This window comes from Drosophila elegans, unplaced genomic scaffold (genome assembly GCF_018152505.1).
Source record: "Drosophila elegans isolate 14027-0461.03 unplaced genomic scaffold, ASM1815250v1 contig_149, whole genome shotgun sequence".
NCBI classification, from domain to species: Eukaryota; Metazoa; Arthropoda; class Insecta; order Diptera; family Drosophilidae; genus Drosophila; species Drosophila elegans.
Genome location: NW_024545513.1, coordinates 8,731,593 through 8,997,663, shown reverse-complemented (window position 1 = coordinate 8,997,663; position 266,071 = coordinate 8,731,593). Strand labels below are relative to the sequence as shown.

At 41.8% G+C, this 266,071-nt stretch overlaps 24 protein-coding genes and 1 long non-coding RNA gene across 43 annotated transcripts; 14 read left to right on the top strand and 11 right to left on the bottom strand.

The window, feature by feature from the left end:
• Positions 1-6,233: 6,233 nt before the first annotated feature.
• LOC108136641 (tyramine beta-hydroxylase) lies at positions 6,234-39,116 on the bottom strand. Of its 3 annotated transcripts, none has more exons than XM_017257960.1 (8): positions 38,909-39,116; positions 34,893-35,234; positions 11,814-12,172; positions 11,599-11,750; positions 10,843-11,234; positions 9,917-10,266; positions 9,151-9,338; positions 6,234-6,944 (listed from the first exon to the last, which is right to left on the bottom strand). In XM_017257960.1, exons 2-8 carry the CDS (start codon positions 35,122-35,124, stop codon positions 6,641-6,643), a joined length of 1,977 nt encoding a protein of 658 aa, XP_017113449.1. In that variant the 5' UTR covers positions 35,125-35,234; positions 38,909-39,116; the 3' UTR covers positions 6,234-6,640. The 3 variants fall into 3 exon arrangements, with proteins under 3 accessions (XP_017113449.1, XP_017113451.1, XP_017113452.1); XM_017257962.1 differs by having other exon boundaries at positions 38,913-39,116; XM_017257963.1 differs by having other exon boundaries at positions 38,974-39,116.
• Positions 39,117-41,097: 1,981 nt separating this feature from the next.
• LOC108136412 lies at positions 41,098-45,582 on the bottom strand. Of its 4 annotated transcripts, none has more exons than XR_005977956.1 (4): positions 44,678-45,582; positions 44,139-44,490; positions 41,290-41,767; positions 41,098-41,211 (listed from the first exon to the last, which is right to left on the bottom strand). It is a non-coding gene; the product is annotated as an uncharacterized LOC108136412 (long non-coding RNA). The 4 variants fall into 4 exon arrangements; XR_005977957.1 differs by having other exon boundaries at positions 41,098-41,767; positions 44,678-44,852; positions 44,948-45,582; XR_005977958.1 differs by having other exon boundaries at positions 41,098-41,767; positions 44,139-44,604.
• Positions 45,583-49,997: 4,415 nt separating this feature from the next.
• On the bottom strand, positions 49,998-71,883 carry LOC108136473 (protein singed). 2 transcript variants are annotated; one of them, XM_017257674.2, is made up of 6 exons: positions 71,237-71,883; positions 55,111-55,388; positions 52,558-52,978; positions 51,901-52,470; positions 51,585-51,833; positions 49,998-51,148 (listed from the first exon to the last, which is right to left on the bottom strand). In XM_017257674.2, the coding sequence occupies exons 2-6, from the start codon at positions 55,313-55,315 to the stop codon at positions 51,055-51,057; spliced, it is 1,539 nt and encodes a 512-aa protein (XP_017113163.1). In that variant the 5' UTR covers positions 55,316-55,388; positions 71,237-71,883; the 3' UTR covers positions 49,998-51,054. The 2 variants fall into 2 exon arrangements, with proteins under 2 accessions (XP_017113163.1, XP_017113162.1); XM_017257673.2 differs by lacking the exon at positions 71,237-71,883 and adding an exon at positions 55,461-55,479.
• Positions 71,884-74,097: 2,214 nt separating this feature from the next.
• On the top strand, positions 74,098-88,243 carry LOC108136472 (neuropathy target esterase sws). 2 transcript variants are annotated; one of them, XM_017257672.2, is made up of 11 exons: positions 74,098-74,826; positions 77,598-78,332; positions 78,954-79,969; positions 80,052-80,623; positions 81,142-81,560; positions 82,259-82,534; positions 82,671-82,857; positions 85,020-85,136; positions 85,756-85,967; positions 86,403-86,747; positions 87,238-88,243. In XM_017257672.2, the coding sequence occupies exons 1-11, from the start codon at positions 74,725-74,727 to the stop codon at positions 87,610-87,612; spliced, it is 4,356 nt and encodes a 1,451-aa protein (XP_017113161.1). In that variant the 5' UTR covers positions 74,098-74,724; the 3' UTR covers positions 87,613-88,243. The 2 variants fall into 2 exon arrangements, with proteins under 2 accessions (XP_017113161.1, XP_017113160.1); XM_017257671.2 differs by lacking the exon at positions 85,020-85,136 and adding an exon at positions 84,023-84,139.
• Positions 88,244-89,316: 1,073 nt separating this feature from the next.
• On the top strand, positions 89,317-92,639 carry LOC108136372 (DM7 family protein GG19680-like). Its single transcript, XM_041710605.1, has 3 exons — positions 89,317-89,520; positions 90,121-91,635; positions 92,043-92,639. Exons 1-3 carry the CDS (start codon positions 89,496-89,498, stop codon positions 92,579-92,581), a joined length of 2,079 nt encoding a protein of 692 aa, XP_041566539.1. The 5' UTR covers positions 89,317-89,495; the 3' UTR covers positions 92,582-92,639.
• Positions 92,640-92,641: 2 nt separating this feature from the next.
• Positions 92,642-111,863, bottom strand: LOC108136441 (E3 ubiquitin-protein ligase Ubr3). 2 transcript variants are annotated; one of them, XM_017257600.2, is made up of 11 exons: positions 110,339-111,863; positions 107,491-108,227; positions 107,189-107,417; positions 106,712-107,124; positions 106,400-106,558; positions 97,381-100,317; positions 96,872-97,295; positions 95,480-96,276; positions 95,263-95,394; positions 94,651-94,790; positions 92,642-94,559 (listed from the first exon to the last, which is right to left on the bottom strand). In XM_017257600.2, exons 1-11 carry the CDS (start codon positions 110,988-110,990, stop codon positions 94,442-94,444), a joined length of 6,738 nt encoding a protein of 2,245 aa, XP_017113089.1. In that variant the 5' UTR covers positions 110,991-111,863; the 3' UTR covers positions 92,642-94,441. The 2 variants fall into 2 exon arrangements, with proteins under 2 accessions (XP_017113089.1, XP_017113090.1); XM_017257601.2 differs by having other exon boundaries at positions 96,872-97,292.
• LOC108136442 lies at positions 100,870-106,350 on the top strand. 2 transcript variants are annotated; one of them, XM_017257603.2, is made up of 5 exons: positions 100,870-101,554; positions 101,741-102,064; positions 104,581-105,299; positions 105,357-105,743; positions 105,804-106,350. In XM_017257603.2, the coding sequence occupies exons 1-5, from the start codon at positions 101,285-101,287 to the stop codon at positions 106,096-106,098; spliced, it is 1,995 nt and encodes a 664-aa protein (XP_017113092.1). In that variant the 5' UTR covers positions 100,870-101,284; the 3' UTR covers positions 106,099-106,350. The 2 variants fall into 2 exon arrangements, with proteins under 2 accessions (XP_017113092.1, XP_017113093.1); XM_017257604.2 differs by lacking the exons at positions 100,870-101,554; positions 101,741-102,064 and adding exons at positions 103,126-103,868; positions 103,939-104,103 and having other exon boundaries at positions 105,804-106,347.
• A 122-nt stretch (positions 111,864-111,985) lies between the features above and the next one.
• On the bottom strand, positions 111,986-112,902 carry LOC108136565 (40S ribosomal protein S14a-like). The gene is made up of 3 exons (XM_017257874.2): positions 112,803-112,902; positions 112,357-112,606; positions 111,986-112,297 (listed from the first exon to the last, which is right to left on the bottom strand). Exons 2-3 carry the CDS (start codon positions 112,591-112,593, stop codon positions 112,079-112,081), a joined length of 456 nt encoding a protein of 151 aa, XP_017113363.1. The 5' UTR covers positions 112,594-112,606; positions 112,803-112,902; the 3' UTR covers positions 111,986-112,078.
• A 429-nt stretch (positions 112,903-113,331) lies between these two features.
• On the bottom strand, positions 113,332-114,341 carry LOC108136564 (40S ribosomal protein S14a). Its single transcript, XM_017257873.2, has 3 exons — positions 114,249-114,341; positions 113,747-114,008; positions 113,332-113,687 (listed from the first exon to the last, which is right to left on the bottom strand). Exons 2-3 carry the CDS (start codon positions 113,981-113,983, stop codon positions 113,469-113,471), a joined length of 456 nt encoding a protein of 151 aa, XP_017113362.1. The 5' UTR covers positions 113,984-114,008; positions 114,249-114,341; the 3' UTR covers positions 113,332-113,468.
• A 92-nt stretch (positions 114,342-114,433) lies between these two features.
• Positions 114,434-116,165, top strand: LOC108136563 (dehydrodolichyl diphosphate synthase complex subunit DHDDS). Its single transcript, XM_017257872.2, has 2 exons — positions 114,434-115,226; positions 115,616-116,165. Exons 1-2 carry the CDS (start codon positions 114,570-114,572, stop codon positions 115,859-115,861), a joined length of 903 nt encoding a protein of 300 aa, XP_017113361.1. The 5' UTR covers positions 114,434-114,569; the 3' UTR covers positions 115,862-116,165.
• Positions 116,166-116,625: 460 nt separating this feature from the next.
• LOC108136505 (coronin-7) lies at positions 116,626-127,150 on the top strand. 6 transcript variants are annotated; one of them, XM_017257748.2, is made up of 15 exons: positions 116,626-116,708; positions 118,552-119,119; positions 119,668-119,854; positions 119,937-120,493; positions 120,551-120,703; positions 120,864-121,436; positions 122,141-122,324; positions 122,420-122,493; positions 122,763-122,795; positions 122,875-123,047; positions 123,114-124,037; positions 124,103-124,448; positions 124,524-124,659; positions 124,724-124,824; positions 124,890-127,150. In XM_017257748.2, the coding sequence occupies exons 2-15, from the start codon at positions 118,811-118,813 to the stop codon at positions 124,980-124,982; spliced, it is 3,843 nt and encodes a 1,280-aa protein (XP_017113237.1). In that variant the 5' UTR covers positions 116,626-116,708; positions 118,552-118,810; the 3' UTR covers positions 124,983-127,150. The 6 variants fall into 6 exon arrangements, with proteins under 6 accessions (XP_017113237.1, XP_017113239.1, XP_017113240.1 ...); XM_017257749.2 differs by having other exon boundaries at positions 116,646-116,667; XM_041708444.1 differs by lacking the exon at positions 116,626-116,708 and adding an exon at positions 116,747-116,840.
• Positions 127,151-127,776: 626 nt separating this feature from the next.
• On the top strand, positions 127,777-134,303 carry LOC108136586. The gene is made up of 9 exons (XM_017257899.2): positions 127,777-127,974; positions 128,754-129,671; positions 130,438-130,856; positions 131,328-131,479; positions 131,538-131,754; positions 131,818-132,168; positions 132,229-133,026; positions 133,860-134,080; positions 134,137-134,303. Exons 1-9 carry the CDS (start codon positions 127,836-127,838, stop codon positions 134,285-134,287), a joined length of 3,366 nt encoding a protein of 1,121 aa, XP_017113388.1. The 5' UTR covers positions 127,777-127,835; the 3' UTR covers positions 134,288-134,303.
• An 8-nt stretch (positions 134,304-134,311) lies between these two features.
• LOC108136588 (nuclear transcription factor Y subunit gamma) lies at positions 134,312-137,148 on the bottom strand. The gene is made up of 3 exons (XM_017257900.2): positions 136,941-137,148; positions 135,326-136,778; positions 134,312-135,262 (listed from the first exon to the last, which is right to left on the bottom strand). Exons 1-3 carry the CDS (start codon positions 136,982-136,984, stop codon positions 134,837-134,839), a joined length of 1,923 nt encoding a protein of 640 aa, XP_017113389.1. The 5' UTR covers positions 136,985-137,148; the 3' UTR covers positions 134,312-134,836.
• A 172-nt stretch (positions 137,149-137,320) lies between these two features.
• Positions 137,321-139,131, top strand: LOC108136656 (probable dolichyl pyrophosphate Glc1Man9GlcNAc2 alpha-1,3-glucosyltransferase). Its single transcript, XM_017257981.2, has 4 exons — positions 137,321-137,450; positions 137,503-138,423; positions 138,482-138,592; positions 138,660-139,131. The coding sequence occupies exons 1-4, from the start codon at positions 137,383-137,385 to the stop codon at positions 139,111-139,113; spliced, it is 1,554 nt and encodes a 517-aa protein (XP_017113470.1). The 5' UTR covers positions 137,321-137,382; the 3' UTR covers positions 139,114-139,131.
• Positions 139,132-139,150: 19 nt separating this feature from the next.
• LOC108136658 (ataxin-1-like) lies at positions 139,151-141,022 on the top strand. Of its 2 annotated transcripts, none has more exons than XM_041709702.1 (3): positions 139,151-139,569; positions 139,623-139,836; positions 140,506-141,022. In XM_041709702.1, exons 1-3 carry the CDS (start codon positions 139,385-139,387, stop codon positions 140,869-140,871), a joined length of 765 nt encoding a protein of 254 aa, XP_041565636.1. In that variant the 5' UTR covers positions 139,151-139,384; the 3' UTR covers positions 140,872-141,022. The 2 variants fall into 2 exon arrangements, with proteins under 2 accessions (XP_041565636.1, XP_017113471.1); XM_017257982.2 differs by having other exon boundaries at positions 139,155-139,558.
• Positions 141,023-141,177: 155 nt separating this feature from the next.
• LOC108136445 (serine/threonine-protein kinase Smg1) lies at positions 141,178-159,459 on the top strand. The gene is made up of 9 exons (XM_017257608.2): positions 141,178-141,853; positions 141,916-142,279; positions 142,388-144,701; positions 145,219-148,809; positions 153,398-153,708; positions 154,528-155,884; positions 156,372-157,349; positions 157,411-157,777; positions 158,375-159,459. The coding sequence occupies exons 1-9, from the start codon at positions 141,427-141,429 to the stop codon at positions 158,572-158,574; spliced, it is 9,909 nt and encodes a 3,302-aa protein (XP_017113097.1). The 5' UTR covers positions 141,178-141,426; the 3' UTR covers positions 158,575-159,459.
• Positions 149,062-151,635, bottom strand: LOC108136446 (alpha-1A adrenergic receptor). Of its 2 annotated transcripts, XM_017257610.2 has the most exons (3): positions 150,906-151,635; positions 149,375-150,065; positions 149,062-149,299 (listed from the first exon to the last, which is right to left on the bottom strand). In XM_017257610.2, the coding sequence occupies exons 1-2, from the start codon at positions 151,376-151,378 to the stop codon at positions 149,414-149,416; spliced, it is 1,125 nt and encodes a 374-aa protein (XP_017113099.1). In that variant the 5' UTR covers positions 151,379-151,635; the 3' UTR covers positions 149,062-149,299; positions 149,375-149,413. The 2 variants fall into 2 exon arrangements, with proteins under 2 accessions (XP_017113099.1, XP_017113098.1); XM_017257609.2 differs by having other exon boundaries at positions 149,062-150,065.
• A 54-nt stretch (positions 159,460-159,513) lies between the features above and the next one.
• Positions 159,514-165,636, bottom strand: LOC108136447 (E3 ubiquitin-protein ligase znrf2). The gene is made up of 7 exons (XM_041710767.1): positions 164,443-165,636; positions 163,113-163,239; positions 162,937-163,032; positions 162,737-162,842; positions 161,891-161,961; positions 161,564-161,741; positions 159,514-161,290 (listed from the first exon to the last, which is right to left on the bottom strand). The coding sequence occupies exons 1-5, from the start codon at positions 164,962-164,964 to the stop codon at positions 161,904-161,906; spliced, it is 909 nt and encodes a 302-aa protein (XP_041566701.1). The 5' UTR covers positions 164,965-165,636; the 3' UTR covers positions 159,514-161,290; positions 161,564-161,741; positions 161,891-161,903.
• Positions 165,637-166,096: 460 nt separating this feature from the next.
• Positions 166,097-170,673, top strand: LOC108136590 (TATA element modulatory factor). The gene is made up of 5 exons (XM_017257902.2): positions 166,097-166,929; positions 166,987-168,520; positions 169,271-169,610; positions 169,677-169,904; positions 169,974-170,673. Exons 1-5 carry the CDS (start codon positions 166,341-166,343, stop codon positions 170,190-170,192), a joined length of 2,910 nt encoding a protein of 969 aa, XP_017113391.1. The 5' UTR covers positions 166,097-166,340; the 3' UTR covers positions 170,193-170,673.
• Positions 170,674-171,021: 348 nt separating this feature from the next.
• On the top strand, positions 171,022-173,186 carry LOC108136514 (DALR anticodon-binding domain-containing protein 3). Its single transcript, XM_017257774.1, has 3 exons — positions 171,022-171,872; positions 172,231-172,546; positions 172,616-173,186. The coding sequence occupies exons 1-3, from the start codon at positions 171,115-171,117 to the stop codon at positions 172,901-172,903; spliced, it is 1,362 nt and encodes a 453-aa protein (XP_017113263.1). The 5' UTR covers positions 171,022-171,114; the 3' UTR covers positions 172,904-173,186.
• Positions 173,138-184,238, bottom strand: LOC108136511 (chondroitin sulfate synthase 1). 2 transcript variants are annotated; one of them, XM_017257771.2, is made up of 6 exons: positions 183,439-184,238; positions 179,434-180,339; positions 178,770-178,910; positions 178,527-178,692; positions 175,399-175,812; positions 173,138-175,178 (listed from the first exon to the last, which is right to left on the bottom strand). In XM_017257771.2, exons 2-6 carry the CDS (start codon positions 180,196-180,198, stop codon positions 174,151-174,153), a joined length of 2,514 nt encoding a protein of 837 aa, XP_017113260.1. In that variant the 5' UTR covers positions 180,199-180,339; positions 183,439-184,238; the 3' UTR covers positions 173,138-174,150. The 2 variants fall into 2 exon arrangements, with proteins under 2 accessions (XP_017113260.1, XP_017113261.1); XM_017257772.2 differs by having other exon boundaries at positions 183,450-184,238.
• LOC108136512 (alkaline phosphatase, tissue-nonspecific isozyme) lies at positions 176,412-178,478 on the top strand. Its single transcript, XM_017257773.2, has 2 exons — positions 176,412-177,753; positions 178,171-178,478. The coding sequence occupies exons 1-2, from the start codon at positions 176,499-176,501 to the stop codon at positions 178,410-178,412; spliced, it is 1,497 nt and encodes a 498-aa protein (XP_017113262.1). The 5' UTR covers positions 176,412-176,498; the 3' UTR covers positions 178,413-178,478.
• Positions 184,239-185,643: 1,405 nt separating the features above from the next.
• Positions 185,644-186,749, top strand: LOC108136406. The gene is made up of 3 exons (XM_017257515.1): positions 185,644-185,765; positions 185,977-186,231; positions 186,306-186,749. The coding sequence occupies exons 2-3, from the start codon at positions 185,989-185,991 to the stop codon at positions 186,666-186,668; spliced, it is 606 nt and encodes a 201-aa protein (XP_017113004.1). The 5' UTR covers positions 185,644-185,765; positions 185,977-185,988; the 3' UTR covers positions 186,669-186,749.
• A 13,266-nt stretch (positions 186,750-200,015) lies between these two features.
• LOC108136479 (dorsal-ventral patterning protein Sog) lies at positions 200,016-231,811 on the bottom strand. Of its 2 annotated transcripts, XM_017257692.2 has the most exons (7): positions 231,464-231,811; positions 222,660-223,498; positions 211,450-211,559; positions 209,745-209,877; positions 204,443-204,502; positions 201,976-204,293; positions 200,016-201,628 (listed from the first exon to the last, which is right to left on the bottom strand). In XM_017257692.2, exons 2-7 carry the CDS (start codon positions 222,994-222,996, stop codon positions 201,428-201,430), a joined length of 3,159 nt encoding a protein of 1,052 aa, XP_017113181.1. In that variant the 5' UTR covers positions 222,997-223,498; positions 231,464-231,811; the 3' UTR covers positions 200,016-201,427. The 2 variants fall into 2 exon arrangements, with proteins under 2 accessions (XP_017113181.1, XP_041564009.1); XM_041708075.1 differs by lacking the exon at positions 231,464-231,811 and having other exon boundaries at positions 222,660-224,229.
• An 11,831-nt stretch (positions 231,812-243,642) lies between these two features.
• LOC108136409 (transcription elongation factor S-II) lies at positions 243,643-246,197 on the top strand. Its single transcript, XM_017257518.2, has 2 exons — positions 243,643-243,794; positions 245,618-246,197. The coding sequence occupies exon 2, from the start codon at positions 245,620-245,622 to the stop codon at positions 246,127-246,129; it is 510 nt and encodes a 169-aa protein (XP_017113007.1). The 5' UTR covers positions 243,643-243,794; positions 245,618-245,619; the 3' UTR covers positions 246,130-246,197.
• The last annotated feature ends 19,874 nt before the right edge of the window (positions 246,198-266,071 follow it).

Below are 266,071 nucleotides of genomic sequence, written 5' to 3'. Positions count from 1 at the left end.
ATATTGTTTTTGTTTTAACTGTATAACCTTATTCATAATAATTTATATGACATTAAGAACTCGTTTTGAATGCTTTAAATAATATAAAATGAGATAAATCAAAACCGCAATGAGTGCTGCAAGAAAACACATTTTATTTATATACCGGGTATCGTTAAGTCGATCATCTCACAATGACTGCTTTTATTTGCTTCTTAATGCCAAAAATGCGGAAAAGCCTTCATAAAAGGGAATGAAATTACCACAGGCTCCGTGCGGAGGACCTGTTCCTGCTCCTCCTGCAATGACAACCACAACAGCAACAATCAGCCACCACCGAAAAATGAAAAAAATAAATAAATGCCAAAAAAAAAAAAAAAAAAAAAAAACGTGAATCTGTGTACAAATTTAATTTGCCCTTTTTTATTTTGTTTCGGTTTTTCCTTCCCTTTATGCTGTCACAAAAGCTGAACGCAAAATGTCACATAATCAAATTTTTAAACGCAAGCGATTTAAGAGTTTAAGAGTTGTGGCCGCTTACAGGGAAATTCAGGGAGGTGGAATTTGGGTACGTGGGGGATTTCTGGGGACTCCTTGCGATGACATATGAAATATTAACAAGAGCACAGCTCGCACGAAAAATTTCCAATGCAAGGCAAAGCTGCGTGTTTTTTGGTGTTTCGGGGGCGAGAAAATGCCAAAGTCTGGCTAAAAAATAGGGAAGTAACCAAAGGGGGTGTGGAAAGATCGGGCAAGTCGCACAATTCGCCGTCGAGCGTGAAAACAAATTTACTTTAACGATTCGGGGCCGACCCTAAGGGTATGTCGATATTTACATACCTTAAATAAAATGCAATATGTACTTGTGTGCCATTTATAATTTAATTCGAATATTTCATACGTTTTCATATACCCATCGTACAGTTTTAGAATTTAAAACCTATAAAGATTAGATGCTTAACTTACTATCGAAATACCCCTACAAATTATAGTTAACTCTTTTTAAAGTACTTGTTTTTCATGGTATTTATTAATGGTATTTATTTATTAATATAGGAACAATAGTTCCCCCTTGGAAGGGTATAACGAGAAGATAAAGAAGCCACGCTGTCGTCTGCAAGTCTGTCTATTTGTCTGTTTGTATATAAATTAGAACACATCAAAAGTTTGTGACATTAAATTTGCTCCCTCCTCCCAATCCGCAAACTCGTTCACACACGCCAGCGATTGGGCCACAGATAAATATTTTAGCAGAATGAGTCTGCGGTGGGGAAAGGGAAATGTTAGTGGTAGGAGTGGGCGTGGCCGTGGCCGTGGGCGTGGACGGCGTATGGAAATGGGAATGCCGTTGCCGATGCCGATGACAGTAATGATGCCACGCGGTCGCGAGAATCCGGGACTAAGCCTCAACCTCAACCTCAACCCCAGCATTTACCTCAACCGTAACCTCAACATCTACAGTAACACTTCTGTGTGACGAATTAATTTCGGTCGAACTTGTAGAAACCCAAATAGAATTCAAATAGCAGATTATTCCACTTCATTAATACAAAGAAATCAAAATTTGTTTAATAGCAACAGGTTATTGAAAAAGTTTCAGATTGTTTTTTTTTAAATTAAATTGTTAGGATTATAGGTGCTGAAAACAGTGTTCCTTAGCATGCGGCTAATTTAGGACAAATTATAACAAAACAACTATTAAAAAACTTGTTTTTATAAAAAGTCTCAATCCTGATTTTCCACCAAAGGATTTCATTTTCGTCTTTGCCAAAATAAGGCCCAAAATCAAAAGAGTTGCAGTTTTGAACAGCTGGCAACCTATGCGATCCATCCCTGGTCGATTGAAAACAATTAAATTAGTTTTGACGCAATAACCGAATTCTGAAAAACGTTTTTTGAACAATTTATTTATGTCCAAATTTTTGACTTTTTTGTAAGGGGGTACATCATCATTTTTTGCAGAAATTTGAAAATCTGAAAAAATTTTAACTGTGAATGCCATTTGATTGTAAATTTTATTGCGAATTCAACGGTGTAGGACATTCCACATTTTGACCATTATTTCCCAGGGTTTCGACACAAAAACCAAGTTTTTAATGTGTTTTTTGGGATTTTTGACGATTTTTCAAACAAAATTACTTCTGAAGAGTCTTTTTGTTATAACTTTGCCAAAATAAGGCCCAAAATCAAAAGAGTTGCAGTTTTGAAAAGCTGGCAACCTATGCGATCCATCCCTGGTCGATTGAAAACAATTAAATTAGTTTTGACGCAATAACCGAATTCTGAAAAATGTTTTTTGAACAATTTATTTATGTCCAAATTTTTGACTTTTTTGTAAGGGGGTACATCATCATTTTTTGCAGAAATTTGAAAATCTGAAAAAATTTTAACTGTGAATGCCATTTGATTGTAAATTTTATTACGAATTCAACGGTGTAGGACATTTCACATTTTGACCATTATTTCCCAGGGTTTCGACACAAAAACCAAGTTTTTAATGTGTTTTTTGGGATTTTTGATGATTTTTCAAACAAAATTACTTCTGAAGAGTCTTTTTGTTGTAACTTTGCCAAAATAAGGCCAAAATCAAAAGAGTTGCAGTTTTGAACAGCTGGCAACCTATGCGATCCATCCCTGGTCGATTGAAAACAATTAAATTAGTTTTGACACAAAAACCGAATTTTGAAAAACGTTTTTTCAAAAATTAGTTTTTGTCCAAATTTCTGATTTTTTTGTAAGGGTCTGAAAAAATTTTAACTGTGAATGCCATTCGATTGGAAATTTTATGTCGTATATTGGCCAAGTTAACACTCCCAAATACACTGATATCTTAAATCTACATTTTAACTTAAATTGTAAACCGTTGTTATTGGTGCCATCGATTTAAGTGTAAATGTTTGTAACACCGTCATCGTTTCCAAATTTTATAATTTGTTCTTCAGACTACAGAAACAGTATTTACTTGGTTCAGAGATCGACAATTGGGAGCCTTACTGTAACGAACAGGTTTTTCCACTAACCAGAACAAGGCGGTCACGATGGAGGTTGGGCTGATTAAATGTTCTGCTTCTGCCGCTGAAAGTGTGTGCGTGTGTAGTGTGTGTGCGAGCGTGAAAATGCAATGACAACAACCCGAAAAAAGCGATTACGCACACATTCATGGCCACGCACACAAGCAGGGAACGATGCCTTCACGTATGCCATTACGTTAGGCTACGTTACGCATACGCCACATACGCCGCGACCACTTGACTTTTCGCTGTCACGAATCGGGAATCTGCCGTTGACTTTGCTTGACTTGAACGAACCACTCTGTCCGTGTGACACTGCTCTCAAGAAGACCATAAAAAATGAGAAGAATATTACATGAAAGTTATATTACTGTAAAGATTAAAAAAAAAATTATAAAAAAATATTTTAGTTATTCAACTTTTCAATATGTTTCATTACTTTTTCAAAAAGATGTTTTAAAAATATATGGAAAGCTTGCAAAAGAGTTTATATAATATGTATATATAAATACAAAACAGTTTTCCATTTAAAACTTTACTTTGCGTTTTTTTTTTGTTTGCAATGAATTTGTCCAAGTAAATTTTCTTATAATGTTTATTTCAGATTAATCTAATTATATTCTTTTCATTTGAATCATACAAAAGCAATTATGGATATTTTATTTCAGAAAATAGCTGAACACATTTCTTTTTAGTCCAGTGTCGCAGAACTGTATTCTGAATTCCATTCTCCCTCCTCCTTCAATGTTCATTCTTATCGTTCATTCTGTCTGACTTTTTCCTCGTTTCCTTTTATTTATTTTTTTGCTACACAGCTTTTCCGGAAAAACGAAAGGGGCTGCAACAGGGAACGTATGTATGGAGTCTGTCATCTGCTTGAAGGCTTCCACGTCTGATGAAATAATGCTAATGGAATGGAAGCTCTTATATTTTGTCTCCAAATATAATCCATGCAAAAAAAATTACCTCAAGGAGTTCGGCAAACAGTATTGTCGGAATAACGTTCCTTAAAAAATTGCCAAATCTAATCATAGAGGGTACTACACATCATGGTTAATTGTAGATACTTTTTAGTTTAAGTCGATTACAAATTTAAAATATTTATTTTCTGTGCTGTAAACGTTACACATCCTCTCATCGCCCATCGTTTTTATAATGTAGTTGTTAGCATTCTTCCTTTTTATAGCGCCCTCAATTTTCGGTGTGTGCGTGTTCACCAATGAATATTAAAATATTTGTTGTTTCGTTAAAAACTTTTAATTGGATTGCAGCGTTTTTAATACTCTCATGACTTTCCATTGCTCCCCGCGTCGCCCCTTTGCGCCATACCCCTTTTTGTACGTTGGCCACACAAAAATTGTGGACAAAACTGAAAAATCAATTAAAATGGCCGGTCGTCAGTCAACGCGCTTAAGGATCAAATGTGCAAAAAGGACAATAAAAACCGAGAGTCCGTCATTGAACGGGTTAAGCTCCCGAATAATATCAAACACTTAGGGATTTCCGTGATTCCGTAACGTAATCCAATTTAAAGTAACCTCCACTTTAAATTTAAGAGTGTGTTGTAAGTGTACTTTGATCTATTCAATTTCCCCCCATTTTCTGGCCATAAGTTATTATGTAAAGGAAAAAAAAGATTTGAATTCTGGTATGGTGGTCAGTTTTTATTAGATAAATTATACATTTTACTTTTTTTTTGGTTTCGCTTTCGATTCGTTTTTGTTTTTTATAAATATTTCATCTACATAGTTTATATATTCATGTGTATATATATTTCTTTTATAGCCATAGAACAATTATCACATCTTACATATGTATGTTGGCTACACTTAAACGTATCCATTACATGTTTACTCAAATGTATGTTTAGTGTATCTGTGTGTGTGTGTATGTGTGTGTGTATGTGTGCGTGGGTGCATTTGTGTGGGTTAGATGAAAGTGAAATATTGAGGGATAGATATTCAAAAATACATGGGTCCATGTGGTAAGCTCCTGGCTGCTGGTAGCCCAACTACCATGTCCCATGATCCCTTGCCCCCATTTAAGTGGTGCCAACTTTCCACATTTCCAATATACCAATAGCCATCTTCCTATTTTATTTTTTTAGATTTTTGTCCGCCCTTTCGCCTTGGCGCGTCTTCTTCGAGCTTCTTGGTAATTAGACTTGGCAACGTCGGGTTGCATCAAAAGTTTGCTCATTTATATTGTATAAACAGTCCCCCCAGTACCCAGTACCCAGTACCCAGAACCCAGTACCCAGAAACCCAGTCCCCAGTCCCCAGTCAACCCATTTTCTTGGCCCTCGTGATTCCGGCCAGTTCGTCCCGTTCATTTAAGTCCGTTCCGTTCCGTTCCGTTCCATTCAGTCAGTTGGCCATTTAATTTTTCAGCTGCCGCTGAGAAGTATGCTACAATTTAGTCTGAGACAAGTTCAGTGCGGGTGCGTTAGTGTGTGTGCTTGTATTGTGTGTGTGTGTGTGTGTGTGTGTGTGTGTGTGTGGGCCATGCCTTGTAAGCTGCTTTGTGTTAAACGTTTTAGCCTGGCGGCGCTGTCAGTCGGCAAATTTCAAAGGCTGGCCAAGACAACAAGGGCAAAGGGCACGAATACAAACACAAACTCAAACACAAGCCAAAGGCAAAGGCGAAAGCAAAAGTAAAAGGGAAAAAAAACATGGGCGGGATTGGTAAATGCATTAGTTATTTAAAGAGTGAAAACATTTGTTTTGGCCTGTTGCCCTTGTGCTTTCACTTTGGCCCACACACACACACACACACACTCAAACACACTCACACAAAAAGGACGTTGATAATGCTAATGGCGATCCAGATGAACGGGTAAATACCTAGCGACTACAGTTGAACTTCCATAAAAATACGTTTTTCGCAGCTTAAGCCCATCACATAAAATAAAAATGAGTTCATCAAAATATTGTTGACTATTTTAAACACTTACAATGCAATCTAGCTACAGAAAACTAATAACAACATATTATTTGCAATGATAGATAAATTTTCTTCTGATAAAAAATAAGGCGATTTCGCCATAAAGAACTTATATACATTTTCATTAATATAGGGTATGAACCCTTTGAAATATTTTCCTATAGGGCCAAAACAACTTTAAATTTGTATTGATAAAATTAAAGCTAATTTTAAAATTACCAATACAAGAAAGATGTCCTTGATTTAATTTATCAACGGACTTAAAAGCTTAATTTTTGTAATTTAAAAACCAAACAAAAGTAAGAGCTCATTTCATTTATTCTTGAAAATCATCATGGGATTTATTTCACATGAAAGCATAATATCTCAAAGAAGTGTATTAACAGATTAAAACAGAATTTTGTTCAAACAAAAATTGAGTTTATATATAAATATATAATCAGAAACAAAGTATTATGTTAAAGTTGCAAAATAAAACATGATTTAGTTCAGGTCATGGAAATACGACTGTTGAAGTTATGATCCCCGTATAATTCATTACGTGTGTGCGTGTGCTGATTTGTGTGCTGATGTGTGTGCTGTTGTCTGTCTTCTGTATGTGTGCCCTATGCCACGCCCCCATTGCCAGCCATTGGGATTACGCCCTTCGCCTAATGCCTAATGTCCAATGCCCAATGCCCAATGCCCAATGCCCAATGCACAGGACCCTAATAGATGCACTCCCCAAGCAAATCGCACTCGCCCTTCTCCAACGGCTTCAGCCACAGCGGATTGTAGTTGGGGCACAGTTTGCGGTGGATGGGTATGCGGATTTGGACGGGCGTCGCCGCCACGCCCTCCCAGCTGCCACGCCCCTCGAAGCGAGTGCCATCGGACCTGTTGCACTGCATGCTGAGCGGCTCCTGGATGTACATGGTGTACAACTGGTCGACACGGGGCTGAGTCCACTCGATGCTCCGGTAGTTGGACGACCTGGCTCCGTTCAGGTGCACGCCATGCTGATGCTCCGTGCTGCGGATGTCAATGAAAATATAATCAATTAGTAATGACTAACTGGGTAGTTTCACTGGGTGAAAGGATGAAGGATCCTCAAAATGTATTCCCAAACACATTCTGAAGAAAATGTAATCAATAAGTAATGACCAACTGGGTCATTGGGTCAAAGGATACAGGATCCTCCAACACATTCCTAAATTTAATACGAGCTCATTCTTGGTGACCTAATAAAACCTACTTATTTTACCATTGTGAAAAAACGTAGCAAATTCCAATAATGTATACTCAATTTAAATATTTATCGCTTTGATTTTCATGTATTTTAAATATTCAAATATTACATATTATTTAAATATTTCATTTGACTATTTTTGGAATTGATTTTTATATTTGAAAATTGAATTTAAATTTAAACCATGTATAACTTATGTTAAGCTCTTTTTTAAATAATTTAAATAATTTAATATTAAGACATTTAATTTAAATTTAATTTAAACATTTAATTTGAATACTAAATATAAACATAACATAACATATAACATAACATATAACATGAATACAAAAGTCAAATGCTGATGTTTACTATTCCATTTTTGTATCAGTGTACAAAGGTAAACTTTTCACTCATACAAAAAGTTCGTCAGTGCAAATCGCTTACACAAATGGAGTGCAAATATGCAATTGGATGAGTTTTAATTGAACTGATTTTAATACTTCGAGTTATGACTCAGGGAGAATTTTATAAAAAGACTTAAAAATAAATATACACATTATTTAAAAATACGAAAAATGTTCTTAATCAACTAATAGTATTTTTTAAATGACTTAAAACCTGCTCTTAGCTTGCCATAAAGACGAAAAAACGAAATTAATACTTAGTAATAGACCGACTAAACCAATAACTATAAAACACCTCTTGAACGTTTGTGTATTCATATGCTAATGCTGAATACAAACAAACTTTTATACAATATCCCCATGCCAAGCGATATTTAATGATTTAAGCGTTGCTAAGCGCCAGCTGAGTGGAAAGTGTAGCCGCAACAATAACTTGAACTTTAGCCAGCAACTTCCATTTGCGACTCTCACCTGTCGGATGGATAATGCTCCCCCCCCTTTGTGGCGGCCCTAATCTAATGTAAACTTTGCCATCCACTGCCTAAAGTTGGCAATTAGCGAACACCTTTTGGGCCAGCCGGAATGGGAATGGGAATGGGAATATAGGGGGCCGAAAAGGGCGGCCGAAAAGGGGGCGGAACAAAGAGCATTTCGGCGTTATGAATGCGCCAAGGAATCGGGCCTTGAAAAGGAATGCCGAAAAGTTTCCCTTTGATGCACAAGGAGCCGAGCGGAAGAACCCCTTAATGAAAACCCACAATGCCACCGCTCATCACCCTAAAGTCCCACTAGACCGCCCTCCCCCTTTAGAAACCCTAAGACCTCCCTTTTACCACCTAAGACCCCCCCTAAAGCCCCTCAAAACCCCCCTAGATCCACGCCACTTCCATTGTGACGTCGTCTGTCGTCGGTTTCGCTGCGTAGATTAAAAAATATTTCTTCCATTAACGCCGCAAACGCCCGCGGGACGGATGGATAGAATGCCATGAATGTGCATGGGCGTTATAATTGTTGAATAAAGCTAGGGAAAGCACAAAAAAAAAACAAAAAATAATAAAAAAGAAAAGGATACCGCAAACTTCGGAATGAGCAAGCCTGGAATTTGCCTGCAGCGTGTTTCGAAATCAAAGGGCTTTCGCCGGTTTTCGGGGATTTAGCCATCAAATCAAGTCTAGTTTTATCAAATCAATCCTATGAAAATTATGTATGATTGCTTAACAAATTAAACACTTATTTTGTTACTATCAATTAGTTTTAATTTTCAATATTATTAACAAAGGGGTTTCGGCGATTTTGCTATCAAATCAAATCTTATATCTTATGTTATCAAATTAATCTTATGTAATCATGAATGCTAAACACATTTAACACTTTTTTGAACCATTACCAATATTTGTTACTATTAATAGCTGTCAGCTTTTAAAGAAATACGTTTTTAGCAAAGATAGTAAACTCTCTCTAAAACTTTAATCTCTTTTAAGCGAATTTAAGCAAATAGAATAGGCTTTTGGTTAAAATTGGGCTAAAAGAGTTTTTGGGGACCAAACATACATGTTCATGAACTTAAATTAAAACAGGTTTTTAAGGCTTAAATACTACTCACCGTTTCATGTAGATGAAGTAGTTCTCGAGCGTCTCCTCTGATACGGAACTCTTGCAGACCTCCAGTTTGGTGGCCGGGTAGTAGTGGATGTAGTTGACGCACATCTCGTCGCTGATGGAGAATCCGCCGAGGGCGGCGGTCTTGTCATTCTTCGTGTTGTAGTAGCAAGTGGTCACCAAGGCGTCGCCCTAAAAAATTAATGGTAGATGGTAGCATGGATAACAAGTATTTCAAGGTTGAAACTAAAACGAAGGGCGAAAATCAACACCAAAGTGTAAGAAGTGTTTGAGTAACGAGATTGGAAGCTACTACGGTCCCTTACTTTTTAAGAAAGCACTAGAATTTATAATATACATATGTATTATTTGTATACTATTGTACATTTTTTACCCCAAATAGTGTAATAGACAATAGTTTTTTGTAATATAAACCATTTAAACTAAAATTAAAAAATGACACAGCAAATTCGGAATAATGAAAATATAAACCTAGCCCACAAAAATAGAAAGTATTTAAAAATGTATTAATATTTATCTAACAAAATCCTATATTATATAGCAAGACAAACTACCTAAAATATATGGGCCAGGCTTAAGAATAAATGGTATTATATATACAAAAACTTTCTAATATATAAGGCATTTTGCGTAATTATTTCTAAAATATGGATATTTGTGTTTCTTGGTTTTAAGTAATCAGCAGTCGATTTTAAAGGTTTAAAATGAGTCATATGAAAAGTAAGAAGCTCAGGATCTGTGGCACTCACCGGCAGGACACGTGGCTTGTAGTGCAGGGTGCGCATCTCCTGGAAGTGGTGCGAGTAGAAGTCGTCGCGGTTCACCTCCCGCAGCTCCTGTTCGCCGCGGAAGTGTCGGGTGAGGACGCGGACACCGCGCAGATGGGTGTGCAGCTGGGAGCCGAAGACAATGATGCCCGTGGCCGGCAGAGCGGCACGGGTGCAGTCCGCCACGCAGTAGCCGCTCAGCGGGAAGGCGGTCTGGCCGGGCGGTATGGCCATCTTGTCGGTGTACTCCAGGCCCAGTTCCATTACGGCGGCGTCATATTGACGCAATGTCTTCGACATCTTGATGCGGAAGCCCGAGTTGTCAATCAAACCTGATGGATGCAACAGGGCGGATGATTAACATTAATTGACATTTATTAGACAAATTTAGATATATTAACATTAATCTTATAAGCGATAGTTTATTTAATACATTTAATTGAGTATTTTTATTAATTTATTTTTAATACTTTATACTTTTTTATTTATAATTGCTTTATAATGTGTATACATTGCGTATACGACTAGTTAAACAGCTCTTAAATATGCTAACTTGTTCTTTTTCACAAAAAATGTAATCAAATATAAACAAGATTGCAAAGGATTTAAAACTAAATTTAGTAAATCACGTTGAAGACTTGCAAAACCGATTTCAAAAATGATTTCTTTTTTGCAGCAAAAATATACTTTTCCACTGATAAAACAAAAGAATTTCCACTAGACATGCTATCCAAATTGCGCCCCATTGAGTTCCAATTAAAATAAATAGCAGGCAACATAATAGGCTTAGAGGTGAAAACAAAATCCCTCCACTGCGCCACGTGTGGCGATGCAGCTCATCACTTAACCAAAGCAGGATTACGACCCCTGCTTTGCCCAACCCATCAAGCTATCGACGATCCACTCACCAGCCTGCTTCTCCGGATTATTGAAGTGAACCTCCAGCCGGACGTAGGGATTGAAGCCGGTTCCGCCGACGGGCAGACCGGCCTCCGGGGGATAGGTGAAGGTGCCGGCACCCATGGCCCACAGCACCATCACCTTGGAGCAGACCTTGGCCCGCGGCGGCAGCTGCTCGCAGTCGCCGTTGTACAGGGGGATCTCGTCCAGCTCACCGGCCTCGCAGTGGAACACCTCCATGTGGTGCACGATGCCCGGCGTCCGGATCAGCGGCTCGAACTGCACGATGTGGTGGCGCCGCTGGAGATCGCCCTCCAGGCGCTGCACGTGGCACCAGTAGGTCGTTTCGCGGTCGGGAACGGGCGCCTCCTTCAGGGTGATCTCTATGTGGTCCAGATCGCTGCAATGAAACCAAAAATTTAGAGATAAATGGTTTATTTAAATTTTGGGTTTTTTGTTTACATTTAAAGGCACTAAGTTCATCTGTTTTGTTTTTAAATTTAAAGGCTGTATGTTATCTAAATTATTTTTCGTTAATTTTTAATATAATAAATAAAAAATAAAAAAACATTTTGACACTTTTAAGTGGCAAACAAACACGATTCTTTGCGGACCATACTGCATATGAGCCACATTTAGTTAAGATTATTGGCATTAACGTGATTATATCTTTGTTACTTTCCGCGAAACGCGCCAATCTTTCCTTTAAAAAATTGAAACTTAAAAAAAGAGTATAATTATATATGACCTATGCCAGCACTTACGTCTCGGGTATAAGTATCTTGTCGGCCCGGAGCAACTGGAGCATCTTCACACCCGCCTCGTGCGGAGCCGTCACATTGGGCAGGGCGAACTGATGGTCCTCCAGGGCCAACTCCGTTTCACCGCGGGCCCAGACCACGTACATGGTGCCCTCCTGGAAAGTGGATACCCAATTAGTGGCCAATTAGTCCTAGCCCAAGGATTCACATTCACTTACGTGCAGTCGCAGGTCCAGCGGATCGCAGGTGTCGAACTTGCGCCTAAAGGCCAGCGTGAACTCGTCCATTTTGAAGACCTCGCAGTCCTGCTGATAGTCCCGCCGCACCCACCGCCCATCCGGACTGGTGTACGTGTCGGTCACCGCGTTGAAGAACCCGTTCTGGTTCTCGAAGAAACAAATGTCCGCATCGGCCAGGCCACCGCGCTTCGAGAATCCCAGATAGAACCAGCGGTGCTGCTCGTTGAACGCGTTCTGCAGGTGGAAGAGCACCTCCTGCTTGTACCAGTCCACCATCCAGCTCAGCTTGATCTCCTTGTCGTCCAGATAGATCTCGTGCAGCTTCGTGTCCGACAGTCCTAAATGAGTTTTATAAGCAAAAATTTAAAATTTAATTGGAAATATCTATTTTTACTGGGGACTATTATAACCAAGATTTGGTGTTGCAGAATATATGAGTAGTTGTTAAAATGTATTTGTTTTTTAACCATTATAAAAAATCAACAACATTTTTTTTTACTTATTTTGTATTTTTTAAGAGACCCTGTTAATTAAGGAAAGTTCAATTCAATGTTATAGTATCCCAAAAAAAAAAGATACTCCTTTATATAACTACAAAATAAAGTAGGTTTTAATATATTTTTCAGACATTCTAAAAACCCAAAGACTCGTTGCATTATAAAGAGAAAGTAACTTTCTTTAAAGTTTATTGTTTCTTTTTTAAAAATGCAAAATTTAGCAGAACTTTTCTTCATTGCAATTTTGACATCCATCGACTTTAATTTACATATTTTGTGATTATAAAATGAGCTAACATGTTGGCCTTCAGATATTTAACAGCCTTTCAAACAAAGAAGAGTTAGTGTTCTCCATATGAATACATAATTTCTATGCATTATTTTCTATGGCAATTAGTTTAATTTAACTTCAGGTTGCTGGGCTACGCCAGATTAATACACCGAGTCCCTGATTTATTAGAGACAACACCCCGTGGAAGTGTGCTAGTTCAATTTATTAATTAGGCCAGCTCAGATTGACTACGATTGGATGGCCGAGGCCCAGCTGCCTGGCCAATTTCCCGCGGGACTCGATGCTGTCAGTGTTATCCGACCTGTTACTCAGCCGTGAGTCCTGTGAGTCCTATGAGTCCTGTAAATCCTGTGAATTCTGCGATTACTCGTTGCCCTGGACATCCGGAGTTATTGCTGGCCATTAAGCCGCCTCGTCTGCTTTGGTTACCAATCCCGACACACTGGGCATCCGTGGAGATGGCGCGATAATCAAGTTCTACTCTACTAATTACCCAAATAAAAGCAAGCCACGCGACTTCAATTCATCCACTCCCCGGTCAATAAAGCCTCATAACCACCAGGAACTTGGTAACTGGGTAACTGGGTAACAGTGAATAACTGAGGAAGGAAGGGAGGAAGGAACAGGGGCGACAGTAACCGAACAGGACAGCGTGGATTTATGTTGGCAGCGACTTGGTCGAAACGGCAGCACATCAGGCACATCAATTACGGCAACAATATCAACAGCAACAACAGCAATCGTGGATCCACTGGTGCGGCAGTAACGAGAGCCAAGGAAAACCCAATAAAATGTCAAATCCAATTGGCAAACACACGCCGAGATCGAGGACGATGAGCGCGAGCACAAGGACCATGGCCAGGACTCGGGACTCGGGACTCAGGACAGGATGTGGATGTGGATGTGGATGTGGATGTGGATGTGGATGTGGATGTGGATGTGGATGTGGATGTGGATGTGGATGTGGATGTGGATGTGGATGTGGATGTGGATGTGGATGTGGATGTGGATGTGGATGTGGATGTGGATGTGGATGTGGATGTGGATGTGGATGTGGATGTGGATGTGGATGTGGATGTGGATGTGGATGTGGATGTGGTTGTGAATGCTGATGGTGAATGTGGCTTTGCAGCGCAGTTCGTAAAGTATATCAAACTGTTTGTCTGTGCGCACACTTGCCAAAATTGTTTACAAAACCAACTCCAACCAATATTTCATAGCAGCCTAAAACAAAGGTATTAAATCGTAATCCTAAGCTGTGGGACTATTTAAAATTTTCAGTAAAAGAATATTATATTTTGGATTATATTGATAAAAAATATATTGATAACAAAATATAGTTTAGATTGAACAAGCGCATTTAACTTTCCGATCAGTAAAAGAAAATAACATTTTATATTTAAAAAAAAAACGAATGTATTATTTAAATTCTAAACTTAATCGTGTTCAAATTATCTTGAAATTTTGTCCAGTGTAGCTAGATGAAGACACAGAAGGCAGAGCAAAAGCGAGAGCGAGGGGGCGACAATAAAAACACTCGATTACAATCAAAAGTGACAGGGGTCCGTGGTTTTTTTTTACACGACTGAAGGGGGGGAGGGAAGGGGGGGTGTTTGCGTTTGACATGGTTGGCGGTCGAATGCCAAAAAGGGGGTGGGAACGGAGTGTGGGTGCCTCGGATTTCGGGCAATGGTGCGTTGATGAATTTCGCTTTCCGCTGGCTCGCTGTCCGGACCAGAGCAGTTCAATCAAGTTCGTCGGAAGTAATATGCCCCAAACGAGTTTCGGCTTCACTCGCGGCACCACCCACCGCCCACTTGCCACCCACTTCAAGCCACAACCCCTTGTCTGTGTTTGCCACTAAAATTGATTTGTTACTGTACATATGTCTCACTTCGCTTTTACAAGCGGCACGGACAGAGAAAGAGGCACATTGGCCCAACCGCAGAAAACCCTCCTTCTCCTTCTCCTTCTCCATCAAAAAACCGAACCGGAACTGGAAAATCGTAGCACCCCACCCTCTTCCTATTTCTCCGGCGAAAGTTTGGTAATACGAAACAAATCGGTTTGCCATTTGGCAATGGCTCCATGGGAATCCGGTTCAAAACCAGTGCCAAACGAGCTGAAATCATAATTGGCTGCTTGATATGTAATTACTTTTAATGAGTTATGCGTGTTTGGTTTTGAAATCCGGCAAAACAATGGCATTTAGGGAAAACTACACATTTACTTAACCAATTAAGGCATTTTAGTTTTAAGAATATATGCCAATTTTTAGATTTAATTTGCTTAGGCTTGCTAATATGTAACTAATAACCTATAACTCAGTTTATAAAAAAAGGATTTCTTCAAAAAATTATTAAAAACTTAAGTGAAACTACATACATTTTCTTTTATTTAAAATTGTATAAATAAATTGATTAGAATTAATATATTTAACTTGCGTAAACCTTAAACCGAAACTCCTTGGAATTCCTCATTGACTTTTGCCTCATTTAATAGCTGTATTATACGGATAAGTATAACCTATCTGCCAAGCTAAGTAATTCAATTTGTATCGTAAATTTGTATTTTATTGGAATGGGTTTGTGGGTCAGCGCTGCGAGTTCATTGTAGATTCAGTCCGTAGAAGTGGCCGACTTGAGTTGATTTGATTTGACATTGATTGGGCTGCTGCCAGTGAAGCTGCCTCTCGCATCCACGGAATTTACACTTTTCCTTTTGGTATTTTGGCAATTTGATTCCCGGCAAACAATTGAATGGCCACATACAGTCCATAAGTCGAGGTATGAGTGTGATAAAATTTAATAAACTTGAAGTTTATTGCATTTGCTCGACTGCTTCGCAGTGTTGTGTGCGGCTCTCATCCAATCGAAAACTTTTTCGATTTTTCCAACCCGCTTGAACTTGAAATGGCACTTTGGAAGTGATGCTTTTTGGGATGGGGTAAACTATGGCATATCCGTTGGGGCTGCGCCGCATAGTTTTGTGTCTCCGGTCCGATGACGGGAATGATGAGGATGTTGGCGCGAAAATGCCAAGGCGCACAGGAATTTTCTTATTATTCACTGGATGCGAACGAACGGCACTTGAAGGCATGTCCAATTTTCCGCCTCCCACCCGTCACTGCGATTCTCGCAGGTTCCCATCGAACATACCAAAGTGCTTCTCAAAACTGCACTGGTAGAAAAGGTTCTAAAGTTTGTACATCTGTAAAAACTAAAATAACACTATTTAACTGCTTTAGAGGTTGTAACTTAGGCTGTTAAAAAAACCAAAATTGTTAACAATCTGCACTACAAATTTTGAAAAATATATAATTTCAATATGTATTAAAAAAACTGCCAAATAAAAAGATTTAAACATTACATTATTTTAAATATATTATTTAAAATGCCAGCTTTATTGCTAAACTAAACAATAATTAAAATCTTAAATTTTTCCCCCATATCATTGAAACATTTGTACAACAATTTATTTTTAAATAAATGCATTACGACATTTTTATGTATTAATTTACTAATGCCAATAATATAACTTTTGCATACTAAAGTTTAAGCGAAAAGTTAAACCTTGCAAACACTCCTTCGATTTCGACAGTGTAAATTTTGCATTTGGACGATGGGTTGCCACAGGCGCTTTGGGATGATGTCATTATAATAATGTTATATGCACAAATCGTCAATTGGTTTGGCCCGGGGACGATTTAGCTTGGCTTTAGTCCGCCCCATTCCCCATTTCCTCATTTCCCCGCTCATTTGCCGCATTTTCAGCATTTCCAGCATTTCCCTTTCCCATTCGCATTCCGATTCCCATTCGTTCATTCAAATTGCCGCTCAAGTGACGCAAAAGCATCTGGGGAATGAAATGTTCGTGCTTTCTCCATACTTAACCCACCCCCCCCTCCGCCCCCCTTTGGCCAGCTTTCTCCGCCCCCCTTTGGCTGCCCCACTTAACACTTTATTGGATTCCTTTTGTGCACTCCCTTCGGTTGTTGTTTCTCTTGTTGCTCCTGTTACTCTTATCACTTATCACTTATCATTATCCGCGCTCTCATCTGTCCACTTCGATTGCCATGTCCAGGACATTGGCTCATAATATAAATTGACTGCGTCCTTGTGGCCCTTTGCCTTTTCCTTTACATTTTCCCGACCCTCCCCCTTTCCCTCGCCCCATTTCTGTTGTCACTGTGAGTTATGAAATGGCTCGACATGAGCACTCGACAATTGTCGCAGCGCCATTATCCATTATCCCTTATCCATATTTGCTATTTCGGTACTCGGGAAATGAAATTTCGTAAAAGAAAAAAATCGAAAAACACATCTAAAATAGCTTGTGTTATGAGATTTCTCTCTTTATTTGCCCCAAACTTGTTTATTATTTCGGTTTTTTAAACATCTTAAAAAGTGTTGCCTACATTTAAGCGCATTTATTGAGTATAGATAATGGTAAACATTTGGTCGAATCTTGCTAGTCTAGTCTAGTGATATTGTCGAGCTCCCTTTTTGATTGAGACAAATATTTGAACAAATTTCACTTTCGCATAGACACCCACATTGCTTCCCCTTTCCATTTCCCCCCGGCAAAAACCTCAGAAATGCGGTCGGGGCTCAATATAAATTATTGAGGATTTATTGGTTGCACTCCTTACACGCTCACACAAATATATATATATATATATATATGTATTTGTATATATATTTTGGCATTTTGATAGACTTAAAATCACTTAGTGATGGGAAGAATTTATGTAGGCAGGTGTGCCTGTCCTTATGCCATTAGGTACATTTACTTAATTAGGTTTAAATTGTACATATTTATGGCTACCTTTAAGCCGCAAAGAATTTTAATCATCTGAAAATGATTCTGAAAAACAGAAATAATTTAATGATAAAATGTGTGTTATTAATAAGGCTTAGGAATATTTATTACTTTCTAGTTATAATTTTATAATTGCAAAGGTTAATAATAAAAAAATCATGGTATATTGGATCAAACATTTACATGGTTAAAGTACACCATCTTTTCCATCACTAAAGCACACCAATTTTGCACATTGACTAGAACAAATGAGCGCACGTTTAGTTTATCATAAAGCTTATTTATGGCAACCACTTTGCACCACCTTTCGATGATGATTCCCATAGTGATGATGATGACGAACGATCTTGGGAAAGGTATTTGGCACTTGTCTATATGTATACGTAAATATATATAATATAGTGGTGTCTTGGGGGACGTTCGAGTGGGCGTAGGCAGTGTGGGAGGTGGTGGCTCAACAACTGCCGTGACACATTGAGTAATGACACTCTCAAGTCGATAATCCATTAGGATGTCCAGCTCTAAGCCCTATGAATCGTTTATGGCTGCGGGTGAAGGGGGGGATTTTTTGGGGCGGCATGTCTGCGGAATAAGTGGCAAAGAATTAATACCAATGTCCGAGCAACGTTTTCTTCATAACTCGATGGCAAGTTAAATGGCAAACTGTCAAACTTTTCAAAAGCAAAGAAAAACCATTCTTTCCCAAGGCTTTTAGTTTTTAAGTACACCGAAAATAAGAGTACTTATTGTACTAGTCATTTAGAAAATAATAAAAATAATAAGTATAAAACTAATAATTTATTCCAAAAAATGTATTAATCAATTCCATATTTATTTTATGAATTTGTTTGGTATTTATTGTTAATACAACAAATAAAAAATTAATAAAAATGGGTAATATTTAATTTTTCAAAGTGTAAGTGTAAGCCATTTGAATAACTGCCTTGGATACTTTGTTATTTTCAAGAAACTTTCAAATCCTTCGAAAATTTAGCATCGATCATAAGCGACAACCTGCTCGGAAAGCAAAATGTGCTTCAAACGTTTTTTGTACGTTAATTTAGTTGTCATTTTGGTGGGCTTTACGCGTGGCATATGGACGGCCCCCAAAGGCGACATTTGGCATCCAATATTGGGAAGCGGAAAACGGGAGCTGCATATGTTAGAAGTTAAAAGTAGACGGGGTGGGCGAAACGTGGCCAAAACGCACGTGAATGTAAACTGCCGCAGGCTGTTGCATAAATAACAAAGCCGCCAAATTGCCACGGCCACGTTCTGGCCAAATGACGCTTTGACCACCACCAAAAAAAAAAAAAAAAAAAAGGAATGAAAAAAAACGGAGAGAGAAAGCCCAAAACTGCGGCCTCTGATAAATAAATTAAAAGGCACACGCAAAACAGCGGGAATAGCCCTAAAGTTCGCCATGCAACTTGAACCTAATAAAGCTGACCACGCACCACGAGGGGCGTGGGGGTTTAGGGGGATTTGGTGGATCGGGGGGTCAGGGAGTCAGTGGTCAAGGGGGAAGGCACATGTGTGGCCACATCCAGGCAGCCGACAAAAAACCGCCAACGCGTGGCCACACAACGTCCTAAAAGCGGCAAAAACGGGCCAAAAGCGAAGCTGCAAAGCTACAGCCCTAAACAAAATTGATATAACCGAAAAAAATTGCCAGAAAATGTAGTAATCCGCACCCAAAAATACCCTTTCAATTTGAGAAGGCAAATAAATAACGCGTCTTTGCAATACAAATTTTTTACATAGCTTAAAAATTTAAATTTAAATAATATGCTGAAACTCCTTTTTCAAAAAAATCAATAACTGTTTCATTACTTTTAAAAATGTGTAAAAAAATTTATTTGGTAGGTAATTTATAAACTAAAAAAAGAGTTTATTTAAAAAGTTTTACTTTACTTATATTAATTTATCAAACAAAAATTTTAAAATTAGTTTTTCAAGTTGCTCAACTTTATGTTTACAAGTACAAGCAATTAAATTCTTGTTTTATGATGACACCTGTGTTTTTATTTCTTTTTTATAAATTTAAGTTAGTTAGCTGAACATATTGAATTGAACTCTCAACTTTTAGATCTGGTGGTAATAATGAATTGGCAAACTTTATCCCAACAGTTGATGCAAATGAAAAAAGGGTTTTATAAATACTTTTGCGCTGTTGGAAACTTTCTATCCGCAACAAAACAGGCAATTTATATAGTAATACCCACTCCAAAAGGATAACAAGCGAAGTCTAAGCGAGTGCAGTCCGCAAAATGGCAGTGGACGTAGATGTGGTGGGTCCACAGTGGAGTGAAGCAGATTCGTGGACCATGTTTGCATTTGGTTATTTGACGCCACCAGCAAAAGCGGTTAAAACGCCTGAGAGTCCAACGGCAATGGCGGAAAAACAACCAAAAGTGATCAGAAATAAAAAATGGCAGGAAAGAAAGAACCGAAGAAGGAATTATATTGGGTTACCACCACAGAATTGGTGATTGAAAGTGTTTAGGCTTTATCAATCAAACTTATTTTTGTAAAACTCGAAAACTTTGCATTTAAGAAAGTAACTGGTTTTAGATAACTAATATCGTGGGCATGCTTTTAAAGTTGGTATCTAAAAGTTGTGCATTCAAATTATTTATACATTAATTTATTGTATGCATTATATACATTTATATACATTTTTTTTATTTTATACATTATATTAATTAATTAACAAGAAGTTTCAAAATCAACAGGGCATCGAATGTCTACGGTTGCATCATAATTTGTTGGCACACATTCAGAACCTCAAGACAAGGTCGTCCGGGTTAATCTGTGAAAACCCCACTGGTTTTGGTTTTATGATGTATCTAAAATCCTCTTGACGTAGCTGGTAGCTACACTAGCCACTTGTCCCGTAAACTCAGATCAGAGAAGTGCCAAAAAAAATGGAGAGAGAGGTGAAGACAAGTGGGCGTGGTATGGTGTAGTGTGGTGTGGTGTGGTGTGGTGTGGTGTGGTGTGGTGGACGGGTGTGTAAGGTAGAAACCTTATCAATGTGCCTGAGTGAGTGAGTGTGTGCGTGTTGGGTAAATTAGGTTTCATCTTTGGGCAATTTTCCTTTTGCTATTTTGCTGCCTTTTTTGCACTCTGTTTGCAAACTAATTTACCGTTAGTTATTACTTGGTATCTGTGTGTTGGTGTGTGGCTGTGTGAGTGCCTCAATGTGTGAGTGTGTGTTAGTGAGAGTGTCTATCTCAGCATGCATATGCCGGCCATTTGTCTGCCACGCCTTGACCATAAATAACACGTTCTTTAGGGTCCTGGATTCACCAGCACAAACATGGCTCACACATAGACACACACACACACACACAGATACACACACACAGATACACACACTGTCTGCCTGCCTGGGGCACGCACACAGCGACAGAGTTGTCACTTATAAATGTGCAGCTATTTCCATTAAGTTGTTGTCATCACTAACATTCCTGCGAGCCTCATTTGACCATCGCCAAAGGCTCTTGGCCAAAAACAGAATTTCCTTCTGCCAAATACCCTAAGAATTCGGCTTAAATCTTAGCTTAAGCTTTGTTTTCGTATTTGTAGCACAATATATTCATTTTCTACACCTTAATATATCTAATAAAGCTGGCAAAACTTAGTTTATTTATTGCTAGATTCTAAATGCTAGAATGGCAAGTTTGAGAACTTTTAAATAGTTTTGTGTGGTGACTACACTTTTTTTAATTATTGTAATATATGTATAAATAATTAAATAATATATAAATAATATATGCATGTTCAATAATGCATATTATACCGTTTCATAGGAGTAAACTAATTTAAGGAACCCATTAAAAGTTCATTACATTTTAGGGATATGTTTTAATATAATTTTTGATTATATTTAGCATTAATTAATTTTTAATAATTATTTTTTAAGACTAAGCACCTGTTTTTATATCATTTCCATGATTTCCCCAAATGGGAACGAAAGGGCATCTGCTCCGTTGTCAAGTCTGTCGCTTCTGACTCTTCATTTTGTTTTACGTTTGTTTAGGACCAGCCAAGAGATGGGGAAAGGTCGGGGGTACAAGTCACTAGGTAATCTACGGCTAAATGGTTTGTGCGGGGAGGGGGGGGGAGCATTCAAATGGAAGTGGGAATGTTGGGAAAAGGAGAGAGAGAGAGAGAAAAGGGGGGAAAGGGGGTGGCCGGTAGAAGGGACAACTTGTGGGTAACCGACTTAATCACAAGAAGAGGACGTCACAGTCTTAACTCAGCCCCTCCACCTGCCCCACTTTCGCTATCCCTCTCTCTTTCTGACCTCGTATACCCATCTCGCTCCCTCGCTCGCCTGCTCCAGTCATTCGAATCTGCAGTGTCAGCCATTCATTTGGTTAATGACATTGTGGCGGTTGCTGCGCCAAAAGCCACAGAGGGCGGCAAAAGGGGAGGACGGGAGGGGGGGGCGTGGACTCATGGCTAAGAAGGAGGCAAGAAAGTATCTCCAAGATACTTTTCAACTGACACATAAAGTTTTCGGTCCGCCCCTCGCTTTTTGTATATACACACAGAGAAATGTATGGGTTTTCATATCACAATTAATACTTATTTTACGATAAAATCATAAAATTGCAAATTAATTAAAGTTAAAAAAATAAAAGTAAATAATTAATCGAAATCAAATAATATTTACTTTTCAATAAAACTAAAAAAAGAGAACAAATTGTTACTAAAATAAGTTTAATGAACATGTAGCAGTGGTTTTTTTTTTCTCAGTACACGCCTCTTTATGTGTAAGTGTATGTGGTGTGTTGTTCATGTTGCCGCTTGTCTGTGAATATGAAAGTGGTCGTCCGCCAACGCCGCCCTTTCCCCCGTGAAGTCCGAGCTCTGGTTGAATTATTTTAGCAGCAACTGTTGTCTGTCGATGTAGTTGCCTTTGTGCTAATGCAGCATGCCCATTCACATCTGCCCCTTGCCCACATATGCATATCCTTGCAACGTTCACCCTCTCGGGATGTGCCGGCAAGAAATGGAAATGAAATATAAATTAAAAAAAAAAAAAAAACATTCAAATAGACAAACATACGAGAATGTATGGAATGTAACTGAATTGAATTAAATGTACAAATGTAGGGGGCCGAGCCATACAGAGTGCATTTGTATAACATCTCTGTCGATATGCCTTGGGTGAATCTAAGGTACAATTCTGGGACCTTTCTAACTTGGAAATCATTTATCATTCCCCATTAAAATTAAGGCTTATCCATCTTACAGTTTTTCAGATTATCAATTTAAATATGCTTTAACGCATTATTTTTATAGGATAACAAAGCATATGACTAATTTATTTTCTTGCTTACCAGCTAGAGTTTATAAACTTCGCCTCTTGTTTTGCTTCCCTTGAATTTAAGATATCATTATTATGCTCCCACTTACTCCCAGTAAAAAAAATCACTAATTAATGCGCAGCTGTTAATGAAATGTAGGCCAAAAGAAGAAAAATTACCAAGGGGCTAGACCAATACAGCAGCCACTCGCAGACCGTTTTAGTGACTTAATAATGGCTTAAAATTTGCATGTCTAACACACACACACACACACACACACACACACAGACACACATGTGTGATTCAATTTGGCTGCAACGAAGACATTGACACGCCCCAGGCTAAAAATATCCCCACATTCTTCACATCCTCCGGTTGGAACTCCCATTTTCAACCCAGTTGAACTCTCACTAATGAGTTTCAAATGGAAAGTACTCAATGAAAGTACCCCTCGCCTCCTATATTCCCATATTCCATGCACCGGCCGCGCCCCCGAACCCTGTACCGCCCTCAATTTGGAATTTTTTCCATTCTTCGATGGAGCGGACGGAACGACCCTTTTGGGCACTTGGGCACTTGATGCATTGCACTCGAACGCCTGGCGATGCGATGATGGAGGATAGTGGATTGGGGATTGGGGATGAAGGATGAAGGATGCAGGATGGATCGGTTGATGATTCCCGATTTCCAAATGGTTTTCCTTTTAATGTGCGCCACATACCATAGTTGCTTGCTCGCTGGCTCTGGACCAAATCCATCCATCCACCCATCCACCTATCCACCACCCCCCCAAAATGACAGACTGTAACAAATTTTCAATTTTGCATAGAACATTTTGAAGCGAAAATAAATCCGCACAAGTGCTAATGCTATGTTACGTTAATATTTTGAAGCATTTCCCTTAAAAACAAAGTACTTATTTTATAAGCAAAAGGCTTAGTTTAAAAGTTTATTAAATTTTGCGATTAACATTACTTAGTTTTTTTGTTCTACATTTGAAACATTTGTTATTAAAAAGATTTTTAAACTTTTCCAAAGTTTAAGATAAATTGACTATATAAATGTATTATTTCAAATTTGTTTTCCAAAGCAAAAATATACAAATGACACATATTTAATGGTTTGCACAAAAATTAGCATAAATCGTCAATAATCATAGCAAATTGCTGACAATTTGTTCTCAGCGTACCGCTTCCTGTTCTTCTTCGGCTTTAATGAGTTGCGAAATGTTCCACATGGAAACATTTGAGAACGGAATGAAGCCCGGCAGCATTTTGTAATTGGCTAAAAGAGCGCGCGGGGCTGGGGCAGATTCAAAAATGAAATTATATACCGCAAGGACAAGCCCTGAAAGGATAAATGGGTGGGGCAGGCGGGCAGACGTGCAGACGAGCAGACCTGCAGACAAGGCAAACTCAATTTAATCAGGCAACGAAAATCAATTTAAAATAGATTTACTTAGCCACGCTAATTGAGGCGCCGTTACCCCGTTTTTCCGGCGGTTTGGGAATTAACAAATATTTGCCGAAAACTAAAGGCGGCTATATGGGGAGCAGTTAGTTAATTAAACGCTTTTCAACGCCCAGAAGGAACAGCAACAATAACAGCAACAACAACAACAACAGGAGAAACAACGCGTTAACAAGCAGCGTAAAGGCAACAACAATTAAGGTTGTTTAGACATAAGTAAATTACTTGGAAGCGCCATTTTGACACTTAGCTGGCGGCGGCAATTCCACAGTCCGTCGCTTTACTTCTCAAACCCTTTTCCGGGAAAATCACCCCTCTCTCTCCCCCTCTGCCACGCCCCCTCTTCTCCCACACATTTCTGATGGATTTAAGTTAGCAGCGTAAACTGTAAACAAGTAGGCGCGATTTCAACTAAAACTTACCCTGTAGTTCTAAGTACATTTCATAAATAAATAAATTGAAATAAATAGATAATAAATAAACAAAGGCAAGCACAAAAACTAAAATAAATCAAGAATTATTGATTTAGGTTAGTAGACTTACAAGTTAAACAAAATCTTTAATATTTATTTGCCTCTTTTTTGCGCATACACAATTTGCATTCAACTTAAATATTGATATGGCAATAATGCTTAAATTAATTTTTTCATGTCGTCATCATGGGCATTTGCTTAAGATGAAGCTAAATTATTACTCATACGCAGTGTTGCCCTGGCGTCATATGTTCGTTTGTATTTGTGTAAGTTTATGTGTAATACATTTAATGCCTGAGACTTTTTAAGATTATTTCTAAATTAAAATAATGCAAAAAATACTTCCAATATGTTTTTTTTGTTTTATCAATCATACGCAGTGTTGTACTGCTTTGAGCAATTAAATATTTTTAGCTTAGCATTTACTAACTTCATATTTTAATTGAAATATTTCAATACTATTCCAAAAGCGGCATCTTAAGGTAGATAAAAAGAATATACCCAGGCATTTTCGAAATATCTTTTAGCCATGGCGAAGACGAATAAGCGGCTTCGCGAAGCGGCTAAGGAAAGACATGGCCAGAACGAGAACGGAGGGAAGGCTGGAGAAGGCTAAGAAAAGCAGCAGCCAAGTGCCCACAAATACATTCAAATTTAATTGAAATACAAATTGGCAGCTTTTGTTGCCAATCGTCCGCATAAAACTCAAGCAGAAGTGGAAGCCGAAGCGAAATAACAAAGCAAATAAACAAACAAAACGGGCAAGGGAAAGGACTAAGGACGAAGGACGAAGGACAATGAAATTCTGCAAGTGGAAAGCAATTTGAATTGAATCTAAATATTTATGCAGCAGTTGGAGAAAAATAAATGAAAAGTTGCTTATGAAACGCTGCTCACAAAGAGCCGCTAAAGAAGAAAGTACGCAAGCAAACTCAGAGTAAATAAAGACTGCGCATTAACCGATCCGTGTTACCTGGTAAATATTAAGGTCAAAGGTATCAAATACCCAGTTACCATTTCCCATTTAAATCGAATTTCATTCAAGGGCGAATTTCACTCAGAAAATGAGTTCTGACGTTCTGAACAAATCACTAATGGAAGTGCCAAGCAAAAGGCACGACAAGAAAAACAAAAATAAAAACTACAAAGAAATATATTTAAAAGGGAGGGTTTTTAGCGCATCTCCGACTACACAATGTGACACAACTTAAATTTATATTCAATGGCCACTGCACAACGAACTCTCAAAATAATTACGATATCAATAATTCTTATATTAATAATTAAACTGTTCTGTGCACTGTGTTATTAAGAATTATTTATTTACGATGCAATGCGGTCAAGTATTTGTTATTAATTAATGCACTATGAGCACTAGAAATTAAAACAAGCCAATAATAATTATACAAATAAATAATGACAAAAGGTAAGATAAGCAAACATTTTGTAAAGCCCGCTTTGTGCAACTATAATATAAGCAAATTGTAACAAAACCCGCAATTGTAATGACTGCAAAATGGTTTTGAGCCCTATCACTCATACGCAGTGTTGGTTGGTTTCAAAAAAGGTTTGGTTTTAAATTTTGTAAGACTTTCAACAACATTTAAAAGCAGTTTTACATTTATTTACTTTCATATAAATTCCTGCTTTTAATATTGATGAAAACAATTTTCCAAGTCAATGAAAAACCAATCCCAATAGCCGCAAAAAAGATAAAATCACTGGACGCTATGCATCCTCAAAATATCGCTTAAAATAACACTGAAATATATCCTTTTTCAATATCTTAAGCCGCACTGCCAAAGCTGTTATCCCTACCATATCGCCATTTTTCTACCCAGCTCGCCTTCGTTTTAATGTTTGTATACAAATAAGATCAAGTAGGATTTGGCCCTGGGGCGATGGAGCAAAGTATCTACTGGATTGCATTCCGTGAAGGTCCCGCGGATGGCAACGCCCACGCCCACGCCCCCCGCCCACTCCCACCCCAAGCAACCCCTTCTGGTCATCTTAAATCGCATTAAAGTTTCCCAGCCACCATCAAAGTCAGTCAGTCGTGGTCTCTTAAGAATAACATCGACATCCTCACGTACGCACACATATGGCTTAAGCTGCATCAAATGATTTGCCCAATTTAAATTGCTGGCATAAGTATCTAAAGTCCGGTTCAAAAAAGGAGCACTGATTCTTTTTTTTCTTTCTCTAGATTTTATATATTATATTTATAAATATTTTTATAGATTTAAAAAAATTGTAATTAACTAAAGCTAATAGCGAAGAGTATAAAATGTTACGCTTACCTGCAAAATCTATATTTTACTCTAAGTATTATTACATATTATACATATATAATTCGATTTTTAAATAAAAAATGTTTTTGGCCACTGATATTTTTATATATATTTTATAACTTTAGATTAGACATACAATTTTCGAAATTCGTAATGTGCTCTTTAGTATTTTGAACGCAGCTGTAGATTCGTATGCACACAGGCATGCTTAGCATGGATTTTTTTCGGGGGGATCTGGGGGCCAACAAAACATTTCGATTCCTTCACTAACTGGAGCAAATTCAAAGAAAATTTCCCTCAACGGCTTTGGCTTGCTTGAGCGCACTTCAAGTGGCAAACACACACTCGAGTTTTCACCACACACAGACAGCACACACACACACACACACACACACGTAAAGCACACACGTGTTGCAGGAAAAATCCTGGGAAATATAAAGCGGAAAAGTGGGAACGGAAAGTGCAACAGAAAAACTAGCGACGCTTAATAAAGCCACGCGGAGCGGAAATGAGCGTGTAATGTAAACGGAAATGCGTTGAATGACGCCATATTTGTTTGGGTTGCGAATAGGGGATTGGTTTTGCAATTGAAATGGTGCTCCAGCTTGGGGACACCAGCAGTCGCACTCGTCCAGTTATCCTAGCTATCCCCGCCCCCCCGAGCGGCGACAAAGTGTTAAATTGTGTTCGCCAAAGAATGACAGAATGCTGGGAAGACAACACAGATCGGGGGAATTCCCATTTTGTGTCAGTGCTGCAGGCAATCCCCTTGGCACAGTGGAGCCATTATTTCGAAATCGGGGAGCTTAATATCTCCCATTTATTTTTATTAGCTGGTTATCAACAACCATTAACAATAAGTGTCACCCAATAATTTTTAGAGATGGCTTTTGCCTTTGTCGATCAATGCTTAAAATCTAGTATTTTAGTTTTCGTGTTTTGGATTGTTTAAAGACACCTATTTAGTTCGAGGAGAAAATAGACTAGTTTGTTGAAATTGAAAAACAAGCTAAAGTAAATTGTGTTATGTAAAATTCTAATCAATATATGTATATTAATGTAAGAAAAACAATATTAGAAGTCTGATATTTATTACCTAACTTTTTTAAAAGAGAACATTTTTCAAATTCGTAATTTTAAGTTGCATTGACTTTTTAAAGAAATATAATGATACGTCAAAAGTCAAGTATATATGTTAACCTAATTAAAAATGACAAAATCAAAGTTTAGTTGTTTTAGCTGTTTAAACCACTGTGCGCACTGCACTCGAGGGACTCAGTTGTGCAAGTGTGTGAGCAGGACATACATCATTGGTTATTTATTGGTTTCCACTAAATAAATCGAACTGAAATTGGCAAACGTCGCAGAATGGCCATCATTGGCCTCTCCTGACCCCCTGACCCTCTGACCAGCGACCCCCGCCGCCCCTTCTGTCGTGCGATATCCGTACGTATACGTACGTATAGTATGGTACTCCTCACGTAAGTCCCGGACATATATACGGGTTGCCACCGAAAGGCGACACGAACATCCGAAAGTTTTCCCTTTGGCCGGGCACCAAACTCAAGTCAAGTCACTCCAATAAATGTTGGCCAAAGTTTTTGCCCCGCTTTGGTTCGAGTTTATTATTTATTCAGACAACTTTTCACTCCGACACCAAATCCCAATCTATGTATATGTCCCCCTTTATTAGAGCCATATGGGCCTATGTATCGCATATCTATATATGTACTATATAATGTACATATATAAGGGAGTATCTCATTAGCTGTTCGGGTTGCTCTTAGTTAGCGGATGATTTGCCCGATTGTCAACTGATTGCAGTGGCACCAAAGTAGGCCCAAAAAGGTCGCTAGATGAGTGGGCCAAAACATGCCACCCAAATACAAAAGCACCTGCTGTTGGCCGGAAAATTTACTGTCAAGGGGATTTGGGGGGAACAAACGATGCTGGCGATAAGAAAGGTAATAACTTTTAAAATCGCTTTGGGCCACCTTGAAAGTGGCAGAAACAGGTGGGGTGACCCATTCACCCGCTTCGCTTTTGGCCAAATCATTTGACATTATGTTCGGAGCTGATTAGATAACTGTTTTGTAATATTCACAATCTGCGGCATTGATAAATGAAGCAGATTAGCATAAATAATAAAGTCATATTCAGACGGCTGACATTATCGGTAAATGTGTTTTATTGATCTTAAATCAATAGACATATAAATTGTGTTTTATTGATCTTCGCTTAATATACAACCATGCATATATATAGATAAATAAACAGTTTCACAAAAATATATGCATAAATCTTACGCAGTCAGTGCCAATTAAATTTTCATAGCATATTTTATCACGCAGTTGTTGGTCATTTTGTGTTTTGATATAAATTAATGACATGTTTATTTCTATTTAAATGTTTATTTTATACCCTGGAAAGAAGAATTTTAATCGTGTATATAATGGGAATTATAAGTCGCTACTTAATCTTGAATAAAAATATTTTTCATGACTCCAATTTGAGTACAGAATTTTTTTTAAATTTGTATTCGTTTATGAATTAGTTTAAAGGTTTTATGCGTGAAAATTATTTTATCATAACATTGACTTATAAGCAAGGAATTTTGTTTCGTTAAGGTATTCAAACATATAAGTTTTTAAAGAATACATGCATACAGAAATTAAATTTGCCTAATTTCGAATATTTAAAGTTTATATAACGGAGAATTCAACTCTTTGCCGTTTTTCATCTGTTAAAAATCTCAGAGAAATCTTGTGCTCTCCTTCCAAACGCTTAATTTTCCAGTCAAGTCCAGTCAGCTTAATGCCAAGCAGTCGCGAAACAACAATAAGAATAACAACGACTACAACAACAATGCGCCAGGAGAGCAACAACATAAGCGTAAGCACTTTGCACTCAACAAAAGTCTCCAAACAAAAACAACAACTAAATCAACACTAACAAGAAAGAAAGCAAACTTCGGCAAGCCGAAGTTCATATACCCTTGCAGCTATTGCAAGAATTAAACATTTTTGAAAACATAAAAATTATGATTTACTTTCGTATATGTTTAAAAACATTGAAGCTATGATGATTTGCAGCCCAATTATTTGATAGTTATTTTATATATTTTTATTATTTCTAAGGGAGCTATATGATATAGACGTCCGATTTTGATAAAATTTAAACCATAATTCTGAAATATTTAACCATTGCTATATGTCGAAGAACTAAACAAAAAATTAAAAAACAGAAAAGTTATAATTTTTTTTCATTTATTTTTCCGATTGTTCCTATGGGAGCTATATGATATAGTCGTCCGACTTTGATGAAATTTAAACCGTAAATCGGAAATATGTAACCATTACTAAATGTCGAAGAACTAAACAAAAAATTAAAAAACAGCAAAGTTATAATTTTTTTCATTTATTTTTCCGATTGTTCCTATGGGAGCTATATGCTATAGTCGTCCGATTTTGATGAAATTTAAACCGTAAATCGGAAATATTTAACCATTACTAAATGTCGAAGAACTAAACAAAAAATTAAAAAACAGCAAAGTTATAATTTTTTTTCATTTATTTTTCCGATTGTTCCTATGGGAGCTATATGCTATAGTCGTCCGATCCGGCTCGTTCCGACTTATATACTACCTGCAATAGAAAGACAACTTTTGGGAAAGTTTCATGCAGATAGCTTTAAAACTGAGAGACTAGTTTGCATATAAACGGACGGACAGACGGACAGACGGACAGACGGACAGACGGACAGACGGACAGACGGACAGACGGACATGGCTAGATCGACTCGCCTAGTGATGCTGATCAAGAATATATATACTTTATAGGGTCGGAGATGTCTCCTTCACTGCGTTGCAAACTTCTGACTGAAATTATAATACCCTCTGCAAGGGTATAAAAACAGAGCAGGGTATTAAAACACAACAACAAAGACGACGAGAGTCAAGCGGCGAGTGAAAATGGAAGAGAGGGGCAAATGAGATGAAGAGAGTGAGCTAGAACTGCAGCTGAGCACATAAACCAAGAACAATTCAGGCAGAGAAAAAAATAATATAAACAACAAAAACAAAGTTATGCTCAAACAAAGGCTCAAAAGGGGGTGAGTTACGAAAAGGGGGGCCTCAAAGCGCCCAGCTAAACGCTCGTAAAGCTTTCAATTAAAATTAATAAAAATTAACGCGAATTAAATAAACACCGACTGGGTTCAGTAGCAGTTGACCAGGACAGGTGCCACAAAAGAAACAGGTACAAGTACAGGTACAACACAACAGGGCGACAGAAAAACTCCAACGGGGGCAGGGGAAGAATTTAATTATCCTCCCACAATCGATTGGTGGATTTTTTTTTAAAAGCTTAAGAATTGTATGTTTTTAAGTAAAACTTCTATTTTCATTTTCAAAATTACTATAATAAAGTGAAAAATAATATAAATTTATGGGGAAAGCCTTTAATTTTTTTCATGATCATTTTACAAAACTAAAATAAATGTATGCTCATTATCAAACATTTGTTTAGAATTTTATTTAAAAACCAATTTGTTATGATATCATAAGACCGACAACTATTTTAGCTTTTTGTACACAGAAAAATAAAATTTTTTTATGCTTATTGAAATACTTTTGTTTACTTAATTTTTTAGCAACGAGCGAAACTGTTTTGCATACAAAACATAAAATGAGCAATAATATCCAAAATAATATATATATTATTATATATTATTTTATTAAAACCTATTTGGGAAATTAAATTCAATTGGTAAAATTTCTCTGACACAACGAATCATTATCTTTTGCGCCGCGTGCCGAATAGTAAATTGATTTTGCAATTATGAATAGTTTTTTGTTATACTAAATTGAACGTCTCTTGTGGCAACAATTGAAGCTTTAATTGCCAGATTTACGTTCGTGAATAAACGTAATTATTTTCAACAAAAATTCAATCAAATCTACGTTTGCATAAATGGGGTTATACAAGTCAAATGCAACTTTGAAAGCTCAAGGGATCGGGATAAAAAAAGGGAGCCGAGCAATATGTAACACGCATCCGGTTACGTGATACGTTTAACGTGACATTCGCATCCTCCGTGGATGTCTGTCTGTGACACATTAACCTGGAACGGAGGACCGGACAATCGGACAAACGGAGGAGGAGCAGAAGCACCCACTGTCCGTCCAGTGGATTATATAAATTGAATTGTTTGGTACAACATGGCCCTGGCCATTAAGCAGGAAGCTAGAGCGGAACCGAGAATATATACATACATATGTGCGTGTGGATGGCGTATAGAAGGTAAGGATAAGGGTTTGCGGACGGAGAAAATCCCGGGAGCTCCGGGACATGGCGCCGCGCTGATCTAAAGCCCTCGTAAGCCGGGCAATCGACAGACATAAACTTCGAAAAGGAAAAAAAGGAAAAGTAAAGGCAAGTGATTTTACTGGAGCTTCTTGTGCCTTCGGTTTTGTCAGTTCCTTATGGATTTATGAGGCCCAACCGTCGAAGGTAAGTAAGTGGAGAAGTCCGCTCGCACTAATCAGACACTTATGTCGGATTTGGGACGTCCGATGCCCAAGAAGTGCCCACACATCGGATACGTAATTTGAGCTGCTGTTCATGGAAAACGGAGCAGAAGGACGACATAAAAATAACAAATTATTTTGCTTATTTCGTTGTTTACGGTTCGCATTCAAATTTTGTTTTATGGACATTCGATGGCCAATACGAAGGAACATATAACGTTTCATCTGCATACATACAAACAAATACAGTCGGAAAAATGGCACTTATGTTAGATTCCAAAAGAATAAAAGACTTTAAGCTAGGAATTTTATGCTAGTAAGCTTAAGTTCAAACGTCGAGGATTATAATGTCTTTGCTCAAGGTTATAAAATCCCAAAACATTAATCTTTCACCACAAAGAGATTGACAGTCTAATACCAAAAAATAGACATTCTTAGAATTTGCTTCACATTTTTGAAACATTTTGTTTTCCAGTGAAGTATGTGGAGCATCAGCTAGGATGGCCATTAAGAATGTTTGTCCCATTTATGATTCATGAATGCTCTTTGTTGCTGTCATCGGACCAATGAACTGTCATCAAATAGCTGGCGTAACTTGAGCATCAATTTGGACTTGTTGCCTTCAATATCTGGACATTCCAAGAGTTTACTTAACATGGCTTCAAGAGTATCGAGTAAATGGATTGTTGATGTAGGGAAAAACTAATGAAAGGTGAATTTACCATTACAAGGAATCCAATTAGTTAAGCTTTACAGGTTTGACATATGGACTTCATTAGAAATTCTTGAATTAAAACCCACTGAGATATTTGTATCAAATTGTAAAAATCACTTCGATTTATGCATAAAAATTCCTTTTTTTTTAATTATATAATTTAGATGCATTTTATTTCAATAATCTATTTCTGATTTGCGCTTAAAAAATATCGATATGTAATCGTTTTAATCGGTGCAATCGATCCCAAATTATCTTTAATTTCTGTCCTGCCTTCTTAACCTTTAAATTGTTACTTTTCTTTAACCTTTTTATTCAATACAAATGGTTTTTCCAATTAAAAAGTTTAAAAGGCACTTAACGTTATTTAATTTCTTCGACTAACCAGTAATCGATCACTTATCTTCCTGTTCCTTCCAAATTTGCAAAGTTTTTATCGTTTTCGTCGCAACCGTATAAACTGTACCCCATTGAATCGACTATTGTGAGTGGGGATCTGCAAAACCATTCGCCCCATGACGTTGGCACACCTGCATTGACCATATTTCTTTCCCCGGTACACCTTTAGCCCGTTGCAGAATCCACCGTTTAGGTTGTGGGCAGTGGAGCGTCGAGGCAACCCAGTCAGCCGGTAAGGCAGTCAGACAGTCGGACAGTCAGCCAGTCAGTCAGTCAGCCTGTCAGCGCACAAATGGCGCCACAAATGTTTTGCTCTTTTTTCCCCAATGGAAGGATACATTTGTAACTTCTATTGATTTTTAATGCACGCTTTCTGTTCTGCCAGCCAAGGCGTCGTCGTCCCAGTCGTCGTATACGTTGTAGCAGTCGGTACTCGGAACTTGAAACAAGCCGCCAAGCCATGAACTTTACGAGGAAGCCACCTACTCAGAGCCAGACTCCTTCGTCCTGTTACGTCTCAATTTTAGCCATTCTGGGCTCTTCTTACAATTCTGCGGGCGTGCGGGTGGGTGCGAATTTTAATGCTTGTAGCTTCTGAGAAACAAACAAACATGTCACAGTCGAGAGAACTGGCCGCAAATCCACCGTACGCCATCTTCTTTGGCGATGCCATTGCCATTGCCCTCGCATCTCTCCACTTGATAACTTAATGCCCCACGCATGCTTCCATTCCACCACATCCACTTACAGGCACACACATACGCAATTACCCGTACACACGGACAGAGACTCATGCAGACAGACAGACAGATAGACAGACAGCCATCCATCCGGACGGACAGCTTTATAAACAACCAGACAAACAAGCAACCCACCTTGTCTTCCCGGAATGCCGCCTATGCATTTGCGTATTGATGATGGGCGCGTGAATGATTTGATTGATGACTATCGAAAATGTTTCGGTGATCGATAAGTCAGCAATAATGTAGTTTTTGAAAAGTAAAAGCCATGGATAACCCAATTATATTAGTTAAAAGTTATATTTTTTTAAGTTATGTTGCTTAGGTACGGTATGTTTTAAAAGAATAATAATTATTTTTCTTGTTTAAGAAACAGTTTTCAAACTAATTCAATTATAGATTGATCTTGGTGATCGATAAATTCGTAATATCATGGCTTTTATCTATTTATGGGTGCTTTTTATATACATAGGTATATTGATATTTTTTCAGATATTTATGCTTCTACTTACGGTTGGAATAGGCGCTCAGTGGACGCGTGAGGAGCGTGGCCATCATGAGCAGCAGCATCACTGGCAGCAACGCCGGCGAACGTCCTTGGAACACTTGTTTTTGCTTTTGGTCCTGATGGTGATAAGCCTGTTGTTGTTGCCGCTGTCGCTGTCGCTGCTGAAGTTGTTGCTGTTTTTGCTGATGGGGCCAACTGCCATCTTGACTGCTCAACTGCAGCGGCATTTTAAGCATTTTTAGCAGATTGCCGGAGTTGCTGATCAGTTTTTGATTTCGTTTATCGTTTCTGGGATATCGTTTATCGCTAATTGCCAATGGTTTCGAGTTATTTGCTATTGTTGCTGCTGCAAATGTTGATGTTGCAAAATCATTGATAGGGGAAATCCATTTATTTGGAAATGAAATTGGTGATGTGTTTACATGAAATCACACATCAAACGAAACCGAAAATAAATCAAACTTTAGGAGTATATGGACTTTATATTACGCTTTGCTTAGAAAGTTCACGAGGAATACTTTCTTTGTGTAAAACATGTCATCGCTATATTTAAATTTCATATTTTCTTCCAATATGAATCTACTCTTCAAATTTGTGTATTTCAATGTTGTAACTTATTAATATATACGATGTCGGTCTGAAAAAATATATATTATTTTACGCTGAGTTTTAAAAAACACGATTATCTTTAATTTAACAGACCCAAATTTGATTTGCGAATAGCGGGTATAACAAAACAAAACCGTGTACAATTTAAATCAAACAATTGACGGATTTGAGCTTGACAACAACAAAATTGTAAGCACATAATAAATGTTTACACGTTCATTGTATTGTATTTACATGACAAATTTATCTGGCGCCATCGACGTGATGGTTAGGATGGGGAGGGGGTTTATTATATTGTAAATTGGGTGGAGTTTATGTTGGTCTGGGGACGAGTGGTTGGTGCTGTTCTGATGGCCGCTGGGCGAATTTAATGGGCCTGCCTGCATTTACAATTTTCGTGGCGTTGCTCTTTGCAACAGCACCTCGTTTTACGACTCGTCGGACTTCTTGCACATCCTTCAACTTGTTCCGAAAAAGTTTTCAACGTGCCACCATCACAGCGGCGACGTGTAACTCACTTTCACCCACCCACTTTCGCCCCTTTAACAGCCTTGGAAATCTGGGTACATAACGCCGGATTTGTCGGGCATAAATGGCATTAATCAGTTTGCGGTTTACTTTCCCAAGTCATCCAACTTCTTGGTTGGAAAGTAAAAGTGCCAAAGTGTAACTTTATCGTTTAGGCAAGTTGCATATCGAAATCTGCAGGCTTTACTGAAAGCATCCGTTTTAAAATTTGTTAAACTTCCAAACTAGTTTAAATTTCTCTCTATTTTCGCTATAGAGCAAGAATACTTTTTGTTCTTCTAGTAATTCCTGTTAAAAAAAATACATTCTTAGTACTATTATTTGCCTAAATACTAAAGCTATTTTATAAATTAATGTCTTTTCCATTACACAAACTTGGCATTGAATACAAAGGTTTTTTTTCTGAGCAAAGTCATTTAGAACCATGTATAAGTTACAAAACTTTAACTAAACTTTCCTTTTTGGTCTTATATTTGTATGGAATTCCCTGAATGTAGTTTTCATTTCAACAGATTGGTATTTGTAGCAGATTAAATAACACAAGAGCATTTCTAACGCCTTTTCTGCAGAACCTAGAAATTTTCAATTAAACGTCTGTCGGAAAAAACCAGACTTAGAGGAATACAACTGTCCAAGGAAGTTTCCAACGAAATAAGAAGATGTTGGCAAGAAATATCATAACCGAATTGCAGTGCGAATCGAGTTAAGTATTTATATTGCAAGAGTAAATAATATTAATGACATGTTACAAGATATTGGTTTACATGAACCGCACATAAATATTTAACACGTTAATGATTTATATGAAGTACTATTAAGTATTGGCTCTGAAATGAAATTGTTTCCTGAATATTTCTGTTAAGAGGTAAAAGCGGCAGACACTTTGCTTGATTAAAATTTCAAACCACACGAACAATTTATGTTGCGCTGAAGCATATATTTAAACCAAGTGAAACTCATGTAGAAGATGAATTAAGTTATTTAAACGGCTTAACTTATGCAAAATTGCTCTTTATCTCCTTGAGTATCGTATCGTTTTCTTTTGTGAAAAGTATTTTGGCTGAGGAATCCGCCAAATTAGCTGCTGTGAATGAACTTTGGCCAATGAATACCCATGGAGCTGAGCTACACAAACCCAAAACCGTGCCACGTTTAATCGGCTTGCGGGGTATCTGCGTATTTGCTGTCAACTCGGGCATGAGTTAAGCAATCCTCGAGGCATTAAGTTTGCCCTGCGGTTTTTTAGACCAAATTGAAAACGAATTAAAATGAAATTTCAAACGCTTTGTGCCAAAAGTTTTAGCCAGCTTCTCTGCACCGCGCCACACGCCGAAATACTTTGCCAAAGTACTTAAATTCCTTCTTTTTTTTAAGCAAAACTTGAAAAGTTCTGCACGAGTGTATAAAAAGGTTTTTTCATTGCGTTCTATCACTAGAGAATGCAATTTCCATTTTGATTGGTTTATCAAATAGCACCACTCACTATGGTGAGGGATTTATAAGCTTTCCTACTTTTTAGCAGTTTACCTGTAACTAGTTTTTTGCATCAATCAAAACTATTATATTAAACACCTTAAAAAACGGCAACCCTCTTTAAAGTCATAAAAGCGTTCTTTTTAAATACGCATTAACAGTCAAAAAGCTTACAACTCGCAGGATTTGGGCAAAAAATATATTTTTATGAAAAGTGTCAACGTATAAAGAGTTCCAGACGTGCTTTTAATTTTAATTTTCATTTGCTTCGCTGGAGCCTCAGACGTTTTACGATTTTCCCCACTTTGCATTGTTAAGTGCAGGAGTGTCAAATTGACAGCAGAAAGTGCTAAAAACATAAATGTTTAACGCAGGTGCTTCCCCCCCCGTCCAGTTGTTTGAAATATGCTTGTATAAAAGAACGAAAAACCATTTTTTTGTTCGGTTGACTGGGGGCGGTGCTAACATGGCTGATAATGGTAAATTTTATATTGATATCACGAACTGCACTAAATCATCAATTAAATGATTTTATGATGCCATTTTGGGTGTTTTTTTTCCCCAGGCACTTTCCATTGCGGTTTCTGTTCTATGTATATCTCTTGCCCCGTCCTCTTTTGTTTCCTGTCGGATCTGCTTTTTGTGCTACAGTTAAAATTCCATAAAAAGAACCTTCCTAACCTGAAATTTGATTACTGAAATTTCGAAATAAATTTATGCTATTTTTTAATTAATTTTTGAAACCAGGTTAAGACTGAATATATTTAAGACAAAATATGTAGAGCTAATAAAATTCGAAATTAATTTTTTTTGGTGCACCCAAAAATGTAGTTTTCAAAGGAACTTAACAAAAGTTAAGTACCAGCAAACATTACCAATATGTTGTTGAATGAAAGTTTCATGTTATATTTAATATTTAAGTTTGTGATAAAAGAAAAAAAAAGGTAAGAGAAAAGAAATCACGACCCTAACGATTAAAAAATGAAGTAAGTTTCCTAGTGCCGAAGCATTCGCGCTTTAGTTTTGGTAAATTATATGAGGATCAGCTTCTGCAATATCTTTCATAAGTTTAAAGGTATATTTCAAACGGAGGTTTTACTTGGGGAAGTTTGCCTGTACTTTAATTTTTTTTTTTTTGGGCAACACCTGCGGCCATTTTGCCGCGACCAAGATGCTAACGGTAATGGAGAGACTAACGGCAACAGCAAATGGCAGCAGCAAACACCAACTCGACGGAGCGACGGAAATGCAACACTTTTCCTCTTACGCTTCCGTTTTTGCAAATTCCCGTTTGTTTTACTAGCTTTTGTTCCTGTTATTTCTTGGGCACTGTTTGAGCAACAACAAAAAAAAACAGAAAATAATGTGGAGCACAGAAGTGCAAAAAAAAGGGGGAACACAGGGAATTACCAACATCAACACAAACACAAACAAAGCACCCGCCGGATTTATAATGGCAAAGTAAACAAGCTTACGAGTCGCGCGCGACTTTTGTCCCGTTAGTTGGCTTTTTGTTTTTGCGCGCGCTTTTTTTGGCGCGCTACGCTTTGCTGGGACTTCAAGAGAGAAGTCGCGCGGGGAGAGAGCGAGAGTGAAAGTGGAGAGCGTCCTACGCCAGCCGAACGCAGAATGCAGCCGACAGCGCAGCCATCAGCGGCTTTTATATGCGCCGCCAGCCGAGGACTCGTCATTCTTTCGTTTCCCTTCGGCTCCAGACTTCGGCTCCAGCGAAGGGATTGCAAGGGGAGTGGGTGGGGTGGCATGGGGAGGCGTGGGAGTGGGGGGAAAGAATCCGGGGGGAGAGGCTTCGGCTCGTTTAGCATATGTCTGCTGCCATCGACATGGGCATCACTGGTTCACGTGTGCGTGTGTATGAACAGTGGCGTTTAGGGCAATAGTTGCCTTGTAAAAAGCTTGTGGAATTAAGAAATTATATTCACCAGTTTAAACTGATTTATGATATTTTTTAAAAACATTTTTTCTTTTTTTTTAGGTATATTTAAGCTCATTAAAGTTTACTAAATGATTTACTGATTTTTTGAATGCAATCAAATGATTTAAATTATTAATTTACTAAAATCTAATAATTACTATGGACGAATAAAACGAACTAATTTAAATTGTCACATTTTAATAACTTTTATTATTAATAACAATGTTTGAGAACTAAATAACAATAAGAGAATGGTTTTTAATATTTGACAGGACCTGCCCTATGAGTATCAGTATGTATGTACCATTAAAAATAAAGTTCTAGCACTTAACCATTAAAATAAATAGTGCAATGCCTTATTTAAATCGAAATCTAAAGAGATTTAATGAAATAAAGTAATAACATTTGTTATTCCTACCTAAAGCCATTTTTTTTACTCCCCACGACTAGTTGCATGTCCTTGGCTGTAAGTAAGGGTTTGCATATTTGCTTTATGAATGTGTTTACCAGTAAACTTTGGCGCGGAAAAGAGACGGGAGGCTGGCGAAAGGAGAAAGGCGGTGGAGGGAGCGAGAGGTGCGTGCGAAAGTGCCAACACTCGCATTAATGACGCCAACAACAAAGGCAACAATTTGAATTGTAAGCCAGCCAACAGCTCAATTAACTATCCGCCCGACGGATTGTCCTTCCGTCCGTCCGTCCGACAGTCCGCTCGCCCCTGTTTGCCACCATGTTGACTTTCTCTCATACGCATAATTCCCATTATTTTGGCAATTACAAGGATGTAATGGCAATTGCATATGCTTGATATTATTTAACCCGTAAACTATGCCATCTCTTTCTGGCGCCATATGAAGGTAAATATGAAAAATGCACTGCAACGCTCTGGCATTGTCAGAATCTCAATTATTAATGCAGCATTTTGCATATGTACAGGTCAAATTCCAAGTGAAGAATTTTGTTATTTGTATCTCGAAAAGTATGCAATATATTTTTAAATGTCGTTCTTTTTCTCTTGTCCACAAAAGAACAACCTAATTAAAAAACAAATAAATATACCTATACATATGTACATATTTTAAGTTAAAAAAATTATTTAAAACTAAGTTAATACAAAACAAGTAAAATTTCCTATAGTCTTTTAAAAATAAAGAGCTCAACTTACGACTAGTTTTGATCTCTGGGCTTATATTATTAAATTACCCTGACTAAATCGTCGATTAAAAGCCATGCAGAAACATTGAAATGTAGACGTTTTTGGTTCCCAGTTTAAATCTAAACAAAAATTTATTGAGGTTGTCTTAAAACAGATTAATGTTCGAGATATGAAAGTTGGACTGTGCTTGTGTGTTTGCCAGCTGTGCATATGTTTGTTTGTGAGTTCTCCTCGTCGAGCAACATAAAATGAGCAGCAAGTAATTTACATGTAAACAGGTTAAGGGATAAAGTTCATCACATGTAAATGGATATGCCTGATTAATGGCAAATATAAGCGACACACAGGAACATCAGCACATGTGCTGCGGTCTGTGTTTATTCGCTTTTTGCCTGCCCTTTATTACATCCGATACTCTTGGTATTCAAGTGTCACCATAACAATCAGGGTTGAATTTATTTATTCACGATTAAACAAAAAAACTAAATTGACACATTTTGGTGCTGATATCTAATGTAGGAAATGTAAGCAGAGGAGCTTCTTCAATTATGCCATTTTTTTATGTTAAAGTTGTTTACTACAATTTCGATGATTTATTATTGTCCAAATGTCAGAAATCACCTTCTGAAATACCAGAATATATGTAATATTTTCTCATCATAACCCAACCAGTTATGGTTTGCTAAAAATTTTCTATCTTACGAGTAATTGCTTCAACTTTCAGCCAGGACCGTCGAACATTAAAACTTCAATCGCAGTCTCCTTCACAGGTGAACCACTCAAACTTGAACTTCCAGTCGGGGCTGCACATGCGGGCCAAATTCGATGCCAAGTTCTGGCCAAGATAGTAGTTTCATAAGCGACCTCAAACTGAACAGCTCAAACTTGAACTGCTTCCCCCTTCGCTTCGCTAGTGAGTTAAGGCGAGGTAATTGAGATGGATCTGGGATCTGGCCTGGTTGGCATCACATCCCACAGCCCAGATCCCAACATCCACATCCCACTTTACGCGGCTTCACGCATCAAACACACCGCACCTGACGCACTTTCCCGGACCCGGCTGCATTCCGTCTTGGGAATGTTGTGTCACCTGGCCGGAGCACGGGGAAATGGAAGTGGGGGTCTGACAAGCTCCGACATTCCTTCGATACCTCAAATTGGGTTGGTCCATATGTGTGCACTGGAAAATAAATAAGACATATGCATATTTAATAAATTGAAAATTATAAACTTAGCTCAAATTACAAATATATTATTTAAGGGTTTTTAATAAAGTGGCTAAATTGGATTTATAAAAATGTATGTTGAGGTTTTCCTTTCTTGTAAACAATTTCGTTCTAAATTATTTTAAGTATTTTACTTTTTAAACATTTTATTTAAAATTTTCTTAAAATTATAAATTTCTTTTTTTGTTTAACGTATAGTGAGGTTGTTTTTCTGTCGAAAAATGTTGTTCTTCATTTTTTCAAGTATTTTTCTATTTATATATTTTATTTAAAAGTTTCTTAAACTGCCTAATATGTTTTTTAATGTATGGTGATGCATTCTTTTTTTATAAACAATTTTTTATTTTTTATTTACTTTTTACTTATCTTAAGTAAAACGTGAAGATTTAATTTGGACCTTTGAAAATCACACGTTCCCAAAAGATATATTAAGAAAACTGAACAATAGCTAATAATCACAATACAGCTCCTTAAAATAAATACTATTTTTTTGCCAAGTGTGCTTAGCTTGTGCAGTTTGCATATATTTTGCATAGCTGGGATAACTTTGGGGTTCATTGACAATGGCCACCACCCAACAAAAACCCCCGCATTTCTCGCAGCCTCAAGGATTTTCGGGGAACATGTCTCGCATTTCACTTTCACAACTTGCCAACTGGCAAAGCAAGCTGAGATATAGATAAAGAATTCATGAATACATCCCGAGAAATGCAAGAGGGAGAAACAGACAACATATATATGAGCAGGGAAACGAGGAAAGACGACATCGAGGAGTCAGCGAACAATTTGTATTCAAACGATTTGAGAGCTCTCCTGAAAGTAACATCATTAAAAAATTCTCCATCGCCTTGAGTAGCTTGACTCGACTTCATTCTCAGGACCTTTTCTGCAAACCGGGAAAATCGCACCCCAGAGAACTTCATCATCTCATCCGTCCCAAATGGCGCCCACTTTCACTCACTTTCCCGCGGGAGCCATAGGAACTTTATTCAAATGCAATATTTCGTAAGCGGCCGAATCGTTGTAAAATTTATGTATATATATAGGCTGTGACATTCCGGCACAAATACCGCGTTTATGCTATAAAATTTTATGATTTTTAAAATATGCAGCAGGGAAAATTTGACGGACCAATTCCCAAAGCAATTTAAGCTGAAATAAATTTTGATTCAATGAAGGGCAGAAACTCTTTTAATTTTTTTTTTATGGATTTGGCAAGATTCATTTGACTATAATTATTGTAAGTAAAAATTCCTGTTTAGACATCAGAGTTTGAAAAATATTTTGTGTATGGTAATACTGATAATGAAATATGTTTGAAATATTTTTGAAATATTTACGATTAGCTGTTTTAATTCTCTCTTTTTTTATTTTATGTAAATATTAAGTGTTATTCCCTTGCCATTTGAGGACTTTCAAATGACATGATCAAAATGCATTTTTATAGCATACATTTAGGGGCAGGTCAAATTCGAAATGAAATGGATTTGCAAACTAAAAGCTGCATGAACGAAGCTGCAGAAAATGAAACAGAAACCAATCCGACCCCAAATCCAATCCAATCGAACGCTCGTTACCTTTTCCGCTGCCATTCCGATTCTGGCTGCAGGCTGTCAATCGAAGTTTACACGGGATATCGATACCTGCTTCCCTGGAATCAAATGGTAAGTAGAAGTATTGGCATGGGCCATGGGCCATGGGGCACGGCACAGGACTAGGAACTGAAACAGAAACAGAAACAGAAACAGAAGCCGGAGTGAATCCAATAGAAAGTTTCGCCTGCACCGCAGTAGCAGCAAAAGAGCCGCTGACTGGCAGCTCGGTTACATTGGTTCAGAGGGCTCACACGCAAAAAAATCAATATTATTGATCTTATCTCACATTATTTTGACGTTAATAATATTAATTTTGATATTAAGCAAAAAAAAAAACTAAAAACCTTAAATGAATTGTTCTATAAAACACCTTTATCATGAGTAACGACTTTTGATTTAAAATTATATTCGTAATTTTTAAAAACAATAATAATATGTTTATTTTCAGATTTGATCATCTATTTGATTTTTAGAAAATATTTTTTAAACTGTAAAATTGTTTAAAAAAATGCCAAATAGATTAAGTTGATATGCTTAAAAAAATCAAAGTGGTATTTTCGAACGTTCATAGCTTAAAGTTTTATTAGCAACAGAGATGATAAAAAAGGTAAAATCAATCCTATTACTAGAATACTGGCGGTTGCTAGTTTTATTTACAGAAGTTTCACTGTATTTACTTGACATCTACCATACAAGTTTTTATATGATATGAATTAAAGTTAAGTCTTACCCTGATTTCAAATCAATATTTTTTTATGTGCAAAAATTCCTGTGGCTCAGAGGTTGGGCGAGGGTCAGGTCAGGTTGCCATCGCTGCCAGGCAAATAGCTAAAACATTTTTGCCAGGTAACTTTTTAATTAAAGCTGGCAACGGCTCGGGGGGAACTGGTGCATCGGGCTCCCTCTCCGTCGTCATCATCATTATCATCATCGTATTCGTCATCTCATTGGGCAACAGTTAACAACAGCTTCCTCGATGGCCACAATAAAATACTTTTGCAACAGCAGCAACCACAAAACCTCCTTTGCGGTTTCATCTCGATTATTACAGTGGAAATTGGTTATATAAATATTGTATTATCCTGCAATTGGCAGAAGAAGCCTATCAGTTCCGAGTTTAATTCTTATATCTGCTCATCAAAAGCAACTAATACATTAGAAATTGGTCCAAAAAGAAAGTTTAGAATCGTCCGACTCTTGAAAAAAAACGTTATTTAAATGGCTTTTTTTGTGCTATGGTATTTGGTCTATGGTATCAAAATAACTTACACATTTTAATTCTCGTTAGCAATGTCCACTGTTCTCGTCCTTCATTCAGCTCGTTATTGTTATTGGGATTTTTGCATTTTATTCATAACTGTGTTGAAACCAATTCCAATTTATACAAATAAAATCGATTTCGTTTATGGTTGTGTGCATCTCCCCTTCATTTTTTTTTATGACTCTGCAGTTGCAGTAAGCAATTTTTAATTAAAAAAAAAAATTATTTCATATATTCGAGTAAATATTCCCGCAGCTAGGCGATCTCTTTACACTCACACGCCGGCAACTCCCTTTGCGATCGCCCACTCTCTCGCCGTCCCTTTCTTTTGCTGCCAAAATGTTAAATTATGAAAAGTCACAGGTTACCGTTGCTCTGCTGCCAGCAAAATAATCAAACTGCACAAACAACTCGACCTCATAAATAGTTAAGAGGCAGAGAAATGCGGAAAAAATAAAAATGTTATTCCTAGTCCCACATCCTGGAGGCCTGGAGGCGTCTATGTCCAACGTCCACTGGACTGAGTCAGCATCCTCCTTCTCCTTCTCCTTAGCTCTGCTCTCCAATCCTGTGCCTGTGTGCGTGCACAGATGCACATCTGTGTGTGTCCTCTGTCTGAGTCCCGGATCGCTGGCCCTTGCTGCTGCCTGTGTGGCCAGTTTGGCCTTTTTGCCGCTAAATCCTTTGCAATAGCAGTAAATATCAAAAGGAATACTGTTTTTTAATGCTGCTTTTTCCGACATACGCATTTTAAAAATTCGTTATTTTTAAATATTATTTAACACGATTTTCGCATTTTTTTATAAGGGGTTTCATCATGTCTATTTTCAAAAATTGATCAAAAATTAAATTTTTTACCATTAATGCCAGTTGAATGGCAAAATGTCAAAAAGTTTTAAGCTATATTCTTCAGGATTTTAAAACACGACTTATGACAATCGATAGAAAATTTAGTTACAAATTTAACATTCCATCATTTGACTACTATTTCCCAGGACTTTGATCAAAAATCGAAACTATAGTTAAATTAATATTTAATATTTAACTCTACACTTTTAAAAAGTGTACTATTTATTTTTCTGCTGAAATCTAACAACACTGACCGTTGTTCTTGGCTGTGGTTGTTGTTGCTAAATTGTTGCTTGTGCTGCTTCCATTTTTATTGCCCGGTGGCCACATGTGAGTGGAGCTCAAGCTCCTTGTTTACACTGTCCAAACTAATTGGATTGGCAGTTTGCAACGCAAGAAGGAGTCAAAGATATATTGCATGTAAGTATATTTGTTTTTAGCATAGACCTGAGCATCACGATAAGGATAACTTAAATGTGAATTTGGTCACACTGCAGCAGCATCTTTTCGTTCAGTTGGCAACCCTTTTTTCCAGAAAGCGAGTATCACAGAAAATTTAAAACCAGAACAAGTTTTATCAATACGCAGTTTTTAACCAAAAGGGGAATGTCCCCAAAAAATATATTAATTAAGTTTTCACTGTTGTTATCAATAACTAATAACTAATAACTGAAGAGCATGCTAAACATTGCCTGTGGATATGTACACAGAAATCTACAGTTTGTTTTTCAAGCGAAGGGAGACAATATTAACACGTTTAAAACAACCATTGCTTGCAAGTACATATCAACCGACACATGAAGGACCAAAATTGTTGTAACCACATGTAAGAAGACCAAAAATGAAAACATACATAAGCTGAACAGAAACAGCAAAACTCCTTTGGAAACTTTCTTTCCAACTTTATGCCAACCCATGTACAAGTTTTTAACGAATTTCTGCAAAGATAATCAACAGGATAAGCACAAAGTTTAAGTTTCAAATTCACACTTAAGTGCCAACCTTTAAAGCACACGAAGTGATGTGCCCTTTGAACTTTTAATGTAATTAGATGTTGACTATTTGTCGCAGCTGGAGGAATTGTAATTAATATTAATTTTGTAAGTATTGTCATAGACGCTTTGAGTACCAACTTTGTCAACTAAATAAGTAAAAGCTAAAGCTGATTTAGCTAAAGAAAATAACGTTAAATTTAAAAAATCTTTAATATTGCCGTATTTGCTAAGCTTAATGTGATCAAATTGCCGAATTCATTAAATCATCTACTTAATTGTTAACGACCTGAGGAATCGTGTATTTTTTAATTAAGTGAAAATTGTGTGAAGTTTTCGGTTAAGGCGCCTCAGACGGCAATTTAGTAAATTAGACCATCCACATGGCGGCTCCAGTCACTACCCCCACCATCTCAATTCCATTTTTTTCTGCTAACGAGCAGCGTTTGGCGGGGTCAGGTCGGCCATCCACTTGTTGGGCACGGGACTTGGTCATGGTTCTGGTCCTGGTCCGATGCAGCCGCCTTCAGTTGTCCTAACACAATTCGCTAAACAATAAAAATGCAAAAAGGAAATTGAAAGCCCCGAGTTGGAGCCATAAAGTTAGCGACTTTGGCAAACCGTTTTTCCAGCTTATGCATCGAAAAAAATCATATAAAATTAGCTTAATTAAGTGAATGTAAAACAAATGTATAGTTATTAAGGATGATACGAATTTGTTGTAGGAAAAGAAAATCATTTAATATTTTTCTACAATTTTTATAAAGTCATGAGGTATTTTAAAACTTTTTAAAAGCTTGTTTTCTTTGCTGGTATTCTGGTCACGATCTTATAACTATAGTTAAATATTATAACTTTAGAAGGAGAATTTGGCAAATATGTTTCGCTAAATACTTTCAATAAGATATTTTTAAAATATGAACGATAATTTCCGCTTGAGCAGGTTAGCCATAAATAAATAAATATACTCGTACTAGCATATGTGTCGTATGAGTAATTTTTATGGCAACTTTGAAAACTTGCTCCAGGTCTTAGCCTCAATTTAAAATTGTTTGGTTTTTAAATTCGATTTTTTATTGTTTATTATTGTATTTTTGCCTCTGTAAACAACTGCTTTTGCTACTTTGCTGCTGGCGACTTTGTTGCGAAATGTGCAGCCAGTATACGAGCTAAAAAAAAATCCGGCGGAGAAAGTTGCAGACCCGGATTGAGTTTGGGGGGGCAGTACGTCTCGTTTTGTTTCGTTTCGTTTGGTTTCATTTCGTTTCGTCACAAACATTTCGCAGCGTCGCTCCGTTTTAATGGCAACCCGGCCCTTTTGTTGCTTAATTGGCGGCCGGCCGAGAGTCCCGTCTGCACTGCCACAAATTGCCGGGCAAGTTGGCTACGTGCTGCCCCGGATTCCGGATTCCAAATTCCGTACCGATGGATTCAGTACCCTCCCTCCTCGTGCTCCTGGACTGCGCCTGATTGCCCAAGTCCAACGGCCAAAGTTGCATATAAATTTTCGCGCCGTGTTCATCTATCCCACGTCCACGTCCGTGTGCCATTTGCATTCCGCCATTGTCCTGCGCCAAGTCGTTTGGCCGGGCTGAATTGGATGCGATGGGAATGGGAATGGAGATGGGGATGGGGATGGGGATGGGGATGGGGATGGGGATGGGGATGGGGATGGGGATGGGGATGGGGATGGGGATGGGGATGGGGATGGGGATGGGGATGGGGATGGGGATCAGAGTGGGCTGGAATGACAAGGTGGATAGTGCAGGAGCAGTAGCGGGGGGAAATTGAGGTGGAGGCGGAGGCGAAGGCGGAGGTCGAGATGCCGACGTGGGTGTGTACTGGAGTTGCCCTACGTGTGTGCCATATAACTTGGCTGGCGTCATTGTCATCGTCGTTGTCCATTGTGCACCAAATGCAGTACGTAATCACAACAGCAGTGACGAAGCACAGTGGTCTTAAAATCCAGGATATCAAAACGGTCAGCAAATAAAATATTAAAAATTAAAAAACATTTTTGTGACAAAAAAACGTATAAATTATTTTATACATACATATTAATAAAAAGGATATTGACTTGTTTAAATTCCCCACTAATTTACAGGAAATAATAATATATTTCAAGTATCACAACAATAATATTAATAATATTAAAAGTGTTCTGCGCATATTTTTATTAAATAAATAATAAGTTCCTGACTAGAAATGAGCAAAGAAATGCTTATATTGAAGAATTCACGTTTTCTTAAAAATTACCCATTTATCTGAGACTATTATTCTTTTGTAAGATATGCGAATGGTTGAAAGCCGAAACAAAATAAACCTTTTGAACTTTAAATAATTTTACAAAGTACAAAAATATGCGTAGAACTGGACCACAGTGCAGCGACATCAAGAATGACAGCAACGAAACAATGTGGCAAATGTGCAGGGTTGGCTTTTGGTGGAGGTAGAGGTAGTACTGGTGGCAATGGTGGTTCCTACTTTTGCTGTCGTGGCAGAGGCTCTTTACTTCAGGGCCCCAACTAGGGGGTTACACAGGGGGGGGGGGGTGGTGTCAGGGTTCGGGTCCAGCCATTGCAGTTATGTCACATGGCTGACTTAATTCATTCATTTAGACGACGCTGACAATTGTAGGTGTCGGGTGTGCGCGCCCTCTGTCATTTCGTTTTTGTCAACGTCGTCGACGCAGTGCACCAAAGGACCGGAGATGGAAGGAGGGTTATGGATGGTACCAAAGATAAGTCCAGTCCAGTAACCACTCCCCGAAGTGGAGGGCATGGGGAGCCGGAGTGGAGAGTGGAGAGCCATTATGGCACCGACATTGTCAATGACTGGCGAATTATTATTGCCTGACGGAGGCAGTTGGTCGCCAACAAAGTACCCGCCCACTGCCACGCCCCATTGTTCCCGGGTGCCACCGAGTGCATATATGTGTGTGCTCCATCTTGTTATGACAGTTGGCACCAATTTTCGCACACGTTGCAGGTGCCTACTGGCTAGTGGCTACTGGCTACTGGCTCGTGGGCGTTGCAATGTGGCAATGGGGCTGGGTGGCCACAGCCATTTGTCAGCCAGTCAATCAGAACCTGGTGACCCTCAGACTTATTGCATTGTGCGGCTAAATTGATTGCAATTTAATGTTTTTTTTTACCAACAAATTTAAGAAATTTAATAAATCAATTGAAAACAATCCAATTGTTATTTAAAAATTGCTTTTAACTACAAGATATAAGTTAAATGTAAATTTAAACTTTAAAGATCTAACGGTTACACGACTAACGGTCTATAACAGAGCTGCATTGCGCACAGAGTTGCCAATTTTTAGAAGGAGGGATGCCAGATATTTATCATCGATTTTCTAAATTTAAAACTTTATCCAATATGTAGCCGTTAAGCTACAAAATAAGTCCATACCCCAAGCAACAGATCTCTAGATATTCTGTTAAAAGTTGAAAATCTGAGCCCCATCGAAAATGCCCAAGAATCATGTATATATGTATATATTTCATATGTATCATACAAAATTTCCATTTTAAGTTTACGCAACTAAATTGGGTTGAGTTTTTTGTTTCGATTTGAAGTGCACAAATTAAAAAAAAAAAGATTACTAATTAATTTATTAAGAAATTGACGCAAATAAATAACAAAAAACTAATTCATTATATGCATATGTTAGATATAGTGGAGTTGATTCCATTGCAAAATCGCCGTACGGAGAGATTTGATTTTTAATTTTTGACTTCGTTTTTATTACAGATTAATTTTTAAAGGTTTGCTTAGTGACTAAATTTTGTTTTGCGTATTAAAATTGCTTGCTTGAGTGTTTGGATGTGTGTGTGTGTGTGTGGGGTAGTGTGTATGTGTTTTATCGTTCATATCAATATGTATATAAATATATAAATAAATTTATAGGAATATGTGTTGATTTATTTTTATTTTTTCTTTTATTTATGCTTTCCTTGCTCTTATTTCCCTTTTCTTTTCTTTTTTTTTTTTTTTGTTTTGTTTTCCGTTAAGCTTTACGAATCGAATATGTATATATAGGTGTATATATGATGTGCTTGTATAACCATTATGTCATTCTTCATTTTTGCTGGCTTAGTTGCTGATATATTTGATAAAACGGAAGGACTCGCGACAGAAGTTTCGTTTTGTTATCTACGCTAAAAAATTTGTTGTTCTGTTTTTCTTTTGTAGATATTCTCATCGTATAAAACGTATAAAAAGCTAAATAGGTTGTTTAAAAAAAATCTCTCTTTCTATGTATACGTAGATCTTTATATATAAATATATACGTTTTTATTTTTATGTTCCATTCACTCGCGTCTCCTTCTCTATACCTCTATCAAGATTTCTTCTTTTTCTTCGTTCATAATTTTGCAATTGTGGTTTAGGATCTCTCAAATTCTTGTGCGACTTCTTTGTCAGCGCTTCAGCTGCGGATCGATAAATAGGGAATCCCAGCTTTTGGATGGGAAGTGTGTGATTGTGATACTGATGACGCGTGCAGCAGCCCGTGCGGTAGGGGGCGTGGTCCCGCCCTAGAACTCCCACTGTGTGGCCGAATCGGTGCCATCGTCCAGCAGCTTGAACGCCCCATTCTTCGTAGCGCCCAGATACTTGCCTTGCTGCGATCTGAAATGAATATAAGATACGGCATTAGTAACTATTTGTTAAACAAAACGGATAAATACAACTGGGATCGGAATAAAAGCACAGAAGTTTCAAATGGTTTTTCTATCACATTTCATGTTCAGTTTCTAGCTTTTACTAAGAATGGTTTGGAAACATAAATGTTAAAACTGAACATGAAGTTCGGAAACTGGCATTAAAGGGAATGTTGTTAAATTTTAATTGTTTTTCCTAACTTTTCTTTACAGTAATTGCAGGATTATGTAAAAAGTGAATTGAATAACTCACAACTAAATGCACTCCACTGTTCTTGAGACAAATACCTCCCTAATTAATAGTTTTAAGATAGCTCTAAATAACCATATCTAAATGTGCCCTAATTATGTGTGAATTTCGTGGTGCTTTTACTCTGGTTGTATGCCCAATTTGGTGGTCCAACCTTATGCAGATCCTGGTCGGCTCGCGAAGCTCCAGGAAGAAACCATCGCTGGGCGCATCGGCGTCCACCGAGATGCTCTCGCCCTCGATGCGCCAGTACTTGCCGCTGTGCGCCTTCAGATGCACCAGACCCTTTTGGGCGCGCTCCACCAGGATGGTTTCGTAGGTGGCCTTGTTGCACTCCAGCTTGAGGTTGCCGGGCGTGCGATAGCCGACGAATCCCTGCTCGCACTTCAGCACCAGAATGGGTCTGTCAATTAAACAATGTACCATTAGTATGGATAGACAAGGAAGTGAACACAGCGTATCCGGTTTACCGATTAATCAAGTAGAAATAGAACTTGGCGATCTCCTCGATGGACTCCGAGGTGGCGAACAGATGACCAGAACGCTTGGTGGCCAAGAACTTGCCGTTGTTGGCCCGGAACGAGAGCGATCCGTCGCCGTGCCAGATCAGCTCGAAGAGGGCGTCGGCGCAGCGACGATTGCCGGTGGCCTGGATGCCGCCGCCCGCCGACAGGCACCAGTAGCGATCCTGGGTGGTGCGCAAGGCCCAACGGTGCGCCGACCAGTCGTACTCCAACTGGAACGTCTCGTTCTCGCCCACCTCGTCCTGGTTGGCCGTCACATCGACGCCCTGCTTCACGCTCACATACCGCAAATTGAGGCCGGCAATGAAGGAGGCCTGCGGCAGCGAATCCTCCAGCGAGAACAGCTCGTCCCGGGTGACCGACGACGAGCGGGACTTAAGTACCGCCTTGGAGCCAATGGGCGACAAATACTGACCCTGGCGATCGCGCAGCGCCAGATGACCGCCATGATATTCGGCACTAAACAGGCAATCCTCGTTGCAAATCACCTGCAGTTTCCCATTGGCGTTTAGATATCTGTGGGGTTGATGATTAAGGGAAATAGGTTGGTAAAGCTGGTTCTAAAAACGGTGACGATGCAGCGGCTGCCCGACTATCACTCACTTGTTGTTGCACGTGTGCAGGGCATAACGACCGCCCTCCTCGGCACGGAACTCCAGCGTGAAGAGCGTATCCTCGCCCCACGGAATGTTGGCGTCCACATGGATCTCATCCTGCGACTCGGAGAGGTGAGCAAACCGCTTGCGTCCAATCGAACGCAGATTGACCTGCGGCCGGGCAGCCAAATGGACCGTCCAAAACTCACTGGCGCCGGGCGTCTTGGCCGTGCAGACCAGTTTGTCCGGAGTGCCGCCGAGGAAGTAGCCGCGCGACTCGTTCTTCAGCGCCCAACGGCCGCTGCCGTCCTCGCTGATGCTGATCTGGAAACGGCTGCCCGCGTCCCGCTCCTCGCTCTCGCACAGCACGTTGCCAAACTGATCGACCGAAAGGTACTTGTTCAGATGAGATCGTAAGTAGATAATACCTGCAACGAGTGGTGCGACCAAACGAATTAGTAATGCTCTTTAGCGCCTGGATTTGCAATGAGAGCGTTGCAAATCGCTTAGCGCTTAAATTATATCGAAATTAATTGCCAAAGAAGAAACATCGATTTTCTGAATTTATTGTTAAAATAATATACTCTACAATTTAGAGTTGGTTCTGGTTATAGTCAAACGACTATTCTGTAATTTTAAGCTGGGTTTTTAATTAAAGAATAGTCATTGAACTATAAAATCATAAGGCTTAAATTTATTTACTTGAAGCGGCTTCTCCGAAGTAGAGCTTTGAAACCTTTCCCATAATCCACTCATATTTGGTAATACATATTATATTAAACTCCACAGAGTAAAATACATGTACATATTTCCTATATAGTAATTTTTAGTTGTTTAATTGTTGACTAACAGAGGCACCTGGAAAGCGTAATTTCGAAACTATTGCTAAAACCCCTTTATATTTAATAAAATTAAATTACTTGCTTAATTTAATGTGTTCTTTTCTTTACAGAATCTAACAATTTTCAGAAGCCATTTTTAATATTTATATGTGAATAAACTTAAACAAATTACTTCCTTAAATAAAGAAAGAAAGATACCCCCTGCTAGATTAGACAAATTCAAAAATCGATTAGACTCTCGCGCGCTGATTGTTGATGGCACTTGGGCTATCGATACTCGGCCATTTCGATTTGGCTCGCTTTCCAAACATTTTGAATGCTATCATCTATTAAGCCACCGTGACCAGTGTAATATTAGTTGGGAGTAGAGCAGAGCAGAGCAGAGCAGAGCTCCACGACAAGGCCAACCGAGCAGGCGAAGCAAGAAAATTTTCAATTTGGATGAGCTATTTTAATGGCCACAGCGAACGCCGGCTGACTTATGGCTTTGGTATTATAGAAAATGTTTATTAATTGCCAGTGGCAACGACCAGAGTGGCGGCGAATAAAAAACCAGTTGCTTGCTGGCCAGCTTTAATTGTAATTGCTTGCCGCGGACACAACCATCGGCAAGTCCAACCAAGTTCAGGTACGACTCCAAAGCCAACTCCAAAGCCAACTTTAAAGCCAAAGCCAAAGCCAAATCCAATTGCAATTCCAATGCAATGGCAGCGGTAGCTTGATAAATGATGCCAAATTCGTGAGGCGCTTTGTTTTCTACTCTCCAGCACGTCAAATTAGTGCAACTGGAATTATCGGCCTCTGCGCGAGGACACCCCAAATGATTTATGTTGTAAATAAATGAAAAATAAAAAGAAACAGAAACAGACACAGACACAGAAAAAAGACTTCACTAACTGGCCAAGATGATGATGGTGATTACGGTTGGCAAATGGTTTCGACTCTGCCACTTAAGCCCCAAAGTGCCAGAGTCGGGGTAAATGGTAACAACAACTGGTTCGAAATAATACCACTCCCAAACTGAAAAAAACAAAAAAAAAAATAAAACAAAAAATCACTTGCAGTCCGTCGGATTAACATGCTTATCTGTGCTATCCCCCAGATAACGGGCACATGCATATTGTTTGCCATTTAAATGTTAAGGTGTGCCATCGATTAGCCAGAAACCGAATTGCCAATCGCGTGTGGAAAGCCACAGCTGTGATTAAATAAATAGCACGAGTTGCTAAACTTCTGCTTCGAAGAGTTTTGTTTTTTTCCAGCTAAAATCTAATTCCTAATTTCCTTTGAAATATAAGAATAAATTGGTATTTCGGAGTAGTATATCTTCAAAAGTGTGGGGTTAGGTTAAGGCTTTATGTTTTGTGAAGCTAAGATGAACTTAACCAACATTTCTAAGCCCATATTTTTACAAATTGAGAATGGATTTTAATGCAGCTGGTTTTGTGCAGCCTAAACAATCGATCATCGTTTGGTAGCTATTTTTGATAGTTTTATAAGGGGTTACGTTGTGATTTTTTGCGAAAAATTAACCAAAAATAATGCCAATCGATTGTTTGACATTCCAAATTTTGAAGATTATTTTATAAGGAATTAACTATTTGATTTGCTTTGAATCAAGTGCTTATAATATGTTTTTACATATAAGCCGATGTCTACCGATAACTTATTTGTAATTTTTTTGGATGTTGTGATATTGTTAGTAGCCAACTACTCACTTTCACCGGTGTTCGAGGGTTCCAGCGTCCACAGCTGCTTCTTCTTCAGACTGGCGCCATTGGCGTTGAGCTTGAACCCAAAGGTTTCGGCGGTCATGTACTTGTGCTGGCCGTTGATCAGGCCGATGGTCCACCATCCCTTCTGTTGGTTCTGTGAGATGATGTCGCCGTTGCTGTGGCCCAGCTCGCAGCCCTGGCCGTTCATGGTGCTGATGGGAGCAATCTTGGGGCTGTCTCCGGATTCCGGCTTATTTTTACAGGAAAAACGAACGTTGTGGCTGCAACGAAATGGAGACAAAAAGCGGTAAATGCAATTAGTTTTTGGTTTTAAAATGGTTAGATTAACAAACCGAAATAGAGCCATTATTAATTATGTTATTGGGAGAAACAAAAATCTGACCGCACAAGCACAAATATGTTTTTGAAATAAAACACCAAATTGAGTGATCTAAAATATTTGTCTGTGATTAAAATATTCTATTTGCTCTATTGCTGAGACTCTTAATTTTAATGACTCTTAATTTAAATTGTTTGCATTGTTTATATATAGTCTAAAAGAATCAGACTTCAGATCAACATTAAATATAAAATTGTTGATTTAAATTCAAAATTATTAAATTAAATAAATATAAAACTTAGTTTTCCATAGCCTCTTAAGTAATATAAAACCAACTTGATTAAAGCTTTTTAAAATGAAAAAAAAAAAAAGAAAAGGATGCATACTAACAGCGCCTATGCACAGTTTTTGACCCCCTTGCAAGGCCCCTGAGTGAAAACATTGAATATTCGTTTAATTATGTAAAACTAACCGCTTGATTGATGAACACTTTTTTTTTTGAGGGGCGGACGGTGAGGGGGGCTGCGTGCAAGATTTATGGGTCGTCTCTTCGGCTCACGACTGACTACCACAGGCTGTCAAACAGGGTCTCCACTGTCGTCCATGTGTGCTGCAGACAGTGGGTTCCCAAAAGGGGGGTTTTCAATGGGGGGGGGGCAAAGAGTTCTTGAGACATTGCCATTCATCGAAACAGGAAATGGAGATAACATTTGCATTACATGGCGACACATGTCGCTGATCCACAACTCCACCTCCTTTCTTTTCTCCCTTGGCTGCCTTCACTTTGTTCCTTATTCTCCGCATTCAAGTCGGCTTCAATAAATTCAAACTCAAGAGGCAAACAGTCAGCTGTCAAAGCATCGATGACACTTCTATCGTGCCATCGATAAAGCTGCGTTTGATTCGTAGCAGGTGTTTGGCACTCGAGAACTGGTATCACACCTACTGGGAATACACTTATCCAATTAATTCATCTGGAGCACAGTGAAACTAATCCCCGGCAATCAATTATTAATTTAAATTAATCAGCTTTTAATGAACAAAACACCAGCTGAATTAATAAGGTAGATACACAGACACACCTGCTTTTTTGTACACTTCAAAATAATGAGCTAAGCTGGTTATATTTTATTAAATTAAGTTATTATTTATTTTGATTAAATAAGTAGATAGGAATTATTATTAAAATTAAAAAAAATAAAATAAAACTCAGCAAAATGTTCTTTCTAATTCGAATTAGATTCTAACAACAATTGCGTTTATCAGTTAAATTAAGTCAATAAAAATAAATGAAATACAGCTAACCATTTTTGTTTGTTCAATATTGCTTTCCTTTAAATTGTTTTTACAAATGATTCGAAACAGACGTACATTTCTGAAAACCGTTGCAACCGTTAGCCACTGATACCAGCTGCAGCAACATTAAGGCCATTAGCAATTGCTGCAACAAAAACGCCGTGGAACAGATAAATAAGCAGCAGAATCATAAACATAAACAGAATCAAGAACAAGAACAACTCATTAGCGTGACGCGTGCCTGCTAATCAGAGCTTATGAATCGCCGGGCCCGGATGAGTCAACAACTCCGACCAACAATAATAAAAAGCCGCAGCCAGTAACGCTAAACATAAATTATGAACATCAAGAAAAAACTATAAAAAAAAAAAAAAAAAACTGAAATAAATAAAAAATATGACGGGGCACAGACACTAAACAAAAAAGTAGAAGAAAGACAGTCACGGGGGCACAACAATCATAATAAATATGAAGGGGAAACTTACACAGAAACAGAAACAGTTGATGGCGCAAAAGGTGTGTGTTGTGTGTGGTAGAGGAAAAGGAAAAGGCATGGAAAAAGGGGGCGGTTGGATTTTGCATTCTAATTTCTCAAAAAGGCAAACACAAAGGGGCGATAAAGGAGTTGAAGACAAAAGCGTGACAGCGACTCCTACATTTCCCTTTTTTTTTATTTTTTTGTTATTGTTGTATTTCTAGGCGTTGGCTCCTGGACGAAAAAAAAAAAATAAAGAAAAATTAGCCGGGGGACGATGGCCTGGGCGTTGGCTTAAAAGCAAATCGCAGATGGCAGATTAACATCAAATGAAATGCAAACGAAAATGAAAATGAAAATACAAATAAAAATAAAAACGAGAACAGAATGGCGAAAAACGAAACGAAAATTGCACAATAAGAAATAAGATCATCTTGAATCTGATAGACATCAGCTTTCAGGCTTTTAATTATGCAAAAGTAATAAAAATAATTAATTTAGTTTAATTAATTACCATATAACGTGACTAAGAGTTTGTTAAAGATTTATGATATAAATAGTCCCACGAATTTTACTTGTTCCCTAACAGGCGTAATATTAAGGGACGATTTTTAATGATCATACAAGTTTTTCATTTTTTTGAACGAGTAAAAAATTACAAAGGTTATAAAAATAAGTAATTTAATTTAATTAATCACAATATTACGTGATTTAGAGCGTGTTAAAGATTTATAATATCAATAGTCTCACGAATTTTACTTGTTTTTTGATAGCCACAATTTTTAGAGAGCAATTTCAATGATCATACTATTTTTTTTATTTATTTTTTTAACGAATAATAATATTATAGGTCTCTTAACAAGTTACACCCAGAAAAATTAAACCAATAGTAAAAGAATTATGCACTACATTTTCTTAAATAAAATATTAAAGCAATTATGGACTTAATACAAAGAACAATTGCTCATGATCTTAAATTTATGGCTACGTGTGTGCCATTATAAAGTTCATCATTAATCAAAAGAAATTTATTCCATATTTCCTCGATTTTTAGAATTTCTTTTGGGTGTATTTATTATAAATATGAATAGTAATTTTCTGTGTGCAAATTGCGCGACTCGGTTATTTGTTGGGTTTCTGGAGTCAACGCTCGCTATAGGATGCCTCGTCAGCTTTTAAAACTCTTCACCTGCACCTCTCACCTTTCCCCGCTTATTTGGCCAACTCCCTCTTAATGCCTTTCGACATTTAATTTCAGGTTAAATGCAATTCGATAGGCGAAAATGTTTAGACAACTTCGCTGGAAAATTAATTGTCGCCATTTACAACACGATTTCCACACACTTGAGCAGTGCAAATCATAATTAATTATGCAAACGAGTCTGGGGTTTTTTTTTTTTTTTTTTTTGTCTGTTTTATACGGAGGGAGGTCAGACGGACCGGAGATCTCCGGCGAAGATACACAGAGAGAGACGTCCTCAAGCAATTAGACAAAGCAATGTTGGCCAGGCAAACACAACAGTTAGACACCGTTGCTGCAGCAGCAACTTGCGGCACCAGCACCAGCACCAGCACCAGCAGCAGCCGCAGCAGCAGCAGCAACATCATCAGCTGCAACAACATCCTCATCATCATTACCATTATCATCATTATCGGGGGCCTCAGAGGCACAAACAGCGCCAATTACTGCAAATGGAGTGCCGGGCATCGCCAAGCGGAACAAATGCAGCCATACTGCCTTTACATCCACATCCACGTCTATGTCCATGCCATATCATCTACCCAAACATCCACATGCATGTTCGTGTCCATCTCGATGCCAAAAGATCCAGAAGCTGTTGCCAAGAGCCTCTGATTCGACCTTTGTCTGCTTTTACTACCCTGACCTTAAAATAGTGGGGTATATTATGTTGGTTCTCACACAAAAAAGAGGATTTTTTAAAACAATTTAAGGTTTCAAAACAGATATAAAATACAATGGTCAACTAAGCTGGAACAACAATCTTAAATAATACAAAGTCAGTGTGCTTAAAGGCAGCAACAACAATGGTCAAGGGTCTTTGGTACTTCCAAACTTTCACTAAATTTCGGATTTATTTCACCTTTTAGAAAACCATGTTTCTTCCAAAAGAAAAAGTATAAATAACATGTCTATTCCAACAGATAAAATAATAACCTCTTGTATGATGCAGTTTTCGGCTATAATACGTAGTTCTGCAAAATTTCACAATAATCGTAAGCGAGTAACTTTTTGCACTCGATGAATATGGGGGCTTAGGCTTTCTAGGGTATTTAAATGTTCGAAGGAAGTCATCGTTCTTGTTTGCTCATTATTATTCTGTTCTTGCTTTGAGTTTTTCTTCTTGTTGCTCTGCTCGTCTAGCAAATCAATTAAATTACACTATCAATATCGGCGATTGAATGTCGCTTGTATGTGCGAATTTCTGCTACAAGTGTGCTTGTATGATGGTGTATCTGTATCTTTGCGTTTATCTTTCCCTTGATGTGTGCGAGTGTTGTGTTGTGGTGTGTGTGTGTTTGTGGCATTATTAAAACGCAATCTAATTAAATGAAATTGCACACGCACACTACAGAGTGGTGTTTGTGTGGTCTTCTTTGTTTTTTTCATTTTTTTTTTTGAGTGTGTGATGTGTGCTTTTAGCAAATTACGAAAATGTAAAATATGATGGAAGCTTTATCGCATCCAGCGCACCTTTCACCAATTGACGTGCTGCTCTGCCTGACTCTCCGCCTCCTCTTTCCCCACCTCTATCCCCTTTCCCCGTTTCTCTCCTCTTTCCCCGTCTTTTTTCCTCCTTTCCTTTCCCTTCCCTCCTTTCTTTTCTCCCTCCCCCCACGTCTTTTAAGCGCCCAACCTGCTTTTATTTTGCGTGTGTTTCGCTCTCATGCGTGCTCTGCCGACGTCGCTGCTTCTGTGTTGGCTGGTTAATGATAACGGTAAAGCTAGCCAGCTAGCGAGCTGATAAACGCAGTCGCATTCAAACAATGCGAACAGATCCGAGATTTCCAGGCTTTCCAGTGCAGCTGTTTGGACGTTCGTTCAGCTGTTGTCACTTCATCTTCGTCGCTGGAATCTTCTTCATTCGCATGCCAGCACAGTGAACATTTGCAGTTATCAAAATTTCACTTACACAGTGAACGCTCAATATAAGGACTGTGGGTTACCTTTAAGAACTTCCTCACTTTATTATTCCAAACTTTGGCAATTAGTTTTTTTTCCTTTCCATTTGCAACCAATCAGTTTTAATAAATAGATTGCGGATTTATTAAGACCTACAAAGAGCACAAGTATCTTTTTTTTCCTTAAGGAATTTGCCATTTTATCATATGTTGTTATATTAAATCCATTAGAGATATGTTATATAAATAACATATCGCTTTGTCATTGAACTAAAAACTATTACAAAGTATTACAATATAATACGATTGACGCAATTTATCAGTGCTCTATTTGCAGTATTTATGCTCTTTACATGACAGCATTACAAATATGTTACATACATAAAAGCTAATGGTCCTATCCATTAACGAGCTTCCACTGTGGTTAACCAATTTCCATGCATTATTTTTGTTCGCCAAATGAAAGACCTGACATGATTTTGGCAATCTTTTTCATAAGCGCAATAAATCAGCGACAAAAGACCCCAAACATCGATTGTGCGATTGTGGATTTTCTTTCGTTTGCCACTGGCTGACTTGACTCTTTTACAACATTTTATAAGCAGCCTTAAATGAGGCGGCGAAGGGGGAGGTGGTGATGGGAGAAATATGCTGCAGCATACGGTATATTTTACTGTAATGCAGCAGCAAATGGAGCAGCATTGGCGATCTAAAAATACGAATACAAGCGCACATCATCTACGCCTAACAAGACATTAACAGGAGAGAAGGGGGGGAGAGGGGGTCGGTCTTCGTCTTCTCGGCTCTAAAGAGACTCTCTTCTGGCCAAAGAAATAGAAGCATTGAAGGGGCATATAGTAGGTAAGCCTGCTACAGTTAACGAGTCTTCACAACTGCCACTCGATCCACCTGTCTCTGTTGCACTTTCCTCGGAGCCAAGTGGCAAAGTAGCGCCCTCCCTTTCTCGCTCACGGCTGACGCACGCGCGCACGCGCTCTCAAGCGTTGCAACATTGCATTGTGATCGCGTTCGTGTTGCGACTTTTATGGCTGTCAAGAATGCGGCGCAGCAAACTCAAGGAGCCAGCAAGAGAGAGGCCATGGCCGAATCGGGGCTTCCAAAAACCCAAATACTCTTTCAAAAGCCGAAATATTATGGAAGAATCTAGAGTTTCGGATCATTTTTCATTTTGTAGTATTTTTCAAAGATTTAAAATGGTATTTAACAAATTGCGGATCTTAAGACCTGAAAACCCATTTCAAACTTTTAAAATATAATTTCTTAATCTCTTCAAAATTTGCAATTGCATTTAGGAGAATCCAAGGGTTTCCGATCTTTTGAACGATTAAAAATTTTAAAATAGTATATTTTAATCACTTATTTATAAATAATTTAATTAACAAAATTTAACAAGTCGCAGAGGTCACGTTATAAATACCTCAGTCAAGATAATGATTCAACAATTTCAATGTTTTCATTTAATGTAATCGATAGATAGTTTAAATGTTTTAGTGAACTAGAAACTAATTCATTATAAGCAAATCAGATAAAATCAACAACTCATAACATATTTATAAACTAAGGAAAAGTACTAAAATTGTATCCGCTATATAAATTGCCCCAAAAACATTATAATACCCTCCGGTTTCAGGGTACCACATGGATGGCAGCGACTCAAGCGAAGATACTCAAAATGTAAAAAGTGAATAGTGAGATGCAAAAGCGTTTACACCGCACACACACTCTTAAGCTGATGAGTTTGCCTTGGGCCTGTTATTTATAAAACATTTTGCGGTTGTTTATTGTTTTTCGCCAGCGCAGCCAATGAAAACAAAAGAAAACAACTTTCTTTGTGTTTTGGCGAAGAATTTACATGCTCTTGCCGATGAAATTTCGCCAAGCGATTTGCAGTTATGCAGGCGACATGAGAGTTAAATCAAATTGAATCGAATTGAACCGATATAGTGCTATATAGAAGCCATTATATGGCCATGGTCAGTTACGATAATTGCGGACTTGTCGTGATGGCACACATTTGTTTGCCCGCTGCTGTGAGCCCGGTAAATTGTTACATATCCATAATGAAGCCTTACAAGAGCCAACCACATCGACCAGACCACAATTCAATTAACAACGAATTCAATCGCCGATCTGGTCTATAACCGGCGATCGTTTGTCACGGCAACCACTCAACTAAAATCAACTCAACTCGACCACTCAGCAGCAGGTCACCTTTCCAATTGTTTTATAATTACCCACCGCAAAGCTTTTCTTTTTTCTTCTTTACTTTACTTTACACTACATTTTTATACCCTTGCAGAGGGTATTATAATTTCAGTCAGAAGTTTGCAACGCAGTGAAGGAGACGTTTCCGACCCTATAAAGTATATATATTCTTGATCAGCATCACTAGTAGAGTCGATCTAGCCATGTCCGTCTGTCCGTCCGTCTGTCCGTCCGTCTGTCCGTCTGTCCGTCTGTCCGTCTGTCCGTCCGTTTATATGCAAACTAGTCTCTCAGTTTTAAAGCTATCTGCATGAAACTTTCCCAAAAGTTGTCTTTCTATTGCAGGTAGTATATAAGTCGGAACGAGCCGGATCGGACGACTATAGCATATAGCTTCCATAGGAACAATCGGAAAAATAAATGAAAAAAAATTATAACTTTGCTGTTTTTTAATTTTTTGTTTAGTTCTTCGACATATAGTAATGGTTAAATATTTCCGATTTACGGTTTAAATTTCATCAAAATCGGTCGACTATAGCATATAGCTCCCATAGGAACAATCGGAAAAATAAATGAAAAAAAATTATAACTTTGCTGTTTTTTAATTTTTTGTTTAGTTCTTCGAGATATAGTAATGGTTAAATATTTCAGAATTATGTTTTAAATTTCATCAAAATCGGACGACTATAGCATATAGTCCCCATAGGAACAATCGGAAAAATAAATGAAAAAAAATTATAACTTTTCTGTTTTTTAATTTTTTGTTTAGTTCTTCGACATATAGCAATGTTTAATTATTTCAGAATTATGGTTTAAATTTTATCAAAATCGGACGTCTATAGCATATAGCTCCCATAGAAATATTAAAAAAATATAAAATAACTATCTAATAATTGAGCTGCAAATCATCATAGTTTCAATGTTTTTCAGCATATACTCAAGTAAATCATAATTTAAATGTTTTCAAAAGTATTTGATTCATGCAATAGCTGCAAGGGTATATGAACTTCGGCTTGCCGAAGTTTGCTTTCTTTCTTGTTTTTGTTATTTTAGTTTTGCGGCCTTTTGCATTTTAGAAAGCGCCAAAACAAGTGCAGCAATCAATTATTACGAGGCAAAAGATTGACGCGACGCGACGGCTTGAAAAGTAAAAGTCCCCAACGACAGAAAAACAGATTAACCAATTTTATATTTCGTTTATCGGCGGTTTGCCAAAAACCGTTAGAACAACGCTGGCGTTGGCAATCGAAGTTGCCTTCAAAGCCATTGTCATGCAAATTTGGGCCCCAAGATGATGGTGACAAACGGAATCCCCAACGGCGCTACCTAAAAATAACAAACCGAACTCGGTTTTAACAATATGCACGACAAAAAATAAAATAAAAGAAGATTATCAGATATGCCTAAAGATTCATGTTTCGTTACAATCCATTTGCCGTTCTCTAAATTCCGATTAAATCGGAGTTGATCTCATTTTACTTTTACTTAAATCTTGTCAACTATCATCTTAGATCTCGGATACATCATTTAGATTACAAAGATTAGTTGACATAGAATCCTCGAGTATTTACGTCCAAAAATGATATTTTAAAAAGCTTAAAAAAATAACTGTTTATTATCCTATATTATCTTATATAATTTTAATAGTATAATGATATTTTTTATACAGATAGATTTTTACAACTGAAAAATTCCAGTTGATTTATGTTCTCTAGATTTCTCTGTGTGTATTTGATCTAAACTCATTCGATCCACTGCAATTTACAGTTGAAACGAGACGATCAGACGGACGGCAATCAAAAAATCAAAATCAATAATGAAATGGAGTGATTTCAAATAGAGAAATCAATGAAAGCCACCGAAAAAAGCCAGACCAAGCCAAACTCAACGAAACGAGACAAAACGGTTTCGGGTTTTTGCTCTCTGTGTCTGGGTCTGTCTCCTTTCTTTCTTTGGAAGATTAGAGCGAATGAGGGGGGAAATATGAAGAAGGGAAAGAGGGGAAAATAGAGGGGGATGGTCTCTGCAATTAAGTTGAGGTTTGCTTTATTGAACGCATCGGCTCAGTGTGCAGTGTATATACTGTATATGAAAAACATCTGTGGCATGAGATACAAATGTATCTGAGGCAAAACAGTTAACGGTCTTCGTTTCGTTCGTTCGTTGTTGTGGCAACACACTGAAATTACCGATGCGCTCTCGGCGAAGCAGGTAAAATGATTTATGCGCCAATTATATGGACGCCGACAGCAGAGAGCGCGGGAAAGTCGCTTGGAAAATCTCCGAAGAGTCCGACCCACCGTCTACCACTTTTAACCCATTACCATTACCCTCCCCTTCTCCAACCCCGTGCAACTCTCCCTCCCCCTCCCCCTCCGTCACCCCCCCACCACTACATATACATTAATAATTTGTTCGCATTTTCAATACATAATAACAATGCGCATAAATATCACGGAGTCGAGCAAATTGCATAGAGCAGATGCCTCTGGCAGGCATGAAAAAATGCATTTTACCCTCGATCAATATTTTTCCATCTTTCACAAAGAATTCCGGGCATTGGATTCAATCGAATTAAGGCGGGCTGCTGTTGGGGTCCATTCAATTCTAATTTATTATTATTGCTATGAATTATTCACTGAGCCTAAGGCAAAAGTTCTCTGCTTTTGAACTACATATTTAAGTGTGAATAATAATCAGCAAGAGGTGACTCTGTTTGGTCAACAACGGGGTCTTCATCAATAGTTGTATAAATAATATTCCATATTTTACAAAGGAAATGGGGTTGCTTTTTGAGCTACATATTTTAAGCAAAAGACCACCCATAACTCCATATTTGGTTTGTAAAAACCATTATTTATTGAAACTATTTAAAACATAAATTAATATTTAATCATTTAATTCTTTAAAGCCAGCCAAATATAAATTTTGAGGTTTATATAATATAGGATATATAATATAGTTTTAATTTCTATACCATTTTTCTCATGAGCTCGAAACATGTAAGGCCACAATGTCTTTTAGTTTCTGTTAACCCCGAACTGAACCTGGAGCTAAAGTCTGGGGCCGAAGCCGTGGCATTTATGTCTCACTTGACAACCAGCTGGACCAGTTGCAATGGGATTCGCAGTCGGATTCGGAGTTGCAGTGGCCTCCAGTCACTGCTGCACTTCACCCAAAAGCATCTTTGGCATCTGGTTGCGGTTTTTTTTTATTTTTTTAGCGCAACAAGTTTATCAGCGACAAACAACTGCAACTGAAACTTGCACTTGTGGGGCATGCGCCAGTTGCCACGCCCCCTAGTCTCCCATCCTCCCAGTTTTTCAGACCAGATGAACAACAAAAATAAAATAGATTGTGTAAAATGAATTTGCGGCGACACCCCTGGGTAAAACCGCATCGTCATTTACCACCCGTCGCTGACGAAATTAACATAAATCGCTCAAAGATGCTAACACTTAAAGCTCAAAAACATCCATTTCGTTTCATTGGGTTGAATACATAAATAAATAGACAAATATTGTCCAAGTGCCAAATAAAGAGATCATTACGTTTTAAAAATATTTCAAAATTTATTTCAGTTGCTTTTAAGTCAAGTATGACTTTAGTTTTTGTCAATGATAATAATTTTGACAACATTTTATAAATTATTAAACCTTCAACTTTTGAGATACAAATACTAATATAAATTGTGCCATTAATTTGAGTTAACAAGAAAGTCAAGGTATTTGAATGAAAAAGTTAAATAAATACATATTGTTATCGGTTCATGGATTCCAAAAAGAAATTAATGTTTTTGACACCAAATTGCTGATCCGCCTATAATTGTAATTATCGGTTCTTCTTTGAATGTAGTTAACTTAGTTGATAATTCCGTTTTATATTTATGCATTTCACTTTATCGAACGGAAGCGCTGATATATGTATGTATATGTTTTCGGCCGGCGATGCTAAAAGGCCGATGAACCCGAAAATATCGTCGGCAGAAAAATCAGAAAAGGCTGGCGGCAAAGACCCGAGAGCATATCAATTATTTGTACTGCAATCGCGGAAAGGAAAGGGATGGGGAAAACCAAGTGCAGCAAGACGACGACGACAGGCGGGCGCCTTCGTAACCCCCATCCAAGATTTCAAAATACCATGCCCATTTGCATTGATAATGCCACAAGGCGAGGAGTCAACGCGGGCCATTGATATATGGGCCTTAAGTGAGTTTTTTAAGTTGGCAGGAAAGGCAAAACACAAGAGGCAGCCTGAATCACAAGTAGTCGGGTAGTCGGATAGCCGGATAGTCGATAAGTCGGGAGAGTAAGGGCGTGCCGTTGAAAGCGAAACCAGTCAACAGGAAAAAAGGAAAAAAGGAGTAAAGAACAGGCATAACAATACAAGGGGGACAACAACATGACTCAGCCGCAGCAGCAGCAGCAACAGATATACGGGAGTACAAAAAAAAATAAAACCGAGAAAACTTGGGGGAGTTGCTGCTGTGCAGCCTAAGAAACTAACAAAGCGTCGGAGGAAAGAGGAAATCGGTATCAGACAGAGCAGAAACCCTTTTGTGCCCCGCAGGGATTACGATTATTGGCCAGAAAATGCACAAAGAAGTGGCAACTAAATGGGAATTAAGTAAATGAACAGGCGATAATGAAAAGGAAATGTACTTGCGGGCCCATATAAATAGTTGTACCGACATAATACTCAACAAGGCAAGGCTGTAGAGTTGCTAAAATCAAACAAAGAAGTCCAAGCATTAGGGAAACTGAATGAAATATATTAAATATGGTACATACATATATATAATATGAAATAGTACGGCTTATATGAAAACTATTTAAGACTATGAACAGAAAATTTGAACATTTGAAACACATTGAAAGACAATTACAAAATTAAAAAAAAAACGAATAACTATGATTCTAAAGAAGTTAGCATTCCCAAAAATTGATATTGTATAGCTTAGTAAATACTACATAAATACAAATTAAGTTTTAACGAATATTAACACACATTTTCGGAATATAACGAAACATTCGTTGAAATCAAAATTTAAGGCTTTATATTAAATGGGAAAATATACCATACTCTAATGTAATTTCGAATTAATACTTTAAAAATCGAACAAAGAAATGTGGATTTTATGAAAGACGTGTTAAGCTGGGAATATTTATACAAGGAATATAAATAGCTTAACCATTGGTTGAGATTCCATTCAACCCTAGACACATCCCACACACCCTCTCCACCCCTCAACACCCCCGATCTCCCATACCCCCCTGACAATGAGTGCGTAAAGTGCGTTCAAGGACGGGCGACAGCTGCAATTGATGACAGATACGATGGCGGTTGGGGGTGGAGAAAATGGTCTGGGGAAACAAGACAAGACGGGGGTGTAATGCGAGCATATGCAGCCGAAATCCGCAGACAAGTACATAGGCACACTCCCATAAAATAAGTGTATACCTACAGCTGCGGTCACAATTTAAGCTGTGTTTACCTTTAAAATATATAATATTATAAATGGAAAGACCTTAACAAATCAGTTTATATAACGAAAATAAAGGGATAACAATAAGAAAGCTATCATTGAAAGTACGATTTGAAAAATCTAAACCAAAATGAAATATAGTTGCCACAGGAAGCTCTTGAACTTTAAGGTTCGTGAACATTGTACTCCTTAACTACAAGAAACTATGTGTTGTAATCCTATGAAAACAAAGTATTTTTAAAATGAATTTTTTTTATATCCAACATTTTTTGAGTTTTAGGCAGTCGGTGATTGGTATGTGTTTAACCAATATATTATTGCTTGTACTTCTTCTGAAATTTAGTAAATCAGATAGAAAACTATGCACTCCTAGTGTTTTGAACTCGACTGTTTGTATGGCATATACTTTGTCTTGGGCAGACTGTTGCTACATACAATGGCTTCTGCGAGCGAGAACTCCACGAAACGCTAAAATGAAGAAGTGAAGAAGCAGCGCAATGGGTGGGCAATCAGGGGGGTTGAGACACCGACTTGAATAAAGGTGGCGTGGGTGTGGGTGTGGGTGGGGGTGGTATTGTCGGTGTACCTGATTTCCGGCGCGCAGCGGAAGCATTCGATTGCCATTCCACATAAGCAGCCGAAAAGGGCGAGGGGGAGGTAAGATATATAAGATATGGGAGACGTTGCCATTAGCACAGGCAAAATCACATAAACAAAACGTGACTCAGTGTGAGGGTTTTTATGTACAACCTCTCTACCGCTACCTCTTCCCCTTCCATATTTTTCAGGGGAATTTCGCTTCTGGCATACTAATTGATCCCGAGAACGCAAACGAAAACCCGGCTAAAATGCAAAATCCTCATTGAAAATTATTGATTTGCCATTTTACTGGGGTAGGGCAGGATACAAAAGGGGGAGTGCCCGGGTGCCAGGGGGTGATTGTGCAAAATGAGGCAGAAACGCACTGCAAAAACAAAAGAAATATCCATGACGTGTCGTCGTCGTCGTCCGTCGCCCACCATGGGGTCCAAAAATGTTTGTCAAAGCCAAATTGTAATTTTCCAATTGAGTGCGAGTTGTCGACAAAAACAATACTCTGCCATTGTAGTGGCTTCATTTTGTGAACGGAAAAAAGAATATTAATAATTGTAGATTTTGGATTTAAATAATATGCTTTCAATATGTTTGAAGTAGACTTTCAAAATACTTTCCAACTTTATAGATACAATTTATAAAATTAGGTTTAAAATGATTTGCTGACTAAGGCATGACAAGGTTTCAAGCATCCTTAGATTCATCCCAGTTTTAAATATTCTGGAATGGGATTTTAATTATTTGGACCACAGTGCTGCCTTCGTCTCATTCAATGTCCTCTGCCAATAAAGCACACGCCCTGTGCGCATCCAATCAAAAGGACGATTACACAGAAAGAAAAAATTGTTGTGATGTGATGATCAATTTTTAGACTTTTTTTAATTCATGATAGACCCAGATACTCCTAAATTTTTCTACGTTTCTTCTTTGTCAAAATAATGAAAAAAATACAAACAAAATTAAACAGAGTGGGATTTTAACTTGAGTTTTTGTTACCAGGATGTAAATGCTCTATTTGGTTTATTTAAGCAAACAAGAATTGGATTAACTGTGACATTTGTTCACTTATCAAGTTAATGTGAAATAATACAACATAAAAATTATATATTTGGTATTTATTGCTATTTTTATTTTCTGTGTAGGCGGACGTCAGGACAAACGGAACTTCCGGACGGACAGGAGCGGAAGAGCAGACACAGACACAGAAACGGATACATACACACGAATCGGATTGGATGCGTTTTTGAGCGTGGCAAACAAAGGAACAAAAAGGAAACTCCGTGCCGCCGAAAGGAGCAGGAGAAAACATAAACAAGAGCGGCTAAAAAAACAAGCGAAACTAAACCGAAAAGAGAAAAATAACAGTTAGAAAGGGGGCGCGGCGCCTTGAAAAGGGGGCGGTGGCACCTCGACTGCGTGTTTATGTCTGTTTATAGTTTATAGTTGAACTTGAATGATTGAAACAAGTCGGCGAAAAAAAAGAAGAGAGGAGTGTAAAAGAGAAGAGAGAGCATTGAATGCCAATGTCAAGGCAATTAGCCAGCCGAAAGCCGGTTGGAAAAATCAGCAGCACGGCGGCTGAAAAACAATGCCACAAGGTGGAGCAGCAGCAGCCGAAGGAGAGCTCAAAATGAAATGCTAAAGTGAAAAAGAAAAAAAACTGAAGAGGCACAGACCGAGAAAAACAGAAAAACAGGCAGTGAAGCGAACTGACAACTGCCATAGATTTTATGACTTGCAAGAGGCCCAGAGTAAAAACCGTGGCCATTGCCTTTACACCTGGAAATGGAGCAGCAGAGAAGCCGGCTCTGTCTAATTTGCACAGGCCGTCTGGAAGTAGAGGTGGCCTTGTGACACGACCATCTCGATGGTTTCCATTTTCCCAATTCGAAATTGTTTTATTATTAACTGAAAATCTGCATTTGGAAGTACAAAACACAGAACAAACAAGAATTGCTGAAATTATTCCTAATTATACATGTTGACTTTACTCGAAAATATAATTTTAAAAATGAAAACCTAATAAAATACAAGAACACAACTTGTAAATAAAAAACTTATTCAATACCAAAGAAAAAAATATGAGATGTTTACTGTTTACTGTTTAACCTTTTTCCAATTTTAATGAACTTTGATATGCTCAGTTGGTGGTTCACAGACTAAATACAGTCTTGAATTTGGTTATCTAATTATGTAGTTCCGTCTATTAAAAAGGATTTTAAAAAACAGCAACTAAAAAGTGTATTTTGTATTTACCTTTTTAAGTAAATAAACAAAAACGAAACTGAAGATTTAACAGGACTAAGATATCTTCCCTTTTTTTATTTTAACAAACTAAAAATAATGTTACAGAATTCCAAACTCACTCTTTACTCTTCTTGTGCAACAAGAGTTCTTAATATATTACACAAATGTAGTATTTAAAACTTCTTCAATTAGTTTTTGGGACACTTGTTTAAACCAGAAAAAAAATTATTTTCGTGACACGACCCTAAGCGCGACCCTTGGCCATCCCTAGTCTGGAGATGAGAGAGCGAAGGAGAGCCATCTTTGGGCAAGGAATTCCACTTACTTTCTTTGCTCCTGCTTTTTGGCTCTTTCGCTCTTCGCTGCTTTTGTTGCTGTTGTTGCTGCTGCTGCTGTTGTTGTGATTGCTCTTCGCGAAATGTCACTTAGTCGCTTGTTTTATAGTATTAGTTTGGTAGTTATTATCCTGTTTTTAAGTTTTCTATTTAGCACTCGCTCTCTCGTCTCCTTTTTTTCGTCTGCCTTTTAGCCGGTGTTTTTTCAGTGCGTTCGTGTGCGTGTGTGTGCGTCTGCCGTGTCGTCACACCCTTCACTTCTCCAATTCGAATTTCGAATCTGGAATTATTTTGGCCAGAGATTTAACTTCTCACACTCACACAATACAATGCAAAAAAATGATGAAAAAAAACGTAAACAAATCACGGGCGGGCGGTAATTAATTAGTATTTTCCTTTATTTTTAACCCTGCTCAGTTGGCAGAAGGCAATTGAACGCTTTGTTGTCCGGCTTTTTTAGGGTATGGCAGGAAAGGATTTTCACGATTGGATTCGAGAGTTCTGATTGCAGGTTTTTCTGTTTCTGAGACGAGACGCATGCGCGCACAACAGTTTGATTTTAAGTTTTGATTTTTGCTTCTGCTTTGCTGCGAGAGAGAGAGAGGAGAGAACGACCGCTCACGAATTGCACTCGAGTGGGAATGAAACCCGTTGCGAGCAAAGCCGCGCTATTTGTATCGCCCGCCAGAGATGCCACTGTTGCCGAAGCGGCGGTTTCCCGCCAGAACGGCGGGACGGCGCTCTGGTCGCACTGTAAACTGGCTAATCGCAATGATATTTTGCATAGCTAAATAAATTGGATGTAAAAAATGTTGGCTCTTGACAAAGGTCATATGTTAAGCATAGGAAATATTTTTTATTTTCGTTAAGATAATCATGAAAAAAGAATTAAGAATAAAATGTCATTTTAAGCAAATGGCAAGGCAACTTTACAAATCAAAATAACAAACAATATTATAGCAGTTACAAACTTTTGAACACAAAAGTCAGTTTTTATTTATTTTTCCGATATTAACGTTACCTTAATTAAATGTTTTTAAATTCTAAGAATGAAAAAACACTCAAGCCGTAGGGACTTGTTGCAAGTGTAGATAAACATATTTTAGAGCTACGGGAACATTTCATATTCTAGTTATCCTATAAACAGCTAGTCATAGTAGAAGCAATACTTTTTGGAAAACTTTGCACAAATCATTACCGTCAGTTGTGATAAAAATCAATTTTAATTTAATTTAAAGGCATTTGATACAAATAAGGCCACTTAAAGATATGTTTAGCGGAAAATAGCCAAAGGTCTCAGCACTGGCGCATAGCATAGAAAGCCAAACCGCCGTTGCTGTTGGCTTACAGTAACAGAGGCCGACGTCTGCTAGCTAACAGCACTGTTAGCATTTGCGCGGGATTTGAAATCCGAAATCGTAACGGTGCCTGGGCAAAGGAAATGTGCATAACTTAAGTGCAAAGCATACTTAATTGCAGTTTAAGCCGAAACTGCATCCGAAATTGCAGCTGGCCACCCGAAAGACGCGTCTCGGCCGTTTTGCTTGGCTGGCGACCGAGACTTTAGTCGAGATTCGAGATGAGATTCGGATTCAGATTGAGACATGACTGAGCCCCCGGTGCTTTATGCTCTAATAACCCGCGCTGCACTTGCTTTTATTGGATGTTGCACGTTAGTTTCGGACCTCCGATTCGGGTCCGGATTTCACCAAAATCCTTTAAATCAACACACATGAATATTTATACCGATTTTAGATTTTACAGTTGTTAATCACTGAATATTACCGTCGACCGTCTCCGCTCTTCACGGCTCCTTGGCTGCCAGCAATCTTAAGAGGAGTTAATTATGCTTCGCAAATTAATGTTCGACTGCATGCCAAGTCATTTTTGATTCATCTGTGTTATTTTTGGTTGTTTAAACACTAACAGGGCGCGCGTTGTACACAGTTTGTCGCCCCCGCAGCATCGATATTAACAGCTGTCAACAGAGAGTCGTGATTACCTTGAATAATACAGTTACATTGTTAAAATATGTTTAAATAGTATACAAAATATAAACTATATGTTCCTATAGATAAGAAATTATACTCTTTCATAAACAGCATATATTTTCAAAAAATTAGCTTAATTTTTAAAATAACTAAATTGTTGAATAGTGTGTATGTATTCCAGCAGATAAGATCTGGTTTTGTGTTTATTAATACCTTAGATACTCGAATAAGATCTTGTTAGTACATTTCCAATGTTATTGTTTTCTTGCCGAATCAAAAGGAAAATATGTTTTCTAATAAGCATTTAAAATCTAGAACAACTTTCTGGTTTTCAAAAAGGCAGAAGACATGTGATGCTGCTTAACAAAACGTTTATATAGTTTATTGCATGAGATTTTATGGTAAGAATTTTATCTGCATTAACAAATTAGATTTAAATTAAAAGTCGATTAAAAAAATAAAACAATAGTTCGACCTGATTTAGAGATAAAGATTATAGCTTCTAAAAAAAGATTTCCCAAAACCTTCACTACACAAATAAAACTCGATTTCGGATTTATTGCTTTTTCTATTATTCTGAGTTCAAGTTTATGATATTTCCTTGCAATTTTAATGATTTTAAAGAAGTTGGTTAAAACTGCTTATTCTATTGCAAGTTTGGCATAGAAATTAACTCAATTTGGTTAATTTAAAATTGTACTTTTTGAATTTAACTGAACCGCTCATTAATCCACACCCAACGACATTTGGTCACACTGTTGGGCTTTGTGCGTCAGCTGTAGAATAATCGACTTTCGGTCTATCGATGTTTTTCGATCTTTTTTAAAATCCGGAATCGATGTTTTCATCAACGTTTTCACATCCTTAGTTATTAGAACCAATAACAAAAATTCTAGAGTGCATTTGATTTTATTAGTTTGTAGTTAAGTTACATAGGACCACTAAATTAAAGAAGCTGCCGATGCACGTTGCCACGCCCCCACCCTAAACAGCCAACCACCCCCCGCCTCCGCCCACGACCAGAGAGAAAGAGAGAGAGGGAAATACAGAGCAACAACAACACATAAAGAAAACGAAAGATTTCCGCAAGGAACCACCAATAAAAACAACAAATTGCTTTGGTTACGAGTAACTGCAAAAACAGCAAGAGATTAAATCGGAATAAAAAACTGTGCTCTCTGCGTGTGTGAGGTGTGTGTTTGTGTGTGTGTGGTGCGTGCATTACAATAATTGCACAAAAACCAAGACAAACGTGGGGCGGGGGTGTTTGTAAGCGTGAGCGAGCTCGACATTTAGTAAGAGCGACGGAGGCAGCACGACACGGCAACAACAAAGGGCTGTGATTTTTTTCCCCCGCCCCGCCCCCTCTTAAAACTTACGTATTTACCAAATAAACGGGGCTAAGCTAGAACAACAAAATTACCTGTCAGCAACAACAAATCGAAAAGGTTAACTGTTGGAAAACTGGCTGTTTAAGAATAAGCGCAATGGATGTCCTGGAAATGCTGCGCGCCAGCGCCAACGGCGGCTACAATACTCTCTTCTCGGACGCGTGGTGCCAGTACGTTTCCACGCAGATCACAGCAACGGTAAGTGCACTTCACCCTTTCTTTGTCTTTCGGTTTGGTTCGTAGGTGCGAATGAGTCAATTGCGTTTGGAGAGTGTGTGCCAGAACGAGAGGCCACAAAGGATAGCAGCTGGAAGGCTTGGAATAAATAGTGAATGTGAGGGAGTGTTACAGCTGTTGGGACTTGTGTTCAGGCATAAAAGGGAAGGATTACAGCTGTTAGGGGTTTGGGCATAAAGAGCGGGAAAGCGGGAAGCCAATTGGAAAGTGGATCATACAGTGAAGTGGATTTTATGCAGGACAACAGCTGTGGGAGGTTCGTGACCAAACTAAAGATATAAATTTAAATTAACTTTGACCGAATTCATTTATTAGTCTCGCCAGGTATAATATCTCGATTTAAACATATTTAAAAACATCTTCTAGTCTAAAACCGAAATATAAATATTTCAAGTTCACCCAAAAATGCATTATTTTTATATAATTCAACATTTTTATAATGAAAGCAGCTTTATTTTTGTGATTAACATCTATAAAGATTAGAAACCCTGATAAAAATCCCTGAACGACAGATAAAGCAAGTCTTAACGGCTAAAATAAGGTAACAAACTTTTAGAAAACCCACTTGATTATTAAGGTAAACACCTGGTGATAGTTAATTGTATCGGGACTGGTATATATTTTTCTGTGTGTGTGGCTAGCGTTATCTTTATGGAAATTTTCTAATAATATGGTACAACAATTTAAAGTCACTTAACATGTATAATTTTTAACAGCCGCTAATTTGCTATTTTTCTTGTCATATACAATTGTTGTAAATCATTTTTTTTAAACCCTAATTTATATATTTAATATGAATTTGTTTGGAAAAAATCGAAACCAGTTGTGGAACTCGAATATTTTTCTTATTGGTGGTTGGTGTGGATTGCAGGATTCTAATCAGCTGCAGTGGGTTGATGTCCCAGCTAAATTATAAGAGTCAGGAAATGAAAATGCTATAAGTTTAACCTCTTCCTTTTTTTTTTTTGGGAACTTCCGTGTTTTGATTCGTCGCCTTCAAAACGGAATTGTTTTGTGGCCTTACATAAAACCAAAAAGAAAAGCAAGAAAAAAAGCCACTGACTACAGTAGCCACATGATAACGCCACACGGCCAATAATATTGATAGTGACGGGCCTGCCGACCCCGAAACAAAAAACATAAACTAAACCGCAAATGCTGATAACTGTAACCGGTTGCTAATCAGAAGCACGTGCAATTGTGGGCGGAGGGGTGCGTCCCAAATCAGTTTTCAATAATTCAATTAACCCCTTGGGGCCAAATCAATTTGGCCGCCTTGTGACTGCGCGAATTTTATCGTTATCATGTTGCCATGTATATGTTTGTCCGATCAGATCCAAAGCAAATCCAAGTGGATACATATCGGCGTGAGTGCCATCGGTTTCTAATTAGACCGTCTGAGTCAATTGGAATTTATTGCATTTTTTCTTGTACATTTTGCAAACCTGTTGTAAAAATAAACTGTAAACAAACAATAATTGCGAGGCGTATAAAAGTAACAGTAGGTACACAGGAAGAAATTTATGTGATATTACATAGGGAAAACATTAATATACATTTCGATACTATTTTTTATTCAAATATATTTATTTGGGATAAAAAAATATACAAATCTATTGGCCAGCAGTTCTAAAAATACTCTAAAATATAACCCTGGCTAACCTAAAAAAATTCAATTGATAATTAAATATTTATGTAAATATCGGGCTGTTTTTTTTTTTTTTGTTTTGTTTACGTGTAATATCAAATGAGTGAGTACAATGCGGAAACTGCAGACAATAACAAATGGCGAGCAACAACAAACCACTCGAGAAACTACTGTCACAACAACAACAACAACAACAACAACGGTACACAAGAACAACTCGCAAAACCGCAAACAATAAAAAAAAAAGAAAACAAAACAAGTGCAGCGACGTCACGTCGTCGTTTCAATGTCAAAGTGCCTGAATGCAATAAAAATTGCGATAGCAACAACAAGAGCTCTAAGACAACAACAATATGCATATGTAGGGAAAAGCAACAACAAAACACAGCTGATGCACTTGATTATGCGGGCGTGACACTTGCTGGAAATAGACTTTTGAGAAATTACAAGTGTCTTCGTTTGTGCTGAATAATTTATCAAGTGTCCGCAAGAGTAGAGTGAGCAAATCACAGAAAACCCATATGAAAATTAAATTTGATTTATAATTGAAACGTTTTGAGTCCTCAACTTAAAAGTAGAAAAGGCAAAATGTGTAATAAAACAATTCATTCAATGTATATATGTATGTACCAAAATTATTAGAAATAAATTAGATTTATTTGCTATACTTAAGAGCTTTTCTATTCACCTAAAAAGGTCAATTTGGCTGAAAGTTCAATAGAGGCGTGATTAATAGTTCAAAATTAGCATTTGGGAAAATACAAGTGTTTGTTCTGCATAATTGATTTAGTGAACGAAAGCACAGTAAACCATATGCAATCTATAGCTGCTGCAACTAGTTATTTTTTTTCTTTCAAACCCCATTAGATGGACAGTTTTCACAAAATCACTTATAAAGCAAATATCATATTTGAAACTAAAATATTCGATTCAATTAGATTTTAAGCACCGAGTCTCAAGGCCATAAAAAAGTATATTTTTTGTTTTGTTTTGTTGAAAGTTCCGTGAAAAAAACTTACTTGTCTTTAATAAAATAATCCATACATTTTATATTTGTTTGCTTATATGGCCAATTCCCTTGCAGATGTACATGTATTGTGCGTTGGGCGTGCTGGCCATGCTGTTCCTCGCCTGGTTCATGTACTTCAAGCGGCTGGCGCGTCTGCGGCTGCGCGACGAGATAGCCCGCTCCCTCAGCGCAGTGACCTCCTCGTCCGGCGGGGATCTGCGTGGCCTGCGATTCCGGAAGCGGGACAAGATGCTCTTCTACGGACGGCGCATGCTGCGCAAAATGAAGAACGTCAGCGGCCAGATGTACAGCAGTGGGAAGGGCTACAAGCGTCGGGCTGTGATGCGATTTGCCCGCAGGATATTGCAACTGCGGCGGGACAATATGCCGCTGGAGATGCGCACCGTGGAGCCGCCGGCGGAGTATCTGGAGGAGACGATCGAGGGCAGCGACAGAGTGCCGCCCGATGCCCTCTACATGCTCCAGAGCATCCGCATCTTCGGGCACTTCGAGAAACCCGTCTTTCTGCGCCTCTGCAAGCACACCCAACTGCTGGAGCTGATGGCCGGCGACTATCTGTTCAAGATCACCGACCCGGACGACAGTGTCTACATCGTCCAGTCGGGCATGATCAATGTGTACATCTCGAATGCCGACGGCAGCACCCTCTCCCTCAAGACGGTGCGCAAGGGCGAGTCGGTGACCTCGCTGCTCAGCTTCATCGATGTGCTGTCGGGGAATCCCAGCTACTACAAGACGGTCACCGCCAAGGCCATTGAGAAGTCGGTGGTCATTCGGCTGCCCATGCAGGTGCATTTACTCTTTGGGGTTTTTTATTTTTTTTTTTTTGTAATACCTATATATGTTAGTCAACTTTATTTATTTGATTTTCTGTTCCTTCCTAACGCTTTAAGTACAAAATACACTAATTGTTTAGTGCGCTAGTCACGAAGTGTAACGCTTCAGGAGATAATTAATTATATTAACTGTATACAGAAAATTACAAAGACAATATTGGATCTATTTTCCATTTTGTTTGTATATTTTATTTTTATTTTATTTTTTTATTTTTTTTTTAAATTTTTAATGTTTGTATACCCTTGCAGACTAGTGTCTCAGTTTAAACGCTATCTGCATGAAACTTTTTCAAAAGTTGGCTTTCTATTGGTTTTTAATCCCTAGCAAATGACTTAAAGAAAATCAAACAAATAATATGGTTTTTAATATACAGCTAGTGGTTTTGTGGTTTAATGGCTTTAAAAAACCTATAATGTCATAGCAGTAGCAGTTCATTATTACTATAATTTTTAACGTCTCAATTTAACTAAAATTGTTTTCTAATGCAACTTTAAGGAAGAATATTAGTATTTTGATTGAATACCTTTTTAGTGAACCCTCATTGACCCCAAGTTTCGTTGACTTTGATTGCAGGCCTTCGATGAGGTGTTCCAGGACAATCCGGACGTGATGATCCGCGTCATCCAGGTGATCATGATCCGGCTGCAGCGTGTCCTCTTCACCGCCCTGCGCAATTATCTCGGCCTGAATGCCGAACTGGTGCAAAATCACATGCGCTACAAGAGCATCTCGACGATCGGTGGAGCGATGAACTCGCAGTGCTCGCAATCCTCCCGCCAGGCGCCCAATGGTCCCCCCACGGTGGTCACCCAGCTGAATCTGATGCAGTCTGCCGCCTCGTTGCCGGGCTCGGTATCGTTATCCGGAGCAGGAGCGCTATCGGGAGCGGTATCGGGAGCGGGATCGGGTGTGGCAGTGACCGTGAGCCGGCCACCGGCATCGCCATCGCGACACTCACGCGAGGAGCACACGCTGTCCGATCCGAATCCCAATCCGGACTCTGGCAGTGTTGCGGGCGCCAGCAATCTGTTCGCCGAGGTGCACGGCGATGCACCCAATGCCAATGACATGTTCCACCACCACCACCAACAGCAGCAGCAGCACTCGGTGGGCAATCTCTCCACGCGTCGCGGTTCCATCACTCAGGTGACGCCCGACGGCTCCCAGTCGCAGTCGCAGTCGCATCACAGTCACGTCCCGGGTGCAGCTCCCTCGATAGACATGCGACTGGTGCAGTCGTCGGCGGTGGACAGCCTGCGCAAAGAGCTGGGTCTGCCCGAGGAGGATGCGCACATCATTGAACCGTTTGTGGAGGTGCGCGAACTGGAGCCGAACGTCACCCTCATCACGGAGGGCAATGCGGACGATGTGTGCGTGTGGTTCGTGATGACCGGCACCCTGGCCGTCTACCAGAGCAACCAGGATGCCACGCGAGCCAAGCCGGACAAGAGCGACATGCTCATCCACTTTGTGCATCCCGGCGAGATCGTTGGCGGCCTGGCCATGCTGACGGGCGAGGCCAGTGCGTACACCATTCGATCGAGGAACAACAGCAGGATAGCCTACATTCGTCGCGCGGCCATCTACCAGTGAGTTCGAGTCACCTTTATACTACTTTATACTATGTACATATGCACTATATCATTGCCTTTTTGCATTTTTACCGTTTAGGATAATGCGACAGCGACCCCGCATCGTTTTGGATCTGGGCAATGGGGTTGTGCGCCGCCTGTCGCCGCTGGTGAGGCAGTGTGACTATGCCCTGGACTGGATCTTTTTGGAGTCGGGCAGGGCTGTCTATCGCCAGGACGAGAGCAGCGACAGCACATACATTGTGCTGAGCGGACGCATGCGATCGGTGATCACGCATCCGGGCGGCAAGAAGGAGATCGTCGGCGAATACGGCAAGGGGGATCTTGTGGGCATCGTCGAAATGATCACGGAAACGTCACGCACCACGACGGTGATGGCTGTGCGCGACTCGGAGCTGGCCAAGCTGCCCGAGGGCCTGTTCAATGCCATCAAGCTGCGCTACCCCATCGTGGTGACCAAGCTGATCAGTTTCCTCAGCCACCGCTTCCTCGGCTCGATGCAGACGCGCTCGGGCAGCGGGGCGCCGGGCGCGCCCGTCGAGGCCAATCCCGTCACGCACAAGTACTCCACGGTGGCCCTGGTGCCCATCACCGACGAGGTGCCGCTGACGACCTTCACCTACGAGCTCTACCACTCGCTCTGTGCCATAGGTTCGTATACATCCAGTCAGCCCTGCTGACGCCGTGCGCCAATAACTATTCTTGATAGATTATAGTTGATTTTAAAAACAACAGATTTAAGGGTATAGCTTGTAACACTTTTTGGTTTGGTAACACAAACACAAGGTACTTTCGATTGACAACTGAGGAGAAAGTTCATAGATTAGTATCAAAACTATTCTCTAATTTCTCAACTTTCTTTATTTTACATGGTCTTCAACAATTGCAATCATGATTTGACTCTTTTGATTTTAATTTATTTCTTTTGCATTTATAATTATAATTTAATTTGTAACTTATTTATTCACTTATTACCCTATAAGTTGGTGGGAATAGGAAAATGTTACAAGAACAGAGCCAGATTTGAAGCTTATAGAATGTTTTATATTTTTTCCGCTAAGATTTATTCAGAACACGATGGATAAGTTCGGTAAAGTTTTACATTGCTGCCTTTGTGACTCACGTATATCAGTCAATTCTAATGCTTTCCTTCCCGGTTTTTCGATTAGGACCCGTCCTGCGTTTGACCTCCGATGTGGTGCGCAAGCAGCTGGGTCCGAACATCTTCGAGGCGGCCAACGAGTACCGGCTGACGTCGTGGCTGGCGCAGCAGGAGGACCGCAACATCATCACGCTCTATCAGTGCGACAGCTCGCTGAGCCCCTGGACACACCGATGCATGCGGCAGGCGGACGTCATCCTGATCGTGGGCCTCGGCGATCGCACCCATCTGGTCGGTAAATTCGAGCGCGAGATCGACCGCCTGGCGATGCGAACGCAGAAGGAGCTGGTCCTGCTCTATCCGGAGACCACCAATGCCAAGCCGGCCAACACGCTGAGTTGGCTCAACGCCCGACCCTGGGTGACCAAGCACCACCATGTGCTGTGCGTCAAGCGCATCTTTACGCGCAAAAGTCAATACCGCATTGTGAGTGTAGATGTAATCATTAGGTCTATTAATCTTTTATGACCCATCTTGTAGCAGAGCAAACTACCATTTATTAGCCTTAAAATGTAAACAATGAGTTAGTTAGTTAGGTAGTTATTCAATCATGACACAAAGATTTGGTTAGCTAATATCTTCAAGTACATGTAATTATTGGTCATTATTTTTTAGTTGTTTATGTGCCATGCCCAAACTTAAATTTCAATCTCCTAACTATCAGAATTTCCCAGAACTATTCCCTTAGTTATACCCTAATCTATTGTGCACGCTTTGTTAAGATATTTGAACAATAGGCAGTTGCCCAGAACGTAAACATAGCTATGAATGTTTATCGGTTAACTAGGGCTCATTGACATTGACATCCATTGAGCTTCCGTAGCCCCTCGTGATAAAGATAAAGCAGCCTGATTTCGTGGACAAATGGCCCATTATCAAATGTTTTACCAGTAATCATAAACATGTTAAATGGTATTATTCCATATCTTTACTTGGAAAACCAACATTGAAGCAATGAACGAATGATTAGTGTGACAGGCATGGAGATTAGGCATATATTATTACCTCTTAAATGCTCATGAATGACACAATTGTCGAGATAGGGTAATATTTAATATTTATGTTTTATAGCTTATATTTACATGTATAATATGGTATTGTATATATCTGAACTTACCTTGCAGAATGATCTCTACAGTCGCGTCTTGCTGTCCGAGCCGAACATGCATTCCGACTTCTCGCGTTTGGCCCGCTGGCTTACGGGCAACTCGATTGGCCTTGTGCTGGGCGGCGGTGGGGCGCGCGGAGCCGCCCACATTGGCATGCTGAAGGCCATCCAGGAGGCGGGCATACCCATCGACATGGTGGGCGGCGTAAGCATCGGCGCCCTGATGGGAGCGCTCTGGTGCTCGGAGCGTAATATCACCACGGTTACGCAAAAGGCGCGCGAGTGGTCAAAGGTGGGTTTGAAACACAAGTATCATACATTAAGTTACATTTTTAAATTAATTGAATTGTAAGAAAAAATATTGATTTCCTAATATTTTCTATAATTAATTCAAAACACACATTTTTTGTAATTTTTCAATTTTTTAGAAAATGACAAAATGGTTCCTACAACTGCTGGACCTCACCTACCCGATCACATCGATGTTTTCCGGACGGGAGTTCAACAAGACGATCCACGACACTTTCGGGGACGTGAGCATCGAGGACCTGTGGATACCCTACTTCACCCTCACCACCGATATAACCGCCAGTTGCCATCGCATTCACACTAATGGTGAGTAAATCGCGCTACGCATTTGCCTTCTCTCTCGCTCTCTCTTTCTCGCTTTGTATGTGTCTGTCTCTGTCATTCTGTATTTGGTGCAGTGGGTATCGGTTAAAAGAGTTTTGGATTTGCTAAAAGTCTAGATTTTTATTTAAAAAAATCGGTATTTGGTGATCTATTAGTGCTTAAAAAATCAATTAATGTAATAAAGTAATAATAACAATAATTTTACTTAGACTAATTTATTAAATTTTTTTGATAATTTAAATTTTATAAAATTAACAATGTGGCAATGATAAAATTTAGTTTTTCTTGATAATTAGAAAATTCTAAACTGTGTCTTAAGTCGTAATTTTTATTAAACTTAAACTTTTTTATACTAATCGATATCAACTGCATTAAAAATAAAATTTTTGTGTATTCTTTAAACTTTGCTTTAAAATTTGGACTAATTTCTGCGATAGCTTTTGGTTTTGTTCGATACACTTATCGATTATGGTTTCTAGAACTTTTATTAATCCTTCCTTCCGATTTGCTTTTGTATGGTTTTGTGGTTCCTGATCTTTATGTTCCTTTGGTAGCCTTAGAACTGAGTGTACCCAAAAATAAAACCCCCAGACAATGAGACACCCACACAAGCTCGCACACACACACACACACAGCCTCATTCCATGGCCCGCAACTTATTAGAGGCATTTTTACACTACCAACTGTTACTTTCTGCCGTGATATCGACTAGTTATCGGCGTTGCGCTGCCAATCGAATATGCCGTTATGTTTGAATTCAAAAGTTTTCGAAACAAAATCAATCTCATTGTTGTTGCTACTGTTGTTGTTTGAAAAGCTTGTGCCAAAAGTCGAAAAAACAGATCTTGTGCTTTTTGCTAGAGACTTAACCTGTTGCTCCCAGTTTAAATAACCCCACATTGCTGCTCCCATTAAAACCCAATTCATTGGTGCTCCCCATACCAATCCATATTATCCATTCCATTCCTCAAAATCCTCGCCAAAAAAAAAAAAAAAAAAGATTGCCCAAAGCTATTTTCTCTCAATCTCTCTTATTTTTCTCTTCTCCTTCCCCAAAACACACACAAAAACACACCCAAAAAATACACACACCCACCGACTTATCATTGCTGGCATGTGTCTGTCGTTGATTGATATATAATACCAGGATCTCTGTGGCGTTACGTACGCTCCTCCATGTCGCTCAGTGGTTACATGCCGCCGTTGTGCGATCCTAAAGATGGGCATCTCTTGCTGGATGGCGGCTATGTGAATAATCTGCCAGGTAATTAGCAACTAGCACTTAGCAACTAGCAATTAGAATACAATTTAACAAAAAAAAAAAAAAAAAAAAGTACTTAACCCCGAGCGTTAATACAAAATCTCACTTTCAATTTCCAATCTAGAACTGAGTTTTTCGGCACACAGAGCGCGCAGAGTGTTGGAAATTCCTCTTGTTCGATCATGCTTGCCTGGCGTTCTGATTTCCTCGTTTCCCGTTCCATTCCGCTCCGTTTGTTGACCTTTGCTCCGTTTCCAAAAATCCTTGAGATGCTGTTATATATATATTGTTCTTGTTCATATATTCCTTTATAGATGTACATAAGTTTGAGAGTTTTTTCGGACTGGCAATGTTGTCGATAGTTTGCGCGGCCTGCATTTCTAACGGTAAAAAGCGCATTTGTTTACACCCTCTGTCTAAGTCCCACTCACATGACCACGCACACACTACTCACACATTTGCAAACTTACACCTACACCCACGATTGAGTGCACAAAGTTTCTTTGGTTTATCCTGTATTTATTTTAGTTTTTGATGGTATCTTTGAGTTGCTTTTTAGTTTTGATTTTTTACCCGTTGTTGTTCTTGGACATTTTGTTGTATGCGTATAATAAACCCGATATTATTTGTAGTTGTAGCACTGAAGTATACCGTTATTTCGTGGATAAAAGTGTGTCTATTTCTCTCTCTCTCTCTCTCTTTATCTTTGAAACATATGACCTCTCTTTCACACACGCACACAATTGAATAAACAAACACAAACTCACGTGTCCGTATCTGTGTCCGTGCCATCAACACTCACATATACAATACAATCCACAATTTTGTGTCGTTGTTGTTTGTCCCAACTGTGATTTGATAATGGTGCAAAACAAAAAAAAAGGCCACCTGTGGCGGTACTGCCGCGCCAGCATGTCAATTGCGGGAGTCTTCCCGCCATTTTGTGATTACCGTGACGGCCACCTGCTGCTCGATGGCTGCTACACGAACAACGTGCCAGGTAAAAATAGCATCCACTCCGACTGTCCACGATCCAAGAACCCAGAACTGCAATTCCCGTTCCAACGCTCTGCGCCGCCAACCCTGCGTCCGCTCCAGTTTTGGGAATCGAATTCCACGAGAGTCCTAGATCCCTCAGCATCTCTTCCAGTCCGATTCATTTGTCTCAAATTCCAGATTCTCTACTAAAGTAGTTAATTTTTGAATTCAATTATTTTTGGCTTGACAATCCAGAGCTGAAGAATTTGCGAAAAAATATTTATTAAATACAATATATGTACATATGTATGTATACGTAATCGTAAGGTATAAAACTGGACTGAGATGCTGGGGGAAAGAAAGAAAAAACTTTAAAACCGTTTATATCTGCGTATTTTATTTAATTTTAATGTCATTTAAATATATCGACTTTTTATTAACACTATTTTAAAAAAGTTATATTCCTAGATTCGCAGCTATAAACGGGATTTAAAGAATTAATGTTTCAAAAGGGTTATAAACCAATAACAACAACTAATCAAACATTTGCATTGCATCCACATCGACCACCCAACAAAAAAAAAAAAAAAAAAAAACACCACACGCATGCTCGCCACTCCATTTCCCTGGTCACCATTTAGCCGATGTGATGCACAATCTGGGGGCTGCTCACATAATCGCGATCGATGTGGGATCCCAGGACGACACCGATCTGACCAACTACGGCGACGACCTCAGCGGTTGGTGGCTGCTCTACAAGAAGTGGAACCCGTTCACATCGCCCGTGAAGGTGCCCGACCTGCCGGACATTCAGTCCCGTCTCGCCTACGTGTCCTGTGTTCGCCAGCTGGAGGTGAGCTCTCGAGACCCCCCCCCTTTTGTAGATATCCCTATGGCCAGCCCCTGGCTTGTATTTCCTTTTTATTGACATATGACGGCTGTTGATTTCGAAAGGCTTCAAAAGCCTGACTAATAAATTCTAAAGAATTCGCGTTTTTTTTTTAATACATTTTTATTTATTACGAGCTATTTCTTAATGTTTCTCTTCATAAATCAAAATAAATAAAATATTTCGTAATAATTCTTTGGGTACTAGATAAACAAAGTATTTTGAAATGAGTCACTTGGTACTAAAGAATTCGCGCTTTTCTTTATAAATCAAACTAAACGAAAAGCTTACATTACTTGAACTATATACATGTTTAAAAGCGATTGTTGTTTTAATATTTGTTTTAATAAACACAGAGTTAGCTATAAGGACTTATGCGATAACCGTTTCTCTTTGCAGGAGGTTAAGAACTCCGACTACTGCGAGTACATCCGACCGCCGATCGACAAGTACAAGACCCTGGCCTTCGGCAGCTTCGACGAGATCCGGGACGTGGGCTACGTGTTTGGGAAGAACTACTTCGAGAACATGGCCAAGGCGGGTCGACTGGGCCGGTTCAACCAGTGGTTCAACAAGGAGCCACCCAAGCGGGGCAACCACGCCTCCCTCAGCGAGTACACGTTCATCGATCTGGCGCAGATCGTGTGCCGGCTGCCGGAGACGTACGTTGTCAATACGGCGGAGCTCTTTAGCGAGGACGAAGACTGTGATGGCTACAACTCGGAGCCAACGACGCTCAACACGGTAGGTGCTCCACGATTCGGAGTGTCAACGGCAACGACGGGTTCTCTTTGATTTGTTATGTACATTAACATGTTTTTTTGGTTGTAATACAATTAATTATATGCTAAGAAGAAGCCAGATTAAAATTTGTTTTTTGTTTGCAATGATATCTAAAAACAATATTCCAACTTCTCTTTGCTGTTTTAAGGACATTCAAGATCACAAAGCAAAAAAACATGGCACACTTTATAAGTATTTTAACTAAATATGAAGAAGGAAAGTACAAGGCCAAAAAGTTTTCAAAAACGCATCATGCCTTTTTATTGGCATTGCTTTATTCTTTTTTTTTCGCAAATTTGGTCATGAAATTACAATATAATTGAATATTCTACAGTGAAACTGATTGATTGTAAGCAGCTCCAATTTGTAAGACAATAATATAAGGACAAATTATTGGATTCCAAACAGTTCGACTAACACATCAACTTCCCATTAATCTATTTTCGCACAGGATCGACGGCGCATCCAAGTGCCGCGTGCCGGCAACTCGTTGTCCTTCTCCGAGACCGAACTGGACTCGGACGTCGAGATCGACCTGAAGCTGGAGCGCAAGACGGACAGGGCCACTCAGTCGTCGCCGCCGACGTCCAGCAGGTCGGCCCGTGAAGAGGCTAGACAGATGGAGGACCATCGGCAGCATCGGGAGCATCGGGATCGCCATTGGCATTGGCACAATGACGCGATTGATGGCAGAGCCACGGCAGCTGCACACACTCTGACCGAACAGAACCAGCAGGATCACGTGGCGAGGACGGAACAGCAGCTGGTGGACAGGGATGAGGACAAGGAGAACCTGAGCAGCGCGAATAACGAAACCAAAAACTAGCTATATAGACAAAACCAATCGAGGCGGGGATATCTACTCAACAAAAGGCGACAGGAGCCACAAGCCGAGGATGACGAGGTGCCTTCCGCTTGCCAGACGCCCAAATGGCCAACTTCAGCAACCAACCAACCAACCAACCAACAAACTGCAACTACTCAATCATCCAATCTCCAACGAAACAAAACTAAATAGCAATGACAAGGAAATTTGTTAACCTCTAGGTTTTATAGCAACCAAGACTTAGGCTTAGCTTAGCATTTGGAATTATAACCCATTCTGCATCCTGCATCCTGCATCCTGCATCCCCTATCCAATCCTCATTCCCCATTCCCTCTACACATCCATTAACCCACACACAACACACTAAACACACATTGTAATGGAGGCACAAGAAGTCCACAAACTTTGTATATACATATAGTTATATATTTTTACTAAGGCAACCGATATTGTAGCCACGAAACTGAGACTCCTTTGCAATGAGAGCCCCCAACAAAGTCCCGCCCCCTGTTTGCCGCACACTTGTGTAGTCTCTCTATTATTTTAGGTGAGCAAATCGTTTGTTTAATGGTCGGATTTTTTTTGTAAGTGCAAGCAAATAAATTTAAACAATTGAAAGTACAAAAACCAATGCGAACTTGTCTTAATCTTGAATGGTATACTTCAGATCTAGTCATAGAAGTTTGAGAGGGTTTTCTTGGCAAAGACATCGGCGCCTGCTGACCGCCGCTCATGCGCAAAATAAAATCCGGTGGTTCGGATTGCGCTGGAGCAAATCGCTGAACCGCTTGAGGCGTCTGCCGATCCTGATCCACTCCTTCTTTTGGCGCTGATATGCCTGCTGCAATCGCAATGTATTAAATCGTCCCTTTTTTATCTGGTCTTACAAAAAAAAAAATTTTTTTTTCTTCCCATTTCTCCCAAGGGTTGTCGCCCCAAAATATTTTACATTGGAAATCTGTTATCCCTAGTAGACCGTTTTTTTTTTATACCCTTGCAGAGGGTATTATAATTTCAGTCAGAAGTTTGCAACGCAGTGAAGGCGACATTTCCGACCCTATAAAGTATATATATTCTTGATCAGCATCACTAGCAGAGTCGATCTAGCCATGTCGGTCTGTCCGTCCGTCTGTCAGTCTGTCCGTAAAATTAAAAATAAAAAAAAAATATAACTTAGCTGTTTTTTAATTTTTTTCTTAGTTCTTCGACATATAGTATTAGTTAATTATTTCAGAATTACGGTCTAAAATTTATCAAAATCGGACGACTATATCATATAGCTCCCATAGGAACAATCGGAAAAAAAAGAAAAAAAAAATTAAAACTTAGCTGTTATAATTTAATTTTAATTTTTTTGTTAGTTCTTCGACATATAGTATTGGTTAATTATTTCAGAATTACGGTTTAAATTTCATCAAAATCGGACGACTATATCACATAGCTCCCATAGAAATAATAAAAATATACAAAAAAACTATATAATAATTGAGCTGCAAGTCATCATAGCTTCAATGTTTTTCAACATATACGCAATTTTAATGTTTTCAAAAGTATTTAATTCTTGCAATAGCTGCAAGGGTATATGAAATTCGGCTTGCCGAAGTTTGCTTTTTTGCTTCTTTTTTTTTTGTCTTAGTAGGCCACTTTTGACAAAGTGACATTTGTGACAGAAAATTACTTTTTACTCGGCCTAGCAGCTGGAATTTCATTACTCAACAGAATTTTCATACGCACAAACCTTTATAAGGGATTAGCTCCCGTTCGATTCAACAATAATTCACCTGATATCTGAATACACAGTGAAATCGGTCTTGTATATTTGGCTATCCCAATCGTTTTTTACTTTTTTACGTTGGTGTTTTCACTTGATCTTCCTCGCCGAAATGAAGAAGCGTACTAATAAAAAAGGTAAGGAAAACATAACACTCAGGATTGGGGAGAATCTTCCCCTCGGTTAAAACATTTTTCACATCGGAAAATTGGCATACATATATAATATTTGGGTGCTTAATGTCAAAATGGGGCCTGCAAACGCAGTTAAAAAATCATATGAAAACATATACATATACAATACATATGCAAAGAAAAGAATTTTATAGCATTGAGGAAAAAAAGAAGAAGAAGAAGAAAGGGTTTTCATAAGAAGTTTCTTGCTCAATTTACCATAAAATTTATACTTAATTTGTTTTTATATACATATTTATTTTATTTAATCCCCGATCTGAAGTCCATAAAATAATAAGCTATAAAATTAAAAAAAAAACGATTTTTTTTATCGTTTCTTGTTTTTTTTAACCCTGCTCGAGCAGAAAAAATATGGTTTCTTGCTCAATTCAGTATACAAATGTTCCTAAATTTCATGAACCAATTCTATGAAATTTTCTTTTTAGGCTTTAATCCTTAGATAACTTATTTAATTGTATTTTATTTTTTTTTTAACAATTTAGGAGTGTTATTTTTTTTTTGTAATTTAAAAAATGCAGAATGATAATCCCTCTCATCCAACAGTGGTGAATAAGGTGACCGAGCCCCAGGTGAAGCCGCAGGAAATGAAGGATACTGTGGTCTTCAAGCGACCCAGGTACATGCCCAACCTGGGCAACCTGATCATGCCGAAGGTCGTGTTCGAGCATGAGCACCGAATTGTGATGGTCCGGCTGTTCCTCGAGGTCCAGAAGCACGATCAGAAAGCCACGGACTCCTTTAACGGCTGCCAGGTGCAGTGCTTCCAAGTGCCGAGCTACCTGTTCCCGCAGGATGCTCCGCTGCACCGGATCGCCTTCATGCCGTCGCAGCTGCTGCCGCCGGGCTTCGATGCGGGCGGTGTATTCGGCCCGGGCGTCCTGGCCCGACGATTCTATCCCCTTAACCTGCTGCCCGTCGACCTCAAGGGCCATACGCCGCCCCTTTTCGTGGGTCAACGCAGCCTGGATCCGCAGTTCTCGCCGGAGGTGAAGCGACTGATTGAATTCTCGCAGAATTTTCTTCCTGCAATGTCGCCTGATCTCCAGGCTTCCGCTGCTCCCGCGGCTCCCGTCGATCCGCCAGCTTCGACTTCTGCCGCTGCCGCTGCCGCTGCCGCTGCCTCTTCCGTTGCCGCTGCCTCTTCCGCTGCCGTTGCCACTGCCGCTGCCTCTTCCGCTGCCTCTTCCGCTGCCGCTGCCTCTTCCGCTGCCGCTGCCACTCCCAATCCGAAGAAGATGCCAAGGGTCAGCAAGGAGGTGATCAATCTGGAGAAGCGGCTGGCCCGCAATGACATCACCGTGGCCATGGTGATCACTCCGCCGCCACCACCGCCGACCCTGTCGCGCTATCCACTGCGCAAGATCTCCGAGCAGTATAACATATATGTGCCGGATCTGACCAATGTCCGGGTGGTTATGCCGCGCATCTGCAACCTAACGGTGGCCATTCTCTCCACGGTTATCCATCCGCATGTGCCCGCCGTGGCCTTTGCCACCATGGGCGACGACGAGGTGTGTCCGCGTTTTGATCTGCCCGAGGATCTCTTTCCAGCCAGCTATGCTTTGAAGCGTCCGGTCTTCCTGCCCAAGCGCAATCTGCCCAAAGGATTCGAGGCTTGCTGCATCTTCCGTCCGGGCACCCTGCCGGATGCCTGGTTCCGTGGAAGTCTCCTGAGTGGCACACCACAGCCCCAACATAGCGCCGTCATCACACCACCGCTTCTGGTGGGCAAGTTCTCCAGGGAGGAGAATGCGGTTCGTCTGCTTAAGGAACTCCAACTGGAGGCCGAGGGGCACAAGCACAAGCTCGAGCACAAGCTCGAGCACAAGGCGCCCGGCGTGGATGAGGCATCTGTTCGGGAATTGGAGCCATTGGAGATGCATAACAGACCCAAGGGCATCATTTTGCTGGTGACGGAACACCAGGCGACGCCAACCGAACGCATGACTTTGGACGAATTAGTCGATCCCTATGATGTCTTCAATGCTAACGCCTTTATAAAAATAACCCGAGATGATACCACTGGACAAGATGAACCAGAACCAGATACAGACGCTGGTAAGTATTTTATAATCAATTTAAAAAATATTTGTCGCTTTGATTTTCATCCATAGCGATATTTAGTTATTTTTATAAAGAAAAAAACGATTTTTTTTATAATTTCATTTGACTTTCATATAGATTTTAATATGTGCACATTTTCTTCCATACACAAAAGGTTGATTTAAATTGATTTAAAACAAATAGGACTTGTAAATGACATTAATTTAAATATTTGAAAATTAAATCATGCAATTTAATAAGTATTGTATTTAACCTTTTATATGGCATGAACAACGATAGATAAAATACTAATTTTGCCCTTTTTTAATAAAATTTTTTTTTTAACATCGCGAAATAATGAAATATTAAATTTTTGATTAAAAGTCACATATTTATTTTTACTATTACATTTTTTTTTTCAGAGGTGTGCGTCTGTTGCGGATCCCGATTTGTCCAAGAGGAAGGTAAAGTCAATGCCGCTGACGATGGCGAAGCCGAAGTCAAAGCCGAAGTCAAGCCCGAAGTCAAAGCCGAAGTTAAAGCCGAAGTCAAAGCCGAAGTCAAAGCCGAAGCCGGTGCCGAAGCCGGTGCCGAAGTAGAAACGGGAACAGAACAAGATACCGACTTGGATACTTCCGCATCCGAAGGCGGTTGCCCGGGAACCAAGACGACGTACCTCCGGTTCTTCAGTATCGATACCAACATCGATAAGCTGGCCGAGGCTGTGGGCGATGTGAGCAAGGCGCAATTGGAGCTGGTGCTCACCGATAATGAGACGCCCGATATCAATGTCGACCGCGCCATGGAGCAGCTACGTATGGTGCTCCAAACCCGGAACGAGATCCGCCTGGCTACCGCCCGGCAGATGCAGGATCACCTCAATAGAACGGAAACGGACCTCCGTAAGGTGCTCCACAAGAATGAGCGTGATCCCTGTTCGCAGTGCGCCAAGCACCACTAAATATTGCCATTATTCTACTAAAGAATGCTTGCAGCAATTATAAATTATTATCTACTTATATTCTCTTTTGTATTGATTTTTCAATTTTATTCAGGGTTTTCGGTTTGTCACTCAGAATGCAGCATGTTTACATTATCTTTTTTGGGTGTACTAGAGTACTAGGGGGTGTGTGTGTGTTTGTGTGAGTGTGTGTCTTGCTTTGCTGTGCCATTTAATCTCTTAAATCGTGTGTGTTTTTTGTTTTTTTTTTTTTTTGTAGTTTGCAGAGTAGTATTTTTTAGTTAGTCTAGGAGGCCAACTGAAACATCTAGATTTGTATAGCTAGCAAAAACAAAAAAAAAAAAAGGAAAAATGTGATATTTTAATATATAATTATACAAGATAGTGTATTTACAATTCGCAGCAATATTTTCCATGTCTTTTGTGTGTAACTCACATGCAATTGTTCTATAACTCGATGGAAATTCAAATACCAATTACTAGACAACCAGGTTTTATTTATGTTGAATTTCTAGAAAAACCTTATATATTAGTTCCTAGTCCTGCAACTCGAGTCATTGAAATATTAGCTAGTCTTTGCAGTTGTTCATCAATTTGATCGTTCAAACTGAGAACATTTGGATGTGATCAAGTTTAGGATTGAAACAATATCGTATTTCCCATGCAGCGCCGCCTACATAACGCACAATTGGTAAAAACTAATAACAAATTCACTCCCAATTCAGATAACCCTCTCCATCAATCATTTGTTTTTCTTGATGCTTTATGCTTCCACGCTCTTAATTACATAATATTTATGTGTAATGCGGTATATGCAAACTAATTTCTACGCAATTCACAATTCGCTTTTCGTTTATTGGTTGTTTTCTTTTTGTTTTTGTTTTTTTTTGTTTTTTTTTTGTATATTTTTTTTTCGTTTTTGTTTTGCATTAACTTTAGTGTATATGGTATTTATTTATATTAACTAATAATCGTTTTTCATTTTTTACATGCACATACTCATGAGGCCAAAGTTGACAATTGTTATATTGTGTATTATGTATTGTGTATCGTGTGTTATTTGTTATTTGTTATTTGCTTTCTTGCCTTTGTTTCCCTAAAAAAAAAAACCTATCAAGTTAAGGACTTAAGACTTAGTTTAGGTTGAACGCAATTAGAGAGACCCGCGCGGTGCTTACACTTCGGTTTCTTTCGGGTTTTTTTATATATATATATATATAAATATATATGTATATATTTATAAGTCGCACTAAATTTGTTGTTAAATATTTTGTTGTTGCTCGCGAGATTATGCGGATTTCTATATAAGGTGTGTGTGTGTGTGTATTATGCGATTCTCAGTTGAACAGTTTTGACAACAAAACAATCGAATAGCTGTAGTTTTGCATCCATATTTATAAGTATTGTTATATATAAAAATGTGTAATATCAATTAATTGCAAATTGCCGACGTTGCTTCTAAGTGTGTGGGGGTATGGATGGATGAATATATGGATGGCTGGATGAATTGGGGGGTGACCGTAAGCGAATACGGACGCAGACAGCGGACAGAACGTGACCTGGTGGTCTGGTGTCCTACTCCTACTCCTAAACGAAACTCGCTTTAACTTAGGGGACACATGGTTGGGTTGGGTTGGGCTTGGTTTATTTGGGTTTAGATGGGTTTGGTTGGGTTAGTATGGGCTAGTGATTGGAGGGGATGTGTGGTTGTGGGAATCTCGAGAACGAAGGGTTGACTGGTTCGACTAGGCGGGGAGCGGCTGGCGGCTGACTGTTGATTGTTGACTGTTTTTCGCATCCAATCCCATCTCAGATCTGGCCAACCAGCTCCTGGATGCTACGCAGTAGGTCTTCCATATTTCACAAGAGATCCCGATGGAACACCCAGGTGTGTTTTGTGTGAGCAAACTTATGGGACAGCCACTGCGACTCCAGCAGGTTGAAGCGATCTTGGCTCAAATACAAAGGTTTGCCGCGCCTGCAAAGGGTTTGGGTTTTAAAACGGGCTTGCTTAAATCATCTCTATCGCTATAAGATATAGCTATAAGATAACCGGCACAAACACTCACTTGAGATCGCGATCCTCCTCGTCGAAGTCGTCCAGATACAGCGAGCCCCAAAGGCAGGCGCGTCGTCCACGGATAACGATGATGTACGTGGAGGTGACCACCAAAAAGATGCCAATGCCGCCGCCACAGGATAGCGTATGCTGTTTATGGCCAGAAATTAAAAGGTGGATTTGATTAGATTCAAGTAATATTAGTTTAAATTAAATTGAACCCTCCAAAAAAATATACTAAACTGTTTTAAACGATAAATATAGTATCTTATAAAACATATTTTAAAAAACATTTTGGTAAAATGTTTATGAAAATTATTGACCAATGATATTAAATAAGATTGTTTAGTAAATGTAATTTCTCTGATTTTGTTTCTTTAATGTAATTTTTAAGGGAAAACCTTATTTAAAGTTTTAAGTTAGCCCCCTATACAGTCGTCTTGCTTTTTTGTATTTTAATGGTCATATCTTTGTCGATTTTGTTAGGATTGACTTTAAATTTTAAGCTAGGTAAACCTACAAACTTGTGCAATTTAAAAGCTAAATGTGGGGGGTACCCCTCTTAGTTAGCTTTGTGCAATTAATTAAACCCCAAATATATACAGAGAGCCAGCAAACTCACCCGGACAGCCTCGCAGCAGTCGTTCTCCGCACAGCAGTTCTGCTTGAGGCACACGATCTTCCCGCACAGCAGGCAGATGGAGCTCTCCTTGGGCACTTTGTAGCAGTTGAGGCAGGGTCGCTCATGGTAGTACTGCCCGGTGGAGTGGGGGGATATAGAGAAATCAGTAAATATATATATATATATATATGTATGAGAATAGCAATCGAAATCGTACCGTGAACAAGCGTTCGTACTCGCGCGGCAGCTCGAGCAGTCGCGGCTGATGCCACTGCGAGTGCTGATTGATGAGCACCAGTTCCCTGACCGTATCCGCCGGCGGACGCACTTCCATCAGCTGCTGGCACCAGAACTGCGGCAGCGTCTGCTCGGTGCCGGGTATAAAGCACAGGCCCTTGCTGGCATTGAAGCAGTCCCAGTCCATGGAGTCGGTGACCAGTTCCAGATAGTAGACGAGACGCACAAACTCCAATCCCGGGGCCGAGATCTCGGGCATCTCGTGGCGATACAGATGCTGGCGCAGCAGGGCAGCCACTCGCAAGAAGGGCAGACACAGCGACTGCAGATGCAGTTCCATGGACTTCAGATACACATCGTTCGGCGACGAGTTGCTTGATGCTGTTGCCGAGGTGGAGATGGACGATCCCGATCCCGATCCTGAGCTAGAGCCAGCACCTGCTGCCGCTGCCGCCGAGCTGCTGGTACTGGGTATGCAGTCCCTGCGCAAGTGAGCCAACTCATTGGTCTGACTAAGCACCAGGGCCATGGCCTTGCCCAGCTGCGAGGAGCTCTGCTGGTGGTTGCCACCGCGACGGCGATTATACGTGCCACTCGACTCCGGTTGCGTCTCCCCGCCGGCGGAAGTGTCACTGCTGCCGCTGCCGCTGCCACTGCCACTGCCGTACACTTTGAGAATGTGTTGGCACTCGAAGTCCGTGAGGGTGACGCATAGCTGGACCACAATCTGGTAGTACAGCAGGTTGTACATCACCTTCACCATGCAGGTGAAGTAATCTAAAGGGGGCAAGAGAAAGCCATTAGCATTCATGCATTAGGTAAGTAGCATATAGGGGAAAGTTGTTTTTTTCTTTTTTTATTTTTAAGCTGTACTATTTTGAAATTGTTGTGCCGATTTTCAAATACAAAGAAATTTAAGTCAATTATTCCACGAGTGCCATTTCTACATACTACAATTGAAGCTACCGAATAGATTGTTTTGAATATAGGCACAGTTTTATATTTATACATTATTTATTGGCTTTTTTTTTTTTAACAAAAAAATGTTTTTTTACCACTACTAAAAATAAAAAAAAATAAAACTAAAAATGAAAAAAAATGGCTTTGTGATTACCAAAAGAATTCTATAAACTTTTAATAGCAGTATTATTTATATTTCTGAGATGACCCAGTGATGCCCTAAATATATATAATGTGTAAATATTTTTTAAATATACATTTTTTTAAGATACTGAACATTACAATTTATATATTACCTGCATATATATTATAATTATAACAACGTTGTCAAATCAAAAAAAAACTAAACAACAAAAGTGTCCCTATTTGTTGCCTTAAAATGCCTAAAACAACAACATGTTGTAGCACTCACCCTGGTCGAGATGCAGTGGCGCCAGCAGGATGAACTTGAGCAGCAGTGCAATGGGATCCGCCAACAGGCTGGGAATCAGCTCGAGGCAGTGCGCCGGCAGGGGTTCCGTGTCGCTCACGGGCAGGCCGGCCAGCGAGGCCCAGCTGCTCCACAGCGGCCACTCGACCAGGACGCGCACATGCACGGACAGCACGTGCAGCAGCGGTACAATGCAGTCCCGCTTCGGCTTGTAGCGCGTGGCATTCGAGGTGCAGAGCGATCCGCCGCGCTGGATGATCTCCGCCTCCAGGTTGGTGCGTGCTATCGACGTCACAAAGATGAACAGCTTGCGGAACGTGATGGAGGCGCACTTGACCTTGCGCTGGGCGATGTTCGTCATCACCTCCATGGCATGGCCCATGGCCTCTGTCAGCTTTGTGGGCTGCTGAAAGTACAGATTGGAAGATTGGTATATGAAAGTTAAAGGCTTTCCTTCTCAAGTCAAAGGGGTTAAAGTCAGTCAATCCTACCGGTATCGTCTCGTTCTCCTTGATTAGATCGGTGAGGTCGGCAACGAGACGCTCGAAGGGCTGATTGCCGGAGCGGACGAGTTGCGTGGGCCTGTCCAGCTGCGGACTGAGCGGCAGCACCGAGTTGGAGAGCTGCCGGCACACGGGGCAATAGAACTCGCCGCGATCCTGCACCGGCTGCCGCTGGGTGGTGTACAGCGTCTTGAGGTACGCCTCCAGGCAGCTAAGATGCACATGATGGCCGCACGACTGCACGTGCACACCGTTGTCGTAGGCCATGTTGTTGGACAGATACCAGGACTCGTCGCCGAACTTCAGGCTCAGCAGCTCGGTGCGCCGGCTAAACTCGTGCGCCAGTCGCGTGGTTCGCTCCAGCCGGGACTCATCCTCCGCATTGAGCGGGAGCGGCAGTCGCTCGGCGATGCGCCGTCGGTGGCCCACAATGCCGCTCGATTCGACCAGGACGACCAGGCCAATGGGATTGGATTCCGTGCTGGGCGTGGTGCAGTTGCAAATGATGCAATCGTACTCCTTCTCGCGCGGCTGCTCCTCGTACAGCTCCTCGTCATCATCGTCCTCGGGACCGTAGTCCATGCTGCTGGCGGCCGCCGCCGCGGACTGCATGAACTGCTTCTGCTTGTTGGCAAAGTCCTGCATCATCTTCTGCTGGCGCTCGCGCGCCTTCTTGCGACGCTCCTCCTTCTCCTTGGTCTCGCGCGCCTTCGCCTCCGCCTGCTTCTCGCGCTGATTGGGCCAGAGCCGGGCCCGGATGTCGTCGATACTGACGGCGCATTGCTCGTCCTGCTTGGCGATCTTGCGCAACAGATTCCCAATGAAGAAGGGCCCGTCGCCGGTGCGTGAGGTGGACACATGGATGTTCTTGTAGTTGCGCCTGCTGCTGCTGCTACGTCCTCTTTCGGCCAGTGCCGTGCTCGAGGTGCTGGCCTCGTTGCAGTCCACATCCATGGAGGAATCCCCAGCAGTTGACTGCTGCTGTTGCTGCCGCCGCTCTTCGCCATCGCTCAACGAGAAGCTATCCAGCGTGCCGGAGAGCTGGGAGTGCAGCTTGAGCAGCAGCGACAATATACTCTCGTCCAGGTGCAGCTCATCCGTGTTGCTGCCGCCGATGGCAATGTCCACGGATCGCTTGCGTGCCCCGCCCGTCTCGTAGTTCATGCGGCGGCCAGTGCCGCTACCGCTCACGCCGGAGGCGAAGCTGCCGCCGGCACCCAAGGCATTCGAGGGCACAATGTCCATGTTGACGCTGCTGGGCACCGCGACGGGCTGGACCCGCTGGAAGGGCAGCAGCATGCCGCTGCCCGTGGGCGTGGTGGGCGAGAACATCTCGTTGGTGGCCACCGCGGGCGCTGTGACCGATGGATTGGCTCCGCCACCAGCTACGCCGCCGCCCACGCCTCCCATTGCGCCCATATTATTCGTCTCGGCCAGCAAAAGATCCCGCCGAATGGCCACTTCCATGCCGCTCTCCGGCAACGTGATCTGCTGCAGCGGAAAATGGAAGTCCAGAGCGGCCGCTGGGCTCATGTCCATGTCATGGTCGCCATCCCGCAGCAGCTCATCATCGCTGCTGTCCTGCCGGATGACCACGCCCGTTTCGGCCACCACCGAGAGATCCGGTGGCAGGGCCACCTCCATTCCGGGCACCCGCATCGGGACCAGGGCCTGCGAGACATTCCTTCGGCTGAGGGCTCCCGGGCCCAGGCCAACTGAACCGAGGGCTCCAGTTGCTCCACCCGTTGCCTCGTCGTTGCTTTCGGTGTCCACGTGACCGATCATGCGCAACGATTGCTCCGGATCCGCCTCGACGTCGAAGTCCAGGTCCGAGTAGAATGGATTCGAGCGGTAGCTGGAGGGTATCACCTGCGGATCGCGCGACTTGAGCGACACCTTCTTGACCACATGCCGCAGATTGCAGCTGAGATTGTCCGTGGGATAGCACTGGAAGAGCTTGGGCGGCTCCTGACGCCCCGGCCCGTAGCCATGATAGCCCGGTCCGCCCGAGGACTCCACCATGGCGGCCAGCGCGGGCGGAGCACGATCGCCGCCGGTACCACTGCCGCCCACATCCTCGCTCGTCTCCACCGCGATCTCCAGCAGGAACACGGCCAGGGCCAGCAGGTGCTCGGACACGTCACGCGTGTGCACGGCCCGGAACAATATGGACAGGATGGTGGAGTGAAAGACGCGCGAGTTGAGAATCTTGCAGGGATCGCTGAAGGAGCTGTTGGCGGGCAGGGCCTGCGGCAGGCGGAATGGTGGCCATAGGTTCCCACTAGCCGGCATCTTATCCTTGCTCTTCACGTAGTTCGTGTAGCGGTCCAGCGAGGACTGAAAGTCCCGCCGATGGACAGCCCGCAGGAGGACGTGCAGCGGATCGTAGTGCTTCTCCCACACCTCGTCGATGGGCGTGAAGAGACCCTGCTCCAGATTCTCGCTCCCACTCGATGGGGCCTTGTACACGGATAGCTTCTTGAGGAAGGTCTCGAAGTTCTTCGTGTGCACATTGCCCGACCGCTCCGGCATCAGTTCGAGGAGCTGCGAGTGCGTCTTGTTCTCGGTGGCCAGCAAGGCACTGATCTCGATGATGCACTGGGTGGCCTCGTCGTTGCCCAGGTTCGTGCGACTCGTCACCAGGGTGGCCAGGAAGGTGAGGAACCCCTCCAGCATCGAGGATTGCTCCGCCTTCTGCGGCTGCTTCAGCGGGGCCGTCTCCAGCCACTGGCCCACGTCGAACAGCTCGATGGTGTTCTGCAGGAAGAAGTACTGCGGCAGGTTGGTGGCGCAGATCTGCAGGAAGAACAGGTCCATGTCCGCCATCGAGTTGCAGAAGTTCGCCTGGATGTAGGTCATCGCCTGGCCCTTGATCTGCAGCCCGTTGCGCACCCATTTTCCGGCCAGGATCTCGTAGAAGAAACTCTGCAAACGGCAGGAATATAAATAAATAAATTAATATTATACGTCTACAACTAATTAAGCGTAAACAACAAGTTTTAAACGTATTGTTTTGCAATAGACAATTTAAATTCTTTAAAAATTGTATTTGTCATTCATTATCGACCCTACATTTATAGCCTTGAGCCGGTTTACAATATTTTAAATACGTAAATGTTTATAAAACAACCAATAAACATATGATTGAAATTAACATTTTTTATCGGTGCCAAATTTGTAGATAATGTTCTTAAATTTTAAACAAACATACATATAATAATATATTCAAATAAATAAACTATTGAATGGAAATAACGGTACACCATGAACCGCGATAGCCGTGACACATCGATGACACATCCGATGAGTTATCGAAACACGTTTCGAAAAGTCAACTCTGAGCCTGCCAGCTAGCTAGCTCTCGCTCTCGCTCTCACTTATGCTTTGACCTATGCTACCGCTCTCCCCGTCTTTCTCCCACCAGCCAAAAAAGAACCGCAGAAACAAAGAAAAAGAGCATTTCTTCATATATGTGTGTGTACGAGACAGGGTGTCTGCAAGCGGTAAAAAAGAAAAAAAAATAAAAAGAGAACAAGACGAATAAAACCCACATCTGTTAGTTTCTTAATCAATTTCGGAGGCAGCGAGAGCAGAGCAACGAAGCCGATTAAATCCAATCCCAGAAACTCGACGCTCGAGACTAAACTCAACTCTCTGTTTTCATGGCGGTCGCATTCGCGTTTTGATTTTCAGCTGGCGCAGTTGCGTGTCAGCCTGCGTGTGTGCGTGTGTTTGTGTGTGTAAACAATTTTTGTATAGGCGAAATTTAATCATAATATTTAAAAGGCAACCCCCATCATCTTTTGATCCCCACCGATCGGATTCAACAAATAAAATCCAAAATAAATATACAAACACTCGAGTAACACACACGCATAGCTGCATCTGCAAAATGGAATTTATGAAATGGGGACTTCCCCTGCTGCTGGCCACTCTGGTGGCCCTCCAACAGCCCACCCAAACGGAGGGACTGATCGAGGATGTCCTGGACATCATCCACGTGGTCAAGGAGGTCACCTCTGGGGTCCTCAAGGCCTGGGACATTGTTCAATCCTCACCACTGGCGGCCAACATTGATTTTCCCCTGATGCGGGAAAAACAGAAGAAGGTCTTACAGCGACTGAAAGAAGTTAGCAAGCAAATAGATCACACCGAAGATCAGGTGAGTCAGCGGGTCAAAACCAGCTCTTTAACTCTCTTTATACCCTTGCACTGGGTATTACCATGATGGTATGGTTTTAAGTTTTTTTTTTTTTTATTATCGAGTTTTCTAATTATCGTAACTGCAAGGGTATAAATAATTTCATTATTTTCAAAGCTATGATTAACCTCCAAAAACCCACTTCAGCACGCTCAATATGTTGCCTTGGCCATCGAATCGGTTACTACTTTCATGCACAACAACGCTCCAATTATGGCCAAGATGAATGATATCTCAGACACTATTAATAGGATCTCATCGCGCTATCAGCAGATGCAAAAGTACGAGGCTTACAAAGATAAATTGGAAATGTCTACGCTTATAACATTTGCCGAATGGACAGTTACACCAAATGCCCATTCAGTGCACCATCTAATGGATCGACTGCATCTCACACTTCTCGGCAGCGAGGATAGGACGTCCAACGTAACGTCCAGTAACCTGCTCCAACAACTGACCACCGCATATGAGGTAATAAAGACTGACTTTTAAATGTTATCTTCTTTACAGGTCGAATTTGTGGGGGATTTAAACTAAAATTAGATTTTTGAGTACTATACAGAAAAAAGCCACATTTAGTATTACAACTATAAAAAGATAGAAGAAAGTCACAAAAAAGACAATATTTTCTAGGGTGGTTTGAATGCAAACACGTTCCACTGTGATAATACGGATCGTGAATGGGGTGTCAATTGCGAATTGCTTCCTGCATGCCTGCTAACCGGATGATTCACGAATGATGCTCTCCGGTGGTTTGGATATATGTAGGTCTAGACACAGGGTTTTAAGCTTTGTAAACTCGACTTTCCGGTTGACGCGTCACTTAAATCTTCCGTCTTTTCGGCAAAAGAAAGTCTTTCAGTGTATTAGTCACCGTTTCTTTTGTCGCCAAATAACGGTTAAGGCCTCCACACGCACTCTCTCAAAATGCTCCCCCTTTTTTTGTGCGGGTGTATGTGTGTTTGCGTGAGGTCAAAGGTCTTGTGTCAACAAAAGACTGCGAAACAAGTTAAACAAAAACAAAAATCCACAAACAAACGTCTGAGGGCAATGCAGCATGCCCCCATGCTGTGAACAGAGAGCAAGGAGAGCAGAGAGCGCATCTCTTTGTTTTGTTAGTGCATTGCGTCAAAGAGAGAGTGTTGGAACAAGTGAGAGCTGCTACGCACTCTCAGCTGTTTGCCATACCAATTAGACAACAAAAACAGTGCGGGCACAACTTTCTAGTTATCGATTGCACCTGGTTTGCATGTGCCAAAATGATCGCCATCGATTTTATAATTAAGCTCGCCCTCTTTGTGTAAAGTGTAGTGTATTATTTCAGTCTATGCTACCGAAGAATCAAACAAAATTTGCTCAAATCGTGATTGTGCTGTTTCACACATACCTTAACAGTTGCTTATGTGTGTGTGTGTTTACGCTTCTCACATTCGTCGAAAGAACAACAACAATGCTCGAAAAAAGAGCTTCAGTCAGCGATTTTTTTTATTTCCAACGAGCACAGCACACACTAATACACAAACAGTCGCTGAGCGTGGAGCGCTTTAAAACAGAAACTGAAAAATTACAGTAGCCGAACAGCACTCAGAACAACAACATCCAGCTGAAATTATATGGCAAGGGGCGAGCGCGAATTAAAGTAAATCGCAAATAATAAAAAGTCGTGAAATCTGTTAATCGGGAATCCTAAAAACGGGATTCTTTGTTCCAGTATTGTAAAGCAGTTGAAGGAAGTCGTACTGCAAGCAAGCAGTACATGCTACTCTTGCCCTTCCAACTAGAACCTAAAAAGTTGAAGTAGAAGAAGAAGCAGAGGAGCTCAAGGCTGAACAATTTGGAAATTTATCCCAGGAAATCCCCGTTTAGTTTTATATTCGCTGGGCGGATATAACTTATCGGGCGAGTCAATATGGCGGCGCCTATCGCAACGTTAGCTGCTCTTGTTGTTATTATATTTGTGATTTGTGGAACGAAATCGGCATCGGGCGAGGGATGGATGCACCCACGCATCCCACAACTGGAAGTGGACGCCATGCGTACGGAGTATATTGCCCTGGAACGTGCCTTATGGGATTATCTGGCCAAAACGGCCGATAGCCAGAACAACAAGGAAACGCAGATAAAGAAAGTATACGATTCGCATCTGGATTTCGATGCGAAACCCCAAATGAGTCGCACCTTCGAGGAGCATCGCTACGAGGTCCTCAATCACTACGAATGGTCACTGCTGGAAAAGGATCTCATCTATATCAGCAAGCTATACGAGGCCTACAAGGTATTCTGCCTCGCACGCTGGACATTATATTCCGGAGAGATTATAATCACTCATACTCCTCTCTACATAGGAATCCTTTGTCAAGCAGAGCAACAGCGCGCAACTGGATGAACTGGCCATTCTGAATCTCGCCCGGGAACTCCTGCGCAACGATAATACCATCTCAATGCCACGCATCCTGCAGGAAATTGAGCGAGTGATGGTTCAACAGACCCTCTACTACCGGGCCATGATAGTTAGTTAACCAATCAAGTGCAATAACAGATCGGTTTGATATAGACACGAGCAGGTCCACAGATATATCACATTTTATTATCATTTTTAGAAGAACAGGTCCTTTGAAAAAAAAACTATACCCAGCTACTCAAACCCCTCATTAATTTATAATTAAAATAATCTAAACATCATCCAATTCCTTTTACACCGAACACAAAAATTCCCAATTTTTTATACAACACCCAGGCAAATGCTTATCTTACACACCCACGCGATCCGTATTTATATAATAATACTAAAGGTATGTCAGCGATTTTAACAGGCAGATGTGACGGCTAATTAGAGCTAAAAACAAGAGTTACAACAAAAGCAACTAAAAGTGGCATACATTTTGAAGTGTGAACAGTAATGAATGCCAGGGGGTAAACCTTAAAACAGTTGGATATTAACCATATTAATGACATTCCCAATAATGCGACAAATTTCTTGCTTGCAGGTGTCGAACAATCAGATTTGCAATACTCTGCAATCCGCCCAACAGTTTGTGTACTCCCTATATGCGGATATAGCCCTGACCGAACTGAAGGCCTACACCATGATGGAGTTCTCGTGGATGATGTTGCGTGTCTACGGCAAGGGCAACTACACCCAGGAGGCGGAACTGATGCGATCGGACTACGAGAAGAGGACGGAACGCACACTGAAATTGCTCAAGGACGTGATGCTCCGGGCGGATCGTATCGTTTATCGCTGCGATCCGGGGAAACATGTAAAGGGTGTCACCTACGACGAGGTCACCCGGCTTTTGCAGGGCTATATCGAAAACGAGGTGGATCTGAATAACGAGGAAACCTGCCGAGAGACGTGCTCCTTCTACCAGTCCACCCGCAGTGAGGGCTGCTTCAAGGAACTCTACTGTGCCCGCCAGCCGAGATGTTCGGGTCGTCTCTACGACTGCCAGTTTGTCGACTCCGACATGTGGGTGTGCCCGTCGCCACAGAACAGCACCAGGCGCTACGAGTTCATCGAGTACGAGAACGGACGCGTCCTTGGAAAGCGGGGTAAATGCACCAGGGGCACCACCAAGGTGGACAGCTGGTGGCGTTACCTTCTCTGGCACTGCAGCTACTGCTTCTGCCTGTGCGATGAGCAGGGACTCAAGTCGGACCGATTCTTCAACCTGCGGGATACGATCGCTGACGTGAAGCGCAACAGGTAAGTTATCGTTATGTTATACAATTAACAACTTTTAAATCCCAATTGATCTTTCAGAATCGTGACTGGCTTGCGTTTTGTGAAGAAAAACCGCATATTCCATCTGCAAATCCAGGAGGGCGAACTCCTGCCACGAGGCGCCGTCAATCAGAGCACCTTGGAGTGGAAGCCCGTGGAGAAGTACAACTTCTTTGATCGTGATGTCAAGAAGGGCGTCGACTATCACATGTTGAGCTACGAGAGCCGCTCCATCGATCTGGACGATGTAAACACGGATGACAATAGCTTTGTGATAACCGGTGTTAGATTCCGAGTGGTGGGCGCCCATCTGAATCTAGAGGCCTACTACAGCGAGTTCGACTTCAAAACGGGCCAGCTCATTCAGCCGGAAGCTAATAGCTATTGGAAGTCTAACGATAACACCGATGTCAGCGGGGCACGCAGGTGAGTGATCTTTTCCTGGATCATGAAAAAATTACTTTAGCTCTGGGGTTTATTGTTCAGAGAGAAACTGCGCTTGGAGAACGCCGACGTGTCTACGCGGACAATCACCCACTCGATACCTCTGTCGCGACACAATCAATACATTGACTTCACCAACACGGGACTGGACAAGGATGCCGCCCAGAGCACTGTGCCCTTCATTGACATCCAGGACGTGATCTCGAACCCACCTGTACCACTATCCGGCATTGGCATCTACTACAAGGGCCGCAACGGCTACGGCGGCTTCTTGGGCCCCAAGCTCATCACCTACGACTATACGCCTCACGTTCAGGTGCCAAAGAATAAGTTCTAAGGTGGATGGAGTGGGAGAGGCGGTGCTGTTTCATCCCGCACATATGTCATAGCTTTCTTAGTTGTACACTACCTATCAATACACACTTGCAATTACTTTCGCGTAGTCTAAGTGAGATCGAAGAAGAACGAAGCGCAAGAGACGCAGAATTCGGCAAGACAAGAATATAACTTAAATTATATTGGAATTTAGCCATAAAACAAGAAACAAATAAAAAGAATCTGAATCGGAAAAAACACTAAAAATAAAAACCATATGTTCTATTCAATACAAAATGAAATTAGAAAGGAAAAGGACTCACCTGGACACGCAGTGGATGGATCATCAGCAAGGGCAGGAGATAAGGACGTGAGGGCAGCACGTCGTTCAGACTGATTCCCATTTTTGTGACCGCCTGGCATACAAAAGCGGCTAGATATCGATGCAGCGGGAAGTGGAACGAAGCCTGCATCATCTCCTCCTGCAAGGATAAATCAAAGTATTTTAAATAAAGATGATTTTCCGAGTTTAAAATTAAGTGTAGTTAAGATTAGTTAAAATACAATTACAAAACAATTATTAATTAAAGCCAGCCCTTTAGATTTTCAAACTTAGATGTAAAAAAAACACCCACCATCGATAGACGCGCTTCCATGAAGTAAATAGAGTCCAGCCACTCGTGAAGCGTCGTCACGCAGTAGTTGATGATCTTTTTGGCCAGGTGGGCGTGTGTTCCATCCTGCAGATGCGATATAATCGACCACATGGGATAGGCACTGGCCTCCAGTTCACAGGAGAACGCCGCATAGTAACTGTTCGGCTCGAATTCCACATGCGAAGCCGTCTCCCGCACATTGACATTCATGCCCTGGAGCATCTGCAGGAACTGGAACCACATATCGATGAGGTTGTCGTCCCTCAGAAAGACCAATGCCACCGATTCGTGCGACAAAACGTTGTTGAAGTCCGAGACTAGCGGCCAGTAGCAGTGGTCCTTCATCACCTGTCGCGTGCAGTCGATGACAAAGTGGAAATTCTTGCTGGGATCTACAGGGAAACCATATTTAACTTAAGAAATGGAAGAGGTACGAGGTTACAAACTAAATCTCACCATGCAGCGTATTCTGTATGAGTATCTTGGACATCATCAGCTTTAGACTGATGATCATCACGTGCAGCAGCGACAGTTCATTGACCATCTTGAGGGCCAGACTTTCGTTGGAGAAGAGCTGGACGCTCATATGGACCACCCGGTTACTTAACGTGTCCGGATCGCGGGACATCTCCAGCACGGACGGTATGCGGCTGTAGTGCATCACAAATGTGCGGGTGAGGTGTTCCTTTTGGGGGAGGGGGGAAAAGAATAAACATTACAAGTTCGAAAAACCATTCTATTATGCCATCTGCACTCACCTTGTAATCCTGATCGGGGAGCATGTTGAGCAGGAAACAGACTAGTGTCTGTGGGAACTCGAACTTGAATGTCCAGAATATGAACTCCTCGAGCAACGTGGTGTGGACCAGTTTGTCGCCGAGCGCCGGCAGATCCCTGTACTCATCGGGCGGCTCTGGATTTGGGAATCGGTTCACAGCATCCTCATACTTCTCCCGGTTCGCCTTCAAGAAGCGTCCATTCCGTGTGTCCTGGCAAGGCGCCTCCATAAAGTAAGCATATACCTCCGGATTGATCAGGGTACGCGTCATCACCTTGCGCATTATCTCGCCCATGTTGTTCAGATCGATCAGCATGTTGGCGAACTCCTCGCACGAGTACGGCGTCATAGCGTGCACGTGGAGCGTGGTGTCGCTGTGCTCGCGGAAGTGCTGCAGGAGGCGAAACAGCAGCTTGGGCATTATGGCCTCGGCCACCGCCAACAGATTGTTGGGCACCGGGTCGCGGTTGACCCGGTTGTTGATGCCGTGATCGCTGCAGAAGCCCTCCGCCTTCATCACCGAGGTGTCGCCACAATCGCAGGCACCGCCCGCCTGCGACAGGAACATGTTGAAGTCGTGGTTCGTGTGGTTGCCCTTCTTGAAGCAGTCGCGGCAAATGGACATGCAGGGCGAGATGCCGCAAGTGCGGCACCTATACGCCACCACATGGGGCACCCAAACCAGTCCGCACTTGGCGTGGTTGTCATAGCTGCGCACTGCAAAATTAAATTTAAAATTTTTTTAAAAATTGTAGGAATACCAAAAACAAGACATAAACACACACGCCCAATTTGTAAAAAAAAAAAAAGCAGCAAGGACATCTCTTCGACCCCAGATACTACAAAGTTAACATGTTTAGCCAACTGATACATTCACAGTCACTTAAAAAGTTATAACTTTACTTTGTATTTATGTTTAGGGGGTAAACCTTGGGCCAACTATTGATTTTCTTAAGTGTGATGGCTCTTAGACGTACATATATCAAGAAAGCTATTCTGATATTCTGTGCAATTTATTTAAACGAGTTTCAATAGCGATGCATGCAAATAAGTATGATTATTTTTAGAAATCATATAAAAAAATTAATAAAAAATGTATGGACATTTAAACTGTTTTTAATACCGCAAGTTTTAAATATTTATAACTAACAAGAACAACACGCCTTAAAATTATCCAATAAACACTGAAAAAATTAATTTTGACCCATATTATAAGTTGTTTCAACAACCAACATTTTTAACGCGTTCCCGAAAGATTTAACTACAATCAAAACTTGAATCTCATTCAAACAGTGATTTTAAAGAACCTCTTACGGCTTTTAAAACCAAACCATGATGAAATACTACAAACATTAATAAAAAAAAATATTTTCTAGATTTTTCCATCCAAAAAATCATCGAAATAATCGCTCGACTGCAAATGTTGATGCCACATCTAAACGCCAAACGATAAGTTATCGCACAAACGAAAAACCTGTCGAGGACAGCTGTTTTTTGTTGGCCACTTTGTCATTGCTTTATTTTATTTTCTGGCTGCCTTGCTATTGCTATTGATTTGATTGAGTTCCAAAAATAAAATGATGCACTCATTGCTTAGTTAATTTCGCTTGTTGCGTGACTCTTTGATTCTTTGTCTTCTGGGGCGTTTTTCGTTTGGACCTTGCTAGCTTAAAAGGTCAACGTTGTCGGCCGCCGCATGCGGAAGGAAATCACTTGGCAATTACAACAAAAATATGGCTAAAACGCAGTGCAGCGACAAGTTGATTGACAATTTAAATGGCGATCGATCGACAGACATGTTGGCAACTCGCTCTCTCTCTCAGCCTGCTCGGCCACCCGCGCTTTCCTCCCTTTCTAACTGAGAACAGAACTTTTGGGCAAGGTCTGCGGGGGAAGCAACGGAGAGGGGTCGAGGTGATATGGGAACGGAAAGAAGGTGCACTCTCTCACCCTCACCCACACCAGCGCAACAGCATAACGGTCTGTCGGTCAATTACCGATGACAACTTACAGTGGGCCACATCACACTTAACCACCCACTTAGCTCCACTGTGCGTAAGCGACAACATGTTGGTGTGTCAATCAACAGCAATGACGGTCAATCAACTTTTGCCGCAAGAGTGCAATTTTGCAATTGTTCTGCACTTCGTTGCAACAGAGTAGCGAAAAACAAAAAATAGGAGCACTTGGCGGTGACAAAAGGTGCCAGCGCACGTAAACAAGCCCCTGGGCGCTGGTGTGCGTGTGTTTTTGGGACGGATGCTGCGGAAACATTTATTACGCAAGGCGAACCGAACAGCTGACACACAGCCACAAGGTGCAAGTTGCATTCCACTGTGCGTGTGCGTGTCTGTGTGTGAGCTGACAAGTGGGACAAACAACCATAAACGATAAAAGCAACTTTGGCGACATACGCAGCCTGGCACAAAAAATAAGTAATCATAAAAAATATGCACAAATACAGCCATTGCAAATAGATGAGCAGTTGAGATTAAATTGGGCTAAAGTCGACTAAAGTTGACTCCCCTAATCAGTAGGTGTGTGTGCGCGAGCGAGAGCGCTTGATAGCTGTTGCCATGGTGGTGCACTCATCGCACTCGCACTCTTCACGCCGCCTTGCACCTTGTTGTTATGCTCTCTGCCCCTCTACATCTCTCTCTCCCTTTTCCTTGCGTGCCCTACAACCATTACACACATATACACTTCATACAGGTATTTCACACGAACACACATACACAACACACACACACATGCAGATTTTCAGGGGCAACGGACTTGCGATCAGCTGTTTGCGATAGGAAATGCAACACATTTATCGATAGACGTACCAATTTTAACAAACTCCTGCGGCGTGCGTCCGCCGGCAATAAGCCATCGTATCCACTCGATGTTGTCCAGATTGTCGATGGGCGTGCCCGGATTAAACAAGGTGTCCATTATGGAGTCGAGATCGGGCGTGGGGCTGCCGCGGCAGCATTCCGTGTTGATCAGGGCGGCCACTTCCTTGCGACTGCGCAAACTGAAGGACGAGGCGCCAAAAAAGAAGAGGCTCGGCTTGGCGCCAGCATCGCCAGTGGACGACGAGGAGGTGGAGGAGGCCGGATTGGTGCCAGATCCAGCTGCAGGGGCTCCCCGAGGCGGTGGTGGCGGCGGAGCACCGGCCGCCACACTGGAATCCCAGTCGTGGAAGGGGGAATGTGAGTTATCGGTGGCTGCAGTTGTGGCTGCAGCTACTCCTGCTCCTGCTGCTCCTCCTCCTCCTACTCCCGATGATCCTCCACTGGTGCGCACTGGACGAGGTGGTGCTCCGCCACCTATCGCGTCTATGGTGTACGTCCTCTGGTACACCGTGGAAAGATCCACATCGGACGACTCGTCCTCGTCCTGGTTCTGATCCTGGTCATCCTGCTGCATGGCCTCGCGCGCCTCGTCTTCATCGATGCTGATGTCGGCATTGGACAGGTTGTCATCCTCGTCCATGGTGATGCGTATATTTGGTGACGTCGCTTGTGCTCCGTTCCTAGCACGCTAAAATTCTCGAAACTCCGACTCTTTTTCTTCTTCGGTTCGGCCTTTTTCAAACAAGTTTTCTTTTCTTTTTTTTCGGTTGCTGCTGCTGCTTCTTCTTCTCTGCGTGATTTTTTTTGTTGTTTGGCTACTAGTGGCCGAATTTTCGATTTTTGTTTATGGCGGAGTTGCGTTCAATTGAAAATTTTGATGGGGGGAATCAATCGCGGGGAGATTACGATTGCGGGGGGAATTCCGAGCTGGAGACGGAAAATTTCACAACACACAGAACACTTGACTCAGTGGAGCGGCTTTGACATCTCAGCTCCGTTCCGTTCCTGATTTTCCAACTCTCGACGTCGCCCGACCGACCTACTGTGGTGCGGTTGGCTATATGGACAATATCTTCTATATCCCCATCGTCCGCATCCGTGTCCGGATCGAGTTCTTTGGCTGGGCTGCCCTTTTCCCGATGTTTCGCTCACTTTTCACGCTGTTTCATCCGCGAGTCTTGCAAATATACGAGATACGCACACATACTCGTCGCGGCCACACAAACACGCACACACGGACAGCACACACACACACACGAGCGCACGCACACTGGCAAGTGTGGCCAAATATATTAGTCGTGCATTGAACTTGCCAATTACGCTGATTTTTGCATATTAATCGGTTGTTAGGGGACCTCTTAGCTGGCTAGTTAGTGTTCTTGGTGCGTGGGCAGCCCTCTAGCCGCTGCCTGTGCGTTCGCGAATGCTTTTAATCCTGCCAATTTCGATTTGCTCCACGAATCCACATACAGTCGTTCGTTCGCGTGTATGTGTATATGAATTTCTTCCAGTGTGACCGCGCTGCGACTGCTTCAAATATACTGAAGTGGTCGAGCGGGTCTATCGCCTATCGATAACAGCCGCGAATGTTGCCACTGGTCAAAGAACCCACCTGAGGGCAACCAAAACAAGCCATTTCCACTGCATTTCCATTTTTTATTCTATATTTATGCTGTAATTCATAGTATAAAAAAATAACGCATGGCCAAAACAATCAGGCGTACATTTTTACAGACGACGACCACGGCGACCGCCCTTCCTGCGGGTAGAGTCGGATGGGATGGGGGTCACGTCCTCGATGCGGCCAATCTTCATGGACGAACGGGCCAGGGCACGCAGAGCGGACTGAGCACCGGGTCCGGGGGTCTTGGTCTTGTTGCCGCCGGTAGCGCGCAGCTTGATGTTCAGGGCAGTGATTCCCAGCAGCTTGCACTTCTCAGCCACGTCCTGGAGGGGATCACAATGGGTTAGACCATCTTGCGGGTGATAATTCAAGGGTAACTCACCTGGGCAGCCAACATAGCGGCGTAGGGCGAAGCCTCGTCACGATCGGCCTTCACCTTCATGCCTCCGGTGACACGGGCAATGGTTTCACGGCCGGACAGATCGGTAACGTGCACGAAAGTGTCGTTGAAGCTGGCGTAGATGTGGGCCACTCCGAAGACGATCTCGCCCTCGCGAACCTGGGGGCCCAGCTGGACCTGCACCTCCTCCTTCTGAACTTTAGCCTTCCTGGGAGCCATTCTGGATCAGCAGCTGGAATGGACACAAAAACATTTTGTTTAATTGCCGACTTTAGTCACAAAATTAACACAAAAAAAAAAACAGAAACAAATTAATTCTGCCGCATCCACACTGTGCCAACGAGAATTGTCTATATCTTATATTTTTTCAAAGCAATCTGCCGAAATTCAATAAAATTACAAAAGTAACTGGGAGAGAAGAAACCAACCAATTGAGTAAACAAAATTTAACACGCTAAATCGTTTTTGGCGACTAAATATTAATTTGCCAGTTAAGACCACGTTTCTCCGGATGAGAAGCGGAAAAGAAAGAGGAAGAGGCACTAGAGGTGGGCATGGAAATTAATGTAGCTGCATTGGCCTGTCGCCTTTTGAAGATCTGCGTCGAGTGCACTAGCTGCAACATTGTTTCGTTCTTGTCGCACAATTCGCAAATTGCATTAAAATCACAAAAATAAAGGGGGGAGAAAATTGCAACGAACCAATTCGTGAACCGGATACGAAAAAAGAAAGCAAAACCAGCACAGCTGCTGAGGCGATAGTTATCGGAGGCAGGGCTGCTTTTGCGGGTCTATCGGGCTGCCACTGCGCAGAGTCGGCACAAAAGTGTGGCAACTCTGGCGGCTTAAAACGGGCAGAATTTGTAAACATTTCGCCAAAAACCTTAATTTTGCACTTATTACTCCGTCGATGCAACCCAAGATAGAACCAAAAACATGCACAACTGTCTTGTAAACATTTACATCATATTTCCTGGTTTATTACAGTGCATCTATGCACACAAACAGAATAACTTTCTTGTCATATACACAAATGCAGTAGTTTGACCAAAAACAGGGACTCCATCTGCCTTCCAGATTCCTCCATTTGGCCATTTACAGACGACGACCACGGCGACCGCCCTTCCTGCGGGTAGAGTCCGATGGGATGGGGGTCACGTCCTCGATGCGGCCAATCTTCATGGACGAACGGGCCAGGGCACGCAGAGCGGACTGGGCACCGGGTCCGGGGGTCTTGGTCTTGTTGCCGCCAGTGGCACGCAGCTTGATGTGCAGGGCGGTGATGCCCAGCGTCTTGCATTTCTCAGCCACATCCTGGAGGGAATCACAATGGGTTACACCATGCTGCGGGTGATAAGTCGAGGGTAACTCACCTGGGCAGCCAACATAGCGGCGTAGGGCGAAGCCTCGTCACGATCGGCCTTCACCTTCATGCCTCCGGTGACACGGGCAATGGTTTCACGGCCGGACAGATCGGTAACGTGCACGAAAGTGTCGTTGAAGCTGGCGTAGATGTGGGCCACTCCGAAGACGATCTCGCCCTCGCGGACCTGGGGGCCCAGCTGGACCTGCACCTCCTCCTTCTGAACCTTAGCCTTCCTTGGTGCCATTCTGGGGATGTTTGTCGATCAGCAACTGCGGGAATAGCAAGGGAAGGCACATTTATACCACACTGGCATTTCACACAAACAAAAACAATGGCGTGCGCACAAACAAAACAAAAAACGTAAAAAAAAGTGTGCTGCCGGGCAGCTTTTCATTGGTTTTCAGTCGGCCCATTGAGCCCGTCTGAGCGGAACACATTTTCGGGGTCTCAAAAGGGCTCAAATCCGGGATTTTAACAAAAAAATTGAGGGGCAAAAGTTTAGAACGAACCACTTGCGTGAACCGGATATCAAAAAAGAAGGCTGTCGTAGCTGTCAAAATGACAGGGTTGCTGAGTTGCCCAAAATCCGGCGATAGTTATTCGATAGGTGTATCGGGTGCGGGTGGTTGCCATACTACTATAATAGGTTTGTGTATGTGCTAAGGTTATATTTGGTGTCATTATTTAGGAACTAAGAACTGGCCACACCGGTCAAATGGTTTGAGTTCGGGCTGCAATCACAAGACACCCAAAAAAAAAAAACAAAGTAAATAAATAACATAAATATATCCAATTGCAAGCGAACAAGCTAAAGTCCCAGCCAAGCGGCCATGTCGTGGGTCTCCGACTACAAGTACACCTGGACGGAGCGGTTTGCGATGCGGACGTTGCGCGCCTGCGGCCACATTCCGCACCACGTCGCCTTCGTGATGGACGGCAATCGTCGGTTCGCCCGCTCGCAGCAGATAGATAAGATTGAGGGACACTCGCGGGGCTTCGAGAAGCTGGCCGACTGCCTGCGCTGGTGCCTGGACATCGGCGTCCGCGAGGTGACCACCTTTGCCTTCAGCATCGAGAACTTCAAGCGCTCCAGCGAGGAGGTCGAAGGTCTCTTCAACCTGGCCCGCGAGAAGTTCGCCCGCCTGCTGGAGGAGACGGCCCGCCTGGACGAGCATGGCATCCGCATACGGGTCATCGGCAACATCGAACTGCTGCCGCTGGACCTGCAGAAGCTGGTGGCCTCGGCCATGCTCAGCACGGAGCGCAATGACAAGCTCTTCCTTAACGTGGCCTTTGCCTACACGTCGCGGGACGAGATTACGCAGGCCGTAGAGACGGTTCTGCGGCACGGCTGCCAGGATCTGGCCGCCGAGGACATCAGCGAGCGACTGCTGGAGGAGTGCCTCTACACACGGCATTCGCCGCCACCGGATCTGGTGTTCCGCACCTCCGGCGAGACCAGGCTGAGCGACTTCATGATGTGGCAGGTGCGTGAGGACTACTCCACTCCATTAAGCTTGTGTAGCCAGTATTTGATTCCTTTTTATGACAGAGTTCTTGTATCGCATAGTGAAATAAGGCTTATCATTGCTTAAATTAACAATTGCTTTACAAAGCGTCTTCATTTTAGGACTAACCCAATCCATTTCCTTTTCCATGCATTTAGTTCGATTTGTAAAAAAAACCGTATCATTGTTTATTATTTTTGATATAATATTTTGAATTTTTTTATTTTTAAAACGATGCTTTAAAAGTCGGCTTTTGAGCACCGACAATAAAGGTGGCTAGCACCAGAAATGACTGCACAATTTAAGAATTCCTTCCATCTTTGATTATTAAATATAACTTATCAACCTTATTATCCCACAATTTCCAGCTGAGCACCTCCGTGCTGTACTTCAGCAACGTCCTGTGGCCGCAGATCACGTTCTGGCACTTCCTGGCCAGCATTCTGGCCTACCAGCGCGACCGCTGGCAGCTGAAGGACTTCCGGTGCGCAGAGAGGATGCAGAGCGTCCAGCTGGCCAAGACAAGCGACTTCTACAGCGAGCGGGTGCAGAAATTCCTGGCCACCATCGACGAGGACCGGCGGAAACTGCTCGTTCGACTGGCCGCCAATTAACGTCCTTAGCTCCCTCCGATTTCTGAATGTGAACGTTTGTGATATGAGTGGGGAATAAATTCGTGTAAATACCATATACATATTATACGCACGGCTGCGAAGGACTTGCAGCCTACTTCGCCAGGCTTTCACATTTCAATATGTGTTACCTACGAGATTTGTTCACTTAGTTGCACTTGTTGAAGACATCCAACTGGTTTGTGGCCGATTTGTGCGCTTATATAGCTTATTTGCAATTTTCAGTTATATAATAAGTACCATAAAGTGTTTGCCTTCCGTTTGATTAGTAAATTATGAAATTGAACGAGAAATTGTTTTTAACTGGGTGGGGAAAAATGATTTCTTGATAAGATTACCATTCTAAAGTTAATCAATTTCAAATGGATAAATCTCAAAAGACAAGTGTTTGACAATTTTAGAGAGAATCTTAAAAATGGAACCGGTTCTGGTTACATATATATATATTCAGCCATGGCTCAATCGGAGATATTTTTCTGGTTGCGGATATAATAAACATTGATACAAATTTAAATAAGCCGCCAAACCGACAGGTGGAAAAACAGAGTGGCAGCACTCACACAGGCGTTGCCAGATCAACGGTACCTGGCAGTCTTCCATCCGATAGTTTTAAATAAGCACCTAAAAACCAAAGAAAAATGGATAGACTATGCAAACTCAAAATTAATTGAAATAAAAACAATTTATATTTAAAAATTAATATCGATATTATAATGCAAATTCCCAGAGGTCTATCGTAAAATACAATCGATATCGAGATGCAACTGTCCAATCGATAAAAAGAAAAGGTTGAGTTGATCTCGCATAGTTTATTTTATTGATTGCATTGGTAATTAAATTGCAAACAGGATTCGTTTTTAAAAAACTATTTTCGGCACTTTTATTGCCGTCTCGCGCGTGTGTTTGCGGCGTGTTTTCGTGTGTGTGTGCAGTTGCAGTTCTGCAAATTTCATGTGTGTTGGTGTGTGTGCAAAACTGCTCCTTTGTTTGCCCATAAAAAAGCGGCGTCGCCTTTGCGCAGTTTTTGTTGTTGTAGTTGCCGCCCCCACCCTCCGCACCCTTTGTTGTTGCATTTGTAGTTGTCATTGTCATTGCCGCCGCTTGAGCTTCTTCCTCTTTTACTTCTGCCGGCGCTAGGGTGTGTGCTGCAAAAATAAGGAAAAGGAAAATCGAGAAAAAGGCAAATCAGGAGCTAAAAAACAGAAAATCGCCCCTCTTTTTAATTAATTGCACGCAACTAGAAAGTAACACCCAATAATCGTTTGCAATGTATGCAAAAAAAAATTAGGAAAACGCGAAGAAAATGTCAATAAATGCATATAAGCAGCGACAACAACAACAACGTGACCAAAAACCAACCACCAGGAGTGCATATAATTGTGTGTGTGTGTGTTTAGTGGGTGAAAACAACAAAAAAGCAAGCCGGCTTGCTTTTAGCCACCCCCAACCAAGCGAGAAAGAGAGGAGAGGGATGCCGCTCCTTTTCGTTCTGCTCTCCCACGCCGCAAAACGTTCACCGTTAGCAGCCTGCAGGTTGCACCTGTCCCTGTATTGCTCTCACTTTGCAACATCGCCTGCCTTTGATTTTTGTGTTGGACTCGGTTTTTCTAAATCACTTGACCCCATTACCTGGTGGCTGGCCAATACCTGCTTTTCCGCCCCGGCCCCACCCCTGTGCGTCTCCTTTTCCCCCAGTGGTCATTTGTTTTGCCGCTTTCTAACAAACAGAAACAGTTGAATTGGCGCATGCTCTCTCTCCATCTCTCTCTCGATTTTTGCTTACTGCACTTGGAAAATTACAGTGCGGACTCGAAAAGTAAACAAAAAAAAAATAAATAAATAAAAAAAATATGATTAAACTTGCAAAAAAAAAATGTTAAATTTGATTTGATATGCCAAGGAAAATTTCTAAATTATCATAATTTTTTGTTCACTCGATACAGTGTTTACTGTATTTATCTATGGACTTCAAGATAGGTGTGTCGTGTGTGTGTGTAAATCTCTCCATAACATTTATCATAAGGATCGTTAGCCCTTAGGTGTGGCATAATTAACCCTTACCGCTGGCTGGATCGTATTGCTTGTGTTCCCATTTTTGCCAAATGTTTTTCCTCGCGTTTCCTTTTTGCAACTGCACTTGGAAAATTACGGGGCTCACTTAAAGTAAAAAAGCTAATCAATAATATATCTACTCTCCAATGAAAATTGTACTTAGTAAACTGTTTGCAACTTAGAGAGAGCTCACTATTTGGTTTCATAAGGATCGCTCGCTAACCCTTAGGTGTGGCATACTAACCCTTGCTGCCGGATCGCACCATTTTTGCCCAGTGTTTTTCCTCGCCTTTCCTGTTGTACAAACAAACATTGGCATACAAACACACACATATATATATATATATATATATATATACGCCACAGAGAGTGCGCGAGTGTTGGTGTGGCTCATCCGGCTTCAGTGGACACCATTCTTGTCCAGCTTTCTCTTTTCAATAGTGGTATCGTCGCAATAGCAAGTGCATCTCTCTTTTATTTTTGTTGTGTTTTATTTAATATCGCCTATTGTTTGCCTTATCGGATGACGATGAGTCAGGAGCGGCAAACCGATAACAAACTGTGGAATGTCCCCCGCGCCCAAGTGATATACTTATACGGACTTGTTTGCCATTTTCCAGAAACGAAACGGAGAGGCGAAGGAGAGCTAAAGAGAGCAGCGACTGGAGCGAACGAGAGGGAGCCACTCTAGCCACCGGACTAGCGACAATCAACAATCGACAAGTGACACTCGCCCAGAGAACATCATCCAATCCACTCGACCAACGACCAACCATATCCACATTCACATTCACATCCACATCCGCCAGAGACGCACACCGCATCGGATCACATTCACATCGGATCGGATCGAAGCCCATTTCTACCAACTAGCCAACCATGGCCTGGCGATTCAAGGCTTCTAAGTACAAAAATGCCGCACCCATTGTGCCCAAGGCGGAGGCCTGCGTCCGCGAGATTTGCGTGGGCAGCTACCAGACGTACGGCAACAACATCGCCGCCTCCGGTGCCTTTATGGCCTTCAACTGGGAGCACACCGGCTCCAGCGTGGCGGTCCTGCCGCTGGACGACTGCGGTCGCAAGAGCAAGACCATGCCGCTGCTCCACGGCCACACGGACACAGTGACGGACCTCAAGTTCTCGCCGTTTCACGACGGCCTGCTGGCCACCGCCTCGCAGGATTGTCTGGTAAGGGATTTGGGAAATAGATAGATTCGGGAAAGCCTATTAAAATTTGAGCCCCAAAAACCTTCTACTTCCAAACTCGTCCTGTCATCAGGAAACTTGGGCTCAGTCCATAATTTCCGAAATATTTACCTGATAAAAATTGACAATTCGCATTCGAATATATTTGATTATTTGAAATTCCTTTTTTTTTTTTAGATTTTTATCCTAATTTGTTTCTAAATGCATAGAACCAAACAAAATTAACAAATTATTCCCTTTTTATATCAACAGGAATTATAAAAAAAGTTTCCTCATTTCTGACTCTGAAGTTAGCATGAAAAGAATTGCTAAGCTTTATTTGAAAAATTACAAATTGTTGTTCAAACATATTGATAACTATTAGCGAACAATAATGTTTTATTTAAAGCGATAACGCCGCAGAAACCACAAACCATAAAATCAACGCAGTCATATCAAATTAGTCACAAATTTGATAGTATTGGAAATAGGTTGTGACGAATAGGGATATATTCCCCTGCTAATTGGCTAACACTTATTGTCATCCGCAGGTTAAGATCTGGCACATACCGGAAAAAGGTCTAGAACAGTCCCTTTCCGATCCGGAGGCCATCTTCTCACACAAGCAGCGACGCGTGGAGACGGTGGGCTTCCATCCAACGGCCGATGGCTTGATGTACTCCACAGCCGCCGGCTGCGTGGCACTCTTTGATCTCAGCACCCAGAAGGAGATCTTCTGTGAGTCAACAGCTCCTGCTGTTCATTTAAAACAAACTCAAACTAACACCAACTAACTCCAACTTCTTTTCCCCGCGAATAGCGAACAATGAGCATCCCGAGGTGATACAGTCGGCTAGTTGGCGCGAGGACGGTTCCGTTTTGGCCACCAGCTGCAAGGACAAGTGTGTGCGAATCTTTGATCCCCGAGCTGCCGGTTCACCCATTCAGCTGACTGCCGAATCGCACCAGAGCATCAAGGATTCACGGGTTGTGTGGTTGGGCAATCAGCAGCGCATCCTGACCACCGGCTTTGATGCGGCCCGACTGCGTCAGGTGATCATTCGTGATGTGCGCAACTTCAATACGCCGGAGAAGACTCTCGAACTGGACTGCTCAACGGGCATTCTCATGCCACTCTTTGATCCGGATACCAATATGCTTTTCTTGGCCGGAAAGGGTGACACGACTATAAACTATTTGGAGATTACGGACAAGGATCCGTATTTGATTGAGGGATTGCGACACACCGGCGAGCAGACGAAGGGAGCTTGTTTGGTGCCCAAGCGGGCACTCAAAGTCATGGAGGCAGAGGTCAATCGAGTGCTGCAACTGACCTCAAACATGGTCATTCCCATCATGTACCAGGTGCCCAGAAAGGTGTGTATTCGGGTCCCCTTAAAACAAAAGGCAAATCATAATGGGATTACTCCTCAGACATATCGGGATTTCCATGCCGATCTCTACCCGGAGACTACTGGCTACAAGACGGAGCTGGTGGCCGGCGAATGGCTGGATGGCAGCAACCAGGCGGTGCCCAAGATGAGCCTCGATCCCGCCAAGCGCGAGCATGGCGATGAGCCCATTATTGTAAGTAATCTTCCCATAAAGGGGATTTTTTATACCCTGACTTATAGAGTCTAAGGGTAAGAGGACTTCAAAGGCTTAAGTTGAGTTTAAGTTAGTTAGGGTTTCTATAGTCAGCTCTTGTTAGGTGATTCGTTTAACCCTCCTTTGGCCATCAATGTAGATTCATCGCGGCAACCTTAGCGATTTCGTCAAGAACCTGGAGAATCAACGGGCCAAGAGCCAAACCACTGGCAAGCCGATTCCCAATCAGCAGGCCAAGCGCAACGATAACGAGCACTTTCTGATGCTGAACAAGGGCAATAACTTTGAGGAAAAGAACGGCAATGACAACAGCAGCGAGAGCAATGGCAAGAAGAGCACACCCTCGCAGTCGCAATCCCAGCCGGATGGCGAGTGCAGTGAGCTCATACGCAAATTCGAAGCCAAATATAAGGTGGATTCGGAGAAGGAAAAGGCCCATGCCCATGGCCATGGCCATGCACACGCCCAGTCCCAGGAGGATGATAAAGAGTCGCCCACCGAGCAGGAGCATTCGACGGGCAGCAGCGAGGAGGTCTCCTCGTCCGGGGGACTGGACAATCACTCGGCCAGCGGCAGCCACTCGCCGCCGAAGCCCATGCCGCGCACCTCGCGCAACAATTCCCTGCCGGAGGCCAGCGATTCCGCTGGGGAAAGCAGCAGCACCACCACGCCTCGTCCGAGGCCACGCACCACCGCTGCGTCCGCCTACAAGGTGCCGTCACCACCACAAAATAATCCACTCCCAGTCACTCTTGTTGTTTGTTTTTTTACTTTTGTTTAAGGTTTTGTGTTGATATTCTCATGATTTATTGTTAAGCCACCATTTCCATTGATTTGGTTTTAATTAGGTTTCATTTTGTTTAGTATCCAGAGTTATCAAGCACAAGTTCTTATTTCTTCATCGTTTTACTTTTGTTTATCCTTATTTTGTAGACGTTTAGTTAAATAGCATTTTGCTCACAGCTGTTTTGTATATTGTTTGTATGTTTTGATTACTTTGCAGCATTCATTGTATGATTGCGAAAGGAATCCATTCTTACTTTTGCGTTTTAGCTACTGTATTCCATTTGTTTTTATTATTTGTAGGCACAGCACATGAAAATGTATATTTATTTGCTTTTGCCAATAATCAAAGCAACTCAATCAACATTTGTTTCATATTTCTGCGCTTTTGATTGGTTATTTTATTCAATTACAGATGGTTTCACGTTTGTTTTCCTTGTAAATTTTGTTTTCTTATCGACACATTTTCAGTTTCTTAAGATACTGATTGTTTGCCCAGACTATTTATAGCTTTTCTCAGTTTGTATTTTGTATAACGAGAAACTTTTTATTTTCCTAGGGGCTTCGTTATCAGTTTTTCATTAAAACCTATTGTTGCGATGTTGTCTAACACAACATTTTATTGATCCACAGCCACGACTGGGTCCCAAGCCCTTCTCCAGCACCACAGGTGACGTGTCGTTCGACAAGGTTTTCGCCGTGCCCCTGGCACCGGGATCCCATGAGAATATCTCGAACGTGGGCCAGGACAGCGCAGTGGAGATGTCACCCGCCCAGGGGGCCAAACCGGATCTCATTGTGGAAATCGAAATCAAAAGTAAGAGGACTTGGGAAACTTGTTTGCCACATTGCTAATTATTTATTTTCATTTCCATTGGCATTGCCAATTGCCATTGCCAATCGCAATTGCAGAGAAGCACGAAAGAGAACCCGCGGTGGCCGGCAATGGAGTCCAGAAATCGCTGACCACTTCGGAGCGTCGCAAGGTAAGTCCGAATAAGTCTACGAATGCCGCCTCTATATAATCCACTCCTATTCTACTATAACGTTCTGCTCGCCCTCTTTTACATGCCTGTGCCAACAACAAAATTCGCCCCCTTTCGCCTAACTAATTTTGAAACGTTCCCGATTCCGATCCCGATTCCGATTCCGACTACTTCCAACTAACCCCTAAAAAAAAAAAAAACAAAACTTTATCTTCTGTACTTCAACTACGGCCACATCTGTAATGGGAACTACTATAACAACTGTGTAGTCCTCGGCTGACGATGATGAATCATCCGACAAGGTCTGCTAAAGGGTTACCCAATGTCGACTATCGAAGGAAACACTAATCTCTTTTCTTGAATTTCTCTAATCGTTCTTAGATATTCGAGCAGAACTCGGAGTCGTCGGAGAACTCCACGGAGGGCGAGGATCGCACGGATGCGGATCTACGACGGTTCTCCTCCTCCCGGAGCAGCTTTGCCGAGCGCCGGCGTATATATGAGAATCGATCCAAGAGTCAGGTGGACGAGAAGCCCCAGTCGCCAGTGCCATTGTGAGTGGTAACTTTCGCGTGCAATCGATTTCATTCACTTACCCTTTGCCTCTCTCCAAACCGCAGACGTCGCGAGCACTCCAAGGTGGAGCCACTGAAGCCCAGCCAACAGCAACAGCAGCAGCAGCAGCAGCAGGGCAATGTGATCGACACCAAACGCATTTCGGTGCCGGAGGGCAAACTCATGGAGGAGCATCGCCGAGGAAACGGGGCTGGACTAAAGAAATCGGCCACGGAGACGGCCTTTAGTGCCGCCAGCACCAAGCGCACCTCCACCGTCTTCGGCAAGGTGTCCAAGTTCCGGCACTTGAAGGGCACTCCCGGCCACAAGTCCACGCACATCGAGAACTTGCGCAACCTGAGCCGCCAGATACCGGGCGAATGCAATGGCTTTCATGCCAATCAGGAGCGCGTTGCAGTGCCGCTTTCGGGACCCGGCGGCAAGATAGCCATCTTCGAGTTGAGCCGACCGGGCCGGCTGCCCGATGGCGTCATTCCCTCGCTCGTGAACGGCAGCAACATCATGGACTTCCAGTGGGATCCGTTCGATGCCCAGCGTTTGGCCGTGGCCTGTGACGATGGCATCGTCAAGCTCTGGCACATTGAAGCCGGTGGATTGAGTGAGCCGACAAACACACCGGCCGGCGAGCTGATCGCTCACCTGGACAAGATCTACTTTATACGCTTCCACCCGCTGGCCGCCGATGTTCTGCTGACCGCCAGCTATGACATGACCATCAAGCTGTGGGATTTGCGCACCATGAGCGAGAAGTGCTCGCTGTCGGGCCACACGGATCAGATCTTCGACTTTGCCTGGAGTCCCTGCGGCCGGCTGGGCGCCACCGTGTGCAAAGATGGCAAGATCAGGGTGTACAATCCGAGGAAATCGGAGACGCCCATACGGGAGGGCAATGGACCAGTGGGCACACGCGGAGCTCGTATAACCTGGGCGCTCGAGGGGCATTACATTGTCTGCACTGGCTTTGATAAGTAGGCTATAAGTGAATCATTGCTTAGCGCGTGAAGTTCTAACTGGGGATCTGATTACTTTTCAGGGTTTCGGAGCGACAGATTAGCGTGTACAATGCCCAAAAGCTGTCGGCGCCATTGAACACGGCCAGTTTGGATGTGTCCCCCTCGATACTGATCCCCTTCTACGACGAGGACAGCTCCACTCTGTTTGTCACGGGCAAGGGCGACTCGACCATCTACTGCTACGAGATCACCGACGAGGAGCCGTACATCTGCCCGCTGTCGCACCATCGCTGCACCTCGCTGCACCAGGGCCTCAGCTTCCTCACCAAGAACCACTGCGACGTGGCCAGCGTGGAGTTCTCGAAGGCCTATCGGCTGACCAATACCACCATTGAGCCCCTCAGTTTCACAGTGCCCCGCATTAAGGTGGGTTTTGTTTTAGCTTATGACCTTATTAAGGATATATATTGATTCTAATTGAGTTTCTCTTGCTTGACGCAGAGCGAGCTGTTCCAAGACGACCTCTTCCCACCCACACGCATCACCTGGAGCGCCACGCTAAGCGCCGAAGATTGGTTTGCCAGCAACGACAAGGCGGCTCCCAAGGTCAGCCTCAAGCCAGAGGGCATGGAGACATGTGAGTGTTTTTTTTTGGTATGACAAACCCCTCGGCTGATTACTGACGGGCATCCCTGTTGCAGTATCTTCCATACAGCAAGTGCCAGCGCAGCCCATTAAAAAGCCCGATCATGCCCAGTTCGGTGGCCAGAAGTCCGAGTACGAGATCAACAAACAACAGGAGGTGAGCATAAAAAATCCCCATGGCCGCCTGTATACGAAGCTATATGTCGGTGGTCCCCTTTGCAGATCCAGAAATCGGTTAGTGCGCGCATGGAGTTCACCACCAAGCTGGAGCAGGACGACATGGAGGGCGTGGACGAGAACGAGTGGCAGGAGTAGCAGTGTAGCCAGCGTCTGCGGCGGACATGAACCATGGAAATCAGTTCACAATTTAGCGTTTAACCAAGGGGCGTAATTTTTTTTACCAATCTAGACATGACGCGGCATCATGACAAAACAGCAAAAAGCAAACAGCAAAATGTGCTCGACAAACATATATATATATATATGTAGATATATATAGACTTGTGGCTCGAGCCTATATAGAAAACTCGTAGTAAAGCCGAAAGTAAAAAACTAACACAGTATCCTTATCCCCACACTTAAGTACACACACCCTCATCCCTCATTCATCATACATCATTCATCATTGATTATTGACAATTCATCACCATCATCATACCCTGCATTTAGTTCCTCGCTTCTCCGCCAATCACTGCAGTTGCTCAATAATTGCCAAATTACACATCATAAGCCAGTTTTGTTCGTTTTGTTTAACGTTTATTTTTGTGTGAAGTTTTTTTTTTTGTACTTTATGTGAGTATTTTTTTGTATTTTTGATTTACCCATACATATATATGTTCGTGTTTTTTGTGTGCTATTTAAGTAGTTAGTCCAAAATTAGTTTAGCCTATTTAGGTGTTTACACTTACGATTAATTTCCTGGGTTCTCCTGTGTCCTCCAGATTGTGTGGCCATATAGGAAAAGTGAGGAGAAGGACTTTTAGCTGATACTTCTTTTACATATACGCATATGTATTGTGTATTGTATTTCCCTCTCAGTTTTTTTCATGTCTGCATGCCAATGAATGAGTGAGAGAGAGCGAGAGAGAGAGAATAAGAGAGAGGGAGTGTGTGTGTATGTGTGTCTTTGTCTGTCTGTCCCTGATCTTTCACATAATTTCACCCACTTTCTACCAGCCCACTCCATCCCAATCCAATCCATTATCCCAAGATAAACCCGCCCAAATCGAGCCGATGATGTCCACCGCCCCGCCCCCCTCAAATAAACATCTCTTCTAGTCTTTCGCATCGCTCGATCCCATCGATCCCCTCGAGAACCGCCATTCATTCCCTAAAACATATAGACTGTAGCCAAAAAAAAAAAAACAAGAAAATATTACTGATAATTACAATCAAGCCAGACAATTTTTATACTGTATAATGCGTAAATCAAACATACTGCAACAGCCGAATCAAACCGAAAAGACATGCAAATAACAATTCCAAAATGTATAACGAAAAGACTTGAACAGCGGATGGGTCAGTTGCCCAGCTGCCCATCTCCATCCTCTGAATCCTCCTGCACCCCAAACATCCCCTACTAACGCAAAATATTAAAAAAAAAAAGAAAACAGGAAAGAGGAAAGAAAATGTGGAAAATTAGAAAGGGGAGAGTAATAGGTTGCCATTTAAAACGTTTGCAGTACGTTTTGTAAACGGAAGGCAATAGAACGTAACTCGAGTAGCATACCCATAGGCAATAACGTTTTGTACTTGCAATAGAATTATACATTTACACATATACATGATATATTATATATTTTGTATACCAATCGTAACTACACAGGCCAAGAACTCGAACTCCTGGCTAAAAACGACTGATCCAAACCACAAAGGGCGAATAGCGTGGCAAATTCAAATTTAAATCTTTCAAAACAGACCAACAACCAATTCTCGGGTAACGGGCAATATTGTGCTAGACAAGGTTCTATTATACAGATATATATATATATATATATATATATATATATACCATACGCATAGTTATAGGCATATATATACGTCGCAAAGCCAATTCCAGCAATTCCAAATCGAAGTCCAAGTTGCATTTAACTCCAAACGCCATGGAACGACTGACAGACAAGTATTTGCTAAACATTCTGATCTTAACTAATCTGATCTGGTCTGCCCCGCCCCCATGACTAGTACTTATGTCAGAGATTATCCCAAAAAAAAAAAAAAAAAATGATGAATTTCAAGAGGTTGGCAAGGGTTCTATTGAGATCCTATGTTCAAAAAAGAAAAGAAAAGAAAACCCATCTCCAATTCCAATCCCCCGAACCGACCGTCAGCCCGCAGATATTATGTCATTCTGTATTTATTAGCCATATTCGATTACGATTTTCGAACGTCTCTCTTATTTATATTTATATTTATATATATCTATAACAATACCAATATACGAAAATACAACTTCAAGCGATATATAATACGATGATAAACGATTAATTGCTTGATTGATTGATTGACGATTCACAGCGGATATCGAAGCGATTAAGTGTACGAGTACGAGTGTAAGCCAGAAAGTAGAGAGGATGGATTGAGAAAGTGTAGAAGCAGCAGCAGCAGCAGCAGCAGCAGCAGCAGCAGCAGTAGAATCGGAATCAGAAGCATACACATTATTTATACAATTTATTTTACAGTACGAGTATATCCGATAACCCCCCATCCGATACTCTAGCACTAAGTTATAATTACAATAATAATAATGAAGGCAAAAATATATTTATATACATAATTCAATAAAAAAAAACAAACGGAAAATATAAATAAAAGCAAGTGTTTCTTTATGTTGAGTGCACTGGTAAGAAAAATGTAGTAAATCCAAATATGTATTTTTTTTTGTTTTTTACTACACCCGATATATAATTAAATATTTCAAAATATTTAGGTCACAATTTAAGCTATCACCTAGCTGAAATCATAAGCTTTCGAATTTGTTGCTTTGAGGCAGTGGTTAGCTCTGATTGGATTGGCCAGGTGGTCACCAGGACAACCAACGTGTTGTCTTTCCAGCTTTTAATATCATCATCGTCATCGAACAAACAAGCTGAGGAAGGTTGTGGTGCGCACTTTCCCAAAAAAGGGCCAGTTGAAGGCGGAGTACGGACTGGAGTTCAGGCGGCGACAATGAAGTTCCTGCTGAAGAAATGCCTGCGCAAGAAGGCACCGGAGATGAAACCCGGGGCCATCCTGGATGCCGTCATCTCGCAGTCCTCGGCCACCGCCTGCAAGTGTCTGCTCTACAAGCTGGCTGACTACAAAAGGGGTAAGTACTCAATGAAGATGCGATTTGGTGACCCCGATCCATTGTCATTAAGGCTAATCGAAAAGGTTTGCCATATCAAATTTGGATTGATAGCTATAGGTTTAGGGTTTAGTTATCCAATTGTCTGCGCTTAACTTTTGGTGTTCAGTTATATGTCGATTTCAAGAAAAATGGTTTCGGAAAAATAAAATAATACTAGTGGCTTTGTTATCTAATAATCTGCATACAAATTTGTATTTTTATTCTTTTTTTGGCCATATTAACGTTCAAACATTTTTCTCCCCCATTTTCGTATTAGTAATTTCCAAACTCCAAAATTAGACTTATAGAGCTCATAGCTGTGCTAAATTTAAACCGATTTCAAAGTGTCTTAAAACTTGTAGTTTTTTTAAATAAAATTCTGCATTCAATAGTTTCTGCATTTAACCAATATCATGTTAGTTATTTCATAACTTCCAGTGGCTCGTAGAAAGGTGACCCAATTAGAACTATCTGAGTCTATAACTATACCGATATAAAACTAATTTTAAATTTATATACCTCTTAGAACTTTTATAAAATACATAACAATTGTTTTATGAATATGGGTAAATATTTTCTAAATTTTAGAATAAAGGTATAAACATATATAATATTGGCACAATTTATGATGTGCCTAAAATAGACTTGGTGACCCCAAATCACCAATAGTTAGAAGTTGAAACATAATTTTTGTTGATAATAAAAATATGAAATTAGAGACATGTGAAACCCCAGACTAATGAGCCCATCCCGGCCAGGTGGTGACCTCATCGACGCCATTAACTCGGGCGGACTGATTGCCGTGGAGCAGCTGATCCGCGAGCAGTTCGGCGTGTTTATGTACAACGACGGCAAGGGCCAGGTGATCAACCGGGCGGAGTTCCTGCGCTGGAAGTACCGCGACCACACCGAGGTGACCATCCCGATCGAGGCGTCGCTGTCCATCCACGATCCGCTGGGCAAGTGGGAGGACCACAAGGCCTGCTGGCAGATGCAGTACCGCGGCGCCCTGGGCGAGAGCCTGCTCCACGTGCTGATCATCTGCGACTCCAAGGTGCACACGAAGCTGGCCCGCGTGCTGCTCCGCGTGTTCCCCAACCTGGCGCTGGACGTGATGGAGGGCGAGGAGTATCTGGGCGCCAGTGCGCTGCACCTATCGATTGCCTACAGCAACAACGAGCTGGTGGCGGACCTCATCGAGGCCGGGGCGGACATCAATCAGCGGGCCATCGGCAGCTTCTTTCTGCCACGCGACCAGCAGCGGGCCCATCCGGCCAAGAGCACCGACTACGAGGGACTGGCCTACATGGGCGAATATCCGCTGGCCTGGGCCGCCTGCTGTGCCAACGAGAGTGTCTACAATCTGCTGGTGGACTGCGGCGCCGACCCCGATGCCCAGGACTCCTTCGGCAACATGATCCTGCACATGGTCGTGGTGTGCGACAAGCTGGACATGTTCGGCTACGCCCTGCGCCATCCGAAGACCCCGGCCAAGAATGGCATTGTCAACCAGACGGGCCTCACGCCCCTGACCCTCGCCTGCAAGCTGGGCCGCGCCGAGGTCTTCCGCGAGATGTTGGAGCTCTCCGCCCGCGAGTTCTGGCGGTACAGCAACATCACCTGCTCCGGATATCCCCTCAATGCGCTGGACACCCTTTTGCCGGACGGAAGGACCAGTGAGTGCAGTGAATGTGGGGAGCTATTCAAAATTCCTCATAGACTTGACACGTATAATTACAAATTGATCATATCTTATGCATATCCTATCTAAAGTTGCTTTTTGTGTATGTAGATACCTCCGAAACTTTATAGATTTGTCTCTATTACTTACAGACTATTATTTTTTTTTTATAGATAATTACAAATGAACTATATCTCATTAAAAATACAATTCATATTATGAATTCTGTTTCTAAGAATTTGATATAATTATTAACTTACTTATTATGTCCATTTTTATTTACTTTACTTGTCGAAAGAACTTTAAAGATTTGGCGTTATTGCGTACAGACTATATTTTGCACCTTATAGTTAAAGTTATTGATAATATTTTTTTTTTAAATTGATATTAATTTGTTTTCTGAAACTTTTGGATATGTATGTAGATATCGTCGAAAGAACTTTAATTTGACATTATTATTTACATATTATTTACTTTACTCACACTTTCTTATTTTACTTGTTTCTCATAGTGTCTGATTGATCATATTATGGACATATTTGATATTTCTATAAATACTTTAAGGATTTGGCATTAATACTTAGAAATTATTTATTTTGATTATAGATATAGCATGTAAATTGAAAAATTTCTTGTATCCTATATGAGTTATTGAAAATATACTGATTATCTTATATGAAGTTGCAATATATACCTATGTAGATATCAAATTTAAATGAAATAAATTAGTAAAACTCAAAACTATACCAATTTCAAAACAGACTGGAATTCGGCATTGTTTATCATCCTGAATGGAACCAAACCGGAGCATCTGGACATGTTGGACGGCGGCATAATCCAGCGTCTGCTGGAGGAGAAGTGGAAGACCTTTGCGCAGAACCAGTTCCTCAAGCGCCTGCTCATCCTGTCCACCCATCTGCTGTGCCTCTCCGTGTCCGTTTACCTGCGACCCGCCCACGATGGCGAGGCCGAGGGCGATGACTCGGAGGGATCTGACCCGCTGGCGGCCGCTCTGCAGGATGTGGAGCCGGGCGAGGGAACTGATGGCGACTATAATGCCCAAACGGTGGCGCGTTATTGCGCTGAGTTCGCCACCCTGGCAGGAGTCCTCAGTTACGTCGTTTTCCAGCAGGGCGACGAGATCAAGAACCAAGGACTATCCGCATTTCTTAAGCAGCTGGTGAGGATCTCAGTACCACTTTCTATTATATCCAAGAATACATTTCCCTCTTTTGTTATGTATTTTGAATAGAAATTAAATATTTTTTGTAAGTTGCATTGTATTCGAAGTATATCACTCATACATACTGTTGCCTTTGATCATAAACTTAAAACTAAACATCTTCGTTGTCGAATACATTTATACTAATGTAAAAATAGATAAAATTTCATTTTAATTTTGTTATACATCTTATTTTCCCACTTTATAAATCTTAATCAAAAATATTAAATTAGATACAGTAATTGAATCCAAAATAATATCATAGATTTTATAAGATATATTTCAAATTTACTTATGAAGAGCAGTTTTTAAAATACTTTCAGATATTTTTAGAAGAAACGATTTTCTAAAATGCATTTAAATTTATTTATTTTTATTTAATTACGAAGAGCGATTTCTATAATATTTTATTTGGCTTATACTTTATAGTCGCATGCGCCGGCTAAGGCGATTTTCCTGTTCTCCAACCTGCTGATCCTGGCCTGCATTCCGTTTCGGCTGATTGGTGACACCGATACCGAGGAGGCCATCCTGATCTTTGCCGTTCCGGGCTCCTGGTTCCTTCTCATGTTCTTTGCGGGGTGAGATTACCAAGTTCGCACTGGAAGTGTTTTTACCCATCCCGAATGACGATTGCAGGGCCATTCGGTTGACGGGTCCCTTTGTGACCATGATCTACTCCATGATCACGGGCGACATGTTCACCTTCGGCATAATCTATTGCATTGTGCTGTGTGGCTTCTCGCAGGCCTTCTACTTCCTGTACAAGGGGCATCCCCAGGTGCAGTCCACCATGTTCAACACCTACACCAGCACCTGGATGGCCCTGTTCCAGACCACTTTGGGCGATTATAATGTTGGTATCCCCCCCTTAAGTAGATAACTACCTTTTGTATGCCTACGATTTTCTCTCCGATAGTATCCCGATCTGAATCAGACCACCTATCCGAATCTCTCGAAGACCGTGTTCGTCATCTTTATGATCTTTGTGCCCATCCTGTTGCTAAACATGTTGATCGCCATGATGGGCAACACCTATGTGACCGTCATTGAGCAGTCGGAGAAGGAGTGGATGAAGCAGTGGGCCAAGATTGTGGTCACCTTGGAGCGGGCCGTGCCGCAGGCGGATGCCAAGGGCTACCTGGAGGCCTACTCCATTCCGCTGGGTCCGTCCGACGATTCGGGATTCGAGGTGCGCGGCGTGATGGTGATCAAGAGCAAGAGCAAGACGCGGGCCAAGCAGCGCAAGGGAGCCGTCTCCAACTGGAAGGTGGGTAGAGTGGATGCAGTGCCTCCATTTTTCAAACGTTTCTGGCCAAATCCCTGACAGCGTGTGGGTCGTGTGACGTTGACGGCACTGAAGAAGCGCGGCATGACCGGCGAGGAGATGCGTCGGCTCATGTGGGGACGTGCCTCCATCTCCAGTCCCGTGAAGGTGGCCAAGCAGAAGCTCAAGGACCCGTACAACCTGCACACCGATTCGGACTTCACCAATGCCATGGACATGCTGACCTTCGCCAACGATCCGGCCTCCTCAAATGGCCTCGTTCTGCGCACCAGCTCAGCGGTGACAGCTCCTGCGCCCGCTCCGCCAGCTCCGGATCCCTTCAGGGAGCTGATCATGATGTCGGACCAGCGACCGGAGACCCATGATCCCCACTACTTTGCCGGACTGCAGCAGTTGGCCAACAAGGCCTTCGATTTGGTGGAGCAAACGATGAAGACGCAGCCACAGCAGCCGGTGGTCAAGAAGATGGATCCATTGCCTACCGCTCCCCCAGCTACTGTTCCTGCTGCTGCTGCTGCAGCTGCTCCTCCTCCTGCTCCCGACCTAATGGCCATGCCCCTGCCCATGTCCAACTTGAGCAACCTGTTCCAGGACCCCAAGGACATCGTCGACCCCAAGAAGCTGGAGGAGTTCATGGCCATGCTGGCCGAGGTGGAGACGGAGGAGAGCGACAGCGGTGGGCCCATTCTGGGCAAGCTCTCGCTGGCCAAACGGACGCACAACGCCCTCTCCAAGGCGGACATCCGGCGGGAGCAGCCGGGTCTCGACGAGGGGCACAGCCATGGCCAGTTCCAGCCCATGTCCTCGGTGTGGGCACCACCTGGCCTAGACGTGGACACGGTGAGTGGAGTTGGAACACTAATAATACATTGAAAATACACTTGCAGTTGCGGTCAAAATAATAGTGGTTTTCAATCAAAAATAGTCTTAGTTTTATATTTTTTTTTATTTTCGTGTAGCTAATGCTATAAACCATTAGTAAATTAATTTTCAAAAAATCACAATTTATTGATTGTTTTTTGAGTAATATTTAATCACTCACCATATAATTATTGTTTAATAATTAAACCAAAAATGTATTTTAAAATTTGTTTTTTTTTTATATTTGTCTTGATTTACCAAATAAGCTAACAGAATAATATCATCAAAAAAAAAAGCTGCAGGAACAAAGTTATCCGAAAAATATTGCTAAAAATAGAATCTTTTTTTTGAGTACTTTTTTTCATTTTATAAACAATTAATAAATGAGTTTTATTATAAAACTGTTAATGACTGGGACTATAGTGCTATAAACTAAATGGGGTAAATCTAAAAATTCACTTTAGCAAAGGTATAACATGAAACAAAAAATATATACAAAAAAATGTTTTTAAATTTGTAATTTAAGAAAAAATTAGATATTAAAAACTATTTTGTTTCATTACAAAGTGCAGATGAACGATATTTTCATAAATCGTTATTAAATCGTTTCTACAATCAAAACTAAAACAATATCAATTTTTGTCTATATAAAAAAAAATATATATATTTTTAAGTATATATATATAGAAAAGTGGTTCGTTCTATGCCTTAAAAGTAGCACACCTTTTTGAGCACTTTATGTTCTCGCACCACTATTATGTTGACCGCAGCTGTATGTTTTAGTGCAAGAGTTACTACCCTTAATCCTCCAGGGCTTCCACTTTGATGAGGCTGTGGCGGAGGAGGTGCTGACCATCGAGCAGGAGGCCGAGGTGGAGACCGAGGACGGCAATGGGGGCCAGGACAGCGAGGATCTGCCCACGGCGGAGGAGGTGCACGCCACCATGAAGCAGTTCCATTTGCGCAAGTGCCAGCCAGCGCAGGATGAGGCTGCGCGTCGGGCCAAAAGCGCTCGCGTTCGTCGCCGGAACAAGTGAGTAGTAGTTAGGCCCCAATTGCATCTCCCTAATCCTTATCCTCTGGCCACAGAGTTTCGCCAGAGCAGAGCGATGATGCGGAGGAGCGCTACCAACGGGGACGATCGGCTTACGCCCGGAAGACGCAGTCGCCGCCCGATCCCCTGGAACCGTGGAGCACCCGCGAGCTGCAGGACATCAACAAGATCCTGGCCAGAAAGTGAACGCAGAACAGAACGCAGATAGTGTCTGGCACATAGTCCTTGGTGGCTTATAATTGTTTATCAGAGCTTAGCTTAGTTAGAAGTACAAATACATAATAAAGCGCGGATGCCACACGAAACGCTGGGTTATGCTTTGGACCGGTGGCATCCGCGTCGTACACTAAGGTTCCCAATATTCTCTCTCTAAGTGCTAGGTTTAAAAGAGGTGGTGGATGTGGCGGTGTTTTCTTTTTTTTGGGAGGAGGTGAAACCTGCAGCCATTGGGGACAGCAATAAATTACAATTGAGAAATCTTTTCTACACACATGATGCCTACGTCTTAGACACTAGCTATATATAATCTCCTCCGATATACAATGGTATACACCTACGTAAACTATAATATTATACATTGTGCTGGATGACAGGGGATGGCGCAATCAATGCCCGTTGTTGCCAATGCCCGATTTCCGATTTCCGTATCCCGATTCCCGATTCCAATGCCTCCCGATGCTTCGATATGATTGCCAACTGACCGTCCGTCGTTCGGATTGAGTTCTCTTCCGGCTTTTACCGAAATCCACCGGTTAGTGTGCGATCCGCGGACATCGTGGAGATCGTTTGCACCTGCTGCTGTTGCTGTTGCTGCTGTTGCGCCGCCTGCTGCTGAGCCTGCGTCGCCGCCTGGGCACTGGACATGGTCGAGTTGATGAAGATCGGCGTGCCACTGGCCACTGCGCTGGCGTTGCCCTGGCTGAGATTGGCATGCTGCTGCTGGACCTGCACCTGGACTTGCTGCTGCTGCTGTTGTTGCTGCTGCTGATGCGCCACCGTCGGTGCTGCGCCCAACTGCAGCAGTTGCTGCGCCGTCAGCAGTTGGGTGGGGATGATGACCTGCTGTTGCTGCTGCTGCTGCTGTTGCTGCTGTTGTTGCTGCTGCTGCTGTTGCATTTGCAGGCGCTGCAGCAGATGCAAGTGGTTGGCATTGATGGCGATCTGAAAGAAGAGCAGCCATCTCAATGAGTGATTCTCAAACTAAAAAGCCTAAAGGATACACACCGGCACATTAGTCAGCTCGCCGGTGGGCGTCACCACTTGCTGGAGCAGCTGGATCTGCTGCTGTTGTTGCTGGTGCTGCTGTTGCTGCTGGGCGAGATTCTGGAGCAGGGCCGTCTGCTGTTGGGCGGCCGTTTGCGGCGCTGGCGTGGCGGTCAGCTGGCCATTGGGACCGGCGGTGAGGATCAACTGCTGCGTGGGTTGCTGGGCCGACACTATGTTGATGCCCAGGCTGTTGGGCAGATGGTTCTGGGCGGGCTGCGGCTGCTGTTGCACCTGCTGGACGAGCTGCGCCGCCTGCTGGCCGGGTAGCGCGATGAAGTACTGCAACTGCTGACCACCGGCGCCCTGCTGAATGATCTGCACTTGCTGCGGATGCGCTTGATGATGCTGCTGCTGCTGCTGTTGTTGCTGCTGCTGTTGGGCGGCATGTTGCTGCTGCTGTTGTTGCTGCTGCTGCTGCAGTTGCGCTGAGAAGATGTCCGGATTGACGGTGCTAAAGCCGAGCACCTCGGCGGCGGTGGCTGTGCCCGTGGTGTCCAGCTTGAGGCCGCCAGCCGTGGCCGCAGGTACATTGGATCCACTGGCTACAAAGTTGCCCGTGGCGGAAGCAGTGCCAGCCACGGAGGCGGCCGCATTGGAGGTGGCTGAGTTGGACGTGGAGGCGGCATGGCCGCTGGCCGAACCGGCCATTCCGCTGGAGCCGGAACTGCTGCCACCATCCTTGCCCTTCTGCGCCGACGACGGTTTGATCTCCTCGCGCGGCACAATGTCGATGAGGAAGTCGAACTGGTCGTAGTTGGCGATGGCCTGGGCAATGTCCGAGCGCTGGAGCGTGCGCCGCCGGCTCTCCTCGGTGTGCACCCAGGCGTGCATGGTCAGCTCCTGGATGAAGTACTCGCAGGCCTTGGCAAACAGCAGCGGCGCCTCGCCGGCAATCATCTTGGCGTTCTCGTCCAGTTTCATGATCTTTTTGATGCGCGCCAGCGGCAGCACCTGGTGCTTGGCATCCACCTGGCCAATTCCGTGCACCTCGCTCACAATGTTCGGCCAGAAATTGTCGATGGTGGGCGGCGGTTTGCGGGCCACCTGAGCCCGCGTCGCCTTGGTGGTCTTGGGCTCCTTGGCGCTGCTCCCGGTAGTGGTGGTGGTGGTGGTGTTCACCGTCACACTCATGCTGGGATTAACCAAGGTGCAGGCATTGGATACCAGACTGCCCATGGGTATCGCCTGATGCTGTTGTTGTTGCTGCTGATGCTGCTGTTGTTGGTGTTGTTGCTGCTGCTGTTGTTGTTGCGCGGAGGAGGAGGAGGAGGTGGTGACCACCACTGCATTGGGAGTCCTTCGCTGCATGGCCACCGCCGCCGCAGGATTCTGTGACTTTGCATACGCCTGGCCCAGTTCCACCTTAATGGGCGTCACTGTGATGGTGTTGTCGAACATGGAGGTGGCATTGCTGGCGGGGATTGGCCATCCGCATTGGTTAAGTGCAAAACATAAAACGAAAACAAAAACAAAAAGGAGCGGCGCAAATTAAAAATCTCGGCTGTACCGCCTGTTTTGGGGGAGGGGCTCGCAATCGCAAATGCGAGATTCTCGATTTGTGGCCAGAACTTACCTGTTTGGCGCCTTGTTCGTGCCGCCATTGTTCGTGGCGTACATGGCCCGGTTAGCTGGATACCTAGGCTCGGCGTTGGCGGCAACCGTGGAACTCTGGCGACCGGCTCGACTCCCAAATATTTGTTTCAATTCGACGCTTTTAATTCGCGTAATAATACGCGTAATGCACACATACACGCGAATCTCAGTGTGGCCAGGCGTCGTTGAGGGCAAAAAAATCCACCACCCCCACACCGATAGCACCGAAAATCGATAACTGCGGTTTTGGCTACTTTCAAGCCAGAAACTAGCTAGATCCCAGAACCAAGATCCCCACCGATAACACCGAAAGTCGATAGCTGCGTTTTGGCTTCTTTCAAGCCAGAAACTAGCCAGACCAATCGAACCCACACCGCGATAAGAAACGGATTCCCAAAACCAAATCCCCGACAGAAACGAAGATGAAGGATCTCTTCTGGCACCTGGTTGGCATAGCCACCGGCCTCAAGATCCTCCTCATTCCCGCCTAGTAAGTGTTCTGGCGCTTTTTCAGTAAATTACTAAATTGACCACCCCCACAGCCACTCCACTGATTTCGAGGTGCACCGCAACTGGCTGGCCATCACCCATAGTTTGCCCCTGGAGCGCTGGTATGTGGAGGCCACCAGCGAGTGGACCCTCGACTACCCGCCCTTCTTCGCCCACTTCGAGTGGCTGCTGTCGCAGGTGGCCAAGTACGTGGATCCGCGGATGCTGGAGGTGCAGAACCTCAACTACGAGTCCAAGGGCACCGTCTACTTCCAGCGGCTGTCGGTGATTGCCACCGATCTGGTCTATGTGCTGGGCGTGCGCAGCTGCCTGGGCTCATTGGGCTTGGCCCGGGATACGCAACAGCACTTCGCCGGCTCCATGCTGTTGCTGCTCAACGTGGGACTGCTGTTCGTGGACCACATTCACTTCCAGTACAACGGCTTCCTGTTCGGCATTCTGCTCCTCAGCATCGGCTCCCTCATCCGACAGCGATTCCTCTGGAGCGCCTTTGCCTTCGCCGTGCTGCTCAACTTCAAGCACATCTTCCTGTACTTGGCCCCGGCGTTTGGCGTCTACCTGTTGAGATTCTACTGCCTGGAGCAGGCCACTGTGCTGTCGCAGGCGGCTGCCTTGGCCAAGCTGCTGGCCGTGGGACTCACTCCGTTCGCCGTGTCCTTTGGACCCTTCTGGCAGCAGCTGCCGCAGGTCCTGGCCCGCCTGTTTCCCTTCAAGCGCGGACTGACGCACGCCTACTGGGCGCCAAACTTCTGGGCCCTGTACAACACGGCGGACAAGGTGGCCGCTGGCGTTTTGAAGGTGCCGGGTGGCACCGCTGGCACCTCGACCTCGTCGGGATTGGTGCAGGAAGTGAGGCACTCGGTGCTGCCAGCCATCACGCCGCCCGTAACATTCGCCCTCACTGTTCTCTTCATGCTGCCCATTCTGTGGAAGCTCTTCAGGAGTCCCAAAAAGTAAGCTGGGCCAATGAATCCAAATTAGTAATCCAAACTAAAGCTTATCTTGTTGTAGTCAAAGTCCTTTGGTCTTCCTGCGAGCCGTGGTCTTGTGTGGCTGCTCCTCCTTTGTGTTTGGCTGGCATGTCCACGAGAAGGCCATCCTCATGGTGCTCATTCCGCTGTGGTGAGTTTGCTCGCATTAACCAGGCAACGGACGATTACCCACTAACACTGCCCACGCCCACTTACAGTCTGTTGACCCTTGTGAACCGCGAGGATGCCAGATACGCCTACATCCTGGGCATTGCCGGCTACTTTTCCCTGTTCCCGCTGCTCTTCGCACCGGATCTATACATTCCCCGGTACTCCCTGTACATGTCCTATGTGGCCATGATGTACGGCCAGCTGTATCGCATCTTTCCCGGCTTCCGGGGCTTCCATCCGCTCGAGTGGCTCTACATGCTGGGCTTCCTGGCCATTCCGCTGTACGAGCACCTGCTCGCCTTCCTGCTGCACCTGGACCGGCGTCTTCCGTTCCTGCCGCTCCTGCTGACCTCCGTGTACGCGGCACTGGGCGTGCTCTACTTCTTCGGGGCCTACTATCTGTACGCCCTGGGCTTCAGCTGGGGCAAGGTGGCCATGAGCAGCTCAACCTTGGCCTCCTCTTCCGCGTCGGCTGTAAAGCGAAAACGAAAAACCAAATAAACAGAGCAGTAGAATGGACTTCAGCGGAAATGTAGTGTTGGTGGCCAGCAGTCGGCAAGGCGCCTGGCGCAACGCTGGCCGGGATTCTCTGTCTCCCAAACAATGGCTGTTCGGCGGAATTGTGCACGCAGGTAGCAGGTATCGCCGGCGTCTAAGCGGCGTACCTGTTGCCGCGACCAGATTATGGACGGGTGGGCCATAAAACAGGTAACAGACGGGCTGCTTGAGTGGGCGACGTTCCTGGAAAACCCGCGGAAAACACGCTGGCTGAATGAATACACATCTGTATATATCTGAATGTATCGCCTCAGTTGATAGCTTTCCGTCCAGGCGAACAGGTCGCTATGCAGATGCACATAGAGTTCTCACATGGCTATGGCTACGAGCCAATCAGGAGGCCACCTCTGCCGCCTCCGAATCCGCCACAACAGCCGTTGTCCAGCAAGTAAGCAGGCGGTAATCCCGATGTCCCCATCGCAGTGTATCAGTGATCAGTGATTCCATTGCAGTGACTCCGATGCCTGCTTCCGCCGGGGATCCTACATTGAGCTGGCCAACGGCACCATACGTCGCGTGGAGGACATACGCACGGAGGACTTCATCCAGTCGGCGCTGCGCAGCCAGCTCTTTGAGCTGCGGGAGGCCACTGTGGTCCGGATCGACCGGGCAGTGTCCCCCAGCCACGTGACCATTACCTTCAGCTATGACACACAGCATGCCAAGGTGCGTTTTCTCGATGATTGATTGTTATAACCTTACAGAGGGTGTTACAATTTCAGTCAAATGCCATTAATAAGTATATGTATTCTTGAATAGGATCACTTAAAGAGTAGATCTGTATGTCCGTCCATTCGTCTGTATCTCAGTTTCGAAGCTATCTTGATGAATCTTTTTCAAAAGCCTTGTTTCTATTTCTGCCATAGGAAAACTCGGGGAAAAAATAAACATAAAATTATTACTTTGTTGTTTCTTAACAAACATCCATATACAGTGGGTAAAAAAAAGTTTACGAACAAATTACATAGAGTTTCAGTGCAAAGTGACTTAAGCTAACATATTTTGCCCATCACAGTAATTTTTAGTGATTTAAGGGCTTTAATTTTATAAAAATGGTACAACTATATCATTATATACCTATAGAAATAATCGTAAAAATAATGAAAAAATTATATTCACTGTTTTCAATAGCCATACAATTTATCCTGAAATTTAGCAGAAAATGAATATAACTTCATTATCATTTTAAACGCACACATATTAAAATATAGTTTTAAAAACCTTAGCATACTAGCTACTAGTATACATATATAAATTTCGGCTTGTCGATCTTTGCACCCATTCTTGTTGCGCCTATGTTTTTTAAGTAATTCCGATTCGCTTGGCTATTCGCAGTTGGACTTGGAGGTGCTGCCGGGCCATCCGATGTTTGTTTATGGACAGGGCTGGGCCTCCTGCGATCCCCGGCTGTCGCTGCAGCTGTACGAGCTCAAGTGCCAGCAGCTGCAGGTGGGCGACATCTGTTTGTCACTGGTGCCGCGCGAGCAACCAGTTGCTCCACCTCCTCCGCCGCCGCCACAACCATGTCATCGTCCTTCTCCTTCGCCGTTGGAATTTCCAGCTCCAATGACTTCTCCGCCCGCCGGAGCCTGTGCACCGCCGGCGTTCAAGCATCCCTACCAAGTGTACGCCCAGATGGCCAGTTTTGTGGCCGTCTACACCCAGCATATGATGGAGAAGTTAAACCACCAAGCAAATTAACTCAAATTCCTATATACTTGTATTCAAGGCGTTTTAGGGATATTTTTAGCGCTATCCCCAGAAAACGTTGCACACATTTCACATAATTCTTTGTATATTAACAACTGTATTTTGCTTAATTTTTCTTAAATAAAGTTTAAAAAAAAACATTGCCCGCCAAAAAATGATAATGCGCGGATAGCCGATAACCACCTGTATTCAACAGTTTCTTATCGAAGGAGCCATGTTTCGTGTCACGACATTGAACATATGTACTTATCAAGGAGTTCTGGAGCAGTTTGTCCACAGGCAGTCACATGAATATGATCTAAATTTAAGGGAAGTTCGGACAAGTAGGGATCTTGATAACGGGGATTTTCCAGAGAGGGCTTCCTCCGCGAATATATCGATAACCGACGGTCCGTTGCGCGCCCCCGCCAGATGTGCCCATCGATAGTTTATTGGCCCACCCACTAACTGATGTTGGAACAAATAACGAGAAAAACCAAATTACTTTCGTAGTGCGAAGCGAAACCACGATTGATCACGATTGATGCCGAGATTGGAGGAGACTTGATGTCTGCGCTAGCGCCGCCAATGCCCTCAATGAAGAACGCGCTCGGGCAGCCGGACAACTACAATAGTGCCTCCACGGGAACTGGGACGTCCGAGGAGGAGGCGTCGTCCGCGTTCCACGCGGAGTTCGACCGCGTTTTGCGGAACAACAATGGCAACAACCAGGGAAACGATGCCAGCAGCGGTAGTGGGAGTGTCAGTGTATCTGGGTCCGCATCCGCATCCGGATCCGGATCTGGAGGCAGTGAGTCCATGCTGTCGCTGGGCGGGAACAAGACGCACGAGTCTGCGCAGACGTTCGGCAATACGCTGGTGCTGCGCACCATGCACCACGACATGTCCATGTCGATGGGAATGGGTGTGGGGATGGGGCCGCCCAAGGGGCAGGTGATGACCCCGAATCATCGCAAGGTGTTCCAGTGCAAAGGTGAACTGTTTGCAGCTGCTCTAGAGCCTTGACCTTAATGTGAGTGTCCCATTGAAATCCAGGTGATCCCGTCAACGTGTCGGCCAACGGTGAGGATCTGCGCCTATCCAAGATCATACGCCGCCTGAGCAACGAGTCCAATCCCGCCGTGGCCTTGGAGTTGTGCGCCAAACTGGACCAGGCCGTGCGCACGCCCATCAACCAGGGCTACATGTCCTGCTCGTTCGTGTGGATCCTGGAGAACATGCTCACCCTCTACAAGCAGTGCTCGCCCGCCGTTCTCGACGAGTGCAGCAAGACGCTCGGCCTGATTGGTTACATCAACCGCAAGTCGTACCCCATCTACGAGGAGTTCATCGTGGTGAACTACCGGAGCTGCCGCCGGATGCAGCGCTACCTGATCGTGGCCCTGCGCACCACTCTGAGGTGACTGACCCACTTGACCCGCCTTTCGTTTCGTTTCGTTTCGTTTCGTTTGCCCTAATTCATGCCCTCAATTCATGCCAATTCCCCCAATTCCCCATCCAAATGCAGCTGCGACACCAAGGGCGAACTGCATGTGTACGCCGACAAGATTATGCTGCTGCTGAAGGACTTCCTGGAGAATGCCGAGAGCGCGGACAACTTCACGGCCGTAAGCAACACGCTGGTGCAGTTCTCGGCCAGCTATCGTGAGGCCTTCGAGTGCCACTTTACCGACGTGGTGGACATCATCATCGGTTGGCAGCTGGAGGCGGGCCAGCCCGTGCAGCTGCGGGCCCACTGTGCCCAGGTGCTGGAGCAACTGACGCCGTATTTTAGCAAGCAGATCGAGTTCAGCTACGGCCTGTTGGCCCAATTCGTGGAGGACATCACCGGGCTGGAGGAGGAGGATCCGGCGGAGCGAGTGGCGGAGCGAATGGGCGCCCTTGTGGGCGCCTTCAATACACTGCTCAAGTGCCTGGCCCGCATGCAGATATTCGTGGGCATGCCCACCTGTGAGTGCATCGTCCAGCTGGCCGTGGATCACCTGACCAAGATAATGGTGCCGCCCATGCACTCCGATGCCCATGTGAACATCAACGAGCTGCTCTGCATCTGCCTGCTAAACAACTTTGGCGGCCTGGATCCGAGCACCTTGGAGCACCTGCTGCTGGCCCAGATCGACCAGTTGGCCTGCCTGAGCGTTACCCATCGCCAGAGCGTTCTGTATCTGCTGCTCTGCACCGTGCGGCGACTGCGGGCACGTCTGCCGCCCAGCCTGGTGCACCTGATCTTCCACCAGTCCAGTTCGTATCTGGCGGAGGTGCGCCGTCAAACGCCGGGCGGCATTGAATACAGGCTGCTGTTGCGCACCTGCCAGGAGACACTGCTCATCCGGAACGTGCCCCTGCTGCAGCAGGCGTACAAGCACCTTGTTGACGACATCGACGCCTGTATGCTGCAACTGCTCTCGACTTCACCACCAATGGACGGCATACAGAAGGAGAGACAGGAGGAGCAGGAGGAGGAGGCCGAACGGAGGGCCGGCGAGGCGGGCGTGTTGCTCGTCTTCCATCTGGCCGCCTTGGCTGCGTTGGCCAAGCAGACCTCCTCCATTATCGGCATGTACGCCTGCAAGCCCTCGATTCTGGAGCTGCTGCTCACCAACTGCCGGGCCGACGAGCTGACGCTATGGAGCCGCTATCCGGCCGCCCATCAGGCCATTTTGGGTCTGCTGGTGGTGCACTGCCAGGCGAATCACAATTTCCGCACCAACTCCAGCCTGCTGCGCGACCAGGAGCTGGCGGCGGAGAACACCTCACCGACGGCCAATAGCTTTGCCAGCATTCTCCGATTTCTGGACTCGGTGCTGCAACAGGCTGGCCAGCTGGCCACCCACAATCTGAGGCTATTGCTGCAGTGGACGCAGCAGCTCCTCAGCGAGTGTCGCGAGAAGGCCGATCTGCTCCTGGAGCAGGAGCACTTCGTGGGCATTTGTCGGCACATGGCAGCAGCCGCCTCCAAGTGGACGCCCCAGGAGAGTGCGGCCTGCATCCAGACCGTTTTGGCGTATGGCCCCGAGAGGCTGGGCCATCTGCCCGACCTGCTGATCCTGTACCGCGACACGGCACTCCAGCAGCTGCAGGTGCTCTCCCCGAATGGTCATGCACCCTATGCCCAGATCTATGCCCAGTTGCCACTCCACTTGACCCTCACGGGCGCTGAATCATTGACAGCCGGCATGGCGAGCCGACGTGTGTGCGTTTGGCAGCAGCGGATGAGTCAGTGCAGCGCCGTGCGCGACACCGTCTTCCGGGACTTCTTCGAGCGCCTGCAGAGGCCGGAGCAGGAGTCGCTGGCGCACAGTGTGCGGGAGCTGTTCGTGCGCAGCTGCCAGGTGGCGTCGCAGGACGAGCGGCAGGAGAAGCTGTCGCAGTGCACGAAGCGCTGCCAGCGCTTGGCCACCGCATGGCTGCAGTTCGAGGCAGCCAGGTACTGTGTGGACCAGCGCCTGCGAACGACGCTGGGCAAGCCGCAGGAGACGTTCCTCGGGTTCGAGGCCATCATCATGCGCCACGCCCGACTCCTGAGTGGCTGTGCCAAGGAGCTGGAGCGCTCCGCCCTCGATGGCCTGTCGCTGGAGCAGTTCGTCAGCATGCAGGGCAATCTCGGCCTGCTCCTAGGCTTCCTCGACGCCCTCGAGAAGCTCATCTACAATGCCGCCGAGGGCAGCGCCTTTGCCCTGCGTCCGCCGGAGAAGCCAGTGGCCGCCTTCTTTCGCCTGAACAACCCCACCTGCCAGTCGTGGTTCAATCGCATCCGCATCGGCGTGGTCATCATTGCCATGCATGTGCAGCAGCCGGAACTGGTCATACGCTATGCCCAGGTGAGTGTCCTCCACGGGGATTCCGTATATCCACAACAGTGCTGCCACTTTAGGGTGCCAAAAGGCATCTCATTAATGGTTAACAATGATAGCTCGTGGGTTGGTTTGTGATTTTTTGTGGCTTAAAATGCAAATCACCCTAATTATGCTCTCTTACTTACTTACTTACTACTTGACACAAATAACTGACAATCACAAGTGTTGTTAAGTGAAGCTGATGCATTATAAAGCACTATAAGTATTTTTTAATTAAATATTTGTACAATACTTTAAGATATGAAATAATGTTCTTATATTTCATGAATTCAGAATTCATGTTCCTTTTCAATTTAAGTATTTTTAATTAAAAATATTTTATTTTTTATTTTAGTTCAATGATTTGGCAATTGTTTTTTTGACATTTACATAATTTATAGCAATTACCAGTTACCATTTTCCAAATCTAGCGATGTTTTGCTTTGCAGGTTTGCAGATCTAACAGCACTGATCCACAACTCGATTTTCTCTGTTTTTGCAGCAAATCCTGCTCACGCAGAAGACGCAAGATGCCACCTACAGCCAGGCCATTGTGTACATGGCCTGGGCGTGGGTCAGTTGCCAGGAGGCGGACTCCCTGCGCGGCCTGTGCCTGTGGGCTCGCTCCAGGAGCAGCAAGTCCTACCAGTGGCTCTGCTGTGCCGCGGATCAGGCGGCCGGCAAATTGGAATCGGCACTGGCCGGCTACCGGAGCATTTTGGCCGAGGAGGAGGAGCGGCAGCAGCAGAAGCAGCAACCGGAGTTGGAGCCGCACACGCGACAGTTTGTGGTGGCCCAGATGATGCAATGTTTGCAGGACCTGGGCCAGTGGTCGCAGCTGGTGGAGCTGAAGCAGCAGCAGCTGACGCGACCCGAGGACCGGGAACTGAATCCCTTCCTGCAGCGCAGCAACGTGGAGGTGAGTGCCCTGGAACGGCTGCTGGCCAAGGGAGAGGAGTCGTATGCTTCGTCCATGGACGACTTCAGCGGAGCCCTGCAGCAGTTGAGTCTGTGGCCCAGTGACTGGGACGGATCTGGATCTGGATCTGGATCCGGAGGTGGATGTGGCTCCTCAGGTGGACGTGGCAGCTTCTCGTCCGTCCATGTGAGCCAGCGAACCGAGGACATGGTGCTGCAGAAGCTGATGGAGGACCGTTGCCTGCCCGATCAGGCCAGGAATCTGCTGGATGTGCAGTGGCGTGACAGCCTGCTGAACCCCAGCTGTGACCAGAGATCCTGGCGTGAGCTCACGCTTCTGCGGCACATTGTCCAGGGTGTGAGTGGCGGCCAGGAGTTGTGCCTGCTGCCGCTGAATCCCGCGGAGAGGTGCCAAAGTCGCTCGAATCCCATTAACAGTGCCATTCTAATGCGTTGCCTGGCCTGGACGCAGTTGCTCCGCCAGCACTGTGCCCCCGGCAGCTGGGAAACGCTTTGCTTGGACGCCGCTGCCGCAGCTCGAGAGGAGGGAAACCTACAGCTCGCCGAGAGCATGCTGGCCCAATTCTTTGGCCAGCCACTGGAGGAGATTGCCGCACAGTTTGCGGCACAGGAGCAGGGTGTGCCCACGGAGAGTCCAGAGTTGCTGCGTGGCTACAGTGAGCTGGTCAAGTGCCTGCATGTGCAGCAGTCGCAGTGCGGCGACCTCAGCTCCTCCGTCGATGTGTGTGCCGCGCTCTGCCTGAACATCCAGCGGAGCAGTCATCACCCGGAAGTGGGTGCGGATCTGTTGCTCAACCTGTCCGACTGGATAGCCGCCAGGACGTGCAATGGCCTGGCCACCGGCCAGTCGCCAGCCCTGCTCCAACTGCTGGACCAGCTGCCCGAATGCCCGCTGACCTGTGGCCCGCGGGCCAGCCAACCGCTGGCCATACCGCAGGCGGAGCGCCTGGTGGCCCGCCTCATCCATGCCAGCCTACAGCAGCGTCCCCACTGCGAGGCGGTGATCGCCTACGGCAACTGGTGCTATCGCTGGGGCAAGAAGATCGTCGACAGTGGCTGTGTGCTCACCCAGGCGGACGTGACGGCCCTCGGCCAGGTCCTGGACACCGCCCAGCCGCTGGACAACGACCAGCTGGGCGAACTGCTGCAGGCACTCAGCATGGAGCAGCCGCCGGCCAACTGTGCGGAGGTGTGTCCGGAGGCGACGCGTGCCCGGGACGACGAGGCGGCCAGAAACTGCCTGCGCCGGCTCACCCTACTGGCGGATAAGTCACCGGACGTGCTGGATGCCGTCCTTCAAATTTGGCGGCGGGCCATTGCCAACACATATGATTACTACAAGGATGCGGCACGCTCGTACTTTCAGTATCTCAGTTTGAAATCGGGATCGGTTTCGGTTTCGCTTTCGGGATCGGAATCGGGATCGAGGGAGAAGACAGCAGAAGGAGGAGGAGGCAAAGAACGTTACCATGTGGATGACAGCAATCTGGTGACCACAACGCTGCGACTGCTCCGGCTGATTGTGAAGCATGCCAGCGGACTGCAGGAGGTGCTGGAGCAGGGACTGCAGACGACGCCGATAGCGCCGTGGAAGGTGATCATACCGCAGTTGTTCAGTCGCCTCAATCACCACGAGCCGTATGTGCGGAAGAGCGTGTGCGACCTGCTTTGCCGTCTGGCCGAGAGTCGCCCCCAGCTGGTGATCTTCCCAGCCGTTGTGGGCGCCAATCGGGAGGAGCAGCAACAGCAACAGCAGCAGCAGCAGCTTGATGCAGCAGTGGCGCCCAGCACGGAGGATGCCTGCTGCTATGGCTATCTGCTGGGTGAGCTCTCCAAGCAGGCGCCCGAGGCAGTGCAGCATGTGCAGCTGATGGTCAAGGAGCTGCGCCGCGTGTGCCTGCTGTGGGACGAGTACTGGATCCACTCGCTGGCCCACATCTACAACACGTACGTGAGCCGGGTGAGTGCGTTGGCCACCGAATTCCGGGCCGACGACCACGAGGGCAAGAACAATCGCTTCAATGTGTGGCGGCCGCAGCTGCTGGCCGACCTGGAGCACCTGGCCGCGCTCACCGCCCGTCCGGCGGAGACCAGCTACGAGCGCAGCTTCCGCAAGCGCTTCGATGGACCCATACGCTCCACCCTGGACGCGTTGCGCACCCGCCGCTATCCGGAGGCGTGGGACAAGCTGAAGCAGCTCTACCACATCCTGCAGTCGAACATGATACGCGGCACGGGCAGCACCCTCAAGATGCAGAGCCTCAGTCCGGTGCTCTGTGGCATCGGACGCATGCGCATCTCCATGCCGGGCCTGGACGCCCATGGGCAGGACGCGGATCAGGTGTACATCGAGAGTGTCGAGGGCTCTGTGTGCGTGCTGCCCACCAAGACGAAGCCCAAGAAGGTGGCCTTCTACGGCAGCAATGGCCAGCGCTACACGTTCCTGTTCAAGGGCATGGAGGATCTGCATCTGGACGAGCGCATCATGCAGTTCCTGTCCATCTCGAATGCCATCATGGCCTGTCGCAGCGATGCCCCCGGCAATGGATGCTATCGTGCGCATCACTACTCCGTGATCCCGTTGGGCCCACAATCCGGATTGATTAGCTGGGTGGACGGAGTCACACCGCTCTTTGCGCTCTACAAGAAGTGGCAGCAGCGACAGCCGCCCCAAGTCACCGGAAAATCAGGAGCAGGCGGTGCCGTAGTCAATGCCAATGCCACGCGACGTTTCACGGATCTGTTCTACAGCAAACTGTCGCCGCTGCTGGCCAAGCACAATCTACTGGTGAGCGATCCACGCCGCCAGTGGCCCATCTCCGCCCTGCGCCAGGTGCTCGCCGAGCTGTCGCAGGAAACGCCCGGCGATCTGCTGGCCCGCGAACTGTGGTGCCAGGCGGGCAACGCCGCCGAGTGGCGGCAATCGGTGCGGCGGTATGCCCGCTGCATGTCGGTCATGTCGATGATTGGCTACGTCATTGGACTGGGCGATCGGCACCTGGACAACGTGCTCATCAACCTGGGCAGTGGCGACATCGTGCACATCGACTACAACGTTTGCTTCGAGAAGGGACGCACTCTGCGCATCCCCGAAAAGGTGCCCTTCCGTCTCACCCAGAATCTTGTGCACGCAATGGGCATCACCGGAATCGAGGTAAGCTCATGATCATCTCTTTCCATTGGGTGCCTCTTTGGAGGATATATTGTAGTGTGTAACAAGTAGAATGAAGTATATATATTCTTGATCAGGATCTAGCCATGTTTGTCGAGACTTTGGAATCTTTAAAAACCAGATAATTGGGATTTTACAAGCAGATTTACATGCTCTGTAACGTCCACAAATCGTTAATCTGAGACATGATAGCGAACGATATATATATTTATTCCGTCAAGATCTATCCATACACCAAAAATTATACAAATCCAACCAATATTTTAGAAATTATTGGCAATTAAGTTATTGTGACGTCACTTTATACTTGAAAAACGAAATTCATATTTTTAAAAGAGTGGAGAGAGAGAAATAACTGTTAGCTCGCGCTTAGCTTGCTGTGTTTACCCTCGGCAGATGGCGCCACTTAGAACCCGATTGTTGTGTTGTTATATTATATTGCATACTTATCAGTTCGCCCAGTTTCACAAATCTATATAATGGGTTAAACATGAGTAGAGCTCTAAAAGAAAATGCTTTAATTGCTATCATCTGAAAATAATCCTACCAAGTCAAGGGATGGGTATTTGGGTAATCCCGATGCTGATCACTGAGTGGCCTTGGACTTGATCTCCTGCTGGTAGCCCGTGGAGGAGGAGGTGGCCACCTCCATGCGGTGCTTGCTGTCCGCCGGCAGCTGATCCTCGCACTGCCTCGCCGACCGGCAGCATAGGGTTTGGGCGAAGGCTCGCCGGAAGCCGGAGTTCTTCCACGAGTAGATGATCGGATTGAGGGCCGAGTTGGCGATGGCCAGCGAGAACGTGGTCTTGTAGATCATCGAGCTGCTGCGGCAGATGCTGAACAGCTGGGCAATGGCCACGCAGAAGTACGGCAGCCAGCAGAGCGTGAAGCAGCCCATGATGAAGACCACGATCTGGACGCTCTTCCAGTCGGGATGCAGCAGCATACTGCGCATGGTGGTGGCCTCTTCCGTGCTGTACACCACCGACTGGCGCAGTCGCTGGGCCTGCTTGGAAGCCTCGCGCATGATGCGCCAGTAGACCAGCAGCATGCAGATCCAGATGATCACAAAGCCCGGCGTGATCACCCCGGCTATGTAGCCGGGCGAGAGGACCTCGTCGAACTCGCAGGCCTGCGCCTCGGGCCACCGGTTCCAGAACACGGGCAGCAGGGCCACCAAGGCACCCAGGCACCAATTCGAGATGATGATGCTGTAGGCCACGCGTCGGGTCATGTATCTGTGGGAGGATTGGAAGGATAATTAGGTACTCATCTTTTTTGGGGGAGCACAGGAACTAAGCTTAAAAAAGAAACTTAACAAACTACACTGCTAGAAAAGGGAATAGTACAATAAATTGCATATTCAATTGAATGACTTAAAATGAAAATATTTATATATAAATGTTGAAAATATGTGATTTAAAATGGCACCTATTTGTGCATTGATTTCAGTTTAATATGCTTTACATTTAAATTTCAATTATTAAAATCTATTACGAAAATACTTAAATATAAATCACAATTTTTATATATTTCAAATAACTAAAAACAGCAATGAATTCAAATCAAAGCTTATGATATTTAACTTAATCCTTATTTTTAAAAGTGTAAATTAATTGAATTAAATGACTGAATATTGAGAGACGAATGGTGATCAGTAAACATTTAGTATTTAAAATATTTATCAATAATTAATATGATTGATGAAGCATTGTTCTTCGTACACAAAAATTTGGCTACAATGTTTGCGATTTTTGAACAGCTGAATCATCGAATTTGAATAATGCTCTTGAGAAGTCTTGAATCATCTAAATAATTGAAACACATGATACACATTTTGTTAATATCAATTATTTTTAAGAACCTTTTGAACAATTGAATCATCGAATATGAATCATCTAAATAATTGAAACACGTGATACATATTTAGTTAATATATACTTATTTTTATATTATTTGGGATTTAAAAAACAAACTACGACATATAAACCGACTTCTGTAAATAGCTCTATTATGAGTAGAGTATTGTATTTCCCGTGGGCTACCCATTAAGCAATAGTACTTAGTATATCAATTACCTTCTGTAGTGCAGGGCGTAGACCACGGCTATGTACCGATCCACCGCAATGGAGATGAGGGTAAGCATGGACACGCAGCAGGCGCAGATGAGCAGGAAGAAGCGCAGCAGGCAGGGCGCCCGCATGGCCCCAATGTCGGAGCCCATGTAGAAGACCAGGTGGTAGGGCAGGGCCAGACCCACACAGAAATCGGAGACGGCCAGCGAGAGGATGAACAGGTTGGAGATGACCGATCGCAGGTGGCGGCAGGTGCGCACCGCCACGATGGTCAGTATGTTGCCGCCCAGGATGAGGCCGAACAGCAGGGCATTGATGGCCAGCCAGAGGAAGTGACCGGCTCCCAGGCTCGTCGACTGAACACCCAGTTCCGTGGGCGTGACTGTGGCATTTTGACGCGGCCCCAGGAGTCCGAGCGATGCCGGAGTACTCCGATAATCCCAGGCGGACGATGATGAGCCACTGGAAAATGACATTGCACACACACGACGCTAGAAACGAAGCGCACGCGGAGCCAGTGTGAAAGTATCTGGTGGCCGTGGGACTCGGAGCCGGAGCTGTGCGCTTTTTTTGGCCCAGGACTTCGGCTAGATTCGGAATCGGATCCAATTTGGGGTTCGGCTGGAACCGTGGGCGTCGTTTGTTTACGTTTCGCTGGTGGCTCCACGACATCGTCACCGCCAGTTAACTGATAACGCGCTCAGATCCAGCGTGAGAACCGCAATCCGTCGATAAGCCAGCCACTTTGGCCCGGGCCAACCACCCAACCACCCAACTACCCACCAATTGAGCCCCCCCCAAACCATTCATTTTCACCCATTTTTACCCATTTTCACCCATTTTTACCCATTTTCACCCATTGTCACCCATTGTCAACCATTGCCAACCATTTGGAGTGCCCGGACTCGGACTCCCGGGCCGAATCAATGGCCAAAACCGATCGCTGGGGGTTTTAGCAGATTAGCCCAGCTCCACAGACCAAAAATAGAACGATAAAGTCGGGGGCAGCAGTAACTGAGATACATACTATAGTGTACTACGCTTCGCAGAAACATCTTTCATTTGACAACATTTCCAGTAGAATCGATGGGGTCTTCTAGCCATTGAAATAGTATGCCACACAAGACCAAGGTTGACACAATAGTAATGTTTCCAAAGCCTTATCGTTTTACTAGAAGGTATCATATAGGTAAACCCAACAATTGACCATAAAATATTATCAGAAGCAGAAATGGATAGATATTGCTTAGACCTCTTTCCAAATACATGAGGTCTTTAAAATCCGATAACCAGTTACACAATTGCAGGCAACGCAGTAAATGATATTAGTCTATACATATATAACCATTTTGTTAGAAACATCTAGTAGAAACCTAAGTTTAAAAGGTAAATATATTAAATGCTAAACATATATGATTTCATCTCTTATGTATTCCTTATAGCATTGTGAATCTAAATTAAAAAGGTTAAGCATATGCATCTCAGATAATATTTATAGCACATCGTTTTCAAAACTCAATAATTATATTACAAAAATATTATCCAGATAATATCAATTAATCTGGGCAGATAAAAGTAGCAGATTCCAGATTTCAATGATACATTATCTATATATATATGTTTTTAAAGTCTAAAAACAAACACAATCGCAGTCAGGGCAGAAAAATATGCGTAGTTCCACATTTAAAACCATTTTGGTGGATACATCTAGTAAACACTTAAAAAAAATGAAGTGATATGATAAATAATGACATACATTATTTGGAAATTGATGTATAATGATATTTAGCTAAAATTAATAGATAATGTTAAATATCATATCATCTAAAGCAATAGTACTCAAATCCTTTCCAGATAAAACCTTTTAATTTAGGCATATGAAAAACATATACCAGATAAATAGAAATCGAAGAAGTTGTAAGTAAAGGTGCCCCTGCTAGTTCCCACCGTAATAATATATATGTATATTTGTCTGTTATCTTGCAACAGATGACACATATTTAGACTTAGCCACCCGTTACAATAAGCCATGCACTTTTGGCCTGTTTGATTTTGGCCACACCGCTTTGTCGTGCAGAACGGATCGAAAGCACAAGCCATCTGAGGATGGCATGGGCAAATGGATCAATGGGGGTAAATCTGAACCCCAGATATATGTGAACAGACATCATGGGGCTTATCACATAAATTACCATTGCCAATCTACAATTGTAAACAGCGATTAGCTTCGATGCCAGTGGAGGTCGTATATGTAGAACATGGTTATGGTTCGGGTTTTGTTTATGTTTCTTTTTCTGGTTTTGGTTTGGGTTTGTGTTTGTGTTCCCATGCAATCAGCATTGCTAATATATCGAATCGTATATCTGTACGATGTACGACAGATGGAAACGGTTCCGCCGTACATTTATGGACCCCAATGACCCGTTTATGGACACCCATATATATATCATCGCCTAACCTTTAACCACTAACCCCGTCTTCTTCGTCCTTTGCAGGGCTCCTTCCGGCTGGGCTGCGAATATGTGCTGAAAGTGATGCGAAAGGAGCGGGAGACCCTGCTGACCCTGCTGGAGGCCTTCGTCTACGATCCCCTGGTCGACTGGACCATCAACGACGATGCCCAGGCCCTGCGACGATCCCTGAATGCCAAGCAAGGAGCTGGCGGAGCAGCAGGTGGCCCCGGTTGCGGAGAACTCAAGTGTCACAAGAAGGACAAGAACAAGACAAAGATCCACGATTGGGATGCCAAGCGGCAGCACTTCCTCAGCAAATTGGGTGTTCTGCAAAAGTACTGGGCCACCAACAAGTAAGTAGCTTTATAGACTATTGTTTTGAGCCTTAAAACGGGGTAACTGCATTAAAATTTAAGAAAAAATCCTTTTTTAGACATTTTAAAAGGAGTAAAATTGGCAACAAATCGATTGGTATCAGGATTGTAAACAAATTAGGTAGTTTAACTTAGGGTTGGAATTAAATCCTTTGGTCTCTCTCTGCAAAAACATTGTTTGAACATATGAATTGCTTTAAAATTGTCTAAAATAATAATGAAATTTAAACTTTATTGTGGACCATACATATTCATAGATATATCATTTAAAAATCAGTTACTAATAAGTAAAATTTAAACCTTTAAGCCAACCATTAGTAAGAAACAAAATGAAACCAAATGTATGCCTTATAATGATGCATTATTCCTATAACCATGCAGAGGGTATTAAAATTTCAGTCAAAAGTTTGCCACGCAGCGTTTATAAATAAAGTATATGTATATGATCTTAATTAGTTTTAAAGCTTCCCAAAAGTCTTCTTTATTTTGTAGGTAGTTTACAAATCAGAAAAGGCCACATAAAAACAATTGGAAAAACTAATGAAACAAATTATAACTTCTTTGTTTTGAAAATTTTAGCAAATTTACTTCGAGATTTGCTGATAGTTTATTATGATTATTATGTATTTAAATTTATAAAAAATTGAAGAAAAAAGGAGGTATCTTTATTTTTATTTTTATTTTATTTATTTTTATTTTTGTAATATTTGCTAGGGTGCTTCTTGCCCAATTTTGCTTCCTTTCGTGTTTAAACCTCTTGGTTGACCATGAACTGCTTTACCTTTGCCAACTTTGCAGGACGGACATGATGCTACAGCTGCAGGAGATGAACCACGAGATGGGCAACCTGCAGGCGGCGCAGACCAAGCAACTGGCGGCCGAGCAGGAGCTGGTGGAGCTGAACCAGCGGAGCGCCCTCGTGTCGGAGATCAAGTCGCTGGGCACGGCGATGGAGAGTCACAGCTTCAACACGGCCTCGCTCCGTCATGCGGTGCGTCGCGGCCACTCGGAGGCACTGGCCGCACTGAGCGCGGAGCGCCTGGCGGACTTTAACCAGGTGCAGTGCCTCCTGGGCACCTACGGCCAGTGTCTGCAGCCGTACCACCTGACCGAACTGCACTCGCAGCTGGTGCAGTGGCAAATGGAGGCGGAGAACGATGGTGAATGCATGGAGTCGACTGCCTTGGCGGAGGCACTGCCGCTAGCCGGTTACGCCGGCATGCGTGGCCAGTTGGAGGAGCTAATGGGCCGGCTGGTTGTGGTGGCCCTGCAGAGCACAGAGCACCTGCAGCAGTATGCGGCGGTGATGAACTTCTTCCCGGAACAGAGCCACCGGCAGAATCTGTTCGTTCGCTTCCACGACAGCTTCGGGGCGTACATCCAGCAAAGCGGCGGGGCCATGGACTCGTCGGGCAGCAATGCCCATTCGCCATCCGGTTCGATTATCTGCACGGCCGACGTCCTGGGCGTGGCCGATGCCCTGGAGTCTGCCTGGATGCGGCTCAGTTGCCAGCTGCACGACGCCACGCAGCGCTATGCCGCCAAACAGGCGCAGGCCCTCAACCTGGGTGCCCCGCCCACTTCCGCCCTGCTGGCCATGATCGGCCAGAGCGGCTGCAGCCTGCTGCTGCTGCAGGCCAGTTTGGTACGCACCCTGGACCGAGCTGGCGGAGCATTCGCCGCCTACGAACAGGTGGCGCTGGCCAGCCAGGATGAGGAGCTGCTGCAGCACCAGCTGCACTTCATCCACCTGGTGCGCTCCATGTGCCAGGGTGTGCTGGCCCTGGCCGAGCAGGAGGATCTGCATCTGGGCCAAATGGAGAGCCTGCTGGCGGCACTGTCGCATCTCAAGCAGATGTTCGAGTACGATCTGCCGGCCAGCATATATCGGCTGCTGTTGCTGCAGCCCAATCTTGGCCAGCTGAGCGCCTTGTGCCACCTAAGTGCCTCCAGTCTGGGCCAACTGTATTTGGAGGCCACGCTCGAGAAGGAGCACCAGCCGGCTGAGGAGTTCCCGGCGGAGTGCAGATTCCTTCTGTCGCTGCAGCCCGCCTACGAGCAGTTCCAACTGGCGGCCAGCTCCTTGGCCTCGTTGGTGCGGAGCGTCAAGATGATGCTCGAGGATGCCCATGATTCGCAGGTCCAGCAGTTAATGGTAGGTGCATCATATTTTATGTTGTGTGTGTGTGTGTGTATTTTATGCTATGTTGTGTTTGCTAAAAAAAAGTATGTCACAGGTAAACATTTTTGATTAGGATCAATTAGCCGTGTTGACTTAGCCCATGTCCGCATTTCTGTCCGTTTGTCCGTTCGTAAGATTTCGTTAACTATGAAAGTCAGAGTTTTGGGATTTAACATGCATGCGCTAGCCAAGTTAATTTTAAAATATGGCCACGCCCAATCTAACGCCCACTAATCGCAAAAGTCTGTGATGTCATATGAGATTTGGGATTGGACAGCTGGTAATATGTATATGTTTGTTCGGTTAATATATATGGAATGGTACAAAAACGTTTCAAATCCAAACATTATTATAGAAATTATTAGCATAAATGTAAGTTAATGTATAGATGCTATTGTATTAAAGTAGTTATAATGCAGTTCGGTAGATTTAAATTGATAAATTTTCTTGTTTGTCCCAGGAACTGGGCCTTCTCAAGTCTGGCCATGTGGAGCTGGACGACGAGTGCTTCTTCGGACTGGTCAGTGAGGCACTGGAGTCCAGCCGCAGTTGTGATGTGCATGAAATGGCACGACCCGTGCTGGGCCTCGTCCAACGCCTCCAGGCGGAGAGTCTGGCTGGCCTGCTGCCGCTCCTGGCGCGCAACTTCTACACCGCCGTGGGACCGCAATGCCAGCCCACTGCCACCTGCGGCGTCCTGGGCGACGCAGCTCAGGCGGATCACCTGTGCGAGGGTCTGTTCATCTCGCTGCAATCGGATGGCGGACTGCAGCAGCAGCAGGCGGAGATGGCGCTGCTCAACCAGCAGCTGGAGCTGCACACCCTGGCGGCATCGGCCCAGCACTGGGCCTATTCGGAGGCCCTGGGAGCGCAGTTGCGCTGCGGCCACCACATCGTCAGTCGCCCCAAGCTGGCCGCCATCGTTGGCGAGGTCTGGCAGGAGCTGGACCAGAGCCTGGCTAGCCTGCAGCATCTAGAGGCTGGCCTGGGCTCCCTGGTCGAGCAGTTGCAGCCGCAGCGCAGCAGCTGGAAACGCAGTCACATCGAGAGCTTGCTGCGCATGGAGCAGGCTCGCAGCCACCGGGTGGCCGGCCTGGTGGCGGTGGTGCGCCAGCTGGCGGATGCGGCCAGTGCTGTGTCCCGGCTGGAGCAGCATGCCGGAGCCCTCGGCGAGGAGGGGCTGGTGCAGGTGGACCATCTGGAGCAGTGGCTGGCCGCGCACGGCCAGTGGCAGGCGAGCAGCTCGCGAATCAGCGCCGTGGAGCAGGCCGTGGTGGAACTACTGGACCCCGAGGGCGCCATCGATCCCTATTGGCTGGAGAATGTGCACGGCTTGCTGGAGGAGCACACGTGCAAGGTGCAGCGTGAGATTGCGGCCCTGGAAGGCGAACAGCAGAGCAAGCATCGCTTCATCTGCACTCTGCTCAAGGAGACTCTGGTAGGATTGTGTTTGGAAAAGCAACTACAATTTTGAATGACTAACTTCCCTATTTTCACAGCGCCTGCAGGACAACATGCCGCGCTTCCATGTGCGCAGCCTGTGCTCCGATGCCCAGGCCCAGGCGCAGGGTCAGGGTCAGGGCAAACTGGTGCCCACCGATGTGCAGCTGCTTGGCGGCCACTTGCGCGACTGCCAGCGCCTGCTGCATGCCCTCTTCCAGCGGCTGCAGGATCTGCGCAAGGATCTGTGCGCCGAGCGGCGAGGAGGATCGCTCCAGCCCGCCACGTTGCAAAGCTGGCGACAGCAGCTGCAGCTCATACTGCTGACGGCCAGCCAGGAGGTGAACGAGTTCTTCAAGAGCATGGACGACTTCCTGCAGCACGCAGCCGAAACGGACTCCTACGAGACCTTCACGCACTCCAAAGGTGAGCTGAGCAACCTATCTTCAAGGGTCTATTTCAGGGTAACCCATGAAAAATCGGCCAATTTTTAGGGCAATTTTTTTTACGCAAACTACCTAAAACGTTTTAAATGATCAATACATCACAAAATAAATACATATATTAAATACACTCAGGCAATTAGGTGCTTAAAAAAATATTAAGTCATTAGGCAAACGAAATGTGTGGTAATTAAATGTCCTTTTTCCGAAATTGATTTGCGGTGACCAACATTTTAGAGAATTAGATCATGTGAATTACATTATTTTTTCAGATTTTTAGAAAGAACCAATTTTAGCACTTCTATTTTTATAAAAATAACAATCGAACAATTGAAGACTACATTTTGAGATATTAAAAAGGCCTGATAAATTTTATAAAAAAAATCGTTTTAAGTTTTATGTCATCGATGTCTTTATTTTGATGACCATATATTTTTATGAATTTTGTTTAAGTTGCCTTGAAATTTTAAGAACATATTATTTACTTATTAAAAATGTTCTTAAATCTTGTTCTACTAAAATCTATCTTTTAAATAGAGAGTAATAAAAAGGGATTACTAAACTAAATCCGTTTTTCCAGGTGCCAGCAATCTGCACGAGCAGAAGCGCAATGCTTACGGCGTGTCCGTGTGGAAGAAGATACGGATGAAGCTGGAGGGCCGCGACCCAGATGCCAACCAGCGCAGCTCCGTCGCCGAGCAGGTGGACTATGCCATTCGCGAGGCCACCAATCCGGACAATCTGGCCGTGCTCTACGAGGGCTGGACGCCGTGGGTCTAGGCCTCCACAGTGGTCGGCCGCATTTTGGGCTTTTGACATCACCACGCATCACAACTCGGAGCGTATAGACTACATTCAACATTGGGGCGACCTCTGGACCGAATCGAATCGGATCGGATCGGATCGGATCTCTGGTCCTCCAACGGACCAGAAGCAGTCGCATTGCAGTCGCCTGACGGCAGACCGACTCGACTCCCCAATGAAGGCCGTGGCGGAACCAATTTGGCCACCGCCGCCAAATCCCAACCAAGTGTAGTTGCATAAACGATAGGAAACGGAAACGGAAAGGGAAACGGAAACGGAAAGGGAAACGGAAAGGGAAAAGGAAGCGAAACGACAGACAGACGGACGCGGAGATTTGTCGGACCGGACCGGACCCCGTGCTCCCTCGGATCGCATTCCTTCGAAGTGGACAAAACGAGTAACTGGTCGGATGCCGGATCGCCAGCAGGAGTAGCAAAAGTAGCAACAGCAGTTGCAGCTCACATAGCTCCCGATTCGCTATTTAAAACGATCTGGGCCTTACGACGTAATCGGAGGTTTCAGATTTTCAAATTACGTTTTCCGGTCTCAGCCTTTTGCCACTCGCAATCCTTCCTTTTGTTTTTGTACGACTTTTTTATATGCGATTCGATTATGCACTATATATTCAATTACGCCGTGCCGGATCTGTTTAATTGTGTGTTAAGCCAATCTTAGTTTTTTTTCCCCCCTTTTACTTTAGTGCAATTTCTGTAAGTGTGTAAGCCGATTGAATTGTGTCTCCAAATTATTAAATCTGTAGCAATATTAAAACTCTATATATACAAACCCCTATATAACCGAGATATCCACGCCGCCCATTCTCGTTTTAATTATTTCAATAAACGCAATGCTGAATACAAACGTTTTGACCTTTTTTTAATTCCCAGAGAGAAAGAGGAAGTAGACTGTAGACTGTTTTGTGGTATATATAATCACTCATTTATTTTCTAAAGTTCTTCTCGTTTCGCTTCCGTTTTACTTGACAATTGTTATCCTAAATCGTTTTTATTTGCTCTATTCGCTTTGGTTGGTTATAAAAGTTCAAATATTTTCTTTTACATTTTTTTTTTTTTGCTTTTGCTTCGATTAGTTTACCAATCTTGCCATCGGGATACAAAAAACCATTTCTCAAATATAACCAATATGGAAATTTTTGTGTTTAAATGTTAGATTTATATCGCTTTTGCATTCGCTTTTATTTTCTCGTTTAGCTTTGGAGTGAAATCAGTTGTATCCTCAATCGCTCAATGCAACGCTATAGTTATACAGTTACAATTTATATATATATATAATATACATATACAACGTTCTATATATATATATATGTATATATGCATGGTGTATGGGGTGTATATCTGTACAGTACATTAAAGTATATCATTTACAAAATAGTTCTTACGTGCTGCCGCCGTCGCTGCTGTTGCTTCGGTTGCTAAGGAAACTTTGGCGGATCATCGACGCAATCTTCGCTGCGATCCGGTTATCGATGAGCAAGGATAGTAAAAATAATGGGTAGTAGGTCGTAATTTACATACAATAATCATACAGTAATGATAATAAACGCACAGCTTCAAGGCAATCGGCGTTCCGAGACTAAAGGTCTGGTGGTGGCAATTGGTGCAGCCATTGAATTTAGCTGCCGCTGCATCGTTTACAACCAGCTCAAAATGTCTACGGATATCGGATGTATGGCCAGTTTGAAGCTTTTGACAGTATAAAAAAACAAAAAAAAATTGAACTGGATTTGTCCTTAGCTTTCGTTTGACCAGAACTTCACATTGACAAATTACAAATAATGGCGAATATTTAAAATATTACTCATTCGATCTCTGTCAATTAAATTTTTTTCTTTTGTTTAAACAAAAACACAAACAAAATGTTGATAACAAACATGGATATAAAAACATTACAATAATTTAAATATAACTAGCCATAACTAATGGATAAACACAAAGTGAATTGATTGCGATTGTTAAACAAATCTTAAAATACATCGAAATTGGTGAAAATTGTTTTCTATCTTCGTTACATTTCATTCTTATTTGAAGTGTTTTTTTTTTTTGGTTGCTTTGCTTTTCGTTTTCGTTTGTTTGTCTTCTAATTTAGCATAATTATTAATAGTATTTGTTATTGTTATTTTCTTTTTGTGTGTATTCTCTCCTTACGCTTGTGTTTTTTTTTTTTTTTTTTTGTGTTTATCCTATTTTAGTCCTGTTTAAAATAATAAATACATACATATACATTACAATTACAATTACATCATTATCCATAGTACAAAATATAAAATTTAACATCACATTGGTTGACATTCTTTTGTTGGTTGGTTGGTTGCTTCGCTTTACACTCCCTCGTCATCTTAATCATCTGGTTGTTGCTTCTTGTTGTTGTAGTTTTGTGGGTTGGTTGATTTCGTTATTTGATTTCTTTTTTTTTTTCATTTTTCTCTTACTCTGTTTATTATTATTATTTTGCCAGTTTAGCATTGTAAATTATTTTGTTTCAATTGATTTGTGTGTGTTTTTTTTGGGTTCCGTCAGCAGTCGATCGGTCGGTCGGTAGGTCAAATGATCGATGGCTCGATCCCACTCTTTAGATCAGCATTTTGTGGCATAGCCTCTCCCATCCTATATCTTTATCCTAAATCCTTAACGCTCTTTATTTTCAAGCTCCAGCTCGTCGCGGTGTTGAACAGCTGAAAGGGATGGGATATTATTATTTTTAACATTATATATCTTAGCTCAAAATACATATTCTTTAATTTAAAAAAATTGCCTTATGAAAATCTATTTAAAATTGATTTTACTTTTTTCGCTTTGGGGGTATATTGTCCTTCAAACTTTATATCTTTTGCTTTCTATGAAGATCGAATTTAAAGTTGCAAATGAAATTTGTGTTTGTGCAAGTTTGACATCTGATGACATATGAATCTTTGATAGTTAATTGTATTACAAACTGCTCAACATACGTGTTAGCTATTTGGTCACTGGGCCTGGGAATCTGTGCCCTAACCCAGCGATAAAACCCTCCTTCGCACCGCGTCCGACTGGCCAGTTGCAGTTCCAGATCCAGATCCAGTTCCATTCCTGCTCCAATACCGCTCCTCCTCGCTTGCATAACGCACCACACAAACAACTCGGCGAGCTCTGTAACACAGCAAATGCAAATGCAAATCCCATTATAATCGAGAACCTGCCCTTAGTATTCCCACAGCTGGTCGCAATTAATGCCGGTTACTAGCTTTATTTGTCCGGACAACCAACACATATGTGCCAATCGTGGGGGGGGAGCTTACCTGGCGAGGATTACTAATCTCCAGGATGCTCGGGACAGGAGCGATTCACCTCAAACCAACGGTCGATGCATCTGTGGGGGGTCACAAAAGTCGAAAGTATTGCATTTAGTAGTGGAAAGTCCCACCATTATGTCCACATACTTATATTTAAATTTATTGCCCCAAAGGGGTGAGTTAAGTGTAAAAACGCAAACTGAGACACTCCCCAATTATTCGCTATTGAGTCTTTGTTCCCAAGCGTTTTTATTTCTTTTTGCGGTTTATAGGGTTTTGTGGTAAAGAGTTCTCTTCGGTGGTTAATTAAATGATTACGTTAGTGATAAGGTACCTAATTCCCTACTGTGCAGTAATAACCGATTAAAAAAACGAGCTGCTCAGATAAGTAAGGAATTAAAATCAACCAACTTGTTTTAAATATATAAAATGATGTTTTATTATTAGAAATACTTGTAAATATTATTATATAAACTGTAAATATATTTATAATTAAATGATTGACTGATTAATATCTTTTAGATCCATTTTACCCAAGTTTCATTAAAACATAATATATTTCCAAACAACAACGATCTTTTAGATCGATTATAGCCTCAAAAAGTCCATCTACCGATACCTCATACTTAAACTTGTTAAACTTTTACTTATTATATTAGATAAATAGTGTATTGAATTTTAAAACCTCCTAGTTTGATTATTATTATATAAACATATTTATAAGAAAGTTCATAGGATTCTATTGATTGGATTATATCTTTTTTTTTTTTTTTTTACCCAATTTTCTTAACAAAATATTATATTTTATTAAGATCGGTTATAGCCCCACTTCCACCCCTAGTTTAAACTCACCCTTTGTGATATATGCAGAGACATGGCAGCCGGGCGATGGTGTCCCCCGGACTCAGGTCTTCAAGGCAGATGACGCACTCGCCCTTGGCGTCTGACAAAACATCCTCTGGAATGTGAACGCATATAGAGAAGGTGGGTAAATAAATATATACATATATTCCTGGGAATCAGGGGAGTTTGGAATTGCTGTATATGCATACCGTTATATGAGAGTCGTGGTTTCGTTAGGCACATGACTAAATGGCATTCAATGTCGTCCGGCAACACAAACTTATTGCACACAGGGCACTTGATACCTGCAATTATTCGGGGAGTTTCATGAAGTGATCGGATCAGGTGTAAAAATGGTACGATGGTACCATTTAGGACCACTTACCATTGAAGGACCAAATGTGCGATGGAAGCGAGGTGGCCGTGTACACACGGCCGATCCCATTGGCGGACGTGGCGGAAGCGGCCAGGGCGATGCTCTCGGCGATATTGCTGCCGGTCATTGACATGTCCTGTAATTAATGAATGCCGGAAAAGAAAGAGTAAGTGAAATAGGTGCCATGGTGCGTATACGTTATATTTAGAATATTACAATCTTACATGTACGATTATTTCAACTAGTAAAAAACTTTTATTTGCCTGTCTAAAAAAGCCATAGATGAAACTAAAATAACCTATGAGAACACCGATCTGTTTTTAAAGTTAATGTAAATGAATTTATTCCTGTTAAAGTAACTTTATACATAGATTTGTATTAATAAAATCAGTTTGGAAAATGATCTGATTAACAGCCATTTATTTTGAACAAAGCAACGTATACGTTATATCTTTCAATTATCAAATTCTGCAATCTAAATTACTTGATAAAAATAATATTTATTGGCCATAAAGTATGCAAATAATATAGTTGTTGATCTTTTACATATCTTTTGGGGGTATGGAATGTGCAAAGTATAAAGTAACAAGCATTCTGTTTGATCATATTATAAGTTTGAAATAAGAGTTTACCATAAACATAAACATAAATAGATATGTAGATTACGAAGAACTTTTAAAATACCTAAAATATGATAAATTAATAAAGCTACTATACAATAATAGTATTATATTAAATAGAAGCTAACTTTGGGGAATAATGAATTTGAAAAGCCATACACATAAATCATAATTGAACTAAAATAACCTGACCTTTGGAATAGCCAAAAAAAAAGACTTAAATAGATAGAGTACTGAATTCTATGAGATACTGACTGCAGGGCACAAGAGTTTCTATAGATGACTGAGGCCAATCTGATTTAAATAATGATTTTGTACATCATTTTTTTACTCATGTACTAATCCACGTTTTGACCTTTGGAATGTCCAAACTTTGTGTTCGATGAGATACTAACTAGTCACTAAATTAGATGAATGAATTCAGAATTCTACTCCTGTTCTAACCACTTTTTGACCCGTCGAACATCCAAGCATTGTGTTAAATGAGATACTGGCTACAGGGTACAAGAAGTTCCCATTAACTGGGGCTAATCTCCTCCTGAATCCCACTTACTAAACTGAATTCTAACAGACAGATATGCATGGGCCATAATTCTACTCCTGTACCAATCACCTTTTGACCTTTGGCATGTCCAAATATATAAATGAGATAGTGACTAAGAAGTTTCTGCAGCTGGACACATAAACACGGGGCCAATCTCCTCCTGAATCTCACTCACCCGTATGGAATCGCCCAGGGTGCGTCTCTGCTGCATGTAGGGCTGCGTGGCGGATCCATTGTTGTTCCCGGCGGCCGGGAAGCTGCTGTTGCTGTTACTGTTCGCATTGGCCGCGTTCGCCGACACGGAGACACCCACGGCAGGGTGGCCATGGGCCGCGTGCGGATGCGAATGCGGACTGCTGCCGGACGAGGTGATCGAGCCCACCTGCTGCTGCTGGGCCGCCTGCTGCTGGATGTCCGGCACGGAGCTCAGACTCCGCGCCCGCTGGCGATCGATGGACGTGGAGTTCTGATTGTGGTTGCTGTACACCTGCAGGCCGGGCAGGGTGCGCAGCAGATTGAAGCCCTGGCCGGCGTCATTGGGGCCGCCGCTGCCGCTGCCGCCACCGCCACGATTCTGGCCGGGATGCGTCGTCGGCTGGGCCGTGTGGTCGGCTGCTCCGGTGGAACTACTCGAGAATGTCCTGGAGCGAGGGCTCTGCTGGCCACTGGTCGCCGGAGTGCTCGCCTTTTGACCCATAGATGCAGGATACTACTGGATGCCTTCGGATCCTTTGTCGGCGTCTCCTCCCCTCCTGCGCCGCCTCCTTCCCCTCCTCCTCGGCGCGTCCTCTTTGTCTGCTCCTTCGCGTGCAAATCGGAGCAGACAACAATAGCAAACAATGCGATGTGCGATGTGCGGATGATAAATGCGGTCGGTTTTTTGTCGCTCGGTTGATAAGTATATATGTGTTTTGGTGTTTTTTTTTTTTTGATTCTTTTTGTTTTTTTTTTTAATGTGTGTCTCTGTGTTTGTGTCAAAAGTGCGGGCGTTCCGGAGGGCGTGGGGGTTGTGGGAGGCGGGGCTTTGGGGGCTGGCAAGGATGGGGGGCGGGTGTTAATGGGTGCGTAGTTGAATTAGAATTGTTGTTGTTATTGTTGCTGTTGCTGCGGCTGCTATTGCTGCTGCCCCGTTATAATTCGCCTGCTGATTGGGATTCCAATTCCTGTATTTCGCTGCGCTGGCTGCTCCAAATTCTACGCGCTACTGCTGCTCTCGCCGACAAAAAATAAAGGTGTGACGCGACGACGACGACGCTGCTGCCCAATCTGCCTTGATTACACTCTCAATTTAAATGACCGTTTTCATTTTTTTCTTTTATTTTATACATTACATTAAAAAGAGTTTTCAACAGAGGCGTGCAATTTACGATAGGCTGTCAATCGATTGTCGCCGAGAATTCTAATAAGAATGGTGGTGGTCCTGTATAGATATTCAGCGAGGACTCAATCCCAGACTGCGGTTTTTTCACTAAGGACATTTTCAGGGCTTTTTTTAAGATAAGAAATTTATATGAAAATTATTCTATTTGTTATATCTATGGGATATTCTTATATTTATGTGTTCTTATATTATAAACTCATTAGCGGGAAATAATTTAAATAATATATTATATATTATGATATTATTCTGTCAATTGTGGTTCTTACAATACGAGTCATTTACAAATTATGTTCCATATTCTTTTCGTATAGAAAGTATAGATGTAAAGATTGGTTGAAAGAATTATAATTTGTAATAAATGGTTCATTACATCGAGCGAGCACTGTAGTAAGCCGCAAACGGTCACTCTGTTCCATCTCCAGCTGATCTATCGAAAAATTAATCGATAAATTAGAAACAGGATTTTTGTTTTAATTATGTGTTCGTAAAGCAAGGAGATCCCAATTGGAAATCCACAGACAGCGCCACAAGCAGGGATTTGCATGTGCCCCCCAAGGAGCAGGCGATTGCAGCAGCAGCAGGAGTGGGATTAGGCCTTCGTTTTCGCCAGCCGCCTGCAGCGACGTCAACAGTATTGATACAGTGGGCATTGCGACTCCACAACCACAACCACATCCACATCCGCAGCCACCATGAGTTGGTTCGAAAAGGCCAAGACGGTGCTCATTGAGGCGCTGGACATCCAGGACGACGACAGCAAGGCGTCGGAGAAGGACTCGCCGGCCGCCGCCGGAGCTTCGGGCGAAAGTGGTGCACCTGGGCACACCTCATCCGCGGAGGCACAAGGAACTGCGGCCACGCCCCCATCGGAAACGCCCACTTTCTTCGACAATCCGCATGCCAACGAGATGGTCACCATTCCGCCCACGCCCACATCCGTTCCGGGCAGTGTGGCCGCCTACGGCAAGCGCCAGTCGGCCACCTCGGATTCGGTGGACCTGCTGTCCTCGCCGACGTCCCCGATCTCGGCCAGCGGCGAGGAGGGCGCGTCGGTGGCCAAGCGCCTGTCCGAATCCTCGCTGGAGCTGATCACGGCCACCACGGCCAGCGAAATGGAGATGTCCCCGGACACGGAGCCCTCGCTGCCCGACAGCATAGTGATCATCGCCAGCAACGACACATCCGACAATGCCGAGGGCGATGGCGAGGATGACGACGACGAGGACGAGGACGAGGACGGGGGCACGCAGCTGGAGCGGCACATGGAGGATCACCTGAACGGTGGGTACACTGCACTCAAGCAATCAAACGACTTTCTCACCATCTAATCCCCTGCAGACTCCACCAAAACCATGAAGGCCCTGGTGTTGAGCGACATCCAGGCAGCTGGGAATGCCGACTCCGATTCCACGCAAAGCTTCGAGGACATCCAGCTGCAGATGAGCCACAAGTCGGGCAAGTCGAGCAAGTCGGGCAAGTCGCCCGCCCCCGCCAAGGCGGATGTGGTGGACCAGAGCTACTCGTCCACCTCGTCGGACATCGAGATCATCTCGAATCCGAACGGCGACTCCAGCACCAACAGCACCACCACGCGCACCAGTCCCCAGAAGTTCAAGGAGCTGGCCGCTGGCAAGGCGGGCGGGCCCAAGCCCAAGGGCCACCATCGCGAGCCCTCGGAGATCTCGCTGCTGTCGGAGGACTCGCAGTCGGAGCTGGACAAGCTGGTGCAGCGCATCAGCGAGCTGAACCAGGTGATTGAGGCGCGCGAACAGCGTCTGCTGCAGTCGGAGCGCCAGAATGCCGAGCTGCTCGAGCGCAATCAGGAGTTGCGGGCGCGCGTCGAGGCGGCGGCCAACAGCGCCAACAGTCCGGACGCGGCGGATGCAGTGCAGCGTCTGTCGGCGCTGGAGAAGAAGTTCCAGGCCAGCATACGTGAACGCGACGCGTTGCGCATCCAGATGAAGAGCCTGCGCGACGAGTTGCAGGACAAGATACCCAAGGACGAGCTGGCCGAGTGCAATGAGATGATCGCCGGCCTGCAATCCGAGGGCGAGAAGCTGTCCAAGGAGATCCTGCAGCAGTCGACGATCATCAAGAAGCTGCGCGCCAAGGAGCGCACCTCGGACACGCTGCTCAAGAAGAACGGCGAGCAGATATCGCTGCTCTCCAGCGAGTCGGAGCGCCTCAAGAAGTCCCTGGCCGCCAAGGAGGAGATGGAGCGCACCCAAATCGAGGCCGTGTGCCGCATGACGGCGGAGAAGAAGCGTGTGGACGAGGAGAACCTGGAGGCTCGTGGCCGCATCGAGGATCTGCAATCCCGACTGGCCGCCCTGCAGGCCAGCTTCGATGGCCTCAAGGGCGATCTGCAGAAGCGCACGCGCAACGAGCAGGACAGCCTGCGTGCCGAGCAGCAGGAGTACGTGCAGCAGGTGTCCGATCTGCGCGAGAAACTGCGCCTGGCCGAGCACAGCCTGGCCAGGCGGGAGCAGCAGATGCGCGAGGAGAACCGCCAGCTGCTGCGACGCCTGGAGGCCGCCGAGCTGCGGGCGGAGAGCTCCACGCAGGAGCTGGGCGCCACCACCACACCCCTGATCCGCCAGATCGAGTCGCTGCAGCGCACCCTGGACCAGCGGACCGCCGGCTGGAATCGCGAGGAGCAGCAGTTGCTCCAGAAGCTGGACGACTCGCAGCTCCAGCTGCGCTCACTGCAGCAGCTGGAGTCCGTGCAGGGCGAGAAGCAGGAGCTGCTGCGCACCCGCTGCTCTCTCCTGGAGGAGAAGCTGTCCAGTGCGCTGATGGAGGCGGAGGCGGCCAAGATGGCCCTGCGCCAGCGGGACCTGGATGCGGCCCACACGGAGGCGGATCACAAGAGGTGCGTTCTTGATTTCTATAGCCTTGCAGAGGGTCAGGGAGACAATTGCGGCACTGTAAAGTATATATATTCTTGATCAGCTAGGGGAGTCGATCTTATCCGTCCGTCTGTCCGATTCTACACAAACTAGTCTCTCAGTTTTAAAGCTATGTGCAGGATGTATATAGATAAGAACAATTGAAAAAAAGGGAAATAGAAAGAGATCTCCATTGTTTCTTAAATTATGTACATCCATATACTCCGATGTATAGATGCTTTTGAGCAATTCTTTTAATATGTTGTTAATTGTATTACAAATAGAGTTTTACGTCTAAATAGGGTTTTTTTGGAACAATCGAAAAAAAATTTAAAAATTATAGGTTTTCTGTTTTTTAATTATTTGATTATACTTCGAGTTATAGTATTTCAGAATTAGCGTTTTAATTTTATTAAAATTGAGAGAAATACATTTATTTGAACCTACTACGAGATATAGTAATTCTTTACTATTTCGGAAGTAATATATATATATATATATATTATAAATTGAACAGTGACATCATATACATAGTTGTAATGGGGAAAGATAGCCAAAATATATCTAAAAACAGGCATAGCTTCACTGTACTTAAACATATACGCATAGAAATTGAAATATAAGCGTTATTAAGAATATTTAATTTTTATTAATATTTTTTATTTTTGTTTTTCGGCTTCCTCTTTTGTTCTCATCCATAAATTTTATATATTTTTTTTTGCCATTCCTGGCAGGCAACTCAGCGCGCTGCAGGCGGAGCTTGGGCAGCAGCTGGAGCAGATTGCCAGCCTGGAGCAGCAGTGCAGGCAGCAGCAGCAGCAACAGCAGCAGGTGGAGAAGGAGCAACCCAGCCTGCTGACCGTGGAGGCGGTGAAGGCCAGCAGCGAGCTGCAGCCAATGCAGATGCAGATGCCGATGCAGATGCCGATGCAGATGCCGATGCAGATGCAAATGCAAATGCAGATGCAGCTGCCCAAATCGCAGGCACCGCTGCGCTCCTCGCCGCCACTCAGTCTGGCGGATGACAGTGGGTCCAACGAGGAGGCCCTGGGCGGCATCATCGACTGGCAGGCGGTAATACCTAATACTAACTGAAGCAAGGTCCTGCCTCGCAACCGACTAATTCACTTGTCCATGCAGGACGACCTCGACTGCGCTTCCAACTCGGGCCGCCATCCATCGGGCATCGTCCAGGGTGTGCAGCTCAGCTTCCTGGCGGCCAACACCAGCACCTTTGAGCACCTGCAGGCGCTGCTGAAGCAACGCGATGGTGAGCTGACCCACCTGCAGTGGGAGCTATCGCGCCTGCAGGCGGAAAGGGGCGTGCTCGACGCCGAGATATCCAATCTGACCATCGAACTGGAAACGGTAGATAGAATTCTAACGTCTTTTCTCAAATATATTACTTACTAATCAGTTATGTATCGATCATTGTAGATGAAGGAGAAACTGCTGGTGTACGAGGTGATGGAGAAGGGATACGAGGACCTGCAGCATCGCTACGATGCCCTGCTCCAGATGTACGGCGAGAAGGTGGAACGCACCGAGGAACTGGAGCTGGATCTGACCGAGCTGAAGGCGGCCTACAAGCTGCAGATTGACGAGCTGCTGGCCGCCCCGCCGCCCAACCTCCAACGACCGCCGAAGCAGACATGATTGCCGGAGCGCAGGATCGTCTCCCTGCCCGAATTGCCATGCCTGCGGCGAACGTGGCCACCATAACGTTCCCGTCTCCGTCTCTGTCTCCGTGTCCGCTTCCGCTTCCGTGTCCCATTCCCAGTTGCAATGTACTATGCTTTATATACTTATCGATTAGCCAAGCGATCCGGATTCGGATCCGGATCCGGATCCACTTCCACTTCCACTTACCCATCCTCCAAACAGCAACCACAACACACACACACACACCATGTACATGCGACTATATATTTGTATGATTTGCGTACGTTGACACTTTCTAGTTATATTATGAATTGATCGATTGTGATAATTTAATTTATACTTATATATACAACAAGTTATCGTCTATGACTATGTACAAAACTGTTTCTGTTCCGAGCAGTTTGCCAGGCGGTTGTGAGGAAGCAGCTCCAACAGCCTCTTGCAAATAAATCAAATATCATTTAATACAGAGTAATCGCAACGCGCATTCCTAAGGATTTCTTCAATGGCCTTTTTTGTGCTGTGAGCTTGACTTTGGATTGGATTTTAATGAGGGGGATAACTAATTGATCATAAAATTAACAACTTTTTTTACATTACGATTTTTTGTGAAACTTGACTAAATCAAACATTTTTAGCTGTGAATGGCATATTAAAGAAAATGTTATAACAAATTTAACGCTGTATAACATTTTTGTTTTGTTTTGAATTTGCTTTTGGTTTGGCGGGCAGTACATTCGATAACATCGATGTCTTGAAAACACAGATAGCATCGATATTGGCATAACCATCTCTAATCGATGTTTCTCTACGCTAATCAATGCTTGTCCACCTCTATTGAACGTGCTTGTCACTTTTAAGCAGAAAAAGCCTAAAAATAAAGGAACTTTAACTAAAAAACTTAAGTTGGTTAATAATGGATTGTAATCCGCTGTCGCAGTTCAGCCAGCAGCTCCTTGCTTTCTTCACCCAGTCTGTGGATGAGGCGGAGAAGGAGTCGGCTTCGGCTTTGGCTTTGGCCGGCGATGCAGTGGCTCCGGTGCGCTTGCGCAAATGCGGCGACATCATCCGGAGCCACAACGAGGATCTGGCCGCAAACGGGGACCTCAGCCTGGCGGCCACCGCGCGCTACTGGCAGAGCTTTGCCAAGCGGCAGGGACTCCAGCTGCGCCTAGATGCGGTTGTCCTGATGCCCGACGAGGAGCAACGCGAGGAGCTGATCCGCCAGTCCAAGGAGTGGCGCTTCCCGCTCTGCGGGATCACGATGCTGCACAAGGACCGATATGGACTGCACTTCCAGCGCAGTCCGGTCATCGCCCATGTGCTGAAGGCCGTGCTCGTGCATGGCGCCGACTACGGGCGTCTCCAGAAGACGGAGCACTCGCCCACCATGTGCCTGCGCTGGCAGACCGATGCCGGAGCCACCGATGGCTCCCAGGAGCTGCGCCACTACCGCCAGCAGGAGCTCTACAAGATCGTGTTCCGGCTGGTCGACTACTCGCCCTGGCGCCTGGTCGAGGCCAAGGATCGGAAGGAGGACACCCTCTGCGTGAACGTTGAGGCCCAGAAATGCTGCCATGTGCAGCCCAAGGACCATGTCTGCCTCGTGAGTGGTCCTGTGGTGGAGCCCGTGAAGAAGACAGCCACCGCTTTGATGGTGGACGACTATTTGGAGTGAGTATATTCAGCCTTTAAATACTTAAAACTACTGGTTTTATATTATTCTTTGTATATTTTGTAAATTTCGTAATAACATAAGCATTAAAATAAGCATTATTTGTAATTTTAGCATTTTGATTTTTTATTAATCTTTATATTAAGCAAAATTTTACTTTATTAGGCTCTTTTTTTTGCCACTGCTAAAATGTACCAAAGTACAGGCACATAATTTATATTAATATGCAGACAATATGTTTTGAAATTTAAAAACTTAGTATTTGTTTTATTTTGCCGCATTCCTTTAGATATCTTTAAATATTTTACATATCTTGCTTAAATTAAATGCAATTTTGCTCTTTTTCTGTTCATACAGGCTGCGCTCCACGCACATGCATCTGATGGCCATGCACCGCAATGGATACCGTCCGGCCGGCATGTGCAACCTGGACACGCTGATGAAGCGCCTGGGGGCGGCTGCCGTGATCGTGGATCTGTTCGAGGTGCGCCACGCCTCCGCCGCCTGTGTGGTGCGCAACGGAATGGGCAGCTCCAAGGGGGCCTCGTACATCCTGTACAACTCGGCACGTCTGGAGACCCTGCTGCGCACGTTTGCTGCCCAGGTGAACGCTGGCGTCTACGAGCCACTGCCTCCGCTGGGGGAGATCGATCTCAGCGTTCTGGCGGATGATGTAAGGGGATGCTATTTCGTTTCTTTCAATTTGTATGTAAATGCGTGTGTTCCCATTCCATTTTTCCAGATGGACTGGCAGCTGATTTACGGCTACCTATTGACTTTCCCAGAGCTACTCGAATCCCTGATGGATCAAGTGCAGCAGGGACAGTGCGGGGTCCATCTGTTGGTGCACTTCATGGGCAATCTGGCCAGCGCCTTCAGCCGCTACTATCGCCACAAGAAGGTGCTTGTCCAGAAGCGCGATCAACTGATGCCAACTCTGTATGCCCGGGTCTACCTCATCATGGCCGTGCGTCAGGTGTTGAATGTGGCCTTGTCGCTGCTCGGCATCGAACCGGTGGACTATGTATAGATCGCCACTAAACGAGCATCTTGTACAACTTGCAAGGGAAGCCAAAGAAAAGCTTTTAACTTGACGATAACATAAATACTGTCTGAACACAACTTGGTGATGAATATCTGAAACCATGTGATATATTTAATATCTATTTGATATAGATAATAAGATTTCCATAATCAAATACTATGTTGGATGCAGGTCTCCACCTTTCCCATACTTATATTCTAATGCGTTAAAATAATTATCAAATGAAAGATGTTTGGTTTTATTTTTAAATAAACATATCTCTTATATAGTTAAGTGTTTATTTGAGTGGAAAATCAAGTATTAAGTTAACTTCTTGTGAATGCATATTTTTTGTCAACACGTTTTTGGCTAGTGGAATACAGTTTTTCCAATCAAGTCGAAGAAAGTAAAATACTTATAGATTCAGTGAAGCATTTTTGAAATGCCACAGAATTCTCGAAATGGATCAGCTCGAATGGAAACTTAAATCTTAATTGATTACATGGCTTTCTACAGTGATGGGAAAAGTGTTGGTGGAATAGAAGGTAATATATTAAGAAAGAATTTCAAGATTTTAAAAATGCTTTTTGGATCTGCTCCTGCCACCATTACTACCTTTACTTGACTTAAATTATATAATATATTAAAAAAAAGTATTTTCTAAGGTCTAATAAAATTTTAAATATTAATTAAAGTAATTTATTGATTCACTTCTCTGTTTTTATTTTTGAGGCAAGTCTACATAGGAACAACATGTATTTATTTATTTGGGTCAACTTAGGTCTTAATTTACTCTAATCAATTTTGAAATACTTTAATAAAATAGCGTGTAACTTAAATTATAGAAGAATTGACCTCTATGCACATAACTATTTTTATAAACTCAAATATTTAAAATAGTATCGACATTTTTCAATTGTTTTTTCTTGACATTGACTTAATTAATTTTGTAATTTAATTAAATTTAATTTATTTCAATGTTCTTTCTAATGCTACAAGTTAAAAAAGATATATTAATAATAAAAATACTACTACTGTTACTAGTTTACCCATACCAATCCCATCACTGTCCATCTATGGATATATGGATCATTAGATGTCTAACTTAGCTTTAAGGACTAACGAACGAATTGATTTGGCATATCGGTCGCTTGGCTCACACTCACGCACTCGTTTAGGAAACATTAAGCATAATACTATGTGGCAGAATCGCTGGTGGGGATCGGGTATGAGGGACCACTGCATGTGGATGATCACCTGGCCAGCAGGCCAGCAGGCTGTTGCTGCTGCTGCTGCTGCTGCTGTTGCTGTTGCTTCTGGCGATTGAAGTCCGCCGCAAACTGGATGTTCTCCGGACTGCTGAGGAAGAGCTGCTCCATGAGGCGCGTGCTGCCCAGGGAGTTGGCCTTGGTGCCCAGGCACATGTTGTACTGTGGGGCGTCCAGCTGGACGTCGCAGCTGATCTCGTGGTAGATGTGGACGAGCGTGGGATCGGGTGCACGGAAGACGCTCAGGCGGCGCCACTGCTCGGCGGCCTCATTGTAGTCCATGGCCACCTCGGCGGTGTTGGCCAGAAAGCCGCGCTGCCGCGTGCCCACCCGCACGATCTTCTCCAGGAACTTGACATCCTCCAGGCCCCAGCCGGTGATGTCCTTGTCGAAGCCGTTGATGTCCTCGTCCAGGATGTCCGACTTGTAGATGGCGCATATGCCGAAGCCGAACTGCCGGAAGTAGCCGCTCTCGTCGTCGATCCGTGGCGCCTCATCCTCGCCAGAGCCACCACTTCGCCTCTGCGGATCGTACTGACTGAAGACGATGGGCAGGTACACCTGCTTGCCGCGCTGCGTGTGCATCCGCACCCGTTGCAGCGTCGCCACCTCGAAGACCATGTCCACGTCGATGAACAGAATGATGTCCTCCTGCCGGATGTACGAGGATCTGGCCGCCACGTCCAAAGCCACGCCGCGCGAGAAGGCGCTGCTCCTCTGGATCCAGTTCACCTGCTGGTACACATGCCTGCCGTGCAGATCGTGGAGCAGCTGCAGGTGGTCGCCCAGCTCCTCCGGCGGGCCGAAGATCACCACCAGCAGGTCGCAGTGCTGCTCGCCGCGCACACACACGCGCTCGTAGGTGCGCAGGAAGCGCTCGAAGGTTCCCAGCCGCCCGGCGATCGGCAGCACGAACACGATCTTGTCCTGCGTCGGCGGCAGCAGTCCGCTGGGCATCGTGAAGTGGCTGCTCAGCCGGGCCATTCCGTTCTGGAAGAGGCTGCCCAAGAGACCTGCCGAAGGCGAATATACCCATATTATATAAATATATATGTATATACTTTGATATCGTTGAATATCCTGTTGTTTTCATAAATATTTTAATTTTAAATTTTAGCTTTGAGTAAAATGAAAATAAACTAAAATAGAAATCAAATGATTATACTGACTATACTGTCAAAACGTATAGCTGTTTACCCCTGATAGCATAATATTCTGATATCCAGTACTCACTTTGCTGCAGGGTGACGTTGTAGAAGTCCTCGTCGAACTCCTTGACAAAGATGCCAGTGAAGGCGCGCTGGACGTAGAGATGCCTTCGCACGGGGACCGTCATCTTCTTGCCGCGATACTTCTTGTAGATGAGCAGCAGGTCGAGGATGAGGTCCTGGCCATGCAGCGCGTCCAGCCGATGGTAGCCGTAGAGCAGCTCCCGGAACTCGATGACCCGACCCCGCTGGCGGGAGTAGTTGTTGATGTTCTCCATCACCTCGGTGATCACGTCCTCCAGGCCCTCCCGCATCGCCGAGTCGATCTTCTGCTTGGGATTGGCCGAGCTGGCCGAGTACAGGCTGCGGGCGATGAAGGACCAGTCCAGCAGGTCATCGGTGCTGCCGGGCACGAATTTGTTCAATTCCGGACTGATTCCTATTCATGAGAAGGAGGGAATACATAGGTCATAATATAATCAGATGGGAGGAAATCTAAGATTATAAATTATTAAGAATGTTAAATAAAAAATAAGTCAAGAAATTTTTAAGTAATGAGTTAATAAGTTTAGTAATAGCTGACTTAGCTACAAATTTTAAAATTTTAAAAATATAAATAAATATGTAGTTATATTTATATATAAATGTCCATCTAATTATTCCCATTAAAAAGTCTAATTGCAACTAATTTAAGTCCCGTCACTTAAATTAAAATTATAGTTGTTAAGTTATAAGTTTTGTTTGGTGAGATATATCTTGTTGCATTACATTATTAATATTATTTACATTTAAAATTTGTTAAATATTTTCTATGATTAACACAGTTCTATTTATTCAGGTATCATAAGACTGATCTGAATTAAGTTGATAACTCATTAACTTTCACTCCTTATCTAAGCAAATTGGATGATGCCAAATCGTGGTAAAACCCTATCCATGGACTCCCTGGAATTTGGGCCAATGCTAATGGCAAGCCGCCCCGGGTGGTGGTTACTGATATTCTGTTGGATTGACCTGACTTTGGGTAGATTCCCCGACTGAGTTGGCCCTTAAAAAACGAAAGTCTGACGGCGCTGACAGTCACATGGGATTGGCTGTTACACAGGGCATAGAATCGCAGTCGAGATGTTGCCCCAAGACAAGCGAGTGCCGATCCGGCTGATCCTGCTGATCCTGCCGATCCTGCTCCTGAGCCCCACCTTGTGCATCCCCGTACGAACAGAGTCCGTGGAGGAGGAGCAGTGGTCCTCCTTTTGGCTGCGTCAGGCGCAGGATCAGTTGCGCGAACGTCTGGCCAGGACCAGGGACTCCATTACCGATGGCCGGCGGGCCAGGAATGTGGTGATGTTCCTGGGCGACGGCCTGTCCATTGCCACCATGACGGCCGCTCGCATCCTGAAGGGTCAACGGAGCGGCGGACGCGGCGAGGAGGCCCAACTGGCCGTGGAGCGCTTCCCCTTCGCCGGACTAAGCAAGACCTATTGCCTGGATGAGCAGACGCCGGACTCGGCCTGCACGGCCACCGCGTATTTGGGTGGCGTGAAGACGCGCAGTGGAACAGTTGGCCAGAGTGGCGGTGGCGAGCAGGTGGACTCCGTCCTCCAGTGGGCCCAGCGTGGCGGCAAGGCCACAGGTGTGGTGACCACCACCCGGCTGACCGATGCCAGTCCGGCCGGCGCCTACGCCCATGTCCGGCGGCGTGGCGAGGAGCTAGAGATCGCCCGCCAGCTGGTGGAGGAGGAACCAGGTCGCGCAATGCACGTGATCTTGGGCGGTGGTCTGGGCAAATTCGCCAATGAGCGAAGCGATGGCAAGGATCTGCTCGCCCAGTGGCGGCAATCCCACCCAAATGGCTGCTTCTCCAGATCCCTGGCCGAGTTGAGGAACTGCAGCAATGGAACTGGCGACCTGCTGGGCCTCTTCAGCGACAATCACATGTCCTATCACCTGGCCGCCAGCAGGGAGCAGCCGCGCCTCAGCGAAATGGCAGCGGTGGCCATTGAGAGGCTGGAGCAAAAGTCACGGGAGGCGGCAAACGGTGGCTACTTTCTGTTCATCGAGGGCGGCCGGATCGATCATGGACACCACGAAACGAGGGCGGGCTACGCCCTCGACGAGATGCTGGAACTGGATGCGGCAGTGGAGGCGGTGGCCAAGATGACCGATGCCCGGGACACCCTGCTGGTGGTCACCGCCGATCATGCGCACACCCTCAGCATGGCCGGCTATGCGAGAAGGGGCACCCCCATCCTGGGAATGGACGAGCAGCAGCGCGATGTGAACGGAGTGCCCTACAGCACCCTGAACTACGCCATCGGCAAGTGGCAGAGTCTGGACAAGGAGGGCCGAAGGGAGAGTCCCGCCAGGACGCTGAGTCCAAGTGAGTTATATACAGTTATATATATAGTTAATATAATGCTTTTAAATCGATATATGATTGGGTCCCATTTTAAATCTCATATTTCCCACATTATTTTAAATATAATTAAAATTTCTACCGAAAATATGTGATTTATGGCTTATAAACATACATCAACCCGCCAAAAATTCTTGAATTTTAAGCATTATCTAAAAGTGCATAACATTACAATTAATTTAAGTATTACAATTTTTTCAGTTATCTCAGTTAAAAAAATTGTAAATCAACTAAGAATTTGTTCCTGTAAAAACTCCTACCTAAAATGAGACTTATGCTTTATAAAAGCTTTCAATTCATTGGTTTAAAAGTGAACTACATATTTTGGTACTCTTGTTATGGCTTTATATATATCTGAAACCCCTTTTTTGCCCTTGACAGCCTCCTACACTCCCAGTTATATTCACGGACGCAAGGGTGTGCATTCTGGCGAGGATGTGGCCGTTTTTGCAATGGGACCGCAGGCGCATCTCTTCGGTGGCGTTATGGAACAGAATCTGTTGCCCCATCTGATGGGTTATGCCGCCTGTCTGGGCAGTGGAATCACCATCTGCAACCACGACCAGGATACGGTTGCGGATACGGATGCAGATGGTGTTGGTGACCAGCTTAGGGTCACCTAAAACCTTTCCAGTTCCACAGACATTTGTAAATTTTTGTTCTCAGTTGTTTTCAAATATATAAAGATTTAATAGTCCTTAACAACTATATAAGTTGCTATAAACACCTGGACTCACCCAATATGTTGTGGTCCTGGAAGTGCCTTTTGCCCGAATCGCTTTCCGGTGAGACGCTGGGCAGCATGTAGGTGCTCTCGTCCGGAACCTCCAGATACTTGGCCATCCGCTTGATGTCCCGATGCAGGAGCAGCGACTCCTGGCGCATCTCCTCGGCCTTCAGACCCTATTGAAAAAAAAACATTAATAATTACAGTTTAAATCGATTTTCTTATGACATATATATAGTAAAGTACGACCCACCTGTACGTAGGAGTGCAAGCGGTACATGAGTGGCGCCTGTTTAATGGGATGCAGGGTGATGGCATTGTGGATCTCCTTCCGTTTCAGTTTTCCAGTGTATGCATTTCGGCCGCTTGAGTTGTGCCGCAGGATGTACTGCATCTGTGGGTTTAATTAAAATTACAATTTTACGTGGAATAATGGTTTTTTTCTGATATGAAACAGCAATTGAATTCGAAGATTCCGCTGTATCTAAAATAATAATTAAAAATAAATTGTATTTAAACAACAGTCCAACAATTTTTATAGCTTCAATAAATAAGATTCTTTGAATATGGGATCTTGTTTAGCTAACATTAAATAATTATTGGGATGAATTTTTTGAACTAGCGATTCTGAAGAACTCGTAGCAAAAATAAAAACAATAATAGTACTTCTAAGCTTAGCGATTCCTAAGAAAGCTTTTTGTTATTACTTATTCCGAAATGCTATTAAAGAGTATAACATAAAATGTAACCTTAAGCATGATTTTAATTTGAAAGTCTAAGTCAACTTGTGAAAATCTTAGGCTAAATACCGGTAGAACTATCTTATTTAAAGTTTTATTTTTAATTTTAATTTTTTAAAAAAATATAAATAAGACTTCAAACAAAATAAAACAAGATAAAGCAGCAGGTAAACGCACCTCGTAGTTCCAGGTGCAGGGAATGCCGGCGAACTTCTGCACGCAGCGGCCCACCTCGACGTCCTCGTGGGTGCTGTACAGGTTCTTCAGGCAGGTGGGAATGTGGGGCGCCACGCGGCGCAGGGTCTCGCTGCTCAGGATCACCCCTGGGCCGCCCATGCAGAAGTTCTCGTCGAACTCGAGGGACAGCAGGCCGAACTCCTCGCTGTTGCCCTTGCCCGCCTGGCCGATGAACTGCGGCCGGGAGCTGTCGATGGAGCGCAGGAAGCGCTCCAGCTTGGCCGGCTCCATGTAGACATCGTCGTCCGCCCGGATGAACCATTCGAAGCGGTCGATGTAGTGCTCGTACATGTAGTACAGCATCATGAAGCTCTTCTTCTGCGGCGGATAGCGATCGTCGACGTTCTTCAGGCCCACCACCGGCAGATCATCCGAGTAGCTGCCCTCCGAGCTGAAGAAGGCCATCCGGCCGGGCACCTCCTTGCCCCACGTATCGTACACCGCTCGCGCCCTGCCCTCCAGGAAGCTCTTCGCCGTCATCACGCCCACGAAGACCAGATTACGCTGCGAATTCTGGATGCTGTCCTCCTCCCGCAGGCCAATGATCTCCGCCGGCGACTTGAGGTTCGTCGGCCGCAGGCTGCACCGCTTCACGATCTCCAGTGCCCGGTAGTTCTTCAGCACGGTGCCGATGCACAGGCCCAATGCGATCCCAAAGCAGGCGATGATCAGCGTCTTGCGCTTCGTCATCGTGTGCTGCAGCATCGTGGATTGTGGGTGAGAGTGGGAGTGGGAGTGGGATTGTATTGGATATCCCGGCTAATCCGGAGCCAAATCGGTGGGGTTCAGGTCGGATGGGGGATAGTGGCAGTGGCAGCACTCAGTAGGCGCCGTTCATGGAAATCTCTGCGTGGGGAAAAACAGAAAAGGGGAGCATTGCGTAAATGAATGGCACGTGCCGCGTCAGCCGGAAATATGTATTACTCATCTGGTCAGTCCTATTCCTACGCTGGACAAAATTCGATCAATTTCTAAACACATACACATATGTATATTCAAAATTAAACAAAAAGATCACTCTTCTTTTAACACAACTAATATATCTACATTGTTGCTTTATTAGGGCTGTTGTAATAAAGCATTTAAATAATTAAACCTCAAGCTTTTATTTAGCTAAATTTTTTCGTTTTAAGGAACTTTTCTGCAATGTTGTTTTTTTTTTTAATTTAGAAATTATATTATGATTTTAAAAAATTAATAATTAAGATTTGTTTATGTCACTTTGAAATAGGACTCCAGATAGAGAAATTATGGACTTGAAAAGGCTTTAAAATGCAGATTTTTAGAGAGTTCAGCCAGAAGCTTTAACAAGTGTACCAAATCGAAATCGGATTTACCGAGCCCGATAAATCTTGTATTTATTATAATCATAAGTTCTGAACAAATTCTAAACAAATTGAATGTAAAAATATGTTTTTCACTGTATTTGCTCTTCAGTGTAACAGAAGTAATTGAAATAAATTTCAGGAGGAGGTAAAATTTGTGCGGGTAAATATAAGTGGTGGTTAAAAGTCAACTCAACTTCATATTAAATAATAAATTCATTAAATTAAAATGTTGATTTGGTTTTCACATTTGAAACCTCCATTCCTAGCCGTTCCACAAAAAACCCAAAGAGCATTCAATTGAACTCTTAATTAAAAGTTAGCATATATTTTCACATTTTTATATTTGGTTATTGCACAACAATTTTAAAGTATTTTTAAAGTAACAATTTTAAAGTATTTTTAATTTCCTCTTCTATAAAAACAAATAATAAAAAAATTAAAGATAAGCCAATAACTAAATAGTTTTACCGACAGTATGCTGAGTTATAATAAAATCCCGAAAATTCCCCGAATTCGGATTCCATTTGCCCATGATTCCAGTTTAGACGCACTTGCTGCGTGAGTAAAATCGAAATTTGATTTTTGAGTGGTTCCACAAATATTTGAGTTTGTACTTTGCTTTCTTGGAATTGTTTTCCATTAGCCATGGACGCACTGGTGTGGTGGTGTCCGGTGCACGGTGAACGATTCCCATTCCCCCAGCCGGCAATCTTCGAGAGACGCGGACACTTGAGCCGAGATTGAGATTGAAAATAAACGGGGTGCCCCGTGGGGAATCTAAATCTATTTATAAATTAAGGCGATTGCATTGGCGGTCCCGGGTTTAAATTGGACATCGTACGTTACGTACAATTGGTCGGGTACCACGTCCATTTGTCCGGAAATTTTCGAACGGACACCTTGCGAAAAGTGATGGAGATTTTGGCGCTGATTTCACTTCTCCAGTGCGTTCACCGTTCCACCGTTCACACATAACCATATGCTAATTAAATAAACAAACAGCTCGGGAAACTATTTGGTTTACAAATCAAAGGCCGGCAAGCGTAAACTAGAGCACACATCAGAAATAAACGGAAGGCGCTGCCATTCCATTAGCTTTTCAACTATTGGTTTTCGGTTGAGGAAAAAAACAACGTTGGCATTCTTGCTTTAATTTAAAAGCAAAAGAATGATAATAGCACTATGTATTGGTTTTTCGTTAAAGAACAAATTTGTGAAGCAACTGATACTGGGATAATGTTAATACTTTTGGCTACATGAATTTAAATTGAAGTTTTCGTAACACTTAGCTAATCTCACTATTTATTTTTAATATTTATATATATATATATATAAGTAAAACAGTTTTATTTTTTTGGACATCATTATAACATTGCAAACTTAATAAAATAGTCCATCAATTTAAATTAACAAGAATTTGAGTTTGGAAAGTAAAAGCTTAAAAAGTTCAAAATTGCTTGGAGGAGTTTAAACTAAATAAAATTTAAATGGTATGTGTAAGTAAAAATCGAGTGATAAAAGTTTTAATTGATAAAATTAATAATAAAAGCATCTAGTTTGGTGGGTGGCTATTTTGTGAGGTCTAGTTCTTTTCTGTGTAATTTAGCATGGTCTTGACGCACAAGCTGACCTTCTCTCTATTCCATTAACTGACTCACCTGTTCAGGTGCTACCCTGTGGATCTTTTAGTGGTGCCTCTTATGCAACATCTTGCACAACATTGATCCTAACTCGGCTTTTATTTTGTATGTCCCACTATCAAGTCGATTCCCCATCCCCGATAAGGTTCCGCATTAAATTCTATTTTGATTTATTGAGCGTTTTCGCTCAGACAGATAAGCCTCTGTTTTTTAAATAATCGGCTCTGCCGGTGGAAGGGTATGAGTATAAGAAGCCAGGCAGACGCTAAATTCGTTGAATGAACTTTTTAATGCCCAAGTGTTTGAGTCTCGGTGCGGATTCTCGAACCTTGACAACAAGTTGAGGCATTTAAGCGGTCTGACGTCTGAGGTCTGAGTCTGAGTTTGAATCTCGAAATTTTGCCTAAGGCTGAGATTTCTGCTTTCGATAGTAGGTACTTTCGCGTGGCAAAAGTAATCTACTCGAACGAAATAAAATCAGCATGTAACAAAATTAGTAAACAAACTCAAGAATCATATATTGTTGAAGCAAATCGGAGGTGAATGAATTTGATAACGGCCCATATGCAAGCCAGATTTTAATGGTGTATATATTTTAATTGGAATAATCAGAGTTTGCTAGGAATTTCTTGTGAGTTTTGTGATTGAATAAATTCTTAAGAATTCGTATCCAAAATTGAGTGCTGACTAAATTATACTTTATCTATTAATCAGTGTTGAAGAAATTAATATTTATTTCTACGTTTTAAGGTACTCAATCTACTTTTTATAATGTTTCTTTTGGCGAGACTAACTTATTATTGGTTTTACTGAATCAATTAAAAATACAATTATCTTAAGCTTCTTGCTTAAATTGTGGTCTACTTATACATATGCCGTAAGAAAAAGATACATTTCCCCGAATTAAGCTAAATATTCTCGGGTATCGACCTTAATTGAAATACTTAACAATACTTAACACACTATTCTTAAGTCACCTGTTCCTAACCGATCAAGTTGCCGTCGACTGCAGATTTAGCACTTTTTTCCTCTTTTTCGCCGTCTTTACTGTGTTCGGGTGGGCCGGCTGTTGGGCCCATGCAATTCGCATCGATCGGATGATCGGGGAATACTTTATACCATATCCATATAGTATATGGGCTATATGGAGTATCTGAAGGTCTGCGGTGGACGGTGGACGGAGTATCTCTTGAAGTGTTGCTCCTCGACTGTTGAATGTTGACAATTGGACGGGTCGTCTTCGCAGTCACCACTCACACAAACACACTCTGGCCCAGACAGCACACACACACACTCGCTCACAGATACCCGGTCGCACGCACACACCGATTATTCAGTGAGCACACAACAACAACACACGCTGTTTAATTATTATTAGCCCCCGTTGTTGTTGTCATTGCTGTTTATTTTGTTGTTTTTTTTTTTTTTTTTTGCTGGTTACGACGATAAGTTCGCAAAGGTCGATTTGGGAAAAAAAAAACACAAAAAAAAAGGCTAAGATAATAAAACTCTAGCAAACACGCACAAAAAATAATTAAAAACCACCTGTTATTAAACCAATTTCATAATATGCAATTTCACTTTTTCCCTCAAAAAACGATGAATTTATTTATTTAACAAATTATTGTTTTATTGTTGCGTTTTTTCATATTCAATATCATTCTCATTTTCGTTTGCGTTTTTGATTCTTTTTTGTTTTCTTATTAAGCGTTTTTTTTGGGCCCGGTGCAAAGAACAAACGTCGAAAAACGTTGAATTTCGTCCAAGAACTAAAGATCCGCTCCGATACGAAAAGTCGTAGCCATTAAGCAGCGGTGAGCGTGAGAGCGTGAGAGCGACTAGAGTGAGCGGACTAAAAATGAGAGCGACTACACTCAAAAAACAACACAACTAAAGCGTCTCTCAGATACTTTTCACCTCTCTGCAGCTGTCTCTGCTTGCGCCAGTGATGGCCACGTGACCGTGACTCTAGCGAACGATCACTGCGATCGAAGGCATTAAAGTTATATAGCCACATAAATAAGTTCACATAACAAAAACTACAAAATACCTATCACTAAATAACTCAAAGCCTACCACGACGTACTTATCCCATTAAAATGCAATTCAAGTATTGGCCATTTTCCTTTTAAAATTGTTTTTTTGTCAGATTTTTATAAAGGATAAAGTGATGTGATCAAGCAAATGATCACGAAAATCAAAGGAAGTACAGTTTTTATTAGGACACAGAAAAAAGTTAAAAATAATACCACATAGTAAACAAAATATATAACATATTGCTATATCAATCTAATTAGGAGCATGATCAAAGAACAATTGCCTTAATATTAGTATTAGCGTATTTTTGTTATGTGCATTTTTACGCAGAGTAATTTATATATGGAGCCTTAGAACTTATTGGTATATTTTTGTTTATTGATTTTATGAAATAAATATATGTAATATAGTTATTTGTAGCCCCTGGGCAAAATAAAGCTATAAGTTTGCGAAAAGTCCGAGTCACACTTTTTTTTGTTTGCACCACCACCCGGCTTCGGGTGTGAGTATCTGTGTGTTTGCCGAGAGATGTGCGTATCTGCATTTGTATCTGATATTGCTCATCACACCGTTCGCTATCTCTTTCTCTATCTCTAGCTCTATCTTCCCCATGTGGTGCGCGATGTGCGGTGTGCGTGGTCACGGCAACATGTGGCTCCGAATTGCTTGTTTTTGCTTCGTTACTCCCGGTTTATAGTTCGCGGAACTCACTAAAAATTCGTTAAGCCGAAAATAAATAAACAAACTTGCGGTAGCATTAGAAATCTTATTTCCATCTTAAAGTGCAATCATGTTAGCGAAATTTGTAATGATAAATTATAGCCTTAATAAACTAAAATAATAAATTCGATTTCAAACAAACAGAATATATTATTACAAAGCGGAAAACTATGTATGTCCTTAAATTATTTTCCAAATGTGATAGTAGCGATGAGATGTTTTTACCCGGAAGAGCCAATGGATGTTGATATTTTTATGAAAATAATCCAAAAACAAAAGTCAGGCGACAAAGTAATAAGGAGAAGAAATCGACCCGAAATTTGGCGGATGTTTGGGGCATAGTAAGTGGCCCTGCTGCTGCTGCTCATGGTTTTCCACTGGTACATGTGCGGGTCAGAAATTACCAAAAAATTTATTTTTTAGTGTGCCTTGAAAAGTTAACAAAGGCTTGAGTCTCAGTTACCCATGCCATAATGGTTGCCTAGTCTCACTGATTTATTCAGTCATTCAGTCATACAGAAGGGAAGAACACCTTTCGTAATACAAGGCAAGTATTTTTTTTTTGTGTTTTTTTTTTTTTTTTTTTTTTTTTGTTTCAAATAGTTGTTGCAAAGAAAATATGTGTGATATGAAGTAAGTCTGAGCTCGGCAAGAAGATTCTTTCACATTCTCACAATAATCATTTGCATGCCCTTCGTTTCACCATATTTTCTTTGCGGCACTTTCTGTAACCAATAAGATAACACTAGAATACGCAGAAGTATCACACAATGGCGCCTGTTTTGAGAAAGAGACCTTTGAAGCGACCAACGCCTGCTCGAGGCACTCGAAACGTATACGAGAACTGTTTGGCTTCGGATCCGTCGACTTTTACCGTCCGGGGTGGCGCTCATTTTCCCTCGCAGAATGCTAATGGGGAAGATAATATTCCTAGATCGAGTTCACAGCAACAGGGAAATTCATATGGGCGATATATGGCCGAAATAAACGAAATTTCCAATATCGGCGTGTCGGTAAGGAACAATCCCTTTGCCAAAATAGCCTTTCAAACTAAAACTATTCCCTGAAACTAATTTCCTCCGTGGAGAATCGTGACGAGATTATGAATGCGCTTGGAGCAAAAACGACCAAGGAGAAAGGCGTTAAGAAAGTTTCGAAGAAGCCTAAAAAAGCTAAAAAGAAGAAGCCGTTGAAGTCTTTGAAAGCAAAGGCCAAAAAGCCGAAAGTTCAGAACAAATCTACTTATGCTAATTTTCCGGAGGAACCCTTTGAACTTCCTGAAAGTAGCAATAATATGGAGCCAATGCAGCAGGATAACGTTGGTCAGATCCAGGATTCGACGATCCAGAATTCGACGAACAAGGATTCGATTGGTGTTCCAGAGCAGAGCTCGGAGTCAAATGAAAAAAAGGGCGGTTTCATAGGTTTCGTAAAGGGTTTATTTTATTAATTGGTTAGTTTTCAAATTGTAAAAATTCAAAAATTAATAATGTTTAATAACTTGTCGGAATAAAAGAAAACAAGTATTTCAGGCTAACTCTCAAATTAATTTAGCGTTTTTTGAGTTGTTCAGCAGATTGTTAAATGATTTAAGTAACTCTGGTTACTTTTCAGTTGTGAAATAATAAATATCATTTTTAAATAAAAAAAAATAAATATAAAATTTAATTGCTAATTTTAGTTTATTATTACTACCGTTTTTAATGGAATTCGATTGACACGAATGTAAATATTAAGTCGGCTTGAATATACATTTGCTAGTGAAGTTATACCATAACCAGTCAGATAATATAATTAAATTGTTCAAATTGCTTTAATAATCTGTATAAATGGTACGAATGATTTTATAACGCGACAATGGCGTGAACAGGATGCAGTAGAAGTTGCAGAAATTTACTGTATGTTTGATTTAAAAAAACAGAGTAGGTTATTCGGTTTCAAAATCTATTAAAATATTTTTGCCCCAAAAATTGAATTTAAATTAAGAACCATGGAGCTGATGTTAGAATAATTATAGCAGCTAAAAAAATTTTTAACAAGCAACTAAGGTTATAAATTTGGTGAGTTTCCAAATACAGTGACAACTTATTGACGACTTGAAATAATAAAATATTAATTTAAAATATTGTAATATAATATTTATTACTATGAAATGGCATACTGTTGTGCAGCTGAATAGTTTTAAATTTCCAAAAATATACATTGCCTGCCATTGGGCGTTATTCAAGCGCCATCTAGGCGGCTTACTGCAGATATCTGTTAAAGCACTGTTATCGCTTAACATATGTTGCCACTCTAGCTACAGGGACTCAACAGAGTTCTGCTAACTAACAGATTTAAGTTATTTAAATTTAATTATTCATCATTATTAATATATTTATTTGAGTAAATATTTATATATTATGTGTAGCGCATCGATTTTTATTACATTTATAACCTTCATATCTCTAATTTAATCATAAGGTATTTTTTAAAAATATTATTTAGTAATGTATTAATTTTTTATTAAATATATGTATTGAAATTTTTTCTTAATAAATTTTCTTAATTCTTGCAATAAAGCTATTTGTATTTAACCATAAAAGTATTCATTCATTCATTCATGTTGACTTTATTAAATTGCAAAGTCATTACCGATCATCGATCATTTGTCTCATTAATTAAGTATCATTTTTATAAAGTAATGTGATTTATAAAGTTGTGTGAGTGCTGGTGTGACCTAAAATTAAAATATTTACCTCCTTGGGCAGTTATTTCCTTAAAGTTATTCACGTTACTCCTTTCAAGGTCCCCAACTAGAATCCCCCGCCCCCCAAAACGATCCATCAAGATCGAAATCGCTTAGCTATCATTAGCTGATGCTGGATAAAAAATGGGATGTGAGAAACAAATGCGTTCCAGCTAAACTGACAGCGGAATACAATTAACCATGCTAATGCCAAAGCCGGAATATTCAGGGGGCTATGCCGAATCGGGGGTGGTTATGTTGTGCTTCGTGTAAATTACAACTAACACTATAAATTTTTTGCATTTCTAGGCTTTAAATGTTTTTTGCATTTAACATTAGCTTAATGCCATCATAAATTTTGTGCTCGCATCCAATGGCAATAAATACATTAGCGATATGTCTGAAATGAGCAATGCGGGGGCGAGGGCGGCTCATTGAATTTCAAAATGATGCTAAAGTGAGAAAAGTTTTCAATTGAATTTAATGCGAAAAGTTGATATGCAAATGCGACGCGGTCGATCGGTGCGATGTTGTTTACTATATTTATTATTTATTTATTTATCTATCCATCTATTCTGCTGTCGCTTGGCTTGTAGCCGGGTTATATATTTAATCTTTAATAAATGGGAACATTTAGCAGCCCACAGTTTAGTGTTTATCGAATTTATCACGCCGACCTCTTCGCTCTCTCCCCGATCAGTTCGATCAGTGCGATCAGCCGACCGACCGGCAATTAAATGCACATTAATCATTCACCTTCACCCCTCTCTTTCTCTTGCCCCTCGTGCCCTCTCTTTCTGGCAGGAGCAATCGACATGTGTTTGTCCATCGGCAACTCAGATATATGTCCACATATATCCCCCAGATCCCATATATCCCCGTGGCTATCTCGATTTCCATTTCCATTTGCACCGTGAAATTGTTCTGTGTATAAATTTGTATTAGTTAATCCCAAAACATGATTTTATAATTTGACTTACATAATTTTAATACATACATAATTTCAGATTTAACTTCTCGATATATGTTTATCTTAAGTTTACATGGTAATAACAAGAACAAGAACAACCAGGGGGCCACAATGGGTTAAGAGGGGGTCAAAACAGCCACTTTAACCGCCAGTTGCCTGAACATTTTCAGCTATTAATTGAATCGACCGAACAAGTTACCATGTGGCTAGTTTCAGTCTCTCGATCCGATTAAGTCGGGCAAACCACTTGATGGCTTAATTATCTACTTAAGAATATTAACTGTTTTGCGGTGACTTGGCCATCACAATTGCTTTTAAATTATTTGCTTATCGATGGGAAGTCATTTCATTGTTATTTTAATATTGCTATAGGTATTTGTATTAATTGTCTTTCGTTAGAGTAAATTCATTTTGATTTTTAATAATCCAGTTTTTATTTACATATTTATCAAATATATTTGTTTAAATTAAATGCATTTAAACCATCGTGCTAACTTTTTGTTATGAACTTTGGTTTAAATTATAGTGAAGGTATCAAGGTTTTTCTCATAATGTTGGAGTTATCGACAGAAATGATATGTCTTTCTCCTTCTAAACGATTTCCTTAATTCTTTTTTTTTCTACAAAAAAACACAAAAAAAACCATGCCTATAAAACTTTTACTCAACTTTTCCTCGCAAAAGTAGTTTCCCATGGTTAGGAAATCGGTATTTTACTATCCGTATAATTTGTCAGCATTTTGTACTCTCGATTATTTATTTTCGCCTATTTATTTATGTATTTATTTTTGCTGCTGCCGCTGTTACAGTGGGGCAACGAAATGTGCAACTCAGCTTCGATTTCTGTTGACTTGCCACCGTGTTGTCCGCTGTGCCCCCCTCCCACCATTCAGTTGCCACTTTGCTTGTTGTTTGATTAAATTGTTTCAATTGTAAACGTTGCTCGCAATTTGTCAAGTCCAAGTGGCGTGTTTGTGTTGCCGTTGTTATTTTTTTGTCGTTGTTTGTGGCGCGTGGCGCGACTTCGAATAAAGAAAACAAAAAATGCAAGAATGCAGCAGGATGTGGAGTGCCAGACTGCCCAATACCTAGTAATTTCGGTAAGCGTGTGATTATATCCTGAATTAAAAAAAAGAATTAATTAACTGAATAGTTTTTGTTCTGGTTCCTAAAATATATCCCAATATCAGATTTGTAAGCTATTAAGATTACACCAACAATAAAAATATAAATACCTTATATTTCTAGATATACATATTTATTTACAAAAGGTGTGATTTTGTATATATTGTTTTGATATTTTAGAATTAGTTACTTCAACATTGGGGCACAGTCGATAACTTCTATCAGCTTTAAAGGGTATCTACCTGAAAAACAAACAACAGACTCAAATTGCCAATTTTTGTGCATTTTGTGCTCCTTTTCAAAACTAATCACGTCTAATGAAAGGCAACAACAGCAAGTAGCAATGGCTTTTTGGGGTCGGCCACGCCTCCCAATATATATAATGGCTATATATAGTATGTTATGGTATAGCCGCCAATCCGCCCCCACACCCGGTGATTGACAGAGCGCCTGGGCACGGCCGAAACCATCGAAGCCGAACAGTTTCTACTTCCATCTGGACCCACGAGTAGAGCCACTCAAGCTCTGGGCCCAGTCATAGAGCCAGATACAAAGTCGGCCCCAGATACAAAGTCGGCTCTAGATACAGATACAGATTCAGATACAAACTGTCCTCGTTTGGTCACCGGGCGCTGTGCCGGCCATAATTTAAGCAAATGTCGTGCCAACGACAATGACGTCGCCGCTGCCACTCAGCCACTCGATCACGCTCTGGTTTCTGACTTCGATCCATGTACCCTTGCAAGACCTATCTTTCCAAGCTCTTCAGCTATATCGCCATCCACTATCTGCATTTTATATGAATCAAATGCCATGCCATCTTCACTCTAATACATACAATGGTGAAAAAAATGTCATAATGAGCCCAGCCGATATATTTAAAGTCCAACTTTATAGTTCTATGAATTTTTCCTGCAATTATTTAACAAACACGCAAACCAACAAAAAACGCTTTTTTAAAATCAGATTTTATATCACCACCCTGAGAAGTAATGGTCAAAAGCTGGAATGTCATACACCGTTGAATTCGTAATAAAATTTCCAATCAAATGGCATTCACAGTTAAAATTTTTTCAGATTTTCAAATTTCTGCAAAAAATGATGATGTACCCCCTTACAAAAAAGTCAGAAATTTGGACAAAAAAAAATTTTTCAAAAAACGTTTTTCAAAATTCGGTTTTTTTGTCAAAACTCAATTAATTGTTTTCAAACGATCAGGGATGGATGGTATAGGTTGCCAGCTGTTCAAAACTGCAACTCTTTTGACTATGGGTCTTATTTTGGCAAAGTTACAACAAAAAGACTCTTCAGAAATAATTTTGTTTGAAAAATTACCAAAAATCCCAAAAAACACATTAAAAACTTGGTTTTTGTGTCAAAACCCTTGGAAACAATGATCCAAATGTGGAATGCCATACACCGTTGAATTCGTAATAAAATTTCCAATCGAATGGCATTCTCAGCTAAAATTTGTTCAGATTTTCAAATTTCTGCAAAAAATGATGATGTACCCCCTTACAAAAAAATCAGAAATTTGGACAAAAACAAATTTTTCAAAAAACGATTTTCAAAATTCGGTTTTTTTGTCAAAACTCAATTAATTGTTTTCAAACGATCAGGGATGGATGGTATAGGTTGCCAGCTGCTCAAAACTGCAACTCTTTTGACTATGGGTCATATTTTGGCAAAGTTACAGCAAAAAGACTCTTCAGAAATATTTTTGTTTGAAAAATCGCCAAAAACCCCAAAAAACACATTAAAAACTTGGTTTTTGTGTCAAAACCCTGAGAAATAATGGTCTAATGTTGGAATGTCATACACCGTTGAATTCGTTATAAAATTTTCAAACGAATGGCATTCACGGTTAGAATTTTTTCAGATTTTCAAATTTCTGCAAAAAATGATGATGTACCCCCTTACAAAAAAGTCAGAAATTTGGACAAAAACAAATTTTTCAAAAAACGATTTTCAAAATTCGGTTTTTTGGTCAAAACTCAATTAATTGTTTTCAATCGATCAGGGATGGATGGTATAGGTTGCCAGCTGTTCAAAATAGCAACTCTTTTGACTATGGGTCATATTTTGGCAAAGTTACAACAAAAAGACTCTTCAGAAATAATTTTGTTTCCCAGTTTTCATTGGACAAAAATTCTTCACAAAAACAAAAAATAGTTTAAAAAGCCGTAAAGTTCGTGTTAATGTTTTTACCTCTTCAAAAATTCAAAAAAAAATTTTGTTGCAGGGAATTCAGTCTTCGCTGTATTAGACTTTGTGGACTTTCTTCCTGTTTTTGTTACAATGCCTAGCCCGACATTTGTTTTCTTGACTTACGGCCAAGTGACCCACCTACCTCCCACTGATCCACTGAACCACTGAACCACCGACCCACCCACTCTCAGACCACGCTTCTTAGCGGCCCACAAAGCTAATTGGAGCATTTGTTAAATGGATTTTTTACCTCCGAACGGCACAATTTTTTTTCTGTTTTATCATTTCAATTAGGCGCTGATGGTAAATGCAATAATAACTATGACTGCATTAAGGTTTTCCATATTTAATTCGAATCGATATCGGCAATGAAATATGATCTCAGGTATAACGATTAAGAAATGGGTAGTAGAGCTAAGTAGCAGTTTTACAGGAAATAATTTTTCATTTTCAAATGTATCTTTTAAGCAAAAGATAATTTATTTAAACATTCTTTTTAGACTTTTCAGACCTTAGCCAATTTTAAAATTTATTAAAGCTGTATTAAAACTATTATCCTTGATATACTTCATCTCCCACTCTTTGTTTTCCTGTCTTTTGGCCCATTCATCTTTGAGTTTTTTTTTAATTAATGACTCAGTGAGGTAATCAATTTGTAATTTAATTTGCAATTTTATTTACATAGCAATTGATTTTGATTGTTGCGTTACAATTACACAGCCCCGCGGCACTCGGCTTTTTGGTCAGCTTAAAGGGGGGCAACGGTAGCGGGGGCGGATCGACACAGAAGCAGAGACATATAGCGACCCAGTCGGACCAGATCGGACCGAATCCCCAGTCCCCAATCCGCGATCCGCGATCCCCAATCCCCCATCTCCAATCCGCGATCCCCGTTCGGGGGCCATGTGTTTGGTTTGGCTCAAAGCGGCTGCAATTGCATACAATTTGCATGCAATTGGCACTGAAACATGTTTCCCAGTTCGCGGGAGTGATTGGGTGGTTGGGGGCTGACTGCTAGCTGCTAGCTGCTAGCTGCTGGTATCATAAATAAATCAAGTATCGGAATCTGACACTAAACTCAAACCGAAGTCTTGAGCACCCTCAGCAGAGACAGTAAATATCGCAGAAGAATTTACATAATTCCTCAACAAGCATACTGTATCAAAAAAGAAAGTAGAAGTAAAGTTTCATTTATATTTTTTAAAATAATTTAAAATTCCAAATAAAAAAACCTTATTATTATCCTCAGGCAAAAAAAAAAGATATTTATTACACTTTTAATTACAGATTGATAATAAAATAAATCAGAACAGACACAAACGTTCAAGGTTTAATTTAGTTAATTCTATGTAAAGTAAAGGATAATTCTTTTTTATACGCCATTAAATAAATTTCTGGGTAATAAAAGGATCACAGAATTTTTTATTCTAAATCTTTGGTTTTCATGAAATATTTTAGCCATATAATAAAACATATTTCTGTGTTTACTTGGGAGCTTGAGAGCATCATTCATTTGGAGGTGCATCATCCTTCGCCTGTCCGAACTGATCGATAGGCCAAAACAGCATTTCCTGCGATCCATTCAAGTGCATATACCCCCCGCGGTCTGAAGTGCAGGCGGGCATCAAAATAGATGAAATTCCAGCGCCGAAGGTGTTAAATGCAAGCGAGTGCAATTTACATCATCGATTTTATTAGCCAGCAGCGTTTATAATTCAATTAAAGTGAAATAGACAATTTCCATTCGTCAGTTGGCGCTGCCAATTCATTTTTATTGTACTCCATTCCATTTCGTTCCCCTCGATGGCATTAATTCTGCTTGTTCCATGGCCAAATCGGTGGCGGTTAATTGGCGCATTTTGTTGATGTTTATTGAATATTATTATGATGTTTATGGCTTTTGGCTATTATTGTCATGCTGACAAATTAGTTTCACACTTTGCCGGCGACCGCCAACGCCCCAAGCCGAACACCCACTCCATTCCCATTCCATTCCCGCATCCACATCCACATCCACATTCACATCAACATCCATCTGGGCATCGCATCCAATCCGGGGCTTTCATTCATGACCACTCCATGCCGGTTCGGTTCAGCTCGGTTCATTTTTTTCCGCTTTTAACTGTCCGCCCACCGTCTCTGGTGGTTTAGTACACTCACAAAAATAAAAGCCTCAAAAGTGCTATTAAAAAAAATGTTATAACGATAGGTCACCGAAAAAATAAACATTGTATGGTGACCATACCATTTTGCACCAAAATTAATATGAAAAACCATAAAACTTTTAATATAAAAAAACACTTACCACCCTCTTAAGTATGCAACATATTTGAAGCTGCTTCAATTAAATATAATTCTAAATATATATTTTATACAACTATTTTACTTTCTTTAATATGTTAAATAAATCGATCATCATTTAGTATACACTTTTCTTTTTGTGTACTTATTTTCAATTTAAGAGTTGGTACCCGAACACTAAACACTAAAATCTGAAAACTGAAAACTAAAACTGGAACGTAACGCTCCACTTTTGGCTGGACCGCCTGCATTTTTAATTAGTTCCAAATTTGTCGACGCCATGATTTGTTTTGGCCCCTTTTTTATGGACATGTCCAGGTCCGAGTCCAAATTGGCTTTCAATTCATAAAAATGAAATTTTGTCGGTCTTTAAGTTTTTCTGTTTTTCTTGTTGCTGCTGCTGTTGCTGTTTCTGTTTCGCTTGATTTTATTATAACAGATCGCGTGGCCACAAAAATAATCAACAATCAACGGCAGCATTTTGAAATGCGATGGATGGTTCGAATTGGAGCGTGGCATTTGGAGAATTTTGGGTTCGTGTTAATTTTACGCAGAAATCTCCGGCATGCTAATCGAATCTGTTCCACAATTGCTGCCCCATACTTTGTAGTGGGTTTGGGCAATTGGCTATTCTGTTTAATTCCGATGCGAACCTGTTCATTTGATACCCAATTGGTTGTGAGATCAGATGTGTTTTCTTTTCTGTCCTGTCCGGAGTTCTGACCATTTACCGAAAACGAGTTGTTAGAAATTCCCTAAAAGAAATTTTTCGGGACATCAGAATAACTTCGAAATCATCAGCACATTAAAAATGTTACAAATGATTAAATAATACAAACTTAAGGAACAGAAAAGCATTATTGATCAAAAAGTTTAAAGCTTTTTTACATAGCTATTTATTGTAAGTACAAAAAATATTTCAAAATATTTTTGTTACAGTAAGCAATATCTAGTGTTTTTATTTGTGTGGTTTATTTGGTAAACTATTTTATTTGATTCATGGCCTAACAAGAAGCAAAGTAACTGGCAAAGCTAATTATTGACCCACTTTTAGAAGTTGAATCCTTTAGCAGTTGATCGGCAAATGGAAGAACCCAACCCAGAGTAACCCAAATAACCCGAACTGATCTGCGTTGTGGAGCTTGTAGCGGCAATTAGCCGGCGACACGAGTGCCAACATGATTTGACCCCTTCGGAGCTTGAGCTTATTTGTATGCAATCAGTTAACAATCAGCGATGGCTGTGGCCAAGGCGGTCCCACAGATACAAGATACATAACTTTTGCGGGAGAGACACTAACAAATGTGGCAAGTTCATGTGGGCAGAAGAGGCATCTAAAAGCCTGAATCGGACAGAATGGATTCAAATCTTCTTTACTTTTGCGATTGTTCAGAAAGAGTAAAAAAAGCTCAAAGTTAAAAAACAGCTCATACTTAACCAGATACTTATTGATGTTTTCTATACGTGAATAGTATTAAATAAATAATAATCTTTTATTGTTGTTATAAAAAATCTATTTTTGAAAAGCACAAAGTCATATATTTTTAACACTTTAAACTGATAATTTAACGCACTAAAATTTTTCTATGTATTTGCAGTCTTTTGAAATGATACATATTTTTTTAAGTCCTGTTCGTATTTTTCGTATTTATCATATATCTCGACATGGAACTCCATAAATTCTATCTATTTGATAGACCGATAACAATGGCGTTCGGTTTGTTGTTATTTCCATTTCAGTTAATTCCGTTTTAATGATCTTGCATTGCCTGATATATGGATCAGCTTGCGGAGCAATTGCAGTGCTGATAGATGAAGTCATCGCTTGTCTTAGAGGCGATTTCTCTAACGTTTCCTATATCTACTATATCTTTCCGCTGAATAAGTGCGGCTGTATCCGACAGATATGCGATTTGGCCCAGGCTCGATTTTAGCTTGGCTATCGGAATAGACCTGCCAGCCTTGCGTGATCTTGTGTTGGATCCGATAATCTGTTTTGTGGACAGGGTAATCGGGCTGTACACTGACAAGTAATAAATTCAAAATTAAATATTAGACAATTTGTATTAAAACTATGATTAACGAAAAGCATAGACAAAAGAGTAAAGAAAATTAATTTTTTATTTAGGCAACCGATTTCATAAAAACTTTAATTGTAGGCACTCCAAAAAGCAATTAGTTTTACCAATGATAAGATTAAATACGGTTGTAAGGGGTAGCAATAAAAATATCATAAAATGTTTGCAAGCAGGTACAAAAGTAATACAATCAGCATTAACCGATAACATATTTACGCAGAATTTGACTCAGAGTTGATTGATAAAAAGTTTTCTGCAAAGGTCATAAAAAAATGATACAAAATTTGTTCACGTTTTGATAAAAACTTTATTGCCACTGTTTTTAAACTTTTTTTTTTTTTGTGATGAATGAATATAAAGGTACAGATATCTTTTCTAGATATCCTCTGCATGACAAACAGTAAGATTAGGAATTTGATATTTACAAAGAAACAGCTCATGATTTATTTATTAAAGCTTTACAAAAAACCAAAAAAAAAAGAAAATAAATTAACGACAACTGATGCTATTTTCAGGGACCATAATCGTTATTACTTTTATATAAGAATAATCGCAATCTAATGATTATTCATTTAATATTATATAAGTATAATCGCTTTTGTTTTTGTTTTGAATAAAAAAAATTGAGTCAAGAAATATTGATATTTTTATGGTTTTTTTTTTGCTCACAATATTTTTCTCAAAGTCTGGTTACCTTTTTTGAGCAGAAATTTTTATTTTATATTTTAAAAAAGAAAATTTATTAGGTTTGCAATATATATTGTTGTCGCCTTTTCAAGTACAAGTTTTAGTATTTCAGTGTAGACGTTTCGTGATCTATTTGAGCGTTTAATCGACTGCAATCGGCAACCCGGGCCAATAAAAGTGTATCGCAAAGTCGTGGCCGGGCTATTGAAAGGTGAATTGATTTCAGTGAGTGCGCTGCAGTGACAGCTGCAATCAAAACAAAGTTAGGCAAACGTTTATTCACATTGTATATCAATAAAGTTTTACACATGCTTTGCATATTTGCGGCAATTACCCGCGCGACTGCGAATGAAATTCAGACAGCAGCGGATAATTGATGATTATGAGTGCGACAACGAGTACGAGTGTGAGTTCGAAATCGAGTACAAATGCGAGTATTAGGCTGGCTGGTTGCTCAAATGTCGTGAGCGTGTTCGGTGTGACACATAAATAAGCGAGTGCAGATATCATCTGCGGTGGATATTACAATGGTGTGACGGGGGCTTATCGTCGATCCGAAGGGTTTGGCCGGGCCAACTCAATTAATTGATAGCGCCAAAATGCAAATGCCAGCTCCCAGATGGGCCGGCGATCGATATCCGAAAGATACTGTCAACACGAACCGCGGAACGCCAACGCCAGCGCCATGGATGCTGCAGATTCGAATCTCCTCCAACTGCTTTCGGTAGCTGCCACACCCACAGTCACCACCTATCACCTCCCACCACCCACCCACACATATGCACGGCAATAAAAATCACCATACTCTCCAAAACCAAGATGCAATATTGGAATGTTTAGGAAACTTTTGTCTTACTACACCGAAAAATAGTCTATAACCAATTTTGTCTATTTTATTAACAAAATTTGTAATTTGTAATGCGAGATCGTCATTACTTTATGTAGAAATATTTTGCATGATAAACCATTAAATGAAAAATTATATATGTATATGGATAATTTTTAAATTAAGTCACATCTTGTTATAAATTAGATAAAATATGTAATAGCACAGTTAAGCTTTTCAATGCCTTACATAATTTTAAAAAAATATTCATTTATAAGTCAGATGAATTATTTAAAGAAAAACTATTGAGAAACCCAGTTAATATAAAGTCATATTTTGTATTAAAGCAGATAAATTATATATATGTTTATTTATAAAACAAATTTTAAAAGCACAGCTGTAAGAAGAGAACTGTATCTTTGTAAATGTTTCTGTAAACTGCAAAAATTCATATTTTTGTAATATGTAACCCCTCTGATAACAAATATACAATACATAAGATTTTTAAGCTATCCTGAAATAAAAAAATGAAAAATCAAAGGATTTTCCTTAGTGTATTAAACCCAGACCAGAGTCACAGGGCAGATTCAGATTGTCGTGCCACTGGGCCGCGCCCCTCGACAGCTCAAAAACGGCAATGGCTAAAGTATATTCATTTGTTTGCCAATCAGCCTGTCAATAATTGTCAACAAGGTGTGACTATGCCAATATTTAATTATTCGATTTCATTCAAAGGCAACCACATCGACTGCATTGTCAACAGCTTGGCTCGGAAAGCTATTCTCTAATCTGCTGGAAATCTAATGTAGACTCAAATTTGAGGAAAATTAAGCTTAAAAGATTTATGCAAGTACCCCAAAGTAATGTATATTTTTTTAAGACTTAAAATATAGGTTATTTTTAGGTCCATATATTTAATGGGCATAACTTTAAGGCTTTCTCAGGCTCATGATATGCTAAAAGCTGTGTTTTGCAGCCTAGACGAACTTAAAGTCGAGAAAATGGTCCTAAGATTTAAACTCACCTATTTTAAACTCCCTAAAAGAGCACAAGAAAAAGCTACAATTTATTTGTATCTCAACTAGATCGTTAGATACTTTCTGTGGCAATCTAATCAAAAGAAACGCCGGAAATGTTAAGAACTTTTTGACATAAAACGCCGAAAATCAGATATATGGCATTTGACAATCATCATTCTGGGCCATAAAAGCCATTTGGATAATTTGGTGTGTCGGTTATAAAAACCAAGATATAATTGCTCTATAACAAATTTTACGCGTATAATTGTCTGAGTGTCTGTGGCATATTGCTATTCTGAAAATTAAGTTACCTAATAGGACGAGGTCGCAGAAAGAAAAAGAAAGAACGCTGGCCTACAGATCAGTAAAACGAGCAGAATTTGATTGTTATTGCGTATATATCTAAATATATACATATATATTTTTCGAACATATTTCGTCAATATCTTAATTCACTCTTTTGTATTGCTATTTGTTCTTCTTTTTTCGTAGTTCGGATTTGTTTTGTTTAGTTGTTCTTGCTTTTGCGCATTGCATAAAAATCAAATATATTCATCATCTCTCGACCGTCGTAAATAATAAAAAATAAAAGCTTTATGATTTTGTAGTTTTTTGTTTATTCTCTGTGTGTGTGGGTTTTGTTGTTGTTTTTGATTTTAACTTGTTGTTTAATTTATAAACACTAAATTTAAGTTATTAGTACAAGTTTGTTTAGCTCTTCATCATTTTAAATATTTTTGATTGCATTTAATCAATTATTTAAAATTAATCAATCAATCATTAAATATAAAATATATATATAAGTATGTTTATACAAGCTACAAAAAAAAATATTATAATAATAATAAACATAAAATAATAATAATAATAATAATAAGAATAATTTAATAGAATAAAAAATTAATACAATTTCTGTCTGTGTATGCGGTAAATTTCCTTATCTTTTTGTTTCTTTTTTCGTTTTGTTCTTTTTATGTGTGTATGTGTGTGTTTTGTGTATAAATATGTGTACATGGCATTTTTTGAAATAGTTTTCTTTTTTTTTTTTAACAAATTTTGTACATAATTATTGAAAATTTTCCATAAAATGTATTATAATTTAAAAATATACTCCTTAAAAGAAATAAAAACATTTCAATGTGTATGTGTGCATTTCGATTTCTAAATGTATGTGTGCTTGTGTGTGTGTGTTGTTGTGAGTAACAATTAGTACAAAATAATTTCACATTGAAAAGCTGCGTTTTCAATTTCCTTCACTTTCATGCTTGCGAAAAAAACGTATTTAAAGCTAATTTTATTTTTGCCATTCAGTCAATCAGTTGAAACTTTTGGGTTGCTAAAATATATATATCGATACAAATGTCGATAACCACATAATGCGCCAAATGCGTTTCCCACTGTGTTTTGTTTCTCATAAATTATATAGATATATTTGTATCTGTATATATATATATATGTGTATATATAAAAAATATTGTATATATATGTATAATCAGAATAATTAGTTTAAGTTAATATTCCCACGATAGCTGCTGCGTTATCGATTGCTTTGCTTTCAAACTTCAGTTTAAATTTGAATTTAAATGAATTGAAAAGGTTTAAGTATTTCAATAAGTCAAATGTGTGCGTTTTCAAAACTCAGTACAGTTTCAATTTCGAATTCTTTTTGTTTTTGGTTGTTTTTTTTTTGTGTGTGTGATTTGTATGATATTTTTTAATAAATTAAAATTTAATTTTAATGTTTTTTTTGGGTGTTAGGTGGTAGGGTGGTAGGGTTGGGGGTGGTGTTAATGTGGGGTGGGTGATTTTTTGTGAAAAGAAATTCAGAAAATGCTTTCTATAGAAAATTCTGCGCTGGAGAATTTAAAGCAAACTGCACTGGTTCGTAGATGTCCTTTTTCAAGGATCTCAATATCTCTCTATCCCTCTCTTTCTCTCTTACTTCTCCATTTATATTTTTTTGTATTTTTGTTTTTTTTTTTCTCATGAGAATTCTCGTTGTTTCTCCCTTTGTTTTCATATATATAATACAAGTTTTCCATTGCTGCCACATAACAACAACAACGATCTATGCAAGTCCTTGCACAAGTGTGTGTATGTTTGCTCGATTGTGTGGGTGATGTGTGTGAGTGTGTGGGTGGAGAGTGGTGGTGGTGTGAGTGTGAGTGTGTGATTGGGTGGTGCACATCGCACTGAGTGAGTGAGTGGTTTCCCCCGTGGATCTGGATCTGTATCTGGATCACCATCTGAATCCTGTGGATTGATTGCTCAGCTGGAGGAGCGCTGCTGATGGTGCGGCTGCCGCTTGTGGTGGCGCCTCGAACGGCGGCACTGAGTGGAGCAGCACTCGTCGATGGCCGGAGCCACTGCGTCCGGCTTCTCGAAGAGCCGCCGCTTGCTGGTCACTCGCGCCTGCTGCTGGCAAGTGGAGCGCGAGCAGCGCTTGCGGTCACAGTTCACCTTGGAGTCCTTTAAATAGAATAAAATGAAATATTTCATTAGTTGCTGGCTCAGGAAATATGGCTTAAAAGGATATTGACATTATTAAAACTATAACTTTTATACTGATATATCTTTAGATCTTTAATAAACTTTAGCAAGTCACAGTTGCTAATTGAAGTTAACATTTAACATTGTGAATAAAGTGTGAAAATGTAAAAACACTTTTCCTAAATTTTAATAATTTACACAAAAAAAAAGTAATTAAAAGTTTTTGAATGTTTTTGAGTGTTTTCATTATAAATCCCTTTTTTAGTTGCTTTAAACTTTACAACTTCTATGCAAAAAAACTAAGAACATAAGCTATCGAAACTCACCTTGCAGCGGCACTTGATGCACTTCTGCTCGCCGTGGGACATGAGGATGGGGTGCCACTCCTGGCCGTTCTCGTAGACCTTGTTGACCACCTTGCAGCCGCCGTTGGCGAGCACCTCCTCGGCACTGTGGCTGGGCGATCGCTGCATGGCCTGGTCCTGCAGCACGTTGGGATTGTTGGGCGTGGCCTTGTGTGCACCGGAGCTGCTCTGCTTGCCCTCGGGACACACCTTGCAGCAGGCCTTCTTGTCCGGCCGGTAGGCCAGCTTCTCGCTGCACTGTAGCGGCGGGCAGACGAGCCGGGGGCACCGGATCTCCAGGGTCAGTGGGTCACAGCTGCAGGTGGTGCAGGTGTCAAAGCCATTGGGCGGCAGGAAAGGATGCCAGCTGGCTCCGGCCGGATGGAACTGCTCGCCCAGGCGGCAGCCACGTCGCTGCTGCAGCAAATCCGAGGCATTGGTGGCCGCCGAGGTGGACCACTCGTTGGCGGCCTCCTTCTTGGGCACACAACTGGGACAGCACTCGCCATCGCGCTGCAGCAGCTGCTCGGTGGCCTTGCACTTCAGGGCGGGACACTTGATCACCTCGCAACTGGACTGACCCCTGAGGCAGGCACACATCTGGCAGGCATCCTGGGCACTGCGCCACTGCTCCGACTCGTTGTAGAAGCGGCCAGAGTGGAAGCACTTGGTCTCGCCATTGGCCAAATGATTGTCATTGTGGTCACCCGGCACGGGCACATTGTTGTCCGTGTAGACGGGGAAACAGTGGCCCGGCACCTTGGTGCTCTTCAGCTTGCCGCGCAGGAGCAGCTGATGGGAGTGCTTGGAGTGCACCTCCAGATAGCACACACTCATCTCCAGCTTGATCAGCTCCGCCGAGGGCATGCTGAGGAAGAAACCCTCCAAATACGAGCCGTTGAACTCCTCCAGCAGTTTCCGCGTCACCGGCGCTCCAATTGCCTCGATGGGCTTCTCCTCCAGATACAACTGCAGATCCTGGGCAGGCACTCCGTTGAGGGTCACCTCGTAGTGCAGGTTGCACTCGTTGTCGATGGACATCCAGGCCATGCCCACGGCATGGGGCTCGGCGTGCTCCTGTCGCTTCAGTAGGATGGGTTCCGCCGAGTCGCGGGCATCGGCCACAGGTCGCGGCACCAGACGACCCCGGATCAGGCTGCTCTCGTGCTCGGTGGCCACATTGACGCCCAGCTCGCCGGCGTACAGGGACTCCAGGACCTTGGGCCCCAGCTTCTCCACACTGCCGATGGCCTGGTTGAAGTTGAAGCTGGGCGTGAGGTCCTCCAGCTTGGCCTTGCGCTTGCCCTGCTCCTCGATCAGGCTGATGTTCGGTCGGTCGCGGGTGTTCACGTGCTCCGTCTCGATGTTGTAGGCCAGCGAGCCATCGGTGTTGAGGTACACCCAGGCCAGGCCGCTGCTCTTGGTGGCCGACTCCGAACTGTGCGGCGCCAGCAGGGTCTGGAAGATCTCGCAGCTGGCCCGCGTCACAATGTGTCCCTGGATGCGCAGATGCGGATACTTCTTGGACTCCACCGTCAGCAGCAGTTTGCCGCGCGACATCAGTCGCAGGTTCTGTATGGAGATGGGCGACGACAGCTCCAGCACATTGATCTCGGCGGAGGGCTTGCGCACACGCGGTATCTCATCGAAGATCACCTCCTTGCGTTCGGGCAGCTCGATCCTCACACTCAGGGCGGCATCGGCATACTCCTCGGCCCCGAAGACGCCATTGAAGACCAGGGTTAGGTGCATGGACGAGGCCGCTCCACTGCTGGTGGACACAATGGCCGTGCCGCCGGCTCCGGCCAACTGGTTGTCCGTCTTGCCATCTGCCGGCGACTGCGTCTGAGGCGCCTCCAGCAGCGAACTGAAGAGCTCCGTCTGCAGGGCCGTGTACTTGGCCACCTTGCCGGCCAGGGCCAGTTCGGCCTGCTGTTTGTTGCCCCACAGCAGGACCACATGCAGACGGTCGTCGCGCAGGATGCGCTTGTAGTCACGCGGCACACGACGCCACACGCCGCAGATCTTGCCGGTGGCATTCTGGTAGACACTCAGCGTGCCCGTCAAGGTGGTCTCCAGCTGGTGCTCCTCCAGTATGACACCGGCATCGTCCACAAACTGAATGGCCCGCGGACGACCAATGCGCGCCGACGTGTAGAACGAGTAGTAGAGGTTCTTCTTGTGGAACAGAAAGCGGGCGGTGGCCACCACGTTCTGTGGATTGTAGGTGGTGTACATGGACTTCATCTCCTCGCCCTTGAGGAAATAGGAAGTGCGGCCCGTCAGCAGCGCAGCGTAATCTGTGTAAATTGAAAATGGGGAGGAAGCGGAAACAAAAGTTAAGATGGAGATAAACCAGGTGTTAGAGGAGATTTCCAAATGGCAAATGGCAAATGGGAAATGGGAAATGGGCTTACAATTAGTCCTCACAGGACATCTTTGTACTTACGTTTCATGTTGCGCTCTTCCTCTTCGCTGGGCACTGGCACATCCAAGGCCACATCCGTATCTGCAAGATAGACAGGAATAAAACAGAGAATGAGATGCTGTGCGATAAGGTATTAAGGGCCTTAAATGGAATTTAGATAGCAACAAAACGCTTCAAAGCAGCCGCACCGCCATTCACTATTCGACACTGTTCACCATCCAGAATTGTCTAGTTATAGTTTCAGTTTCAGTTGAATGGCCGAATCCGGTGAGTGAATGTGAATGTGAATGTGAATGGGAATGAATGGCAGGGGATCATCATGAATGGCAGCCAGGTAGACCTGACCCTCGCCTCCTTTTCCACCCAGGTGGCATTCATTAATCGTGCATAAATTGAGGGCAGGTAGACCGCTGCAACGGGAAGTCTTCTAACCTACATCTAACTAGGGATGTGCTTTGTGTCGCCGTGTTCCCCGGAGTTCCCGGAGTTACCGGAGTTCCCAAATTCCCGGAATCCACATGACACGCTCTTTTTTTTTTTTTTTTTTTTTTGGACCCGAACCCTTGGCGTGAAAGTGGGTGGACACATTTCCGCTGTTGTCCCGCTGATTGACACCCGGTAACCTGCGCATAAATCACCATCAGCGAATCAGAATCGAAGAACTGGAGCCGGGGGATCTCAATCCCCATTCCCAGTCCTCTCAGTTCGTTAGAAGTGGCAGCCCCGACAAAAGCTGATTAAAGCCAGACGGAGGACTGCTGCTGTCGATGATGCCGCATTGGCATTTCGATTATTTTACGCTGCTCCTTTTCTCCTTCTCCAAATACCCAACCTTTAAGCCGCAAAAAAATAAAAAAAAAAATTGAAATAAAATAAAATAAAGGGAAAAAAAGAGAAGAACTTGGGGCCAGAATCGCATAATGAAGGGCGACAAATCTGACACCTTGTATAGCATTTTATTGAGAGCCCCGCACCAGGGTTCGCCTGGGTCTCCTCAGCGTTCAGCGTACTGCGTTCTGCGTTCTGCGGCTTCTGCTGTCCGATCTTATCGCCTGATCTTAATACGAGCCACTTCGCCAGCCAACCAGCCAGCCAACCAGCCAACCATCCAGCCAGCCAGCCATCCAGCCAGCCAGCCATATAGCCAGCCAGTTTTGGCTTTAGCCTCAACTTCAACTCCAACTCTCCTTCTGCTTTTTGCTTTTTTCAATTTGTGGCTCTACATTCTTGGGGCTTATTGGTGTCTTCCGAACGGAGACCGAAGTCGCAGGCATCTCTGCCCTTGAATCGCGCTTGCAGATGAATGAAATTTTCGTTCTTTTTTTGTGGGTCTTTTTTTTCTCCTGCTCGCTGTAAGCCAAGATAAATGAGTTTTGGTGCGCACAAAGACGACGACACGTTGCCTAGTGGAAGTGGAAGTGTGGTTGGGGTAACCCCTTCAGCGGACAAACGGACAGATGGACAAACGGACAGTGGACAGTGGACAGCGGACAAACGGACAGCGGACAAACGGACAGGGGAATGAGACGCAGGGGAGTGAAGCCGACAAAGCCGCGACCGAAAGACAAACGACACCTCGGCATTGACTCAACGCTTTGGTATGTGGGGCCGGCCCCAAAAGAATCTCGGCGGCAGCTCATTAACAAAACTAAAGAGACCCAAACGGGGGGGGGGGGGAAAGAGGGGACAAAAGAAAAAAAAAATAGAATCGTTTGAAAGTGTTTGCCTCAAATGGTGGCTAAATGTGCGGCCATCAGAGCTATACGGTTTCCGAAGAAATGCCGAGCACGTGAGAATGATTTGATAAATCTGTCTCGAATTTCATGTCATATTACCAGGTGTGTGGGATCAACACCATGAACGATCATAAACTGAGGCAAGTGGAGTGTGGGATCTGGAGAAGTTGGTATTTTACGACACAAAAAGTTACACAGTTAGAGGAGAAGTTGGATGTTTTACATTGAATATCTAGGAACATAACTTTAAGCTTATAAAGAAGAGTTTTAGATCTATGAAATTCATTGAGTCCATTAAAGATCGCCCAGTAAATCCCGAATCAACTCTTTTTCTTGTTGCCCCTACCCATCCGAACCCATTATAATCTCCGGCTTAGATCATTCGATTCAGATTGTTTTCGAACCCAACCCGACGCCTTGTTAGCTCTATTTCTCAGCCTTATCGCGATCCACAATCTCTTCACTTAGGAAAAAAAAAGGCTGAAGAGTGGGAATATAATAGACAGTTCCGTTCGCCGCTGTTGCTGCCGATGCAGAACCGATAAACATACAGATACAGATACAGATAGAGATAAAGATAAAGATAAAGTTGAGGATTTTATTGTTGGATGGCGCACCTCACCTCACGCCCGGCCATAAAAATGAATTTGGCCCGGCGATCCTTTTGTGGCACAACAAAGTTGCTGCTGCTGTTGCTGGGAGCGATCTTCGATCTTCGTTCTTCGATCTGGATTCCAATCTTGGGCTCTTTTAAGGGGGAAAAAAGGGACGGGATGGGATGGGATGGGATGGGATCGACTGACCACGACCACAAAAGATGTCATCAAGTTGAATTGTCAACTCTGGCGACTTGCCTAATGGGATCGATGCGATACGATGCGATGCGATGCGATGCGATTCGAGTCGATGGAATCGAAAAACATTAACTTTTATTGTCTACCTGGGGATATGCCTCTACCCCTGCCCCTACCCCTGCCCCTTTCTCCCCTTTCTCTCAATCGGGGACCGCCCGCCGTTTGTGGCGGCAAATGAGATAATTTAATAAGCGTTAAAATGCCCGAGTTATGTCATTATAAAAATGAACGAACAAAAAATACCAGGCATAAATTAATGCCGTACGCTCGTACGCTCGTACGTTCATTCGTTCGTTGGTTTGTTGGTTTGTTCGGTCTCTCAGTTTGTGGCCTCAAAAGGGGGGGGCTTTCGAAGTTGGGCGGAATTGACGGGGAAGAGCCAAAAGATTCGATCCCAAAATGGACATTTAACGAAGGTAGGCAATTGTTGATGTTGATTATATGGCCATGTCATGAGCTTCAGGCTCCAGGCATCGGCTCTTCGGGCCTGACAACTTGCCCAGGACGAGCACGCGTACAGTGGAACCTGGCTAAGTCAAGCCGAAGTTCCACTCCATCACAATCCACCGAAAAAATTAAATAAATTGTGATTAACAGACTGAGTTCTTTGCTACCGGATTTCCAGATTTCTTTTGGGTTTTGAGGTGATTGATTTTAAGGTGTCTATCCAATAAGTTCTTAATTAAGTTTTGTTTAACTCAAAGAATTTTTGATTTAATACCAAATATTTTCTAATACTTTCTGCTGATCATTTGCAATTATTTTTTTCTACGTGCAGTCATAGTATGCGGAGTATGGGGCAAAAAACCAAGTTAGGCAAAAAATAACTTTGGAAACGATCGTTGCGAGCCTGGGCTGCTGTAGATGAAACTGCTGCCGTTGTGCTTTGTTGCTGTTGTTGCTGCGAAATATTTGTACAATAGCCTAGGCTAGATGGCTAGCTAGATGGCTAGATGGCTAGCTGGTGGCTAGATGGCTAGATGGCTGACTAGTCAGCCGGTGACTGCGTGAGAGCCAAAGAGTCTCGCTGGAAAAGCCGCGCCCGTGCCTTCTAACTATTTATGGCAAACGAGTTGCGTTGGGAGTTTCTTTTAGACATAGTGCAAAAATCAAAATAAAAAAAATATAATAAAAACTAAGAAGAAAAACTAACTAAAAGAAAAAAAAAAAAAACCATAACCAATGGGTGAAATACAGCGAAAAGTGAAATTGTTTTTTGGGTGGAAGGTCCGCGGGTCAACGGCTCTTTGCATAAGCAAATGAAAAATTGCCGCAAAACGGAAACTAATGATGTGATGCAGCGACCGCCTTAACCCCTTGCAGCCCCCTTAACCCCATTCCCGTTCGGTGGCAACCAGTTTGCGTTTGAGTTTGCGTTTTGCCCCATGCCACACAGCAACTGGCAACTGGCAGCAAGCAACAAGCAACTAGCAACCAGCAACTGGCAACCAGCAACTACCAACCAGCAACTAGCAACATGCAACTTGGCGACTGGAATTCAGGCAGCACTCGCCTGATTATGTGAAAAATGTCACAGAGAAAGAGGCACATTTTCTCTAGTTAACCACTAAAAAAAATCGCACACAAAACCATTGCCAATTGTGAACTGAATTCGGGCGGAAAATTAGGCAAAGCCAAAACGGTGATTCAGTCAAATCATAAATTATGCAAAGCACACACATATGTATGTATGTTTTGGCCAGCAGCTGTCTGCCATGAGTGAAAAAGTGAAAGAAATCGGGCGATTTTGTTCAGTTGTTCAGACTTTAGCTTGAACTCCCCGTTTAATTGGTCTATTAAGGCGCTTCGAAGGCGGCACGTGTGCCCCCCAAAGTGCTCAAACAAATACTTGAAATACTCTGGCTCTATCTCTGGCCTGTTGTTCCTATCCGATCCGATCCGATCCGATCCGACACGATCCGATAATAATATTACCCCCCGAAAACAACTTCAGGCGCCGTTAGTTCGTGCGTTCGGGCGATATAAAATAGATTGAAAATAAAACAAAGTAAAGCAGAGCGGCGCACACACCAAAAAAAAAATAAATAAATGCAAAAGTCACCGAAATAAAAAGAGCTAGCGACACCGCACATGCTATATTGCTCTATGTCCAAGTCTATGGCCATTATCCGAAGTAGTGGACCAAGGAATGGGAATGGTAATGGGAAAGCCAATGCGAATAGGAATAGGAATTATCGCCGGCGACAGAACAGAACAGAATAGAATAGAGCAGAAGCTGACTGAGACATAAAAACGAAATATAAATTGCGTAGCGCTGACCTTCATTTCGGGCCAAGTAATTTTTCATAAACAATTTACGCGTTTCGTTCATATATATATGTATATTTTTTAAGGAGTGGGCGGAGGGGGCCGGTGGGGGCCTGCTGGGCATCATAACATCTTGTTTCTGTGAGTGTATGTCCCCCTGGCAGCTGCCGTGGATGCTACGCTTAATTATTCATGGCTAGAATGGCCGACAGACATATAGCTACGATATTGGGCCGATTCATACAGTCAAATGCCTAATGCTTAATGCCTAATGCCTGCCTAATCCCGATTTATGCCATCAAACAGGGAATTTACAGTGTCAAAATATTGAAACATTATTTGGAAATTATAGCTGTGTGTATTGTTTAAGTTTGCCCCCACACACAAATATATGTGATTAGTTTTTTGCCTGAAGCATTTGTTGCATATGGTATCGATATAGGAATATAGATCTTTTGGACTTACCGTTCCGATCGCCGGGACAGGTCTTGCAGCATTTTCCGGGCAGCGAGATGGGATCATCGCATTTGGCCGGCGGACACTCGTTCTTAATATTGCGACACTGGACGCGTGCAACGATGCGTCGCTTCTTGGGTATCTAAAACAAAAAAAATAAATACAAATAAAAACAAAATTTTATGAGAAAAAAGGGGAACATTAAGATGCGAATAGAGAGCGGTGAAATAAAAAATTAATTGGAATTAGTAATGCAGATTCCCAGGCCTGTCACCTGTCGCAGTCGCTTTGATTTATGCCTTTTTAGCCACCGAATCTGGTCTAAATCAAGCTGCGATCTCCTCCCAATATCGCGTCTATATAAATATAGAAATCCGCGTGTTCGTTCGTGCTTTGGCTGTGCCTTTTTTATAATTATATTTTTATGAATTCGCCAAAGCTCTTTGGCTGCTGTTCTTGCTGTTCTTGCTGTCCTGGCTGTGCTGTTTGTCTTTTTGATGTTTCTCTGTTTTTTATTATTAATTTTTATTGGTCGCCAGCGCGCCGCTGATGATGATGTTGCCGCTGTGCTTAAAGTTCAACAGCAGCAACATGTTTTAAATAATTTTATGATGTGCTCATTTGCGACGCTTGCAGCCAACATAAATTATAATTAATTAATTTCAAAGCTGACTTTTATGCAGTGTACATTAAAAATTAACGAAAAAAATATATATACATATCTGCGAGTGTAGACTGGAGAAATCGCAGCTTGTGACCGGGACATGGTCATATATCCATATACCTATATAATATACATATGATAAATATATATATGATAAATATATATATATATATATATATATATATATATATATATATATATATATGATATATGTATATATCTGTATATATCTGGCCCGTCTGGTCCATCGCAGACTAGCAACAACAACTCATGCCCGATGGCGTCAGTTAATTTTTGTCTCCCGACCACGAATACGCATCTATATCTATATGGATCTAGTGTTTTTTACCCGGCGAGGACACGAGTGTGACATTTTTATGTTTCGCTTGGGAAAATTGCTCAGGCTTGCCCTCGTTTCCTCACCCACCCCTCCCCTCCTCCCTTTTTTTTAAACTTTTTTGTTTCGCACTGCAACATTTCTTGGGCAGTTTTGCGTAATTCGATCGAGCAACCACGAAAATGCTGAATTTGTTTTTCAATTTGGCAAGGCTGAGAACCCCGGCTGTCTATAGAATATTTGGCTCCGATTCTGATTCGTAACATATCGCATAAAGAGCTTTAAAATCGATATTAATCATGCGTGGAAATGCCATAAATTAGGCGCGTCCAAACCGAAAACACAATCATTTTCATTCGCCTTTCAGTGGCAGTTTTCCCCAAGCGATTTTCATCCTCAGCTTGTAGCGAATGTCGACGGTCATTAGTCAATTCGCTCGGGGGTCCGCCCGTCGCCCATCAGGCGGTATTTGTTTGCTATTTGCATTTGAGGTGAGTTTTCCATACTACACTGGGTAACATGTCTGGGAAGTTCTGCATGTTTATACGATTTACAAGAGATTGTAGTTAGGGTTTTTCTAACACCAAAAGTAGTTTGTAAGTTATTGTAATGTACAAGTTTATTGATACAAATCTTTTAAATACTAACTAAAATCTCTGTAAGTTTGCTTGGCTTATTAACATTTTAGGTTAGTTTGTTAAGTGAGTACTTACCGCCACGCATTCACACTTGATGCAGTACATAACGCCGAAGGGTGGACCCAAATCCGCATACCAGGTCGAGCCTAATTCGCGCAGAACTTTGCCAAACTGACATTCGGTGACTGAAAGTAAAGGAAATAAAAAGGCAAAAATAAATCTCTCGTTCTGTTGCGTTGTGTTTCCTCAATTGCCATTTAAGATCTATGGGATTGGGGGTTTTTCTGTTGTTGTTGTATTCTGTATTTTGTATTTTTTTTCAGGTTGCTGGCGCCAGTCGCCAGTGCAATTGCCTATATAAATATACACATATATATGGTATATGTGTGTAGAGCGAACAGCCGATGCCTATACAATATCAGCAAAGGCCGAACCGATGATGCAAAGCGAGGTTAATAATAATGAAAATTCATAAAATTCAAATGACAGACGCCCACAGCCGAAGAGGAAGCTGAAATCCGAAGGGGAATGGGGGATGGGGGATGGGGGATTGCCAATCGATCAGCAACTAATTAACTTCAATCGAAGGAGCTCGGCTGGAGGCCCATCTTCAGGTTTTCCACTCCGATTCGGGTGGGCAGAGCCGACTTATAGCGATACCAAAACCGATGCAATCAGAATTGCAGAACGTTTTCAGCCAAAAGCGGCGAAACGAACAAAAAACTGGCGCCACATTCGCTGAGAGGCGTTGAGTCGCTTCCGGCAGCGTTTTCAATTACAAATGCAAGCCACCACCACACAGTGAAAAGTTTTCTCACTATTCAGTATTCAATGAATTTAGCTATTGAGAAAATGCTACAAAATACAAACCAAAGTTTGAAAATATTTTATAAATGTTTTAAGGGTTATAAACATTATTTTACTTATTTAGTTCAAAACAGTATTGCACCTCTATTTCATAACAGATAACTATCTTTTATAAAATTTAAATACAATTTGAATGCACTACCATTTTATTTCCGTGTAGGTAAATGGAATGAAGAAGAGGCCACGTCACTCTGCGGCGCCAACAAGTGTCAATTTGTGGGTTTTAAATCGAAAAGAGGGAAAAGCGGTACGAGGGGCATCAGCATCCACTTTGATAGTCTCAATTTCATTAGCAGCATTTTTGGGATTACGTTTTTGATTTCGTCTTTTCGTTAATTGGCTGCGCGCGAGCGGCAAAACTTTGCACAAAATGCCACAAATCGTATGCAAATCGAAAACGCGACGCCTTATGTTATTAATATACTTTTAATACCAACAGCACACACACCGGCCAGTGGTGTCTCGGCAAAATTATGCTAAAACTTTTGGCGCCACTAATAAAAAATGTAAACGAAACAACAAAAAAACAAAATGCCGCAGTCAAGTAGGGAGAAAACAATAAAAAGAAGGCAAAGGTCCAAAATCAATGTGTTTGTGAGGAGGCGGGGTGGCGGTGTGGAAAATTAATTAAATTAAAACTAAAGGCCGCAGCCAAAACGCGCCAATGTCGCGGAGAAAACGCACGCAAAACGCATTGGAAACGCCAGCAAAAAATTTGAAATGAAATGTATTATAAAGTAACGAAAAAGATTATAAGTAAGTCATTAAATTGATTGGATTTTGAAATTATAGATATTAATATAGTCTAAACTATAAAATGAATTTGTATTTTAATATCTATTCAGTGGATATAATGTGCTATAGATATTTCTCTGTCTGTATTAAATCGCCGGCAGTTGACACCTGTTGTCGGTGAGTTGTGAGTTGTTTGTGTTCTGCGTTCTTCGGCTCCCCCGCGGTTATCGCACACATCATTCACGATTCCATATCTCGGGCCATGCTGCCCTGATAATCGCTCCTTGGGCGCTTTTCGCATTTGCTTGCCAAATGCCAGAATGGCAGTATAAACTAATAGACAGAAAAGTAGACCCCCCTGCACTCTAGTTGCGACAATAAATTAATTAGCTAAATACACGTGATAGCGGTAGCAATCGAACCACCCACTGAACCACTGAACCACTGAGCTACAGAGATCCACATTTAGAGAGCCACAGAACCACCGAATCCAACAACGGCGCCATGGCGTATACGTGATAAGTGGCGCTAACGACGCGCGACGTTTATCAATTTTGTTGTTGCCGCTGCTGCCGCTTGTCATTGGCGCCAGTTTTATTTGCGTGCGAAACAATTTAAATACAACAACAATATATTATAGTACAACACAGCCCAGGCGAAACAATGAAAATAAGCCCCAGCGCAATAGATTTACTATACTATATACCTATGTATGTGTGTGGATTTGTGCAGGGCAGGCAGGCAGGCAAACCAAGAAGAGATCGGGGATATAGCGATAATCCCCAGGCAGGTCCATTAATCATATTGCAAGTCTTGATCTCGCCCATGTCACACATTTCACAAAAAAAGTGTCTCGCTTAGCAATCAAATGAATTAAACAGAAATTTAATTTAATCACAAATTATTTGTCTATAATTTAGCAGCGACTTAAAGGCTTTCATGTTAATGGGTCAATATGTTTACGTAGAAGTGTACAAAATAAATAGAAAAGCAGCACACAAGCGATATACCATAATTGGGGTAAATTATGAAACCATTATTATAAATGATAGCAATTTGTGGCAAAAAATCCCCGGGTCTTTTCGGGCCCATCTTTGGCGCTATCTCGCTCTCCTGACACTCCACTTCCTGTCTTTAACCTCAGCTGTTGTTTTGCCATTATTATTGTGTTGCCACAATTTGTCTAGACATTTGATGTATGACCGCGAAAAAAACGCGGCCAATTTCGGTTTGTTTTCCTCTTTTTTTCGACTTGTGCAAAAATTGCTATTTGTTTGTTTGCCTATGCACTTAACAGAGCTGATTTTCGATTTCGGTTATGGGCGAATTAATTTCTGATCATTTCCAATTGATTGACAAGCCCAACAGCGAATTTCAAACAATATCCATGTAAATATTTTGTGCAAAAATGTTCGAAATAATAATGATGCAGGAAGCAGAAGGAGGGGAAAATTGCAGCGTGGGTGAACAACAACAATAATAACAACAACAACACAAGAGCATTCCACACGCTTTATTTTTAAGTTAAATTTAAGACAAAATGTCTAGAAATAAATGGTTCTTGTTGGCTCATCTTCGTCTGGTGCCGCCGCCGTTTCCCCCCTATTTTTTGTCTTATTTTTTTCGCGGTGCATTGACTCACACACACATATGCGTGTGTGCAACAAATTATGGTGCATCAACGGAAAAAGTCAAAACTCGAAAGTGTCTGGGCAAACATTTGCAGCATACGAATCATTAGCAGACAAATGTTAAAAATACTAAAGACATTCTCTCTGGCAGCACTTTCTGTTGCCAGGCGACAAAAGTTAGCCAGAAACCTGTGGATCTAGGTTTTCACTAATTGAAGAAAATGATTTAAATTTCAAGACAAGCTTAAATGAAGAATATTTAAATCAATAAATCAAATCATGACTAACATAAAATTAGGTTTAGAAAAGGCACAAAAGTAGGGATGACAACAGAAAAAAAAAATGTATTTTAAATTCCGAATTTTGCTTAGCTTAAAGCTTAAAGCTGAATTATTTTAAGCGCTTGAAAACCTAATGTAATATTATACATTATATTATTAACATTAACCAATAGCTTTAGAATGCCTTGATAAAAAATATATTGACAATTTCGTGGGGTGTGCCGCTGCCCAGCATAAAGACAACAAACTAATGGTCTCTATTTTTTTGTGGCTATGCAATGTGCTAATTACAGTCAACAGAAACAGGACCAAAAAGCCTAAAAGGGGGCGGCCAAAGGGGGCGTGGCGGGTAGCACATGTGTCATCGTGCTTTGGCCGCTTTGGTGGCCAAAAGGAAAATGGACCAGAGATTTTCGCCTGTTGCCAAATGCGTTGCAGCCTCAGTCTCGGTCGACGTTGCTGTCGCTGACTCACATGACGCAGAACCAGCGGCGTCGAATTGTCGGCTATTTTTTGTAGACCCACACACACACACACACCTATATCCCATATAGATATATACTTAAATACACATAGATATATAATATATATATCAACATATATACAGGGACAGAGCGAAGTGCCTTTGAAAATTTTGGCGCTCGTACGCGCTTTTAATTGAGTTAAAAGATCAGCACAGATCGGTGCATATAGCTGTGCGAAATATATAGACCAGGCCGAAGCTGTTTTCATTTATCTATACATCGGGCAAACACCAGCCACAGCCACAGCCACATCCACATACATATAAATATAAATATATATATTTGTTTTTATATATTTATTTATTTTCCTTCGTTTTTTGCTGCTCTTGTTTAATGTGTTATTTTTATTTTGCGCGTTAATTAATTGTGGCAAAATAATTAGCGCAAATGTTAAAGCTCACCGTTGGATATCATAAAATTCAATGAAAAGCCAACGACACATAAAATAAATGATGATATTCTTTTTTAAGGATGGATTCGAGAATTCCAAAGAAAAATTTAATTTAAAACAAATTCAAAAGAATTGATAGCAAGGGGTGCGCAGCGTTTTTGTGGTTGCTTGAGTTCGAAAATTGATGATTGCACTTTTCGAGTTGTTCAAATTTGACAGCTACGAGTGTTGAACTGTCAATCAGACCATCGGTCAATCAATCAATCGAGATGGAATAAGTTGAAGGCGGCAAACAACAAAAAACCGTGATAAAACTAAATGAAATATTTGTTCAAATGGTTCCACCAGCGACTTGTTTGTTTTATAAGCAATTAAATTATTTAAGTGCAAAGCAAACAAAGTCGAAATGCCTTTACTTTACTTTTTTTTTGGGGACACGCCAGCTCTAATGAAGATTTCTAATGGTTGATTAAGTGCGTTGCGTTCAAAGGCGAGTAAAAGTGCACAGAGAGAAAGGAGGAGTAAATAAATATCAATATTTGATATTATCCATTTTAATTAAATTGGGTGTTTTGTGCGGTTGTGAGGACAGTGGATCCCTTTATATTTTAATTATATTAAAGTAGATTTTAAAAGGCATACATTTTTTTTCTGTGTGTGGGTGGGGCAAGGGGGAGTGTGGGGGTATGGGGGTATGGAGCCTTGTCATCATCGTTTGTGGTTGCTTGGCCGTTGATAATTTATGACAGCCGTGGAGAGAGAGAGAGCAAACAACAACATCGTATGGCGGTGGCAACAAAGCAAACAACAACAAAACCAAACCGATGGACAAACACTACACCTCCCTCTTTAGGTGTATCACCCCCGACACCCCCCACACCCACTCGCACCCATGTGCCACTCCCCCAACTACCGATTGCACAAATGACAAAAAAAAAACGTAAGTTCAAAAGTGAAAAAGCCGCAGCGCGTTTAAAGTCGCCAACGAAACGCCCCCAAAGGCCATAAGACCAAAAAAGAGGGGCTCGTTCAATTATTTTGATTCTTTCGGTTTTTTTTTTTTTTTGAGGTTGCAGCCAAGAATTGCTAAAAAGAAAGAAAGCAATTTTCTCTCTACGCTACAATTTGGCTTATGTAAAGGCAGAAATTCTGGTGTTGGATAAGCGCATAAGAATACAGTGCGTTTCATTGAAATTGTTTAAAAATGTCTAATAATAAGTTTAAAAACCAATGATTTATAGTTTAGCAAACTAATAATCCCAAAAAGGTATTCGACTAATAAACTATTTTCGATCGCCATAAATCTTCGGAAATTGTGGTTCAGCTTTTGCTTCAGTGCCCGCCTATAATGTAAAATCTATAATATAAATGCAATTTGGATTCCGTCTGTAAATACCAAACGATCTATGGATCATTTATACATATATCTGCTGCAGCTTATACTATATGTATATCTTTCTATTTTTCCGTTTTTGTTGCGTGTGATTGTTTTTTTTTCTTGTTTTTCCTTATAACTTTTTGCTATTTTGGAACAGTCAACAAGCAGCGACTACAACTACAACAACAACAACAACAACAATGAAGGAAGACCCGGCCTGGCCGTAAACATTTTCAATGACTATTTTTATTTTTGGTTTTAGTTTTTGCATTTCTCATACCCATCCATACCCCCCATACGATACGTATGAGCCGTATACGTACAACTATACCCCACTACCATTCGTGTTCGCCTTCCTTCCCATTTACAAACCAAATCACGCGACTGCGACTTGCCCCGCACAGATGTCGACAACAACAACAACAACAACAACAACAGCAGCAGCAGCAATAGCAACAACAACAACAACAAGACAGGGAACAACAAAAAACCAACAACTGAATACGTTGGCGGTTTCGTTGTTGTTCTTGTTGCTAGCTAATTTTAAATGCGCTGATAAGTTGCACAAATATGTTGAGGATGTATTCTTTTTATTTTTATTTATTTACTTTTTTTTTTTTATTTTTATTTTGTATTTTGTATTTTTTTGGGGTTGCAATGAATGGGCAGACAACAACAACAACTACAATAGCAACAACCGGCAAAAACGCGTCACGCGACACGCGATTTGCGGGCGATTTTTGGGTTTTCTTCTTGTTTTGGTGGGCGTTTTTAGCACGAAAAAAAATACGAAACGAAAGATTTGCCCCATGTGCGACTATTAAAGGGTAAATTTAATTGTCGAGCTATGCAATTGCATGCCCAATTGCAAATGGTTTGTTTGGCGACAAAAATTGCCAGCAAATATTTATACGAAAATATATGGTGTGAGCCAAAAGCAGAGAATTATATCTATCTTTTACTCATTATAATTTTCGGCTGTTGAAATAGTCATCAAAGGGTTTGCAAATCTATGAAATATTTTCGGGGACTTGGCCGTTTTAGTTTTGTTTTCAATTAAATTGAATATATATTTTAAGGGCCGTGTTGTTAAATATATTCTATGCTGATTTCTTGGGACTAGATAATTGTTATTAATGTATATTATTTTAAGGTACATTGTAATTGTACATTGCTCAATTATTTACCAAAATTTTTTAGCTATATGCTAGACTTGTTAGGAAATCAATAATATTTCAGACTTAATTGTTGTGAAGTGAATTAACCAGTTGATTTCTCATTCTTGTTAAACTTTTGGCCTTATAACTGCGACAAGCGAGCCCATTGAATTTTATTCCCCCATAAAATAGCCATAGAAAGATGGCAAATTGATGCTCGGCAACTGATAGAACCTTCAGAGTGATTTCAGAGCGCTTTTTCTGCCGCTGCCCGCCTATCAGCGATCCGCAATTTAGATGATGCGTGCGAATGCGAATGCGAATGCATCTTTCATTTAGAGAAAGGCCCGTGATCGGGATTGGGATTGGGAACGGGAACGGGATCGGGATGTGGGCAATGCGAAGAGGGAAGAGGGGTGTCGAGGGGTCCTGTGTGGCGCTGATTGCGCCTTGATAATTAATGCATGGCAAGAATGCGGCATGTGCTAATGAAAGGCATGGCAAATGCCACTGAGAGATGCAGATGGATGGCGCCCATAAAAAAAGAGCCTGGCGCAAATCTGTTATTAGCTGTCAACTTTTCACCGTCTTTTTTTCCTCAACGACGTACACTAGTCGTGTATTTATCTCTTTTTAGGTTTCCTGTCTTTTATTTTTTTTTTTTGTTTTTCCTTTCGGCCCCAATCAAATTGCAACTTCATTCATTGGAACGGAAACGGCGTGGAACCTACGGATTTGATTCAATGAGATCGTATCGTATCTATTTTGCCTACGCTCTTGGCCAAATTAATTTACGCCAGACACATAGACTGATATTTTTTTTCGTTTCGTTTCGTTTCGTTATTTTTTTTTTTTTTGGTGTGTGTATTATTTTTTTTCCTATTTTTTTTTTTCGGGGTGGGCGAAGCGGAGTTTTCTGCAATTTGACACCTTGTGGGCATTAAGTGCTTGTGCTTCCTCTGCCCACACGCTGCGGCGACGCCTCGGCCTCGAGGTCTCCTCCTCGACGCGTCTGTGTGGCAAATGCAACAAATTGGTTGCATTTCGCTTGGCACAAGGGGCTCTTCTCCGGAGGAGGAGGGTAACTGGGGGCACCGGGTCCCCCTTTTTGGCCAGCTGACATGCAACTGACAACGACGACGACGACGGCGGCGGCGGCGGCGGCTCATTTCGGGTGGCTGTCGCAGACGGCCCCAAACAAACGACAGACAGTCTTTGGCTTTAGTTTTAGCTTTGGCTTTGGCTTTGGCTTCGACTCAACCCCCTCCCCGCCGCGGCACACGCCCCTGGTCTGCGCTGTCTTAACGTGTTTCGTGCCTCGACCCCCCCACTTGGGCCATACCCTGACTAAAAGTCCACAAAATACTACCTCAAGTGAAAACTTCGTTCTATAAACTGTTGTGTAAAGTATAAATTTAATAAAACAAATACTTCTAACAATCTGCGTTTGTTTTAAAAGGAATTGAATTAGTATCCTAAAGCTCTGCCCAATCCCTATAAATTTGGCATCGATATTAGAAGTAAAAAACTTAACAAGAGCATACAATGTTGTTACTCTTTTAAAAAGAGAATATAAATAGAAGAACATTGTATTACTACTTATAAAGTATATTTTTAAAGGTACAACAAAAATGTAAAATCTGGCATTCTGGGCTATATCCTTTCCTGAAGCCTAGAGTATCTGAAACTTCGGCGTTTACCAGCTAGCTGGCTTTTTTTTCCATCTTCTTCGCGTTTCGTTTTCTGCCGCTGCTGATCATGATATGTTTGCCGAGATCCCAAAACGAAACGAAACGAAATGAACGGAACGATTTTTTGCCGTTGCCGGCGGCTTGTTGGGGCTGCTCTACGTAGGCACATCTTGATCTTTTTTTTTTCCGTTGCCTTTTTTCGGATTTTTTGTCGGTGTTCATTTTTTTGGTTTGTTTTTTTTTTTTTTTTTGCCCCTGTCGTTTTTGCTCGGTTGTGTGAGTGTTGTGTTTTTACACGCATTCATTAAAAATAAGTTAACAACTTTTTAACACCTAACTGGGCGGCAGACAGTTGAATAAATGAATTATGCTGACGAATGGCGGCACCGTGGGTTGCCGATGGGAATGGGAATCTGAATGGGAATGGGCATATGGTTAAGGGGGATGTGGATGTGGATGTGGATGGTGAAGGGGTCGGTCAGCTTGTTAATCAGTTAAATTAAATGCGAAATGAACAAAACGAATTGGCTGGTAGTTTGCTGGGCCTGTCTGCGTGGTCTTTGACGTTTGATTAGCCACCAGTTGGGTTCCGAAAACAGAGAGAAAAAAAAGCAAAGCAAAAAAAAAAAAACAACGAAAAAACGAGACAGACGCCCAAAAAAAGAACTGTTTTGGTAGTTGTTGCTACTCTGCCTGTGCGTTGGCTTTTCATTCATTCTTTAAAAATAAAACGATGAAAAGAGCAACAACGACGGCGGCGGCGGATAAGTGTGTCTGGTGGTTGGGGGCTCGCACGGCCATATAACGACTAAATTATGCTAAGACTTTGTATAAACAGAGATCTCTGGAAGTGGAAATGGAAATGGAAGTGGGTGCCGAATAGGTAGGATGCAAGCCAGGTCGCGCGTGGGCGTCAAAGTGTGCCATCTACGATGGCCCACGAGCGTGGCCCGAACCAATTACCGGGGGTCTAACTCATTTCGCTGCGGCAACATTATGAAAACGACCAACGATTTGGGGGAAACTTTGATAAACGATTGGTGCGGCTGGGAACTGAAGTTTCCCTAGGAATTGGTTAAGCTAGCTGGCTTACTTCATGAGTTATCTGGGTTGGAAGTTGATGCCCATGTTTATGATACTCCCAGATGTAAGCTGCCAGATTGCGGAGTTGTAAGCCCTTAAACCGGCGGATTAACTTTAAGCTTTGCTGTTGTGCAACAACTATTAGTCGTTCCGGTTCCGGCACAAACAAATCCCCGGGATGTGATACCGCATACAACTAAGCCCCAAACAGAACCTGTTAATCATCATCACTACGTGTAAGCCGAGAATCGTTTCAAAGTCGCTGCCACGTAAAGTAAACCGCAATCTGTTTTTAATTGAAAATGCAACAACGGCAGCGGACCAAGAAAAACGGCAACTTGGGAACATAATACATATGATAGTATGGGGGATGCCGGGGCCGGGGCCAAACAGGAAATGCAGCTAATCAAGCGTGTGAGTTGCAACAAATTGCAATTGGGTGCCGCTGCTCTCCATCTCTCATCTATCATCTCCAGTTGGCCCGGCATATCGATCGGTCTATATATATATTATCTATGTTTCCATGTGTCTCCGGTAAGCGGCTTACGGACGCCGCCGATGCGTCTGCGCGGCAACAAAGCAACAAAAAAGCAACAACGCAGGCAGCGAGCGGAAGGGAATTCCCATTCCCGCTTTCCGGATTAACGCACACACAATATGTGGTGCGGTGTACACGTACCGTGTACTACACAATAAAAAAAAAAAAAAAGGGAGTGCGAGTGCAAATGTCTGTGCCGCCGAGAATGGGAATATCCCACATCCCGACCCCTGGCGGGATTAGAGGTGCGAGCAGGTCCCGCCTCGACACCGGCTGGAATTCTACCTGCGGGGATTTCCCCGCACCATACAGATATGGCCGCACAACTGCCGCCGGCAGCCGACACGGCGTATGCGCAATGGGCAGAGGCAATGGCAATGCCAACTTATGCAACCACAGCGGAGGTAGAAATTTCAGAAATTTGAAGCAGCTAACTAAAACATCATTAACAATTGAATATCAAAACCCTAAGTTCTATAAATTATGTCCTGATTGTTTTCAACGTTTAAAAACCTTAGAATTGTATTATTTCAAATTTAAATTAAAAGATCTTACAAACTCTTTAGTCCCTCAATTGTTTATATTTAACAAATAATTAAAGCATGTTGTAACTTTAATTTGAAAGTCATATGAACGGAAATTGCAATTATTATCTTAGGTTTTTCGGATTTTTCAATATCTTTGGCATAAGATGTGTTATAGAAATATAACCTTTGTATGTTTGGGTATTAAAATATCTCGGGCTTACGACGGGTGCAATTTGAAATGTGACATTACTTTGAATATGCTGCTGATACGGATTTTCACGTTTGTAATCTTAAAAAAAATTATTTTCTTGCAAGTATAATTTTTTTTAACTAATTTAAGCTTTTCTATTTGAGCAACCTGCGCTGTTCGTTCTCTGGTTAATGGGTAAAAGTAAAACGGCAAGTGGGAAATGGAATATGGCAAATGGCAAATGACATATGATATGGCAGAGATGGAGAAGGAATAGATGGTGGTGACTTACCCGCTGGTCGGTTGGAGCGTCTGCCCGTGTCGGACTCCTCGAACATGAGCGGCGCATGCCGGCGGCCCTCCGTCCCGCCCACCAGACACACCAGCAGCAGTCCGGCGATGAGCAGGTGGCGCAGGTGGCGGATCGGGAGCAGCGATTGTGCTGGTTCCCGCTCCCGTTCTTGGACTCTGCTGCAGTTGTGGCTGGCTGGGATGGGGGCTGGGATCTGGGCTTCGGCGGGGATCGTCGGATTGCTGATGCTTCTCCTTTCCAGGAGCTGTACTGTGCCGGTGGCCGTGGCCCACTCGATGCCACCACAGCCACTTGATTTCCTCTGCTTGTTGGCCATATTTGTTATGTGTGTATCTTTTAACTTTGGGTATGTATTTTTTTATGCCCGGCTTGGAAAGCACGTTTCACAGTGTATGAACAACAACAAAAAATATATAAAACAAAGGTCGCAACGCACACACACACTTAATGGATATAGATATAGACAATGATATAGTATAGAACCGATTCCGATTCCGATTTCGATTCTTGTACTTCTCTTGCAGATTAGATAACACACGCGAGTTTCGCGCGCCGATTTATTGGATTTATTCTATTTGCTGTTTTTTGTTTTATTCGCTGTTATTGTTTTGTTTTGTTTTGTTTTTTTTTTATTATTTAGCTGTAGCTTTAGCTTTACTTCTAGCGTAGTGGCTGCATAAATTTGCCTTATTTTCGTTTTCAGTTTCGAGACTTGTTTTCTTTTCTTTACTTTACTTTGTTTGATTTTAGTTATAGCAATAGCACTATTATAATTAAACGGCCTGTGCTGTGCTCTGGTGTATATAGTGTTGTATGCTCTGGAAAATAGAGTCGATCTCGGATCTCGTAATGACAACGACAACGCGACTGTTTGGCAATTGGCAATTGGCGTATGCGTTTACGTTAACGTTTGCGCTTGCATTAGCATTAGCGTTTGCGTTAAGTTCGGCGTTCTCGGCGGCTTTTTATCCTACTTTTGGCTGTAGCGTACTATGATCTCTGTTGTCCGGAGCAGGAACGGGCACGTCCGATCGGCAAAGCGGCGAAAACGAATTTGAGAGGAAAGCGAGACACGAAACAAAACGAAACGATACGATTTCGGATCGTGCCGCGCGCGCAGCGACGCCGACGTCGACGCAGACTGCGACTGCGCAATAACAGAGATGTTAGCCCGGCTAACAGCAATGTTACGGAACAGTGAGAGCGGTGCGGCGGTGCAAGCTCTCTTGAGAGAGTGCGCTGTCTGACCTGCGCCGACGTCGCTGCGACTGCGCAACTCCGCCGGCAGCATGCTGCGCTGCCAGCCTGTGCAACATGTTGCCTGCAAAGTCAGCCAGAAATGCACAACCATTTTATGATGTTCCAAAATAAAATATAGAAATCCCTAAAGGAGTCAGAAACTCTGATGTAGGTTTTACATATATTACTTCTTAGGTAAGCAGTATATTTTGGGTTTTTCCAAATAGAGGCTTGGGAATGTCTAGCACTGCAATATTTTTAGCACCGCCAGATAACATACACAAATAATAGTAGATTTTATTTGTTTATTTAATTTATTTAAGATCATACAAAATATGAAAATAAGTTATTTTGCATAAGTAATTACTTAATTTTGTTCTTTGATCAAACTGAACTCTATTCACAATAAAATTAAAGTTATTAACTTAGCAAATTCGGAAAGGGAACCTTGTTTTAACTGGCAATCTGCCCTAAAAAACAAAAGATGTTTACCTGTAGTGCAAAAATGTATTGTAAAAGATGTCTCAGAGTTTCCAAACATTTCAAATTTTATAAGAAAAAAATATCACATGTTGTTATCTGCTTAAAATTTTAGATTAAATTCTTTGAATATTTCTTTAAGTATTTCAGAAGGAAATTACCAAGTTTATTGCCTTTATTTTATTGTAGTTTTAAAAGAGAAATATTGTTCAATTTAGCACCTTCAATTAGGAAAAAATGTTAAGTATGTCCACACATCTACATTTTTTAATTCAATTGCTAGCGAACGTAAACATAATAAAAAGTCATATACAAATATGCAAAATTCCAAGCCACACAATTTCATATTTCTTTTGAAAAATTTACTTTTAACGAGAGTGAAATTCCTTGAAAAGTGTTTGGTTTTAAACATTCCCAGGAGAGTCGTGAATTTGGAAAGCACGAAAACAAACCGGCCTCGCTCAAAGATTGACTAAACATAAACGAATTCTCCTGACGTGCCCCGAATTAGCCTTCGATGCGAATATATAGAGATCCATAGTGTTGTCCCTTTAGTGCCGAAACATTCCATATATCATCGCCCAAATATTATAAATGTCCACTCATATAGCAGCCGGCACGTGTGAGCGCAATTAAAAACCAGAACAGGATGGATCGCAGCCGAAGCGAGGCGAAAAAATGAACCATCGTCAACTATATATTAAGTATTGCTAATAAATAATGTGGGAAAATATGACAAAACGAAATATTCGAATTGGAACTGCCGACTCGAAACAACCATATATACGTATGTATTTTGTGGTATGTGACAACATTTTTGCGGTTTTGCAAGGGGCTTTTGTTAATTAATTGGTTAGCTTTCTCTTTCAATTTCAATTTTGATTTTATTAGCGCCGGCCAATCCAAAATGCAGACAATAACAACTCGCGATATCGTTAACAATCATTTGTGTCACATTTGAAATAAAAATAAAACATATTAAAATAGTTTTCGGTTTATTAAAAGCAAAAAATAAAAACCACAACACGAAGAATGTAAGACGCATGAAATAATATGCACGAAAATAGACAGATGCCAGCAGCATCAACAAAAGAAAAGCCAACAACACGTTTGGCTTTTAACCGCATTTTCCATTAATTTCATATTTAATATGCCTATACCTATACCTATACCTATACCTACTCATCATTATTCTCTCCAGGATTCTCGTCGGGATTCGGGATTGGGGGTTCCCTAAATCTCTTGGTACCATTTTATTTTTGCAGCAGAATTAAAATAAATATCTAAATTAGCGTCTTTTCTATATTTAATTATATAGAAACATTTGTTTTATAGTGCTATTATAATTTATGCATCTATGCTAAATTTTATTAAATAGAAAAGTTCAGGTAAAAATTGTATGCGTGTGTGTGTTTTTTTTTTTGTTTCCTATTTAATTGTACAGAAATATTTATTTTTGATAGTGATGTGTTTACAGGTTAGGGAATCGCCAACATCAAAGAAAAACGAATAATTGCAAGGGAGTTTTTGTTTTTTGGGAAAGGCTGTCCAATTGAAAACTAAAAATTTAGCAACACCTTTTAAATTGTGTAATGTTAAAGGGTAATATATGTTTATAATATATTTAACTTGTCTCGAGTCTTTTCTAATTCAAATCATATTTACATTATTTTTAAAACACAATTTTGTTTAGTATAATCATTGCATTTAGAAAAATTAAAAATCAAAAAAATGCTTGGCAAACAAATTAAAAAAATATTAATAATAATAATCTGCATAATATTCAGCATTTTGCATAACCATTTTGCAGGGTATGCCAGCTTCGTTACCAGCAATTATAATTTCCTTCAGCTTTATTTATTTATGTTTGGCTTTTTTTGTCGTTTTTCTTTTTGTCAGCCTCATTTAAGGCGCTGCTGGCAGCGACGTCGTCGTCTGCAATTTGAAATATTCCTATAAATGTTTTGGCCTCACGGCCCCGCCGCAAACAAATAAAAACAAAAAGACCTATATACACCACACACCATACACCGTACACCGCACACCCATTGGTGTGTTTGTGCATATGAACGATATCTGTCTCTTGGCTATATACAAAAAATGTTAAATGTCTGAAACATGCGTACAAAATGCCATTGCAAAAGCAACACCAACGACAGCAATCAACAATCGCCACGAAAAGCAAAGAGAATGAAGAGACTGGGCAAAATAGAAATGAACCAAAAACCAAAAAAAACAAGACCAAAAAAAAAACAAAATTTCAGCTAGACGATCAGAAAACAGAGAAATGCTTTTCCTTTGATTTATGTAGTTTTAGCGAGCGCTGCCGACGTCGACGTCGAAGTCAAAGTCGCCAACATAGCAGCAACATGACACACACAGCATATCTATGTATATATCCATATAGCCAAATATCGGAGGAGCAAATCTGAACAATCAGTGCACACTAAGTAACGCTGTGGAAGATATGATTTCTATGGCAGTGGATAGCTCGACAATATTATTACGGCAATCCTAAACTATTAGCACATATTACTTTTGAAAGTAAGAAACTCATGTAACTACAAAACATAATCAATCATAATCAAATAATTTTTTATTTAATATTAAATAAATACTTTATTATTTGTATAGTTTACTTTATAGACAACGCTTTTTAAATTAAAACTATTGTTTATATTATTAAACGTACGCATAACATTTTGATCACGATAACCATCTTTTCTGCCATCTTAGCTAACAAATATTATATACTCGTTTATTAATCAATTGATTTCAATTTAAAGTACATTCAAAGTAAAATAATAAAGTAATGAGTGACTGGTTGAATTGGTTTATTATTAAATATATTCTGTTGAATACTGTTGAGCACTTTCGTTGTAAAAGCAATCTTTTCTCTATCGTCCGTCGAGGGTCATTGGCAAATATCATTACGGCACCCGCCTTCCACTCAATTGCATATATATATATATATATATATATTTGTTTATATACATAGTTGTTTCTTATCAGTCGATTGCAGATCGGTTATGTCAGTGCTCCACTGTGTATCCGCGTTTTGTTTACAGCCCCACATTGTGGCCTATATCGGGCAGACCACTTTTCTTGTGTGGGGGTTGACAAACAGCTAAGTAATTGACTAACTGACTAACTGACTAACTGACTAACTGACTAACTGTCTAACTGACTAACTGACTAACTGACTAACTGACTAACTGACTATCTGACTAACTGACTAGTTAGTCACAATGTGCGACTTAGTGACTATTTGGCTAACTGACTTACTGAATATCTCACTATTAGACTATCTAGCCAACTGATTTTCTGACTAACTGACTATCTTGCTAACTGATTGACTGCCTTCTTGACCAAATGACTGACTGACTGGCTGACTGACTGATAAACTGCATTTGTTGTTGCTGCCTTAGCTGGCAGTCGGTAGTCAGTAGTCGGTAGTCGGTAGTCGGCAGTTCGATACTCGACCGTTTCGGCTTGGGCCACATTGCGCATACGCCGCGTAATCCGATAGAACAGTAGCCAATGTGCTGTGCTATGTGCCATGTGGTGTGTGCTGTCTGCTGAGTGCTGTGCTGCTGAGTGTGAAACTCTTTGACAATGCCCGTCAAGGTGTCAAAGCTTCAAACCGCATTCAGCCAGCGAAGACTACGTAAATCAAGACGTTAGTTCATAAATTCGATTCCCATCCAATGTCGTATCGTGTGTGTGTATTTGTAAATTATTTAATAGCTTGATTGACAACCGAGAGCTAAGCTGAGCTGAGCTGAGTTGAGCTGAGCTAAGCTAAGCCGATATCCGACCATAAGGTCTACTGGCTGCCATTTTTTCTGGCTGGTGTTCGATTTTCGCTTTTCGATTCTCGATCTCTTGCGGTAGGCCCGATTGTTTGGCTGCTGTTCCGAGACGAGACGTTTGTAACTGTCAATCATAAATTAGATGCCAATCAAAGCAAATCACAACAACACAACAACACAACAACATCAGCAACATCGCCACCAGCGCAAAATTGCTCGCATTCATTTAAATGGCAAATGGCGAACGGCAAACGGCAAACGCACACAGAAAGACATCAAATGAAACAGAAGCAGCCAAGTGACGGCTTTTGACTGCATAACAGACCACAAAATATACACACTGTAACAAAAAAAAAGACGCTGTTGTGGGCCCAATAATAATCGATCAATCATTTCAACAAATTTACAAAATTAAGAGTGGAAGTTTACTAGAAAATGTAAATTTAATGCAAGAAGTGGAAGTTTTGCTAGAGATTTCATAATATCCCCTATGAAAATCAACTAAGTTTAAAATCTCTTTGATAATATAAAATGCAAATGATAAATAAAAATATATATGTATTTAACATAAATTACATCAGTGATCATGCAATATTTTAAAATATATTCCCAAAGAATTAATAAATATAACTGGCAAGCAAAATTAGAACATTTAAATAAACCTACATTAATCAATTTTGAAAGAATCTTGAAAAATACTTAATTAATGGCTTATTAATTTAAAATCTATTAATTTTCTTCATGTTATTTTGTAAAATCAGGTTTCAGTGTGTCACATAAATATGCTCCTATGCGTATGTGGTTTTGAATTCTATTGCACTGCAGTCACATGCAATTGATTTGATGGTCATCGAAGTCAGAAGGTCCATTCATTTGAGGAATCTATTTGGACTAGTTAGAAACAGTAGAGAATTTAAGAATGGAAAGATGGCAAGGGAATTTAAGTAAAAGATTACGAAAGAAAAATATATTAAGATGGTAAGAAATTATTAAAATCTATTCCAATAATAGTCAAAGGACAATTTGGAATATTTTCATATTGAAAAACAAAAAATAATAAATAATAATAAAAATTTAGTACAAAATACTTGGAATTACTACGTTTTTTTACCAATGTGAGTTAATTGTTTTTTTTTCAACTATAAAGATTTTTAAATATAAAATAAAGTTATATACTGAAAGTAAGAGTGCCAGGAAATGGTATGCGATTCGATTGAGTAATTTCCCGAGGGTGTCGTCAAATAAAAGTTCACCATAGATTGCGGCTCACTGAAAGCCCCTAGATGAAATTCCATTATTTATAAGCTGACTAACCCTCAATAAAAAAGTGCCACCCTAGCAACAGAGATTCGTCTATTGCCCTCTCGCTCGCACTCTTCCTCTTTCTCTGTTTCTCTGCTTTCTGAGCAGGCCAAAAATAACACGTATACGTCATGTGTGCCATGAGTGTGCGTAACGTAGGGCAAAAGCAACGTAAATGTTTTGTTTGCCAGACAAAACAGCAATTAAAGTGGCAGTAAAACCGCAGTTAGCCAACTGGGCAACATCGTTAAGTTCTTCACCTCACGAGCAAACGATCTCGACTGATTCGGCGATCGATTGTTTGATCAGTTGATGGATCGAAATGAATTTCCAACCGATGAAGTTTGCACTGAGCAGTGGAACACATTATCAATGGCAATTTCTTCCTGATCTCTTTAATCTCTTTTTGTGTTAAAATACAAACAAAATAGCTCTGATCAATGCACATCAAAATATTCTAGGAAAGGCCATGCCAAGGAAATGCTATTTATGCTATTATAATATTATTTTCATTTTAATATTAATTTTAAAAATCTTTAAAATACATTTATTTTAATGATTTCAAGCTAGGCAATGAATATTAGTGTTGAACTTGTTGCTTTCCCAAACCCATTTACCCTTTTTCCCCGCACAATTAATTGATACTTATCGTTCTTCGCTCTCTTTATATCTCTGTCTATATCTCCCGATTTCCAGCGATCGAGAATGCCTGGCCGCGTCATCGAGTACTTCGCATCGAGTACAACAATCTATGTACTTACCCCCGCCCCATTTCCTCTGCCACGCCCTCGATTTGAATCATGCTGCAAGCCAGCCAACAATTGCCATTCGATTGGAATTGTAAATGGTTCGATGCCAGTTGCCAGTTGCTGCTTGTCAGTTGCCAGTTGGTATTGAAACGCTCTGGAAATTTCATCATATCATGCCGTAGATCGATCTATCCCACCTATCCACCTATCCACCGATTACCGATCTGCCCCTTTCCATTCTGGAACTGATCCGAATCGATCGATGTTCGATTGATTTTTCCCATTCTTTAGCCCATTTTGGGTCGCCCTTTTGGCGTCGGATTTCGGTCTAAACACAGTAATAAAAGAAATCACGCCCCATTCCTGGGTAATTGTATCGTTTTTGGGGCGTGTGTCCCGGCCAAGTGTCGCCCCGATCTCAGCCATCCAATACTGAATCCGCATCGGAATACAAATTTAAATTGGAATTGGAATTGGAATTCGAATTGGTCGATGACATTCCATTTCGATGCGATCATTAAAACCGAAAGTGACGGACGAAAGTTCCAAGGGGGAGAGCTTTCAGGTTACAGGTAAAAGAGCCGCATACAGTACGTTTCAGGCTTGTAATGCCAGGTTTTCTTCATATGTTTCAAATACATCGTATTCCTTTTATTTATTTTGTTAAGGAAATATATACGTTTCATATGCCGAAAAAAATCAAAAATTTCGCCACTCAGAACCTTCCCGAATTAAAAAAATAAATTTTTGGTCAGTGTATCTCAAAATAAGATCAACTACAAATTTCAATCAAAATAAGGTGTAACGTTTAGAAGTTGAACAATTTCTTCCATCAAATTAATTCATTTAATTTTTGGTAAACGTTTATATTGATTGCTTAAGAAATAATTTTTCACCATCAATAAATTTAATTTTTCAAGCTTCCTATACCCAAAACCTTATAGTACCGCCGCGGACTGTACTACTGCGCTCACTTCAATACTATTTAACGATTCGCCCACGCCCATTTTTGTGTCGATTAATGGCGATTTAAGCTGCAATTGCCACAGACCAATAATCATAAGTGTAAAGCATAATTTCCGTTGCGCTTTCTGGTACTTTTCACGTTGTTCAATGGCAATTTAAGAGGTTCATTAAAAACCAATAACTACGCCTGCAATTGCCGCACACAGATGCGTACATATGTACGTACTATACATACGTTTCACAGCAAAAAAAAAAAGAGAAAAGTTTATTCAAATTTCGTTTCGTATGTGATAATTATAGGCGAGGCGTCGCCGAACGCGCGCGCACTTTTCGAAATGACTCCTGCTGACAATCGATATCGATTGCTTTGCTCATCGAACTTGGTTTGCAAAAGCAGACAGGACACAACTTGGTCGCGTTTCGACAGTGTTTCGACAGCGTTTCGGGTGCGGTTCGGCGGCGTTTCGGGTGCGGTTCGGGCGCGTTTTCGTTAGCGTTTCGGTTTCGTGTTCGGGGCTTTTGCTTTAGCTTTTGCTTTTGCTGCCAAAGCGCGCGCGCGTTTCTCTGACGGCGTTCGTTCGGTCGTCGCGATCTTTGACAAACTGAAGTTTTCAGCATATAAACATATAGACCTAGATCTAGACCTAGACAGCGACGACGACGGCGGCAGAGGCTGAGGCAGCGCTCGCTCACCCACTCTCGCGTATCTCGCGTATCGCAGAATAGACGACAGACAGCTGATCCCATCCAATCTATCTCCGATCCGCCGGCGTTCTCTTCTCCGCGGCGGCGACATATCGATACAGTCCACTAAAAGCCATTTCCATAAGCACTGGATGGAGGCTACCAAGCCGCCGTACGATAGCACTCATAGAGCAGATCGTCTAGTTTTTGGAAACTGAATATGCAACCTTATAAAAAATATATATATTAGTTTGTCGCTAAAAAATAAAATAACGTTCTTACCACGGTAATCTAACAAAAGCTCTTAAACTGAGCAAAAAAAAACACCAACTGTAATTTGTACAACCAGATGCTTGAAGAAATACAAATCTTATTGATCTAAACCCTGGGGAATAAAAATCGAATGTTGGAATGTCATACATAGTTGAACTCGGCAGAAAAAACTATGTTAAAAATGTTAAAATTGCACCAGTTTTCGCAAAAAATGATGATAAAATAAAATTAATTGTTAAAAAAAAGCTTATCAAAATTCGGTTTTTGTTTCAAAACAAAATGAATTTGTTTTCAATGGATCAGGGATGGATTGTATAGGCTGCCAGCTGTTCAAAATGGCAACTCTTTTGACTTTGGGTCTTATTTTGGAAAAGTTAAAGCAAAAAGACTATTCAAAAATAATTTTGTTTGAAAAATCAAAATAAATCCCAAAAACACATTAAAAACTTGGTTTTTGTGTCAAAACCCTGGGAATTAATTGTCAAATGCTGGAATGTCATACACCGTTGAATTCGTAATAAAATTTCCAATCAAATGGCATTCACAGTTAAAATTTTTTCAGATCTTCAATTTTCTGCAAAAAATGATGATGTACCCCCTTACAAAAAAATCAGAAATTTTGACAAAAACTAACTTTTCAAAAAACGTTTTTCAAAATTCGTTTTTTTGGTCAAAACTAAATTAATTGATTTCTATTGATAAGGGATGGATGGTATAGGTTGCCAGCTGTTCAAAACAGCAACTCTTTTGACTAAGGGTCTTATTTTGACAAAGTTACAACAAAAAGACAATTCAGAAATTATTTTGTTTGAAAAATCAACAAAAATCCCAAAAACACATTAAAAACTTGGTTTTTGTGTCAAAACCCTGGGAATTAATTGCCAAATGCTGGAATGTCATACACCGTTGAATTCGTAATAAAATTTCCAATCGAATGGCATTCACAGTTAAAATTTTTTCAGATCTTCAATTTTCTGCAAAAAATGATGATGTACCCCCTCACAAAAAAGTCAAAAATTTGGACAAAAATAAATTTGTCAAAAAACGTTTTTCAAAATTCGGTTTTTGCGTCAAGACAAAATAAATTATTTTCAATCGATCAGGGATGGATGGTATGGGTTGCCAGCTGTTCAAAATAGCAACTCTTTTGACTTTGGGTCTTATTTTGGTAAAGTTACAGCAAAAAGACTCTTCAGAAAAAATGTTGTTTGAAAAATCGCCAAAAATCCCAAAAAACACATTAAAAACTTGGTTTTTGTGTCAAAACCCTGGGAAATAATGGTCTAATGTTGGAATGTCATACACCGTTGAATTCGTAATAAAATTTCCAATCAAATGGCATTCACAGTTAAAATTTTTTTAGATTTTCGAATTTCGCCAAAAAATGATGATGTACCCCCTTACAAAAAAGTCAAAAATTTGGACAAAAATAAATTTATCAAAAAACGTTTTTCAAAATTTGGTTTTTTTGTCAAAACTAAATTAATTGTTTTTAATCGATCAGGGATGGATGGCATGGGTTTCCAGCTGTTCAAAATAGCAACTCTTTTGACTTTGGGTCTTATTTTGGCAAAGTAATAACAAAAAATCGCAGAAAACACATTAAAAACTTGGTTTTTGTGTCAAAACCCTGAGAAATAATGGTCAAATGTTGAAATGTCATACACCATTGAATTCGTAATAAAATTTCCAATCAAATGGCATTCACAGTTAAAATTTTTTTAGATCTTCAATTTTCTGCAAAAAATGATGATGTACCCCCTTACAAAAAAATCAGAAATTTGGACAAAAACTAATTTTTCAAAAAACGTTTCGTTTTTTTGGTCAAAACTAAATTAATTGATTTATATTGATCAGGGATGGATGGTATAGGTTGCCAGCTGTTCAAAACAGCAACTCTTTTGACTAAGGGTCTTATTTTGACAAAGTTACAACAAAAAGACAATTCAGAAATTATTTTGTTTGAAAAATCGACAAGAATTCCAAAAAACACATTAAAAACTTGGTTTTTGTGTCAAAACCCTGGGAATTAATTGTCAAAAGCTGGAATGTCATACAACGTTGAATTCGTAATAAAATTTCCAATCAAATCGCATTCACAGTTTTTTAGATCTTCAAATTTCTGCAAAAAATTATGAAAAAAGTCGGAAAATTGGACATAAAATTAATTTTTCAAAAAACGACTTTCTAAATTCGGTTTTTGTATCAAATCAAAAGGAATTGGTTTCAATCGATCAGGAATGTGTTGTATAGGCTTCCAACTGTTTAAAACAGCAACTCTTATGAATATGAGTCTTGTTTTGGATTTTTTGTTATTTTTTCAGTGTTCAGTTAAGTTGCTTGAAGAGAAAATTTCTCCCCGTGCAGGTAAGTATTATTCGGTGACTTCTGGCAGAAGCAGAAGCTTTGGCATCCAAAGCCAAGCCGTGCCCAGTTGGAGGAGCCACACCCACCGAAACAAACAACCCCCCCCACCAGCGGTTCAGTGAGGCGTGTGGCCCCACCCACTCGAGTACAGTGAACACTAACCTAGGACAGTCCACGACGCCTTGGGTGTGGAAAAGGGGATGTCGATGTCGATGTCGATGGCCATGCCGATTATTAGTTTTCGATTTGAAATTTGAGCCACCCAAATTTTGCGAATATTCGGCATATTTGCGCTTTGGATGCAACAAACAAACAACATTCGCTGACGTCACGGCGGGATGATCCATCAAAATCCATCAAAATCCGGTGGAGCGCAAAGCAAATGCCATTCTAAATCCAACTGCTGGCCAAGTTATTTATTTTCGTAACTGCGAGTTACTTGCTAAGTGCTGTGCGGCTAAAAATAGCCGCTCGCCAAAGTTGTAGAACATTTTCACCGGCTTGGAATGTGTGTAAATATGTACAAAGATCCGTCCATATGGCTATACTCATGCTTGGGCTCGTACTTGTACTCGTACTCGTTCCGGTACTCGTACTCGTACTCGTACTCGTACAATGGAGCAAGCCGGCCCACAAACAATCTGAATCTGGTTTCCCTTTCAATTCATATTCTGTCACGATTCGGCATTCGGCGTTGCAGTTGCAATTGCAGTCCCAAGTCCCGACTTTTTCTAAACAATCGACGAGAGTGCAACGTGATGGAAATCGGGGAGAAGCTGGAAAAGGGTTTGCCAGCTAACCAGAGATTTCACCCGAAGTTGGGCAATATATTTGGCTGCTTACTTTGAGCAGCGGATTTCGCGACTGTCATCGCCTCACTCAACTGAAAACCAAACCTACACACAGTTGCCTATTGAATTTAACTTTTCAAATCCTAATTGCCTGAAATAATACCAATTAATGTATATATGATTTAAATTTAAAATTAAAATAAATAAAAACATGATTGTTAAAATCTTCTTGGAAACTAAATTAATTAAAAACAAACTAATTTACTTTGTAAATATCTTAAACTAACATATAATATTTCGATTATTTATTGCAATACAAAATTTTTATTCATTTAAACAAATATAAAACTATTTTTAAAAAGTAATTTTCAAATGTATTTAATAATAAAGTCTTGAAACACAAAAATTATAATTTTTATAATAAATTACTATTTTTATAAATGATTTTGTATATTGGCTTAAAGCACATTTTAAATACTAACAGCAATTAAGCTTTTTGAAAATGGTAAGCAATTAGTTTAATATATTGGGCTATCCCCCGTACTATTTATTAAATCGCAGAATTGTTTAGGGCCATAGATTTAAGATTTTCTGACACGAGACGGGAATGACCCCATAAATATTTGCCTGCCAGCTCGCTTTTGCTTAGCGCCAAATCAGCTGCAAATGCGGCGGCAATTAGTGCCTTTCGCAGGGGCGTTGGTCCCAAGGGGGGCGGGGGTTGGGTTGGCGAATTGCGAGGGGGGGCGAAGGCGCACTCTTCAGAGCAAACGAGTTGGCAAGGTAAGCAAACAGGCGGAGAGAAGAAACAAACAAAGAGCCGCGGGCAAACAAACAGCACGCGATCATAAGCCCAGGGGCACGTGCAGATACGGGGCATACTATATATGCAGATACAGAGATACACAGTGCTATACAGATATTTCTACTACATATATATACCTGACCGATCGACTCCCGTGCTCCTACATGGCCACATGATGCAAATTCAATAAATTAATGCAATCTAAGCAAACGCAAATGTTTATAACCATAGACCGGCGGCTATGCTGTCCCAAAAAAAAAAAAAAAAAAAAAAAAAAAAAATGAAAAAACAAAATCAAAATCAAAAAACACAAAAAAACGCAGACGAGCGGCGAGGCTAAAAAAATAGAATTTTATCAGCGATCGCATAGAGGCGCGTGATCTTGCCAGAGAAAAATAGAAGCGAGACGGTGACGTTGATTGTATAGCTTCTGCTTTTTTTTGACTGCACAGTAAACATTTTTCAATTATTAAAATTCAGTTTGAAAACAATAATGTTTAAAGAAGATAAGACATAACTAAAAGATTAAGATTAGGAAGGTATAAAACAAAATTGTGTGTTATAACATAACTGCGGTTATTAATGTGCTACAATGTTAAATCATTTTATTTTAGATTTAGATCATTTACAAAAAAAAAGTAAAAAGTATTAATAAATGTATTGAAAAAGAAAATGACCTGAATTCCCAATAAATAAAAAAGTGCAAGACAAATAGAATATTCTGTCTATTAAATAGGAAACACTTGAAAGTTTAAATAAACAAATAAAATAACAAATAAAGGGGATATTTTGTAAAAATAACCCAAAACGGATCTTAAATTCTGGCGGTGTGATGATGATGATGGGCCTGGGAATGGGAATGCGAACAAGGAATGGTCATGACGAGGATGGGGATGAGGATGTGGATGCGGACGAGGACGAGGACGTGGCTAGATGCGAATCGAGGTGATGATGGCGATGAGTCAAGCCACGGCGGCGGCAATAGATAGTCACGGCATGAGTACGAAATCCGCAGATAATTAAGACAATGGCACAGTGCCGGCCAGACGGCATTAGTGAGCGAACATCTCAGCCAGATACCGACCACCGACCACCGGCCACCGGCCGCAGATATATCGCCGAGATAACAGGGCTGAAACAAAATGCAAAATTAAACAAAACAAAACCGAATCACAGCCGCCAGAAGCAGAACAAAAATCAAAGCCGAAAGGCTGGCAAACGGGGCGAGTTGGAGGAAGATGGCCCAATCAGTGAAATCAGTGTGCGCAGACAGCGCAAATTGTTGGCCAATTATTTATGTGTTTTGAATTCTAGTTCGCTGATCGCTGCACACGCGGCGTATGCGTAATATTTTTGTGCCACATGGCGTATACGTAATGTTAAGGTAAAGCATGGCTTGAGCCCCGTGCAGGAAATATCTTTTTATTTTATAACTTTAAGTTCCCTCTTTCGACTAAATCATTTCTAGTTAGAACAAGTTCTGCCTGCCAAATATTCGGTTTACGTATGTAGTTTCCAAACGCTTTTAACCAAATCTGACACATGTTTAGCCAAGACAAAACAAAAAAATCATCTTGAAATAGTTTCTAAATTGTGTAGAATGTTTGTCAGCTCTTAATTAAATATCAAAGAATATATTGCAATTTTTAAAACATGAAAATGAAAATGTTTATATGAGTAATAAGCTGGCGAGGGATTTATATATCAAATCTGTTTTAAAATCAGCATATATTCATTGCTTGAGATTTATGTTGCCATTCTCACGTTTGACTCAGCGCGTTATTAATTTCTAGCATATAATCTTCAGCTTAACGCAAATAATTTGCGAATTGTTTTCGACCTTTGCTAATGGGATTCTTCGTCAATGATTAATCAGGGAAATGCTTTGGAACATTCCCTTAGGACTTTCATTCTACCCTGTAGTTTTCTTTTTTCTTATTTGGTTAATATTAAATCCGCTGCCAAGTAGACAAAAAAATTAAGAAAAGAGTGTATTTCTGCTTTGTTTAACAATAACATTATGGAAGTAATATTAAATCAGATTTCAATTGGATAACAAAATTATTTCATAGGACTATTATCTTCTATTAATGTTATTTAGTTCACTAAAAGTAGTCAAATATAAATTATTGACCATAGAAAATGATTAAGCTAGTAATAAATAATTGCTTACATAGGAAAAAATCAATACTGAAAATCATATTTAATTGTTAAATAAAAAATATTCTCTTAAAATAAATGCATCACTTTAGTTGCTTAAATTTTGGAAAAATTAATCACGCATCAATAAAGATGTGCCCAATTCAGAGGGAATAAGACCGAAATATGTTTCATGTTTTTTTTTTCTGAGTGCGGTTTTCTATGCGAACTGACTGGCTGGCAAATGCAAATTTGTTTTCTGTCAATGGAGCGTGGAACGTGCGAGGGCCGATGTCGGTGGTTGCTATATGCTTTTTGGTATTTGCTATATGCTATATGATGTTGGTGCTCAGCGCTTAGTGGCTTTTTGCTTTTGACTGTGGTTTCTGGCCACCTTCGTGTCACTTCGCTGGCCACGTCCCAAAACGTCTCGTTGCCAGCATGGAAACATGGAAACATGGTGACTTAGTGGCTTGGTGGCTTGGATACAGCAGGGACTGTGGTTGGGACAGGAATTGGGATCGATGGGAGCACGACGAAGTCTTCGCCACGCACTCCGTGACTCTGAATCAATTGCAAATAATTTAAACAACTAAAAAAAAAAGCACAATTAACGTTGGAAATAAATATATTTTCATTTAAAGCCATAAAATTAAAGACCTGAGTTTTATTACCTATTTAAACAAAATTATGCTATTAACACATTTAAAAAAAATGTTTGGGTCATTATGAAGTTTAAGTTAATATTCCAAATTCCATATGCCATAAATAAATACATTTTTACTGCAAAAAAATAAAGTTGCTTGAATTTGATATAATTATCTTTCTTAAACGAATAAGAAAAGACTTTTAGCTTTAATTGTTAATGAGTTCTAGGCACTTTATTGATAAGCTCATATTTAACGAGTTTAATTTATCCAAAAATATTGAAATAGTTTTATTCTTTGTAAATAGTGTGTTTTTAGTGTATGTGAAATATTTATGTTGCTACAAATATCTTTGTATTTCTAACTTTTTATAGGTGCTCAGTGTATGATCACCCTGTATAGCTGGATGTTTTTTTCTTCGCAGAACATTCTATTGATCGCCAGCTCATCCGTTGTCACTCGGTGCGTGCCCACTGTACCGGTCACGTACACGCGTGTGGGTGCGATCGCGCCGCAGGGTGTTGCCTGTGCCTCATCCAATGCGTGACACAACAAGGAGAGGATCGGGACGAGGGCCTCAGAAACGGATGAGGAACCCATGATCATGGTGGCAGAGTGCGAAAATAATTGATGGATCGACGACGCTCCGAATGCCACAAATCGGAATTCGTTTTCAATCGAATTGCACTCAATTCACTTCAATTCAATGCGGTGCGATTCGGTGCGATTCAATGCAGTGCGTAGCAAACTGGAAACGGAAGTGGCAAGTCACGTTCAATGGCGAATGATCCGGATTCGGATTCGGATTCGGATTGGGACTTGGAACAGGAATAGGAATCGATATCTCGGTCGGGGACTTTGCGACAGGGATCTCAATCTCTCGATCGATGAGAGTCCGCCAGCCATTATTTGCAACTTGTCTTGCTTTTGTTGCCACTTTTGCTTTTGCTTTTGCTTTCCCCAACTCCAACTCCATTTTCACTCGAAACAAATTTACCTTAATTTGTCATATTATTATTAAAATATAATATATGTAAAAAAATAATACTTCTGTAGCATTGAATATTTATACATAATTATGGTGTTATTCGCACAATTATTAAAACTAATTTTTTTTTATGGTTAAAAAAGTAAATTTGTACATATTTATATATATTTATTTATTTGCCAAAAATGTTTACTGACTATAACTTATTAAATCTTTAAAATAAGCAGTAAAAGTTAGAAAATGTAGACAAATTTAGAGAAATTTGTAGTATCTTCTTTCGATTTGAAAATACAGGCTAATGTTTTTATTATTAATTTAATAAGTTATTTAATCGAATTGGATTAATTTCTAAGAGTAATGCCTTTCAGATTTGAACTGGTTGGGGGCAGGAAACTGAAGTCACCGCGTTTTTGTCTCAGTGCATGTGGAACTCCTCCGAGTAGACTAGTACTATACAAGATTACTGACATGCCAACATGCTGTTGTTCTGCTTCCAGTTGCTGTTCCTTTGTTGCCGCAGTTGCTCCTTTTTTTCACTGCATTTGTTGCTGCTGCTGCTGCTGCTATGCGAAATTGCATAGTGAGTGAGCAGCAAAGCGGTTTGACTAGCTCCGGCTATCAACTTGTTGCATCTGAGTGCACAAAACACCAAGCCACGCCACGCCACGCCAAGCCACCCATCCACCGATCCACCGATCCACCGAACCACCGAACCACCGATCCGATCCAGCGATCCAGCGATCCCTCTGGGTTGCCAAGCACGTTGTTGGCTATTAGAAAGGCATGTGAAATGTTCCCTAATTGTTGGAATTTTAATACATCCAACAACATGCACTCCACTTTGTATGTGCCTGCCTGCTGCCTGCTGCCTGCCTGCCTGCCAGTCTGTCTGACTCAACAAAAAAGGGGTTCCAGTTTCAAGTGGGTCCAAGTGACTGAAACTGGCATTGGCACTGGCACTGCGACTCAAAAACCCGCCGATCATGTCGCTGGGCCCACTGTTTAGCGATTAACTGGGCCTTAACCACATCCACATCCACATCCACATCCACTTCCGACGGTAATCGACCCTAAGTACTCTATTAGCGAATGCCCCGCTAATTGACACTCGAACCGAAGAACTCCCACAAAACGCGGCTATGTGCACTGTGTATTGTAATCAGCACCGAAATTATACAGGATTTAACAAGAGTCGGGCAAATAAGACAAATCAAGAACAAACAGACTCGAAAATGTGTTAAGACTTTGATGGTCAGCCATAAACAAGATAAACAACAAGTCCCGTCCCGATAACTGAAATTGTTTTGAAATTTTCTCAAGGAAATGGAGCCGCACATTGGAGCCGAAAAAAAAATGAAGGCAGAAAAAGTATAAAGACAACGTGGAGCGAGGTCAGAATTGCAACACGAATCAGATAAAGTTGTTGTTGGCACTATCAGCTGTAATGAGGATGATTACGATGATCGCCAGAGCGCAAGAGTGTGCCAGATAAAATTGCCAAAAGACCGGGTAGTTGGGGTAGCAGGGGTCTCGGATCGGAACCAGATGATAAGATCTACATATGTATACTCATACACCCCAAAACGAAGACGAAACCGTAGCGAAACGTATACTCTCATCTTGCGATCGGTGCATATCGAAACTGTTAGGTACTATTAAAAAAATGGTGTTCAAAAAAAATCATTAGGACCAATTATTTATATTATTTATTTAAAGTTAATTATGACATAAGCTACGATATTCATTTAACAATAATGTACAGCTATATTTTTAATAGTGTTAGCAATTATTATTATTATCAGCACACTGAGAACATTTTCATTAAACTCAAGGTTGTAGTGGATTATATTTTAAACACACATTTATAATGAAAAACCCACATATAACACATACAAAAAAGCCAAACTGGGCTTTATTTTAATTTATGGTAATGATTTAATTAATTCATCAATCAGTTGCGTTTGTTATTTATTTTGGCTTGTCTCCATTAATAAAAATAATCGTTATTCAAACGAATGTTGTTGGCAATAATAAAACCATGTCATTGCACTGAGTTGAGGGTGTGTGTTTTGTATTCAACGATAAGATAAGATGTATAGAACCAGTTATTGAGGGAAATAATTTATTGAATAACTATTATTTATAGAATAATTTATGTATTATAGTGTATTTAAATATATACTATATATATTCCTGAAAGGGGATATTCCTCAAAATATAAGCATAATAAAAATTGTTATAATGATGCATCATAAATCGCACCGATTGCCCTCGGCAGTGGATTATGGCAATGGGAATGGGAATGGGAATGGGAACTCTGATCCTGGCCAGATCCTCGAAGGCGGGTGGATGTGGATCCAAATCTGATGCTGAATCTGAATTTACGGGGAGACCTACCTGAACGCAGACTGTGATAATTTAGTATTTCTGCACACTCCACACTCCGTCGCAGACTTTTGCCAGCCACTGTCAATTCAGTGTAAATTTCAACTATTAAATGCCAATTTATGGGGCATAGCTTATAATATTTTATTATCGCCTTTATCACACCTTCCGCCAGAAGGGGGCGTGACATTTAGCAGGGCTTAGCCCGGTTCCCCAGCTTCCATCGTCCATGGTCCATGGTCCATGGTCCATGGCTCAGTTCCCCTGGATCACCTCCTCCTCGAAGCCAGAGGCCCTTTCCAAAACCAAAACCAAACCGAACCTAACTGAACCGAACCGAACCGATCCATGGCGTGGCGTGGCGTGAGAAGAGATTGAAAGAAGGAATTCGCAGATAAATCACACTAAATCATTTCACTCGGCCGCCAGTTGCAGTGCACGGCGCATGCGCGCATGCTGCAATGCCTCGAATCGACCGACGACCGCCGACCGCTGACCGTCGACCATCCACAATCCACAATCGACCATCGTTCAGAGTCGAGAGTCGAGAGACCAGAGAGCTGAATACATCGGACAGACAGTCAGTCAGACACCAGTAACAAAGGGCACTGCAAAAGCTGCAAAATACAAAATACAACGAAATAAATGTCAGCCATGGCGATTCAACCCTTCAATACCCTGTATAGTCAAATGCACAAAACAAATTCTAAATTGGGTACCCTATCCAACTCAACTAAAATTTTAAGGTTTACAAAATATTATTGAAAGTCCAATGGATTAATTCCGAGATTGATTGATTTTGTGGCTTCCCCCGAATGTCTGTATTTATGATTGAAGTGGCCTTCCTCCAAATGGTTATGGTTTAATTTGTAAAAATATTCTGCGATTTAATTCTGACTAGAAATGTTGTGCTGATATTTTGTGATTTGTGAAAAATGGCATGGCAGAAAAATTACCTAAAACCTGCACATCTTAGCTCATAACTTTTCTTACAGACATCCGATTTCGAAATGGTTAATCTGTAAAACTTTTTGTTTATTTCTCTAAAAATCTGCATTTAAACTTTGCTTCGAAATTTTGGATCAATTTTTGTTATTTTTATAATGTAAGCCCTCTCTAAATTTTCGAAAAATCGCTTTGCAGAAATGTAACCTGAAGGCAGCACTTCTAAGACCATAACATTTCTTAAAAATAACCGATTTTGAAAATATTTGCCGCCAAAAGTTAGTGCTTTAAATCTGAGTTGATATTTTTGTATTTATATGATGCAACCTCTTTCCAAATTTTCGATAAAGGGACCTTAGATCTAGACTTCTAAGCGGTAATTCTCAAAAAATCTGAGTTTAAATCTTGGTGTGTATCACTTTAGCATCCCAAAAAAGAAATTCTTTTGATTTTTGAGTGACATAGTGTCCCAGAATCCAGACACTACCCAGTGATCGGGCAGCAAGCGGTACCCAAAACTGCAGCTACAACAACGAATAAAGGTAAAGTTCTCTGCCATCGGCGGATTGCGCATTTCGAACGCCGGCGCGTACTAATCACTCGCATTGTTACACGATCACGCCATGGCATCACGTAGCCAAGGTGAAAGAAGGCCACGCCAGGGGCGTAGCGGGCGGGGGGCGTGGCTGGGGCGGGAGACAAATAGGCAGCAAATGTAACTGCACTCCGCGGATGGGAAACGTCCATCCATCGACTCTCAACGGCAATAAAGCTTCAATAATTTTGAAAATTCAAAACGATAGATGTAAATTAGTGGAAAATAGTTGGAAAGTTAACAATTTTGTGGGGATAATAACATCAGAAGCAGAAAAAGAAAGTGTTGTGATTTTATTAAGGGATCTCAACTACATTAATGGCAGGTTTATATAAATATAGATAAGATACCTTAGCATTTAAATTGCCTTTCTGTTTAGAATTCAACAAGATCGTTTGTGTTTAAAGCGTTAATTATGCTGCATTTGTTTTTAATACAAGTTTCTTAGAAAGATTTGATTTATTTCAAGAATATTTCCCCTATCGATTGGATTATAAATTTGCCTTTATCGAATCATTTGGCCACATAGGCTCAAGCTTTTCCCATTGTTCTGGGGCTTGTTTACCGAGTTTAAGATTTCGGGGGCCAAAAGACCAAAGACGAAAGACAAAAGACAAAAGGCCGCCAAGGCCAACAGTCGGCCGTGAACCAATTCGTTGGACCATTGATAGATACATTTGTATTTGTATCTTGGCTGCTGTTTACGTTGTGTGAGGTCGTCGGGTTTAACAGTTGAAGGTCGACGGCGGCGGAGGCGTTTTAAAACGCTGGGAAAACGCGCACGGTGGGTCGAACCGAAGGGGGGATAAGTACATTAGCCGATTTATATCCGGCAAGCAATAAAAAGAACAGCGCGACAACCGCAACAACAACAACAACGACTTGCTAAAGAGCTAATGACTTGGATAATGATTTCGATTTCGTTTTCAATTTCGTTTGTTTGGCTGGTCGCTGTTATTTGCCTTTTCAATATTTCAGTTTTCAATTTTTTTATTTTTATTTTCGTTTTTTTTTTTTAAATTTATTTTTGCTGTTTCTGTGGGATTCGTGCGTCAATAATTAGATCATCCCGCGTTGGTTGTTGTAGACGATTAGCGAAATCAAAAGGCATCAGCCCACAAAGAAAGCGGAACGACAAACACAAACATGTAGACTATATGGGAAATTTCATTTCATTTCAATTTCAGTTTGGTTTTCCTTTCAGTGCCCATTTTTTTGCACCCATTATCCATTAGGGCACACCATGGGTGTCATGGAATTGCCGTCTCTCAAGGGGTTTGCCGTTGATTTGATTCTTTTAATTTTCATTTAGTAAATCACCCACATCATTTTATAATAGATAGGACATTAATGTACAGAATTATAAATTAAACTTGTTGTTTACTTTTGTTATAATAGTAAGTCAAACATGTCCTCTTTATTTTTATGAACCATATCGGATTTAATGTCTCACAGAATTCTCACTCCATTCAAAATTACATATCACAATTTAAAATCGTACCATTAATAAGGGTTTCGTAATATAACTTTTTAATTTTTTGAGAGCATAACTATATGATTTAACATATATATATTTTTATGTTTAACTAACAACTTAACAAAACAAAGCTTCGAAAATCGTTAGACTTATAGAAATAAAAACTGAATTAAAAACATTTTTTTTGGATTTGGGATTGGCATATCAATCGATAATTCATTCCCGTAGTTTTCACAAATTCAGGAAGAGTGACAATTCAATTCCGTAAAAAAGTAGTCCCCTTTTCCCCACAGCCATGGATTATTCGGTGCGCGTAAAGTGTCGCAAGATGCTGGAATCCGCTCTGCAGATGGACGATTTTGACGATTTGGACGACTTGGCCGAAGGATGCGGCCATTTCAAGGACTTGGCCTTCCAGCTCGAGCAGGCCATCTACGACGAGCTGTATGACTTGGAGGTGAAGTACAAGAACCGCATCCGCTCGCGACTCTCCAACCTAAGGGACCCCAAGAATCCCGGGCTGCGCGACAAGTTCCTGCGCGGCATCATCTCCCCCAAGCAGCTGGCCAAGATGACGCCCGACGAGATGGCCAGCGACGAGCTGAAGCAGATGCGCCAGCAGTTCGTCCAGGACTCCATCCACAAGGCCCAGAAGGCCGAGATGGCCCAGGGCACCAAGACGGACCTCTTCAAGTGTTCGCGCTGCAAGAAGCGCAACTGCGTCCAGCTGCACACCCAGGATGGCGACGAGCCCATAATGACCTTTGTCATGTGCGAGGAGTGCGGCAATCGATGGAAGTCATAGGATGCCACAGGATTTCGTATAACTCGTATGAAGCGAAATCAATAAAAATTGACAGCTATAGTTGTCAAAAAGCAGAAAACTGTTTGATTTCCAATACTGCATTTAATTAACTAAATTGCTAGTACAAAGGAAAGACATTAAAACCTTTAAAAACTTATCGAAGCTGGAAACAAAAGATCTCCCTTTTAGTTTTTAAAACAAATGAACGTAAATATTTCAATTATCTAAGTTATATTTGAACATACACTGATAAAAAAATTAAATAGAAAAATATATAAATAAATTCAAAGTGAATAATATTTATATTGTATACTAAACATTTGTATTTACTACTTTTTTGCCATTGTACTTTGTCTTTGATCTTTTAATAACTTCCAAATATTATTCGCAATCAATAATGACACACAAAAAAAGAAAATAGTTGGTAACAGTTTAAAAATTCGTATTTAAACTTATTTAAAAATATTTAAATATTTTATTAGGTCTTAGAGGGTATCACCGGTTCGACCACCTGTCTACCAAGTATTTCTTCTTTGTTCGCCTTGGAAAGCAGTTAATGCTGAGAAGAAAGAAATTTCTGTTTTATAAACATTCATAAATATGTGCTTGTATAAAAAACGAGAAGCGAGAATTTAATGAAATTTTCGACTATTAGTTAGCTCTTTAGACTTTAATGAATCATGCGGTAGGATGATCTCGGAGTGGGTGAGATTCTGATGGGATTCGGAATGGGAATGGGAATGGGAATGGTAATGGGATATATAGAGCGTGGGTCGTTCCACAGTGCAGACAAATTATAGACGTTAAAGCATTTGGTTTATGACCACATTAATGGCATTGACTCGGATTGGATGGGACTGATAATTGAGTTGGGGATTCGGAATAAAATTGGAATTGGGATGACGATGCCGATGCCGAATGCCGAATGCCAAATGCCAATTGCGTTTAGGTGGGCTAACCAGAGATAGCCAAATTAATTAATATCCGCCGTCGTAAACGCAACGCAGAATGCAAAAGCGGATCAAGTAAATCGCATTAATTGGCCATTTGGCCGAAAAACCATTAAAAAGAGCTCAGAGCCCGAATAAACAAAGTGGAAATGCGCCTTTCCCAGGCTTCCTTCCTTTTGGTTTATTTTTTTTTTAATGCCCGTCTGGCGCCGATCAAATTTTCCCAAACAAAATCGCTTTTTTGTTGTTTCGGTTTCACTGCTTTTTTCGCATTTTATTTATTTTAATTATTTCTTTTTTTTTGTTATTTTGGTTTTTTGTCTGTCTGTCGTTTTTGGATTTTGTGTTTTAGTGTTCGAAATGTCGCTCAAAATTGACGACCCTGAAGGCGCCGGCGCCAGCGACAAGTGCGCCCACAAAGGTGGTGGAAAATGGAAAACGGAAAATGGAAAATGCGAAGGGGGGTGCTCTAGGGGGCCTTCAGATTGGCATGCAGACGCGCGGTGCTCTCAAGTGCCATATTCGATGTATACTGTTGGATTATATGGCCAAACGACGAAATGGATTTTGGCCTTAAGGCATTAGCAGGCCAACACAAATGGATGACTGCCATCGACATCGACATCGACATAGACATGGACATGAAAATTGAAATTGAAATGGACATGGACTTGGTATCGATCATAAAACGCGATGGCCGAAAAACCAGATCAGTTCAAAGAGATGCAAGAGGTCTATTAAATACGTTTTGCTCGACATCAAATCGATAATCTTGGGGATCAGTAAAATCACGTACAACTGCTGATCATAATAACTAATCTAATCTGCCAGGGATTAATTCATCTGGAAGAAATGCTGTTTTGGGAATATGTAAATCTATATTTCTTTAAATACATTTTGTTTTTAAAATATTTGTAGCTTATTTTAATAGGGGTTCAAATATAAAATATTTTAAGAGACTTAGCACTAAATTGTTGAAGACTTAAATTAATTTGAATTTTTAATTTACTGGTAATGATACAGTATCCTAAAAATACCAATGATTTTTTAAGGCTGTCATTCTTCTAAAACAAAAGTATAAAATACTGGCTTAGGTCTCATCTAACATTGGTTTAACCTTAGTAGACAGCTTTTTTCTGAAATTTGGGATTAAAAAAGGCAAATCAAAGTCAATCGGGGGTGTCATGCGATCGTAAAGTAAATCATTTCGCGACAAGCCATCATTGATTATTATACTTTTATTGCGGCCAGCCAGTTTCGGGTCGAGAATCGCCGCCTGATCCGCGGATGCCGAATTCGAGGGTTTAGAGGTTGCAACAGGTAGGATGACCGGATGGAAATTCCCACCATATACAGTACATACCCACCGAGGTGCGAAAACAGATGCAGCCTCATAAAAGGGGCGCAGATGAGGTCGCGGGTGCGTGGGAAAAGCCCAGGAAAAGTGCAGCCAACAGGACGAACCTGTGCGGTTGGCGCATCATTGCCGCCATATCTCACTATCTATAGTGTGCATGTGCCTGTACCTACAGGGATACAGGGATATACCTTGTGCAAGGACCAGAAAGGGATCATAAAACGGTGTCGCTTTTGTTTATGCTGCTTATTTAAATTGGCTTCTTGGCGGGCGTTGCAACCTGGCAGTTCGATCCCAATCCCAATCCCAATCCCGATCCCGATCCTCCAGTAAGGACTACCTGCCATTTGCCCTGAGAATTTCCGATCGTCCTAACCCATATGGCCACGGATGCGTGAGAATGCTCCCTTCGATTCTAGATCATCATGGGTCCACGTTCTCGTCCTCGTCCTCGTCCAAAACAATGCTTGTGTTTCGGTTTTGGGTTTTGCGATTTTTGGAAACTGCGGCCGGGTTTTTCCGGCCACATCGTGCGTCATCTGGTGGCACTTGCCCCTTGCATTTCGCACCAGGATTACGACAGCGACAGCACCTTCTTGGGAACTGCAGACTCGCAGAATCGGAGAATCGCAGAATCGGAATCACAATGCCGACCTCTCAACCTCTCAGTCTAACAGCCTCGCCATTGATCGCCATTGATCGCCATTGATTGATTCGCCCGCGTGTGCTTGCATACTTGATGAATTGTGCCGATGATTGGGAACTACACTCTGCCAATACCAAGAAAAACAGCAAATAAATAAGAGTGAACTTTAACATGTCGAGTCGGTATTAATTAGACTTATAATAAGTCAATTTGGTAACTAATTATTCGACTCCAACTTATTAATAAGTTCATTAGAAAAGTAAAAATATAAATAAATTAAATTAAACAAAATATAGTCTTTAAATTGATTTAAGTTTTTTTTTACATTTAAAGAAATAATCAAATCAAAGAAATATTCCAAATTTCTGTAGGAATTAAATTGCACTTTAAGAGTGAAATTTATATAATAGTTTCATTGGAAAAAATACGCTTTTTTAACTTATTTCGACTCAAGGCTTAAATAGTTCAAATAAATGCAATTGGTATCTAATATTAAAGAAGGGAAAAATAATTTGATAAGCTTGTGAATAGAAGATTTGATGCCATTTTATTTTTAAAGTGGACATTTTGTAAACCACTTAAATCTGTAAAATCGTTAATCTTTGCTGAAATATGAAGCCTTATAAGCATAAAAAAAAAACATAAGAATATGCTTCAATTTCTTTAAGTGCAGTGGCTTGCCAACGCTGCAATGGTTTTTTATAGTTTTGATTTTGATTTATTTGTGGTTCGATTGTCAATCGGACGGTGATGATGATTAATTGCGACGGTGAATGCCAATTGTCGCCATTGCCTCCGATCTCGGTCCAAGACCCCTCACCCCCCTCTATCCTCCCTCCATCGGTATCCATTTCGATTTCCATTTCGATCTCCAGCCATTGATTTGTGGGCGCGTGCTGGGTACTGGGTATTAGGTACTCCGATCCGTGAACAGGCCACACCCGCATTTGTATCAACAAATTAGCCGGCTAAAACATGTAAATCACGTGTGACCACGCCCCGGGATCCCGATGCCCCCGCCCCTCCAGTCAGACCAACAAATCACGCCGGGAATAGTTGGCATAGCTCTGAGGTCTCTGGAATGTGGACTACAATGTTGACCTGTGCAAATTGATCGCTCAGCCATCGATTATCGAGCATCGGGCTCTATAATATAGATTATCAACATTTCCTTTTCAATCTTTAGACTTGATTCACCAAATCCACAAATATTAAAGCATATGTATTATTATGTGTGAAATCATGTTCAAAACATATGATTCCAAGCCAACTTTAAATAAACTAAAACCACTTTTTTGTCATAAATATTTAGGTTAAGTTTAATTTAATTACACATACAAGTCATGATTAGATGTATTTTTTATCTACAAATTAATTTTCCAACAATCGTATTTTCTCTAAATGTTTGGGCTACCCAAAAAATATGTGTTAAGAGTTATCAATTAAAAGGAGCCACTGAAGCAATTTCAGCCTGTTAATTTAAGGAATCACAAGAAGAGACAATTCGATTACTTTAAATAAATGATGAAAAGAGCTAAGGTCAAGTCGGAAACCAATAGAGTATAGTAAATAACAGAGGAGCATTAGCCATTTGCCATCTATCCACCTTGCCGGAAGTCTTTCAGGCAGTGATCTCATCGAGAAACATCGGGAACGATCTGGGCATAACTCACTCAATCGGGGAATCGGCGAGGTATAGGGAAAATGCGGGATCTTCGTCATTTTCCTTGATTGACAAACGATCGGGGCGATTAATGTTCGAATGGGTATCGATAAATTTGCATTCAGCGGCGACCTTGGGTGGGTGGCTGTGGCCGTGGGTGGTGGGTGGTGGGTGATGGGTGGTGGAATGGCTATGTGCTTGCCGCACTTATGAAAATAAATTGCATAATCGTTGGCTGACAACTAGAAAATCGAACAGAAGAGCCATCAACTGCCTCCTCTTTCCATTTCACATTTTTTTGTATGCGTCAGTGGCGATGACGCCAATGGTGGATCGATGGATAGCCACAGCGGTGGATCGCTAGATCGATGGTTGGGTGGATCGGTGGATCGCTAGATCGGTGGTGGACATGGACACACCCACCCTTGGCCAATTACGCGAGTGCCACTGCCCCTCTCTGCCGTCTCCCGTCAGCCGTCTTCCGCCTTTTGTTTTCCCCCACTCACATTTGTTGCTTTGTATTTTCATTTCAATTAATCAAAATTTGCGCTTCCGTTTCAATTTTTGTATTTGGTTTTATTTTGCCACGGGCGGCGGGACAGGAAACAGCGGGTGGCGAGAGCTCCATAAATTGACGAGCTTCGGTTTGTGTAAATTTACAAGTGCATTTCTATCTCAATAAATTACCGACGCGATCAGGTGCTTAGTTGTCCATTAAAAAGGGGTTTCTTTTTCTCATTTCTTCATGTGTCTGATATTCAATATGTTTTTTTCCATTTTGTCTTAAGTTTTAAGTACATATACAATTATTATTTATGACATGTATAGTTATCTTAAATCTAAAGAGGCAAATAAAAGTTAAATGACATGGGACAATATAAGATTATAATAATTTTAATTTTATATTTTCTATCTATTTTAGTTTCGCATATTTTGTATTCTAACAATTTTAAACAATTTCCAGGAGTTGATGCCATTATAATTATAATATGTTGATATTTTTTATATTAATAAATATTTGGAAAATGTTGGAGCTGCTTTTCTCCAAAAATGTTTGCACATTTAACTAACTATTCTTGAAATGTAAACCCAAAATGAACAGAAATACAGTAAGTCTAACCATGTTGTTAGCAAAAAGGATATTTCAAAGGGATTGTTAAGAATAGTTAGGGGTTATTAATTATGGCCAATACTCATATGAATAATGTGATAGAAAAACCCTCTCTATTTACGATCACGCCCCTGGACTTTGCACTGGCATTTTCATTCGATTGCTTTGCATTTCGAGTCGATTCGATTCGATTCGATTCGTTTCGTTTCGATTCGATTCACTTGGAAGTGATGAAGATTTATTGTTTTCATTAAAGTGGTCACATTTGCACCTCCGCTCGATTTGGCTGCTCCTGTGTCATCCATTTTTATGGCCTGTTCGCGTTATTTATTTGACATTTCTTCGGGTTGGCCGGCCACACGGTGATCGATAGTTTGGCAGGGGTTCGATGATGGCACCTCGGATTGGATGGTATTGAATGGTATTGAATGGTATTGGATTGGATTGATCGTCGCCGGGCGCGCACATTTGCAGCGATGCATAAATTATGGCCAATCGGCACTCGGCCAAATGTTGCAGCTGCCGGCAGTTATTTTTCTATTTGTTGTCTTGCGAATATTTTTTTTAATTGCCACAATGGGAAAAGCGCACGTACGCTGCCAATCAGCGGTCCAAAAAATCGAAAAAAAAAGTGGAAAGTGGAAAAGCGGAAAGAATTGCGATGGGTTTGTGGGTGGCGAACCACTTAAGGCCATTGGCATCGTTTGGCCCACTGCATATTTGCATATTTATAGAATTTATTATTGGCACTCTGGGGCCAATAAAACATTTTCGGGTTGCGCACTATGGAATTTTCATTGAGGCGATCGACCGACCAAACCAGTTCAAATCGGTTTCCAAATCATTGAGTAATCGATTGAGGAGGGAAAATAACGAACTTATTCATACCATGAATTTCGTGTGATATAACATAAGTATATGCATTTGATCAGTAGGATCAAAAAATATCACACTTTGATTTATCAGTTTCTTAAATATTAATCTAGGTGGAAAAATAACGAAATAAGCTATGCCTTATTTTTTTATGAATTTACAAGAGTATGATATATAATATATTTATTACGAACATATCGATTTGTATATTATATATTATATTTTTTAAATATCTTGACTTCCCCAGGGGTTTTTGCTAAACCGGCACCTTCGTTCAAAATTGATAAGCTACTATATATGTGTTACACCATTTGTATACATATATTTAGGTTGTTGGATCTGATTAGTAACTTTAGCCCTTTAAGTGCCATTTTAATGGGTAACAAAAATGACTTTAAAGCTAATAAAACTGCTAAGTATCTTGTTTATTTGGTGACTTCCAAGTGTCTTCGATCGGGAAGATCAATCGACCTGATTCGCCTATTTATCGGCTGTCTGGTTGGATCTGTGTACATATGTATATCTCTTGTGCTCCTCCTCTATTGTTCTTCAGCGGGAAATGTGACTTTATTTATTGGCACCGCTCGAAAACGACATTGCAACAAAGTCATTTCAATTCCAATTGCGATTCAAATGCCAGTGGCAGAAACAGAGGCAAAGGCAAAGGAAGACAATTCAGCTCAAGTGGCCGGCGAAGATGCGGCACAAATGTCATTATCGGTCCGACTCATCTGGATGCAGTTCTCTAGGGTGGTGCAGGGTGGACCAGGGTGGTGCTGTGGGGGTGGTGATGTGCTGCAGATTGGCCCGCTTTGACAAGAGCATAAATATGCAAGCGGCTGGCTATAAATTCCAATCAAATGGTCGGCAACCAAACCAGAAGACACATGCCACAAGTTGACCCTGCCACAAGTCGCTCTCTCTCGCTTCCTCCTTCGCGCCATCTCCCTTGCTCACGCATCACTTCATTTGCTAATTTATTTTCTACAGTCGAACTTCCATAAATCGAAATCTTTCAAATATATATTTCTTGGCTAAAGGATTCAAACACTTAACTTCTAAAGGAAAACATAACTATTGTATAAACCTTTATAAACTTCTTTGGTTTTAAGTATCCTTAAATAAAAGTGTTATAATTCTGAGATTTATAACTCGAACTTTATATAGAATTTTGTTGTATACAATCCAAAATCTCTATAAACTCTCCAAATGAATTTAATAAATATTTAATCGAGTTTTATTTGCACAAACTAATTATTGGGAACCTTTGAAACCTGTCTTCCCAAAAAACTCCAATATCTAACACGTAAAAAATAAAATTTGAACACTAAATAAAAATTTCTAAAATAGGTATAAGCCTAAATAAATCAACTGATAGTCCTTGAAAAGTTCTTTCTTTGTTATTTAATTATATCTTTAATATTTCCCGAAAATTTGTATTTAAGAAATATAGTCTTCATATTATTTATTAATTTGTACATCGAAACACTGCGTACGGAAGTTCGCCTGTACTTCATTTGACTGGAGGCGAGTTCAGCGACTGCCTTGGCTGATTAACTCCAATGAAACTGCATTTATTGTTGCAACTTGCTTTCATCAATGCTGAAATGCTGAAATACTAAAATGCTGAAATGCTGAACTGCTGGCGAGGGCCGGCAAATCTGCGGCATCATCTTCCGGGTGCATCGCCAACATCGCCAAGATCGCCAGCACGTGTGGTCCATTCCATGCTGGCGTAATCGTAATCTTGGTCTCCCAATCCCGATACTCAAGCTCCCCCACCTCCTCCCACTCCCCTTTGTGCTCCCCCTCGTCGTCGTAATTAGCTTCAATTAATTTGCCTGCCATTTCTATTTGCAAAACGCACACACACACACACACACACACACCACACAATGTTTGCTGCCTTGCCTCTTTTTTTTATGGCTCATAAAACAAAACGTCGCATTTGCATAATAATTGTTGCCATTTCATTGCGTGTCCATATATCACACATCATCAAAAAAGCATAAAAAGAGCTGGGGAATGGGGAGAATTGGGGATCAGCGGGGGGAAACTCGTTTCGCCGCCGGCGCTTTTACACGTTTGTAACAGCAAGTGGACGACGCGGCGTATGAGTAATCTGCCTGAAATTGTTATATCCCCCCGAAATTATCAACAGCGATCGCCGTGTAGGCCGCCGCCGCAGCCGCCGCGAGCCAATTAACAAATAAACATTGGCTAATTAACCAAAAAAAAAAGCGGCAATAAGAGTGAGCTTGTAATTAGGCGTTGGAAATAGAAATCGCCAATTAATGGCTCTGTGCCCAAGGTGATGTAAGTGAAACGGGCAAAATGGCGAAAGTGAACATTTATTTAAAACAATTAAATCAAACATATATCCATATCCAAACAGCACTTAATGGAAAGATTTTATTTTACTAATGCATGAGCCTTGGTTTTGGGTAAAAAATAAGTTTACGGCCTATAAATTTTACTAATAACTTAAAATTAAATGCATGTAAGCTAAAAATGATAAACATAACACACAAATTATAGTCTTGCAGACCTGCATCATATATTTATACTATTATTTTATTTTTATATTTTTATTTCTATAAATTCTTTAAATGCAAATAGCCATTTTTCAATTATTTTTTATTTGATTTAAATAATTAAACATTTTTCTTATTGTTTCCTTTGGGAAAGGAAACATTTTTTAAAGTCTTGCCCACTTCATATCTATGCGATTGAAATAGAAATTGGATGGAAAAATGTGGGTGGTGGGTGTGTGGGTGAGTGGGTGAGTGGCGGTGGTTGGGTGAGTGTAGCTACTACAAGTGGGTGCCTTATGTGCGATCATTTAAGAGTGATTAAGAGTGAAACGGCATTTTCCATTGATTAATTAACATAGGCTCCTCAACGTCACTCGATGCCGAGCGGCTAATTGAGAGTGGGGCTTAGGGTGGTGCTGGGTGGCTGAGGGTGGCTGAGGGTGGTTGAGGGTGGCTGAGGAAGGTGCTGGGTGCCAGTGGGTGGTGCTTGCTGGCGACACCGCGTCTGTTTCTGGTGAAATGCATGTGGATGCTCTGAATGGCATTCGCAAACGCAATCGCATTCGGGGGTGGCATTTGATCGGACTGCCGTTTCCCAATTGTGGAAAATTCACTGCCGTTGATTCATGGCACTCATTGTTGTATTTATTAGGTCATTCATGCGATGGATTTCATTCACAATACCGACGAAAAGCAGGCTGAAAATGATGTCATGCAGCTGGTGGCGATATCTGGATGAGATCCCAGCGGGTGAGCAATATTGCCTGCGAATTTTCTAAACAATCGGATCGATCTAGAAAATGCCATACAGGGGAAAAAACCAAATAGATCTCGTGAACTACAATTACTCATTATCATTTCAGCTTATGTTTTAAACGAGCTAACTTATTTGTAGGCTTAGAATTACACTAAATCCACGCCAAAATTAATGGCTTATATAGTTATTACATATTTTATATACAGAAAAATCGTGACTTTTTACATCCTTTTCTCGCAGTGATATATATATTTGCTATATTTTTAGCCAACATCGATCAACATCCCACTCGGCATTTAGACCTCATTTGGGGGCTCATAAAATCAATCAATATTGAAACACTCGCCAAATGAGTAGTCCAAATAAAATTAATGCTCTTCAATTATCGCTACTTCAATTTTCTATTGCTTTCGTTCATTCCGGATAATTTCAATTATAAATCTGTGACTTTTGCTAGCACGCACGCAGTCTTATGATTTTCGGACTAATTTTAAGGGAAATTAGTCAAAAATTCGAGTTAAAGGTAAATTGTTAAGTAGCATATCAGCTTGATTTTATAACCTAAAATTAGTAACAAAATTCCTATTCAATTGGTATTCAAACCATAAACTTTTAATTGTTGCCCATTTTCGCAAAACAATGGTGATGTTACTTAAAGAAAATGCAACAATAAAACTAAGAACAATGTTTGTTAAAAAGAGATTGGAATTGTTAGATAAGGTCATTAGCTACACAAAAAAAGGTATAAATTTTATATTTAGCGATGTAATCAATATACCAATTTATTTATATTATAAAAAACGTTATATATAATACATAAATATTTTATAAATAAATAAAATAATAACATTTAATTATCAATTATTTATGTCTAATAATGTTATTTATGTTAGCTAACATACTTATGTTAACACTCTGTAGCAAAGAAGGACAACATATGTTGAGGGATAACAGTTTACCTACAGAAATCAACTGTCAGCCGGCTAGATGGCGGTTGAGTAACAAAATGTAATTGCCTAACAGTATCCAGTACGGCAAGTACATCCCAATCAGATTTTCAGATTGTACAAGTTTGAAATTGGATTTCTGCAAAAAAAAAGTTGTGAACTCAGGTTTTTGATAGTTTTCTGCAAAGCCATATTTCTGAAATTTAGATTGGGGTTACGTTCAAATCCGAACTTATAAACGCAGATCGATAGCATGAAAGGACAATGTATGTTACCAACCGCTAGAGGGCGGCTATTTAATAGCGCCCAATTGCATGCAATGATTTTTTTAAATAAAATATAACATTTAGTTGCCCAACAATATGCAATTCTATAGCACTAGTTCATACCATGTTATAAAATAAGTAATATTATATATATTATATTTTACATTCTTTGGGGTATTGAGATTTTATTCGTGAAATAAATGCAGATCGTTTATTTAACTTTGTTAATGTTCTTGCTTTTCTAACGGTAGTTAAAAATAAAGTAGTAAACATTTTAAGTTCAGGTTTTGGTAAACAAAAATAAAACGTATTGTCCAATCAAGTGCACAATTTATATTATTTATATTTGTATACTTAAGATATGTTAAAATTGAATATGCTTATTTGCTTATATTTATTTAAGCTATATATTCTCTAACCAACTTATTTACTTTAAACATTTTTGTCTACATTTCTAGAGTCTATAAATTTTTATCAGGCTGCCAGAACTATGAATTATTGCCACCTTTTGTCTGCGAGAAAGCCAAACGTACGAAACACGACAGGAAATTTCAGTTGGGCAAAAATTAACATAAATCGACTGCGAAAAACCGAAGACCGCAGGAAGAATAAACAAAAGGATAAGGCGGTGGTGAAGGTAAAGGCATTTGCCAAAAATTACGGCGCCATCGCGCTGAATGTGTGGCAAAACAATAAGCAAAACAATAAATCAAAATATGAAATAATAATACCTTGTTCGTCGCGTTGCCCGCGGCCCAGGATGATACACGAGTCGAGTTTAAGGACGACGACGAGGCCAAGTACGCGGATGAGGATGAGGATGAGGACGAGGATTCCCTCCTTTGAGAACAGCTGTAAGTCACGGAGCGCCCATTGTGCGATCGCTTGAAACCCGATCAGGCTCTCGGGCAATCCGGCAATACAAGAAGGACCAAGAACCAAGGAGCAGCATCCTGCGGTCGCCTCCTGTGCTCGCACATTTTGGCAAACGCATTACTTTATCCCCTCGCCCCGGCGATTTACTCTCTCCCCGGAACATAAATCTTAATATGTCATAATTCGAAATAATTTCCCAAAACCGCAAAGGCAAGTAGTTCGCACAAAGGGGCCGAAGGACGAAAAGGACACAGCACCAGGACCCGCTGGGCCAACGGAAATGCAAAACTAAACAGCAACAATTGGTCAATGCAGCTTTCAATAGCCTTTTATAAATTTCAGATTTAAATCTCCAAGACCTTCAAATCACAAGTTTAACTGTGATTTGAAAAAATAGCATTATTATTGTACTCTTGTGAAATAAGTAAATTATACGAAAAATTCCATTAATTTACATTTTTAAAAATAAATTAAAACCCAATGCTAAAAATACATATTCAATATTGAGAGATATTTCACTAGAGCACAAAAGTGAAGTGAAATGAGCCATGTTTTGGCTTACTTTTGTGGTTTGCTTTTATGTTACACAGAAATAAAACACATTTTTCGAGTCAAAACAGGCCATAAACCTGAAGTTGGAAATTCTTAAATGTCTTTGGGTTGGAGGGTGGAGGGTGGAGGGTGGAGGGTGGAGGGATGGTGGACTCGCAACTCCAGGTCCGCTGAATTTTTCCTCTAATCCCACAAATTATTACCCTAATAGCCTCATATTGTCGCGGCTTAGCGACATCGTTTGTCATTTTTTTTAGTTTTCGGGGAGCGTGTGCGCATTGGAAATTATCGAAAAGCAAACAGAAAATATGAAAAGCGCGCGCGCACGCATTTTCCACTATTTGTTTAATTTATTAAAAAATGGGAAAACAAAGAACGGTCAGGCGTTTTCCATTGTGCATTGCGGATGCGGAGGGCATCCGGAGTGTCCTTTGACCCCGGCACACGCTCATCCTGCGCGGTCATCCTGCGGCCAGCAGGTCCAGTAGCTTAGCGATCCCATTGTTTAAACTCCATCCAATATTTCGGTGGTGGCTGCAGCTTTTGTTTGTTTAGGTGCGCCCTCGATTTTCGACCAACCAACACCAAAACAAACTTTCGAAAAAACTAAAAACTGACTTTAACGGACTTCGCTGGAACAGAAAATCTGCCATCAACCTTTAAGCCGACTGCATAAAAGTAATATCTATTTATTCATTAAATAAGTTATTTAATTAAGTAACGATTTTATATAACAAAAAAACAGAGACTTACAAAAATATTATAAACAACAGTCTGTAAACGGAATTAAAAACAATTGTTTTTGTTTTATACAACAAGAAAGCTCAGGTTTAGTCAGCCGAATATATTTTAAGTATATTTAACATATATAACTTCGATATTCAATATACGCCTTTGTTATGTAAAGTTTAAGATGATCATAATTTTGTTTCTATGCACCCATTAGTCTGCAATCTTATTAGGCGACTTCGATTTGAATGAGAATGAAAGCTGAAAGCCATTTTCCACCTAATTCACAATTCATATTCATAGTGCATAATTGTTAATGCCAACCCTTCGGCGCGTCGAAGGATTATAATTTGATATTTTGTCGGGCAAAGTATTAGCATTTAAATTGCCTCATTACACTGCAGTGTACTGGAGGGAAAATGAGATTGACGTGGGTACCAAGTACCGATCATGCTTTCTCATTTGCTGTTGAAATTCAATACTAATCGAAAGATTGTTAAAACGGAAAAACAAAATTAAAATTAAATTAAAAATAAATTCGTTTTTCTGTCCTTCTTCCTACTTATTGTAGGAAACAATTTGTTATAATTAAAGTGTAGGTTAAATTTGAATATAGCGGTTATCTAATTTTAAAAGACAATTTTGCTTAATTATATTTATACATATTTTCTATAGAATTTAAAAATCTATATTTTAAAGGATTTATGACAAGGAAATATGCCAAGAAATAATAAAGGTAGTTCCATAAGACCTATTTACAAATCAAACAAAAAAGACAGTATTTGATTTAATTTTTCTTGTTTTGTCGGAGAGATTTCATTTAAATTTAAAAACTGTTCTAATATCTTGCCATTTTACTAACCCACCATTTTTTTAAATGTATATCCTTGTTCTTGTATTGTTCCTTAAATCCAGAGAAAAACTAAGCATGAAATTGAAAGTTTCCGAGCCACTGCTTCGATTTGACGATGCAATCAAGGAAAAAAAAAAAAAGGAGGCTGCAAGGAGCCTGGACGAAAGAAAAAAACGTAAACTAAATAATTACAAGGCCCGCTAAGACCAACAACAATAACAATAATAGCAGGACGGACAGATCCTGACACCCATGGCAAAAGGACACCCCGTATGTGGATGTGGCGTGAGTCCTGGGTCCTTGGTCCAAACGAAAGCGAAAAACGAAATCGAAATCGAAATTGAAATCCCAAAAATGAAATGTAATTGCAGTTGCGACAAGGAAAGAACAAAAAAAAACTAGACCAATGCCGCCTTGGTGTTTTTTTTCTCTCGTCCTTCGGAGGGGTGAGCCTTTTTTTCCCGAGTGGTGGGGGTTGGGCTGCTACCCCTTGCCTTCCTGCGCCTCCTTCGTCGCTCTCGTCCTTGGGAAAGTGCGCTTTCTTTGCTTGATTAGATTTGATTTGTGTGTTTGCGGCATTTCTTTCCTTTTCATTCCTTTCCCCGGTTCACAGCTCGCCGAACTACATTTAATTTCTAAATTATCGACACGGCGCCGCGATGGGCGTTACAACAGATCCGGATCGGGATCGGGATCGGAATTTGGGTCTACGAAGTTAGGGATCGTCTACAATTTTTTGATGGGCGGCCCCCCTTTGCGTGTTGCTGTTTTTGTTTTGATTAATACAATTACAGAGCTTCGCGGGATCAGGAAAGCTGATTTTAAAAAAAGAACATTGTTTGGACGGCACTGGAAGAAACGCTTTTCGATTATAAAAAAAATTACGTTTGCAGCGGGTTATTAAAAACAACATTGCTTAGACGGCTGTTAAAAAAAAAATATATTGTTTGGGAAACAAGTTTATCTTATATACAAAATAATATAAATAAAAAGAAAAATATATTAACAAAATTAAAGTGTAGAGATTTAAATGCACAAATAAATTTAAAAAAAAAGTATTTATGGCTAAGTCATATATAAATAGTATATTCCCTAATTCAGTATTAAACTAAGAAAATATTCTAACAAATAATTTAGATCCAAATAATTTAGCCTAAGTATTGTTTATAAAATTGCATTTTGGTAAAGGTTCAAGTGCAGATTTCGCTGTTAAGTTAGCTTAAGACAATTCTCGATTTATTTGTTGGGAAATATTAGCCTAGCGCGACAAGTTAAGGGTTATTTTCAGTGACCAAAATGTGAACACACATGGTAAAGTTATTATTAATTTTCTTTTTGATTCAAAAACAACATACCCATTTTATTCCAAGGGCAGCGGACATAAGCTAATGATGAAACATTTTTGTTATATATTTGTGCATCGTCCTATGAATTTTAACTTTCCCGGACGGTGGAATATACATTTTCTGAAAGACAGCCAGCCAAGGCAACTGCCTCGTATTCCCAGATACCTTAAGTACATATATATGTGTTCCTCTGGGAAGGGGTAGTCCCGAATCAAGTTGAAGGAAAATTAATTTGTTGAGGAGGCCCCATGAACACGTATGCCATGCAAAGAAGGCAAGGAACCTCAATGCCAAAATCCAGTTTCGGGCCAGGAGATCTGTCAAGCGCGGTTGACAACTGCCCGGGATTCGGGTATCGGAATTCGGGACTCGGGATTCGAGGGTTGGATCGAGTTCGAGTCCGAGTTCGTAGATCCTTGTGTCCTGTTCCCGGATCGCCCAGTTTTTTTTTTTTTTGTATTTTTTGTGTTTGTGCTGCCCTCTCTGAGGAACTGCATTCATTTGCATTTAACCCTTTTGCTTGATGGCCGCCGCGGGGTTTCCACTCGCTCGTCACCAGCCAGAGATTCTCCATCGCCTCGAACTTCTTCGCTTTTTAATTCGATTTTTACCTCCTTTTCCTCTCCTTTGCCTACCGAAAAATTTCTAAGATTTTATTAAAAAAAAAAAGCAAAAATTTGTTTTCCCCTTTTTTTTTGGGCGCAGAGGATTCTTCAATTAAATATGCAAATTGTCTGGATGATGCTGCAGAAATGTCAACAAGGAGCGATTCTCGTGTGATATATTTCCAAGTGGGACACTTGAAGTTGCGCTTAATTAACTAATTGCCCGTGCAGCGGAAATCGAAGGGAACTCCTTTCTGAAACCTGAAAACATCGCTATCTACAGCAGCTGCTTAGAAGTCACATTTTATTCTAGGCATTCTGCTACTCCAGCGTGATCTAAGTAATTTCGTTTGAATATTAAAGAGTTTTTTTTAGAAACAGAGAACTAAGGATGTTTTTCAGTAATAGAATACCCAATTTGAACTTAATTTGCGTTGATATCACAACAATAATAAGTTTCTTAGTTTCTGCTTAGAAAAAGGTTCATCAATAGACTGAGTAAGTATAAACTTAAGATTATTCTCCAGCAATGGAATACCCAAATAAATCTAAGTATATAAAGCTAGGATTACTCTCCTAAATGGAATACTTAAATTGAATCGATCAGCTTTAATTTGCATTCTTATTACCAAAATATGTAAAATAAAAGGTTTCTATTAAGTAAAACTGGCATTCAATTTGATTGCAATAAAAAGCGAAAATATTGTCTCACCTTTAAACTCTTCAATTGTTTAAATAAACATTCAACAAGTTCGAGGCGTTCGCGGCCTGTCATATCGCGGTTTGCGCTCAATTGTCTAGGGCTCAAATTGCATTTCCACTGGCCATTTTCCATTTCCCATTTTCCATTGTCCGTTTTACGTTGTCACAACACCGTTGTCAAAGGGTGGAAAACAATCGCTGACCAACTGACCAAAAGCGCGTGCCATCGGCCAATGTCTTGAAATGGAAATGGAAGTGGAAATGGAATGGGGAAGGGGAAAAACTCGGACATCAACAACCCTTGCCTGAGTTTCCCGCTGGTCAGCAGCAGCAGCGGAAAATGCAGCGTGAAAAATTTGAAAGGAAACATAAAATCGACTCGTTTGATGAGGGTCGACGAAAGGCAAAGGTTTTTGGTGGGGGTATCTCCACTTAGCATTGTCATGCGGGGACCAAGATCGGGATCCCGAACAGCAGGCTGCTCCTGTGTGTCCTGTGTGTTCTGAGTGTCCTGCATCCTGGAGCCACGTGCCCCTTAGTAATATGTAAATGTCATCGTTGGCGGGGGAAAAACTCACTGGCACCTGCTGCTGCTGCTTCTGCTGCTGTGGAAAATCGCGGGCTGGAGGCAAACAGGTGCCCTACGGCTCAGAATCGCCGTAAAACTGATCGATGTGGCCGGCATTCTACTTCTACCCTTCTCCTATAAATTATACCAATTCCCTAAGCGGGAAAATGAAAAATCACCGTGCCGCATTGCCAGTTCAAACAATTTGAATAGGGAAGCCAAGAGCGCCTCTTGGCGAACGCAAATGTTGGCTAAAGAAAAATCAACTGGAAACCTTACACTGCCAGAAATTGGCAATATTATTAAAAATCTACTGATGAATGTTAGGTAAGAACTAGTAAAAAAATTTTAAATGTTTTATACAAACCTACAAGCATAATGAATTTCCTATTGTTATTTTATAGAACTGAGACAAGTATCTATTTGAGATTTCAAGTTGCTAAACTAATCTAAACTCTTTCGTGTTGATAAGGTTAGCGTATGATCTATTTTTTGTTGATTATTTTAGTAGGTTTTTAGTAGTACAAAATTTAGATTACTATATTCTCGACAAATTAAGAAGATATTTAATTAGTCCTGTTAGAGCCAAACAATCTTCTAGATATTTTTTCCCCGTGTAGAGCCGAAGGAGTCCTGTTTCGTCCTGTCCCACCGGCAAATGGGATGGATGGAAAGTGCCGCAATTTATGCGTCAGTTGCAGCGAAGCGGAAAACTGGTTCGCATTCGACACAGGACCAGGACAGCCAAGGAATCCTGCGCCAGGATTAACAGTCGAGTCAGGTATGCGAAGATCCTAGAACCAGAACTGAGAACTGAGAACTGAGAACTGAGAACCGAGAGCTGAGAGCTGAGAAACGAGAGCTAAAGAATCCGGAGCAAGAGGGTGGTTGTCCTTCGAGGATAACAAATGGCCAAATGATGTAACCACGTTGCAAGTCCAAAACGGGAACCGAACGGGCGATTTTTGTTTGCCACCATTAAGGCTAATCCCCGCATAACAAATGACTTTTGTTAACAGCTTCCCTAAAAGACTTTAGGATCATCACTTAGTTCTGAAATTAATTTATCCTTTAAAACCAATAATTTTGAAAGTGATAGAAATGTTTGAATCAAGAAAATATGATAACAAATGATATATAAAATCAAAAAGTCTGGCTGTAGTGTGAATAAAGAAATATTAATTATGCAACATTTTTTTTTCTTGCATATATAATTGTTTTAAAAAAATATATTTATTTAATATGAAAATGAATGTTAATGGATACAGGGGGTTAGGTTTTTAGACTGTGGGAGAAAGTGTCCTACTTATAACGTTAAATATAAAATTCATCCTTATTTCTAAGTAAAATTTTCCTCCCATGTGGTCTCTCCTCTTGGTCAACTAATGGAACTACCTGTCGATAATCGAGAAAGCATTTCCCTCGCATTTTCCCTGCTACCGTTTGTTTTCTCCGCTTTTCATCACCGATTTGGTCTGCCCTGCATGTGGCCACATAAGCCTTTCAACTTTCTACTCTCCAGTTGGCAGGTGAGCCGATAATGGGAGCCCTATAAATTGGGCCTCATCAATATGCAAACGCCAAATGGAGTCTAGTGAACCGGCCGTCTAAACAAATTGGAGCAGACAGCACAAATTTGCACCTGTAAGTGGCCTGCTTGCCGTCTCTTTCTGGCGCAGTTTAGCCTTCTCTTTCTTGCCCTATTGATTCCTTATCGAGCGACTCGAGGAAATGACAGCCAACTAATGAAGACAGGTGCCTCGGGACAACAGGATACGGGATACAGGATAAAATACCCGAAAATACACTCTCGATCCCCTTCACGTTAACGCACCAATATTTATAGTTTACACTGCTCAAAAACTAGGTGACTTATTGGTCTTAGTTTTCAATAAACAAAAATCATGGTTATTTTTGGAGAAACTAAATGAACCAAAATGACTTGAATCACTGCATTTTAAATATTTTTCATAGGAATCACATTATGATAATTATATATAAAATATTCAAAGTGAATTTAAAATTAAAATACTAAATGAATAAACTAAATTTTTGTTATAAATATATGTTTAACTAGTAAATAGCAATTTTTTCCATTTGGGCAATGTTTTCAATACATCCTTACTTAACCAAATTTGAAGTCTAGTAAATGTAATACATTTATGGCATGTTTTGGCTAGTGTACCCTATTCGTACCCCCATAATTTTGGACCCAGGCAGGTTGAATGCCGGCACTCCAGCCGCAGGACATTTGCATCCCGGCACCGCCGACCAGCATAATCGGCGGCTAATTTCGCCAGCGAATACGCTAATTTCCGATATAGCAATGCACATATTTTAGGATCGGGAATGGGAACGGGAACGGGATTTCGCACATGCACAACGACAATAACATGGCAAATGGGTAATGGGTAATGGGTAATGAGTATTGGGAAATGGGTATTGGGCATTGGGAAATGGGAAATTAGGTGGGACAAGCCCGCATCATCAGCTGCCGCGAGGCCAAGGTGCAATTTCATGACTCCGCCAGGATGCGATCCCGTTCCTGTTGCCGATCACGGGCTAATCACAATAGTCCTTTCTCCCGCTGACACACGCCCCGAAGGT

Excerpts from the sequence above, each read along its gene's own strand:
- LOC108136588 (XM_017257900.2), bottom strand. The coding sequence starts at position 136,984 with ATGTACGCCACGAACAATGGCGGCACGAACAAGGCGCCAAACAG. Across the intron at positions 136,779-136,940 it reads ACGAACAAGGCGCCAAACAG|CAATGCCACCTCCATGTTCG; the intron begins GTAAGTTCTGGC and ends AATCCCCGCCAG. Across the intron at positions 135,263-135,325 it reads GCGAGCTGACTAATGTGCCG|ATCGCCATCAATGCCAACCA; the intron begins GTGTGTATCCTT and ends CTCTTCTTTCAG.
- LOC108136564 (XM_017257873.2), bottom strand. The coding sequence starts at position 113,983 with ATGGCACCAAGGAAGGCTAAGGTTCAGAAGGAGGAGGTGCAGGTCCAG. Across the intron at positions 113,688-113,746 it reads CCGCTATGTTGGCTGCCCAG|GATGTGGCTGAGAAATGCAA; the intron begins GTGAGTTACCCT and ends GATTCCCTCCAG.
- LOC108136512 (XM_017257773.2), top strand. The coding sequence starts at position 176,499 with ATGTTGCCCCAAGACAAGCGAGTGCCGATCCGGCTGATCCTGCTGATC. Across the intron at positions 177,754-178,170 it reads CGCCAGGACGCTGAGTCCAA|CCTCCTACACTCCCAGTTAT; the intron begins GTGAGTTATATA and ends TGCCCTTGACAG.
- LOC108136658 (XM_041709702.1), top strand. The coding sequence starts at position 139,385 with ATGAATACACATCTGTATATATCTGAATGTATCGCCTCAGTTGATAGC. Across the intron at positions 139,570-139,622 it reads GTCCAGCAAGTAAGCAGGCG|TGACTCCGATGCCTGCTTCC; the intron begins GTAATCCCGATG and ends ATTCCATTGCAG. Across the intron at positions 139,837-140,505 it reads ATGACACACAGCATGCCAAG|TTGGACTTGGAGGTGCTGCC; the intron begins GTGCGTTTTCTC and ends GGCTATTCGCAG.
- LOC108136514 (XM_017257774.1), top strand. The coding sequence starts at position 171,115 with ATGGATTGTAATCCGCTGTCGCAGTTCAGCCAGCAGCTCCTTGCTTTC. Across the intron at positions 171,873-172,230 it reads ATGGTGGACGACTATTTGGA|GCTGCGCTCCACGCACATGC; the intron begins GTGAGTATATTC and ends CTGTTCATACAG. Across the intron at positions 172,547-172,615 it reads TCAGCGTTCTGGCGGATGAT|ATGGACTGGCAGCTGATTTA; the intron begins GTAAGGGGATGC and ends CCATTTTTCCAG.
- LOC108136406 (XM_017257515.1), top strand. The coding sequence starts at position 185,989 with ATGGCGCCTGTTTTGAGAAAGAGACCTTTGAAGCGACCAACGCCTGCT. Across the intron at positions 186,232-186,305 it reads TTTCCAATATCGGCGTGTCG|AATCGTGACGAGATTATGAA; the intron begins GTAAGGAACAAT and ends TCCTCCGTGGAG.
- LOC108136445 (XM_017257608.2), top strand. The coding sequence starts at position 141,427 with ATGTCTGCGCTAGCGCCGCCAATGCCCTCAATGAAGAACGCGCTCGGG. Across the intron at positions 142,280-142,387 it reads GCCCTGCGCACCACTCTGAG|CTGCGACACCAAGGGCGAAC; the intron begins GTGACTGACCCA and ends ATCCAAATGCAG. Across the intron at positions 153,709-154,527 it reads AAGTACTGGGCCACCAACAA|GACGGACATGATGCTACAGC; the intron begins GTAAGTAGCTTT and ends CCAACTTTGCAG.
- LOC108136409 (XM_017257518.2), top strand. The coding sequence starts at position 245,620 with ATGGATTATTCGGTGCGCGTAAAGTGTCGCAAGATGCTGGAATCCGCT.
- LOC108136472 (XM_017257672.2), top strand. The coding sequence starts at position 74,725 with ATGGATGTCCTGGAAATGCTGCGCGCCAGCGCCAACGGCGGCTACAAT. Across the intron at positions 82,858-85,019 it reads CCATCGCATTCACACTAATG|GCCACCTGTGGCGGTACTGC; the intron begins GTGAGTAAATCG and ends ACAAAAAAAAAG. Across the intron at positions 86,748-87,237 it reads AGCCAACGACGCTCAACACG|GATCGACGGCGCATCCAAGT; the intron begins GTAGGTGCTCCA and ends ATTTTCGCACAG.
- LOC108136479 (XM_017257692.2), bottom strand. The coding sequence starts at position 222,996 with ATGGCCAACAAGCAGAGGAAATCAAGTGGCTGTGGTGGCATCGAGTGG. Across the intron at positions 204,503-209,744 it reads CTGTCCCGGCGATCGGAACG|ATACGGATGTGGCCTTGGAT; the intron begins GTAAGTCCAAAA and ends TCTATCTTGCAG. Across the intron at positions 201,629-201,975 it reads GCATCAAGTGCCGCTGCAAG|GACTCCAAGGTGAACTGTGA; the intron begins GTGAGTTTCGAT and ends TTCTATTTAAAG.
- LOC108136441 (XM_017257600.2), bottom strand. The coding sequence starts at position 110,990 with ATGGACGAGGATGACAACCTGTCCAATGCCGACATCAGCATCGATGAA. Across the intron at positions 97,296-97,380 it reads AGGAGAACGAGACGATACCG|CAGCCCACAAAGCTGACAGA; the intron begins GTAGGATTGACT and ends CTGTACTTTCAG. Across the intron at positions 96,277-96,871 it reads GCCACTGCATCTCGACCAGG|ATTACTTCACCTGCATGGTG; the intron begins GTGAGTGCTACA and ends TGCCCCCTTTAG.
- LOC108136590 (XM_017257902.2), top strand. The coding sequence starts at position 166,341 with ATGAGTTGGTTCGAAAAGGCCAAGACGGTGCTCATTGAGGCGCTGGAC. Across the intron at positions 168,521-169,270 it reads ACGGAGGCGGATCACAAGAG|GCAACTCAGCGCGCTGCAGG; the intron begins GTGCGTTCTTGA and ends CATTCCTGGCAG. Across the intron at positions 169,611-169,676 it reads GCATCATCGACTGGCAGGCG|GACGACCTCGACTGCGCTTC; the intron begins GTAATACCTAAT and ends TTGTCCATGCAG.
- LOC108136446 (XM_017257609.2), bottom strand. The coding sequence starts at position 151,378 with ATGTCATTTTCCAGTGGCTCATCATCGTCCGCCTGGGATTATCGGAGT. Across the intron at positions 150,066-150,905 it reads TACGCCCTGCACTACAGAAG|ATACATGACCCGACGCGTGG; the intron begins GTAATTGATATA and ends ATCCTCCCACAG.
- LOC108136656 (XM_017257981.2), top strand. The coding sequence starts at position 137,383 with ATGAAGGATCTCTTCTGGCACCTGGTTGGCATAGCCACCGGCCTCAAG. Across the intron at positions 137,451-137,502 it reads ATCCTCCTCATTCCCGCCTA|CCACTCCACTGATTTCGAGG; the intron begins GTAAGTGTTCTG and ends CCACCCCCACAG. Across the intron at positions 138,424-138,481 it reads CTCTTCAGGAGTCCCAAAAA|TCAAAGTCCTTTGGTCTTCC; the intron begins GTAAGCTGGGCC and ends ATCTTGTTGTAG.
- LOC108136473 (XM_017257673.2), bottom strand. Across the intron at positions 52,471-52,557 it reads CTGCACACGTGCAACAACAA|ATATCTAAACGCCAATGGGA; the intron begins GTGAGTGATAGT and ends TCAACCCCACAG. Across the intron at positions 51,149-51,584 it reads CCGACCAGGATCTGCATAAG|ATCGCAGCAAGGCAAGTATC; the intron begins GTTGGACCACCA and ends TATTCATTTCAG.
- LOC108136511 (XM_017257771.2), bottom strand. The coding sequence starts at position 180,198 with ATGCTGCAGCACACGATGACGAAGCGCAAGACGCTGATCATCGCCTGC. Across the intron at positions 175,813-178,526 it reads CCAGGACCACAACATATTGG|GAATCAGTCCGGAATTGAAC; the intron begins GTGAGTCCAGGT and ends TCTCATGAATAG. Across the intron at positions 175,179-175,398 it reads CAACGTCACCCTGCAGCAAA|GTCTCTTGGGCAGCCTCTTC; the intron begins GTGAGTACTGGA and ends CGCCTTCGGCAG.
- LOC108136565 (XM_017257874.2), bottom strand. The coding sequence starts at position 112,593 with ATGGCTCCCAGGAAGGCTAAAGTTCAGAAGGAGGAGGTGCAGGTCCAG. Across the intron at positions 112,298-112,356 it reads CCGCTATGTTGGCTGCCCAG|GACGTGGCTGAGAAGTGCAA; the intron begins GTGAGTTACCCT and ends GATCCCCTCCAG.
- LOC108136586 (XM_017257899.2), top strand. The coding sequence starts at position 127,836 with ATGAAGTTCCTGCTGAAGAAATGCCTGCGCAAGAAGGCACCGGAGATG. Across the intron at positions 132,169-132,228 it reads GAGCCGTCTCCAACTGGAAG|CGTGTGGGTCGTGTGACGTT; the intron begins GTGGGTAGAGTG and ends AATCCCTGACAG. Across the intron at positions 134,081-134,136 it reads CGCGTTCGTCGCCGGAACAA|AGTTTCGCCAGAGCAGAGCG; the intron begins GTGAGTAGTAGT and ends CTCTGGCCACAG.
- LOC108136641 (XM_017257960.1), bottom strand. The coding sequence starts at position 35,124 with ATGCTTAAAATGCCGCTGCAGTTGAGCAGTCAAGATGGCAGTTGGCCC. Across the intron at positions 9,339-9,916 it reads ACAAGCCACGTGTCCTGCCG|GGCGACGCCTTGGTGACCAC; the intron begins GTGAGTGCCACA and ends TTAATTTTTTAG. Across the intron at positions 6,945-9,150 it reads TACTTCATCTACATGAAACG|CACGGAGCATCAGCATGGCG; the intron begins GTGAGTAGTATT and ends TGACATCCGCAG.
- LOC108136442 (XM_017257603.2), top strand. The coding sequence starts at position 101,285 with ATGGAATTTATGAAATGGGGACTTCCCCTGCTGCTGGCCACTCTGGTG. Across the intron at positions 101,555-101,740 it reads TAGATCACACCGAAGATCAG|CACGCTCAATATGTTGCCTT; the intron begins GTGAGTCAGCGG and ends AACCCACTTCAG. Across the intron at positions 105,744-105,803 it reads GATGTCAGCGGGGCACGCAG|AGAGAAACTGCGCTTGGAGA; the intron begins GTGAGTGATCTT and ends TTTATTGTTCAG.
- LOC108136505 (XM_017257748.2), top strand. The coding sequence starts at position 118,811 with ATGGCCTGGCGATTCAAGGCTTCTAAGTACAAAAATGCCGCACCCATT. Across the intron at positions 124,449-124,523 it reads TCACAGTGCCCCGCATTAAG|AGCGAGCTGTTCCAAGACGA; the intron begins GTGGGTTTTGTT and ends TGCTTGACGCAG. Across the intron at positions 124,825-124,889 it reads AGATCAACAAACAACAGGAG|ATCCAGAAATCGGTTAGTGC; the intron begins GTGAGCATAAAA and ends TCCCCTTTGCAG.
- LOC108136447 (XM_041710767.1), bottom strand. The coding sequence starts at position 164,964 with ATGGGTCAAAAGGCGAGCACTCCGGCGACCAGTGGCCAGCAGAGCCCT. Across the intron at positions 163,033-163,112 it reads GCACATTTGGTCCTTCAATG|GTATCAAGTGCCCTGTGTGC; the intron begins GTAAGTGGTCCT and ends GAATAATTGCAG. Across the intron at positions 161,962-162,736 it reads CTCTGCATATATCACAAAGG|ATGCATCGACCGTTGGTTTG; the intron begins GTGAGTTTAAAC and ends GACCCCCCACAG.
- LOC108136563 (XM_017257872.2), top strand. The coding sequence starts at position 114,570 with ATGTCGTGGGTCTCCGACTACAAGTACACCTGGACGGAGCGGTTTGCG. Across the intron at positions 115,227-115,615 it reads GCGACTTCATGATGTGGCAG|CTGAGCACCTCCGTGCTGTA; the intron begins GTGCGTGAGGAC and ends CACAATTTCCAG.
- LOC108136372 (XM_041710605.1), top strand. The coding sequence starts at position 89,496 with ATGAAGAAGCGTACTAATAAAAAAG. Across the intron at positions 89,521-90,120 it reads GAAGCGTACTAATAAAAAAG|TGGTGAATAAGGTGACCGAG; the intron begins GTAAGGAAAACA and ends CTCATCCAACAG. Across the intron at positions 91,636-92,042 it reads AGAACCAGATACAGACGCTG|AGGTGTGCGTCTGTTGCGGA; the intron begins GTAAGTATTTTA and ends TTTTTTTTTCAG.